The 231234-nt window shown below is 40.6% G+C and overlaps 12 protein-coding genes and 2 non-coding genes across 28 annotated transcripts; 4 read left to right on the forward strand and 10 right to left on the reverse strand.

Moving 5' to 3' along the window:
• Positions 1–17144: 17144 nt before the first annotated feature.
• On the forward strand, positions 17145–25577 carry bcl6aa (BCL6A transcription repressor a). 2 transcript variants are annotated; one of them, XM_046392362.1, is made up of 9 exons: positions 17145–17232; positions 21112–21283; positions 21384–21605; positions 21684–22649; positions 22957–23138; positions 23247–23414; positions 23501–23631; positions 23945–24082; positions 24224–25577. In XM_046392362.1, the coding sequence occupies exons 1-9, from the start codon at positions 17148–17150 to the stop codon at positions 24365–24367; spliced, it is 2208 nt and encodes a 735-aa protein (XP_046248318.1). In that variant the 5' UTR covers positions 17145–17147; the 3' UTR covers positions 24368–25577. The 2 variants fall into 2 exon arrangements, with proteins under 2 accessions (XP_046248318.1, XP_046248317.1); XM_046392361.1 differs by lacking the exon at positions 17145–17232 and adding an exon at positions 18715–18818.
• A 1520-nt stretch (positions 25578–27097) lies between these two features.
• smx5 lies at positions 27098–29343 on the reverse strand. Its single transcript, XM_046392366.1, has 5 exons — positions 29202–29343; positions 28923–28990; positions 28400–28430; positions 28221–28280; positions 27098–27656 (listed from the first exon to the last, which is right to left on the reverse strand). Exons 1-5 carry the CDS (start codon positions 29202–29204, stop codon positions 27531–27533), a joined length of 288 nt encoding a protein of 95 aa, XP_046248322.1. The 5' UTR covers positions 29205–29343; the 3' UTR covers positions 27098–27530.
• Positions 29344–33321: 3978 nt separating this feature from the next.
• On the reverse strand, positions 33322–42454 carry inpp5d (inositol polyphosphate-5-phosphatase D). Its single transcript, XM_046392360.1, has 22 exons — positions 42113–42454; positions 41529–41592; positions 39703–39838; positions 39460–39604; positions 39180–39320; positions 39002–39092; positions 38839–38916; positions 38616–38693; positions 38391–38514; positions 37829–37935; positions 37259–37361; positions 36970–37166; positions 36648–36765; positions 36465–36561; positions 35650–35788; positions 35359–35467; positions 35094–35182; positions 34595–34676; positions 34106–34195; positions 33898–34008; positions 33547–33796; positions 33322–33463 (listed from the first exon to the last, which is right to left on the reverse strand). Exons 1-21 carry the CDS (start codon positions 42250–42252, stop codon positions 33615–33617), a joined length of 2421 nt encoding a protein of 806 aa, XP_046248316.1. The 5' UTR covers positions 42253–42454; the 3' UTR covers positions 33322–33463; positions 33547–33614.
• Positions 42455–42754: 300 nt separating this feature from the next.
• gpr17 (G protein-coupled receptor 17) lies at positions 42755–48089 on the reverse strand. Of its 2 annotated transcripts, none has more exons than XM_046392364.1 (2): positions 47716–48089; positions 42755–45748 (listed from the first exon to the last, which is right to left on the reverse strand). In XM_046392364.1, the coding sequence occupies exon 2, from the start codon at positions 45738–45740 to the stop codon at positions 44721–44723; it is 1020 nt and encodes a 339-aa protein (XP_046248320.1). In that variant the 5' UTR covers positions 45741–45748; positions 47716–48089; the 3' UTR covers positions 42755–44720. The 2 variants fall into 2 exon arrangements, with proteins under 2 accessions (XP_046248320.1, XP_046248321.1); XM_046392365.1 differs by lacking the exon at positions 47716–48089 and adding an exon at positions 46535–47258.
• Positions 48090–48861: 772 nt separating this feature from the next.
• LOC124060938 (unconventional myosin-VIIa) lies at positions 48862–69702 on the reverse strand. The gene is made up of 48 exons (XM_046392355.1): positions 68535–69702; positions 68079–68127; positions 67871–67972; positions 67635–67787; positions 66898–67082; positions 66086–66207; positions 65839–65981; positions 65636–65749; positions 65403–65556; positions 65214–65290; positions 65013–65132; positions 64271–64410; positions 63937–64147; positions 63718–63853; positions 63453–63622; positions 63207–63347; positions 62957–63115; positions 62771–62863; positions 61993–62087; positions 61799–61883; positions 61495–61713; positions 60494–60703; positions 60201–60413; positions 59937–60095; positions 59133–59432; positions 58874–59034; positions 58659–58785; positions 58431–58550; positions 57721–57894; positions 57381–57608; positions 57123–57290; positions 56900–57017; positions 55883–56009; positions 55599–55765; positions 55334–55515; positions 55122–55243; positions 54872–55026; positions 54433–54586; positions 53622–53777; positions 52883–52988; positions 52679–52792; positions 52468–52555; positions 52264–52370; positions 51773–51958; positions 50864–50980; positions 50581–50664; positions 50373–50492; positions 48862–50264 (listed from the first exon to the last, which is right to left on the reverse strand). Exons 2-48 carry the CDS (start codon positions 68094–68096, stop codon positions 50169–50171), a joined length of 6696 nt encoding a protein of 2231 aa, XP_046248311.1. The 5' UTR covers positions 68097–68127; positions 68535–69702; the 3' UTR covers positions 48862–50168.
• A 138-nt stretch (positions 69703–69840) lies between these two features.
• Positions 69841–80374, reverse strand: sap130a (Sin3A-associated protein a). 4 transcript variants are annotated; one of them, XM_046392358.1, is made up of 21 exons: positions 80269–80374; positions 78826–78953; positions 78468–78727; positions 77847–78011; positions 77630–77756; positions 77387–77502; positions 77172–77296; positions 76797–76944; positions 76616–76706; positions 76387–76491; positions 76117–76258; positions 74866–74981; positions 74087–74386; positions 73815–73986; positions 73012–73110; positions 72552–72913; positions 72212–72457; positions 71996–72121; positions 71783–71886; positions 71412–71525; positions 69841–71213 (listed from the first exon to the last, which is right to left on the reverse strand). In XM_046392358.1, exons 2-21 carry the CDS (start codon positions 78935–78937, stop codon positions 71055–71057), a joined length of 3189 nt encoding a protein of 1062 aa, XP_046248314.1. In that variant the 5' UTR covers positions 78938–78953; positions 80269–80374; the 3' UTR covers positions 69841–71054. The 4 variants fall into 4 exon arrangements, with proteins under 4 accessions (XP_046248314.1, XP_046248312.1, XP_046248313.1 ...); XM_046392356.1 differs by having other exon boundaries at positions 78462–78727; XM_046392357.1 differs by lacking the exon at positions 80269–80374 and adding an exon at positions 79593–79746 and having other exon boundaries at positions 78462–78727.
• Positions 80375–84398: 4024 nt separating this feature from the next.
• Positions 84399–92904, reverse strand: amotl2a (angiomotin like 2a). Of its 2 annotated transcripts, none has more exons than XM_046391487.1 (11): positions 92656–92904; positions 91139–91919; positions 90824–90974; positions 90179–90323; positions 89996–90088; positions 88294–88589; positions 87605–87795; positions 87395–87496; positions 87146–87306; positions 86636–86821; positions 84399–86322 (listed from the first exon to the last, which is right to left on the reverse strand). In XM_046391487.1, exons 2-11 carry the CDS (start codon positions 91840–91842, stop codon positions 86237–86239), a joined length of 2115 nt encoding a protein of 704 aa, XP_046247443.1. In that variant the 5' UTR covers positions 91843–91919; positions 92656–92904; the 3' UTR covers positions 84399–86236. The 2 variants fall into 2 exon arrangements, with proteins under 2 accessions (XP_046247443.1, XP_046247441.1); XM_046391485.1 differs by having other exon boundaries at positions 90824–90977; positions 92656–92903.
• Positions 92905–94120: 1216 nt separating this feature from the next.
• On the reverse strand, positions 94121–119952 carry cep63 (centrosomal protein 63). 5 transcript variants are annotated; one of them, XM_046391492.1, is made up of 15 exons: positions 119497–119951; positions 119166–119343; positions 118824–118919; positions 117731–117850; positions 117489–117602; positions 117194–117367; positions 115837–115982; positions 115531–115674; positions 115327–115420; positions 115015–115212; positions 114148–114231; positions 113805–114007; positions 113411–113723; positions 113194–113299; positions 94121–94639 (listed from the first exon to the last, which is right to left on the reverse strand). In XM_046391492.1, the coding sequence occupies exons 1-15, from the start codon at positions 119535–119537 to the stop codon at positions 94632–94634; spliced, it is 2019 nt and encodes a 672-aa protein (XP_046247448.1). In that variant the 5' UTR covers positions 119538–119951; the 3' UTR covers positions 94121–94631. The 5 variants fall into 5 exon arrangements, with proteins under 5 accessions (XP_046247448.1, XP_046247447.1, XP_046247445.1 ...); XM_046391491.1 differs by lacking the exon at positions 94121–94639 and adding an exon at positions 111314–113007; XM_046391489.1 differs by lacking the exon at positions 94121–94639 and having other exon boundaries at positions 111314–113299; positions 119497–119537; positions 119819–119939.
• A 370-nt stretch (positions 119953–120322) lies between these two features.
• trnap-cgg lies at positions 120323–120394 on the forward strand. The gene has a single exon. It is a non-coding gene; the product is annotated as a tRNA-Pro (tRNA).
• A 393-nt stretch (positions 120395–120787) lies between these two features.
• Positions 120788–120859, forward strand: trnap-ugg. Its single transcript has one exon. It is a non-coding gene; the product is annotated as a tRNA-Pro (tRNA).
• Positions 120860–121103: 244 nt separating this feature from the next.
• im:7152348 (uncharacterized protein LOC559250 homolog) lies at positions 121104–123185 on the forward strand. Of its 2 annotated transcripts, none has more exons than XM_046391242.1 (4): positions 121104–121282; positions 121743–122110; positions 122567–122671; positions 122763–123185. In XM_046391242.1, the coding sequence occupies exons 2-4, from the start codon at positions 121755–121757 to the stop codon at positions 122806–122808; spliced, it is 507 nt and encodes a 168-aa protein (XP_046247198.1). In that variant the 5' UTR covers positions 121104–121282; positions 121743–121754; the 3' UTR covers positions 122809–123185. The 2 variants fall into 2 exon arrangements, with proteins under 2 accessions (XP_046247198.1, XP_046247197.1); XM_046391241.1 differs by having other exon boundaries at positions 121107–121289.
• Positions 123186–126958: 3773 nt separating this feature from the next.
• rab6ba (RAB6B, member RAS oncogene family a) lies at positions 126959–175971 on the reverse strand. Of its 2 annotated transcripts, none has more exons than XM_046391244.1 (8): positions 175719–175971; positions 153795–153853; positions 144468–144521; positions 143916–144042; positions 142400–142511; positions 136502–136595; positions 132912–132978; positions 126959–128294 (listed from the first exon to the last, which is right to left on the reverse strand). In XM_046391244.1, exons 1-8 carry the CDS (start codon positions 175786–175788, stop codon positions 128230–128232), a joined length of 648 nt encoding a protein of 215 aa, XP_046247200.1. In that variant the 5' UTR covers positions 175789–175971; the 3' UTR covers positions 126959–128229. The 2 variants fall into 2 exon arrangements, with proteins under 2 accessions (XP_046247200.1, XP_046247201.1); XM_046391245.1 differs by having other exon boundaries at positions 143916–144021; positions 175719–175969.
• Positions 175972–177206: 1235 nt separating this feature from the next.
• Positions 177207–192737, reverse strand: slco2a1 (solute carrier organic anion transporter family, member 2A1). Its single transcript, XM_046391243.1, has 14 exons — positions 192514–192737; positions 186763–186900; positions 185990–186152; positions 185309–185518; positions 184663–184761; positions 184432–184571; positions 182983–183055; positions 182700–182864; positions 182257–182461; positions 181381–181528; positions 179579–179742; positions 178804–178868; positions 178171–178291; positions 177207–178082 (listed from the first exon to the last, which is right to left on the reverse strand). The coding sequence occupies exons 1-14, from the start codon at positions 192571–192573 to the stop codon at positions 177962–177964; spliced, it is 1872 nt and encodes a 623-aa protein (XP_046247199.1). The 5' UTR covers positions 192574–192737; the 3' UTR covers positions 177207–177961.
• A 2950-nt stretch (positions 192738–195687) lies between these two features.
• Positions 195688–230656, reverse strand: ryk (receptor like tyrosine kinase). Of its 3 annotated transcripts, none has more exons than XM_046391669.1 (16): positions 229949–230656; positions 217442–217563; positions 217237–217336; positions 216374–216505; positions 215014–215067; positions 214231–214369; positions 213008–213108; positions 210946–211029; positions 209221–209346; positions 206892–206978; positions 205924–205993; positions 205109–205241; positions 202630–202739; positions 202334–202493; positions 198912–199048; positions 195688–196933 (listed from the first exon to the last, which is right to left on the reverse strand). In XM_046391669.1, exons 1-16 carry the CDS (start codon positions 230163–230165, stop codon positions 196822–196824), a joined length of 1884 nt encoding a protein of 627 aa, XP_046247625.1. In that variant the 5' UTR covers positions 230166–230656; the 3' UTR covers positions 195688–196821. The 3 variants fall into 3 exon arrangements, with proteins under 3 accessions (XP_046247625.1, XP_046247624.1, XP_046247626.1); XM_046391668.1 differs by having other exon boundaries at positions 214231–214372; positions 229949–230655; XM_046391670.1 differs by lacking the exon at positions 210946–211029 and having other exon boundaries at positions 214231–214372.
• Between the last annotated feature and the right edge of the window lie 578 nt (positions 230657–231234).

Raw genomic sequence — 231234 nt, forward strand, 5'->3', positions numbered from 1 at the left:
TTATAGGTGTGTCCAAGAAAAGACATAAGGAGGTACACTCTGAACTGCTAAATACTACTTAATGCAGCTTGGGACTATTAATTTCACTTATGGCAAACAACTTTTGTTGCGAATTATGCTGATATTTGTTTAACCTTAATACCACAGAGCCTTGTTTTTTAGAAAAAGAGGTTATCTGTTTTTTGAAGGCATCTTGCTGAAAACACAGTTGGGCAAAGGTATTTGAGGGCTTTTAAGGTGCTGGCTAAAAGGGAAGCAGCTCAGCATGTGTTTCAGTTCTAACATAGACCACTCATCCAGTGAAGTGTGAATTGCCATGTGCTGTAATTTGAACAGATTCTGATTCACACAGTCTGTCTTGCATGCTACAGTGCTCTCACGCACAGTAGCATGCACCGTCTATCTTCTGAAACCAAGACGAAGGGTCCAGTATAATCTAGCTACCTCTGTTTGCCGTGAATATTGGAACATTACTAGCCATACAGTCAAGTAATGGATATAATAACAGACAACAGTGAAAGTAATTCTGTCTTAAATGTATGACTCAAAAAAAAAACAAAAAAAAAACATGTACTACTGTGCCACTGGTATTGTAAATAACAGATCTCTGTTTTTTGGCTGTCCATAACATGTAGGGCCTGTGTACCTATCAAATAGCACCAGGACAAAAAGCTAAACCAGACATTTGGCTGTATATGATTCACATATCCCTTGGTTTGTGTGTTTGTCTTATTAGTTTTCAGTCATATTTTTTCCTCTAGTTACAGTATGATTAGCAAACCGCTTTGCATGCATGCACTGCAAATGCGAGCAAGGCCTCAAAGCTTGTACTGTGTCTGCCACATAGACGATTTGTTTTTCCATACTTTGTGATTTCCGCCTTAAGTGTAGAGGTAAGTGTAATGTATTTCTGTGGGTGTAAATGATATGAACTGAAAGGGCCTCCACAAGTGTTTGGACAGTGGCACCAGCGTTTTTACAGACTGATTTACATATGGATTAAGAGAGTTGCTGATGGTGGGTTTTTATTTAACAATCACAGTGATTGGACACATTCGTCATCTACAGACTGACCAGTCAATATAAGAATTTACCTGTTTCCAGAGTCTCACCAGTCTGCCACCATCACATCATAGAAACAGTATGCTATCATAATAATCACAATTAGAATTCATTTTAAAATTGAAATTGCATTCACAGTAACCAGACTTATGGCCTTGTCTTAATTTATACAGTATGAATCTGGAGACATATTGTCACACTAGGACACAGATGCTACTGATGACAGTAACAATGGCTCAGTGGAATTCACTGTTCCATTTACACCTGTGCTTTTCCTACTGTGACATGTTAAAATGCAATTTCTTACAACACTGTATACTGTTTTTTGTTTCAGTTGGTGTGCAGTAAATCAATTTTTGTGTTTTATCTTGTACCGATAGGAAATGATGCTTTATGTGTGCAACCATACCGACTTCAGTCAAACAATGACTTTAAATGTGACAAGCATTTCGAGGCAGCAGAACAAAGCAGAAACACTACACTGACATATTATCTCCCATGTTGTTATGGTGAACATGTTGGCAGTTGCTGTTTTAAAGATGGAGCAAACACAGTGCAAAATTAGCTTTTGTTTGGAGTCAGCTTTCAGGACAATCAACAAATATAAGACCAGTATTCACGTCCTTCAGCTTTTAGCTGGCTATTTACCAGTTAAGTTGTCTTCTGTGCTATTCACCGGGTAGATACTAACTTTGTCTGTCTGGTGCAGTCTCCTAGGAAGCACACCACGCTTTGAAGCTAATTTGTGATAGTAACCAAACTGTGTAATTGCAACATTATGTGTTACACAGTGTCCTTAAAATGTATTTTTTCCTTAAGCTGATATTGTGAAAGAAGCAGCTGTAAAACTGTCTGTGGTGCACATGCTGTATGGGCTCCACGGCACAAAAACTAGTTTTGTACTAATTTTATACCCAGGAAGTCGAGCATTTTTGGCTTTGTGCGCCACTGAGCAGCTTTCATACCAATGAATAAGGCCCCTGCTTCAATGAATCACAGCAGATGGGACATTTTACATACTATCAGTATACTTGGAACTTGGCTTCAGTAGTAGCCGATGGCTGCGCAGCCTGCATTGGTCAGCTTCCACCTAAATGTTTACAGTTAGCTGATCAGTTCCGGTTTTATTTATTAGTTACTGTAAGTTGGACGTTCAGATGTTGCAGATTTATTTACTTATTTGCTTAGGTATTTATTATTTGGATTTAGATGTTCAATTCAGACAAACAGTTATCCACTTTCTAAAAAAATCAAAGATTGTCCATTTCCATCAATGTCAATTGTTTTTTATTTATTTTATTTAATTTTACATATTTCCTTTTAGAACAATAGTCCACACCGACAGCAAACTAAAAAAAAAAATCATTTTGTAGTCTGCATGATGGCTATTTCATCATACATATTTTGAAACATAACATTCTCAAAACCTGCTTAAACCTCCATAGGAGTCTCTGGAATGATGATTCAGTATTAAATCTCAGAAAAAAGCACACATGTCATGTGCTACATTAACAGGGGCTCTGTATGAGTCTAATCAGTACTAATCAAAGTTACAGCGTAATTAATGTTGTTAATGCCCCCTGATCCTGTCCTGCCGTAACAAGTCAAAATTTCTGCTGTGAAAATTTTGTTACTGAAGGCATTTCACATTTTTGGTGAAATGACATCCTGATAAGTATTTGAACAATAGCAGAACGTATTCTAGTTTATAATGACTGAGCTTCTGCGTTTCACTCGTTATCCTTGGCTTCATTTGAATTTGGGGTTGTTCTGCTGCTCCTCGTTTGTCAGAGCTCAAAACACTTCTGGTGTTTGACAAACGCAAGCCACTATCAGATGTCCAACGAGGCTCACGCTTCATGTGGGCACTACCTGACCTCAGTGATCTTTGCTATGCAAAGTAGACAATTACTTTGCGTGCTTGCAATTGGATGCAAATACGATAACTGCTTTTTCACCTCTGATCCTGTCCTCATGGTTGTATCGCAGTATTGTCATTCACAATGCTGACATTGTGTGTCTCACGTATTTGCACTTGCCAACACATTCAGATATTGTTGCTTTTTATCTCATCTGAATGAAAGGATGATATAATTACTGATTAGTTTTTATGAGCTAGTTTAATCAAAATATTTACAAGAAAATGAAGATCGTTATTATTTTTAGAAGCCAAATGTAAAAAAAAAAAAAATAAAGGAATCATTCATTCTGAGCCCCATCTTTAAACTGATAATTCTTACTTTACTGCGACTGATTACATTGTGCTCCAAGCTGTGAATATACTTTTTTCACCGTGCATGAAGGAAGCATAAACAACGCTTGCAGATCGAGCACGCTGATAAAAACCAAACGATTTGAGCTATTTTAGTGTCTTACCCCTGCATCCCCTCATCTCCAAGTTCCACGGCGCACTGAAAAAGGTAATCTCATTTGTAATGTGTGACAGCTTATTTGCAAATGTGTTCACTGGCAATTTTTTAATGGGCCCGCCAGTGATTCTTCTTCCACTGATTTTCAAAAAGACACCCTGGAACAGTTTAGACGACACATGCCATCGCCTGTGAACTCAAGTTATCAATCAAGCACCAATTAACATGCTTGGTTAGAGGAAATCAAGGACTCTTTGATGTTCGGCAGTCAGGGAGTGTAGCTACACATGTCATAGATATGATGGGTCTCAATTTTATCCTCACTGTACCAAAACATTTGACAGAAATGTGCTCGCAGAGTCCACCACAATAGATAATTCACACTGGAGATAAGTTTGATTTGACTTTGTCTTGTCTAACAGTACTCATTTTAATTACAGACAGTCAATATATAGCACAGAAAAGAGAGTCTGAGAAAACAGCCCGTCTGTCATATTTTAGTCTTTCAATTGTTCCAGCATCGGATATCCTGTTTTATTTGCTGGTTGTAACACTGTCTTCTCCCCCACACCACTTCCTCTGAAGTAGGTAAACCTCAAACATTATACACAACAGCTGCATCGTTGATGTGTACTTCCTCATAAAAGTGTGAGTGAAAGCATGCGTTCTGCACCTATGTGTCGAATGAGAAAACGAGAAATCAATTGTTTTCTAAATGTCACTCAGTTAGTTTCAGAAAGGCCCAGGTTTCAGGAATAGATGACTGACGATGACAATGTTGTCATGTGAAAGCGAGACAAATGGAACTATGTTTAATTTGTAGGTAGTGTCCTTTGGTATCTCACTATGATCATTGTCACAAGGAAGGCAAGTCCAGGTGCCATGCACAAAAACAACACGGAGATCTTTGCCGAAAAACAAAAACAACAAATGTGTCTGGGAACTATGTACGCTCTGTTAATTAGAGCTGTGATAGCAGAGATTAGTCTTCAAGCACAACCATATTACAGAGAGTCATGCCAAATAAGGAAAAACAAAAGTAGGAGACAGGCAGACTCTCTACAAAAACAATGTCCCAAAGCTACTAATCAAACAACTCCCAATCTAGATGTAGACCTCAGATTACACTAATGAATTCTAATTCTTATGTTTTAGCATGTAAATATGTATTAAAATGGTAGACAGAGACAATCCCTGCCTACGGCAAAGGTTTTAGCATAAATGATTCGTACTTGCGAGCTTCATGCTGCACCTTTGAAGCGTTTTTAAAGCAGCAGGATTTTGTTGCTGTATCCTGAAATAAGTTTTTTTGGGGTTTGCCAATTTATCATGACATTTACTTTTTTCAGTGAATATGATCAACTTTCTCACCTCTGAGGAAAATGGTTTCAGCTGACTCTGTTCCTCACCAACAACTGAGTAGTTAAGCACTTTCTCTGGTTGATATTACTGACCAAAAACCTACACAGGACTTGTAGCCATCACAATGGCATGGTTTAAACAACAAATATAAAAATGAATTATGAAGTAGTTGATCTCTTGCGAACTAAAACCACTGTAAAGAAGCATGTACTGCAGGAAGCAGAGGCCTTTAGGCTGAACAGGCTGCTGGATGCAGGGGAGGTCAGTAGTGTTTCTTGAAACAAAAATCAATAACCACTGCAATGGTGTTTAATCTGTTCTAGGCATGCAGTGTGAGACCCTTTGGAGATTTAAAGTTAGCCATTTGATGTAACTTTCACTTAACAAGCTACTGCTGAACAGTGGCTGCTGCAGCCACAAAATGTATGAGTAGCACTGAGCAGTATCAAGTGAAGGCCAGTAAATTAGTCCGCAAACTGGCTCAGCGATGTCAGTTAGTCAAATCTACCTAAAGGTGATGAACGATAGCTAGCGTAAGTGATCAAGATGTGAACAAGACTGTAGGAAGAATGAGTTACTGCCACTTTACGGAGTTACTTATTTTATGCATACACCATTTTAATTTCACTGAATGAGAAACTACGTTTACATTGTGCTGGAGTTGCAGGGAGGGGCTCATACAAAGTCCAGGACTCTCACACCAGAATCCAGGGTTTGATTCCCATCTGTGGTTAGGTTTAGGCAACAAACCTCCTTTGGTTAGAAAAAGATACTTTCAGTTTGTGATACAGTCACAAAATATAACATACAGTAGGTTTCACTTTTGTTATGGTTAGAGGAAAAGATCCTGATTCCTGCTACAAGGTAATATAAAATAAATATTTGTAAAATACTGGCAACATTTAACTGTTGGGACATGACATAATAAATTACAGCATTATTTCACTGCCATGATGTGATGACATTTTACCTAATAATAATATCAATTATTGAAATCTTTCTTCTGTCCAGCAAATTAATAACTTACTTTTTTCTCAACATCTCAACATCTTTCTTCTCCAGGTGTCTGAATAAACTTTGACTGTGATTTCTGCTGTACAGGGATGCAACACTCCTGACTGATCACTAAAAAAGGTTCTGTTTTACTACAGAAATGTTTATTATATAAAAGTATGTTTTAAGCCCCAACATACTGAAATGCATACAGAAAGAAAAGGAGAGAGACAGAGACGAATTGCGCAGCCTGGATAAGTCAAACAACATGTTCTAAGCTTCGACTCCCAGTGGAATCTTCTCTAACCCGATCTAAGGCTTTCAATTCAGTTAATCAGCTCCTGAAGGTTTGTTTTCCTGCTCAGGATGCAGAGATCCTAATTGTTTTTGTGTCTGTCCCCATACGACCATACGAGGTAAAGACAACAAGTGGACCTGTATCTTAATACCATAAAGCATGCTGACATTCCTGTGCTGTGAAACTGCAAACATACAAGGGAGACATTCCTAAAAAGTGAGGTCTGTTAGACTGCACTCAACCCACAAAAACAGACCCTGCACTACAGCTTGTAACAATGAATAAAAAATAAAGTGGAAGCTTAGACTTACTAAATGATTGTTATCGCTTACCTTAAAAGGACAGTAAGGAAGTATTCTAACAGGATGCCACCATTAGTTTATCGAAAGCTTGCTAAATATGATAGTTTGCTCCAAGCAACAAACATCATTAATTATTCATGCACTGTTTGTCTACGGTCAAAGAATGGCAAAACAAATACAAAATCAAGTCATTTGCAAGTACTTGATAAGATTCAGTACATATATATATATAAGCAATACATACATCACTTTATAAACACACAAATGGGAGGCACAGTCAGGTAGTGGTTAGCGCTGTGAGGAGTTTGCATGTTCTTCAGCCTCCTCCTGCCAGAAACAAAGACATGCAGGTTAGGTTAACTGGGAACTCTGAGTTACACTGTCTCTGCATCAGTCCCGTGATTCACTGCAGTACGACCAGTTCTGTACCCCGCCTCTTACCCAATGTCAGCTGGGATCAGCTTCATTCCCCAATGACCTTCCAGAAGCATAAGTAGGTGTACCTAATGTTATGGGCATGGAATATTGTAGCTCTTACAAGGGCTGCATTACTTTTAGAACCAAAGTCAGCATTTTCAGTTTCTGTGCAAAAGGTAGCATGAGCTAAGAAAGGCAGATACAGCAGCTTGTAGGCTGTTTCTGGAAGTTTTTGCCCATCTTTAAAGGTTCTGTATAGATAGAGCATGTTTACATCCAACTCCCAGACAGATTGTTTGAAAAATATAAAGCTGGGAGTGGACACTAGGCTTGGCAACATATTGTGTGACAACACAGGGGGACAGCTACTCATTAAGACAGCAGAGATGCATTGATACATCAACCTCTTTTATCTGCAGAAGAAGGGATAGCAAGGACTTTCAGGGCAATTTCGCCACAGAATGATCATATAAAAACCTCTAGCTGAGTCCTCACCTCTTGGAGTAGACAAAACAATACAAAGCTACGGTTAGCTAGTGTTCTAATGTAGTGCTAGGTGCTACTTTGCTCAGGCAGTGATAGAGTAGTTAGTCAGTTATGAGCATTTTCAATTCAGATCATTACCAACATTTTTTGGTCTTGTAGATATCAAATTTAAATAGTATAATGACATCATGGAGAATCAGACCTGAATGCCTAAAACAAATTTTAGACCTGATAATGAAAGTCACACTTTTTGTAGCCTATACTAACAGATTTTATTGTGTGTTTACTCAAGAAATCAGAATGTCCATAGCAAAGCAAAGTCCCTTGTTATATATAGAATGCATTTCTCTTAGAGGTATATTTTCTCTTTGCTCTATAAATGCCAGCTAATGCAAAGCACGAGATTATTTACTTGCGACCTTTATTAGTGCTGATAGCAGCTGCCATGGATACCAGTGAGCTCCATGTTGGCACAACAAAGGCTAGTAGTGGAGCTGGATTACAGATCTGTGATAGCAGGTAAGTGAAAATGACAAGCAAGCATTATTCTTTACTGATGTGATAACTACCTGCAGTCTACTGCCTGAGAAAGGTTATCATACACACAGATGATCTGGAGAAGCTCCAGGAAACTGCATCAGTGCAGTATGGTAGGTGGCTTATGGGAACAGGTCTGTGAAGCAAATCCAGAAGTGTTCAGATGAATTCAAGTGATACTGACACACTTAACAGAATGATTGACTAATAGTTATAAATTCAGGCTGCATCGCTCATGTAACACCCTCCCTGAGGGCTACTCTTTAATGAACTGTTTTTCTGGAAATGAAAATAGGTGTTAAATTTTTTACAGCCCCTGCTGATGTGAATTACTTATTGCAAGGCCTGCTGTATAGATCAAGCATGCTGTGAATTGTTGACCTTATATTTCCGTGGGAAAGGCCAAGCCAGAAACATGAACGGAAATAAACACTGCGTGAAATCAAATCAAGTTTGCGTCTAGAAGGTTGCAACTAAAAAAACTGTCCCTTTTAAAGAATTTGGTTGATCCCTCTTTTGTTAATTTGATGCAGGCCGAAATTACATCAGATGACAGCATAATCCGACATCATTATCAACATCAAATTGTTTGGCCTGGGGCCGACGGCAGCGCAGCCTCTGTAACGGGATGATATGGATTACACTTTGCAAACCGACCTTGTACCCCTCTCATTTTTTATGCCTGCCAGTCAAACACAGTGATGACCGCATGCATCGCATCGATGCCGAATAAAACCCAAATATCCCTCTGATGATTAAGGTCACTCACACTGCTCTACAGAAGCCATCCTCTTATAAGCCTCACAGAATGGAACAGGGGGGTGGGGGGGTGGGGGGGTCGATGAATTGGACTCCAGTCAGTTTTGATGCATTTATTGTTATTTGTCTTCGGTGCTGCCCAGGTTCTGCATGCCTCTCTGTGGCTGCTGGTGACAGTAAGAGGACAACACAGTAATCAGAGTTTTTCCTCTCAAACAGTGTGACCTGTTGTTGGCTTTTATTTGTGTGTTGGTCCAGAGGTTTAAGCTTCTTCATGAGAAGTTTATCCCTGGATCACAGGGATCTGAGGGCTCACCGGTCATTTGCCGTCACTATCCCAAGAGCTCAGATCGTTGGGACTGCTTTATTCTGAAATATGATGGAAATGTGTTGGACTAATTTGGCTTTAGCAGGATTGGCTGAATATTAGTCCACTCATCCAATGGATTATCCCATGGCTGCAATGAACATACTGTGCAGATCTGTCAAAAACCCATATATATCTCATCTTCCTCCAGTGTTTAGTTCTTCTATAAGTGCACATTCGGATGCATTCGTCTCTTATTTTTTTGTAATGATGACAGCACTCATGAGTAACACAGTGGCTGATGCTGACACAGTAAAGCTGTGCAGCATGTAACACTGTTAATAGCAAGAGCTTTGGGAGTTCTTACCCGCTGAGGTGAGCTTATCTGCACAGACAGCATGTGTATTCATTTAATCTGAGTTCAACATCAGGTGTCAAGAGCGATTACACACTGCTATGCACTGATACTCTTACATTAATGTTATGGATTCATGAGCAAAAAAGTGCTTTGTACTTGGTCAAGTGCTTAGCTTTTGCAACCAAAAAGTAGAAATGATTATATTTTAATTACCTAAGCTCCACTCTAATTATTTCATATTGCTACAAGTCATGCAAAAAACTAATGTAAAACTGATACGAGCACTTTCCCAAATATTACTTTATTGTTTTCAGGATTTTGTTCCCTAATTTTCTTTCCAGCAGCCACATTACTGACCTTCCTATTGGCTGTGCCAGGTTGAAGTGACAGCTGGTGTGATGTAATAACACCCCCTCCACTAGACAAGTTATAAAGAGCAATATCTAGTTCCGTGGATTGAGATAAGCTTAGGTAGATTAATGCTCTAGGACACTGAAATGTTTGTTGTATAAAAGCACTGTTTATAAAACAATGTGTCATTGCCGTGTATGAAAAACTCTGATCTGGCAGATGGCCTGAGCTCCAAGAGTTCCTCCACGTTAAAGGCACTGCTGGTCTACAGTTTGTGCTCCTGAAGCTTAATGGGATTTTAGACTCTTCGTTCAAATGAATTATAGATAGAAAAACTGGGATTATTTTACAGGCTCTTTAATCTCTTCCCTTTTTTTCTGTTAAAACTGAGCCTGCCCCACAGTTTTAGCATTCGTGGAAAAAGTGGAGCGACCGCGTGCTACAATCAATGAACGCTAGAGTGCAGGCGGCCTATCAGCTCAGAGAGCCAGAGATGCCCTGTGGACCGTTTCACTAACATGAAGCGTGCTCAGTCGACTTGACTCACTTCAGCCCTGCTGCCGTGCCCGCCTTTCCAGAAGCATTCCCATCCTGCTGAACAATGACAGACACGAGGCTTCACCAGAGCTGCTCCACCACCGAGAGACACAGATTCGGTGCCCTTGTGCACTGAAGACAGCTTCATCCCTCCAGCTTTAGCTGCCACTCAGAGGGAGGCTCGGGCACCAGTCAGACTCTGCATCCTGGATCATCAAGCTACTTGCCAGAAAAATAAAACTCTGGTGAAAACAGTCAGGCGGGTTGTGTTTTGCTGTGCTCTGGATCTTACCATAGGCAGAAAAGTTGACTGATCTCAGTGACTGGCACCACTGAAAAGTCTTTTGGAGCTGCAGAAGAGGCCCCGTTGCTTCCTGAACTGGGCTCACAGCTTTGAATTCAAGGCTCAGCACTGCCTCCTGATTCCCACTACAGATCCCATCATGCCTCACTCCTTCCAGCAGAAAAAAGGTGAGACTTCTTTCTTCTGTTTCTCAACACCTGCGCCGCTGCTAAAACGTGCAATATTTCAATGCAAGAAAGATAAATGAACGTGGAATATTCCTGAAAAAGAAGAACATTCTTAGCAAACATGCCTTGAATTAAAAAAAAAAGTTTGAGCTAATATAAAAATTTCTGAAACTTGACATCGCTATAGCTGTGCTTGTCCTATATTGTCAGAAGGACACAAACCTTTGACATTAGATTAAAAAATGTGCACACGTCTTGACTGAAGCTTGATTATTTCATAGGAATGTAGAGTATATTGCTTTGTAAGAGGGGATTGGTCATGAAATTGTACATTCATTTGATTCACAAGAGCAAACAGTCTGGGAAGATGTTAATCTACATGTAATTTCACTGCTGAAATAAGACAAATGAACCTAATCAAATAAATTTCCCTATTACAATCATTCTGAGGTCAGCTAAGCACTGTGGAAACATCAGGACTACACACTTGCACAGGACAACTGACAGAAACATACAAAGGCCTTAAACAGCTTCTCACACACACTCCTGCATCAAAACAATAATAACAATCTGCATATTTCCATACTGATAATCTCAGAGATCAAATCAATATACTGCTCGATCATTTGTTCATAGTCACAATACTAACAAAAGGGAGCATGCAAAGTAACACGACGGGACATACGGTGGACACAGGTCATGATAAAACAACTGACATCTGATAAGCAAATGGGAGCACCAAATGCAATAAATAACATTCTCATAGGTTTATCTACAGCATGTAAAACAGACATTTAACTTTAAGATAGGATCTGAGAGACCTTTTTGAGTCCTGATTTTCATGTAAGTTGTTCCCTCTGAGAACCTTTTCACATCTGCGCAAAAGATTGAAAACAAAGGTTGGAGGTTTAGGTACATCTTCATCAAAAACCTTTTACGATCAAAAATCTTTTTAAAGCATAAAAAAATAAAGTTTTAAAGGCTGTGTACAAGCTCACTGACCCTGTTTTCAAAGTCTAAATTGACACTAACACATCTATACTCTGGTTAGTCAAATTTGTCTGGCTGATTTTCTGTTGAATTCACATGTGATACTATCAAGAAATCCTTGCAGTCACGTGCATGCAAAGCACAAAATATTTCAAAGAACAGCAGATATGAAGCGATAACAATCGTAAGAATGTGTCGAGCACAGGAGGTGTCACTCTGCCTTCTTGCCTCAGCACTTCCACCTGGCATTTCCTGGGCTTCAGAGATGCTTCTAATGAAAGCAGTGAGGGATACAGTAGCTGTTAACTAAGACGAGTTAACAAGAAGAAACTGTAATCAAAAATATATTTATTTCTTCATTTCAAATAAGCATAACTGCATATTAATGAGGCCCGATGGATATACGAGTTGATTTGTTTCTAGCAAACATAAAGAGTGGGAGGTTTTTCAGATTTTAGAAGAAGAAAGCACTGCCTGGTTTCATATTTAAATAAGGGTGTAGGCGCCGACAAGACAAAGTCAATTTCATCTAAAAATTCAGTCAAAAACTAAAGTAATTCAGAAATTGGTTTTAAAAAGTTTCCTCTCTAAATTAAGAATCTAAATGCTTGTGCATTTAAAGCATTAGAAATATGTTTTCCTTGATATTTCATAAAATGCTGGAATTACTGAGTCTGTGTTAGTACCCAGGGTTATTTTTTTTTTTTTTTTTTTTTGGTAGAGCAGTTGACTTCTGGGGCTTGGTAGGATTGCTTTCATCCTCGCCAATCCCATGTTTCCATGTTGGATTTAAATCCATTTACTGCTTTGGCTGGAGGAAACCAAAAAAAGCTGACATGAAAATACACCTATATACTAATGGAGGCTGTGAACGTTTGATGCAGATGGGATCTCAAATAAACTGAGGGCTAAAGCCACATTTCTCATGAAATAAAATTACGAAAGCTCATCTGGAGCTTGTTTTAGTATTTTTGAAAATAGTTTAACAATATTAAGGATGTAAGGAAATGAAGAAAATATACATGCTTAATAAGAAATTTGACAGTGCTTTAACAAGGATTACTTTCATATTTTCTGACAAAGAGACAGACAGCTGAGGTGGTGGATGTGCCAAGCGCACTGTTGCTGCTTTGTGCGTGGCTCTCGTTGATCCGTGGCCTGGAGATAGGTGTTTGCAGTTCCTGTTTAACCAGCCCTGTAGACCAGTATCAGCTAGTGGCATTAAAGGCATGCATCCTCCTTGACCTGGCAGGGGGAGCAATGCAACATAGGAGAATTTGATATTGTTGACAGCAAAACTGGGCCACAGCTTGACAGAGTGCAGGCACATGTAGAGAGCTGCGGCAGTTAACTGAGGGAATGACATGAGAACTGAGACCCCTATAACAAAACACCGGCCGTGACTGTCTGTCCACATGGAGGGGATTTTTACAAACTCTGATAATGTTGCAGCTCTTTTTTCTTTACATCTACACACACTTCAGATTTAATATGCACTGCTTGCGAACAATCGATACAATACACAACACATAAAGTGCCCAAACTGGTTTAGTGACTTCGTGTGTTGTTGATAATGGAAGATTCCTCTGGCACAGCACAGTACAAATGTTACCTCTATTGCCTAAACAAATGCAAATGGAAAAGTTGAAATTAAATCTTCACGCTTTATGTGCTCAGTTTTGCACGCAGTTCTGTTTCTGTTTGTCACTTCTTCAGCGTATCAGTGGTAATCTGATCTCCATTTCCAGAGATAACGCATTCGTGCCATTTGTCACCATAGTGCTGGACTATGGCCCAATTCTGTTCCATCAGTGTGTGAAATGTGCCAACCATCCAAGCAGGTATATTAAATGGATACAATTGTCTTTAGCTGATATACACAAACACATTGATCAGATGAACTTTAAATACCCCCTTTTGTTAAATAACTTTTAACTGTTGATGTTTAGATCAGTTTGGCCATGTTTTCATTCTTACAACCAAACATTACTTAAAATAATTATTTTGATATTTACACTGTTACTATTAAACCATTATTCAGTATTTTAGCATACTCTTTTGACTTCTCTGGTAGCTTGCTAAGTGAGTACCCTGAAGGGTATAAGTACCCTTGGTGGGGAATCACTGCCGTACAGAACGGGTACATTTGTGAGCAGGAGAATTCAGATTCTTACAGTCAAAGACAAAACAGAAAAATGTGTGATATGAGGAAGGAGCCTCACAACGTTTCCAGCACACACCCATCAAGATTCACAGCTTGATACTAACTAATAGGTAGTGTGACAGCAGCACAGGAAAGGGGGTTGATTCAAACAGATGATTCTTATTGGATCATTATTGAGGGTGGTGCAAAGAAATAAGACCCGCTTGTTTACCGTTTGAATCTCTGCGCTAACGCTCCCTATCGCTGAGAGTCGATATGTCTGTTAAAATACCAAACTGAATTCATGTAGAGACACACAGCAAGCCCTTGAAACTAATCTGTGTAGAAGTTGTCCCCAATTTAACAGCTCCTCCTCATGTGCTCTTGGAACTCCTGCATTTTGCAGTCCTGGCCATGTGAGAGAAAGAAGGATGACAGCACAGACACTCAGATTGTGAAGATTTGTATAGATGGTAGCTGTTACTTGAACGACATCCTCATGTTTAGTGGAAGTAACTGACCCATCATTGAGCAGATGGCACACTGGCTAAAGACTGTTTCTGGTATGCGTGGAAAATTCCATAGAGTTTGACTCTGCCAGCTGCATTCCTGGCTCCTCTCAGCTGGCCTTGAGAAAGTCCTGAATCTACATGCTTTGATTTGACTAAATTGGAATTCTAGCCCACTAACACGCCTCTGCTCTGACTATAACCTTAGCATGTAGCTTGCACAGGCAAGCTGCTGAACTCAAGGTTATCCACATACGCACAGTGCAGAAACTTACTCCAAAGTTGTATATATATATTTTTTTCTTTTTTGGTATGCTCGTGTGTATTTTCTTTTTGAAATAATAGATAAAGCAGAAAAAAAAACAACTGTAAACTAAGCTTCCACATGTCCACGGAGCCTCGTTATTGACTATGAGAGCTGAAACACTTGTTCTGTAGTTACTGTTTTATGATACTTTTGTATAAACTATTTAATTATTGAGGGTGAGGGAAATACTTCAAAACAATCTAAATAGAATTATATTAACGGCAGTACATACAGTCTAAGGACTCCTTTCAGATAAATGTGAATCCTTGTGAACTCCTTATCTCTATTATTCAGAAATGATGATAATCTGCCGGTGTGTTTAACCTTGTCAAGTGTGATCAAACCCAACTTTCAACCCAGAGTGTGTGAGTGCAGAGACACACATTTAACATGATTTCGTGTCAGAATAAGACTTGTCCGTTTGTTAATTGAAAAAAGCAAGTGGCAAGCTTCCAAGTAAAATGTGCTCATCATTACCTGCACAGAAAACCTTTTGAAGTGGTATCAGTGAATTCTTCACTGCATCTATTTATTACACATTGTGTTACTTAACTGAAGTTATAAATAATGCATGTCATATGTTTGCAATGATCCTCTCAAACAGACAATCAAGGAAATATATAAATACATATAACAAGACTAGAAGATCGAGTCTTTTTATAGACACACTGTGGCTGTGTCACAGTTCAGGTCTGCAGTGGGGTTTGCTGTTTGACAAAGGGTGACTTTGTTGTGGACAAAAGAAGGAAAAATGCTTCTGGGATGCATGGAGTTAAAAAAGTGAAACTTAACAATATAAAAAGAAATTCTTTTAAAGAAAGGAACTAAAAAGACCTCTGTAGCTAACAGCATTATCTGTTTGGTGTTACAGCTTGGTTGCATCATGCCTCTCAGAACAAAACTCCACACTCACATCTTTGCTGACAATGAACACTGAAGTTGGCAGAAATTTGCTGTGAAACGAGACAAAAGTGTGCAGTTTATGAAAAAAAAAGTGAGGCAACCTCCGGGCCTCAGGCTTTTGTCAGTGGGCATTTCTATTCAATGACCCATCATGCACCAAGTGTAGGCAATGGTACGGCTTCGAGATGTTTCACACTGTGTAACAAATGTACAAGACTTTTTTTTTTTTTTTTTTTTTTTTAAATGTGCAGGTGTTACTGGCCAGGCAGACTTCAATCACTGTCACAACATGCTGAGGACGTGATTGTTTCTGAATGGCGGGCCGCCTAGACAAAGAAACAAAGACCCTAACGTCATGACCTGTTGTTTAATTATACAGCCGGAATGGAGATCAAGGATTAACCGATATGCTGGTCGTAATGTGACCATGTGCCTTGCGTGTCCTTCCTATCCATTTAAATAGGGGGGGCACAGATCAGCTACCCTGCACTTTCTCTGTCCTGTGTAAGTGGGTCATTTATTTTTGCTAGGAATTGGTTGAGTAAGAGTTTGCCAAGGATTTGCAGTAATTATCTCATCCTTCTATAGCCGGGCACAGCATGGGGCCTTGGTAAATTACACATCTCCCTCCTAACTCCTGGATGGTTTATGGCCGTGCATTATGCATAAGTGTGCTGGAGCGCCTTAAACATCCCCCAAGTGGATTGAAATAAAGTTGACGCTGCTCTTTGTTTGGAGCTCAAGATAGTCTTTATTTGGCGGTGCTGAATCGGAGATTGCTGTAAAAGCGTGTGTCTTAATTATTTTGGAGACTTTTTTCCCCAATGGCTTGTGAACACCTGGAGTGTTTTTAGTGGGATGCCGGATCCAGATGGGCGGATGTGAGGCAATCCACAGGGAAAAGTCGCTTACATTACAGTGAAGTGTGTCGTCACATAAATGGTTAAACAAAGAAAAGAAAGGCGCCGCATCTGATTCCTCTGGATGCTCAGAGCATAGTCTGTTGTACACTGAATGACAAAGGTAACGGGCTGATGTCGATTATACCTCATTTAAACGTTAGCTTGTACATTATATTTTTTAAATGTACATTTTTAAATCTGTCATCTTGATTAAAGATGTTATTGATGTAATTATTTTCCATGAAAATTTTTAAAAAAATGCTTTTTACACTTCTCTGTTCATTTTCATCATCGTCAAAGCAAAGTATTAGATCATAAGAAATTTACAAGATGTTCCTCAAGGATTTCATAAAATATAGAATTATCAGTAGATGTGGAGGAGTAGGGTCTTTAAAGTCCAAATGTGAATGGTTTTCCAAATTAAAATAGAATACAGATGACAAGCCTGTGCAATCGAGCATGTAAACACGTGTGCTGCGCTGACTTTGAATTAACATTAATAACACTGACTGGAATACAGTTCACGCTTCAGTCTTTGTTTGCCCACTCATCTTTACAATGATTTGAATATCAACTTATTCTCACAATATTTAACTCATACAGTACCAGCAGAGTATTTAAATCTAACTAGAGATTCTGTGTGTTACTTAGTAATACTGAAACTACCTCAGATTTTAAAATGAGACTTAAACTGAATCGACACTTTGACTGCTGTAAAGTGAAGTCTTATATGTTGTAATTTACTGTATTTGCTTATCTTTGTCATTCATTATCAGCTCAGCAAATGCTCCTTCTGTGTCAAGGAGTGCACGGGATGAGAAAAGACGGGGAATCCGTGGTTTGGAATCACCACAGACAAACTTTCCCAGGTGAGTCACTGACAGTAAATGCTTGCCCACAACTCATGAAATTAATAGAACTTTTCAGATGTTGTCACAGACGTTCTCAAACCAGGCACCGTAAACCATCTATTAACTGATAAGAGGTATGTGAATTCACACCAGTTCTCCTCTCCATGCAGGAACTACACATTTCAACTTTTCTTCAATGCCATCGGTTTAAACAAAGGTCTAAGTGGGTTCAAACTAAAAGAACACAACACGCGTAAACTGTTAACTGAAAAAAGACTCCATTTATTCTTGCACAACTGTGACATGATGCAACAGGGAGTACACGTGCCTTAAATTAAATAGTAAGGGGGGGAAATGCAGCAAGGCATTCAATTAATTTTCCAGGAATCAAATTAGCATTGTGTTTGTTGTAAGTGCACACACAACCTGATATGGACAATTTCAATCTCAGCCAAGCAATAGTAAATGAATAATAAGTTATCCACGCCAGGTGTATAATAAGGTATATAGCACCAGATATACAGAGACCTGAGCTTGAGGTTAAATATCACAATGTGTACAATAGGTCTCACAGACATACTCCAAACATCAAACCCGTCTGCTTGAGTTTATAACCAAGATTTGATTGCATGCATGTATTCGAACTTCTGAGCTCATGTTTTTAGATTGGTGATCCGCTCGCAATCATGCAACAAGTTTTCGATGTAATCATGAAGTTCATTTACAGAAGAGCGCATCTACAGTTAACCCAAGCCTTCGACTGATCCGCTGTCTTTTGGCACATCAACGTCTATAAAGCGTATGCATTAAAGCTTACATTCGCAGAGAAGAATTAAAAAAAAAAAAAAAAAACCTTCTGCCTAACAAGCGTCATTTCGACCATGCAAACCAAACCGCTTAACAATCACATCCACATGGCACACGCTCAACTGACTTCCCACAGACTCATGAAAAATAAATGTATTAAAGCTTTCCTTTTTCAACAAACCCCCGGTGGTGATTCGCAGCGTTCTTCATCTATGAAGTCAGCATACCTGCAGGAAATCTGCCTAAAAATGAATTCTGGATAAGAAGAAAGGCGAGCCTGTCACATCGACCCGTCCGCGATGGCCTAATTAAGATGTCGGTCTGTATGCTGCACATGTAAGGTCTGTGTGTTCAATGCGACGAAAGGCAACGAAACGATACATTGCTTAAATCATAGAATATAAATTAGTTCTGAGAATTTCGGGGGCAGGGTTTAAGGAACTGGTGACGTCGCCGGCTCGACGTCCTGTGACTGTGGATTCAACCAAAAGCAGGGGGGATGACATAAGTATGAAACAATTTCCAGCATTATTTTACAAAATAATACTTCTTATTATAGTAATTTAAACAGTAGAATTATGTAGCACTTAATGTAAAAACGTCAGTGGGCAATGCGTGTTAGAATAACCGATTTGAAAGCAAGTTGTTTTCACCCCATTAGAAAAAAACGTCTCTCCCCTGCCCCGAGAAAATGGTACGGTCTCAGGCTCAAATTCCGAGAATTGAGCTCGCTTGATTCTTAGAACTGGGGTTCTTAGAAGTGGTGATGCAAGAAGTTTCTAGGAAAGCGCTACCAGGTGATTTTTTAAATTCCTTTTTTCCTCTAATTTGGCGCGAAGTTATTATGTACTGTGTATTGCTGATGTTTTAGACATAGCTATTTGTCCAACTGTATCGGTCAAGTGTTGGTGAAGCCGGGGCTGTGTGTGAGAGTGTCTGCTGGCAGTTTGAACGGTGCACAGTCGAAACTCTGAAGTGGCTCCTGCAGTGACAGGCAGCGCGCCGCTCTCTTTGACAGATCATCTGCCTCGGCGCTGCGCTGTAGCGGCTGGTCGCTTTGGACCAGTGGGACAGACAGCAGCCTGCCTCCGCTGTAGCTTCCCAGACCGCTCTGACATGTCATGTTGTAAAGCTGTAATAGCGCTCGGGTCAGCTAACTACACCGTGGAAAAATGAGGATTTTGAGCGGTGTAAAGGTTATCCAGAGTCGCGGTTGTAGTATTTCACGGGTGGAAATAGTTAGCTGTGTGAACAGTGTGAGCGCAGCCTCGGCTTTAAATGCGCTCTGATTTAATGTCATTATGTTACGTTCAAGTGTCAACACACAGTGTGGCGGCGACTCGCGCGCTGTCACAAGAACTTTGCGGGCAGCATGGCAGCTTCAGGTTCTGGATATTTTTACTCCGCGGTCGCCCCGACGGTAATTTGCTCTAATGGAGCGCAAAACGCTGCGCCGAACAAGACATTCTCTTACCGTAACATTGTAGCGGAAACATTTGTGTTGATTGGGTGTGTGTGTGTGTGTGTGCGTGTGTTTTTTTTTTTCCACGGCTACAAGACACGTCTTCGCACCAATGTGCCTCTTATGTTTCCACTGTGACACCGTGCTGCATGATAAGCTTGCCCTCAGAACTACACCAAATTGAAAGCTTGAACTGAGATGCGCACAGAGTTGGCTTCAGCTTTCCTGCAAAGTGTTGCCTCATTTCTGTCCACGGACCGAGAGTTTCGGTTAGACTGTGTTTATGCTCATTAAAATTAGACCATATTTAAGCCAATAAAAGAAAATGCAAATAAAAATCAGACATCTACTGAGGAGCAACTTTTTGTGCTGACCAAAATCTGTGTTTTAATTAGTAGCAGTGAGATAAAGTAGATCGGTGGAAGTTATGCAGCTTAAATTGCATTTTCTGAAAATTAGACTTAACTGTGTTTACCATGACTCAATGTTTGTCACCACTTTAGTGTCTGGAAGTCGATATTCACTACCTTTTGATCAGAGGACATCAGTCTACGTTCTGTCCTTATTCTATTTTCGGACGTGTCCAGTCACAGACTTCAGCCTTGACATTACGTTTAACGTGCAGACTATGAAGCCAATTCTGCCTCAAACTATTTAAATATTAGTTTTCACTCACAGGAAGTCATTGGCCTAGAAATGCACTATAAAGAAAAGAGAATGGGGCTGCTGGGCTTCACAACAACACGTTGTCACAGGATTTATTTCTTATTATTTTTTTTTTAACTTATTTATATGACAGGCACCAGGTTGATTTGAAGATTCGGTCATGGGACGTTTTGCATTCGAAATTAAAATTCAGAATGTATGTGTTATTTGTGGGACGAGAAAAAACCCTCTCGGTCGTAAGTGGGCTGCTTGCTGAAACTGTTTTCGTGTTCGATCAGCTTAGTGAAGTGCATGAAAACCCGATTCCGCCGTGCTGAAGGCAAAGACAGGCTAAACTAAGCTAAACTTTTGCCCCGTTAGATTTAATGCGGAGGGATGTTTGGACAGAGCGACAGTGTGCTCCTTTTCATAAGCCTAACTGATGAAACTGCCGATGTAAACACGTTTAATGTGTTTATTGTGGGCTAAGTTATTAAACAGTCGGTGTTCCACTGAGTCGTTATTTTTGTATTTCCGGGAGAGAGAAATTTAAAAAAAAAAAGAAAGTATAAACAAAATAAGACCGTTGTTACAGAATTCCAGCATGAATCTCTCTGTCAGTTAGAACGTGGCACAAATTTTTCTTCATCTTCATTTGTTATATTTAACTTGTCAACCAGTGGTTCAGAAAGAGAGAAAGTGAGGAGCAGAGAAATGATTCCAAAGGCAGAAATTAAAATGTCTAGACAGTGTTTACTTAATAAATGGCGCCGCCTTCTGGGGCAAGGCTGCATCTGTTTCTCTGTCCGTCACACTGATAAACACCTTAAGAGGATCATAAATAATTTCAGGCCGATCAGTTTACTTTAAGATTATCTGTACTTCAGCCTTCACAACCGGGGATGAAATGTGGCATAGCAGTGTAAGAAGCTCCCCATGACACTGTTTTTGTGAAATAACCATACTTTTCTTTCTGTTTGCAGAACTTGAGAAAATGGCTTGCGCAGCAGACAGCTGCATACAATTCACACGTCATGCAAGTGATGTCCTGCTCAACCTCAATCGGTTGCGGAGCAGAGATATTCTCACAGATGTCACTATCTTGGTTAACAGACAGCAGTTTCGTGCACACAAAACTGTTCTCATGGCTTGCAGGTGTGTGTGTTAGTTAGATGAGCCAGAGTTTCTGCTGCAGTTTGAGGCTGACTGATGGCTGATCTTTGTTTCTATTTCTTTTTCTTTTCCATGGCTGCAGTGGGCTGTTTTACACCATCTTTACTGACTCCCACAAGTGCAACCTTAATGCTATCAGTCTGGACCCAAAGGTGGACCCGGAGGGCTTTGCCATCCTGCTGGAGTTTATGTACACCTCCCGTCTCACACTAAAGGAGAGTTTGATTATGGCGATCATGAACACAGCCATCTACCTGCAGATGGACCATGTTGTCGACACCTGCCACAGATTCATCAAATCCAGGTTGGTAGAATAAGGTCTTGTCCAACGTGCCATTGTTAGCATCTGTTGCGTTGTTTCATCTTCTCATTCTTTTCATAGTGATCCGTCTGCCAAGCTGCCCAGAGATGAGTTTTTGGTCAGTCCCTTGGTTTTACCTCAGGACGTCCATGCTTACCGGACCCACGATGTTGTTGACAGTTTGCACAGCCGCGTGGGTCCATTCAGGGATGGGAGACCCTACAGCTCAAACATGTTCAACGGGGTTAGCACCCCCAGCAACTACCATCTCTATGGCCAGTTTCCCATGCCAGGTTTCCCTTTCCCTCTCTGCAAGCTGACTGATGCCAAAAACGCTTTTGCTGACCTCTCTAAGAGTGGTATCCACCACAAGCATTGTTCTCCACATGACAGTGCCAACATCATCAGGGCAGAATACACCAGGGCAGTGGGGAATAGCTCCTCCAGCATTATTCACTCCACCACCTACGCTTCCAGGGAGGTAGGAAGAGATGACGAGATGAGGAAGGAGAGCCACGAGGGGGTCAGCCAGTCTATCGCTCTCGGCGCAAGGAAACGTGTGTTCCCCGTGCTGAGCCTCGAGCACCAGAGAGACTCTGGCAAAGATCATGCTCCTCAGGCAGAGGAAGACTTGATCCATCAGCACTACCCCCTTGGAATCTCTTCCGCTGGACGCAAGAGTCTCATGAGCAGCCCACAGAGCCCCCTCAAATCAGACTGCCAGCCCAACTCACCAACAGAGTCCAGCAGTAGCAAGAACGCCAGCCTCTCCCAAGCCACCGGAGTGCAAGCCCCGCAAGGCACGCAGGACCCCAAAGCTCGCAACTGGAAGAAGTACAAGTTCATTGTGTTGAATCAGAGTGCTAAGGAAGACGAGGTGGGGCTGCAGGATCCCGGGCTTCGTTCTCCTCAGCGCCTTGGCCTGCAACCCTACCTCCACCCCAGCAACTCGGAGAACCTTGACCCACAAGCCACAAGCAAGAGCAACGATCACAGTGAGGACCTGCCTGTGCCACAGGCTAGTCGTCTCAACAACATCATTAACAGGTGAGGATTTTTAAAACATGTAGCTGCATTGTCCGTTAAAAATGATTGCTTAAGAAGAATTTGTCTTGTGAATCAATTTGTATGATGTGTTTTTTGACGTCAGATGTTCTTTTGGAGGAAGGGCAGGTAATGGAGATATCCTATGAATGGATGAATTTATGTTGAAGGCTTTTTCTGCAAATTTTATACTTTTGTCACCCCTATAATCCAGTTTCCTGTACTAGATTTTGGACATTCACCAGGATAATTTTAGGAACTTTATTTAGGAATTGCCTTTTGATTTGAAAGATTTGTGTTTCGTCTATAGCGCACTTGAGGGGTCGCTGAGGAACGGTGACAGCCACCCTCCACACTACTCGAGCCGGCTGAACTGCTCATCCTGCGGCACTCCGCCTCCACAGCGCTCAGAAGTCTGTCCCAAGACTTCCAGGTCCCGTCTCGCAGAGGACATGGCGGAGCTGCACTCAGAATACTCAGACTCCAGTTGTGGTGAGTTTATGACACATACTAAAATGTCAGCGATAAATGCAATTCAAAAATGATTAAGTATTATTTATCACTATAGGTTAACTATTTACCGTGATCTCTCCCGAACAGAAAACGGTACATTCTTCTGTAACGAATGTGACTCCAAGTTTGCCGAAGACGAAGCGCTGAAACAACACATGCTTCAAGTACACAGCGACAAGCCATACAAGTGTGACCGCTGCCAGGCTGCTTTCCGCTACAAGGGCAACCTTGCCAGCCACAAGACTGTCCACACAGGTACATCTAATAAATTCTTTTTTTCATCTGCCAAGTGTCCTTCGCTGCTGAATGCTAACAGTTTCCTTTCGATTTCCCGTTTTCAGGAGAGAAGCCGTATCGCTGTAATATCTGTGGTGCTCAGTTTAACAGACCAGCTAACCTCAAGACTCACACTCGCATCCACTCAGGAGAGAAGCCATACAAATGTGAGACGTGCGGCGCTCGTTTCGTACAGGTAATAACCACTTTACATAAAACTCTCAAATGAAATGTTTCCCTCTATATTGTGATTGGTAGAGAGTACCAATCATAATAATAACAGCACCGATACTCTGCTCAAACTGTGGGTAGCTATAGTTATTTCCAGCTGTACCAAAGTACCCATAATTATAATCAAGCACATCCTTAAGAGGTTTTGGGTTTTACACAAAGGACACCGATGTGTCAGAAAGGTTTTACCAAACTTTCAGATAATCCTTTGCTTTGGTTCAGATGTCGTTTTCATTGGTCACATTGAGTCAAGCTGATTATATTTTTTCACGTTTCAGGTTGCTCATCTCCGTGCCCATGTGCTGATCCACACGGGTGAGAAGCCATATCCGTGTGAGATCTGTGGAACACGCTTCCGTCACCTGCAAACGCTGAAGAGCCACCTGCGCATCCACACCGGAGAAAAGCCCTACCATGTAGGTCAACATTCTGCATTTTTTTTGCTTCTTTAAAAGTTACAAAACCGTACAGTAACATCATCTTCTTCACAACCAAATTGAAGCTATTGCAAGAGCAAATATGCCTTAAAAATAACGCAGTGCCGTTTTCCTTTTCAGTGTGAAAAATGCAACCTGCACTTCCGTCACAAGAGTCAGCTACGGTTGCATCTTCGACAGAAACACGGCGCCATCACTAACACGAAGATCCAGTACCGTATGTCGACAGCAGACATGCCTACTGACTTGACAAAGGCATGCTGAACTGGACGAAAGGAGAAGTTTTAAAAGAGGCAATCTTGACCTTGGCATTTAAAGACCCCAACTTGTACAATCATCCAAAATTGTAGTGCCACACTGTGTTCGTTAGACAAATAAAATTGGCTGTGTATGCCATTCTAAACGGGTTTCCACTACATGTGAACATAGAGCCACATATGGCATCTTAGTCACTTTATTGTTTCTATATAGATATAAATAATTATATATATGTATGTTGGAAGTGTTTCTAAGATTTGAAGGTGCGTATATAAAGCTTTATTTTGTTGAGAAGGATGGAATGTAAACAATCTGTTTTTTGAAAATACAGTATTTTATATCAGAGAACTTACTTTTCTGAAAGTATTGAAAATTTTGATCGACGGGTGGTACATATATTTTAAGATAACGAGATTTGCGGCTGTACAGAGTTGTCTTTACATTTTGTATGTACATGTAGATGTATGTACATGTTGCACCATGTCAAGTTGCCATACTCATCTGAAGAGGGGGAAAAAATGACATTGTAATTGGTTTTAGTGTAAAACATATCAGATGACTGCTGCTGTCTGATGAGGATATGCATGAGGTACTCTGTTGCCGTTGCCAGTTGTCAGCGCACATGAAGGGGGCAACTGCATAAATATTGTGACATATTGTGTAATTATATCTGTGGGATTGCTCTCTGCTGGCAGAGCCAATCTAATTGTTGAAATGCATTTCAAGGTACTGCTTTGTTATTACCAAGAAAATATTTTGCTTCAAATGTATTTGTATAGATGTGAATTTAGTTGTTTTGTTTCTTTTCATTTGTTTTCCTTAAGTGAAGGTTTACAGTTTTGGTCATTGTTCTAGATCCTACAGTAAAGTTGTGTAAGTGTCAAAGTTTTTGTTTGTACATACACTGTGTATTCAATGTGCCTTTCTCTATGGTGACTGAATTCTTCTCCATTCAGCCCAGCTGTATTAAGGTACAACTCAAGGACACCACTTGTCCTAAATCCCTCTGTGTGTGTGTGTGTGTGTGTTTGTGAGGGAGCGAGAGAGAGAGCATGTGAGTGTATGTATATATTTTTAAATTCTTGTCGCCAACCCTAAAACATGCAAATTCATCATTGTAAATCTTCAGGACTTGTTTTTGGGCTTTTTTAACTGCATTAAAATTATTGTACAATGTTTAGATGTATGAATGTAAAATAAATGTATTGGATTTCTATGTATTAACATCAGACTGACTTTGTCATATTAAAGTTAGAGAAGACATTGCATATACAGACACACAGTTTGACCAGAAATAATGTTAAATGGCTACAATAAAAACCAGGGGATAGATTAGATGTAACACAATACTTAACTACAATGTAACAATACAGTTACATAAGTGATAAGCCTGGTCGACCAGCAGTTACTTTCAACCTTTACAGACTGGTGGATGAGAATTCTGATGCCAAATTATCGAACTGAAAGCATCCATGTAGGCTGACTTCTTTTGATGTTGGAAGTAAAAGTGAATCCCGGGAAACAGCAGCATCCAAATCAGTCACTTCTCTCTTCAGTCTCAAGAAGGGTTGAAAATACTGCAGTAGGAGGAAGTAAAACTACACAGGTACTAGCTGCACTGAGGGAAAACATGGCTTTTGACAGTTTCTGCTCATATTCTTATGAACTCTGCTAAGAACCAACAAAACGTCCTAAAAAAGTTAGTGCTCACCAACAAACCATCGACCACACCTTCAGTACATCGTCAGGTCAAAATTAAAGCAAGTTTATGGAACTTTTGTAGATTACCAACCACTTTTCAAGTGCAATTCGGTTCATTTAAAAAGAACCTTAATAAAATACTTTCAGGAAGAGTAACCTTCAAAAGCAAAAATACATATTTTTCTCTTACCCATAGTGCCATTTATCCATCTGGGTTATTTTTCTGTGAACAGCAGTCTCTTTCCAGAAATCATGACACTCGTCACTGAAGATAATCCACAGACCTTGTTGTGAGTAGTTTCACGTAGGACCCATTTTCATATCACCACACAGAAGGAAGCATGCAGCTACTCATGGACGAGAAGCTGGCTGACGTTACAGCTCAGCTCGTCAATGTTTTTATCCTGCCTTGTTATGAACACGGACCTCTCGTCCATGGGTCGATGCACGCTTCCTTCTGCACAGTGATGTAAGTAGAAAATATGAAACTGCTCACAACAAGGTCTGTGAATTATCTTGAGTAAGGGGGGAGGTCAGGGCTTCTGAAGAGAGACACTGCTGTTGAGCTTTGCTTTTTTTTTTCTTTTGTGCTTTAAGCACCACAAGTTAAGTGCCATCTAGTTCCACTTTATTAGAAAGAAGGTCGACAACTCTACAGCCGATATCTCCAAAGCTAAATAGAAAATAGATAAATAGCATCCAAGGTAAGAGAAAAAAAAAATCTATATTTTTCATTTTGGGATGAACCGTCCTTTTAACAATTAAGACTTGTAACAAAAATGAATAAACCAGTGGCTCAGTGTCACATGTATTAAACGTATTGAGCACATCCAGAAGACAGTTAACAGAATAACTACACACTGTCATTTCTTTCTAATATTATCTTTGTTCCATGACCACCACGGCTCATGGCAGTAAATCTTGTTCCAATTCTATTAATGAGAACTAAACCATAAATAAAATCCTTAATTGTTTAAAAATCTTTAACAGAAAATCGACCAAAAAAAAAAACCCCTATGAACGACAGTAACATGATCAAAATATAAATATTTTTTATTTTGAAGTGGCATAAAAAAATCCAAATGTCATCATTTTTAAAGATAAGCAACAGTGCTTGCTTTATACAACAGAAACACTACAACAAATTTTTACCTCTACTGGGCTCTAAATTGTATTTAGTTCTATTTCTTTTAAACAAATGTCGGTATCAAATGAAGCCTACTACACAGCCTGAGAGGTGAGGACCTTTTCCAATAATTACTGCTTTGGAAATTATCGATCACCAATGTCAGGAATGCAATTACGCTCTCTGTGAAAGCACAGAAAAACGACCAGTACTGCTTAATTACATGAGCTGTAGAAACTGTAGCATCTTTAAATGAACTTAACTCAGAACTCAAACTGCTCATTATTCACCGTCACAACAACCCTCCACCCACCCAAAACGAAACCCCACCCTGCAGGCCCATCACTGCTTCTGCTGCATCGCTTCTTTTCGTGCAGCGTCTTGCAGGAGCTGAGTGTCCACTTCATCTGCAGGTAGCTGAACATACCGGACCACAGATCCACGGATGAAACAGTTTTTCACAGACAGCTGGAGCAAATTAAAACACAGCAACAATTACCATTTAATGTCTTAACAATAATGATGATGATGATTAAAATTTAAATTTTAAGATTAAGATTTGCCACAATGTAATATTCCACATTTGATGAAGGTGCAACATATGGAAATGAGAGTATAAAGTATTGAAAGGACATATTTATGTTTTGTTTGTTACACAACAAGCTATGCATACTTATTTACATATTCTAATATATTCAGATTATATGGGCAAAGGTTTTATATATTCCATACACAAAAGGTCAATGGTCTCCAAGTTTCTCACGCATCTGTGTGAAAACCCACACCCTTATGTGTGAATGAGTGTGTATGTAGACGTATTTGGTATTTCAGAAAATCCATTGTCTTTAGCCATGTTTAACAATATTCCTATATTTTGAATTAGTTATGAGGAATCAAGATGATCAAACAATTTTAGGCGTGTTTTTATTTTTTTGCCCATGATATCTCTCAATCAGAACATTAGAGTCATAACAGACATGTCCTCCAAGAAAAACTTGGCTGAAAGAGAAGGTGCTGGACAGTTAAACTTACCATGTGTGGATATTTCTCTGGATCAGTGACACTGATGTCTGTCAGCTTAATGTTCAGGTACTGAAACACACAAGCAGACAAATGTGACTTCATAATATTAGAATCGTCACTGGGAATTCAGGTATAAAAATGCTAAGGCTGCATAGCTTTGTTTCAAAACAATTACAATCAATTCTAACCTGATCCACAGAATGAAGTGTTCCACAGATGCTGGAAAGAGAGATGTTGGGATGCAATTTATTATACACATTTACTGACATATTCTTACGTCAAGAATATAAAAGACCAAATTGCCTGAAAAAGAATCACTGTTGTCAACGCACAGTTGGTGAACAAAATAACAGAAATACTTCGTTACATATTACAACAAAAAACACCAAGACTGCAATAAATTAAGTTCATAACGTCCAGTTAATAAAGTGCACAACACAGACTCTGTCATATCGGATTTTAACTGTAAGCTATACTTATTACTTTCTACTGCTGTTGCACTTAAATGACAAGAAGAAATCGTGTTTACGTTTTTATCACTTTTTTTCTTGCCTGAAATCACGTACATGCATTTTGAGCCTCAATAGCCACCATCAGTCTCGTCCCTATCCACTGCTACAGACAGCACAGTTTTGTAACTAGCATAACTGAGTAATGGAGGCTAACTCAAACAGTATGACAAATTTACCCGGCTTAGCCGGAAAAACTAACCTCAAGTCGTTTTTGAGCTCCACCACCACATCCTTCCCCACCAGCGATTTGAAAAACGAGTAGAAAAGCTGTGAAACAGAACGACGTGATTACGCTAATGTTAGCAGCATGCTAAATGCCGAGCACGATACGGGCTGCAGACAGCGAGCAAACGAAACCACATAAACGGAAGCAAAGTGAGGCAAGAGAGCTGCGGGTAATTCACCGCCTCACTGAATCTTCAGATAACACTGAAGTGAAGTCGGAAACTAAATTCATTAATTGAGACTGATCTCTTACCATTACTGCTGTTGCTTTCTTGTCGTAGAACGTCTACTGTTGATGATGTATCACACCGCGTAATATTTCTGCGACGGACCAGGTTGCAATTATGGACCATCTCCACATGGAGGAGCCAGATGTGCGCTCAGTGTTTACTACTGTGACAATACAGTGAACTTTACTACCTGAGAAAGATTTATCGCACCTTGTTAAGTGAGCCGTGTAGCTATAATGTATTATATCATCGCTGTGAGGTAAAACGGATAATATAGTGCCTCACAGAGTCACAAGAATGAATCTTTAGGTGTTTATTTCTTGGTCTTGTGTTATACACCTTGTTGTAAAGAAGCTGATCAGCAACTTTCTTGATTGATAGGCCCAATAGTACTTTGCACACTTTAGGATTTATTAGACCTAAGCTTTCTGGTTTGTGACACCTGGGCGTTGAGACATCTGGGCTACTTACATCCCACCACCTATGGTTACATAATGTTCAGGACCAAATCCAGCAAACAGTAACTGAGTAATTTTGAAAGGTCTTAGGACATAAAATTATCCAGTAATTTGCAGGAGAAACAGCAAAATTTGCAAGATGTCTGAAAGAAATGTATTTTATTTTGTGACATAAATTCAAATGTAGACAATTCTTTTGTCTTACTATCCCTGTGGAGGTTTACCTTTCAACTCCTAGGCTGGTCCTGATCCCCAGGTCAGGAATCTCTGTGCTGAGGTAACCACTTAACATGGGCATAATCTCATCAGCCCCTTAGAGGAGAATCGGTCACGACAGTTTGATTCAGTTTAAGGAAAAAAATGCATAAAATCAAGAAGTAGCATTTATTTATGTGTGTAAATTCTCTTTTAGAGGTCTGCTCACCTGGAACCATTACGCAGGGCTCCTCCATGACAGCAAAGTGTTGCTCAGGTTTGCTCACACCTGACTGTATATTTTCCCAATGTCATCAATTAGAATGTCCTCTATAATTTGTTAACTGGCATTGATCACATAATTGTCACACTACATGTAGTTCTTTTAGGCAACAGCAGATGGAAGCAAATAACTGGAGTTTTATTGACAGGTTCCCAGCAATGGCACCTCCAGGAATTTAGGGTGTCCAGATGGTGCCACTGAAAATTTTAGGGCTGCTCATCAAAACCAAAACCCATAACTGAACTTCAAGAACTGTATTATGCCATTGTAGTATATAAACAAGTTGAAAATTATGGCGATATGAGAGTTTGGAATTGCACACTGACACAATTTGGCTTCTTACTTTACAGTTAATGGAAAACACTTTTGTAACACGTAACCTGGAGGGAATCTGCTCTGCTGATCCTGGAATCAGTATATGAAGTATTGATATCTGATGTTCTTCAAAATATCTTAGACCAAAGAGTTTACAGGTCAGTTTGGTCACACATTCACTTGGTTCTCAGGCTCACTAAGTCACTGGACTTTATAAGGGGACTGATGGTAACAGACTGTATATAAGAGCAATAGGAGGTATCAAGTATTAGCTCCTGATAGTCTGTGGTTTTCCCAGTTGAACATTCCTTATTTCCTTTAAGGCTATCAGTTTTAAGTCTTGAGTTTCTTTCTTTTGAAACTTACCAGTCAACCATGGTCTTCTTTAAAATACCACTTTTTCCACATTCTACAAAAGAAAGTAAAATCTAATCCTCTTTAGTTAAGATTCCATTGATTTGGTTTCACCTGCCCTTTTAAACAGAACAACAACCAGCTGTCAGTGCACAGTCAAGATGAACACATCCACAAGCCTCAAAGACAATGGGGACAGTGGACAAAGCAGCTCCACACTGTCACCAGAGAGAGTCCTACCACCACAGTTTCACATAATCTGAATTTTCCTATTACACCATCCACAGAATGAAAACATGTCACAATAACTACATTGTCTATTTTTGTCATCTCAGTTTCAAAAGAACCTTTTACAGTTTTACAGCACATGAACATTAGTTTTAAACAGAATTCAGAAATACCTTATATGCCTGATTTACCACAGCAGTTATGCATATATAGGCAAGCATACTTCACATCACATTGCCTGGTTTTGCTTCTCTATGCTTCTCAAAGTAAAAAAAATAGGCAGTTCAACCCGCAACAAACTCTTAATGTTAACCAATGCTAACTTTGCACGACTAACTCGCCAGGATAATGCACATAGGAGTTCATCCCGATGGTAGCTTCTCTCTCAACAGCTGGAGGAAATACCGTCAGCTATATTCAGTTTCGTGTCTTGAAACTCTCAGGTTAGAAATGTGTTATTTATCTGTCTCACGCACCTGCCTGATGCACATGTTCCCCCGTGGCCGCATGTGGTAGAGGACATGATGCTTAATGGTTCAAAGCAGCCCAGAAAGAGCCCACTCACAGCTTATTCCCTATATTCATATGTACCCTTATATTCTATAATTACAATCAAGCTGATATTTGGATTTATTTGAGAATTTATTGTACATCTTAATGGCAAACATATTAATGTCTGCAAGATACAGAATAACACTGTGTAGTAAACATCCTTTAGCTAATATGTATGTATAGTGTAAAACTAAGAAAATATGAAAAGTAACGTAATTATGTCTAAACAGAGTTTAATTTCAAACCTATTTTTTTAATGCAAGCTTAGCAGAAATTATGTATGAAAATGTGTCTCTAATGTTTACATCATTTACTTGTTAAGAATTTGATGAAATACGTAGCTATAGCCAGGAAACTGTTAGCTTAGCGTAGCCGTAAGACTAAAAATGGAGAAAGCTGGTCTGGCTCTATCCAAAGGTGTTAAGTAATGAGCTTCAGAGGTGCTGGTTACAGAATTTTTGTTCTGTTTAGACAGACAGGTGAAATCCAGCAACTAAGTGAATTTAATTTAAATTCATAAAAATCTATGTTTTCAAAAAGTTGCAGGAAGCTGTACAGTCAGTGCTGACCACCATGGCAGCCTGGTCTCACTTCACAGAGCGGCCCGTCTTGGAAACATCAGGATGCACTAAAAAGAAAAGACAAATCATTTACATCTTCTAACTTGTTGGATAATGCAATTCTACTGAGAAGATACTCAGGATCTTACTATCTCTGTGAGCCTGTGTCTGTCCAGGTCTTGGTGGTGGTCTGTTTTTGATGGGAAATTCAGAGCTGTCTCTGTAGTCTCTGGGTTTGGACGGCTGGGGCTCAGGCATGCCCGGTCGAGACTTGGAGGGTAAAGGAGGCCTGTTTTGTGCTATTCCTCCTTCAGAACGTGAGGGCACCACAGGTTTTTTTTGTGCTAAGGGGTACGTGGTGATGGGGTTTGCAGGCTGAGGTTTGGTCTCAGAGCAGGTGAAAGAGCGGTTGCGTGGGGTGGGCACTGGGGGGCGATCAGGGTCTCCATCTGCTGCTTTGGAGCCTGTGAAGGTGGGATCCGGAGGTGTGAGGTGGTCCCTCTGCTGATGGTCTTGGTCCTTGCCCCGACCATGTAGTTTTCCCATTGAACCATATAACGGATTGTCAAACATCTCTGACACCTTGTCACACTCACCCCTAGGAAACAAGGCATCAGTCAGTTAAGTTTCTGTTTCACGTTTTACTGAATCATACTTGCCATCATTTTGAGTTTTAGAGAGGCTTTCTCCTGAGACGGAACACTGAGTTTCAGTGAAACACTCACATTGTACCAGAAACAGGCACTTACATAGGATTTAAAGATTTTCCTGTGGGACTACGTGTGCCCACATCATAGGGACCCTTCTTGTGATCTTTGTTCCCTTGCCCAGCAACTGAAGGATTTTTTGGTGGCATGCTGTAACTCCAACCTTTATCTACCACATTGCTCCTCTGGAATGACACTCCCATGTAATTGGGATTAGAAATATCATGCGCTTGGGTGACGGTAAACCTGTTAATCAGAAAACAAAAAAATCACACATTTAGAAGTCTTATTTGAGATATTTTGAAATAACCACATGTGAAAAAATATCTTACTTGTTTGGGTCACTGCCTTTGACTTTTGAGGTGACAGTGTCATCCCTTTCAATTTTGATGAAATCTGAAAGCAGAATAAAATAGCAATTGATGCTACAAGAGCTAAAGTAAAAAGCATTTCACACTTAAATCCTGAACTTATTTGCAGACTCACCATATAACTTCTCAGTCGTCTTGCAGTCAAAGGTGTGCAACTGGATGCCACCTGTCAATGTGCCTGTCTTCTCTCCATGGTGCGTCAGTGTGATCTGAAACTCTGTGTAGCAGAACTGGGCAGCTCGAAGCGCAACACAACCCTCTCCTTTGGGAATAAGACACCAGCAAAGTGTAAGTACTGCTCACCTCGTTGCATCTGCATTACAAATCGTGCATTGAGTTAATTACCATATGACTCGTCGCAATCTGTTGACTTCACACAGATGAGTATGTGCTGGTCTAAAAGGTACTCAGGGTCAGATATGATGGGGGTGAGCTTGAAAAGAGACAAAATATGACAAATGAGGATTGTGCGACACCATAAACCTTCCACACTGAAAGCTAATTCCAAATTTTACCACAGTCTGGTTGCCAAATCGAACTTTTATTGACCCATCTGAGTGCTCCATGTTCTCTCCCTCTGAAGTCTTGACTGTTTCTGTAGAAATTTTGAGAAATGCTTTGTTTTGATAGTCTCTGTCAGTTTTAAAGCAGATTCAAATAGAATACAATACAGTAAATCACACAAATAAAACATACTCTCCAAGCAGCTGGAATGGTATTCGATGAAGAACTTGGTCTTTGATTTTGTTAACAGTGTGGCCACACAGTTCATTATCTGTATCCCTCCTTCAGGTGCACTGTTTGGATCTGAGAAAAAAAAACAAAAAACACGTACCTTGTCAAAGTATCATTTTTGGAGCGGATAACATAATCATCTGCAGTGAACCGCAGATGGTGATCATACCTTGCTTAGAGACAAACTGTGAGGCTACTCCAACTTCAAATGACGCAAATACAGGTGAGTGGTCACTGGTCACGATGTCAGTAGTGCACCCTGCAAGTTAGAAAGTTTGGCTGAATGAGTCTGTCTCCAAAAAATGTGACTGAAGGGGCACTAGAGCAAATTTGCATTCCACTGTGATGAAGACTGGGGAATCCGGAGGGACAGATTAAACAAACAATGGTCAAAATGTACAGCAGAAGCTGAGATATCTTGCATTTTAGTCCTTGGCTTTGTTAGACAAAGGCTCTGTCCTTTCAAAGTCAACACCCCGAGCCTCCACTTTCTCTTAAAAAATCTAATACATCAGCCTGGCTGATTGTAATTTTAAAGTCTACCTCTAATTTTTGCATGCTCTGCAGGTATCCAGTAGTTGTTAAATTCATGACAGATTACATAGTTCTTCCTAGAACCCTACCCAGGAAATGCACATGTTCAAGATGAATTACTCACCATATGCATGGCAGACAACATGAACCAGAGGGTATGACTTCCGCAGGACACGATCACACCACGAGGGCAAATTGTATTTTGTCTGCAGGGTTAAATTTATTATAAATTTATAAATACTGAATATAATAGTTTTCACTAGGGCTTCATAGCACTTTAAGGATGAAAAAGAAGCTGGGATGTATCAGAATTCATGTAATTTTCGGTAGAAATAATCAAACACTCTCACTGATATGAATTAATAAAAGAGATCTAAATCCATAAGGTTCTATATGTCTAAAATTCGTTAAATTCATCATTGTGTCTGTAGAGGAGCTGTATCTTAAAGTTTACACAACATATCTTCACATGGACTTTTTGACCTAGATGCCTAAAACAAAAAACATGTTCCTTGTCAATTGAGATTTGTGTTCAATGCTGTAGTTGCTTTTAAGGGTTCCTGCACTATGGTGACTGACAGGAGCCATACTGAGAAGAGACATCTGACTAAACATAAACTCACCCCTGTGGCTTTGGCCTTTGTGTAGGCATATTTCTCACGTGTATCTCTTTCAAAGCGATATGTGGGTGCAAATGTGATTTCCTCTTCATCTGCAATCCAAATGAAGATTTTTTTTAAATTTTGATGTACACTGTGAATGCATCAGGCAATGAATAGAACTGAGCTGATATAGAAAATCACATACAGCATAAGATAAGTTACATTAAGATGCACACTTTGCTGTATGTCTGTAATGGTCAATATTTTCCATGTGCTCAAGGCTCACCAAAATGTAAGAAGATCTTTCCATCATTCCTCTCCATGTTGAGCTGGTCTTTAGCGAGGAGTTCCTGGTACTGCTGCTGTTTGATCTTTGTCACAATGTTCTCAGCTTCCTGTGAAGGGAAACAGCCCAAGTGTTTTGAGCCTCAGAGAACTCAGACGCTTGACAACCAGCATGCTCTTTCATGCACTACTCACTCAACTTCAGCTGGATGTCATTATTAGGAAGATTTATAAAAGTAGAAACTGTTTTTGTTTAATTCCTATATGGTAAACTGTATTATTTACAACGTACTGTGGAAGGGAGCTCGACACGGTAGTTCAAATCACCGAGCCAGAAGAGGTGGGTGAACCGATGTGTGATGTCAAATGGATTGAGCTTCTTATCTCCAAGGTTCAGAAATCGCAGGATGCTGACATAGTTTTGATTACGTCTGCAAATACAGCAAATATTAGTGCAAAAACATAAAAAAAAAATCTGATTTCAGTGAATGTACTTTCATATTTTAGTAATAAAAATAGAAGAAAGTGTGCAAAGACCAAAACGTTAGGAATGAAGGATCTGAAAACTGAAAAGAGTAAAATAAATTAAGGCTCAGATTATTTTGGTTTGAACCCAAACAGTTTGACAGTGCTAACCACTGAACAATTATTTATTAGTCTATGGAGTGATGTTTTTGATAACCTTTTGCTAACATTTGGTCAGTTTTCAGGTACAGCTTAGTAACTACATGGCTTCCTTCTTTTTCCAGAGTTTCCCTGGCCGTGTATGGCTCCAATGCCGTCTAGCCTATTAATCAGGAGTCCGCAAAGCACTTGCTGATGCTACTAAAGCTTTTCTGCTGTGAGTGAGAGCACACAAAAATAGGGGTTTAATTAATTTTTAACAGCTCCTGTCCTCTCTCAAAGATTTTGGCAGCTGGACATTCAGAGAATAATTTTAGGAAGATTTTAGTCACTTAATCAAGTTAAAATTGTAAAAGTGATGGTCACAAAATGTGATTTTGAGAAGTGAATCCCCAGTATAAATTACACAATTGGTTATATCCTTAGATAATATTAGTAATAAATTTAAACTTGGCTTTGTTAAAAATGTAATATGTTGCTCACCTGAGCTTCTTCTCACTTCCGGAGGTCAGGTGACTGTTGACAAAGCCAAAAGATGTACCATTGAACATGAAGGACACTCCCACTGCCCCCTTGTTTCCTATCAAACAGATATCACAACATCATTGTTCAACATATTTTTATGACGGGTCATTAAATGGCTTATGAAGGAGTGGAACTGCTTACCCAGAGTGTTGGCAATCCCTGTCTTCACACTGTCTGAAAAAATGTGGGAGATCCTGTTTTCATGCTCTGGCTTGGCCAGGACCACAATCCGAATGTTCCACAGAGTGTGGATAGCTACCTGGATGTTGGAAGATAATATAACACATTTCTGCTCTGCACCTGCATTCACTTCTACATTTCCAATGTACCTGTACTGTAATGTAGCTGTGCAAATGGCAATAAACTCTATTCTATTCTATTCTATTCTATTCTATTCTATTCTATTCTATTCTATTCTACTCTATTCTGTTCACATGACACTTACTTTCTCACAGGCACTCACTTGTTTAAAGCTGATGTTTGTGATGTTCCTCAGGGCACCTTTCACTGTGTCTGCCCACTCTTTCTCGCCCGTAGGATCCTCCTGCGTCCCAATGACATAAAAATCATGTGGGATGTGATCTGCCGTGTCGTCTCGTGTCTTCCCTTGGCCCTTACACTGAAACCAGGAGTCAATGTTGGAGGAAACCCCAGCATTTCCTGTGGTTTTTTTGGTAAATATTGTACTTTGTCATTGTTTTGCCATCATGAATTTAAATTCATTCAAACCTGTAAGAAGTTAACATTGTTACCCATGTTCCAGGTGCCAACAAACACAGTGATCATGTCTGGTTCAGGCTTTTCAGAGTGTTTGTTCTTCATTTGTTGAAGTAGTTGGCAAAACCCCTCCCTTTTCTGGTAGGACATAAAAATATTTCTGATAACAAACACATTTAAACATTGTACCTCATGAATTACAAGTGACTGAAAACTTAAAGCCTGTGTAACCATATCCTACACAAACACCGTATTTTCTGCCAGTGCTTTGGTTATTTCACTTGAAATTTCTTCATATGTTCTCAGTGGTTTTAAGGGGGAGTGGGGTAATGTGAAAAGGCAATACTCCTCCGTTAGAATTTGAATCAAAGTGTGCCGACAGTTGTGAGTTGGATGCTAATCTTGCTCATGCTAATGATTTATTCCCAATTAAAGGGATTTTATGCACACCTTTACCCCCAAAATGGCAAATGAAGCAAGTTGCGATTTGTTATGTTGGGTTATATAAATAAAATATATTGTTGACAGGCTGATCAATGACTATTTAATATTACAGATAATTATTTCATTGAAAAAGATGTCCAAAGTTGTCAGCGGTTTGTTACCTTCGTGTTATCAAACACAAACTCTTTACGCGAAATCTTCTCTTTCTCTGTCTCCATCACGATGACAAGTTTGATGTGCACTTTCTGAGATTTAACCAGCTGCAGTACTGAAAAATTAGCACAACAAATATAGCAGTGCTGATGGTTTACAGCATTTTTAAAACAAGGATTGAGGGCCATCCTACTTATTCATACTTTTGTAAGAGTCGATATGAATTTAATGGTTGGTGAAATAGAACAAAAGAAACTTCAGAGATACCCCACCAGCACCCAAAATTGTTTGGAACTATGTCTCAGGTAAAATGTTGTTTTTTAAGTGTAATTGGTATGGCCATGAACATGACAAAAGTCAGAGGATCTCTGTGGAATAGAGGAATAGGTGGAATAACACTGTGAGTCATCCTCTGAGGTCATGAATAACCATGAAGCAATATTATTTTCATATATCAATATATCAAAGTGGTGAACTGACTAACTGACAAACTAACTACCATTAGAGCCACATTGCTATTGTGGTTAAAAGTTGAAAGGAATGAACATACAGAGTCTTATGAATTCTTACTTTTGTTGTGTGCCATGTTTTTGTCGTCAGGCCCATCTTTTGACTTCTTGAAGTAGAGCTTCCCACTTTCAACATCAACTTTCAGGAACATCTTTGTGGAAATACCCAGAGATTCTTGCTTGACCTGCAAGTGAAAGAGGAAACAAATCAAGCAAACCACAAATTCCTGATAGTTTGTATCATTTATTTTGCATGCACTCCAACACAGTAACTTAGAGTAAGCACCTCAAATGTAACACACGGTATGATAGACTTCCTGTGACCACCTTCATATCCAAAAGACTCCAACATAGAACTTTTAGCCTGAAAAAAGTAATAAATAGAGGGTTGCATTTGAGAACTATGTAATCTTGTTTGTAAATTACATCACTTGTTGGTATATCAGTAAAAATGATTATTCATGATATTCACAATCAGTACAATTAACAATTAATTAATCAGTTAATACCTTATCTTCTATTGAGTAGAGCAGTTTTGTCAGCTGCTCAAGCCTAAGGGATACAGATTGACCCGGATCAGAGGATATCTGAAAATAAAGGAAATAATGCATAATGATAAGGATCTTTTTATGAGAGTTGATAACGCTGCAAAGGATCAAGAATGTCACCCACCTGCTTTGGAAACTGCCCAATCCCTGGGGACAGTTGTTGGTCCACTACTCTGTGGAAAACCTCCAGAGCTGGCAGGATGCGGGAAATTTCACTATCTCACAAATAAGGTCAGATCATGGTTAAATCAAACCTATACATTTTAGTAAATATAATGTATTCTGTTGAATGCTACCTGTACCTGTTTAGATTCTTGCAGATTGTCATTGTTAACTTCTTTAGTCCAGGGAGGTTGAGGTGACCATTCTGGACTTGTTCTGCATCCAAGCAGATTGAGGTCCTGAAATATTCTTTGATAGCCATTTCATGCTCCTCCGGTACTCTGGAATTATGTAACACAGGGGCGTGCACTAGTTAGCTACAGCCAAGCACATCGATGTGTCAAATCCCTGCTCAGAAACATTGCATGACGAAATATTTGTCAAGCTGCATCAGTGCAAATTTTGAAAATATGACCATACGTGGACAAGTCTATATGCTGAAGTCTCATCAGGCAGGTGTCCGATATAGACTTATAGGCTGGTTCAGAAGGCTTGGAGTCGCTGTCTTTCACATCGTTGATTATAATGTTCCTGGGTGGAAGCTGTGGTGGAAGATTACTGGATTCTGCAGGGGAAAGATGCATACTATGTTAAGAAATGTTTAAATCTTTGACAGGCATTTTACAAATAGTCACTGTTCAGATGTAGAAAGATTTATTTGACCTGGCTCCTCGTCTACCTCCTCCTCTCTTTGGACTGGGTACTGCAGATGTGTGACCAAACCCATGTTGGGACTGTAATATGCCTCCACCAGCTCAGGCAGCACAGAGAAGAACCTGATAGGAACTCCCTCTGATGCCTGAAGTGTAGATATACAGCAGACACATAATTCTCCTCAGACATCAGCAGAACTAACAAGTAAAGACTTTTGTTTTTCTTTTGCGACTAAATCAGATGACACAATCTTGAAGTTTTACTTCTACTTCCCATGTGACATCAGATATGTCTACTTGTGCTGTCTGTGGCTTCTTCCAGCAGACTTCAATGTATAATTTGATTTAAAAGTTGTTGCAGTTGAGTTGATGCTGATCACGAGCATAAATGTTAGCATTTTATGTTTCTGCAAATCATTAATATGTTTACATGTTTGTATCTTTCAATTTTCAGTTTCATGTAGTGGCAATACTGTGATCAAGGTTTGGTTAGGCATAGACATAAAAACACGTTTTTAGGCTTAGAAAACAATCATATTTTGGCTGAAAATGTCAAGTTTTGTTGCCACAAATACGAGGAAAATGTCCCAAAAACTGGAATGGAAAATTGTCAGAAGAAATTGTCTTGAACAATCGCTTGTTAAGCAGTGGTGCCCGTTAGGCTTCCTTCACCTCCTCCTCCTCCTCTGGATAAGAACCCAGCTCATGTTCATATTAAACTGGAGATAATACGATTTTGAGTATTATTTCTATGATATAAAAATAACTAAGCTAAGCCATATTAAGCTCTGTTGATTTTGAGGAACAGAAAGTGAGTCCATAAAACTAATTTGCCAGTGTTTTCATGTGTATAGCATGGTCAAACTCCATAGAATCAAAAATCTGATGAACATTTGCTAGTTTGGTATAACCTGTTCAGGGAACTCTGGGATTCTAAATTGTCTTTCTTTTGTAGTACCCTGTAGAATATCAGAAAAGAATATTGAAGGGTATACTATGCAGGATTTGTCACTTACTTTTTGAAAACAAACCATTATAAGCTGCAGTTGTCATGCAAACTAGAGAGACAAGTCACACTGATGGCTTTAGTAACATGATGGATTCACTTGGCATGACAAAAATCTTATTTTTACCTTTTTCGCTCTGGTTTGTTTACCACACTCTCCACGAGCTTGTACCCAAGATGCAGTGAATAATGTGAACCATACTTCCTTAATTTGTGGTCATACAATAACTTTTCTTTCTTTCTTTTTTTTTTTTTTTGATGATTATCTCGTTGGGGACAGCACGTTTTACCCCCTGGCTAATCTTATCTCATTGTCCCCAGCTACTCACAGTCTGTGGTTTGAGCTAAATGCTAATGTCAGCAGCCTAAAATCCAACAACGATGATGTTAACACGCTGGTAAAGTGTTAGCATGCTAACATTTGCTAATTAGCACTAAAGTACATCTAAAACTAATGGAAATGCCAGTAATTTTGGTCTGTCACATCCTAAGGTACTAATTTCGTGGCAATTCTCTCAGAGCTGTTTTCGTCTTGACCAGCATGTTTGACTGACTGGCTGAAAAAACGACAGGCAACCAGCTGATATTGCCATCCCTAGAGCCATGGCACTAGCCACCAAACAGTTATGACAAAATATGTTCAAATATACATGTTTTAAAATAGATGACAACTAAGCAGTTGCAGCAGTAACAGTGGCTGTGTACCAGTGGTTTCTCTATAAATTAGAAAAGTCTTTTATGTACACATGTGCTGTACTACTAACAGTTCTACAATTATAATAATTCATAGAACAAAAATAATATTAACTTGTGTCAAACTGTCAACCCACCTGCACAGACAACTTCTTATCCTCATTTGGCAGGATTCTGTATGTGTACACACAGTTCTGGTATCTGTGGTTAAAATAAATGAATGCAAATGACTGTCACAGGAATATGACATGTATGCAGGAAAATAAACAGGCTGGTTGATAGATTCAGTGTGTTCAGCAGGCACTTGGAAAAGACTGGACAGTATTTTAAATGAAGGTTGACGCATGAAAAATTATATGAGTAGCAGAGGGCAAAGGGTGTTGCTTTTTGGCAGCACGATATGCAAATAAAGGGGAACTAGCTTTGCATTGCAATGCGTATGAGCGTATGAAAAATGTGATGCGATACGTAGTTAACACAACAGGATGAATTATTTTAAATGTGCCCAAATGATGAGGTTTTTTTTTTAACTTAATGCTAAAAAGATTCAGTATAACAGCACTGTCATGTCAGTTTTTACACCTTCAGCTGAGCTCACAGTTCATTTTGCATGCCATTAAGGGTTTTTTGAGCAAGGACCAAAGGGCCATTGTCCACTTTATGAAACCACATCAAAATAAACTACAAGTGTGATAATTAGAAACAAGTAATGTCTACTTACAAAACACAGAGGGCATACGCTCCCTGTATAGACTCACTGGCCCGAATAAGGAAGCTTCCATCTCTTGCTGCTTTGGAAAGAAGATCCTCGGCTTTGGATCGAGTTATATTACCATGACACCAAGGCTGATAACTTGGCATCCTGTTTCTCACCCAAGAATCTGAGCTCAAGACTTTTGCATCTGTTCTCAAACTATATTCCAGCAAACCAAGGTAGACTCAGTTCTTTACAGCTATTTTCATCTTTTCATGTTGCGTACTTTTAAGTCCTGTTTCACTTGTTCATCCCCTGCCTCCGCAAGCTGTAAAAAGGAGGCAGCTACTACCTCTGTTCTGAACTTCCTCATTTGAGAAGTTGAAAGAGGAGGGCCCTGGTGCCTCTGCTCTGACTGTTATATGACATATCCACGTAGCTGTAAATGGAAATACAAACTTTTGCTTGCTGAGAATATATCTTTGTCACATTACTGAATGATTAACCAGAATTCTCTCTTTAGTTTCCAGAGACCTCTTTGTTGACCTCCTTGTCCATGAAAAATAAGGAAGTCATTTATAAAAAAAAAAAAACTTGAAGAAATGAAAAGAGAACCAACAAAAAAAAGAGCAAATATGATGATTCTTACTGGTTTCTCTTAAATCTAATGTGAGTTAGGAGAGCTAGGTGTTTTCTAAAACATAGTCTATACATTCAGGAAATACAGTTTTAGAAGGTTTGCCATGCTCATGTGATGGACAGGAAGTCTTGCAAAAATAAGAGGAGGAAAATAAGCTGCTCAGAAACCACAACATGGGTCACATGATGCAAAAAGAGAACTACACAGTGACAAGTCACTGCCGCCTCAGTGGTTTCTGTCCTGCACTTGAAATAGGTTTCCCACTTTCACAGAGAGCATGTCAAAGTCTCAGACATACAGTGATGATGATTTCACGTCCTCACGACCTCATGCAGAGAAGACGCGAAATCATACTTTTGCTTTCAAGTGACAACAACTGCAGTATTTAGTTACATATACTTTATATACAACCACATTTAAAAAGCAGATGTTACTGATACAAAAAAGAAATAAAGAACGACATGTGAGTCAGCTGTAAGACATAAGCAAGCTGGTGGATCATCCATAGTGTTTACAAGAGAGCTTTGTTTTTCAAACTGAACATTTCCTCTGAAGAGTGACCTTGTAACAACACTCAGAAGTGTATTATTTGCAACTTGAAGTCACAATGAACATTTATAACTCATATCTTAGTAATCAATATGAATCATTTCTGTCTCAAACATCGCTTACTTTGCAGACAGCATTTAGATGAACTGACTCACAGTAAAACAAGATTTATAGTTTGTCATGCAGAAGTGCGGTATCATAAAAATTTGGACAAACCAGTAAATGCATAGCAGAGGAGATGGATAATGATAAAGATACAGTACATATATGTACAATGTACAGTATATGCATGTACAATGAAGATTTGTCTAGCACATGCAAAATAAACATGGTACTGGTGTCTTTCAGCAATTTCAAAAAAGTCAGGGAAGATACATTTTTAAGTGCATTTAATACACATTATATTAAAAACAAATACTCATAGCAGCTCTGCAAGGCTGTACTCGGGTGTGGAGGTGCTTTGAGCTAAATGCTAACACCAGTATAATGTTTAGCAGGTAATTTACGATGTTCAAGATCTGAGACAGGGTGCTGTCATGCTAGCATTTGCTGAAGTTGATGGGAATTGCAACCAGGGCAATGCTGCAACATAGCTAAAAACCTTAGGTAACCTAAAAAAATAATATTAAACATTAACTACTGAGTATTTAACACATTTGGTATAAGATACAAATGGTAACAGTAAATATACATCAAAAGTTGACAATGTACATATTTGATTATTTGGTGTTTGACACACAAATCATTTTGCCACATGAGCATGAAGCTTGTTTAGCTCTTTAGTTCTGATATCTTTAGCACTCAAAGATGTCCAAGAGTTCTCGAGTTCTTTATGCACGCTTCCATAAGCTGTGGCCAATCAGATTTTGCTCATGCAAATAACCTTCACTGCAAGCAAAATCAATAGTGGTTCTACAGTGGAATTTTGGAAGCATGAAGATGGAAACAAACAAAACATAAAAGGAGATGCCAAGAAGGAATTGTCACTAACAGACAAAGTTTTTTGCCTTATGAGAGTATGACAATAACCAAAAAGGACCATTTTGCTTTTAAACAGCTTTTGATCAACACTCATTCCAATTCATTACATATGGAATATGTAAACCTGGATATGGAATATGGAATACCCAGAATGTCCCTGTCCAAGTAATGTGAGTTCACAAAAAAGTTCTGTCCAGATCCTCATGTGGTGTTTGGAGTCCTTACACCCTCGTGGACCTACACAGATGATGTCAGTAAAAACCTGTCAGGGTTCAGAGAATAAGGTGTAGAGTAGAAACTGTGACTGGGTCTGAAAATAAAGATAGGCAGCTACAGTTTCAACCACATTGTGGACTGAGCCTCCAGTCAGACAAAGGCAACAGTTAAATGAGAGATAATTTTTTGTGTGTAGTGAAATGCATCTATATCAAAGAGTGCTCCAGACCAAGTTCAAATATCTCTTCCTCAAAACTCAGATTTGGCACTCACAGAGCTCTCATGTGTCCCCTTTAACTCTCCACTGGTGGCTCCTGACATACTGGCCTTATCTTTGCAAAACAATTGCATTAGAGTGCTTCGGAATTTCTCTGCCCCAAACAGGTAGATCAGCGGGTCCATAGCACCGTTCAGACAGGTGAGGAAGGAAGTGAGGCGGTTGGCCAAGCTAAGGCCTCTGCGTGTCTGGCAGGAGACATCAGGATGGCTGTAGCCCAGGATGAAAGTGGCCCTGCTCACATGATAAGGCAGGAAACAGACTACATAGATAAGCATGACCAGACCGATGGTGCGCAGGGCCTTCAGCTTGAGAGCCGGCTCTAACCTGGAACCTTGATGCAGGCTGTGAATGATGAGCAGGTAACAGGACAGGGTGGTGAGGAAAGGTGGGGTGAAGGCTACAGCAAGTGAGATCAGTGCCTTGCGAGAGGCCTTCTCTCTATACAGCTGCAAACACACCGTGACACCGTCCACCTCTGCAGTTTGGTGGGTGACTAGCAGTGGTGCCATGGACACAGTAACCAGGGCCCACAGAGAGAAGCTGATGATGTGAGCATAGCGAACACGACGAACCTTGAGTGACCTCACAGCGTGAACCACAGCCAGGTAGCGATCCCCCGCCACACAGGCCAGAAAGTACAGGCTGGCATACATGTTCACATAAAACAAAAAGCCAGCCAATCTGCAAGGCACCTCGCCAAAAGGCCAGTGGCCTCCAGTGAGGTGGTAGGTGGCCCTCAGTGGGAGGATGATCACATACGACAAGTCTGCCACAGCCAGGTGAATCAAGAAGATGTTGGCTGGAGAGGAAGAGCCACGCTGGTGAGAGAAGATCCAGAGAGCCAGACTGTTACCATTCAGTGCCAGAAAGAAAACCAGGATGTAGAAGCATCCAAACAGGGTGTTCTCAACTGTTGTATCTGCCAGCCCACAGCTCTCTGATGACTGATTGGATAACAGGGAGGGCAGATCCATTGTAGCAGACTCCATTTTGGTGGCTGAGGAGACAGAGGAATGGTTAGAAATTGATACTAAAAGCAATTCTTAGGCACAAGTAGAAACATTTCTCCTCTCTGGAATGTTTTTGATCTTAGTAAGTCGTGTTTGCAGATTCAGGTTTTATCTCACTTCTTTGAATTTGACATGAATCTTCAAATAAGTGCCTTTGATTTCTAAAATAGTTCATTGTTAGTATTCAGACAGCAAACTACCTCAGTAACAGGAAAGCAGCCCAGCCCCTGGCCACACCACTCTTCACACACACACACACACACACACACACACACACAATAGGCAGGGAGAGTGTTTGTCACAGTGCCAGTTTCACAAGGTAACAATGTACATCAGTGTTCACATGCGCTCAGAGTAGACAATTACTTCACTCTGACAAATGTTAGACTTAGCCTGCAGTTAGTTTACTTAAACAGAAAACAAAAACATCTGCCTACATGTAAACTAATTAAGACAGCATTTCACATAATGTAATATAAAAATAACAAGTTTTTGTTTTAATTGCCAGTAGGTGAATTGGAACTATGCTAGCTGTCAAGCAGCCAGGTCCTGTCTTCTCATTTAACCTTGTTAGTTATTTTTTGTTTCCTAAACAGCTTCAGCTATAATTAGAACAGTAGATGTGAGAAATAAAACCGTTATTTTTACAAAAATATCTTAACCTGCAAATATCTGATCACTATACATTTGAGTACCCCCTCTTTGGTAACTTATAACATTCTTCACAGAACTGCACATTTGTTTTTAACAGTCTGAGAAATATTTAGACACACCTCAGAAATGACCACCCACTCCTCTGTCTCTCAGGCACCTCTGGTGAACCCCAGCTGTCCCCTCCCTTTATTTTGTTTCTACCTCCTCTTTTCTGCCTTAGCCTAACATCTACACAAACATCATTTGGGCGTACTTGCTGGTAATATTTCATCTCAGAAAAGACTTCTCTTGAATATCTGAAATGAAGGATCCAAGAACAACATCATAACAGGGAGGGTAGCAGGGAGGAACTTGTCATCCCACAGATGTTTCTAGCTGAAGGGAGGTTCCTAAATATACAAGGCAAATATCACCAAACAGTAAAATGTGATTAAATAATGCTGTGCCATTGCATGGCTCTCTAACAAAAAGGGAAAGAGATTCTGCCTGAATCACTAAATCAGTTTCACCGGTCTAGAATCTTGGCCCATTAGGAACCAGTCAGATGTAGCAGTGGGGCTCTTTGCAGTGTGTGTGTGTGCTGTACTCCTGCACTGACTGGAGCTGTGAGACCCACAATGAAGGCCATTTCTCAGCCAAGGCTCAGATACAGCACATTCTGAAGTCCCCCATAGAAAAGGGTTGCAGTCCAGCAGGGATAACAACCCGGGTGCAGCACAGCTCAATGGAAAAGCCTCCATAAATACGAATCCCAGAGGGATAATCCTAAAGAGAGGCAATCCTGAAATATGCCTTCAGCCTTCATCACAGTGATTTGGGTGAGCAGATCTGTGCAGGCATTCGCATGCGAACAGTGTTGGCAGAGGGGAGAAGAAACACACTGGTATCAGTCCTCTTAAGAGATTAGTCAGTCACAGTTTGTTGCAACAAATCTGTGACAGCTGTAATTTATACAGTTTGCCACTGTTAAAACTTATCACAGTAAAAAAACAAACAAACAAACAAACAAAAAAAAAACTGTGGGGATAAAGTAAATGTGAAATTTGGTTATTGGATTAAATGCAAATACACTTGATATTCATCCTTCTAATCTTAAAAGGCAGATAACAGATTGTTTGGTAGCTCTGGTATCAGGGATAAACTGTTTTAATGCAACCATTTATGCCACCTAAATACAGTGTATATACAATGAAAACAATAGAAGGATTCCCTCTTGTGCAGCCACATCTTTAAGAGACAACAGAGGTTAAATACGTCTCTATTGCTTCATCAGTATGTGATGTATAATAAAGAGACTTACCTGTGTTTTGAAGCTGTTCAGAGAGAGGGCTTCTTAAAGAAAAAGGTTGGCTGCTTCAGGAACAATTCAGTTGCTGACACAGCGTGGACGACAATCAGTCGAGAGTGAAGCAAAGAGAAGAGCAGGAGCTCGACTGCTGAGCTGTGGAAGAACTGAAGCTCTGACACAAAGAATGCTGTGCTATAACCCCCTTTCTCTCCCTCAAGATGTCCTTGGGAATGAGACTGTTGCTCTTCTTGTGTCTCAACAAATTTGATAACAGAAAGGGAGTCCCGATGGGAGCTTTTCGTTTGAACCTTGACCCCACCCTTTCATTCTCCATCCCCTTCTCCTCAGAGAGCCACTTGTGTGCTCCACAATAGCCTGAGTCAGAATAAGCAGCACATTTTAGCAGCGGGGAGAAGAATGGCATGCCTCAGTCGCAATGAGTCGTTGGGTATGACTCCATGGAAACCAGGCCTAGTGGTGCATCGAGCGGCTTTACCATGAACTCCCACCCTCCCACTGAAAGATAGAAGATGGACTGTGTTGTTAATTGAGAAGTTTATGACTGAAGTCTCTGAGATGATCTTTTGTAAATGGTCAGTTAAGTTTTACAGAGGGCCCCATTCCCTATAGGAGGGCGTGAAAAACAAAAGCGAGGAGGGGGGACACGTTTGAAGGAAACAGAGGCCCTTGTTGGTCTCTTGCCTCCTGGGGGCATCCTGAATTGGAATGCCCAAAATAATCAGTCACATAGCCATCGGACAGATGTGGAGAGAGATTCCACTGGCTGAGGGGGGGGATAATATTTCTTTCATACAAGGAAATCACAGCTGTGTGTCAGACACATCGGGCCTTTATCTCCTCTGTTCCATCGATATGCAAATGCTATTCTGTAGACTTGAATGAAGCCACTATCTGTGCAGAACTGTGGAGAGGCTTTGACATCACTACCCTGTTAATCTACTGCCAACTGCTAATTGGGACGACCCCCACTTCTGTTCAGCGTCTCAGCTCTGTATGTTGTGCGTCTCATAACCCTGAAGCGAAAACATTGTCTTGTGTAAGTGCTCACTATCATGTATCATTCTTCTTAGTGCTTTGAAGGAGCAGCTCCTGGCTGCTGAAAGAGTTTTTGATGGAGAAAAAAATATGCTCTCAACATTTTTGAACAGGCTTCCAGAATGATTTATTTGACAATTTTGGGGGGAAAAATGTATCTTTCAACAATAAATGATTTTATTGAGGATAATCATTTAAAGTACTTAAAATATTTGCTGTATATGAGTTTATTTAAATATACCCTGTGGAGTTCTTGACCATTATGAGGCAAAAGCTTAGATTTCATGGCACTGAACACTCGGCGTTACATTGCATTTGCCTTTTTTTTACAATGAGTGTGTGATACTAGAAAGAACGTCAGCAGCGTCAGCATCTAGTGTGGCTGTCAGAATGCCATCTCACCTTTTTTACACAGACATCAGTTTGCCTCTGTTACTAGCTCCACTGCCAGCTTAAAGGCAGAACAATGGTGTATATTTTATGGATAACGGTGCAACATTTCCACCTCGAACAGATAGCTGTGACTAGCGAATCTGGTTTTGTTAGTACTATTAAGGCACACAAGGACGCCAAACACATCTGTCTCCAGTTTCACCCTATTCCAGCTACAGCAACAGCTGGTGGCGATAAGGTGCAAACTAAGCCTACGAGTTGACCAGCATGCTAGCCAACATGAACGATTTTTAACTTTTTATACTCCACAGAGCGCCATTAAGGTTTTGAAGCCAAACAGATTGATAAGGAGAATAATTACCTTCAATAGTAGTGACAAATTTATGATCCAAAAATACAAATGAGGTTTACAAACGTGTGTGATGTTTGTGAATAAATTACAATATTCACAAATTAATTTTTACATATACAAACATATACCATCAAACCTTAATTTGTGCAAAAAGGTTCACCAGATGTGGATGAAATACAGAACATTTTAGAGGGAAAAAAAGCCTCCTGCTAACAGGACATTCAGACAGGAGTTTATCACCTGAACGCAACATGCATTTCTGCATCAGAGGTGTAAGATGACTGACATTTTTTCAAGCTTTGAACATCTATCTATCTAAATCTCCTTTGTGTGGATCATGAATGGTGTGTAAGACTATTTCCTCTCCATAAGTTAAGGAGAATAAAATGACGTGCAGAGTATCAGTATTATCTAGAACATGAGCTGTTCACTGAGGACTATGTTACTTGCATACATGCCAAAGAAACATCAGCTTTAAATAAAAGGTGAGAAATCTACAACTTTTTCTCGTGCAATAAATCAAGGTGTGTGTTTTTCCAAACAAAGTTGATTGCACTTCAAAAAACAGACATCTAGTCCTGCTCTGCTTCTTTCTTCTTTCAACTACATGTGGAGTGTGTTGCAGAGACAGACACCGGTTGTGTCACATTCATGCTACTGAGTCTCAAATGTTGAAGCGTGGGTTCCTGTTTTGCCCTGCCCTCCTCTCTCTGAGGTACATGTTGACATAGGAGGTTATAAGATCGTCCATCTTGTAACCCTTTATAAAAGAAGACACAGAGGTTAAAAAAAAGGAAATGAAAGGGAGAAACTTTTACAGACTGGACGTTTATCACTTACAGCTAACGTGTCTAATGATAGATCTTACCAGTGATGTTTCACACAGGAATTTGCTCCCCTTGACTAAACTGCCAATAGTCATGTGAAAGTAGGTGCTTCCACTGCACCAGTTTGCGATGCGGTTGAATGGGTGATTTGCTAACACATCCTTTGAAGAAGAAAAGAAATGTTAATGTTATAAAAAAAGAAGGAAGTTATGAAGGGACTGCTGTTAATGACGATTTTGTTCTTTTCACCTTGGTTTTAGGGTGAATGATGGTGAGGCCTTGCTTGCTGATGGCTATTCGAACAATATCTGGGAAATTTGGCTCTGACGTTTGCTGAAAAGAAAGTTATGAAGGCAAATGAGAAAACTTTTCTTCACTCTGGTCATGACTATTTGCTTTCTGCAGATGTGGTGACAGAGGGTGTGAGGTACTGAGACAGAAATCATCAGATAAACAAGCCACCCACCCAACCAAATGGACTACACAGAGCAAGATAAAACAGCTGCTGTGCTGCACTCACTGCAGCCCTTACCTTCACTTCAAAGAACGCACAGCCAAACGTCGGCCAGCGGTAAACCATCTTCAGAAAGGCCACCTTAGCTTCTTCAGCAGTCATATTAGCTTGTTTGTTATAAGAGGCAATAATACTCTGAAAGTGACAAATAGATGCATATCACAGTATCATACACACACATACATGCTTTTTAGAAATATTTGAACTGCTTTTGCTCAAGTTAATGATTTTCCAAGACCCCCACAGCCTCCAGGCAATATTCTCCAAGATTGGGCTCACAAGTATGGCATAATGGTGATATTGTTCCTAATGGCAAGAAAGCCCATGAAGTCTACAGCAAATGTTAGACTGATCTTGCTAAAAAGTGACCGTTTATCCAAAGCCTGATTCTGTTTCTCATTTCAGGACGCTTTGTAACAAAACAGAATGTGATAACTTGCTAATCCTCTTTGACATAATGAGAGTGATACAAAGACAGCGTATTTAATGTCTCAGTTTGTCGACTTCATTGATTTTTGTCAATGTACGCTTATATTCATAAATAAGCATACATTTATATTTATAATAATCTTATAAATACACGCTGCACTTATACATTTCAAACAAGTTGTGATAGAAGGAACAGAAGACCGGGAAAGTTGTGTACTGCTCAAAAAGCATCAGTTTGGAACATTCCATAGGTAATCAGGCTCATTGGTAACAGATGATCGGATCATCATTAGGCATGAAAGGGGCATCCTCGAAATGGGGTCGGAGCCTGTGTCGCAGACACAAGAAGGACACTGAAAAGCACTGATCATTGTTGGTTTTAGTCTTTTTATGTTGACCGCAGGAAAAGTGTAGTATAAGACCATCCTTATCCTTTAAGCTAAACAATAGCTAAAGGAACTCTCGATATGTAATCAGTGAAAAGAAAGTGCTTCATACCTTCTTCCACTCATTTTCAGACATGACCTTAAGTTGGTCTGTGGGCACCAGCTCTTTCAGAATCTTTGGAATCAGGGCAAGCTGGCTCTTGTCATTGCTGAACTTAATCCTGAAGAACAGAGCCGCAATGCTGACCATTTCCTCTTTGGTGCAAATATGATAACCTCTCAGGTACTTCGGTGCCTCCTAGAAGACAGAAGAGATATTTTATAAAGTTGGCTATTGCAGGAATTGAATTTGCAACAGATCTGGTCCTAGTTTGACCTTCAAACTCAGTCACTACTGACCACAGTCTTCATTATGAGACAGTGTTTTAATGTGTAACATTCCTTCCTTAGGCCTTGCAGTCTGGGATGAGGGTTGATACTGCTCATGTGTCAGTCAGGATTATTTTTAATGGAAAGTTTTGGCTTACATCGCATCATATCATATGGAAGGACTAATCAGCTTGGAGAATGTGATGGTGGCTGAGCGGCATCATTCAAATGTACCTGAGGGAAATGGAAGATAAGATCGGCCTCTGTGTCTCTGCCAGGGATCACATTGAACCACAGCTTCCTCATGAAGAACACAAGGTAGGGCATGCTGACTGGCCCACCTGCAGGTTACACACACAGACACACACAAGGTACATATAAAGAACAATCAAATGTAAGAAGGCACTATAATTAGGTAAGTTGAAGAAAGTTTTTTACCTTCTTTGATCCTGTTGGCTTTCTTGGACCAGTCAGTTATTTGTCTCAGACTATCAAAGAAGTAGTCTGTGTCGTTCAAACCGAGAACCTGAGATCACAATCACAGACTTTTTTTAACCGGTCTAGGTCTGTGATAGAGGGCTGAGAACTCATTAAGTGAAGCAAATTGTAAAATTTTAGATCACAACATAATGAGAAATCTCATATAAACCTTGTCATGTGTTTTGACAAAGATGCTGAAGCCGTCTGCAGAAGTCAGATTGAGCTTGTTGGCAATGTTCTGGATGAGATCCTTGATCCTGGTGCTTGTCGTGACCTCGAATATCTGAAGAGGGAGGAGAGATGAATCACTGCAGGAACATTTGATCTGGTTTGTTTCTCTTACTTTAAACATACAGGAGCTCTGTATTCTTACCTCATCTGTGTCATTGGGGAAGTGGATTTTGTGGAATATTTGGGTACTGTTTAGTTGGATGGCATCTACCTCAACCTGGTGTGGTGGGAGATTCCTGGGATCCATCCTGCACAAAGACAGCAAATGCTTCGTCATATGATATATATTTTTTTAACTTAATAATTGGGACACAGAGCCACAGATTCAGGGCAGATAAAGAAAAGGACAACCACTACTCCATCACTAAAACTGTAAAGCAAAATGCCATGCACCATGCACCAACTGTGCTGATCATGAAATATGTCTCTTGGCACAGTTGTCATTGTGTTAGTTATAATGAATGCAAGTCAAACGTATTTACAGAGGAGGATATGCAAATGCAGACTGTGATCAAGTCACTGTGAATCTGATGCAACACATGTTTGAAGAGTTCAGCGACAGCATAGCTGCAAGGAAGTCCTGCCTTGTAAACAGCTCAACGTGCCCTCAATAGTCCGTGTACCTCAGTTAGTAGATGCATTTTTAGACAGCCTTAACCTCATGAGAGTTTTAAAAGACACGACAGCACAGCTCGTCATTTCCTTTTCTAACTACAGTCGTGTCACATTGTATCATGGTGACCAGAGTGTTGCAACTGCCGTGTGCTATTCTACAAGCAACATTAGCTGTTCTATAAATCAACAATGTCACTGTTTGCACGCATGCCGGGAAACACTGTGGTGTGTGCCAGTAACATACAACGAGGGCACACATGGCTAACCTCAGCGAGCTCTGCAACCGCTGCAGACAGTCAGAGGCGAGGGGTTCTCTGCGGCGCGACTCCAGAAATCGCTGAGCGTGCCTCAGAAGAGCCTGGCTCGGGGGAAACAAGCCGCAGCAGAGCCACAGCAGCTGCCAGCCGTGCTCCAAGCTGATCCTAGGTGACCATGCAACAGAAAAAAATATACATATGAGACACATAAAGCATATGAGGAAAAGGAGCTTGGTTTGTATTGTTAGTCAAACTCATAACTGCACACTGAAACATGGGAGAGTATTTTCATTTCAGTTCCACTTCTGAGAAAATGTCAAATTTCTCTCTCTCTCTCTCTCTCGTTTTCTCTCTGTCTCTCTCGCTCTCTTGTTTGTACTTCCTAGTGCCTAAACAACAAATACTACTCCAGGAAATAAAAGTTCAAGTTACTTAAATTCACCAGTCAGGCTTTCATTTAGCTTAAAATCGGAGTTATATATTTGCTGCAGCTATGAATTATTTTCATTACTGATTTATTTATCAAATATTTTCCTGAATAATCAATTCATCATTTGACCTATTGAATATAATAAAGTTCTTTTTTCAGTATTTGTCTGTTCAACAGTCCAATTATATTGACTCTATGATATAAAACAAAAAAAAGCAGAAAATCTTCTTTCTGGAGAGGCTGTTACCAGAGAATATTGGCAAATTTTAAGACAAAATGCCTATAAAAGCAACAGAAACTGGCCTATAGCTTTGACAAGTGACATTTTAAACCATTCTTTTTCATGGAACAAGTCTTCTACTCTGAGATAATGAAATAAGGCAGGCATACCTGTTGTTATTGTTGGTCATCTGCTTCATGATCTGGCAATAGATCTCATCCCTGAGTGCCTCATGTTCAGTGGCGGGGCTGAAGATCTGGTTGGTGAGCTCCAGAGGACTCACCATCTGCTTGGTGGGATAATCCCCCATATATTTCAGGATCGGTGCACAACAGTCAAGGAGGAACAACGATCATGGTTTCATAAATTTGAAAAAGAAAAGCTGGTGATTCTACAGATAGAACTATGTGGTTACTGTTTGCTTAATCTCAGACAGCTTGTTTAGTTGGTTTGTTAGTTTAGCATATTAGTTAACGTAGCTTGACTTTATTAATTAATTAACTAACTAAAACTTTGAAACAGATAAATAGCTTTAGCTTTTATCGCCAAAAAGTGTAAAACACAGGAACAAATGCTGCATTTTCAGTAACTCTGGTGTATGGAGGATATCGGTGAAGGCCAGGCAGGCTTTGTGGTTGAGCTCTGAGTTGCCAACGAGTTTCTTGTGGAGGGGCTGTCTGATTGGCTCTCTGGAGCTGACCCACAGGCTCTCCGGAGCAGCATTCCTGGACATCACCTGACGGTTCACATCCTTAATGGGCTGCCTGTAGGATCAAGCAAAAAAAAAAAAAAAATTAAAAAGGGTGGGTTTTGTTGCCGTTAGTACTGGTTCGGCGTGCATTAATCCAGCTGATGATACCTGAAGTATTCCAAGGAGTATTCCTTTAGAGTGGCAGGAGCTAATCTCTGCATTGTTCCCGTTTCTTTCTGGTTTGCCTGTATGATGTTCTTCCTCTGGTTTGGAGACAAGTTGAGAAGGCTCTGAAAGAGAACATGCCATACGTTAAACCCACCACAGATCCTGGACATGATAGCTCATCTGAGAAGGATGTGTCAGCGACTTCTCCATACCATGACCTCATTGGTGGGTTTGCTGAGCGTTGGCACGATCGAGATGGCATCAGTGGGGACGGCTCCTACTTGTCTCGTGCGCTCATTTTCTCCTTTTATCCAACCACGTTCCTGGGAAAACTCATTATCTTTGATTATTATAATGAGCTCTCCTTTCTTGAAGCTGAGGAATGTGGGGTCATCTGTGGAGGGACGGCAGAGAACTCAGAGACCTAAAAGATCATTCAGCTGCGACAATATAAGAAAGAAAAGTCAGTCCTCTGACCTTGTCTGTTGGCTTCCCTCAGGGCCACAGCATACTGAGATCTCTCCGTCAGTCCACTGAGGAACATTGTTACCAGCTCTGCCATGTCCTCAGCCATGCTTCCACTCAGAGTGAAGTCTCCTTTCAGTGTCAGCAGGCTCACCACCTGGCCAGATGCTTTACCCTCCCTACACGGGCATCAAAGGATAACCATGACACACATAACACCGCGCTGTTTTAGTAGAACTGACTCTTGCTAAACTGGCTCACTACCCTGCTTCCTCCAGCTCTGATTCTGTCTCTACCTAATCGTGTTGACTCCAGTGACTTCAGGGAAGGAGAGCTCCAGCAGTCTCCTCTCTCTCTCATCCAGGAAGGTGATTCCAGTCCAGTTTATGGCCACGATGAATTTGCTCTTTGGCAGTGGAGGACCTAAAAAAATAAAGAACAATCAATTATGACTCATGGTTTAGGAATATACCCACTGTGTCAGTCAGAGCACATGCTTAGTGGAAACTGGTTCTTCCCAAGATAAACAGCAGCAAATCTGAAATCCAAGAATCCAAGAAAAAATGTCGCTCCTGGCCCACTTTTTCCACATGCTCGAGTCTTAACCCCAGTGGAATAATGAATCTATAAATAGTCTTGTATATTCCATTCTGACATAGATACAAATGCATAATTAAAAGTGTTGGTCTCTATATTCCCACAGAAAGTGTAGAAATATAAAAAAATCTCTATGGCATCCCTTCTAGCTGATCTGATTTTTGAATACTCCAGAAATATTTTGTCATCATTGGTCATCAATCACAAATAGAGAGCGTTTGCGCTGTTCTGGCAAATGTTTTATTTTCAACATTTGAGGGAGAAAAATAATTTGGATGGTCAGTCTGATCTAAATGTTGTATGTGTGTACATTTTTATGACATAGCTGCAGTATATTAGTAAATATACTCCGGATGTCATTCTGCATGACACTCAGGGCCTCTTCCATTCAGTTTGAAGTAATCAGTTCCTGTAAAGGTACAAATGCTTAGTTTGTCCATCAGTGCTGTCAGACCAAGAAACTAAAAGGTTTATTTCTAATGATAGAGTGCCTTCAGTCGTTGTATCTTTCCAAGTAATTTGTTGTTTCTAATTCTGATCTGAATAATCAGCTTACATAATCATCCACGGATGTCAAAAGCCTAATAAATAGTCATAACACTGGCATTAAGCTTGCTCAGTGCATCTAAATTAATCCAGCTATTATCATTTGTCAAACTATTAAAGATTTTGGAGACATAAAACAGGGAGGCTTGCTGTATTTTTTTGACACCGACCTGACACTTTGACAGCTTCAAAGAACCTAGAGAAGAATATTGGCCACTTCTCTCGGGTGTAGTTGACCATCTCTGCCTTCACTGAATCTTCCTTTTGCCTTGAACTCAAATATGCACCCTGGTTTAAGAAAAATAGACAGAAATATTAGAGCTACTCAAGGCCATTGGAGAACTTTGTCCAGTTCTCTTTGTGTTGCACATTCTGATGTGTGGTGTAACAAACCTGAGCATGAGCGGTACTGATCATTTGCATCCACTTGGCTTCTGACTTGGCCTCCAGCAGAGAGTTGCTGATGCAGTCCTGAACAGCTTTTTTCACATGTTCTGGACTACTGTCTGAGCCATGTTGGATGTATAAATGTTTTGCAGCAAGCTGAACAAAGTCGTCCTCCTGTCAAAGTGAAATGCAGGAAGAACGTTGTATTTATATCTGAGAATACGGCAAGAATTTTGCAAGACAGTTATCCAAATATAAGCCCACCCTTTCATACTGGTACTCTCCGAACTTCAGACCATGGATGATCTGTTTGTAGATGAGGTCTGTGCTGATGTTGTCCTCTTTGCAGTCATGCCAGGGGGTGAAGATCTCCTTGCGGAAGAAGAGACGCCAAGGAGCGTGCTGTTCCTGTCCTCCTCTCCTCTTTACTTCCTGCTCACATTGGGAAATGGCGTCCATCACATGCTCACGGCCGCTGCCCAGAGCCCACACCTAAAGGACAGATCAACACTTGAAGTTATGATATAGATATGTATCAGCATCATGTATATGTTTCCTATAAATAACATGTAATAAATATAAATGACTAAAACAGGCTGCATACCTTTTCATACAGGGCCACGTAGAGGGAAAAGCCAAAGGTGTCTTTGAGTTTGACTTTGTTAGAGATGAGAAGGCAGATCTCTTTGGAGGTAGATGCTGAGTCAACGGGCAGGTTCATAGTGCGTCCATCCATCAGCGTCACAGAGACAATCATGGGCTTTTTTGTCTTGGTTGCCTATCACAGCAGAAAAAAAGATCATGTTATTGAAGCACAAATGAGAACTAATGTGTCACAGGGTTAGATCACTAAAATCCTTCTCACTTACTACTGATGTGTTGGTATGCTGGTGGTATGAAACCTTACAGACCGCTTGGGTTTAATCTGCCTATGACTGGACTTAGTGTCTTTGAGATTTCTGCTGCACCTTCAGTACAATTAATGTCAACAAAATTTTGTTTGTGGAACTCCCAGCATAGCAAATGAAGAAAATTCAACAATTATTTCTTTTCCAAAAAATAATACTAATCTCATTGTTCACAGTTTTCAATAGAACTATTTTCTACCAAACAGGAAAACAGTATGAAAACCACTCAGAGTGTGGTCTTTGGATTACTGAGATGCTGCTGAGACTGATCTCAGAGAAAGATGTCTCAAATGTGGACAAATGAAACCAAAACAGTTTGGGAAGATACCACTAGACACCTAGTGGGTTTTTTCCATACACATGTATGAAATTCAAATATTTGCCGGTAAATTTTCAGTCTCCATACCTGCAGCTCCAACCAGGCTGGAGGCTCCCCACGCACTCCATTCATTCCTGTGCGTCGCAGTCTTTCTGCACAGTAGGAGGCATAGCCTCCTGGAGCGAAACGGATGAAACTTTGCAGGTACTGCCAAGAAAACAGATAAGAAAAACACAAACATCACAGCATGCAGCAAACTGCACACACAGCACAGCACACTGAGAACGAAGCAGCCAGTACACCTGTTTTACTTACCTTTAAAAAGTGCTCACTAGGTGGGAAAATGCCGAGACAGAGGGACAACAGGATCCAGCCGCGAAAGAAGCTGTTGCGATTGTTGTTATCCTGAAGCTGCTTGCAGATTTGACAGTAAATCTCATCCCTGGACAGGCAACAGACAAAAAAAGGTATTAGCAGAGAATAAAAAAGATACTTAGATGTGTGTGATTTATAAATCAAGCCTCGTTTACCGAAGGTCGCGTCTGACAATGGCATAACCCACAATGATGTGGAGCTTTTCAAGAGAGGTCAGTGGTCGGTCAAGAGTGGGCCCTTCTCCAATCATGACATCCCTGTCCTCCTCAACAGTCTGCAGGGTGGGAGGCTTAGACCCTTCAGTCGGATCATCTGACTGCGAGGAAAAAACACATGACATTTCCATCAATATCTCTCTCAGTAAAATGACAGAGAACTTCAGGGCAGCGCCAAGTGAAAATATTTCTACCTCACCTCCTCCATTATGATTGAGGGTTTCCTGAAGCCTGAAGTGGATTTGGGGATGCCATTTTCTTGCACAGCAGTTGTTTTTCTGTTTCTGGACAGTAGGTCAGTGAATGTGGATCCCTTCCTTGTCCGAGCACTCTCCTCTGGCACAGTGTACACCTTTGGGTTTTGAGTTGTCTCACTGGGCATAGCAGAAGCCTTCCTGTTTCTTGTCAGAAGATCTGTGAACATGGAGCTCTTTCTCTTTTGCGTTGGCTGCTCGGGTACTGTGGTAGGCTTTGTCTCTTTATTGTTCCTTAGCACCCTCTAAAACATTCAGATTAGATTTTAAAATCTATGATGAATTAGTGTCACTGTATTTTCTCAGATAGTGACTGCTTGGATATATTTCCTCATATTTTAGTATGAAGCCTACTTGTTTCCTCCATGTTTAATGTTAGGGTTATCCTTTTTTTTTTTTTTTTTTTTTACTGACACTGAATACAATTTGGCTGCAACATGAACACACATACATCTGGAGTGACTGAAATGCAATGTAAACACTTAAGTAATGTGGATCAAAGTGTTAATTTAGCATCTTTATGTTGTGGAAATTAAACATTAAAGTAACAAAAATGTACATTACGCCTACCTGGCATATACATTATAAATCAGACACCAGGACATTATCCAACAGGTCTTTATTCGTTCATGTCAACCACACACCTGGCTATTATTAGAGACCCGACTTTTATTTGAGGAAATATGGCAACCTACACAGTTAGGTCAAATTCAAAATTCCTAAACTCCTTGCTTTGTGAGGATATTTACCTGATCCAGGCCAACCATGTGGCTGAGACGTCTGTCATTTCTGGATATCAGGTCCTGTGGCAGAAGACGTTCCTGTCTCGAGGTTCCCTGGACCTGCTTCTTGGGCTCAGGGAGATCTCCCATGAACCTCAGGATGATCCACCACACTGTCAGTGAAGCCTGGTGATAACACAACAGAAACACCATGGTAAATTAACGACATAAACAAAGATATTACTCGTATTTGAACAACTGAAATGAAATAAAGTGGTTCAAGAGAAGCACCAAGACATCTCCTTCATCTTCGTGGTAAAGCAGGGGCTGTCGAAGCCTCTGGCGGATGTGCGTGGGGGTGGCTGCACCCTGGAAGTACATGGAGGCAAACTTGGAGAAGGTGTACTCATCCAGTTCATCATCATCTTCTTTGAGAAGATCTTCCTCCATGGGGAAGTCGTCAATATCTATCTCCTCGGTAATCATCCTTCTCCCCTCAAAATTCTGAAAACAAATATGCAGCGACATGTAGCAACTGACTGAAAAAGGATCACCATCTATATCAAATAGTTTGCTTGCCAAACCTCAAATCCCACAGGTGCTTGTCCCTCCTGTCCTCCAACTATAACGGGGAGGAAGTCAAAGATGCTGTCCACCATCTCCTGGTCTGTGATGGATTCAGACTTAGCTTTGTCCTCCATCTCTTTCTTCTGCTTCAGCACTTCCTCCAAGTATCTCTGTTTCTCCATAATCGCCCTCTGTTCTTCTTCTCTCTGTTTAGCAGAGAGGTACATCTAAAAGAACACAACAAAAAAAACACAAAAGAAGATTATGAAAAAGGATCATCTTGAAACGCAGCTGTTTGCTGAATATCTTTTACTACCTAACTAACCAAGCAACACAGATTTAATGACAGATTTGTCATAATACAAACGGGGCTTGGTGCAATGACAATTAAATAAATCGTAAACTTTAGAATGAGTTTTCTGCTACTGGTTACAGAGTGGTAGCATTAAAACAGGCATAAAGTCTGGCCTGTGACACACAGTTCTCTACCACTGGGATTCCTGAACAAGAGGATATGCGAAAAAATTACTAAGGGGCTTAAAAAAGTTTAAAACGTGCACATTTTGCTGAGGAGGAAAATAACCAGTACATTTATGATCACAATAACCAGTAAGCCTGCAGCTATAACAGCTAACAAAGTACATGCCTCTAACCAGTCAGTTGTAACTACACGTGTTGCCCCTGTTCGTGCCTTAAAATAAATTAGCAGACTAGCAAATGAGTCAAAAACATCTTATCTAAAAGTACAAAGCTAAAAGTATTGGACAAATGCTCGAAGTAACTGATAAATAGTTGCAATGCTAGGTACTAGTGGTACATAGGATCCCTTCTGTAACCCCTGTGCTACTTGAGCAAGTACTACTAAGTACTATTAAGTACTATTTGAGTTCATCTGATAGGGATGTGAGTGTACTTAGAGAGAAATGGTTGAGAACCATTACTGTATCAGATAAAATTAGCCTGTAGAGATTCTTTTAATTGTCACCATGGTTCTCATTATTCTTTAAGTTGAACTTACATCTCTTTTCATCTTTTCGACAGCTTTTCTTGCCAGCACACCCCTGGTCTGTGCCTGCAGGAGGATCACAGCGTTTCTCTTGCGCTTCCACTCCTTCCTGGCCAGATAACCCCTGGCTTGGGTCTGCAGCACAATGGCTGCCTCCCGCTTCTTCTTATACTGGAAGTGGAGCTGGCGAGAACGAACCTGCGCCTGCAGCCTCGCAAAACCGTGCTGGACCTGGAATTAGAACATAATTGAAGGGGTGTATTGTATGTCATGCTGGTATTTTTGGTAAAAACTGATTTATCAAAAAGGGACTCACCATTTTGTACAGCTTTCGTCCTTTGTGTCCTCTCCAGTATTTCTGAATAACAACAGCGCCTGCCTTTTTCTTCAGGAACTGTTTCCTGTGGAGGGCATAATCATACAGACATGCAGTTGCAAGTCAGTTGAACAATAGTAGTAATCATCATGATCACAATCAAAATGATGATTTTACAGCTTTCTGTTCCATACCTGTGTTTGTAGCCTCTCAGGACCTTCTGGATTATAAGTGCTTTCACATTTAGCTCCTTCATTCGCTCCACTTCAAGCGTTGTGTCATGGCAATCCTGAGAGAAAACAGCAGCAAGTTCTGTTTTGTTGATGGAAATATTCACATCTAATTGATACATTACCGAAAGCCTAATTCAGAGAATTAGCCAGTTAACCAAAGTATGCATTTTAATGTGGAATTACATGGCTACATTTAACTTCATTCAATTCAACAAGAAATTGTGGACTTTTTTTGGTAGCCTAAAGGTCAGCCTCGAGCTAAATAGTGAATAGCATCCATAAGACACTTGAACTTAATAATAATAATAATAATAATTCATTATCAGTCACATCTCGTGATGCATTAGAAAGCATTATCTGTGTTTGTGAGTGTAAACGGGAGGCACTATGAACACATTATAATACAATATGAATGTCCCCATAATGTATTAGAGATGTTGTTGTTACAGAATGTGTTACTGAATTTTCAATTTGATTTTCTGAAAACTAAAAATTAAATCTAGTTAAAATTACTATTGCAGAAAAGTTCTTTAAACCCCACAAATTCAGATAGATGATCTTCAAAATTTAATTTCAACAGTACAAATTCTGTGGTTTTAAAATTTTAAAAATTAGGCATTCATCAGTTGGTAAATTAGTTATTCAATTGCCTATAGCATTCAAATTATTTTGCCCATTGTATGGTCCCATACATAACCATCTCACTAACAACAGACTACATCAAAATGTAAGGCAGCACCTTGAGGAATATCTTTGTCTTGCCCGTCTTCCAGTCTTCCTTTTCCCCAAGCATAGTTTCACAAATGCTTTCACAGCATTTCTGTTTACTTTCCTGTCAGAGCAAAAATGATCATCATAAAAACACAGCAAAAGATGATGAGAAAAGTTGTGAGGATATCATTTACAGTGAACACCTTAAACTTACTGTTTTGGGATCGCAGAGGTAAGTTTTCAGAAGGACGCGGTAGCGACCTAGAAACTCGTCGAATGTGTAGCGCACAGGGTATCCAGCTTTCCTGATCTTGATGGTCTCCATCATACCAGAGTAACGGAGCTGACGCATGCACAGCTCTCTGTCAAACAGCTTAAACACAGAGAGGAGTGAACTCCATTTAATTTTAGTACAGATGCAAAGAAGTTCATTTAGGTCGAATGAATGCAGCCTCTTTCCTCACCATGGGCTTCTTGAAGTCATTGGGTTTAATGCAGCGTACGAAATAGGGCTGACACGCCGTCAGTGTTTTCATCAGAGAGTCCAGAGACTGACGGAACTGTCCAGTCAGAGTTGGTACACGCTTCTTGCCATCAGACGTTTGCTGTCAGGAACAAACAAATGTCACATAACGTAAGTAATTCTATAGAATAATGCTATTTTTATTTTCATGATGATGTCTGATGCCGAAGCTAAAAACTGCACTGACCCTGAGGCTGTTGTTCGCAGAGGAGATGACCATTCTGGGGTTGACGCTGTTCTTCATCGTACCGGAGGACAAGTCATTATGAAACGTCTGCTTGAGGAGTGTATTCGTGGAGGTCTCAACCAGTTGGATCAGATCTGAGCTCAGGGCGTCACGGTTTTTCTCAAGAAAACCTCAAAACCAGAGAGACACAATAATGATATCACAGAGAACTTGTACATTTTTTTTGGTTTTTTTTTGCTTTTGCTTTTAAAATCTTTAAAAGTACCTTTTGAATCATAGTGAACCACTCCAGCAAAATGTTGGATTCCAAACTGTGTCTCATAGTTGTTCTTGGGGGGAATATAGATGCCGCCTTTCCCATGCACCTGATTCATTTTTTCGAGCATGGTGGTATCTGTTCCCTGCCAATAAACAAAAGAAGAGAGTTAAAACCAGCTTTGCTTTGTCACAACAGACTTTTGTGAGGTACAAGGAGGATACAGACCTTGGGGAAGTTGCTCTCTTCATCAATTAGTGCCAGCATGTTCAGCGGTTTGATGGCCAGTACATTCAGGGTGAGCTGGTTGTCTTGGTAGTCAATGTGCTTCCAAACAATGTTTTCACGTGCATACTCCTCTTGCTCCAGCTTGAAAACATGCCTGACAAAGAACTGCTGCAACTGCTCATTGGCAAAGTTGATGCACAGCTGTTCAAAGCTGCAACAGTTCAACAAATCCCACAGCACCGGGGGAAAGACAAAATGGATTTTAGTCAAATTAACAATGTTCTTTTTGCAGCAATAAACCTCTAATGTCGTGACAGCTGCTGTGAACGCCAACCTGTTTTTCTTGAAATTCTCAAAGCCAAAGATGTCAAGCAAGCCTATCGACTGCTGGACCTCCTCTGAATCCTCAGGTTGCTTGTAAATGGCCGAGTTGATTTTGTCCACCACCCAAAGAAAAAGTCTTCCATAAATAGCCTGGAAATAATACACCAATTATACATATACATGCTAATTATTACACACTGCGTGAGCACAACAACACTGAAGATTTAACTTTTTTTTAACTTTTGACATTGGACCTCCAAGCTAGGGTAAGTGATACATTATTATGTTATGCTATGCAAGTATTATCTCTGCTCCCAGCCTATGTATAGCCATATTTTACTATTGTTATCTGTTTGGTGCTCAGAAGACAAATCCAGAAGAGATCTAAACCCTTCATTTCAATTGAAAGGTCAGCTATACCAGTAGTTTAGCACATGAACACTCCAAACAAACAAACTAAACGCAAACAAACAAACAGAGTCTCTGATGAGGACTCAGCGTGTACAGAGATATCTTGCTTTGTATATGACCATGAAGATGATGGTTCCTGGGCTTTTATACACTATATAGACAAAAGTATCAGGGTACCTCACCATTAAACCAACAGGGAGTGACACTAAATTCTAAATACATAGACATAAATATGGAGCTGGTACCCACAGGGCATGTTTAGTATATTAAAATAAGCTGAAGTTATATCCGATATAAATGTCTGTCTTTGAAAAACTCAGATTAAGTGTGACTGATGTTACCTTGACAAAGGCGTCCCTGCCGTCCACAGCCTGGGCAGACGTCAGAGCTTTGGTCACACTCTCTCTGGCTGTCATGAAGGAGCGCTGAGTCAGGCTCTTCTCCAGCTCATTGGGGGCCACCTGAAGAAATGGGACAAACACATTCAGACAAGGTCATCTCAGCTCATTTTATGTGCAGTTGAAATAAAAAATTATACATACCTCCAACAGTTGGCTGGCCATGTTGAAATGGGATGATGTGACCATCTCACAGGCCTCTAGGTTATTTACAATAGTGCCTAAAAATTATAGAAGAAAAATATGTTCAGGGACTCAAAAGGTGCAGTTATTTTGTACATCTGATAATAGCATCCACAGTACAGGCAGTCGATTGTATGATGCCGAGCTTACTCTCAAAGTTCACATTGCCCAGGTGAAGTATGGCAGCGAGCAGTTTGGAGATTTCCCAGGAGTCATTGTCTGTGAACGTGAGGATCTTCAGAGCTGAACGGAAGTGTGCGTATTCCTTAACATCATCACGTCCTTCACAGCTGGTGCAGCCACCCTGGTGACATGATCACGTGCTTTAAAACTATGCATTTTTTTCAGAAACGATTTATTCAAAGTGACAAAAATGTCAGTACCATGGTCAGATAGTTGTACTCAGCAGCGTTCCCAAGGGAGAGGATCTTTTTCTGCTCAGCCGGCATGCCCATCAGCATGTGGTAAAAGATGTGGTAGTTTCTTTCTTCGGGAGCCTGCACATCAAAGTACATGTTATTTACCGCAAGAAAATTTGACTCGTACTAACTACTCATGCAAATCATCATGCAAACAATCTTCCCACCTGACGACAAACCCGGGACTTCTCCAGCAGGTATTGCTCAATGCGGGCCCCTTCAATGGCTCCACTCTTGGTGAAGTTGATGTCAATGTATTTCCCAAAACGACTGGAGTTATCGTTTCGAACTGTTTTGGCATTGCCAAAGGCTGAGAAGAAAATATATATCTTATCAAAGCAGATCAAGTGAAGAAGGAGGTTCTGCTGGTTACAAAGACTGTCTCATATCTTCATGTTGGCGTTTTGCTCATACCCTCCAAGATGGGGTTTGCTTCAAGAATCTGCTGCTCTATCCAGGAGTGCTGGCCACTCACTGCAGCCAGGAACTGCAGCATAAGCTTGGTGTTCTCAGTTTTTCCTGCTCCTGACTCTCCACTGATGGAGAAAACCAAGAAGAAAATACACCAATTAATGTCATGTAAACATACATTTTCCACTCAATTCTTTTTTGACTGTTTCTCACCTAACCTTCTGTTTTAATCCACTGGCGCTCTGGTTTTAGATCAGGGCACAGTACCATCTCAGCTGCCTTTTTGGTAATGAGTCATATTATGACAAGATTATATAAAATTGAACAGCATGCTTTTCTTTGATATGGTAGATCTAATTTTTTTCTTCCCGTCTTTCCGCACCAATTTTGATTGCTTGCTCAGCCCAGATTAGTTTCACTTGAGCCTAGTTACCTCCTCTCTACATAATGTCACCTAGTCTTTATCTTCATTCCAGTTTGTTATGTTCCTCAGTGATACTTGTATACTTGCCTTCTTGTTTTTTTGAGTTTTGCTTGCTTTGTGCCCTTTGCTCATTACATTTGATTTGTTCGCCTGTGCTGTCTGCCAGTGTGTGTGCTGAACCCCTGCTTCTAGATTAAAGACTGTGAATTTTCCTGAAGCCTACTTTCTGAGTGGTGCCATTGGATCTTGTTTTCCGTGGTTTGCCAGTCTTAACTTCAGTGAGTTTTCCCTGGTTTTCTTCAGGGAAAGGTTTTAATCAATGAATTACATGACAGTCTGAATAACAATCTGGGATCAGCCCCAGTGTCCTGTAATTAAGAGAAAAGCGGACCTGATGACACAGCACTGGTTCTTTCGGTTGCGGCGCATGTTGAAAAAGCAGTTGTCTGCTATGGCAAAGACGTGCGGTGGCATTTCACCCAGTCGTCGGTCTGTGTACATCTGCACTTGTTCAATGGTGTAGATGGGCAGCAGCTGGTAAGGGTTGACTGCAACCAGAATGGAGCCTGTGTATGTCTTAAAACAGAGAGGGATGTTACCCATCACACAGAGGCACAACTGACAAATGTGTATGTGTATAAACAAGCTATTATAGTGAAAGCACATGTCAAGCAAGTGACCCCAAAGACCCCTGTTTGGTCACGACTGCGGTGCGTGAGATACATGTTCTGATTCACTGGATTTAAAAATTTCATGGTCATATTATAATCATGAAAAGCCTGTGTTAAGTGCTGTGGTTTATAGTGTGTATAGTACATCAAAAACAAGGGACTATTTTGCCCCCCAGCATCTAGCAGCAGTATTCATATACAACAAAATGGCCTGATTCATAATTGAACAAACACTGTTGTGCTCTGATGCCCTGACATAGAAACACTGGGATGTTCTCTTTAAACAGAGACTCATTCGTCTCTATGGAGACAAACAACACTGCGATAAACTAAGGGGCAAAGTCTGAGATAGAAAGCCATTTACACCAGGGCAAGACACAGACGAGTACCGTAAGTGTTTCCACAGCAGGTTATGGACCTCATAAAACTATTTGGTTCAGAGTGAATAGAAACCTACATAGATGACGCCTTCTTTGTGTCGCACCAGGAGGTTCCTGAGGAGCCCTGCCTCATTGAGATCACCCAGCCTTATCATGTCATCCACACCCTTCACAGAGGTGGGGTGCATGGGCCGGATGCTGCCCTCCATCTTCTTACTGATCTTGTGTTCCTGTATGCATGTTACGGAAGAGTTGACATTATACAGAAGGCTGACACACGTTTATAAAGCCGAAATCTTAGTTGAGTTTGTACCTTTCCCTCATCGTCGATCAGTTGAAGCTGTCCAGTTTTTGTCACTCTGACTTCTGCCCCAATCGGCAGCCCGCCACCAGAGTCCACCCACACGAAATCCCCCTAGACAGGCAAACTCAAACTTGTAACATACCGAAATGTCACAGCGAACAAGCCTAATAGTCTATTTGAGAAAAAACTTAGTTTGGATTACAGAAGTACCACTCACCTTACTCAAATGCAGCATTGCAGAAACATGGACCAAGTCTGTACAGAAACTAAAAAAAATATTTTATGAAAATATGCTGATAGATTCAGTTCAGTTACAGTAATACCTGCTATAAAGCAAAGGTTACTGTCAGCATGTCCTCAACTTTATAGCAACAAACTGTGCCAGCAACTGTGACAGCATAAAGCTGTCAAAAAGTAAAATATTACAGAGGCCCTTAATGCAGTACTATAATGTACAAGCTTTTAAAACAAATTGAATCAAAAACACTACAAGGCAGATTTTGTGATCATATTCTCAGCATGATCTCTGTATGACATTCTCAGAGAATTCTATTAATGATTTTGTACTGAATCTCACTATAAGATCACAATGGAGGAGACATACTGAAAAAACACTTTGGAAACAAAAAGATACCCATTGAGGTCACGGTGTGCGTATGTTCACGGCTCTTACCTGAGAACACTTGTGTCTTTGGAGGAAGGCCCTGGTGCCCCTGCTGCTGCTGCTGAGGGAACTTGCTGATTGTCCTGAAGCAGGAAGCGGGGAGTTTTCCCAGCAAACACCTCTTTATGGCCCTTTGACTTTGCTCCTGCCAAGATAGAGCCACCCAGTGTCGCCAAGAACCTGACCTGAAGGACAACACTTCATCATCACCAGAGCACAAACATCAGTTATTTGTATCAATAATGGACAGAAAACATTCAGTGTCACAGAGAGGTTGACCTTTGACTTTTTGGATATAAAATGTCACCACTTCATTTTATTCTGTTAGACGTTTGTGTGAAATTTTGTCCTCATTAGTGTATGAATTCTTGAGTTGTGGCTAAAAACATGTTCATGAGGTCACACAGACCTTTGACCACCAAAATCTAATCAGTTCATCCTCAAGTCCAAGTGTTTGGGTCAAACGTAATTGAAATCCCTCCAGGCATTCCTGAGATAAGGTGTTCATGACAGCGGGACAAACAGACGACTACTGGAAGACACAACCCCTTCAGCCTCTGAGGTCACAGCACAAAGGTGCAGAAAACATGGAAAGACATGAAAACCTTTCCTTTGCCAATTTTCTTAATGGAAATATTAAGGCATGATAAACACCAGATTAAACATTATGCTGTGGTGAAAGAATCAGTCATCTGCTGTCCGGACACATGCTGAAAGGGGAAAGTGAATCACATTTCCTGATCCATAAACACCTGCCACAGGTCAGTTACCACAAGATGTTGTACTTCAAGGTAATTATGTTGTAAACTGCAGACAGTAAAGAGAAACAACTGGGCTCACTCTGGAGATGTGACAATGTGAAAGAGTGTGTGATGTCAATAGTGGCTGCTTTGCCTGTGAAATCAGACTGAGCCACACGGACTTACAGAAGCGTAATGTTAACAAAGGCTTAAAACAGTGAAGACCGGTTTAACATACTGTCAAAACAATCGATATGTGAGGAGAAAAGTAAAATCCTCCGCTGGGATATATTGTATGTTCTTCATTTCTAATCACACTGAAATATAACTGAATGTTATGATGTGTGTGTGTGTGCAAACTCAGGAGGAGCCTTGATGATACAGTGAAGCAGTTAACCTTGCAGTCTCACTGTCCGTCCTGAGGTGTGGTCTGTTTGTCCAGTGTGCTTGGCACCAGAGTGTGGTTTTGTTTTTGAAACAACATCTGCTTTGAGATATCAGAATGACAACTTTAAGGAAAACCCAACTAATAAACATAGCATTTTACACACTTGACAGTGTAACACTTAACAGGGTATTGTTTAAGTATCTTTACTATAATTACACAGACAAAAACAATGTACAATAGCTGGATGTTTCAGGCTCACTTCATCTCATAATGTCAATGTCGTTACACTCAGCAAAATGAAGCAGCACACGTCACACAGCACAAAATGTTTCACGGTGTACAAAACTTGAAAAGAACCAAGTCAATGGAAAACAAAAATAAAATAAAAAAAAGCACATTTACAGAGATTTACATGAACTCAGTCTGCCAGAATAATCATATGAGGATACTCATACTCTGTCTTTCAAGTACTCCATTTCCTGAAACTAAATGAAAATATTGGTTTTTACCACCATGACATCCATTTACTTTGGATTAAGTAGATGATTCAGAGCTGCTCCACATAACCTTTAGGAAATTAGTGATCCTTTAAGAGCATTTTTTGTATATTAAATCAATCTGCCATATTTTGTTTGTCTTGTCTCCTAGTGTTATTTTTGTTTTAAATCTCAGACCACATAAGTATTCCAATATCTTTTAGATTACATCTACATGAGGATAATATTAGGTGACTGTTAAACCACGGCAGATGAACAAATCTGAACCGTAAAAATCCAGGTGCAGGATGTTTGGAGAAAAAAGGGGAAGCAGTGAATCTGACACTTTCACTGAATTATATTTTGAGAATATTTCGAAAGCATGTGAAACAGCACTCACATGTCCTCGTCCATCTCATGTACGGATGAAGGCACAGATTAATGAGAAGAGCACAACTGAGATTAGTTTGTATACACACAGCTCGCTAAAGGACTGCTTTTAAATGATTTAATTCAACCACTCTCAGGTGGTTGAAACACTTTTCATCATTTACATAGATTTACCGCAGCTGCATTTAGTGCCAAACATCAACGATACACAATGTGCCAGTTCCAACATTGTCTTAAAAGAAGAGGCAGAATTTAAGTTAGTAAAAATGGACTCATCATCAATGAACAAAAAGGGGGAGGGGCGCTGACAGAGCCGTTCGGGTGACCATTCTAATGCAACCTATGATGCCCCTCGCTCATAATGTGCGCTGAATGAGAACCTATTCCTGATGGGCTTTTCTGCCTCTTCAAGTCCTCCCATTACTTCTCTCTGCCTGCCCTCAGGCCGATCAGGGAGGCTGCGTGTGATTGTATGCAGGCAAATCATAGCACCAAGTTCTGAGCAGCTCCTTCGCCCCATTCAGCGAGGAGGCGCTTATGCCCGTTCTTTGCGCTTCAGTTTGGAGGACTTCTTCACGGTGCCGTTCTTGTTGAGTAGCTTCAGCACTTTGTCCTTGTGGTCGAGCACTTTCATCATGGTGTCTCTGGCCTCGGTCACCTGGTCCATTACCAGCTTACAGCGCTGCATGTTACCCTGAGGACACAAACACCTTGAAGCTATCGAAAACACACTCATTGTTAAGACAATGATAAAAGAAAGATAAAAGAACTTAAAGAATGTTTAGGATATTGGCTAACTAAACTTGCTTTTGTTTTAAATGATAAAAATTTGATAAGCAAATAACTGAGCGGAGAAATGTGAATTTTAAGGACCCTGCTGTCACAATATTACCTGTATGAGCTCGTTGATTCGGTGAAGGTCATCATCGGCTCCTGCTCTCTTCTTAGGGATCAGGCCCTCTTGGAGCGTGGAGAGGCGACTGTACACATCATGCTCCAAACTCGACTACAGATCAAGTAACAAACACAGTTCTTGGTTTTTTTGTTTGTTTGTTTTCAGTGACTATGCCTGGATAAAGCATAGTGGTTAGTCAAGAAGTTCAACATGAGTTTCTGTCCAACATGATGACAAAACAGAAATGACCGGGCTCATATGTGACTTTCTGTCCTATCAGCAACAAATAAAACTCAGCCTTTACCTTCATCACTGAAAAATGTAAGCAGACCATTAAGATAGAAAGTACTACAGAGGCTAGCACTCACCAACTGCCTCAGTTGTGCAGCACACAAGTGAATTTTCCAGCCTTGCGCTCTGCATGCCACCCCTCTTTGATTGGCCATGTCCTGTAAGGTGCCCTTCTTCTCCTCTGTGAGAAAAGCAAAGACTATTGTTAGAAGGAAGAGGCAACTGTCATTCCTTCTCATTAGCAGTATGATAATGGATTTATTTTAGCCTGTGAGTGGGGAGCTACTGACCTTTGACCCGGATGTCGCTGTACCTCTGGAAGTGGTGGTAGGCAGCTTTCCAGGGGTTCCGGTAGTGCCGCAGAAGGGTGACAGGGGGTCGAGGCCTGACTGGTACATAACGCACTCCTTCCTCATCTGAAGACAAACATGTGTTGAACGACTGACGGTCCAGGTAACACACACTAGCATTATCACTGCGACAATGGATGGCATTTTATTACATACCAACATATTCCCTTGGTGGAGACTCACGTCTCTCAGCCCTGCTGGTGATGGGCCTGCCTGGGGCCTTCTCTTCGTCTGTGCTGTTGGTCTCCACCATCTCGCTCTCCTCTGTGGAAATAACATGCTGCTGCTTGCGAGGTTTCTTCCTCGGAGAGGCCCCTGGGATCAGATCTCCTGTTGCAGGAGTGTTCAAGGTGGAAGCCTGGGTGGTGAGGGCTGGGGCTGATGACAAGTTTGTATTGGGGTCTGAGGAAAAACACACATAGTGTTTACATATGTGTTCATTTCAGTCTGATATTTTACACTGATCAGTGTCACTGATAACTGACACACTCCTCACCTGGCTGAGAGGTGTCCATGGTCTCCATCTCCTGTTTTATTTTCAAATCAGGGCAGGCGGAGCTGGCAGCACAGGCTGCAGTGCTACTGGCTGCAGGCTGAGTGGGGGAGGCCACAGCGTTGGCCATTGAAGCAGGAACAGGGGGGGTTACAGCCATCGCTGCTGGCAAGGCAGAGAGAACAGTGGAGGGTTGGGAAGGAGGTACAGGCCCCGGCGTGGCGAGCATGGTGGGGATGGCTTGGGTGAGGTGCTGGGCATTAGAGGACACAGCCTGCTGCTCTCCTCCCTGTGTGGGCAGGGCTTCAACTGTTGCCATGACGGGAGGGGCCACTGTCATGTGCACCTCAGCTTTGGGTTTCACACTGTGAGGAAATGAAAGTTTAAGGTTACAATCCACTAACTTATGGATAGGATATGAACGTGGCTGTACACAATGTAATCCATGTGACAGAGGGCCCACCCTGCAGGTCGGGGAGATCCCGCTCCTCTCACGCCACTCTCAATTCTGCCACTAGTGGCTTCACTGGGCTGGGCAGGGATCAGATTCTTACGAACACAACTGAAACACGAAGACAAGCAGGACTAGTTAGGTAAAAGGAAACGCTGAGCCACTCAATTTGAACTTCACAAGTTTCTGCCAAACTTTATTTGGAGAATCTAATCCTGAGAGTAAACCTGCTATAAAGTGATCATATGTGACCCAAACAGCCTAATTAAAAAAGCGCAATCGCAATCTAATTTAGTAAGGTCTAATTTTAGGGCTGGGCTTTGGTTTAAAAAATAGGTCATGGTTAGCGTCACCTCAGTCTGTGCCGATTCAGGAAATAAAAGATACCATAAAAATATTCTTGCATGCTTTTTACTACGCTCCATAAATTGACATCTGACCTCAAGCAAAAACTAGTCAAATAAACAGGCTAGTTCTCAGAGGGCACATACAAGTGAATTATGATCAGTACAATGAGATATACTCTGCTCTATAATACTCTCTCATCTGCCTCCATGACTGTCTCCTTGATTGCCTCTCAAATCAGCTTTGGACCATGTTGTTTCAGAGAGATCTTTTAGCATCTCACATCATGATCAAATCTCCCAAACCCACTCACTCATAAATGGCTTGTATTCAGGTGTTTGAAAGATGCTATTCAACACGTTTGTTCAGTTCAGAGAGTTTGCTAAATCCGTCCTGAGATGATAAAGAGCTTTAGGAGATGAATGTTCTTGTGTGTGGCCCAGTGTCTCATGTTCTGGTGTTACACTCACCCTTCATTAGCAGGCTTCTTGCGGAGGATGCTGGGTCTCGGTGAGGAGACCAGAGTGGGAGCTCCTCCTACTCCTCCCTGGGTGTGTGCCTGCACCATGGTAGCTACCGGCTGGGTGGTGCTGAATGTGCTGCTGATGGGGCTGGCTACGAATCCGTCAGCCAAAACAACCCCTGAATAAGAGAAAACATGCATTACAAACAGCCTACGACTTGATGAAGCACCCGTCAACACATTGTTGCGGCAGCGAGGCAACACAGATTCAGTGATTACCAGGTTTTGCTTCAGACTGTGCTTGTTGTTGCTGCTGCTGCTGCTGAGTGACAATTGGTGTCTGCTGTATTCCTTGTGTGGTGATTGGTGCAGACGTGTGCAGACCCTGCACTCCTATCGGTGTTGGCTGAATGCCCTGTGCAGCGATTGGTGCTGGCTGGATCCCTTGGGTGCTGATTTGTGCAGATGGTAGACCAATCCGATCTACTGTCATCAGCTGCATGTGGTTTAGATGGACAGTGGTTGCCACACCTACTCCAGCGGGGGTGGGCAGTGCTGAACTCGGAGCCTGAGGAGTAACTTTTTGACATTTGAGAGGGAAAATGATGTTAAAATAAGATCCTCTTTAAAATTAAGATACACATTCAACCCTCGTGTTTCACACCAGTACAAAGTTGAACATATTTTGTCATCAAGGCTCACAAGGTCAGTGACTCAAAACACACTTCATACTGGCTTTTAAGTTTTTACTGTCCCCTTTAACTTACTGGTTTTAAATTTTATTTCCTTTGTATCTATTATATATATATATTCTTTTTTTAAATTTAAATCTTAAACCTTCTTCACCATTAGTCTATTTATATTTTGTTTATTGCCTTCTATTCGGTGTACAAGTTTCACTTTGGAAACCTGGTTTTTGAAAGGTGCTATATAAATAAAGTTATTATTATTATTGTTATCATCACAACAGTTTGTCACAGTCCAAGCTTTTATGCATCAAGTCAAATTTTAAAAGCATATGTTACACTATAGACCAGTAGTGTAGTAGCAGTAGTTACCCGGATACTGGCGGATGGTCGACACAGAGCTGCTGATGGGGGTGTAGGTGTGCGGCAGGGTGTATGATGAGGAGTACGTTGGCAGGAAATACTGGAACTGCACAGGCACAGAAGGCCTTCAAAAGAAAACATGCACAACACTCATTATCGTCTGAATAAAGTATCTGTCCCACTGTGGTTCACAAATGTAACGGTTGATCACATTTTATTTTTTGTTTTGACCACCTCAGTAATGCATTTAAACAACAACACCATTTCCTAAGGATCTTGGGATAAAGACCTTATCTTATAATTATCATCTTCATTCACCAGATCTGTATATTTATACAGAAGTGATAACTACTATCAATGCCAGACTGGGGGCATTTTGGTCCAGAATGAAATAATTCAGCAACTTCTGAGTGAATTGTGGGGAAAATTTCATGTACACATTCTTGTACCCCTGATTAAGGTGGTCAAAAGTTTCAATATTTCAATACTTTTCACACTGTGTTTGAAATATAATATAATAACACAATATCATCAAGAGTACCTTAGCTGTAACAAAACAGATCTACAATCAGATTTTTAACCCGAGGCTGCCAGATACTAACATTAATACAAATGTCTTGGTATATGACCACTAACCTTTTCTGTACTGGCATTATATACCAGTTGTTGAAAAAAATCTGGTTTGTGTACCTAGGGCTTCTTCTCTTTCTGCTGTGCTGTCACGTAGGTCTCCACAAGACATTTGTTGTACAGAAGCTTAAAATTCTGTTATCATGCAAACCTCACCCCTAACATTTCAACTAGTACCATCCTCAGGTCAACATTTTAGTTTCTGAAATCGTGCTAAAACACTAAACCTCAAAATGCATGCAAGCATAGTGGGGCTCTGGGCTAATTGCTAAGTACAAACTCACATAGATGCTAGCGTGCCTGCAGACTCGTGTTTCTGGTTACTGACATATAAAACAGCTAATGACTGCACCTCCGTCACCTCGTCATTATTCTCAGGTCAATATGCGAACCTCATTTTAGATTACTACAGCTACAGGTGTTTGTGATAGGTAAAAGAAACATTGGTAGATAGCTACTATAAATATTCACAAATTCACAAAAGTGTTGTGAATGCAGATTATACTTGTATATACTTGTAACTGTTACACCAGGCACCAGATGTTATTACCCGTCCATTCACAACCAAAAACAGGTGGGGTTTTTTGCTGCTATAATCGTGTCACTGAGTTCCCATCATCATTTACTCACCTGTTGTCACTTCTTGCTTCCATGGGGTTAGGAGAAGACCGATGACTTTGGATGGGCATGAGGCTGGTTCTCTCTCCAGGGTACTCAGGCTGCACACGGGATGAAGAGTGGGCGATGGGCTGAGGCTGAGGGACCACTTTAGCTGTGAACACCGATGAATGTTTAATGATCATTTACTACAACACGACCACAACACTATTACCACTATGGTATTACCACTTCCTGCATGTGAAGAACATAACTAAGCAAAGAGCAAAATGAGCAACTTACCAACAGGGATGGTAGAGGTGGTCACTGCTGTTGCATGAGAGGAGTGGGATGCCATTGTCATGGTGACAATAGTGTTACTGGTCATCTGAGTGTGTGGCACAGTGCCTAAATATGAAGGGGATAGCATTATCAATATTCATTGAAGAATGTAGCTCTTTAATGTTTTGTTCATTTAATCAAACATTAGAAATATTCTGACTCTGGGTATTAGTATACAAAAAGTCATTACCTATTGTGGTGGTTGATGGCACAGTGTTAGTGGCAACAATTGGTGCCACAGTTGCTGCAGCTACTGGTGTCACAGGACTGAAAATCGGCTTCTGTGTGGAACAAAAAATAAGAGCAATTATATCAGTCGTTGTATAAAATAACTATTCATCATATCATTCACACCATCAAGAAGCAGTAACCTGTGTCATGGTGTGCGGAGGCTGAGGCTTTTGAGCCCCCATTGCAGGATGAGACGGCAGTGTGATTCGTGTGGCAGTGTCTCGGGATGTCTGAGGCCTCTGAATACTGACGGTGGCAGGAGGTGGGTGAATGGTCAGCGCCGGGCGCCTGAAAGAAAACACTGCTGCATCAAATCCGTTCAAGCGAGGTTGCACAATGGTCCAGAGGGAACAGATTGTGCAGAAAACATCTCAATATTACACAAAAGTAGAAGTTTTTACTTTACCTCCTTGTCATCAAATTAATTTGTGACTGATACAAAATCGTTTCTATTACTTACACATGCAGCATTTCTGCTTGGACCCTAGTAGATAAACTTAAAGACTGCGACTCACCCATGTGCCACCTCTGCAGAGTGTGTGACTGTTGGGCTAATAACTGGAGACTGAGTTCTAGTTGCCGAAATGGGAGCCACCACAGTTGGAAGCACAGCTGTAGACGTTGTTACAGCAGGGCGGGTCTGTGGACAGAGGGATAAGACACTGTTACACAGTTTCAGTTTTGCAACACAATAATCCACCTTGCTTGGGATGAAAGTACATCAGACCACCTGAATAGTCTGGTGGATGATGTGCTGCACTGTGGGCTGGCCGGGACCTGCACTTGCTCCAGTTGCTGGCCGCAGGACAGTTTTGGAACTGGACATAACCGCTGCTGCAGCAGCTCCTACAAGATGCAAAATGGACTTAGATTAAGAGAATCACTGGGGTTCAGATGAGTGGTAAATGGGCAACTGTTTCAAGGGCAAGCAAACATCATGCCTGGTATACTGTTCTTAGTACAACATACATACCTCGGGGTAAATGGGATGTGAAAGTCTGTGGAGGCACTGCAGGGGTCCCTATCTGCAGTGCAGGGGCACTGCCCCTTATTATCTGAATATTAGCTGGCATCAGGTGGTGTAAGTTGCTGGAGTGACCCTGAAACATAATGAAAGCAGCCCAGGTCTTTAGTAATCAGCAGAAAAGAGACAATACCATACAGTAACAGCCAATGTACAGTGCACTCACCTGCTGACCACTTATAGTTGCCACAGGAATAGATGGGGTTGTTGTGCTGCTCTCTATGGTGACAGTAATGTGACCAGGCACCTTTGGGGGTAAGGGGATATGAGCCTGGTTGGAAGCAGGTGCTGGGGCAATAAGACGACTTGGCATAGGTGACTTCAGGACAGCCTTAGGACAAAAATACAATTTTTTCAATTTTTATTGTTTTTTTTTTTACCCTGAACAGCCTGGACACGGCCACTATCCTAAACAGGCTGACAGAAAAAAATATTGGTGAGGCAGTTAAGCAAAATAATTCCATCAAAGCCACTTCAGCTTAAGCGCACTAAATGAATCGAGGGGGTATCCATAACACAAAAGAAGAAAAACCTATCCTGACTCAACCCAACAATTGGTCCAGCCAAGCTACAAACTTCAGAAAGGTCATCTGATATGAATCAGAAATAATTTAAAAGTTTCAGTGGACAAATCAACCTTGGTCAGAGGCAGATAATTGTTCACAAACCACAGAATGTATTATATCTTTGCCAACTATGACTAAACTGTGCTCATCTCACACTGAAAATGACCATCAATAAAAAAGCTTGTGCAAGTTATAACATTTACAGACATAATCACCTTCACCTGTCCCTCAGTGAGGACTGCAGGCTGGCCTTGTGGGAGGTGGACAGGGGGGGCAGGTACAGTCACGGGTGTGCCAGGCTGGATGGGCACGGTTTGGGGGGTACCTTGTGGCTGGCCGTGTGTCTGTACTTGTGGGTAAGGTCTGACCACCATGGTCTCCTGCTTGTCATCTCTGAACGCCAAGGTCCCCCCAGCTGCAGGAGGTGGATGATCTTGCTGGCCGTGGTCAGCATCACGACTGCTGTCTGCTTCTCCACCAGCTAAAGAAAAGTAGTTTTATGAAACATTTACTTACGGGTGTCTTTTACACTAAACGCTTAGCATTCTGTGAGTAATTTCAGTGAAAACAACAACTTACCTGGTGCATTTGACGGCTGATTGACAGACACCAGGTTTGCCACTGCAGAGATCGGAGGTGCTCCCCCGCTGGAAGCAGGCAACCCGTGTCGGGGGAATTGCTGGGAGCTCATTTCAGCTGTTTATAACCTAAAACAGGGTCAAGGTTGTACATTAATTCCAGTACCAGACACAATGAAGATTAGACATGTAACATAACAACGGTTGTAATAATGACACCATGCCAAATGAACCCTTATCAGGCGGCGCGGGGATATAAACAAGCTAATGTAGCGCTGCGGGATAAGTGGTTACCAACTGGCGAATGAGCAGGTCGACAACACTAACATTAAGCAACTGCTGTTGCTAAAAATTATTGATGTCATAAATTATTCTTGCTATGAAAATCAAAACTTCAGTAGACCTTTCATTAACGTTTACTTATATGGGCAATAACATGACAAAACTGCTCGACAACAACTGTATCTCATCCAATACCGGGCATGAGCAGGTCCAAACACGATTTATCGACTGCCTAAATCAAAACGGCTAAATGCAACATCTGCTCAATCAGATAATGGTATCTGCTTTTGAATCGGTAATCTTAAAACTAAAAAGCTACCTTGTTAGCCAGCTATCTTAGCTAACCTAGCAGCAGGCTAACGCTAGTATCGCTAACCCTGGTGTCGCCTGCTTTTATGTTAATTCTCAAACTTTCTAAAGAGTGCAACGACATAAACGTAATAAGCTAAATAAAGGAACACGTATCTACGTGTGTGCAGGAGTTACCGAATCGCGGAGTTACTAAGCAATGGTCGTTTTGTGGATTACAGTTTTTCCCATTCGTCTTTTCTTTTTTCCAACATGTAAGCCGGAAGAAAGCTCAGCGAAAAACGGAGCCCCCTGTTACATCGACCAATCAGAGAAGAGACTTTCAGATCAACGACCAATCGAAGCTCCGGAAATGTTTTGACCAAGAGCTCTGGGCCAACCTAAACCTGCAACAAGGAGGGGGGTGGATGAGGTTTCGAGGGACCCACTCTGACTGGCAATACGAAAATCATGTGGTCGACGAAGGCAGCCGAGCTAGCACTGGAGCTAATCTGCTAGCACTGTCAGCTAGTCACCACCGGCTGTGAAGACTATTGTCTTGCAATATTATACAATCGCCTTACACAAGCTATCATTGGACAGTGTTTATTTTTTAAAATGTAAACATCTATTATTTGGTCATTATTATTTAATATTTTTGGACGTACACTGCTGTAGCATGAAATATTAAAGTACCTATGCAGCATTGTTCTAAATTGGGCGATATGTTCTTAATTAAATTTAGGCCACATCGTCTTTTCCACTACTGTCGCTCGCCCTGCTTGACTGTGCTTCATTAGCAAACATCCAAAAAATAAAGAGTTTGCAGTACGTGCAACCCCAGCTAAGCGATACCAAAATAGTATGTTGATACCTTCGGCGATCTCCGTCTGTCACGTGACCATCGCTTTTGCCGGTAGTAAGCAGTCGGTGAAGAGTCTCCCGCCTTACAAACTGTACGGAGCTGGCTGATTGGCTGATGCCCGTGAACTAAAATTACACGAGTGATAGTGCAATACCTACAACGAAGCACTAGATGGCAGTAGACAATCACAGAAATGTCTTAGTACTGCACTGTAAGGCTCTATGATTTTGTTTGTTTGTGTGTGTGTGTGTGGAGGAGAGAGCTAATAAATATTTTTTTACAGAAGAGATTTTGACCCCCGGTAGAAGGAAAACACAGGTGTCAATAATCAAATTAATTAGGGATGAATTCCATTTAGTTATGTTACACATACTGGCTTACTGTCACACTAAAGGTGGACTTCACTTGAACAGAACTAAGTCATTGTTAATGTTATTAGTAACATCTGTGTTTTTCCTGCTACAACAATTCAAAACAGGGCAGCTTGCAGTTTGTTCAAACTTTGCATTACTTGTGTAAATCTAAAGGAATTGTACATGTCTCTGTTAGACAGTATAGAGAATTGTGTAGGCAGTGGTCATACAGTGTGACAGCGTGTGACTGTGTGCTTTATTAGATTGCCTGTATGGGGAATCCCTGTTTTCCTGGGTATTAGCCATAGATATGAAAATTATGCATAACTTTCAATTCTGTTGTTCAAATAACTGTATCTATGGCTATCTTGACATTTATGGGCCATAGCTATTTTGCTATGTTATATCTCTGTCACTTGCTGTCACAGAAGGACATCTGAGTGGTTCAAGAGAAATATGCTCCATGAAGCTTTTCAGAATTATTAACTGCAGGTTAAAAAGGGTAAAAGGTTAAAAGTCCCTAAGAATATGAATGAAAAAAATTAAAATGGAAAATTAACATATTGGCCATTAAAGAAAAGACATTTCATCTTTCAAGATGTTAATATCACTGACCTTTCAGTACTGAGTGAACACTATTCACTCTATCATCTGACAGTTAAGCACATCTTCATTTATATACACCTGGGCCATAAAGGCTTATATAAAACATTCCTGCATGCTGAGGCATGGCCACTAAATTCCCCAGCTGTGCTCACTCACTCATTCTCATACACCTGTTGGCATGCTGTCTTAACTCAGAGCTTGTAAAAACCTTCCTGACAAGCATTCTTTGGATATTATTGCTGACTAGTAAAGAAAATGATGTGGGTTGTTACGAAATAGGCTATTTTGAGGAATTTATCTTGTCAACAAAGAAGTAAGTAGATCAGGAAGGACAATAATTGATAATGTCAATAAGAGGTTTACAAAGGAGGGTATGAACTGCACAGAATGGGGCAGGCTGAGACTTAACAGCTGCGACATCCATTTATTAACATGGGGTCTCAGTTATTGTGTTTTTTTGTCCATCTTGTAACTCGTCTTCCTCGCCTGAATTTTTTAGCCTGTGTTGTTTTTGTATGATCTCTGCCTTTTCACGCTCTAATCCCACACTTACTCATTTGTCTACATTGTAAATTACTCATTGGCATAGCAGACTTGAAGAGACTGATTTTCACAGGTAAGTAGCCTGCACCTGGCTACAGTGTCTGAGCCGTACTGACTCAGGCGACATTGTCTTCTTTTAGCTGGGAGATTATCCTCAACAGCATATCTCTTTGCGTTGCTTCAGAAACAGAATGTTTTGACTCATGCACACAGTGAATCAGTCCTTAAAGACTGCGCAGCTCTGTTGATTCACTGGAAAGCGCTGACAGTCTGACACTGGAACTAGCCAAACAGCTATGCTGAACCTATTCCTTGTGTTTCATAAGTACACATCCAACAGGCAGAGAGCAACCCTAGCATTCAGTTGAAGTTGTGTTTCTGGCTACCTGATGGATTTATGTCTAATAATCACACTCTTTTTTTTTCCTCTGGGCCCTCTACCTCCAGAGGAAAACATCTGGCCTAGCCTAATTAGCAAGTCACTCTTTTAACACGATCCCAAAAGAAAAAGATACATTTTAATGCTATCTTTTACTTGAAACATGTACGTTGAAACGAGCAGTGTAAAGTGATGCAAAGGATGGGAGACAAGTGGTAGAGGAGGTGGAAGAACAGGTGTGGTGCTCTTGCTGCTGCTCATCCACACTCAACACCTAAAGCAAAACACCTTCATACCTTTGGCTTACCAGCTAGACAACGTTGCAATTGACATGGACCCAAAAAAAAGGCCTTCTTCTGCAAGTGGCCTGCTATCTGAGGTTTGCTTCATCCTAAAATTAGAGGACGGTGCCCTGATTTATGTGGAAAAGTTAGGGGGGTGGGGGTACATTCCATGACCGCTGTAGGCAGGAAGTTTTGGAATCTCCATGGAAATTAAGGCAAAACACAGAACCCCACAGTTATTTTTCCAAGTATTTCTCATAGACTTTTAGTGAAAAATGTGCCTCAAAAGGAGACACATCATTTCTTACCAGTTGTCCCCTCTTCTGCTGCCAGACACTTTGATTTACTCATGTTATGACACAAACAGTGCATAGCTTTTAAAGTGCAATAACACATTGTTTCTACAGTTTACTGACCATGGTAAACAGACAACTAAACTCTCCATTATCTTAAAACAATCTTACTTCACCGACATCTGTTCTTGATCCACTATGTGACTGATGCTGTGGTCAAGTGAGAACCATTCACAGTTGCTGGGAGTCAAAGTGGTGAAATCATGGTGATAAACGCACCGATCATAGTAATTTCTGCACAACTCCAGATGTGCATGGAATGCATAGACGTATGTAGGATTGATTCTTTCTTCATCTTGGCTGGATGATGACGAGTTGAGGACACTTGAGCATCCCCAGGAATGAATCCCCCCCTGTGAAGCTGTTCAAACTTGGCACGTAATCATAACCTTTCACCTACAGAAGCCCCGAACATCACTCACAGTGTGGTGAGGGCTCTTGTCTTACATGTACTGAGGCAGGATGAAATACCTGAAATGTGATCTGTCTGAGCACAAATGGGACCAAAATAATAGTAAATCACAAACTTAAAGGGGCTGCATATGCAAAGCAAAGGCAAATGGACGTTTATTATCGCAGCCTTTCTGAGCTGAGAAAAGTGGCACTCGGCTACAACAAGTAAAGGCAGCAGGAGGAAAATGTGTGGCATCTATGGAATGCCACCTCGAGCTCTCCGGGGGGAACAAGGAAGGCAGAAATGTTTACATTAAAAGTCAATGTTACAGAGGAACTTTTTCATGTAAAAGCTGAATCTACTTGTTAGAAATGTACCAAACGGATCATATGCATAGAGCATAAAGTATGAGAGCAGTACAATTAGCAAGACACGATTCAACATTCACCCTTCACTTGGAGAGATAATTCAGAGTTTACATTACAGGATGTGGGGTTTACACATCTATTTGCACTCTATTTCAACTTTGCTGCACTGGGTCACATCAGAGGCTCACATGAGAGTTGATGCCCAGTCACGGTCTGCAGAAGAGTCCCTGCTGTGAGGCTCAGCAAATTTTGCATCACGTGAAATGAGATCTACTGTTTATTATGAGACTATATGAAATTCCAAGTATTTCTCCATTTGCTTGGGATTTGATGTACAGAACTCAAAGTACAGCTTGCAGTGCAACGCGACTGACATTAGTAATGAGACAGCCATTACACAAACAATTAGACAAAGACACTGAGCTATGATGTGCGGGCACTAAATCCATCCCTCTGAAGGAAATGTTTGAATTTATAATGTTTTATGGTGTTGTCATAAATGGTGCGAAGGTTGTTGTCTCACCAATATAAAACGTTAAAGTTCTCTGCTGTCAACGGCTTTTAAGATGTAGATAAAGATAGCAGGTTCTGTGTGTGCAGCGATATGATTGTAATGTAGTAGCGTAGGTGTAGCAATCCTACATGAAGCTGCGCACAACACCCAACAGCAAGGTCTGTGGATGATCTTGACCTTATCTTGATCTCAACAAGGAAAAAGGTTGTACAGAAAGGAAATACTTACATAAAGTACAACTACTTCAAATTTGTATTGGAGCAAATGTAACGAGTTACATTTGACAAGTGGATTTTTTTGCATGTACTGCATTAAAACAATGCAACAAATCAAAACAGAAAACCCTTTATCAGACATATATTAAGAATTTTAATCTAGTGAAATGTTAAGGCATACATACAAACGTTTCCTTTACAAAAGTTCACAGCAACATCAAAATGGGTCAACCAGCTTAAGCAAGGCACCTTAACAGAACCTTTTGTATTTGACGTTGGTTATAACTTATGAGTGTTATGAGTTCATCTTTGGCACCAAAAAAACAAAACAAAGTATATAAAAGGAAAAACAAACAAACAAACTACAAAATATATTAACTTCTCTCACTTCAAACAGCCATTCATGTAAACACATTCCAAATAAAGTGAAGGGCATTAATTCAAAGTGACACACTGCATTGACCAGCAAACGCATTGTGACGGGACATATGATAAAAAGCTTGGGGAATACCAGTCTAATGTGACATTTCACAGGCTATTTGTGGCGCTTCAAACAATACTCCTGTTGAGAACGTCGCCAAGATGGAACCCGACGCATTTTGTGTCTCCCAACAAAGTAACTTCAGTACTAACAAGTCAAAACAAGAGCACGATGTAGTAGCTTTTTCACAGATACACCGATGTTGAATTTTTAACAGTATTCCCCTCTAAAGAGCAGAACAAATCTGAATTGTGGCGCATTCCAGTTAAATACAAAACAGTCTTGGAAAACAGAAGTCTACATTCAACAGTGTTCAGCGATCCTATGCTCTGCAGGGAGAAATAAATAGAAGATTACATGTTAAGGACATAGTCCACTCAGAAATGTGAGATACTTGAGCAATGGAGAAAACACGTCTGAATATAACACATTGACGGGGACAACAAATAGAGTAGCAAATGCAGGCCAATTTTAGTTGACCATTTCTATGCTCATGTTAGAACCAGCTACCATGGCACAGAAGAAATAACCAGCCCCAGAAAAGGAATCATGCGGAGAATGCCTGCCATTTTTACAAGGGCGAGGGGTCAGACTTTAGATAGCCTTTTTCTTTAACGGGAGCATTCCCTCAGCAAGGGAATGTGAGAAGATTAGCTCCAGTGTGTCAGCGGAGGGGAGCGAAATGCTGGGCAGTCGCCATGTGAGGCCCCAAACATTAACCTGGGATCTGGAAAATTAGACCCCCGTGAAACACTGTCAGTCCTCGCAGGCTTTTTTAAGAGAGAAATGAGCAGGGCATTCTGAAGGCTCTGCATTCAAAGGAAGTTTCCAAATCCTCTGCTGAGCTGTGAGCACGGCCCCGAATGTATTTTAAAGAGACGAGCAACTGCTAATTTAGGTTTGAGTGGTTCTGTTAAACAGAATAATCCTCAGACACGCCATGAAAATAGAGGATGCTTATACGGAGTCATTTCATAAATATTGGAGGATGGTAATAGACTTGCTACTGGAAATTCAAAAATAAACCAAATAGCATCCAACATGTGTTGCACACTTAATCCAGAAAAGTGAATATGTTTGAATTGTATATGTATATAATTTAAGTGATCCTTGTTCTTCTCACGTCTCAAACATAAAAGTAAGATCACAACATGAGCAGCATTTACATATATAAATACAACACATAACTAAAAAAGTAACATGCACAACACATGTATGTACACAATCAGCAGCCCAGTTCCTTTCATAATGCACAATACTGTCCAGGTACCCTGAAGACATCTGACTCATGAGGCAACTGTCAATCGTGCAGTAGAAGAAAAACCCAGCTCTCCTCTCCAGCCTGTGCCACACTGTCCACCCTGCTCGTCCATTTAAACTGACGGCAGACTTGTGGTCGGACGTCGAGGGAGGCTTTCAACACCTCAGCCAAAAGTCTCTGTCATCATTGGCTGTCTCTGTTCAGTCATATCAGCAGCAGCGAGCTCTCAAATGAGGATTTCAACCACCTCCGCGTCTGAGCTACCGATGCTCTTGAATGACTTGAGCGGTGCCTTTGGCTCTTCTGAAGTGTCTACAGTGAAGATAAAAGCGGCAGATCAGAAAAAGCGAGCACACCAGCAATGCAGACTATTTCAGATAAGATAAGATGAACTTCATTGATCCCACGGTGGGGAAATTCACTTGTCGTGGCAGCTCACAAGAACTGAACAAATAGCCTTGTTTAATTTTACCAACAAAAATTTAAGTTATCAACAGAATGTCCTTAGTCTGTCCTGATCCAGGATCTGGCTACACTTGGTCAGGAAGAATGCAGATCAAAGGACTGAGAGTAGTTTGTGTGTTGGTGAAAGGGTGTAAAATGCTTAACAAAACAATAAACCCACCAGTGGCAGCTGCTGACATTGTCTCAGATGTCTTTATCTTGCTGGTCTCCGCTGTGGGCTCAGGCTCTAGTGAAGCTGCATCACTTTGGGTGCTGCAGTCTTGGCTCGGGCCCCTGGGCACCATGAGGGGTCGGGGCTGCAGCGCAGCAGCAGCAGCACCTGTCTGGTCATCTGAGAGGCTCTTTCCTTCAAACGCAGACAAAGAGAGGAGGCTGCTTAATTACCCGCTCGCATCCACATTCACACACTCCTGAACATCTGCCCTGTGGAGTTCTTCCCGTGACTATTCTGGATCAGTCTATTCTGGAGTGAGAGATGATATGCATTCCAGTTTAAAACATGTTGTCTATTTGAGGGACACGCAAGGGTTCTCTCCTTCTGCCTGCTTTTTTTTTAGGACGTGTACATTCTGTCTGGCGACGCTGACCAGTCTGCCAGCTGTCGCTTGATAGCATGAGTCATTAAAGATTCAAAATTCATGAAGTGTGTAGGCAAAAATCTCGAACTCACCTTGACTCTTTGTGCTGCTGGACACAGTGTTGATAGAAGGGACGGATCTCGCGAGACGAAGCCCCTGTTTCTCCAGCTTGCCCTGCTCCCATCTGGAGCGCTGCTGGAGGACTTTGATCACAGCATCCTTCTCCAGGAGCTGAGCATGAAGCACACGGATCCTAAAAACACAGAATACACCATTAGATCAGAAACCCCCAAGAAGCAGGCACAAATGAGTATTTAAAGAGGATATGGAAGGATGTGTACCTGTTCTCCATCTCCTGATGTCTGTGACTCGACAGAGGCAGGTCTTCATTAAAGCTGCTGTTTGGTGAATGTCGAGGTGAATGTTTGATGATGGTTGTGTCTCTGCAAAGAAAACAGAAAACTGTGAGAACAACTTTCCTCCTTCATCTTCAACATAATTGTCATTACTGGGGTTTTTATCTTGCTATAATTCTGTATGTTTTGTCATACCTCTGTGCCGCAGCAGTGGCAGCTGCATCCATTGCAAACTGCCTCATGGTGCTCTCCTCCAGGTACTTTTGCTCCCACTTTGTGATGTCTGCCTCCAGGGCCAGAATACACTCCTCTTTCTCCCTCAACTGCTGCTGCAATGTGGAGGAGCTCAGTTCTGAAGCTGAGGGATCAGCTGCCTGGTTCTGAGACTGACATAATAGACAACACTTAACATTAAGCTTCCATGGAAATAAACACCAGTAATTTAAATTAATAGCTTGACATTTAGGGCAAGGTGTTCAGTCACTTTCTTGGAAAGAGTCCGCTGAGAAGATTAGTACCACTTCCATATCTGTATGCTAAACACTAAGGTAGGCAGCAGATGCCAATTGGCTTAGCCGAGCATAAAGACTAAAGAAAGGGGGGAAATGCTAGCTTGACTCTGCCCACAGACAAAAAAAAAATCTACAAGCACCACAAAGTGTTTCTGTATGGATTCAACAAACAAGATTTGACATGGAAATTGGTGACCTTTAGAGGTGCTGGTCAAAACAAGGCTGGTTGTCCCCCCCGTGTCCAGTCTTCAGGCTAGGCAAAGCTAAACAACACCTCTTTGGCTACATATTTAATGAACAGACCTGAAAGTGGTACCAACCTTCTCATCTAACCCTTAATAAGAAAGCAAACACATAATGACTTCTCCTCACCTGTTGGGCTCTGAGGCTTTTCAGTTCCTGTTCCAGCCGCGTGCGCAGGCGCAGCTCAAGCGTCTCCCTCTTCTCGCAGGCCGCCTGCAGCTGAGCCAGTGCGCTCTGCAGCCGCTCCACTTTCTCCACGTAGGCTCTCTTCCTCTGCAGCTCTTCCTCCTGCTGCCGGTTGCGGGCCTGCATTGAGGCCAAAGCCTGTTCAAGTAGCTCCCGTCTCCGCTGACACTCCTCCCCAGAGATGCGCAGATGCTGTATCTGCCTTTCCAGTTGTTCACGTTCCCGCTGCTGCTCCTCATCTAAGATAGATAAAGGGGAGGGGGGGCAGATGAAAAGTGGTAAGAGTCATGGTGACACAATCCTAGAAGATATGAAAGTCTTGGAGGAGGCCAGAACAATGTATTATACACTGACCATTGATAGGGTCAGTAAAACGGCTGCGTAAGCTCAGAGAGTTACATTTTGAACGGAATGTGACCCAACAAGACACATTTGCACACTGCAATCAAAGCATGTGCTCCAACATCAGACCAACTGACACCACGTGCTCTAAAATGAACGAAAGTTACAACCAGTTTTGTTGTAATCTTACAATCAACACAAAATAAATCAATTCTCGTTTATTAATTATGAGTTAGTCCATGTTTCAATGGAAACATGCAGAAAGGAAAACAAGTTTATCTGCTGTGCCACTTTAAAAAGCAGGTTGATTACACAACATGAGTGCATGCCTGAGGAGGGAATGCAGACTTCCTCTTATCCACTTACGCACACAAGCATAGCTTTGTACTGGGAAAAGCTCTGGAATGCTTCTGAGGACATGAAGTAAACAAGCAGCTCAAAATATAACTCAAGTGGTCCTTGTAAGAAAAAAAAACTCCTACACATCCCTCTATTGTAATTTAAATGTCTTTTTTTTTGCTTCTGTTGCTCCAAGATAACTGTTCACTCAGGAAACTCAGGAAAATGGACAATATTTCTGATTTTACGGCTCAAGACAATCACACGACTGTTTATAGTGAAGCTGATAACATAACTACAGCGGATTCAGAAGATTTTTGAAAACAAATCTAATCTTTACTGTCAGATATGACTGTGAAAGGTAAAAAAAAAAAAAAGTATTTGTGAGACTGAGTCTACAGCACATCCTTGTACAGAACTGAAATGGAGGAAAGAAAAATTCACAACTAGTGGTAAAGAAATGCCCAAACAAGGAGAGTGAGCTAGCCAGGGGCCATGTTGAGTTGGGCCTGTATGCCCTGGAGTCCCAGACATATTAGTTCCCCTTGAGGAGGAAGACAGCAGTGATGCAAAACTGATTGGGGTGGTGTGTGTGTGTGTGTGTGTGTGTGTGTTGGTGGGGGCATTCCTAATGCAACCTGAAATATCAAAAAAAAAAGAAGAAAAGAATCCAGGTCACATTTACTCACCGCTATGAAAAATGGGTGGTGTCTAACTAAGTGCCAAGCGTAACTTTTAACTTTAGAGATAAGCCATTTGTGTTGTGACATGCTGGGCTACAGCCTTTATAACACACCACCTCACTGAGGGAAGAAGCTAATCCCTGCTAAACTATGTCCCTCCCTGCCATTGTTAAATGCTTCATAAGACAGAGTGATTTGTCAAATCAGATGAAAAAAATAGATCCTTCTTTTCTGTCATGGACCATGCTACAAGAAGATAGTTTTTCTAATGAAAGACTTACTTTGCTCCAGCAGTTTAACAAAGACATTCTGTCTCTGGTCTGTACACTCGGCCTCCTTTGCTGCCCGTTGTTTGGTAGCCGTGTCAAGTTGTTCTGTAGAGAAAATAACAAACACAACATGACAGTCACCCATACTGGATTACATAAAAGCAGCTTTGGTCCAGCAGATGAATGGGCACACACCTCTCAGGTCTCTGTTGAAGTCGTGCATCCTCTTAATCTCAGCCTCTAGTTTGTTCCTCATTGTTTTCTCTAGAGTTTCGCGCTTGGCAGAGCCTTTCATCAGAGTCTCATAAGCTTCGGATATCCTCTGAATCTCCAACTCCAACTGGAAAGAAAATGTGAGATGATCAGTCTCTGGGATAGGTATCCCCATTCATTGTCTGGATTGTTGTTTGTGTTAATAACCTAAATCAGGCTAATTAGTCATCTCTACAAATGCTGCCCTTTCTCTTGGCAAATGCCTGTGGGCAGTGATGCCAAAGTGAGAATCCGCATTCTTGAGTGAAGAACTAGGTCCCAGGTGTCAAGGCATTTATCTCCTTTCATGGCAACATGCTAGGATATTTGAAAGACAAAGGGTGGGCGTGTTGTTGGACATTCCAGAGACTGGGATGAGGAGAAAGTTCAACATACCATGAAAACCATAAAATGATATAAACTGCTCCATAAAGTGAACCAGTCACTCGGTTCTCTTCCCTGTGCATGTTCCTTCACTGCCAGACAGTTAGTCACCCTGACATGCACTTCAGGAAACTATTGTTTTTACCACTTCCACACGCTCTATAAGGAAACAGCACCATTCATCACACCACCTTCTTCTCTCACCTTCTGCAGTCTGGCAGCCTTCGCAACGTAGACTTCCAGCTCTTTCCTTAGCCGCTCGTTCTCCCGCACCAACACGTCGGCCTGAGCTGAATTACTGCTAGAAGCTGTGGTGATGTTGTTCTGAGCCACATAGGGCTGAGGAGACACATACCTGCTGAGGGAAGACATGAGTAATTCATTACTACGCTGCTGAAAACCACAACGTCTAGGAGACAATGAATGAAATCTTTGTCTGAAAGTGTTAACTTGGCCACATTTCATCTGATACAGGAACTAAATCATTATTCCATAGTGTTCTCCACCTGTTGAGATTACCTGTGATGTTGTGAGTAGAAGGGGGGAGGAGGGTCTCTGCAGTACTGTCCGTGTTCCTGTGAGTGGCTGACCATATATCCAGGGGGTTTGGCAAAGATAGGATAGTCCGGGGGTGGCCCACGCTGGTCCACACACTGCTGGCCCTCTTGTCTGTTAGGTGCCGCAGAGTTTGTGACATTATTATTATACAGTTGTGGATAGCTGTGTGAAGAGCTCATGGCCAGGCTGTGTCTCAGTCCGTTTCTCTCCAGAGAAAGCTGCAGTAGCCTCTCGCTGAGGGAGCGAGCGTGCTCCCTCTTCAGATCCCACTGTCCCTCACTGCGACTCCCCATTATATCCATGCTGGGCCCTTTCTGCTCTGCCTGCACCTGCTGAGAGATCAGGTACTGTGAGTGGACCTTGGCTTCCTCATAAGTGGGCAGTTCCTCTTCATGGAGCTGGTACAGTTGGCACCCCTGGGTCTCAGGTTGCATGCAGTCCCCGTGGTGCTCCTGGCCTTGAGGCTCTTGCCGTTTTGACATCTGGATGTACTGGGACTCGTCCTGAGTCAGGCTCTCCAGAGAGGAACGAGGGCTGCTGCCTCCACGCAGGGCCTGCTGCTGGATGGCAAGAAGAGTGCGAGTGTCTGTCAGATTCCCGTAGCGGAGTTGCTCTTGAATGAGTCGGTGCAGGACCGTTCCAGATGAGTCTTCAGCGGTTCTCATTTCAATTAGTTGAATATTTAAAAAAAGAAACAAAGCAGCCTATAGATGGCAGTTTGGGCAGTTCACCAATCAGAAATCTGTAAGGAAAAAAATTGATCAGATTGAACATATGTGTTACAGTTAATCTGTGTGAGCCCAGTCTATTTTCAGGATTCTTGAACTCTGGCTAATACTGATAACTCTTCTCACTTCATTTACAAACTTAGAAATATTGCACAATGCCTTCTGCCCCTGAGCTGCTGCCACAGTGATGTCAGTGCAGATCCAATTTTATGACCCACACACTTGACCATAACTTTCCCAGACAGACAGACAGACAGACGTGTAATTCTCTGCAATACTGTAATAGTCTATAAACATCACAGACTTCCCACACATTCACACAGCAAATAGACCAGTGTCTACAATGATGTACAGCCCAAAATATGATCCTACAGGAAGCATGCAGAAACCCAATACGCTTAATTTAAAAACGACTTTTCTCTAAAAGCTCCCAGTGGGAAATAATGCTATAAAATGCGACAGAGCGTTGATTTAGGTTAATTTCAAATAGTGGATATATGTGAACATCGGGAAGCGGTCCGTTGATGCTCTTCATTAAATACAACACAGAAACAAACTCGTTCCATCGATACCTCAGTTCAACACCAAAACGCATGAAAAGTCCCACAGGCTGATGAAGCACACATTAACACTGCGCGGCGCGGATAATCCGTGCCAATGGGACCAATGGGAGCTATCAGGCATCCGAACGCAATCCGATAAAGAGAGAGATGAACTGGAGGAAATACAATATATAAAAAAAAAACTTACCAAATTACCGTCTCATCACACACGAAACCGTTAACGCCGGCGTAATCTCAATAGTATTCAATTCAGCACAAGTTTCTCGACTTCCTCGCCCCTGGTTTCCTCCATGAACGTGTGTGCGCGCCGACGGGTGGAAGCAGACTGAGCAGACCGAAGCTGCGAGCTTCACGAATAAATAACTGAGGGCCGATTGTTCGCTGCGGCTGGAATGACTGGAATGTAAAGGCTCCAAGTCCCCGTGGGATCAAAAGCAGAGCACGAGGGGGGGTGGGGGTGCGTGTGTGGGGGGGGTGGAGGGTGGATCCAGAGCAACAGCACCATCTCAGCTGGCCGCTTGTGTCATGTAAAAGACCTTGTTGTTGTTTTTGTTGTGTTGTTATAGTTTGAGCAATAAGAAAAGTCTCTTCTGCTCCTATAGTTTAATGACAAAAAGTGGTAAAATGATAGGGGCTGCAATAATGTTTTCATTATGCATTCATCTGTTAACTGTAAAATGTCACAAAACTGCATGTCAAATTGTCCTGAAAACCCAGGGGGATGTATTTAAACTGCTTGTTTCGTCTAACCACAGTTAAAACATCAAGTTATTTGGTAAATGTTGAAGGAACTGCAATTTCTCACTGATGAAAAGCTGAGAACAAATGGCTAAATGTCTTCAGCGAACACTTGCTTTTCAGAAATGCTGGACTTACCCAATAATCTACTGATAATCAGCCCTAAAAAAACGATGTGATATGAAACACAGTTTGTATTAATTAAGAGCTGAAATGTGTTGCATGGTGGGTTTTAGCTGGTTCACATGATATAAAACTCTTTAGTCGTGGTCAGATAAGTTATTATAACAGAGAGGCAGCACTGTCATATAATTAAGACATGGATTAATAATTATTTTCTCCAACAGTCTTTTGTTTGCATGTGCCTGGTAAATATTTAAGCTGCGGCCCGTGCCAGTTAATTGCAGAGTGTGTGTCTGTGTGTGGACACGGAGGGAAAGGGGCGGGTGCGGGGCACGCTGCCTGCCAGCTGTCCGTGGACTGAAATCCCCTTCCCCTCCTTTAATAAGAGCGCTGAGAGATGCATTGTTCTCCCCCAAAAGCAGACATGATGGGGGCAGCCCTGCCATCTGCTGTTCTCCCCTCCACCACTAGCACCATCTATACGCTTCATTCACACACACACACACACACACACACATATAGATGGAGACCCTGGGATCAGCTGGCAGTGGGGGTTGGGATGTAGTACTGGATAGCATTGTGCAGCCTTTTTTGCATGAAAAGGATCATCCCAATGTGGTGGTGTCGGCTGTGGGGTCTAAACAAGTCTCCTCTTGTTAATCAGCAGACAAACTGCAGGTTATGCCTAACACTCACAGTCAAACATCCACCTGCTGATTTGCATGGCAGTTGAGGTCCAACGGTTGCTGAAGAATGCTGATAACTTAAACAACTGATAAGAATCAGCAGGCTTTGACATTTCTGGATTCATCTCTGTCAACACAATAAGCAGTGCGTTCATAATACCTTACAATGTGTCGTTGCTCTGTACGTACCACGTTGCAAGGATTTTAATGTAGAGCAGCAGGTCGCTAAAGGATTAGTTTGGCATTTTGGAAAATAAGCTCATTTGTTTTCTTGGTGAGATTCAATGAAAACTCAATATCCTCTCATATCTGTCTGTATGGCCTAAGGTAAAAGGAGCTAAGTGTAGAAATTCTAGAACATATGTTTTTCAATAGTCACATCTTACATTCACACACTTAGTCCGGCAGTCACAAAGCATATCAGTCCCTTCTTAGTAGTAGTAGAAGTCAGATCTCGTCTAAGTGGTCCACATCAGCAATAACATCATCATCGCTGTCAAAATGGCGACCACTGAGCTCCTTCATCACGGGGATGCGGCAGCAGTCTGAGGGTGCTACCCTCCTTCACTGTTACCACCTCATGTTGTTCATTTCCTCAGACAGTGACTTGCAATTTTCAATTACCTGAATGAGAAACACCGCAAAAGTTATTAACTTCAAACTTTCTGCATAGTCATTCAAAGAGCAAGCACAAGTACAAAACGAGAGCTGTATAACTCATCTCCTTCTATGTTAGGCCACAGACTTATCAATCTGTGGCTTAAACAGGTCTGTTCAAAGGTGAAAGAAACATTTACTTATCAGGATTTCAAGCTCATCAATTACACAAAGTACCATCTTGTTTGCTTAATCTGTACTAAAACACAACTAAACCACAAATGGTGACTTTGGAGGCTATAATCTTCTTTGGCCAGGGCCACCAAGGAATAATTTAGCATATAAACTCCTGTGAAACCACACCTTAAAATTTTCACTCTTTGATTTTTTGTAAAGATTGACCAAAGGAGAAATAATGTGTTAATAACTTCAAGTTCTGGACAGAGCCAGGCTATAAGGCTATAGCTGTTTCCCTCTTGCTTCAAGTCTTTGCTAAGAGAGTCTAAATCTTTGCTTTCAGTTTATAATCTATTCTATGCTAATCAAAGCTAACCAGCTACTCCCTGTAGCTTCATATGTAGCCTGCGATTTTCACAGTGGAAAACTGTCAAAACACAGGGTCTGTCTATTGCGGTCAACATGATTTTGATTCCTTTTGATTCTTTTTGCACACAGACACCAAAGCTAACACACACGATGAGTCAGTGCTAAACATGCTGGTACATGTCACATCTGACTGACTCCTGTCAATGTCAGCCACACCAAACTTGAAGTCAAACTACGTGAACGCTTTCCCTGGAAAATTAATCCTCATCACATTTAGTGAGAACTAGCATTACTCAAGCGTATTTCACCCAAACACATTACGCAAATATTAAAATCAGTTCCTGTTGTTCTGTTAACACATCATTTCCAACCACAGGTTAATTACTGGAGAGAGTTAATCAGACCGGAGCATAACATGGCACAAAGAGAGTACCTTGTCAACTGTTTATTCGGCTAAATTACCTTTTAAAGTATGTCCAGTACCTAACAGCAGTATTTAAGCTAATCAGCTGCTTATTTTATTATATATTATATATATATTTTGCAAACATACATGAAATAGGAACGTTTTCATTTAAGTTTTAGAAAGAATGCGAATCAGCATAATTCCCAAAATTGTCAGAAATATATTCTTTGAATCACAGCAGTCCCCGATCGTAGAAGTGAGCCTCCTAATGTTGCCTGCTCCTAATTTAAAGCAGCGCAAAAAGAAAATGGTCAGCATTAGCAGCTTGTGCTTATCTCTCTGTTGAGAGTCGTTCTGCACAGGTGACAGATTCTCAGGGGAGGCAGGTATGATCAGCAGTTTGTTTCTGAACAGCTGGTTGGTAAAGTACATGCTTTCCTAAGTGAAGCAAGTCAAACACTGAACTGAAGACTCAAAACAGCACATTTTACACCATGTTTGTCACTGTGTTAGCACATATGTTAGCAACTTTCAGCTTTCTTACATCAAAGTTGGAAAGCAACAGGAGTGATATTTAGGATCAGCCATTTGAACCTGTTAATGGCGAGGTTTAGGCTGACTGGGCTAACACAATACAGACTGTGATCTGGGAGCAGCAGGCTTGTTATGTGAGGTGGGACAAGCTAGGCGCTTCAGCAGCTCCTTTTGTTTTCCTGCAAAGGAGGAAATGGCCACATTCCTCACATTACCATGTGCATGGGGTCTGACCGAGCCTCCACTCTGCTGTTTCACTGGGGACGACAGGAGGGCTTATGGTGATAAAGTGAGATAAGTATGCAGAGGAAGAACACATGTGATTTTCTTCGCCGAAGTTATTATGATTGTCAGCAGTTTTTGAAGGTCATAGAATTTCATTTGAGAAGAATTAAACATGCGAATACATCGATCAAAGTGACATCCTAATGTTGTGAAGCATTTCTATGTAGGATTAATGTCTGTTTCCTGAAAGCAGAAGACATGCCACAGACTGCAACTTGTCAGCAAACATCAGCAACCATATTTGAGCACTGTGAAACAACTGTAGGTGAACAACATTTACGCAAGTCTGACTTGTTTCAGGTCACCCCAGAAAGGGTCCTTCGCACCTGGTGACACGAGAAATTCCTCACTTAACCATAAAAGTAAACAAGTCACGATGAACCAGTGAGGAACTCTAAACAGGACTACATCTGAGGGTGATGCTGTTTACAGATAAGACAAGGACACATATTTTCTTGACTGCCCTGTGAGCTCGTGGCGTCAGTGGTTCTACTCAATTCTCAATTCCCTCAGTTCACCTAAATATAACTGGATTTGATTCACTGAAGTCAGTCGGATTTGTCACGGTACAGAACAACAACGTAGTGACAACCTGGAATTCAAGCATTGCAGTATTTTCAACAGATCTGTGAACAGATGAAAGCAAACGGCATTTAGGATGCTGGTTGACAAGAAAAAGAGTTAAAAGTGACGCCGTCTGCTTTAGATCTCTGTAAGCCTGTATTGTTCGATATGATTTGGTTTTCCAAGCTTAAAGAGGTGAATGTGAGTGCGGAGAAGACGTACAGCAACTGAGTACAGGATTCAAGCCCTGTAGTCAAGGTTTAACATTTGAATCCCCCCCATTTAGAACAGCCGGCAGTGTATAATGAATTAATGAATGTTTTATAGCACACTACAGCACATTATAAACTATGAGCAGATATAAGGATTTGTCAAGTGTTTCTTAATGGATGAATTATAGGCCTAATGCTTATGAACTGGTATCCAGGCGTGTAACTTTAAATCAGAAAAGTTTGAACACCATAATAACTAGCATTACTTGTCACTTTTGTTACTCAGCTCATGCGCGTCAGAGTCCCATAAACAACTCCAGAGCCTCCACACACAAACATCACATCTTCTCTATTCAGCGTGCCTTGAAACAGAAACAAAGACATTGTCTACACAATGTCAGCCTGCACTTAGGAGATGTTTTCTGACCACCAACAGCTAACATTAACTTATCCCAGGTTACCGACTCAGCGGAGGCTAACTGCTTTCCCACACCTGCCTCTGCACCTGTAGCACTCTGAGCGCACAGATAAGAACATCAACCCCTGGCAAACAGCTGCTACTGCCTTTAGTAGCTGGAATGTAATCACCAAATTTCAGATTTTAATCTGTCACACCATTTGTTAATGAAAAAAGTAATCACTTTTCATCATCTCATTGCTGTTCAACACTGATTATACACAGTTTTAAAAATGAGATCATCCATAATGTCACTGGGTAATAATCTGAGTCCCATGCCCTTATATTTGCTTACATTACACTGTGTCACAAAGCTTTTCTTCAGTACTCATATCCTGCTCATAACTGCAACACAGTGCATGATAAAATAAAGCGTACTGCTCTGAATAATGAGTCCAGCATTGACATGTAGGGTGTTGACCAGGAGGCGGTTGGCCGTTTGCTTTAGCCAGGGGTCAGACACTAAATGCTGAGGTGATCATCAATTCTGTAGCTACAACAACATCCTGCTCCTTCATTTGCCTAAACAGACTTGTTTTAGAATGCGCTCCTGATGGCCACACCGACAAACATGCAACCATATATCACAGGGCTCTGGATCACTTCCAGGTTATCTGTTCAAAAGACACTAAAACCAGACAATTTACGAACAAATTCAGTAAGTGACTCTAGCTTTGACGTGGCTTCATCTCACACTGACACATCTTAGTATTAAGTTGTGTATAAACAGAGCAATTTGTAAAAAATGAGTGGCAGGGCGTCTGTTGTAATCTCTTATAATTAACCATACCTGATAACAAGGTGTACAAAGACGTTTCAGGCTGCCAACTCCTTGTTTGTGTGAGTTCTTGTAAGATTTTACTGTAGTCAAAGTGTTTTGACAGCCACCTTCAAAGCAAAATGAAACACACACACACACTAAAGCTTAGGCTGGATGTGCTGTACTGATACTGTGGGATTTGAGGATATTTTTAAAGTTATAATGGAGACTGTTGTAATAATACACTACAAACCAAAACAAGATATACAGGCCTTCTAAGACCAAAAATGTTTCTGTGATAAGACCCGTTGCTGCTGTGTAAACACTTGGAATAGCTGATGCCCAAACATTCCTCTCCATCACTGTTGCAGCAAGCGCTGGAAGGTGTCAAGCTCGATATAGCTGTTTCAGGAAAACAAGCAACTTGTGTTTGGCTCACAACACTGATCTTGTGTCAATAGATAACATGAGCATTCTTTTAAAGGCTAGAGTGGTCTGTTTGAATGCTGCCTAATGTTTACAGGAAAATAACTTATCTGAAAGAGGTTTTGAGCAACGAGAAGAGGCACACACAAAGTTAAAATCGATGAGACATTTTATCAAACACATGAGGAACACAACTTTTGCTGATGAAGAATAACTTTCACAGTAAAAGCAGTGAGTACATTTGGAGAAGTTTTGATTTAATTTCTAAACCAAAAGATGGAGTTCAATGGACTATCACAGAGCCTCAGGCCAGGGGGCAGATGTTTAGTGGAAACAAAGCACAGCGCAGACTATCTCCTGCCCTCCAGCTTCGGGGCAGATGCATCTGTCAGTCCTCCACCATATGGACCTCAGTGACAAGAATGCAGTGTATGCAAAACAGAGAGCAGACCAGGCGTACAGTCAACACATCAAAAATACAAAGAGAGAAACTTCAAATATGTAGCTGCATTCTGTAGAAAATAAATCTCCCACCTGTTTTAACACACTGAGAGGACCTATTCAAGTGTAATCCTCCCCTTTCCCCTAAAGCCATTATGTTGAAAGCAGGTGGAAGAGCCATTTAACGTCACATCAGCTGCAGTTCACTTACAGCAGCGAACAAATGTTCAGACTATTTAACGGGCCAGACGCTGTTGCTCATCTCAACAACTCTCACATTTTGATCCACACCATCATTTGTGGATCCAGAATGACAGTCTCAACAAGTCTGAACAATGGACCTCAGGTTACACACACACACTTGTAAGTGCTTGCCTGCCCCCTCCCCATCCATACAGGCCTGGCGCAGTCTCAGTGGAAGCAGATGGCCGAGCAAAGCCTTCACTTCCAAGCCAGATAAAGATGTCTCCTAGGGCCATGCTGAGTGCAGAGCCCCCAGTCTGCTCATCAGCCACTGAGCGGAGATGGATGCCTCTGCTGCTTGAAGCCTAGCAGAGCAGGTGGTGGACCTCTGCTACAGAGGCTAAATATCTCTTTGACACTGGAAGGCAAGGCTAAACACTTGGAGGGGGGTGAGGTGGGTAGCAACAATAAGGACAAAGAACAACCAAAATAGAAGATGTATTCAGTTTATAAGCATAAGGTCATTCGTAAATCTGAATGTAAAATTGATATGATAACGTTTAAAGGCTCAATCAGTATTGTTTGGACAAATAAATTTACTTATACTGAATAACAGTGGTCTGTAAATTAAGCATTTTGTGTATTTCCAATCGTGAAGGAAAACAGAAGCCTCTTTTAAACTTCTGCCAGTACCAGAAAACATGAAAAACATATAATTTAGTTGTCGTGTATAGGATGATATTTGTGTCAAAACTGCGAGCAGCAAGAGGCATTAAGTCACTGTTCAATAAATGTTTTGTATGATTCTTCTTTTACACACACACACACACACAATAAAAAGTTCTCTGATGCAATTTTACAGCACAGAATAGCTTGAATTACTGTGTCACACTAGCAACAAAAAGTCTCTTCCAGGTAGACGACTGTCAGCTGATTTGCATTGCCGAGACGTGAACTGAATGAAGACGGCGCAATGCTTACTTTATGTACTGTATTGCTTTACGAGCATCTTTGATAAACCAAACCTACCCAACAGTAACATCTCACCGCCAGTCAGACGTCAGACGACATTACTACTGTTTGTTTGAGCTAAACCGAAGCGGTCACTTTCTTTACTCTGTGGTCCAACAGTCTCCAAAGTGAAAGTGTTGTTGTTACACGATAGCACCAAACATTCATTTTAGATCACTGAGATGCACTTGAAATAACATCACAAAAAAGAAAATGAAATTGTATGTAAATGCATGTTTTCAGCCCATAAGTTAGAAGAAACACTGGTCCCAAACACCTTTGTTTGATCAATATTACTTTTTTTTTTTTGCAGAATTATAAATTCTGCAAAAAATGTAATTCTCATATTTGCAAAAAATGTCTTTCTGTGCTTGAGAGACGGAAGTGATGTTCCATATGGCGTTAATCCGTGTATTAGCATACTGATCAGTTGATATTTGTACAGGGACCTGTTTGTTTGCATTTGGACAACAGATTGTCTTTAACAGTGGAGTGGACTAACACAACACTTCAACTGACAGCTTCAAAGCTGACGAGGCCATTCCAAACAGTGGTCTATCTCCAGAATATCTGACTATTTAATTTGACCTTGGACACATTTATTGCTGAATCTGAGTGTAGTAGCAGAGGCTAGTTTCTGAAAGCAGTGCCTGACACAGTTTCCTCTGTCTGCCCCCACCTCTGTCCCAAATGTCTGACTTTGTGTTTCTGGCAATTTGCTCCCATTGTGCAGCACTTCCTGATAGGAGGCACTCTGGAAGACTGGGCTCAGTCAACTGCAAAGGAATGTGACATTCCTTTCTAAAATTACGGATGTTTCTTTGGATTTCTGGAGCCGATCGCTGCCATTTTCACTGTGGTGTCTGGAGAAAGTGTTTCCGGACAGGCACGCAAGTGAACACAGAGTGTACATTCAAAACTTCATTCATGATTGACTGCAACAGAATGCTGGACACCAATAAAGTGTTTATTTTTCACTGGTAACAGAGCAGTGTGTATTGTTGTGGTTCTTTCACCCTCATTTAACAACATTAAATTATATGGGGGGAAAACTGAATAAATAAATGAATTAATACATTTTTGAAGGCCTTTAAAAAATTTAATCTGAAATAATTTGGATTTTATATTATTTACACATCTAATGCAATGTTAAGTCAGTGACCCAGGAGCAGAGTGTTGCAATCATCAGTCTTCCTAGATGACTGAAAATAAAGGTTCCCAACCATTTTGGTTTGTGACTCCTTAAAACTAAAAAACATCTACCTATGACCTAAACCTACACATGTCTTTTCCTAAAATATTACAATTAATCTGTGAAATAAAAACAACAGAACAACCAGAATTATATTCAAAATAACAAATACACATTCATATCACAACTGTATATTTAAACTGATCTACATGCCCCCGTTGATTACTTTTTCTGTCCTGTCTCGGTCACATACTGAATGGTGATATTGACCTCCCACCCCACCGGAAAAACGCCCCCCCCCCCCCCCAAGAATGCACTACATGTAACCCCTTTCACATATAAGCCTTCATGAAATTGACTTAAATAAAGCTACATCAGAGGCGGCACAATGGGGCGGTGGTTAGCACTGTCGCCTCACAGCAACAATGAATCCCAGGCTGGACCCTTCTGTGCGTCCGTGTGGGTTTTCTCCGGCTTCCTCCCACAATCCCAAAAACATGCACATTAGGTTAACTGGCTACTCTACATTGTCCCTAGGTGTGAGTGTGTGCGTGTGTGGTTGTCTGTCTTTGTGTGTCAGTCCTGCGACTGACTGGCGACCAGTCCAGGTATGTATCTCCTCGACCATTAAGATCCATGGTCAGGACTTGCTGGTTAACTCCCAGGTTTGAGACAAAGAGTGATCAGGCTTTTGCTATTAGAGCCCCCACTCTATGGAACTACCTGTCTGCTGTTCTCAGACTCACTGTATTTGTTTCTATTGTATAGCTGAATCTGCTCTTGGTCATACTTGCTATTGAAAGCATCTACATGTATATTTTGAAATAAAAAGAGAACCTGTTGACGTGTATGAAAGAACGCTCAGAAGAGAGCTTTGGTAAATACAGGTCAAAATGAACAAACAGAAAGAGGCCACAGGCTTGCTGTGATAACCTCTATTTCCAGATGGTAGAGTGGAGTTAAGGGGAAAAACGAGACAGAGGAGTGGAGGGGGTCAGATGTCAGGAATGAGGAAATCCCACCATGGCCTCAGCAGATAGAGGACAGGAAGCTAGTTACATTTGCATACAAATTCACCCTGAGTAATGCAGCATGTGAGTTGGGGTGAGTGGGATAAAAGCGTGGGAGGACACCTGCAGACCACTGATAGTACATTGTCAAGTGGACACTACATGTCTGATCTGATGACATGCACAGGCTGTGACTGTGAGGACAGAGGAGAAGAGATAAAGAGGAAACATCTATGACAAGTCCAGAAGCCCCATTGGTCAAGAGAGAACCTGAACCAGTGACCAGCTGAATGAGACATTTAGCTCACTTGTAGACAGTAAGCAACACAGGCCTGAGAGCAAAATGTATTCATCAGAAAGCTTGTATACATAAATGGATAATCCCTCAAAACCTTTTGCATATTGTGCTGACAGCAATGTACACATCCCTGTTGGATAAATCACACAGATAAATGTCTTACGGTTAAACAGTCCCAGCAGTCACACATCACAACTCAAATCCTGCTTGAGTATTGAACTGATGCCACACGTTCTTTGCCTCTCATTGCATATTTTAAAGCTTTGTCACTTCTACTAAATAAGTCAAATTCAAAGTGTCTGACGAATCAGCACTGTTGAAGCAGCCGCGAGAGCCTTCTGATTTATGACGTCTCCCTGCAGAGTGATCGCCACAGGTGACGACAAATTTCTCTGTGATCTCCAACAACACTGACAATTTTACGGCCTGTGTAATTAAAGACTTAAGCACACAGGAGCACCAAAGTTGACTCAAGCATGAAAGGAAGGGAAGCCATTAAGGGTCTATAATGTTTTAGTCTGACTGAGAAGGCATTTAAATTGGCCTTGGAAATTCCAGATAAGGCAGTGGCACTAGAAGAATGCAATTTCAAGCTGCTGCACCCTACTACAAACCGACTGCTTTGTTAGATGTCATTACATGTGAATTTCAAATGAGGAAAGGTGAAGTATGAGATGTTACGTAAGAGGATTAGTGAGTGGGACAGCCAATATAAGGTATTGAGATGATTTCACCTTTCTGGGAATGGACAGATAAAGAAAGTCATTTCTGAGTGAGAATTATCTTGATAACACTGTTGTTATCCACTCCCACCACCTTGTCAAGTGACAACAGCTGCCTGAGAGTAGCGAGGCATGAAAAGGCTTTCTCTCAAGAAACCACAGCATGCATTTTTTTACACCATCCACTATAGTATCTGATTTGTGGACACCTAGTTTACTTGATATGAAAACATATATTCTTGATGATACATGAGACAACTGCACATGATCAGATCGGTAAAGACTGAAGAATACACTTCCTGTGTGTTTTGCTGACACTCATCAGTGATTACTAGAAATGATCTAACACTTTGCTTCATCACAGTAAGATACCAGCAAAAGACATGAGGTAGACAGAGTCAAGTCATGTCAGTTTTTTTATACAGCTCAGTATAACCACTCACAAATTTGCCTCAAATTGCTTTATGATCTGTACATATTAAGTAGACTGCAGGTTTGGCCCTCTGGTGATCCCTGATCACATGTTGCATGTAAGCAGCAGTTTTCAGTTGTTTCATTTGAAACATTTTTAGAGATCCTTAGAGATGAAACTAAAGAGTGAAAGAGTAAAAGTGGATTATCATCCACTTATTCTTATGTAAACTCTCAATCTGTGACTAACACGCCTAAACACGCCTTAGTGAATAAATTGTGTTGTACGTAAAACATGAGACTTATTTGTCACTCAGGCTTCCACTTAAGCAATATTGTAAACAAACTGCTATCCGAGAAGTGGAAATATACATAATTTTTGCATTTACTGTTGCATATTTTGTGGAAATTCAAATAAAATTTGTACTATATCTGGGTGGCTTGAGTCTACAGCCATGCTAACAGCTTACACGCAGCAGTGTGGCTGCACTTAGGCACAGAAGCTCATCGAATGCTGCTGAGGGCTGTTCCAATGTCCAGGATCATTCAAATTCTCATCATCATCTTAGTTTAGCACGTTAACTTGCTAAGCAATACAGCTGAGACTAAAGGTAATGCCATTAGTTTTGATTATAGCACTAGACAACAATTTGAGAAATCATCAAAGTTATTAATTCATGATGAGGTTGGTATGGATGTCAGATTTAATGCCAAAATAGTTTAGACATTTCAATAAAAACAAAAATGCTAACCCCATGAATGCAGTACAGAATCAACCAGTTCAGCGGTATTCATCCTCTGGGTACCATGAATGTCTGTACAAAACTGTTACTGCAGTCTGGAACAAAGAGGTGAACCAGTGACATACTGAGCCAAGATGTTTGCCAAAAAGGAAAGATTTGAGTGTTAAACAAAGTATTCTGAGACCTACGTCGGGAACTACTGATCCGACAATGAAATAGACAACCAAGACCTGTGGTGTTCAGTCTCTGCAAGGCCCACATTTAAAAGAAAAGTAAAGAAAGGAGTGGAATCTAATGTATGACAAAGCATGCAAATACTTTCAGACTTTGCTGCAGATGTTTAGTCATGACATTTCTACAGTGTCATGGAAAAATTAAGGAGGTTTTAGACCTAGAAATAGGAAAGGGTGTCACTTCCTCAGCCATTTCTCTTGAAAAGACATCCAATTCAAAACATGTTCAGCTGTTTATGTCAGTACGACTAAAAGAATGTAAACTGCCTCTTCCCCTCACCAATTCATCAGCGTATCCCAGAATGCTTGAGTGGCGTAGATTATAATCAGTTGTACATTGTTTTTTTTTTTCTTTTTCGCTAGGCGTTTCTTCTTCAGGCATAGCCATATCAAGGACATCACAACTTTCTCAGACTGAATGGCACCCATTTTTTAAAAAAATCTCAAATAATCTTTACATTTGAAATGTGACATTTGTGTAAAAATGGGGCAATTCCTGATATTACTTTAGTTTATAATACTGACAAAGTTGCAACTGCAACAATATGCAAATAAAAGCTTATAGCATTGAAAATAATTTCCCACCACAGTCAAAAGTGACTGGTCCACACTGATATATTTAATATTATATCATGGCACTCAATCCAACCTGTGCATGTCATTGCATAAGACAGAGATGGAGAAAATGAGGCTTGCCTGGGATGTTTGTAGTTGTGGGGGAAATCTGAAAACTAATTACACAAGTCGTTCCAAACAGATGCCCTCATTAGCCATGAATGAACAAGGAATGTTCTAAATAGTTTTTACATAACAGAAACCAACATCAAAGTGCAGGCGCTGAAACTCCATCAGAGAAATCCTGTTCTGACTGGGTTGAATATCAACAAGTGAATGCTCCATTTTCTGAGAATTTATAGCATTTGGGTCATATTATGGCCATGTTATATGGGTTATATTACATGGAATAGGGAGGGAATTGTCACTTATTATTGTATGTAAGTCTCATTATTGTAAACAAAAGTGCTGCCTGAGCACCAAAATGAACTTATCCAGATTACAGACATTTATAAAAACAATTTAATATTGTCCTCTACATTTTGGTCTCTGTTTCTCTTGCAAAGTTAGTTGATTTTTGAAAATGTCTTCTAAGGTGCAGACTTTTCAAAACACCTGGTTTCTGTACACCTGTGTGGATGCGTACGACAGAGCAGTTGGGAAACGACGGTGCCATCACCACAGTTAGCGTAATGAGTATGCACCTGTCCTGAAACAACAATAACAATGGTGAACTAGTGGTTTCTTAGCAAGGAGTTAGCACTTACCACAAACTATTCAACATCTTAAAGTCAGTGGGGGTCCACCCTAAGAACACCCTAAAAAATCCATGGACATTGAATTTCTTACACTTGCTTTTCAAGTTCAACAGTGAACTTCACAACTTGGACCTTGTAATTTCCTTTCAGTCCACTAGATGTCCTCAGTATGTTCCTCCTTCACTTCATTCTGTAAACACATTAGCCTCACAGAATGTCATATCTGCCCTATAACATTAATTCACAGATTGTCTGTTGTCTTTAACCAAATGGGAACAAACAGTTAATGTTAATGATGAAGCTGAATTGAGTGGGGAGCACTGGGATACAGCCCACCTAAGATGCAATGACATTATAGTTAAGGACAAGCAGCTTGCCATGTTCAATTCATGCATCTACTGCATTCATGTATTCCCTCTGCACACACACCACCAAGAAAAGTCAAATTCAGAGATCTGGTTCGTCTGTGAATTACTTTCAAATGCTCTGCTTCCAATAGTTTCAAGAAAAAGCACAACAACACATTGCAATGACCATTGTCTGTGAAGGTATTATTAAAATATGCCTTATTATTTTTTATAAGAAGCCTGAATGAGAAATGAGATAGCTTAACCCTTCATCTCAAGTTATTCAGTAACTTATTTCCCTCTAAGTAAACCAAAACTTCAACAGAAACACCTACACACCTACTGTCATTTATAGTCAGCAACAGTCACACCTTCAGTGTGCAGGTTTGCCAGATGTGAACACCTGTTCCTGTCTCCATGTGCAGGTTAAAGATTCATAATGCCAGGTGCAAGACCAGTGTCTCCACACAGCTTCCAATAGGCAGCTGTAACCCCAACCTGTGAATACCTGCTTGCTTAGATTCTACAGATTTCAACATGTTTATTGAGTGCCTGACAACTGTAGATGCAGCATCTGCCAGCAACTTCTTACAGGCAGAACCCAATCCAGTCACCATCTGCAACCTCTACCAGGCAGCTGGAAATACGGCAAATACTTTCAGCTTTGCAGGCCTGCAAATCTTGTAGACATGGTTCCAGCTTCCACAGACTCCTTTAGCGAGCTGAGGTCCTACCCTCTGCCTGCACCTGCCCCTTCCACCTGCAGCTACTCTATGCATTAAAATAGAAATATTTAAAGCACAACAAAATAGTAAATGGACAACAGATACCATGAGATAACAAAATCGTAATTTTTTTTCTTAACTGACCTTGTTTAAAAACATGGTAAGATTTTCTGTGCACGACTTCACCTCTCTCAGTACCAGCCTGCCACTACATCATCAGCCTCTGCCTATGGCCTTAGTTTAAAATGTGTAAATGTATCTTAGCTGCAGCCCCACAGCATCATCCACTCATCTGTCTGCACAGCATCCTCATGCACGTTCAAACAATCAACAGTATATTACAACTTTTTTGCTCTTTCTATGTCTATGCAGCCATTATTTTCTCAGTAGCAGCACCAGCCACAGCCTTCATAGTCTCTCACATTTAACCCATCCTTAGTTGAACACACATGCAACACCTGGCAAATTACATGCAGTGAAATACACACAGGAGCAGTGGGCTGCATCAAGTGGGTGCATCAAATTGGGTGTGCTTTGCTCAAGGGCACATCAGCCAGCTAATGGAGGAGGAGCATTAATCACTCTATCACACCCACCACACCTGGGGGAATCGAACCGGTGACCCTCCGATCACAAGTCGCTTCTCCGACCTCTAGGCCACGGTTCTGATCTGCATGTGTCAGACCAACCTGAACAGTTCAGTGCAATGCAGTGCAGCTGTGCTTGGAATTTGTTCTTCACTGCTCTTCATAAAATGAAAATGCAGATGAAACCATTGCCCACTCTCTGGCTTGAGAGTCCTCAGTAGTGTATAGATGTAAAATTCACAGCAAAGCTACAGTGTGAACATACAGAATGAATGCAATAGCTTTTCTTGTTGCAAAGTATGTTAAATATATATATACTATATATATATATTACAGAACTCATTCACATATAGTGATTCTTTCATTTTCACTCTAATCATCAAACAGATTATATAGACAAAAGTACTGATGATACCACATTCTAAATACACAGACAGCTTTGCAGCTATAACAGCTTCCACTCTTCTGGGAAGGCTTTCCACAAGATTCTGTGTTTCTGTGGGAATTTTTGCTCATTCATGCAGCAGAGCAGTTGTGAGGTCAGACACTGATGTTGGACCAGAAGGTCTGGGTCACAGTCTCTGTTCCAGTTCATCCCAAAGGTGCTGGATGAGGTTGAGGTCAGGGTTCTGTGTGGGCCAGTCAAGTTCTTCCACACCAAACTCATCCAGCCATGTCTTTATGGACTTTGCTTTGTGCACTGGGACACAGTCATGCTGGAATAGAAAAGGGCCTTCACCAAACTGTTGCCACAAAGTTGGAAGCATAGCATTGTCCAACATGTCTTGGTATGCTGAAGCATTGAGATTTCCCTTCACTGGAAGGGGCTGACCCCAACCCCTGAAAACCAGCCCCATAAAGAGGGGGGAATGTGTTGGGCGAACAGGTGCAAAGATTGGATTATGAAAATCCCACAGAATCTGGAGAAAGATCATGGAAGCCATTAACATCTGGCACAAGAGTCCATCCATGAACAGAGACGGGGGTCACAGTGTGATCAGGTCAGATTTCATCAACTGCATCATCACCACGCCACCAGATTTGGCCGAAAGCGTCAATAACGGAGAATATTTTTATATCATGGTGGGTCTTTTTCTTCTTGATCTCAAAACTTCTTCCTCCACTGTAGAACACATGCTACAGTATGCGCACAGACAGACAGTGTAAGTAGGTCATCAGTGTGCGTGCACACACTCATTGTGTGTTAGAGGAATGAGTCCTTTCCTTCGGCCTCTCTGGCGCAGTTCTCTTGGCACGGAGCACCGAGTAGGCTGATAAGAAACACGCCCCGCTGTCTCTGCAGCATTCCATGTATCCTGGAGTAAACGTCCGGAGTCCCACTGCATGAGAAGAGTCCGGCCCCAACCTGCGCCCACTCCCTCAACCCCACCCTCCCCGAGCGCACTCGGACTCAAGAACAATGACATTCCCATCAAACAAGGGACATGTCTGGAGCTAGAACTGGGACGTGGACACACGCGAAGCATGACAAGCATGTTGTCTGAGGCCCTGCCATGAAATGTGCAACAAAGAATGCATGCAGGCTGCAACAATTCTGGGAAAAGTCATCTTATCGTGGAAAGGAAGTTCAGGATGTTTATCACGTCTGCCAAGTGCAACAACCTGTGAGTAGAGTAGTTCATCACCTAGGAGCAACATGAATCATATTGAAGAGACATTTCTCACTTATTGGGCAACTATGATAACATATTTTGCACACAAAAACAAACCGGGGGCCAAATATGTTAGCCACTGGTCGCTGAATGATTTTAATGAATTATCACTCAGGGAATCAGATATCCTTAACTCCCCGGGCTCATCAATCTCCTGGCAGTCCCCGTATAAGACCTCCCTGCCAACCTGCATCGCCTGTCAGCCATCCTCCAGAGATAAGTCAGGCCTCTACAAACAATTCATCTTCATTCTTTATTTTCATGACAAGTCATGATCTCACAGATAAAGGAAATTCCTCGAACAAATACCTCCCATATCTCCCTCCTTCAAGATGGGTTGATAATTTGAATTTTCCCACTGAGTATTTGCTAAGTTTGCCGAATTTACTCTCTTACTTACTCATTTGGCTTTGTGACCTCTGAGATGTCTGGTTTGTGACATTCAGTTGGACTGCAGAGGCATTTCTGTTTCATGATAGGGGCAGGCAAAATATTTTTCAAGCAGCAGATAGAAGCCCCTGAATTACTGTTTGATTCAGTATCTGACTTGGCAGATTCATTAGAGCAGCAGAGTTTAAATCGCCCCCTCTGCTGCTTGTTTGTGGTAGAGCGAGATGAAGCAATAATGTCAATGCTTGAATGAGAAGGTTAGTGGAATGGTGTTCATAGAGGACATATTTACAACATTTTTACAGGTATTTTCCCCACATTAGAATCAATGACAAACTGAAGAAAGTGTCTCTATGCTCACCTTAACTTTGAGTTTGATACATATACGTATGAGCAGGACTCCATTCATGCAACTTCCATGAGTTTGATATGGAAACTACAGCTGCAACAAGCAATTGATTAATCAGTCCATCAAAACTAAATCAGTGACCAACTGTGCTGAAAAAGGCCTAAGCATTTACGAAGCAGAGAAAATCTAATTAAAGACACTGGTAAGATGCATTGTGGGAAATGTTTGATTCCGTGTGTCGGACATTTGACAAGTACATCACACTAAAAGTCAAATATTGGTCCAGGTCCAATTTTGACCATATAGTTTTTTGAATGTTTCTTGAAAGTCACCTACAGTTCTGAAGTGTATTTCTGGAATGCACCTTTGAAAGCACAATGTAATCATTAGAGCAAAAAGTGAAGCCAAAAAGCCTCTCCATAAAAGGGTGATGAATAACCAAGAGAATCCGTTTAGAGGGAGGGTGTCCTCTTCGCACTCTTAATGGTTGTCCTAATGTGGTCAATTCAGCTCAGGAAACTAATCAATTTAGCCTTTAATTCAATCATCTTGTTGCCTCAAGCAAATGTTTGTTATGAATCATTACATATATAAGGAAGCTCAAACTCTCGCTGGACCTGAATCAGTCTCACTTGTCCTCCCTTTTTCTAGGCCCCTTCAAAGAATCTCCACATATAAAAACCTTTTCACCTCCCTCCAGAGCGAGCTGGAGGAATGTCTGCCTTGCCAAATTCCTCAGGGCTGTTTGTTGGGGCTTACAGTGCTAGTCACACAGCCTACCAAATACCGAAGTGAGAAGACACTGGACGCTGGGGACTCCTGAGCAGAACGTCTCCATTGTTGTTGCAATAGTATAATAGCAAAAATGAAAAACACAGATGTCTTGAATTTTTTCCACTTTATTTCCATTCTATCAGTGTGTCCCTCATTAGAAAAGCAGTAAAATATAACTATTCCCCTCTGGCCCTTCTGAGATCGAGTGCCCCACATGGTTGATATTAACATTCCTACAGCTTTCTAATGATGAGGACAAAGCAGGCCGCAGGGGAAGGTTCATGACAGCATTGGCATGCTGCATGCATTCCTGCACTTGACAAGCCAGAGGGCCTCTGCAGGGTGAGTAGTGGTGGTGGTGGTGGTGGGGAGCTACAGTGTAAAATGCCTTCTCACCCTCCCTACTGTCTGGGACTTCTGGACAGACATGTACATATGTGGTATTTTCCCCAGTTATGACAGACGTGCAGGGAGGACAGACACCTCTTTGGCCCACAGCAACATTCTTTTCTCTGGACGTAAATGCAAAGCTTGTGTCAATGCTGCATTCCAGACAACTTGAAGAATTGGAAGATTTAGCATCCTAGTGCAGAGCAAGTCCACTTAATGTCAGAACTCCAATGCGTAACACAGGTGGAATTCAACAACCAAGAAGTTGACAGACTGCAGGGCACAACGCACTGTGGACGGTCAGTAATTTCCTAAGGTCACTGCAGTCTGTCAAAAGGCACATTTCACTTATGGTCTGATAATAAAAAGATACACATGCAGATGCTTGCTTATAATGTTGACAGAAAGCATCTCATCAGTCATCAAATAAAGCAGAAGTCTCTGTTCTCTGTCTTTCCCAGCCAAAGAACACAGCATCAAACACCCTGGGGCGTCAAAGTATGTTTACAGTACTGTAAAAATGGTGATCACTTTCTCTTTTCTCAAACAACTGGCAAACAATCCGGATGATCTCTTTAGAGCAGTCAATACATATCAGAGCCTCTGTAACAAAGAACCAATGACCGTAGTTGAGTTCCAGCTGCTGACTGTCACAATTCACAGTTAAAGCAGTGTGTTTAGAGCTACCTGCACGTTCACCTGCTCAGCCAGCTGAGGACGTTGAATTGATCGTGAACACCGTCACTGAAACCTAATTCATGCATTTGACACAGTTCTCTCGTCATGTTGCTTCTCTATTTGTTTTTTTCTTTTTCCTCCAGCTGACTAGAGCAGCCACTAATTTGATTGCAATTAATCACGAGTTATTTTTCAAGCAAATGTTACAAACATAAAAAGGTTTGAGCTTCATGAATGCAAGGATTTGCTTCTTTCTCTTGCCAAAAGTAAGAGTGAAGTGAATGTCCTTACACTGTAGATGTCGTCTTTCTGCAATGTTTTTTGGATCACACAGATAGACCACTGAGGCTTCGTTATCTTCTGTGGATGAACAGATTGTGTACAATGTGCTTGTCAGCTGCAGTCTTCGCGGTGTGTTCAAATGCAGCTTTCAACACAAAGTATGAGCTGATGTACAATCAGTCAGCCTTTGGCAGTTTTTAAAGATTAGCTTGATCTGAAGGGAGAAAAACATATCTCCAAGAAAAGGACATTCTGCTGTTGCACAAATGAAAATAAATACGTGACAATTTGAGGTGATGTTTGACCTCAGTGTGGGGACAGAGTGGGCTTGAAAACACCTCTGTACATGCTGTGGCATGACAGCACTGTACGTGTTGAGAGCTCATGGGAATGAAATTGCTGAACTCAAAGCTCGACACTGCCGGCTCGATACTGAACCTAAATGTGCAAACTCTGTAAAAATAAGAAAAGATGGCTCTTAGGTTCAGTCAAGTCGGGCACACACACAAACTCAACACCCCGTACAAGAACGTCTTTGGCACTACTGTCCAAGGCACTATACTGAAGTCTGGGCAGATCCGGGCCCAGAGCCACTAGGCAGGTACCTGGACACTGTCTTGACATTGTTTTCTATCATACCCTGGATATGGCCGTCCAGTCTCTGGAGCAGCTCTGTGGACCGCAAGTTCTCTTCCTCCAGGAATCGTGACACCATGCGGTCTGCAGGTGACGCTGACAAGGGCTCCTGGGAGGAAAGAGGAACACACAACACTCGGATCGTTTGCTAAAAAGAGGACAGTTGAACATTATATTGACAATAACTGTGGAGATTATTTAGAGGGAAATGATTAATTACCACTGCAGAGGGAGAGGGTGAGGGTATGGTTTTGTCTCCATCTTCAGAGTTGGAGCTTTGTCCTTCAGCAGCAGATTCATTTGAATTTCGGGTTGGGACCGAGTTTCTCCTGGTGAGTTCTGTGCTGCTGGAGGTGGAGGAGGAGGAGGATGCTGATGAATGAGGCCTGCTGTCTTGGGGCTGGTTACAGGAGTGCTCTCCAGAAGAATGGGACAGGGTGTGCAGCTGCTCGAAGAGCCTCCGGATCTCCCCTTCGGAGTGAGTCGTTACCTGTACCGCCTCCCTGTGTTTGTGATGTCTGGTACCTTCACTGCTACAGATAAAACAAAAAGATGCATAAGGGTTCACTTTCTTGATCTTTTAGGCATGTGTGTCTTGTGTGTGTGCTGGGTACCCGTCCTGTGTAGGCTGTGGTTGGTCAGACATGGCGTGACTGAGCACAGCTCGCTCATATCTGTCTTGACATGTCCGGCTGGAGACTTGAAGTTGGGCCTGCACCTTAGCAAGTTCTTGTCTTAGCTGCCGATTCTCTTGTTCCAGGCTGCTCAGAGATGACACATAACTCTCCCTCAGGGATACGAGCGAGGAATCCCCCCTCTGAGCAGAACAAAGTGATTCAGGGAGATGAGTCACTTTTTGAAACGAGCGCTGAAGCCAAATTAAGAAAAGAATCCTGTCTGCTGTGGTCTGCAAAACTGTCTAATGACTACGTGACAGCTAGGTCAAAAGAGACAAACCTTAGGTGACTGAGACTCCAGCCTTTGCAGACCCTTCAGATGCTGGTTCTCAGTTTGTAGAGTCTCCAGCTGGGCCTGAGTCATCTGACAAAGTCAGAGAAGAAAATGTGATTTATTTTACTGAAGCCTCGAGCAGATGCCTGGGCCCCAGCGTGACAGGCCGGACCTTGTAACATTTCTGTAACTCCTCTAACAAAAGTCTGAATTGAATATCGACATATTGACCTAAAAGGCGGCAGCAGCAAGGTTAAATAAGAGACAGTTTAGACGCACATGTTGTTCTCCTTATTTGAGAGTGCTGTGGTAAATTATCACTTAAAGAATCCTTCCAAACACATTTTAAGATGTATATAAAATACTCTATATTCCCTACTCTCCCTAATCTTGCTGGGTGTTGCATGTGTGTGTTCAACTAAGGATGGGATAAATGCAGTAGTAAAATTCAGTATGTGTGTATGTAAAAATAAATATATATATACTGCCAATAAAAGTTGATTCTATTCTATTCTATTCTAATGATTTGCCACTGATACACTTAAAAAAAGTTAAATTATCCTGTTAAAATGACATTTATTCCTTCTCCCTCATTTAAAAAAAAAACAAACTATGAATATGTAATTATTGTTCATTTCCAAAGTTTAGCTGAAGGGCACAAGATGCCTCTTATCTAACTGAACAGTCAGTTCTCAGTGTATGTGCACAGGAGGCCTCAAGCCTCCACATCACAGTTGTGTAGTTTGAATACTGGGCCAGATGAGAGCACAATAAGAGCAGTGGAGGAGTGACTCTCATCCTGACGGCTTCCTTAATTTGGATAAACCAAAGCAAGTTTTAAAATCAGTGACGCAGTCCTGTTCATTTGCTTACTTTAAGCTCAGCAGCCTTCTGCTCTGCTCGCTCCACCTCACGGTGGAGCTGCTGCCTGATGCTGGATGAAGAGCTGTTCAGCGTGGTGATGGTGACATCGCGCTGGTGCAGCTCTGTAGTCAGCTTTGACACCTCCATCCGCATTCCCTCCACCTCACCGCTGTGAGTCTGCTTGGCCCGGTGAAGCTCCTCCCTGAGCTGAGCAAAGAACCCAGAAGTGACAGAACATGGCGATACTCTACACAAACACAGTGTGTTACATCAAAAACCCACAGCTCCCACAACATAACCAGTGAGGGAAAGTTTTCTGACCTTTTTCAGTTCAGTAATAGAGGAATCTGCTTTAATGCTCCTCAGTTCTTCTGCCTTTGATTGGTCAGCTCTCTGTCGACTCGCCCTTTCATGTCTGAGCAAATCATAAAAACATCAAAAGGGAAAGCCATCACAAATTCAAAGTGTGATGCTTTATATGTACAGACAGTCAAAATGTGGGCATACAAAGAGGTCAGTGGTCACCTGTCCTTGAGACAAGCCAGTTCAGCCTTGAGATGAACCTCACATGCTTGGGCAGAGTGAAGCTTGGCTGTGGTCTTCTCCAGGTCTTGTCTGAGGGTCTCCACACCAGCACGGCCCTGAGATGCCAGACAGTCCTCCAGAGAGCTGACAAAACAACACAGTAATGTTTTATTGTCTTCTTTGAAGCTCTTTTCACACAACACACAAGCACTGAGAAGTACAGAATGCCCTCTTGTGTGCCGTTGCTGTACTACATCACAACATGATGGCTGAAAACACATTATTTACAGGAAGAAACACACCCACCGAATGACTTGATCTTTAGCTTGTAGCACTTGCTTGAGTCTAGCAGCTTCATTGCGAAGCCACTGGCGTTCAAGACTGGCCCGTTGCACAAATGTGTCCTGGGAGTCCAGTGTGGCGTGGAGTTCCTGCCTCTCCTCTGAGAGGACCTGTGAAACAGCAGTGGACCTTCAGCTGATAAAATGATATTTTGACCTCCAGCTCTGCAGCACCAATCTACCGTTTAACATTCCCTTCATGTTTTATGAAAGTTTTATTTTTATCATATTTATTAACATCACTCTTTGCACCTGTTGCTTGCATACTGGGCCAGATTAACACACGGGCTGGCCCAGGCTGCAGTCTGGAAGGTGAGCACGTGAGTCACATGAATGGATGCAATTAAGAAGTGTCTCATATCTGATGATGCAGGCAGACCTGAACTATGGACCATAAATCTGTCTGCTCCTTCACAAATCTTCTCCATCAACAGCAGCACTCACAGGAAGCAGAACGGACTATGTCTGGAATAGTTTGGGTAATTAATTTAACTAAGGTATAATAGAGATCTTCACACTACAGCAATACAGACAAAGGATTCTTATGGTCACTGTTTTCTCCTCTCAATGAAGTAAAATCTGTTTGACAGACTTGTGAAAAGAGAACCTTTGCAACATTTTGATAGCTGTCAACAGTGTATTTTACCATCAGTCCTGTGGTTACTGCGGTTTTCAAATGGTTTCTGTTGATTTGATTTGTGCCTGACTGCCAGTGGGAGAAACTGATGGATAACATGTTACAACAAAGGGGAAAAACATCTGACGATTTCTTCATTGTGTGTTGTATTGATGTGTGAGTTTCAACGATTGACTTTGATGATCAGAGAGGCTCCTTTCAGTAATTTTAAACATTTCCATGCACACAGTAATGTCACTGCAGCAAATAACAGGGACATTTAAGCAGCCAAAGTAAAAGCTGTAATTCTAAACCTGACAGGACAGAGGAAATAAAGTTCAATTTTCATCTGAAATAATTTTTTAGACGGCCCGGGTGGAGATCAGGATTTATCAGGAGGATGGCTGTTGTACTCCTTATAGTTTCACTGTATGAACCCGGACTGATCCTGTTGGCGTGTTGAGTGATTTAAATAATTAATAAAGTAAAGCTAGTGTGCCTTGGACCGTAAGGCAGTGCCTCTCTCAACGAGGAGACCCACTTACTGTTTCTGCTGCTGAGGCAACAGTGCAGGTAATGTCATTAATACTTTCCTTTGTAGTTTTATCCACCTGCTGTAAATCAGAATGACCATTTTTATGACCTGGCCTGCTGGATCCGCAGGGATAACCTTGATATACGCATCACTAGTCCCAACCTTTCTTACCTGCTGCTCTCTCCGGTACTGTCCAAGCCACATCTCTAGGGGTCGGAGACGTTCCAGTTCAAGCTCCTGTGAGTGCAGGCTGCCCTGGGCCTTCTCCAGCTGGGTACACAGACACTGCACCTCTAAACAGCACTCCCTGTGTTCCTTCTCCTTTTTCAACCTTTCCCATTGTGCCTGGAAAACAAATGACAGAAAATACATGTGAAGATTAACCTGTCTCTGCTTTGCTTCAGCATTAAACTGCCTCATTTGACACTGCTATGCTGTCATGATAAGGTTAGTAATCTGCTTTTACTTTCATGTGTGTGAGCTCATCAGACAGGCTACTATTCTTGGTCTCCAGTGCTGTCAGCTGTTTTTGATACTGGATGCGCTGCTGCTCCCACTCAGCAGAGAGCTGTTGATATTCCTGCAGACAGACAGAGGATGATAATCCTTCACATAACCAGTAGATGGCAGGAAAGGGCAATTTGTAAGTGACTGGAAACATAATGCAGAGAAAAGGATGTAAAAGGAATTGCACTAATGTTGTTGTACCTCAATCTTTCCATTAAGTCGAGCCTCTGACAGGTCTGTCTCTTTAGTATTTGATCCTCCACTGGCCTCCCTGAGATGTTTGCGCTGAAGCTTGTGATAACTTCTCTTCAATTTATCTAACTGCAGAGAAAAGTGTTTGTGAGAAAAGATTCTCACATTCATCTTGAAAACTGTGTGAAACGATTTTACAAAGTGTTCTTGAGCCTATGCAGAAATACGCTTGATACAGTCATGCATTTCACAAAGTGGTGAACCTCACCCCATCCTTGCTTGTAAACTTTTGAGGACACTCCTATCATATCCAATCATGATACTTTGACTTGTTAACAGTGGACCTGTTTACCTGTGGGTTGTTTCAGATATGTTTTTGACCAGTAAACAGCTTTCACAGTGTTTGGTGTCCCTGTCCCAACTTGTCTGAAACAAGCTCCTGCCATCTAATTCAGAACAAGCATTTATTTAATTAAATCGTTGAAGTTGATGAGGTTAATGAGGTAATCAACGTCAAATGGAATCTAATGTTCCTTAAGCCGTGAGATTGCCACAATAACAACATTTTGAACTCTGATAATAACAGGATAAAACAGCAATACTCAATGCCTCCTTTGATTGCAGAGCAAAAAGAAAAAAATGTCCAAGGCACACAAAACAGGATTATTTTTTCCTGCACAGAGCTAAAAGTCACTAAAGACATCTGTAAGACACTTAACATCAGTGCAGGCTTGGGTTGAACATTGGATTGATCTGTTCTAACTGATGCAGCTATTTTACTGTTTTAAACTGGTGGTGAAGTGCCGATACTTTGACACTTTTGACAGCCGTATTAATTTGAGGAACATCTACAGTTGTTCAGCCTGCAAACATCTTTGCTTCACATTTTGCTAAGTTAAACTCTTTCATAAGGAGTAAAGTAAATTAAACTTTGATTGTACAAACGTGGAAACTACTAAATCATGTGAGGCACTGAAAAGATTTTTAAAACACGAAACTTAAATTTACCTACTCAATTAAACAACTTACATTTTCTTACTCAATCAAATGAAAGAGCGTTCTACCGATTCGTTTTTAACTGTGCGTGTGACTTGTGTCTCACCTCTTCTCTGACTTTTTGCAGCTGTTGCTCATACTTGGTAACTAACTCTTGTCGACCAGGCTGGACTCCTTGCAGCTGCTGGCGGAGCAATCCGATCTACAGATAAAGAAATGGTATTGTTGTATTGAGGGTAAAACATATCAACATAATAACACTTATTTAGTGACAGTTCTATGTTCCACGCGGAGAACATGTGGTCAAACTGTCATAATTGAGTTGCAAGGGTGAATGACTGCAAATGCCTCTCCATCTCTCTCTCTGGTGTTTCATACGATGCACCCTCACTCGTTTATCTGCGTTGACACGGTACCATAAAACTTTAAGAAGGATCTGCTACTTCACCTCCAGGTCCCTCTGCTCAATGAGCTTCCTGGAAGTCAACAGCTCCTCTTCCCCGCTTTTCAGCCTGAGCTCCAAGGCCTGCGTCTCAGCCTCCCACTCCGTCCTCTGATGATTGATCATAATGTCAATCTGTCTCATCAGTTCCTGGAGCTCTGGCTCACATGATGACAGGACAGAGCTGTCAGACAGAAAACAAAATGTCACAACATAACGATGTTTGCAAGAGCCGTTAAAATGCCATATGATCTAGAGGATGAAATCGCCCGTAGGCTCTTATCATCACTGGTTGTCTGCTGCTGTTGTCACTGGCTTTAGCCACAGTGTGAATTACCTTAAATCAGGATTCTGCAGAGATCCCAGAGAAGACTCCATCTGGTTGGAAGTGACAATGTCAATATTTGTCAAGTCTGGTAAATAACTTACACCGTACGAGCTCTGTGGAAGCCCTAAACTCTGAATTGAACGTCCCAAGTTAACCACCCGGTAAGCTGACGAACCTCGCAACCTCTCTGACGGCGCTTACGTTAGCAACCAGCTCACTAACCAAACAGAGCTGCAACGGCGCCAAAGGTGCTGCGTGAATTGGGATTATAGCTCCGGCTAAATGAAGTGGACAGATTATTAAAGTTTCTAACACAGTAAGCAAGACTTACTAGCTAACGTTGGCGAGTTTAGTGCGTCTAACTACTTCTGTTTACATCATTAACTGAACTTCACAGCCTGACATTCGATAACTTATTACAATAGATTTCCTGGTGTAAGGCGGTAACTCCACCTCCAACCTGTGACCTCAGCACGCTGTACGTCCACTGACCGCTGAGTTAGATGAAGCTGTACATCCAGGTATGACAACTAGTTAGTTAGTTAGTTAGTTAGATAGTCAGTTAGTTAGTTAGTACGGTAGTTAACGTCAGTTAGCGCACCTACTGTAATAAAAGCAAATGAACATCAAGCTGAGCGTGTAACGAATAAGTTGTAAGATTCTGCTTAATTTCGATTGTTTGGAACCACTTTGGCACTGGGACTCCAAGAATTAGGGAAACAATAAAGAGAACAGATGATCATTATACGGTAGAGAGCGGTATGATACTATCGCTTGTAATCGTAGTTTCAGTTGTATTCATTAAGACGTTTTGTATCGCCCTTTTTGAACACGTGGCTCGTTGGTCTAGGGGTATGATTCTCGCTTCGGGTGCGAGAGGTCCCGGGTTCAAATCCCGGACGAGCCCAATCTTTTGTTAAGTGATAACTGCTGATGTGGAGCAGCTTTTTCAGAAACGCTAGCTTTACACAAATTATACATTATAATTAGGTTAAATGGATGAGATCATATCCCCACAGCAACGCCCTGATGCAGGACCAAATCAAGAGTCTCAGTTGTGTTGTTTTGAAAGAATATAACGTAACACTAGGGGCCCTGTCTCCATGTTGGGATGAGCTAGCAGGTAGCCACAGCCCCTGAGCGGGTGTGGCACCCCAAGAACGCAAAAATCCAGTGGTTGGCAGAGTCCCACTAAAAACCCTGTCGTTGAGTCATATATCGTAAACATGAATTGCAAAAGCAAATAAAGTGCGTACTGACTGGTGTGTATTAAAGGACCAAGATGGACTCGTTTCACTGTGGCTCGTTGGTCTAGGGGTATGATTCTCGCTTTGGGTGCGAGAGGTCCCGGGTTCAAATCCCGGACGAGCCCGTTTTTCTTTTTCTGTGGCCACAGCAGAATCTGAACTTTCTTCTCCACTTTAGTTTTAACACATTTACATTTATGATTAGGTAGCTCACGTTTTGGAGGGGAACAGCTAGCTAGGTTCGTTATGACGCTTATACCTTTTATTCAACCTCCCACACCAGTGACTCCACCTGCTCTCCGTTAAACACCGAACAAAGAGCGTCTCCACCTCTCTGCTTCCCCAGCTGTTGGGCCGTGAGAATAGAAGCACGTTTCTGTCCCGCCCCCACAAATACACCAGACACTGCTAACAGGCGGCAGACGAGTTCTCCCTCTCCATTCACTGCTGTGTGTCTGTGCTGCACACTGCAAAGGGACAATATTGTCAGAGAGGTCTGAAGGAGCACTGTGTTTGTTCTGGGAATAACACTCTTACACAGGAGCCAGGTAAACTGTAAGTAGGCTTTACAGACATATTCTATCATTATTATTACAATTATTTAAAGTTGTTTTTCCCTTTAAATATACGTTTAGTAATGGATACTTGTTTTTGTTTTTCTTTATCAGCACAGTTTTGACAATATTCAAAATATACATGGGATTGTTATCCATTAGGCCAAAAGAACTATCTGAGAGATATGTGAAAATTACGATAAGCGAGAGAAGTAATGATGTTTTTCAACATTTCAAACATTACTGCTGTGTTTAGAATTGTTATCTATCAGCACATCTCACAGAAAGAGACAAGCTGGGATCTTGGGACCTGCTGCAACTAACTAAAAACTAAAAGAAATTATCAGTTGCTAAACAGTGGATTGGTTTTCATTGAGACCTACAGGATCCAGATCATCTCAAAAGACTAATTTTGATCCTTGTAGTGAACTCTTTACATTGTGTGGTCCACCAGTTCAGCTTGACCATGGTTCTGTGTGAAGACGGAGAATGCAGCGTCTGCCTCTTGCCCTACACCCGGATGGACAGGATCCCCCGGGTGCTCCACTGCAGGCACACCTTCTGCGACCCGTGTCTGGAGACTATATCGCAGGCCAGGAGTGGGCTGATCACCGTGGGCTGCCCTCTGTGTCGTCGCGTGACCTGCATAGGACGCGGCCTGAGCCTGCAGGAGGCTCTGTGGGTCAACAGCAGGCTATGGGAGCAGATACCAGAAGTGGAAGCCGAGGAGGAGGAGGAGGAGGAGGAGGAGGAGGAGGAAGAGGGTCAACTGAAACAAGAAACTGAGCAGAAGAGGATGGAGACTAAACAACAAGTAGAATGGTGAGTGTAAACACACATTTACGTGGACAATCGTAGGTTCATTTCTTTGTTGCTTTTTGACATTTTTAGGCCTTATTATTTAAACATCAAGAAATACAAATCTTGGTGACCTTTGACCTCTTCTTGTTTCCCATCATTTTTAATTTTCTTTCAAGTACCTTCACTATTGAAATGTTTACTGTATGATACTGCTGTTGTGAGGTGCTGTAAGGTTAGGTCCAAAATGTAAAATAAATAAAAAAAGAATACAAATAAAGAGCTGAAAATCTCTTTGAAATTAGAATTTGAAGAATTTGAATCTGCCTCCAAAAAATTCCAGTCATGCCTACCCCTTCACACATTGATGTTAATCAGTACGTTTGTCCACACAGCTTCTCATTAGCACCTCAGCTCTGCAGTGCCACAATTTGTTGTCAGAGTAAAATCCGGTCTAACACAGGAACTTTTACTTTCCAGTGTTTCCTCCAGGTCCGCCAGAACAAAGCTCAAACTGCCTGCGTTCCTCAGGAGGTTCAGTCTGACAAAGCAACACCAAGAGAGGATTGTAGCTGGCAGCAACGTGTAAGTTCTGACTTTGTGGTGAAATGGCTACAACAAGACGGAGAACTTTGGTGAAAGTGTGGACTAATGTGTCTTTTTCTTGTTTTTGAAGGGAAATGAAGTCCTGGCGCAGGCTTTCAGCCGAAGAGACTGTTTGAGAAGAAACGGATGAAAGACGGTGTGACAGGTCACAGCTCCTCTCAGGATTTGCGGATGGCAGACGCCGCTAGAAGACTCAAAAAGTTGAGGTTGTTGGGACCGAGAATCCATTTGTGTTCCTGTCAAGGCATTGCTTTGTCCCCAGCCAAAGGTGCCCTGTCTCCCCATTATTTATTCGAGACCTAATTCTCCCAGCTGGCGCTGTGGGATTTGGTTCAGCTGTCCCAGTGGGACTCACACCCAAAGACCCCCTCGTAACAGATGGTCTCCTGAGGACTTTTGCATATGGCCACTGCTGAACATTCAATACAATTTTTTTTTCATTATTTATGATAGCTAGTTACTGAAATATTTAATAAAACTATTTTTGGAAGAATTTTTCTGCATCTTTATTTTTACACATTAATTAACGCTGATCATACTGTGCTGTCTGTGGGAGATGACTGTCATCTAAAAGAATCATGAGCTCAAAGACAATCTTCCACTTCACTCTGTGCATCATTTATGACACATTAAGTATTCAAGTGACTGAAAATAAGTGAAACCAGTAGGAGATTTCTGAACAGCATAATGTGAATATTGCTTTTTGTGGGATCGACACGCAACAAAAACACGTCACAAAAGACTCATTCAACCATGAAAGCAGATTAGAAACTCCATTCAGTAAGCATCTGGCAAGTATTCCATGTTTGAAGATATTAGAAAACCGGATCATTATTTTATTCTTTGTGTTACCTTGTGGGCCCACATCAGTCCAAAACATACAGCACGTACCATTCTCTGACATGAAAAGAGAAATAAATCTCAGTTCCAGGTCACTCTTAACTAATTCAGTGTTTGGCGTCTCAGTAAATGAGGTCATTGTTACATGCCTGTTTGGAGACATACTGGTTGAAGCAAGAAATCCGTTAGTTGTTATGCTGGTTTGGTAGCCAGCTAGTTGTGACAGGCTGTCTCAGCTGTCTGCCTGTGAAATCCACTTGGTCATACTTTCAGTATCATGCATGTGTGCCCATGGTTAAGTGTTATTACTGACTGACTTCATCTCCTCCACGATGCCAAATGTGGAGCTGCTTCCAATTTCTAAATGAACTGGCATCGGCACTGTTGGCTGTCACAGCTGCAGTCTGGACTACAGCAGGAAGGCAGCAACCCTGCAGAGAACAAACAAACGGAACAGGATTGTGAAAATGGCAGAGTACCAGTTTCAGTTTCGCAACGTATTAACCGGCTCCCAGCGCAGTCTTGGTAGTGATGATCACTGGGATTAATGAGGAACAGAACAGGAAACAACTCGCAGCACAGTCTGGCTGTGGTGGAAGCAGTACTCAGATCATTTACTTCAGTAAAAGTAGCGGTACTACAATGTGAAAATACTCAATTACAAATAACAGCCCTCCATTCAAGGGGTTATCAAAGTAAAAGCACAAAAGCATTATCAGTACAGCTAACTCAAAATTGCACTTGAGCACTTAGTTACCTTCAGCACTGCAGGTTGATTAGTCAGAGGGACTAATGAGGCAGCTACATGACCAGATGACAACACAGAAGCAATGGGATGAATTCAAGTGGGGAGTCTGCAACAAAAACATGGCGCGAGGGAGTTTCCACATTATTGCCCATTGCACATTCCTATTAGAGTATGTGTTAGTGAGTGTGTTGAGTGCCTGGAATAAACCCAAATACCTTATGTGCTAATGTATTTTTGCAAATATAGCAGCTCAGGGAGTAAATTAGGTCAGAGAAGGACAGAATTTTAATATAATGCCATTAGCACTAAAGCTGGATCACAGACTGGATAAAGCAGACATCTGTCCAGGGGTCCTGGGAATGGGGGGCCAGGGGGCCATCAACGGGCTCAATTTGGCGCAGTTGATTTGTAGTAATTCAATCAATTGCAAATGTGTTTGATAGGATTCACCACTAACACACAATTTGTTGTTAAAAAAAAGCCTTAAAATGAGAGCAGCCATGTTTTACTGAGTGCTCACAAGTGGCAACACAGTGGACAAGAGATATAAAGTCAGCAAGCTGACTCAGTTGCTCAGTGACTCAGCAGTATCTACGCCGCGTTAGCTAGCATTAGCAAACCCAAGAATGTACTCAATAGAACGTCAAGCACCAGAAAGTTAATTGGTTAAAAGAAAATGAGCTTTTTTGATTGTTTTAGTCATTTTTCAAGATAAATGTCAAACATCTGCTGGTTCCAGCTTCCTAAATGTAAGGATTTAAGAAGCAGTAAATGAAGAGCATTTTTCACAATTTTTTGACATTTTGTGGACTAAACGATTAAGTGATTAATCATGAAAACAGCCAGCAGACTAATCAATAATGAAAATAATCATTAGCTGCAGCTCTAGTATTGAATTAAGCAACATTTTTGTTTTAATGCATAAGAATTTGACTTTTAATGTCTAAGATAAAGAATGAGGCTGTTCTTTTTTAAAGTTTCATAGCCTTCCTGATTTTTACCTGAGCTTTTTCATCCTGTAGGGTCTGCAAGCATCAAAGTCTAGTTTTACACCTTTAATATTTAAGTTGATGTTATACTTAATTGGAGCCAGTGCAGTCATCGATACAAACTGGGAATATTTGTTGTTTCAAAATAGAAACCATGCATGCCCCAACATGTACAAGCACTTAACACTGACACAATTATTGCTTCATTACTGGTGAATACACCAGCCCTTATTGTCTGATGTAGCACCACATTCCTATCAGGTGAGCATAACACCACCCGTGTTCTAAATGCATTCACTGTAATTGATTTTAAAATGGATGCTAAAAAGCAAAACAGAAAGTGTATGTAGTCTTTTCTCCAAATGAGAGAGTGAAAATCAATGTTTAGGTACATTACATTAGGGTACATTTCAACCTTTCATTACTTTAAAAAAATTATTTTAACTGTTTAACAGGTTAGCTAACTATTTAAACCATTTGACCATGACTTCAACCAACCAATTGACCCATTAATTCATTAATTTTAATTGTTTCGACTGTTATTGCCTTCTGGTGATTATTTGAGTTAACCATTTAAACCATTTATTGAGATCTGTATGCAGTGTTTTTATATATTTTTTGTACTGTCATTTTACCCTGTCTAGAACAGTACTTCCTGTGAGAGTAAAGTCAAAGGGAATGTTAGCAGACAGATACATCAGATACATACAGTGTAAGAAAGAACAGAATTCCACATGACTTTGGTAATAAGACATCTTTATTAATCATTTGGGGAGACATGCTAGATCTCTGTACAGTGTGAATGGAGAGCACTGATCAGGTCTGCTGCACAGAGCTGTGACAGAACACCCCCCCCCCCCCCCAGGAACATCCATGGCCTCCATCCTCAAATGCAGACCCCTGACATGCAAAGACATTTGTTGCATTACTTGGTCCATTTCCAGGGAATGTTAACATGGGCCTAAGAAGGGAATAAATGCAAAGGATTATCTAGAGTAACTGATTAATCAGTCCTCTTTCAAAAATAAATACCCAATGAGTCATTTCTCAAAAAGTGCTCTCGTTACAAGGCTAATGAGAGCAGTACATTCCTGTTTTGAAATAATAAATAGGCAGCAACACAGAGGGTTGGTACAGTTTTTTTTTTGTTTTTTTTTTCAGATTTTAGCTTGAATGCAACCTGTCTTTCTCTTTCCCAAACCCATAAAAAGTGTGTTCCAGACAGAATCTCCTGTGATTTTTGATCCAACTCTTGCCTCTTAGTATTATTATTATCATCATTTGGCTCGTTATGTTGGTTAGAAAGCGTCACTAGTTTTCACAAGAGTGCTCCCCTTTTTGGACATGTGTGAACAATTCATAAATGTTTGAGTCTACTCTAAGACACAGTGCTCCAAATGTTCTGGAGGTTAAGATTATTATTATTTTTTTTTTAACCATGTATCTAAGACTTACATTGTCACTCTAATTCTAAAACATGTTCTTAAAAAGTGCGGTAAGGTTTCACTTAAAGTCAAAAAGTAGTGTTCGCAACACTGGCCGACTTCACCACCAGTATGTCATGATACCCGGCTCTAAAATAAAAAACAAAACAAAAACAAAAAAAAAAAGAACAAAATGTTCGAACAGCATTGCATAATGCAAACATCAGTAGTAAGTTCAAACACAAGCAGCAAAGAAAACCTCATCTCAGCGGGGACACGTCACGTGACAGTTTTTATGACAATCATGACTGTACATTAACAATGAAGCCTATCATAACTTCATAGTAACCTGAAAGGTCTACATGTGCAAATTAGTCTTTTGTCAGCAATGAAACAATGCACTGATTTACAACGTTAAAGGTCTGTTTGATCACAGAACCTGCATGAAAGTCTACACATGACCACATGGGGAACTTTGTGTGTTTGTTCCCTCCGTGACACAAGTCAACGGCTTTGATTCTCCACTGCTCACCGACAGCATATGTGCAGGCTAGCATAATCACAACTACAAGATATCACACAGTGCAATGGGGGGGTCTATGACACACTGCAAACAAATGGTGACCTAAGTGGTGCCGTAATGTGGCGAGAATGACACGACCTGGCAGTGGCCCTCTACAGAACTGCATTCTAACGCTGCCTATACAGAAAGCACGCACTTACTTACACACACACACACACACACACACACACACAAAACAAACACATATTCTGAAGTCAAGTATACAAATCCAGTTCAACAGCTTCCAGAAACAAAGAGGCTTGGACTAGTCATTATCAGAGTGCATGGTGCAATGTTACCATTTACATATTCAAACTTGTGTACACTGGTAGACAGTACCTATGCTGAGAAAACAAAAAAAGGCATGCATTAGATACTCAAGATGTTACTGTTCAGTTGTCCTGTGACATCTAGAACGCAAAATTACAAATCCCACATTAGTTACAGGAAGGAGCACTGTAGCCTTAAGATGGATGAGTGTAAGTAACAGGTTAGGTAAGACTTCTGTGTGGTTGACACTTGGGTAACAATGTGGAGAGGAGCGCCACTGTTTTTTGTAACAAGAGTGGGATCCATAAAAATACGTCTAAATCCATCTGTTCTCATCAAGCTCTCTAATACAGAGCGTAGTTGTTTGCACCTTTCCAGAGAGATTTCCCTGAATATACAAAAATATACAAAGAAGAAACCGGGGAAACGTTCATATCTACTTAAAAAATTGTATCCACACATGAGACTCAGGGATATTTTTTCACATTTTTTTTTAAGTTGTAAGACATTTTGGCAGTTTCGTTAATAAAGTAGGCTACACTACTTTAGAACCAGATTCACATATTGCTAGTTCCAACCGATGACCAGTAGTCAGGTGAGGAGGCCAGATTCTCAACGTGCAAAGTCAGCTGCAAGTTAACCAATAGGAAGCAACATAACAAGCATGTGGTGAAAATGATGTTTCTCTAGGATGGTGCTGAGTATTAACAGGAGCAGCCGCCTTCGGTAGTCTGGGGCTCTTGCGGTTTGTCCAACTTGATGTCGATCACTGAAGAAGAACATTAAGGAAGCTTTGGAAACATGTGGTATTGATCTTATTCTGTCACATGTACCCGAATGGATCATTTAGCTGCTGTGAAAAATTTCACAGAGGAAAGGCAGGAAGGTGTGCTCAGAAGGGCAAAACTATGCAATTTTAATGGAGGACTGCAATACCACCTTAACACCACTAGGCGACGCTATTTCCCATGAATCTATTTCATTTTGGTTTAAAACATTTCCTATGTATAATCTGTCGTCATTTTATCACAGCAGTTTAAGGACGTAATGGGAATAAATATCCTAAAACTCTTCCTTTGATGAATTCAGCTCAAGAGATCCTTTTTGTTGTTAAATAATAAACTGAGAATGGATGTTGGCAAAAGTCACTGCCACTGCTGTGCTACAATTAGAGCTGATGAACAATGGTGTCAGAATGATTCTGCAGTTTTTTTCCCCTCCATTCAGATAAGGTGTTATTCCCAGTCAAGCCTCCAGAATATTTTTTCATATTTAGCAGTGAGAATGAGGGACAGACCTCCTCTATTTTAAGGAGACAAGCAGTGTAAACATGACTGAGTGCTTGTGAATGCTTCAATATGTGAATGATGGTGAATGTGGCAGCACAGCAGCACCAGGCTCTTACTTATTATTCATCTTTCTGGTGAACATTATGCATGTATAAGGAGGGAGCCTACAAAGACTGTGGCATTTGAAGGACAGTCTTTGAATGCCAACATATACTTAAAGAGGTCCCATTTGGATTGGTTCTCATCTGGGATCTGGAGGCCTTATCTCAGCAGCCAGCATTACCAAACCAAATGAGCAGCCTCACTGCTGAGCATCTTTGTCCTCTCTGATACCTGTGCGCTTGTGTAGGTACAGCGCAACAGCATCTCCCCAACTGTCAGAAATAAGTCCTGATACTGGGCTATGAGTATATATATTTTGACAACAAGAACATTTGTTTCATACTGTGGGGGTCTAACAAAGTTGTTCATCAGGTTAAGGCCTTGTAGTGGCCTTTAAACAATACATGGGTGGCTAAAAGCGGTAAGAAACATCTTCCAAACATTGTCTGATGAAAAGGCAGAGGAAAACTCAATCACCAGAAATCCTATGTTAAAACTACTGTACATTAATGGATTTTTTTGGCCACTTGGGGGCAGAGCAACATGCTGTAAACACAACTTTGACAACCTAGATATGGTGACCATGTTTGCAAACGGTCGTCTATTCACACATCCAGAAAATACACGTTTAATTTGCAGTTGTGTTTAGGGTATATCTAAGTCTAATATTGACTCTTCTTTTAACTCTGCTTTGGTGTCCTGAGGGAATTATCTGCGTGTTAAGCTGGTAAATACTCCACTATGTTTACCAGCTAGTACAGGGCAGGTGGCATAAATTGGATTTAAAAACAAAAGAAGCTGCCAGCTGTGGTTAGAAACGATGAGAGCGGTTAGCCTGAAACAAGACAGTAAAATCGAAATAAAGAGTTGAAAGATACTAATACTCTCTTCAGAGTTCATCGTTATGAGAAATCCCTTTCACTTCACACAAGGTCACTTTTATATATATATATATTATTTTAAACATTAATACAGCAGCAAACAACTATTTGCTATGTAAAGCGTTTTTATTCCAGCTTTTACTGGAACGACACATGCCTTTGTTCTGGCCTGAGATGCTGGTGCAATATGTTGCAGCAATGAACCTTAAACTTCTTGAGTTAAACTCCTCACCAGAACACAAGACAGTGACAATCACAGCTTCGATCTCACTTCAAAGATGTCTAAATCCAAAGCACAAAGCTTGACCTTGAAAGGGCTGTGAATGGAAAAAATTGGCACCTTTACTTGACTGCCTTTCTTCCTGATCAACGTGAGTCTGGTGTGATTTATTTTGCTTTTGGACTCTCTCTCATTAAGATGGATGACCCCAGCACTTCATCTGGGTCATGCAATCTCGTCACCCTCTCCCTCTCTCTGTGCACTCGTTATAATACCCAGGGACTCTGCATGAAATCAGACAGAAAGCAGAAGACTGTGCCCCATGGGTCCTGACTTTAACCATAAACCAGCATGATCTATGTGTCCCCAATTTAAAGCTGTTAATTAATTAAAGGGAAAAACTAGTCAACCATGAAAGCTGTTTAAATACCTGCTGAACTTGACAAATACATGCGGAACCACAGTAAGAAAATACATGTACAATTGTCTTGTTGTCTTGTTTCTAATCATTATGCACATTTCATTTCATATACTTTTGTTGGCTTTCTGCCTTCAAATGCCTTTTCATTACAGTCCATGAATGGTTGCTAAATATGAAGAGGAATGTTAATAACCAGTGCAACATGCATGTGCTATGAATCCTGGACCAAGCCTATTTCTGCTGTTCTCCCAGCGAAATCAATACTACTCACAATGTAATAACAACAGAGGAGCTGCTCCATTAAGCGACACTGACAGCAGATGTGCAGAGCTGCTGAGGAACTGTCATCACCTGCCATCCATCACCACACCTCCACCTCACACTGCTCACTCCCACATACATTACGACTCATTAAGATAGAGATAAAAAAACAGGAAAAGAGATAGGGGTAATTGGCTGAATGTGAGTGATGCATGACAACTGGGAAATATGGCCGACTGCAATGAAAAGCAGAGGGGTGAACTGAACAGATCAGAGAGCTGTTCAGTGGCTGAGGTGATATTACTGAGGCCGTGCATTCTGCAAAGGTTGGACGACTCACGGTAAATGATGAGTGGGTTATAATCAGAGATGCACTACCTCAAGGTCAGCATCTGATTTGTGTTCATGTTACAGCAGATATATGCCGCAGTGTTCACCTGGACACACTGAAGGAGTAATGATAGTGCTATACACACATGGTAACACCAAAGGAATTTTCATTATTCACCCAGTTACTGGAGAGATGGTAGCCGAGTCTGTGTGATGAGGAAGATATGGAAACTGGTGCAGTCAGGAGAAACAGTGACAGCATTAAATGCTCTTCATTTCCTGTGTATACATAAGAAACACGTCTACAGACAAATACCAACATAGCATTTGTGTTAGACAACAGCAAAATGATTGTACACAGATCAATGCCATGTTAGCCAAGACAGCATGATGTCTCCACAACTCTAGTGGTTCACGTGACAGATTATGTTAAATGATAATGTAGGATCATATTTTTTCATGTCAGTACCTGTATGGACTTTGACATACTCGTCTCAGATGTCCTTTGTCAATAAAGATCGACACAACACAGTGACGAGGCCTACAGTGTTGGACTTTGAACTAATGATTGCTGACTCGAACAACTGTAAAGCAGCACACCTGCCTGTCTGAACAGATTAAACCTTATACCTGACCTATGGGGGATGAGTGGAGTGGTTGAGTGCTGGGGTGGGGTGGGGGGTGTCGACTGCACTTGCGATTTAACGTGCACAAGTTCAGAAACATTGCAGCCTGTGTTACGCAGTACACTCCGGGCACCTCTTGTTGCGTGGGTGGGTTTAGCTCCAGACACACAGCTTGTAGTATGCTAGTGAATAAAGGCTTATCATTTATTTTATTTATTTATGATTATTTTCTCTATCCGTGTTATGTAATATGTAAGTGGCTTTTGTATGAGTAGGCTCTTGCAGTTATAGCTGACTCACAAATATTTTTTGGCAGATGTTTTTTTCACATTTATTTTTTGAGAGTCAGATTGACTTGGACTGGCACAGTGATAACGGATTTCAGCAGTGAATTGAATTCTGCTCTCTCTATAGAAGAATCAATATAAATTTTAAGAATACGAGGAGAATGGAGAGAACGTAAAGCTTCACAGAAGCATACTGAATCAGTTTTAAATGGCTGAAATGGCTTCTCTAAATCTGAACATGGTCTGCAGAGAAAAAAGATTTCACTGACAATCAAGGTGCAGCACAGATATATTACACATGAAATGCCTCTTTGAGTGAGGACTACAACAATGACAAGCAGGCTGCCTTATTGTTACCCATGTTGGATATATTTACAGATGTAATAGTCAGGAACCCAGAGGAACCCAGACAGACAGTTTGATGGTTCTTTTTAGTCACTCATGAAAACTGCAGCTAAAATCCTAAAGCCTCAGCTGCTCCATTTGTGTTAAAGGCTGCAGCTCCTGACGAATCCTCCACAGGTGGAGCTGTGAAACGTTCAGCTGACAGCAGCACCTACAAGGTGCCTGTTAGCAGAGTTGTGTGTGCTGAGACTCCAGTAACCGATTCAAATGAGCGAACCTTGCCTACCCACCGTAGGCAAAACCGCAGGTGCCTACTGTCTGACTGACCAGCCGCCCACTCCTGCACACCAGGTACCAGTGCTGCAACACAGCCAGTGAGAGTGTCATGCTAAAAACACATTTAATTGGACAGGTAGCTGACACCTATTGAAAACATGTGCCGGTGTTTAGAGCTCACATGTGAAACGCCTTCAATTTAAAAGCAAGCAGTGACTGATGCTATCACACTGAGATTGAAAAAGAAAACGCTTCCTCTGAGCTTAATACGCAGTTCACTTATAATTAAAACAGATCTCTCACATCACAAAAAAAAGAGATGTTCATGATAAATGGGTCAAAGGATACTCCCTTCTTTGCTTGTCTCTTGCATACTTTCCATTCCTGGAAGAGCAGCTGCCACACGCCGAAACAGCTGGAAGGAAAGAAACAGAATGAGGTCTTTTAGACTGAATCAGGCTTACACAGAATGAGCACTTACTTTGGCTTTTTGGCGCAGAGTTCATCAGTTCATTGAAAGTGAAAACAGTATACACTGATTTAATTTCATATTACTGCAAACAGTGTTTCAAAATATGTAACAATATGTTATGCCGCTTTTCCTAATTTCCATGCAGCAATTTATTACTATTCATTTTACTTGCCTAATAACAAGAATATGAAATTAGAGGCTTGATAAATTCCATCAATACTGTGTCCATTTATCTTTGTCAAAGTTAAATCATTATTATTACTATGTGCAGTTGTAAGAGAAGATTGGTTTACGAAGAAAGTCTCTGCTCCATTGCTACACTGCAATAATGTAATTTTGGCAAAAACAACAGAATGTGTTGAATATTGGGAATAAATAAAATAAATCAAGTGTCAAACCTCTAATGTGTGGGATCAACACAAACAACTGTAGCACCTGTTGCAATTGGTTGGGTACCTGACGTGGTCCAGACTCCATTCTATAATATGGGCTACTATTTCAGTTGAGTTAATAAATTTACAGCTTCATTAACAGAAGAAAAAGCAGTGTTGCACATAGGAAAGAAGTATGTCTGAGATATTTGTCAGACAACAAAAGTTACTGATTACTATATGTCCTTACTCAGCATGTGCTTATTTTGACCAAACTTTGACGTGAGCATCCGACCCTTTTTGCTTTTTGGGTGGTATTGTAAGTAGCTGCCTTTATAACAAAAAAAATTAAAAAATGTAAAAAAAAATAAAGATTACATAATAGTGAAATGAGTTAAAAAGACTTAATAACGTGTCTAAATTTGTCTTCATTTCAGCTGAACACATAACAAAAACGTCATGTATAAGTGACGCTCTGGCACATCTTTCAATATCAAAAAACTCTACACATTGCTTAATAGTTCTCATGAAAGATGGTGACGCTGATGCCTAAAAAATTAGATTTGCTGACACATCATCTGAGTGGGGAGTGATGACACAGCCAAACAGTGTGAACCCTGCAGCCTTTGGAGGCAGCACTGTGACCTTTGTTCTGCAGGTTGCACACCACAGTGCTCCATCCTGTCCACAGTCCTCTTCTCTGTGCTGTGCTGTGCTGTGCTGTGCTGTGCTGCTGTGGGCTGAGAGAGGCGTCTGCCAGCAACACCATCCACCGACAGACACAATACAGCTCGCCTTCATCTCCCTACTTATTAACTCAACAAGCAGTCGTTGTTTTCAACGACAAACATTTGTTAACCCTCAGGAGTCGACAGACGCGCCGGTGCGTCCTTATCACAAGACCACTTTAAGACCACGTAGCTGCAAGACGCAGCCTCGCTGAATCCCAGTTTTTTTTGTGTCGAAAGTGGGCACTTCAAACTATATACCAGTTTTTAAATTTTGTTAATATGTCAAGTAAAACCCGAGTTATGATAAAAAATATACGCACTGTTTTTTTCATGACCATTGCCATCACGTTTGGTGTGCGTTTGGGGCGCGCATTTTATTCAAGAAGACGCAGTAAACACCAGCGCATTGAGCGCACTTCATTCAGCGCATTTCAGCGCATTTTCCCCAGTCGGATTTTAGAGTTTTGTGTGATTTTAGGTCCAGTGTGTCAATACAGTATGTCAAAATGAAAAAAACAACAGTAAATCACACTTGTGAGGTTGTGCTGATCAAAAATGATTCAAAAATGGCAAGATAAAAAAAATTCTAAGTTGAAATATAAAATTAGAATCAAAAATAGTCAACAACTGACAATTATACATGACTTCAGAGGGTTAAGAGACAAATCGCTGTCTGTTGAGCTGTGTGGCGCTTCTCTTTGTGGCTGCAACCCATACATTTCTGCAACAGTTTAAAGTCAGGAATTAAATGTCATTAAAAGGAATGAATACATGCACTATTCAGTCTTGGTGAGATGCTGGTAGTGGCTGCATGGACTTACAGTCCAAGAAATACTGCACTCAAACCTGGTCAAAAACTCTCCTTCAGTCCCTGAGTTGTGGTGTTGAATAATGGACTGAAAAGAGGTTTTTTGAAGAATATTCTGATGTCACGATCAAGTTGATACAAAATGTCATCACTTCATCTTTTCATCCTATTAGTCATTTATGTAAAATCAGTGTATGAATTCCCAAGTTATGGCTAGTGACAATGACTTCTGATATTTGATCAACAAATTCTTATCAGTTATCATCTTTAAATCCAAATGGATATTTGTGTTAAACCTGAAGAAAGTCCCTCAAGGTGTTCCTTAGATTATGAGAACGGGACAGATGGATGTTTGGGCAGATAACCAAAAATATAATGCCTCTGGCCAAAGGTATTACCAGTGTGGAGGCATTAAAAAAAATCAGCTTTACAAATGGCTTATGAGGAAAGAAAAGAATTCAGTATGTTGCTGGACATCTAGGATACACAAAGCGCATTTTGAGAGTGAATGTAAGCATACAACATTTAAGATGAATAAATAAATCAATACAAACAAAACTCTTAAGCTGACTCATATCCTGTCTCCATAACCATGGTAAAACAAACATTACCATCTGCTAAAGTGGTCAATAATCAATCTAATATATACATTAAGTACAAGCATTCATGTTTACACACGTGTCTTTAAATCAGACAGGTTCCATTAGTATGAAATGGGTAACATAACGACAGCAGGATAATATATTAGTTTCAGGGAAATCTGTTTTCCTCATTTGACACAAAAAATTGAGCAATGAATACCAGAGTCAAACTGCACTTTATGTATTTCAGTTTAAAACAAATTTAAATATGAAGCTTCTATCATCTTGACAGTAGTTGTCTCAGACAATAATGTCCAATTTGATATTAAAATCATCATAATCTTGGCTGATGCACTATATAGACAAAAGTATTGGGGCACCTGACCATTACACCAATAGGGACTTTGATGATACCACATTCTAAATACACAGACAGCTTTGCAGCTATAACAGCTTCCACTCTTCTGGGAAGGCTTTCCACAAGATTCTGTTTTTCTGTTTGAATTTTTGCGCATTCATGCTGAAGAGCATTTGTGAAGTCAGACACTGATGTTGGACCAAAAGGCCTGGGTCACAGTCTCTGTTCCAGTTCATCCCAAAGGTGCTGGATGAGGTTGAGGTCAGGGTTCTGTGTGGGCCAGTCAAGTTCTTCCACACCAAACTCATCCAGCCATGTCTTAATGGACTTTGCTTTGTGCACTGGGACACAGTCATGCTGGAATAGAAAAGGTTCTTCACCAAACTGTTGCCACAAAGTTGGAAGCATAGCATTGTCCAACATGTCTTGGTATGCTGAAGCACTGAGATTTCCCTTCACTGGAAGTTAAGGGGCCGAACCCAACCCCTGAAAAGCAGCCCCATAAAGACGTGTGTCTGAATACTTTTGTCTACATAGTATATTTCCATCATTTCATCAGTTGAAAAACAGAATGGCATGGACTTGACTCCTCTGAGCACCAAACACACTGCACTCACCTGTTTGACATTATAACCTGTCTTGGCGCTGGTCTCTATGAACATGACGCTCAGCTCTTTGGCTCTCTGTTCACCCTCTTCAATTGTGATTTGCCTGTGAGCAGAGGGGAATTATCATGAGAACACTGCAGATTAATACATCAGGGATAATGAAGAACTGTTTATAGAGGCTGCTTTTCTCATATTAACATTCAATAAAGACAAACAGACACTACACACAGAGCCACTATTTGCAGCTAAGCTCCTGTTATTCTACCCTGGTGAGGATACACCACACTTAATTAGCTAATGACTGAGGTGGATTAATTACATTGTCCAGCAAGAAATTAATAACAGCCAATTTGCATTACATTTTAATGAATCTGGCAGTGATTGTTTGGCTCTCGCTGTGAAACGAAGACTGTGTCAGGTGTCTATTAAGCCAAACAGAGAGATCGACGCAGTCCTGCTGACTCCGCAGCCCACACAGCCAGCAGGTTCGTTAAAACGACTGGCTTCAATTGATAATGCCACTGGTCTTCTGGGAAAACCATGATTATGTTTTCTCTGTTCCTCTAAAAACATTGAGAATCACCGTTTGACTCCCAGCTAACCACTAAGCATTACATTTAACTTATCCTCCTCTCCTGTAATAACTCCTGTGTTGCATAAGAGAACACAGGAAAGAGAACTTCAGTCTTTGAGCAATAGGAAAACAAGTTTCTGCAGCAACAACAGAAAACACTGCACTGGAGATGTATTTCCATAACAACACCACCTGACTGCACCAGTGCTGCTGTGGCTATTTCTGGATGCATGCGTTTGAGTTACAACTTAAACAGCACAGAGGCGTATTCAACATTAGACAGGCAGTTGGCAAGAAAATTGCATAATTGATGTGCAATATGTGGCATCCTAACAACTTTCATGCACGCTAGTGGAGAGTTGGACTTTCAGAGTGGTTCTGTCCTGAAATAAGACATCAGCTCTTGGTTTGGGGGCGGCACCATTACTATCTGAGATCATTATGAATACAAGAATAACAAAGGTAACAGGAAGATCCATTCTATCTTTGCTTCTTTACTTTATTTGTTCTTTGATAAGTAACTGTTCTACTAGATGTATTTAAAAATCAACTTGACAAAACCAGGTCCTTGTCTTTCATTCCCTTTCTTCTTGAGAATCCTCCAAAATAAAAGAATATATATATGTGATGGTCTGTTCAATTGTTGACCTTTGTTTCTTCATTCAGATTTTTATTTCTACTTACAAGACATTTTAGCAGCCACTAACATTTTTGTATGTTAATAACAAAACAAATCACTACATGTAGTGTGAAAGGCCCATATAGTGACGAACCTATAAAGAATTATCACTCAGCTCTATGGAGATTTTTAGCATCTTTCAGCTCATTTCAGCTTCACCTCATCATCATCATCATCATCATCATCATCAGCAGCAGCAGCAGCAGGCAGCTGTTTACAGTGAAAAAGCTCTGATAAACTCACTGTACACTATCTGCTCAGCACCAAACAGCACACAGATGCAGTTAACAGCCTGCTATTGAACACAATGAAGCATTTAGCTGCAAAAAAGCCAGATGTTTCCTTCAGGGATTAGTGACGACCAAAACAAAGCTAGGAGAGGTTAGTCAGCTCCTGTGATGCTCCAGCTCACTGAGGCTGATTATATTACCTTCAAAACTGACTTGACCAAAGTACTGTGGCATCAGTGTAGCAGAAAAGAGGAGCTGAACAGGATATTCGATTTATACACTAACTTAACAAAGTCCCTGAGCTACTTCCTGGCTCCACTTGGTTGATGCTGCCTGGTGGATGATGCACACTAAATTTCTCTCATGTAGAGAGCTCCAGAGACTCAGCAGGACCTAAAGTGTGAATACTTTAACTCCCCTTAGCACTGAGCATTGTGAAAACCTCCACTACGCATGAATGCACAAACAAACCAACAAACACAGAGAGCTCACACAGGTGACATAATCAAATTTCACCATATCACAGCACAGCAGTACCCATGAATCTCTGCTTCTTCCCATGGACAGTCGAGGATGGGGATAGATCCCTCAGTGCTGGTGTAGTGGAAAACAATGTAGCTAAATTGCATTACTGGCAGCCTAGAAACAGACTTAACGCTACATCTCTGCAAGATGTAGGATGACTTTCAGCTCGTTTTTCAATGTCAGCCACATTTTTTTACAGTGCTATCACACCATGTGCCAGGTCATTTTATCAGACATTGACATAAGATGCACATGCACTAATAGTTCTTCTTCATTTGATACATATTTCTACGTGTCAGTGTGAACCCCCCCCCCCCTTTCAAATCTTCATTATCAGTTGAATATGGGGGTTAAAAGCCCCTCTTGTACAATTACTGGAGCCAGTGAAAACATGTAGTACCCATAGCGATAGCAACATTTATCATCTTAATCATCTCTTGCATGGGAAGCAGTCAATATCATTAACCTCAGTTTCCTTCGCAAGATAAAAGTTACAAATCATTTATAAGATTCTAAGGTATAAGTCAAGACAACAGAGTTGGCACACAATCCCTTTTAATTTCTCTGCGCTAATTTGGCCAAGAAAATTGGGCCTGGTTGTTAATACAGTAAACAGCCTTCACCTCTTTACCACGAACCATTTACTGGAGCTTTCATTTCCAAACCCCATTAAGACTCATCTAAATTGCAGACAAGACAAATTACCCAGAATTTAAAGGGAAAAGTTCAGTAGTTTTCTGTTTATTGTTCTTCTGAAGGCCAGTCTATATTTAAACATATCACAAAACCTGAATTTCAGGTTGCAAATCGGTTAGCTGACTACAATGGTCAGTCATAATTTGATATGATCTTAAATATTCTCCTTACTACACTACTTGTGGAACAGTTGGGACATTTTATAACTTTCCCAGTCTTACTTAAAAGTTTTTTCCTTTGGTCTCTTCTTAGAGCAGCTATTTTACTGACAAATCCAGTGAGATACGTCCTGGAAACTGCCACCAACAGCAGTTTTCCTGCTTTCCCTTCACGCAGTCACACGCTTCATCTGTGACACAAGTCCGCCCAAGGGAACTTCCCTTTGCAGCTCAAAGTATGTCCTCAACATGTCAATGCTGTGAATGTTGGAATGTTGCATGGGCAAGTAATGCTCACAAAAACAATTAACTTGGTGTATATTTATGTGCAAGGTTTAGACATGGTTCCTCACTACATGAGAAAGAAATATTGGTGAAAATACTGTCCTGAACACTTTTTCAAACTTGACATTCACTCATGGCTGCATATTTGACAAGCGGAGAAAGAATAAAGAGAACAGAGAAGTAACCACCATCGCTGACAACCATGTCGGCCCACTGTCTTCTTAAAATCACACTGAGATCAGTCAACCACACCAGAAAATAGATGGTAAGCTGTATCGGCAAAATATAGACTTGGGAAGTGTCTTCAGCAAAGAAATAGACCAGAAACCAAAACAACTGTCCAAACTTTAAAGGATGGCCCAGAGGACTGTCAAAGTAAGGAATCTCTGTCTGGCTGTATATCCTCTGAATATCTGAAGAACAGTTTGTCCAGTCTACTTCCCACTTGGCATGTGTATCTGGGCCCAACAATAAAAAGTCCGTAATTAGGTGCAATTTGAAGATGTTCAATATTAACTAAAGTTTGCAAATCAAGTAAGCAAACACTGTTCTGTGCAGCATCTGGGCGGGGCATCATGGCTCAACTCAACTCAGTAAATGAGATAGAAAAGATAAGGCACAAACAATCAGAGAAATATGTGAGTCAGAAAAGTACTTGCATGCTGTAACAACAAAGAAAAGTAGACATAGAAAACAAAGCTTACAGTAGACAGTGGTCAGTATGCCTACAATTTACTTTGGAGCAGCAGCAGGAGGACCAGTATAAGAGGCTAAGGAATAAGTGTACTGCTGAGCCTGCTGTTGTGGTAACTTAATGTTACGCAATGCAACATTGTTATTTGGCCGTTTTATATTTTCTGTTTATGTCAACAGACAATAGTGTAAGCTAACTACATAAAGCTAACTCATTTTAGATATTTTACTTGCTCCAAACATACATTTACCACTGATTAGCTTTACTGTATCACTCCAATGATGAAATAATCTCATACTGATTCTCCAGTTCAGATAAAGGTTCCCAATGCTGTACAAGGATGAAATTTATCTCTGTCACAATCATTTTCAATTTGATTTCCAGCATTTTTTGGATTAGGTATTTGACAAGTAAGGTCTATAATTATTATTATATCAATATCGTCACACAGCAGTGAGGTGGAAATTATGCTAACTCTAACCCCCCGTGGGGTAAATTAATGTTTATATTAACTGAGCAATAAAAAATAACATTTAATCAATGAATAATAATAATGGTCAATAAATTTGTTAGATAGATCAATATGTAATAATAGTTAGATTAATCAACTTATCAAAAAGCAAACATTGGATAACTACTAAAATGTAGGGCTCTCTCTTTGTTGAGGCATTTTGATAAGCCTAAACAGTTAGTGTGTAGTGGTTTGGATGACCAGAGGTCAGGAAATCGGCCTGTTCTGACCAGGCACGTTTTAATCAGGCCCTGCAGTAATTACTCAAGACGGCAGAATAGTCATAACACAAAAGCTAGAGAGATTAATGAATCCCACAAAGAGCTGCTTCATCTAACTGCCTTCTGACTGTAGCTCAGAAATATTCTAATGATGGCGACTAATGAGTACTCCTGTTGTACACTGAAAACTGCAGCATGTGTACAAAGATATGGAGCCATTTTTCTCACGTACAAAGCTCACTGCATATGTAAATGTTTTGCCTATGATAGAACAGCAATGCTAGCAGCTCTGTGAGGCTGCACGTGAGCTAAGCAGCACTTTCAGATAAATGCTAACATTGACCATGTTCGCCATCTTAGTCTAGCATGCTCATTTATGCTAATTAATGTTCTGAAGGGACAGAAACACATAATGTTTTGTTTAGTGCTTCAGCAGCCACTGAATGTTTTTGCTGTGATGTTTTCTATATCAGTGACAGATTTTATTGATTACTTTACATCTGTAATCTATCTCAAGCAAAGGTTTTGCACATACCGTCCAGGGTACACCATTAATTCATAATGCACAATGACAAAAGCCATTTTATGGTTCAATTCTCCATTTATTTTTCTCACTATTATATATTTCTGCATCATGTCATTTCATTTTTACCCTGCTTCTCCAAGCAGTCCCCTTTTCAAATCAATTCCTTTTTCCTTCTCAGCTTTATTAAACATCCTGTTTCATCAGCCTTTTTTCACCTCACTAGAGTCATATCAGTTATATACGTGCCAAATATATATTTATTTAAAAAAAGAATTTCTCTGGACTCACCAGGGGCTAAAGTACTGAATAATTTTCCCAAGCAAGCATTAATTTTCTCATTTCAGAGCAACAAGAGCAGCTGAGTGGTTTAATGTGCCACCATAATTACTATAGCAACAAAACATAACAGGTTATACTAATGAGTCTATTCACTTAGATGTATGATATATAACGCAGCAAACATTCATTTCTTAGACCTGTCTTCATATAACATTGAGGTGGTACTAATATTTGATTCACCTGATTAAATTCACGTGGTACTGAGGAGTTATGCTGGTCTCAAGATAATCAGTTCTGTCTCATTAATATACAGATTTATTCAGCAAGACGTCTAATCAAATCATCTCTGCAGGGGAGCCGGTGGAGTCGGCTTCATGTTTTGTTCTTGAGGTATTCTGCTCTGAATGTTGCTGCAGACAGGCAGGCTGACACATTGTACACCATGGTTGCCATGGCGTCAAGAAAGGAACTACTGAGTGAAAAGACAAAATGAGATAAAAATTGCCGACATCCAGCCATAACTACATACCTCTTATCTGCCAGGTCTGTTTTATTGCCGACAAGCATAATGATGACATCACTTCCCCTCTCTGTTCTCACGTCCTCGATCCATTTTGACGTCTGCTGGAATGAATTAACATCTGTTCAAAAAAAAAATAAGAAGACACAAAGCAAGTGACATTAAGTGACATTTAATACAGTGACCCACCTAGACCAGTTCAGCTGTTATCAGCTGTCTGAACAACAACATTTCAACTGGACTTTTACACAGCAACATGTCTAATGTTTTTGTAAGAGTTGGCAGGAAATAATGAGAAATCTTAAGACATAAAATGAATCAAACGTTGCGCAGTACATGGTGCAGATTGTTATTAATGCAAGAAGAAAGACACCAAAAAAAAATTCCATGTGCTAGATCATATTAAAAAGATATTAGCTGATAGATGATACTGTATGACACACAGTAAAGTAATTACATGCCCAGTTCTGTAGCATGTTTAAGTTTCTTCCCTCTGACTCTGCCACATCCACTGAGCATGCAAGCTTGCCGGCATGCAGACCGAGGGTGATGTAGGAATATAGGAAAATATGTAAATATTCATGACAACATCTACTGCAAATAAATTAGACTAGGTTTTACAGGGTTTTAGCTGTATGAGTGATTAAGGGTCAAATTCTAAATACTTCTGTTGAATAGTATGCTTCTGTGCTACTACTGCAGCAGAATACAACAGCTAGGTGATAAATCCAGGATAAACAGTTCTGTATGTATGGGCAGGGACATGTTAGGTTCCGCTTTGTTTTCCCTTAAGAGAACTACTTTCAAATACTTCTTAAAGGCATTGTTAATAGTTTTTCATTTTTCATTTTTTCATTAGAAGGAAGAGAAAATGTCTTCAGGGAGACATCAGTAAAGCTCCTGAGCTGATGAGAAAGGTGTGTCTGTGTCTGACTGACAGCAGCTCAAGGCTCACCTCCACTACTGAACAGTGCATTGGGGCCAAACAGACATTTGCTGCTACATTTACATGTTGTTTGATGTGCTGCAGTTGAGCAGCAAATTAGCTATCTGGCCTGCACACTGATATCAGCGACGTACTTTTCATAACTCAGTTTGTTTTTTTGGTCGCTTGTTCAACAAGATTCAAAACAAGATGTGTGTACATGTAAGTTAGATAAGAAGGAGACTTTAGCAGGAAAGCTAATGTGGGTTGCTGTTGCTGTCTGGCTCAGTGAGACCATCTGCTCTGCCTCTGATAGAATACTGACTACTGCTTCATGAGAGCTTTTATAAGGTCTCCATACTGAAACTATTCTGTCAAATTAATACACAGATACAAGGTACCATCAACGAACCAGGAAAACATAAAGCATTAATTTCTCCATTTCAGACTCAAACACAAATTTTTCTCCAGCAAGAACACGGAACATGGGATTTACAGAGCACATACGTGTACTGTGGCAGACAAAAAATTTATTTGCAATTAGATTTCAGTTGGACTTGAAGGTTAAGGCAAGAAACTTTATTCATGAGGGACACTGACTTGTAATGTCATAGACCACCACAGCCACAGTGGAGTCCCGTATGTAACTGGGAATGAGGCTCCTGAAGCGCTCCTGTCCTGCTGTGTCCCAGAGCTGCAACCTCACCTGGGGTTCAGAAAGAGTAAGCTGAGATTATTCAGATAGTCAGAGAGCCCGGAAACAGAAGGCTCCCTCCACACACACACAACCTAACATAACACGTATGTACACTGTCACAAACGTGTGCAATGTGAGTTTACACAGCACACGAATCACACTATCTACACAAGTGAACTCCTCATGATGAAACTTCCACAGTTGTACTGCTCTATAAAATATCCCCAAGGATAAACAGACACACAGTCAGGTTTGGAATGTATTCATCCACATGTCAAAGCCAGAAAGATGACATGCTGTTCATTAGGTAGCATCCCAGTGTAAGCATTACTGCAGTGATGAACAGTCCTACAGTATGCATTTCTCTCCCAATGGAGTTACTGCCTGCTAGCACATTACAAACATTTAACATCTTTGTCATGACATTATATACAGATGTAAGTGATGGTTCTTACCGTTCGATCTTCCAAGTACATGGTTTTCGACAGGAAGTCAATTCCAATTGTGGCCTAGGTTAGGGAAAGAAGACATCCATGTATCAAAATCACTGTAAATACCTTGAAGAGCAAAGACCTATTTACAGAACTGACTGATGCAAGTAAAGTGAAGAGGAGGGTAAGTTTCATGGTCCATTACAGTACTGATCACTTCACACCACCCCATGTAAGGGTGTCATTTCTAATTCAACCCACGGCATGAGCACTGCAAAAAAATGAAGCTTTGTGTGGCTTAAAACGTACCAATTTAGTAGACTGCTGATTCAAATCTAATTACTTTTCTATTTCTAATGCCCATTGATTTATCTTTAAAGGCTTTATTTTTCAAATTGGAGGAGGCAACAGTATGTCATCTCTTATTGTCCAAATATTCTATTTCAGTAATCATGTGTATTTTCTATAATTTTTATACTCAACTTGGCTACTTGAAATCATGGCTCTTATCATCCCCTATTTATCCATTTACAATAGCAATCTAATCATTCTCTTATTGTGCCACAGGGCAGATGGCAGTGTGCTCCCTCTTCAAAGGATGTTTACTTTCTGCAGCCAAGCCCACGGTTTTTTGCTTTGCTGCCTGCCACAATATCATCAGGTGCTCTGGCTTAAAACCTAGAAATCAATGTTAAACTGCAGATCTGGGTTTTTTACTTTTACTGATGCCAGAACCTTTTAGGCATGAGGTGGTAGACTTTCAGATCTCACAAATACAAAGATTCTTTTCAACGTAAACAGCACAGTGCCTGCAGTCATAAACCAACATTCATTGGAGTTTTAATGACAGCTGGTTAAGGCAGATGTGGACTTTGACCCTTACATGTGGTGCATCCACATGTTTGGCGTCTCAAGTGAACGCGTGGGGGGCGAGTGTGTAAAGGACAGTAGCTGGCGTAGGACTGAGCCAGGATCATGCAGTTGCAGAATTAAACTAAAGCACTGGGCAACTGAAGCACATATTGCATACAGGCTCTGTCTGCAGCACTTTCCTACTTGTATTTAACGGTCACATTTATGTGGATATATTGTAGTTCTACTTAGACACATTTTGATACAATTGTAGCCATCTGTGATTAGGCAGGTGGTTGTATCTGTTGTGTTTGTCTATGTTAGGCAGTCCAGCAGGAAGCCTTCTGCCTACTTTGACGGAACTGGGCATCAGCTGCTTGAGCATGCGCTTGTTTCCTTTGCAATGCCAGCTACCACCGTGGACTATCAGAGGCTGGCATGAAGACATCATTTATACCCTTCCTTTACACTGAGTAAGATCAAGCACTGCTGAAGATAAACTACTTCAAAGAATTTAAATGACAAAGTACTTGTTAAAAAATTATAGTGAGGGAAATAAAAATATTTTGGCTGTATCAGTAAGACAGGTGGATTATATCAACTTTCAAAACAAATCCCCCGTTTGTTCTGGCTAACACGCTTTTAAAGTATTTCACAATGTGGAATGTAGAATGTACAACAGACTGAAAAAAACCATTGTGTGATAGAGGTACTGATTTTGTTACACTGAGCCAAACCAGCCCATAAAAATAACTGGCAGTTGAGGTATACATGCGGCATTTTCAGATTTGTGACTTGACAATATACTGGAGAAAAGTCTCCACAACAAAAGGGTTGTTTCTCATCAATATAATTTCATCACAGATCACACAAAACCTCAAGATCTATTAGCAAGGCCTCAGTCTGACACTAATTTGGACTTACTTTCAGGAGGATGAGTGGGAAAAAGGTTTTGGAGAACCTCTTTCATTGAAAATATTGGACCAAGTTGAGGTTGTCTAAAATTAAACCTGACAACAAGCCCTTAAGCAATAAATACGAGCAAGATCCATCTACCTTGATATACAATTTTTCACTCTAAATCATTTAAAACTTTCATTGAAAAATATTTCTCTCTAACTCCCTGCTCTTTTCCATTCTTGATTTCCTTGGTCTGGAAGTCCAAAACATTCTCATACACTATATAGAATATATATATATATATATATATATATATACACACTATACAAAAGTATCCAGACACATAGCTTTATGGGGATACTTTTCAGGGGTTGGGTTAGGCCCCATATTTCCAGTGAAGGGACATCTTAACTCTTTAAAGGGCACTCATTGAAATACTTGTAAATTCAAAATTTCAACCCCCGTGCAAATAACATGATCATTTTACTTTTGTAATATTTTGAAAAAAATATTGCTTTCAACTTTGTGACACAATTTCATGGAAAGCTTTCCAAGAAGAGTGGAAGCTGTTATAGCTGCCAAGCAGTCTATGTATTTAGTATACGATACCATTAAAATCTCAGTTAGTGTAATGGTCAAGTGGCCCAATACTTTTGTCTATATAGAGTATATCTTAAAAAGATCAGATATACAAATCAAAGCAAGGCAGAGAAATTTCTTTTTATATTGGACCATTCTATTTGTTCTCCTCGCCTGGCACAGCTGAGCTCACTCACTTTCAAACACCTTCATGAACCTAAACCAACCCTCTACCAACCTGCTGAGATATGTCTCTCCTCCATTTCTTTTGTCTGTTGGTGTTTTGTTTTGCTTTAGGTGGGCGTATTTTTCCTGTTGTGATAATGTCTAGTTTTGTTGTTGTTGTCAGGGAAGTCGGAGGGACGAGGGAATTGTTGTACATCAAATCTTTGTCATCTTTTGTTCTTGCCCTTTCTTTCCTATGAAAATAATGAAAATTTAAAGAATTTAAATTAAAGAACACTGTGAACATTTAGATCACCTGGGACAATGATAATTGCCACTCCAGAGTGATATGACAAACACAACAGTTTGAATGCATTTAAAAGCATGAAGGAGTTTTTCTTGTGGGATGGCAGTCCTGCTGTGGGCTCTTTCTGCCTGGCTCTAGTTTTAAATATAGAATCCCACACAGACAGCAATACATGAACAGATTAGATCACCAGTAATAATTAATATTCCTTTTAAATTTTTAACTAGCACACATTGCTAGAGGACAGAGTCTCGCAGTTCTCTGGCACATTCTGCCAGAGACTAGGGCAAAAAAAACCCAGACCTGACAGATTTCACTCACATTAGATGTTAAATGAATTTTATGCTTAATATGGCCAAGAGATACTGGTCTTAAGATATTCTTCACATGCGAAATGATCATGAAATGAGCTGGTTTTGACGTTACATTTCTGATGGGCCGAAAACTCCAAAAACAGACCACAGAGTACAACCCACACCGAAGGTAATGAGAAAAGGTGTAGAATTCAAATAATGGCATGATTGAGTCAGGTTGAATGAAAAAGATGTAAAGATTCTTTACCTTCGTGGATTTTGCTTGTGAATGTATGAAATTCCTGCAGTTATCACATAAGCGTATAAATACAAATAGGAGTTAAGCCTAGAAATGTTGGATTTTTTGGACAAAAAATTAATCTGCAACTGGTCTGATGATCAATTATTTCTTTCAGACATTTTATCAAGCAAAAGTACACAAATTTCTCTGGTGCCAGTCTTCCACTAGTTTCACATTTTGATATTTTAGATTAATTGACGGATGTATCACTAATGTTACTGGTTGGAATACTCAAAAACTACGTGATGATTCCAAAAATCTCTCAATCAAGCAGGACTGTCGAACAATCAGGCTCTGAGACAACTCACAGACAACAGTGAGCATCGTCTACCAGCCCAAGTCTTTTTATTGAGCACAGTATAAATACTGAACTTAAATCACATTCAGGGTGTTTGCACAGCCGAGATGTTGGATTTACGGCAGAAACAGAACAGAGCAAAAATGTGGCTTTAATCACTGCAGGCAACTTAATTAGCAAATGGATTTTGAACTTAGTTTTTTTCGATTATGGCATTTCTTATGTAAGTAGAGAATCTGATCGCCTCTTTCACCACTGCTTCTCTCACCAGGACTTTCAAGGTCCTCCATCTGGCAGGGATGGTGCTAAACCAACAGACCTTGAGTCACAGTAAGCATTTACTCACAGTGCTGTTTTTGCTGTATTTGAAAGCAGTTTGCAAACACACAAAATCTGATTAATGTGAAGTTGCTACATTAAGAGGAAATTGGTCAGTCTGTGATAATGCCTTCTTTGTCAGACAGGCCCTGGTTCTAGTATATATATATAGAACATAACGATTACAGAAGGCTACATTTGTATTCACAGTAATGAGTGGTGCCCGCACAGATTCATAATTATTCTATTTAACTAATTTGACTTGTGTCACAAGGCATTATGGGCAGATTTGGACCCCAGTATGACATTAATTTAATATGAATACAATCTTCCCACCCTGACAGGAGATTGAGTCGTTGCAGCAGCGCAGAGCGAAATGTGTCACTCTGAATGGCTGAAACACAGCTAGAAGAGATAATAGAGGGTCAGGGCTGCAGCTAAGAAACGTTTTCATATTTTCATAATTGATTATATATTGACTGTTTTTTTTAATTCAACCTTAAGTTTTAAAAAGTGACAGCAGCTGACTAAATGATTTATCAATTATCAGAACTGGTAACTGTGTTAATTGTCTGTTTCTTATGATGTCAGAAATAAGAGACATTTTCTAAAGGTGATGTCTTCAAAGAACCCAAACATATTCAGTGTCCTATCACATAAGACAAAGGAGCACATCCTCACAATTGAGAAGCTGAAAGCAGTGTTTGGGATTTTAGAATGAATGACATAAACATTCACGGGTTAATCAACTTTTCAACTATTTCATTAAGTGTTTCAGTTCTATACTCTTTACTGCAATAGAGCAATACATATTATGTGGAAAACTGTTTTCAAACTAAACCATTTCCAAAATTGTATTGAACAATTCAGCTGAACTCACAAAAAAAAAAAAAAACAGATAATGGTAACAAGTCCAATTTTCATTGTCCAACTTTCATTGTCTTTCACTTTCATTGTTTCATAATGTTCTTCAAATTGTTGTGTGAAAGTGTGATATTTTTATATATTTTTGAGACATCCATTAAATCAGATTCAGCAGTTGTTACACTGAACAGCTAAGCATGTGGGCAGAGCAGGCAGATGCAGTCACAGCCTGGTGGCCAGGCCTGACTGACAGCTCCACCACAGCTGACAAAAGCACTCTGCCTCTGGAGGGCTCTGAGCCCTTTAGCATGTGTTGCGAGGCAGTGAGGACGCCTGCCTCTGTCTCTTTCGGCTGGGTGGCTGCTTGATGGGAGTCTCCTGCTTTAGAGGAGCAAATCTGGCCTTAGTCATCCTCCTGCTGACTAAAGCAACTACCACGCTCGGTTTCATCTTTTTCTGATGGCCCTCGGTCTCTAAATATACTGCTGCTCTTTCTTCAAAGGACTGGATCTGCTCAAATGTAAAAACTTGATGTACACGAAAACAAAAACATGCAGGGATTCAGTGTGTAGGCTTGGAAATGGTGACTTCCTAAATCTGCTCATCAGGACCGATGTCTCGGGCAGGCGTTTGTAGCATCTTCCCACCCTCACTGGGCAAAGCTTAGCTTCCCTCTGAGCAATAGCATAAACACTCAAACTGAGGTAATGCATGCAGCATTTTAATTAATACTCAAAGGTCTCAGGAGATGAACTAGGAGAAAAAACCTGCAAAATCATTTATAGCCCTATCCGTCACTGAGCCAGGGAGGAAGGAGAAAAAGAATTAAAACAGGAGGGGGTGGGCAGAATCCAAACACACACACAGAAGAGAACACACACACACATATTTTGGAAAGACTGAGCTCTGGCTGTGATCTATGGCCACAAAGCAGAGGTCATGGCACCCATAACAAAGCCATTAATGCACTGAAAAACATAACAAAACAAAACAAAAAAAGAAACAACAGGGTGACTATAAAGGGATAGTTCTGTGGATGAAGGGTTAAGTGGTGAACTGAAATGGCAACCGACTGATTTTCATATTCTTCCCAGGCTGCTGTTACCATTTGCTGCACAGGCCATTACAATAGCGTTGGGGCAGAGGCTGACATTAAACAGCATATGGACATATTATTAAATAAGCAGATGTTATCTGCCTGACTAGCACGCTGCCTGCCCACTTAAAATGGGCCTGTTTATGAAGATATTAATCTCACTGCTACTGTGACTGTAATTTTGGGGACGTTTCCTTTGATCATGAAGAAAACTTAAAAATGTGATTGGTCCTCAGGCAAGTTCTGGACCTGCCAGGATTTACTGACATTTGACTGTGACTGACATAATGGTATGGTCACCGTCTCTGTGTTTTGATTTAAACCTATGCATTTTTCTATGCAAACTGCAGCAATCAAGCACTGACAGGACCTTAATTGTCTCCATGAACTGTGTGTCACAGCCACTGCTATGATCGCTATTCGCGTTGATAAAAATCAGCGGGGCAAACTAACTTCCTCTTGTTTTTAGAACACCAGCATGCAACGACGGTCCCTTTCACCTCACGCAGTATCTAAGCCTCATGTCTCTGCTTCTGCACTCACAGCTCACAGCCTGAACAAGGGACAAGCAAAAACTCTCCCCTTACAACCAGGAATCAATGAACAGATTCATTCCTTTTCTCACCGTTGAGACGCTGATAAGATAAGATGTTGTGTTAGCAGCTGTCCACAGCCAATCCCCAAATATTGCACAAATATTAGACTGCTCCACAGCAATTTGTGACAAAGGAGTGTTTAAACAAATATCCATGCCTCATGAAGATTCAGCAGCTTCTCAACACAAAGACATGAGCTCTAACAGTCAGTGGGAAATGCGTGGCTCTCTAGTCTTTCATGACTTATGAATGTAGAAATGTAAGAGGATACAGCAGCAACTATAAAAGCGCAACATCACAGAACTAACACAGACAATTTAATCCACACACAATGAACCATCCAAATCTCATTACAGCACAGCACAGCACAGTACTTGTGCAAGCCTTGAAAAATAGAGACATAGGACTTTTTTTTTCCTTTGCTGCAGGGTTAGCAGCAGGATACACTGAGGCCCATGAGGACAGGTCTTTGTAGCAGCACTGAAAATACAATAAAACTTGTGTAGAATATGTACAATATTTTTGACCATGTTCATTGTGAACTTGTGCTCTCCGTGCTGTGCAGTTCTTGAAAGTGAGAGTTTGACAGCAGCTCATTAGCTTAGAAAAACACAAAGACTAACAGCCAGCCTGGTTCTGGCAAATATTAACAAAATCCCCCTAATTAAAACACCATATCTTCCTTATATAATCTGTTCAAAAACCAAAGCCAGACTCAGGTTAGCTGTTTCTCCCTCTTTCCAGGCTTTGTGATAAGCTAAGCTAACCAGCTGCTGGTGGGAGACAAACGGATACTTCCCAAAATGTTGACCGGTTCCTTTAATAAACCTCTATTCCTGGTGATAGAGAGCCAGTTTTAATTATAGATAATTGTATTGAGGATAACAAGAAACTCAAGTTAGATGGAAGAGGTGAGGAAAAGGGAAGCAGCCTTAGATCAAGAACTGAGGCAACCTGCTGCAGATGATTTAAAAGCAGTGCCAGATTAACATTTGGACTTGTGGGACCGAAGCTGCATGTCTGAAGCTCTAGGTAGACCAAGAGGCTACAGAACATCATTAACTCTTCTGGCCTGATTACAAGCCTGCTGCCCAATTTTATACCTGATGGAAATGTCTTTTCATACTCACAGATGTTTTTAACTGAGAGCAACAACTCTTCAAATTAATTGATGAAACATTAAAAAAACAGTGAAAAAAGTTTTCAGAGGCCACAGTCAAATCACATGATTTGTCAGACTAACAGTCTAAAACCTTAAGATATTCTGTTTATGAGAAAGACAAACAATAAATCATTACATTTAAGAAGCTGGAACTACTTGTGATTTTTGTTTTGTTAGAAAAACTATAACCAAAAACCAATTCGTTGCAGCTTTACATCCATCCATCTGCTGCGTGGTGAAGAAGTATATTTTGCACATAATGCATGAACAGTCCTCAACAATATGCAAAACTTAAAACACATGTACCTCATCCCTATCAGTTAAATACAAATTAATGTTCTATTATCAAGTAAACTACTACTGATTTTTTTTCTTAAACGCAATTAAAAAATAAATATGAGGCCATGAGATCAGTAAATCAAATAAATTGGATGAATAAAGTGTTACACATGGTACATTTGACAATTAGCAAAGAATCCGTCTCACTGGCTAAACACACAATTAGTTTTGGAGTCGCATGGAGCAGGTCATCTGATAAAGCAGCTGTAGGTGTGGAACAGTACTGACAAAGAGGCCAGCAGTGGTAAGCATTTTCTGGAGACAGTATGTTATTAAAGGCCTTTTTACTTGCAACACCCAATATCTTTTGGGAGTAAAGATCATTTTTACCTAACCTGTCAGGGATATAAGCTACTTCTGAAATTTAAACTGCAGAACAATCTTAAAAATTGTCCACTGCAATTAAAGTTTGAAAAGCTGACAGCTGGAGCCGACAGTTTGTTTCCATGGCAGGGGTTGTACCTTCTAGCTAGCAAAATAACACATAATGTCGGTGCATTGAGTGGCATACTGGTAATATTATCAGTTGATGATAAATAATAATCAGTGACAAGTTGTTTTCTAACTTTAAGTTTAGTCAAAGTTACCTCTTCAGTTTTCTTCATGTTCACTGTTTTCATATACTGATGCTATTTCAGTAAAGCTAATCTGCTTATGCTTTTTTCACACATTGCACAGGCTCATAATACTGTAATTCCCTCAATAAACAGTCTCACTGAGCTAAAGAGATACACACACACACACACACACACACACACACACACACACACACACACACACTAAACTATATGAGGAGGAGGGCAAAATAGCTTTGTGAAATTTATTTTTAATTCCTCTTTTATTACTATATAAGTAGATACTTTTTTCTTATAAAGCAATAATGCTGCAGGATTTATTTAAAGGTCCTTTGCGTGTCTGCAGAAGCTTGCAGAGACTTCTGTAAGGGCTGCAGCTGCGTAAGCAATATTCTGTTTTGAGGAAAACGAGTAAGATTAGACTGCGTTGGGGAACACAGTTAGAAATAGTGATTGCCTGATGGCCCCCGGTGCTCTTGAGGTTGTTCAGTTCAACGGTGTGTGTTTTAACATCCAAGTTGGCTACAACTTCCTTGTTTTACACATAAGAAAAAAATCATTATTTCTGGTGAACTAATTTGGCTGATAATTACTTCTTTGTTTTATGTGAAGCTGTGCATTTCGCTGCCGAAGGAAAACCACACAGCAAATGTAACTCATCAACAGACACAAAACATCCACCCTCAGTGGCTGCCAGAGCACCTACCTGATATGTGTTGTCAAAGCTGTCATACATGAATCGTGTGATCAGAGACGTCTTTCCAACTGCAAGAGAAGACAAAAACAGGATGTGTTAAATGAGAAACCGAGAGGCTTTGTCTTCCCCTGTTCAGCCACTCACTAAATGGAACAGCAATACTGGAGGTTATGGTTTCTGCAAAGGCTGTCATTGCTGCCCAGGGAGCTCATTACTGAGTGTGGGGGTGACCAGGAGGTCAGCAGTGGCATCAGGTCCAGATGTAATTAAAGTGCTGCTGCCACTCCTGGCATTGTGTGTTCCCAAAACACATGAATTTCCCATGTTACATATTTAATGGGGAAACAGGGTGATGAGATGCAAAGAGGCAACAAAATTTTACAGAACGATTGAAAACCTGAGGAAAAAGACAGTTATCTGAGAGCTGATAGTCATTTATCCTCTACCTATCATCCAAACTGAATGCCAAACCAACACACTAATTAAATGAGTTTAAGAAAACGACAGCTGGATGGCTTTTAAGAGCCTGAAATCCCATTTTCTCAATCATCTTTATCATCATTTTAACAAAACTGTGTTCATGTTAGGAGGCCACTGTCAATCAAATCTGATCAAACCACACTAACACAGTCCAGGTGAGTCAGATGAGTTTTTGTGTGTTACAAAAGTAATACCTCAGAGCTACAGTGTACCTTGAAGCAAATAATAACTTGATCATATCATTTTTCATTTTTGTACTGCTGGAGAACAGTCAAACTAATGACTGGTATCGACATTCTGCAGCAAACTGTACAGTTTTTGAGCCGTCTTCAGTTCCAAAACTACTGATTCCTCTGGTCAATGTCTAATAACTTACAATAATCCTGGACTGCACACTCCACTTTATCTCCATGGGATTCACGTGATCACACATAGGATAATATATTCTAACATATATTTCAAGAAACATTAATAATACCATCAATATAAAGGTGGAACTACAGGGACAACTGATTCATCATGCTTTTTAAAAGGAGGGATATCAATTTTAGACATGCTGCTGTTATAATAATAAGAAGACAACAAGTATTCTTACTGTGTACATGAATACGCCCAGTTATTAGATCTGGTGCTTTGCTCTGCAAAAACAATACTTAAGTGAACTGCCAAGGATCATTATGGATGTGTGTTATACTATGTAACTGATAAATGAAAGGAGAACAGCCGACTAATTTCATATGAATTCAATAATGAATTTATAATTTTGGGAGCATAAGTTATGATATTCCAGAATTAATCACTTACAGAATAGAAGGAGACATGATGGACTCACTGATGGATGGCGTTTTTGGGTTTTCTGATTTATTTATTTTTTTCTTTTTCATCCTCAGTGGTTTTACTAATGAGAGGCACTGGAGCAGAGCAAATGGGGAAGCCAGCAGAAATCAATCCCATCCTCCTCATATATCCACTTAACAGCAGTGTAGAAGCTTGGCTAGGAGCTGGTATCTTATATCCTCCAACTCCAGTGGAACAGATCCAAAGTGCTACGGTTACATGTTATCTGCCAGTAAACACTGACCCACCTCTGGATGAGGCAGACTGCCATATGGTTTCCTGACATTTCATTTGATTGACCAGTAGACTTAAATCATCATCATCCACACATACCTCTGTGCAGCATACAGTATCCATTTGTGTAGCTGTATTGATTTGTTGATTTGTTGTTTTTAAATATTTGAAAAATTTCACTTTATTTTTCATGTGAGAGAAATGTACTGTTATCGGATCCTCAAAATTGGCAAGCACAGCCTCACTAAGTAAACATAATCTGTCTTTAATTCACAGTTCATCAGATGGGCACCCAGTTCCAATTGTTTACAGAAAGAGTGTGAATTAGGCAGACTAACTGCACGTGTCTGTGCCCTCACTTGGCTTCCATATTTGCAGGATCTGATGCACAGCCACTAATTATGCTAATGATCTCATGTTAATTTATCAACACATCATCCAGCTTACTTAGCTCCAGAGCTGTGCTATAGATGGATAACAGCTAATTTAACACATACTACTGCTAACTCAGTCATGATCTATCTGGAATTAAAATGCCATCATGACTCATCTAGTAAGGTCTAAGGTCTACGTGTACGGAGCTGCATGTGTAAGCAGGATAATGGATAATCCTAAACATAAAGAATGAATTTCATCTGTGTTGTTTGTCTAAACATCTCGTCTTGTACATCTATAGTGTAAGCCTGGCATCACCAAATGATCTGCATAGCCATTTTTCATGTTATCACAATGTATTTTTTGACCTTCGGATGTCATGCCATTTAGTCTCTACTGACTTAACATTGTAAAGGGATGATTTGTTGCAAATGAAGACACTGACATTTTGCCTAGAATATATCAGCTTTAGCTTTAATCCTTGTTGTGCTATTACACAGCATTAAATTATCATGGCATAATGTATACGGGCACTGAATGCATATTTAAGGAGCATTTTCAGGATTATCACTTTTATACAAGTCCGTCGGAAACATTAAAAAGGGAACTTTAGACAGAATTTGCAACCAACTTGCAATTAAAGTTAGTTAGCTACCTAGCTACATGTCACAAAATCTGCAACAGTAAGTTTTCGGCAGCTTTTACGGCCTTTAGATGATAGTCCATCCATCCATTTTCTATACCGCTTATCCGTCAGGGTCGCGGGGGAGCCGGAGCCTATCCCAGCTGACTACGGGCGAGAGGCGGGGTACACCCTGGACTGGTCGCCAGTCAATCGCAGGGCCAACACACAAAGACAAACAACCACTCACACTCACACGCAGGGGCAATTCAGAGTAGCCAATTAACCTAATGTGCATGTTTTTGGTATTGTGGGAGGAAGCTGGAGTACCCGGAGAAAACCCACGCAGGCACAGGGAGAACATGCAAACTCCACATAGAAGGGAAGACCAGGATTCGAACCTGGAACCCTCTTGCTATGAGGCAACAGTGCTGACCACTGCACCACTGTGCCACTTTAGATGATAGTACAATCAGCAATTGCCAACTAAAAATGAGAAGGTCGTTTTTGTCTACCTCTAAACTCGAGGACCCATTTTTATAGAAATTACCACAAATTCTGAGAATGAAATATGAAACAAGACTACATCTACACCCAAATTACAATAATGATTATTGTCAGCATTAGCATTTCCAGGTTGTTTTGCAGAGAAAATGCAGTGAAAGACCTGAACAGTATTAAAAACTGTTGGCAAAAAATTAAACTGTGCATCATAGTCAACATCTGTCAAGTGGGACCGACAGCTCAGCTGACCAAAACATTATATCATGGTCTGGAGGTCACAAAATCAACATTAAGACAGGTTATGGCAACAGTTGTGCCATGCGGTGGGCTACATTGATTTTCAAAATGTGTGACTATTTTTGAAGGTGCAAACCCCTAAAGGTATTTTTATTACTTTTTGACATTGATTAGAAATGAAAATCATCAATAGCCACCATGATTATCTGTTCACACGGCATTCACATTTGTGGTCATGACCGAGAACAGCATTAGGATGGAGAATGTGATGCATCGTCCTACTGCTGACTCATCCTGCTTGACCACTAAGCAACATGAGACAGCACTGCCTGTGCCTCTCAGTCACTGCTGAAAGCTCCAAACCTCAGGGACAGACAGCACGTCCTTATTTCCCCCTCTCACTCAAGTAGTGTCTGGTGCAGAGTGCAGTACGAACAAAATCTGAAGAGACACACTGATTTTGCTTGGATGTATATAAATCAACATAATGATGCACATCAACTTATATTATTGGAATGTCACACCAAAGCATTACAAGAAACATTTACATGTCCTTGAATCAACCATTGCCACCTAGACTGGTCTCATAATCCTACATGGCTGAACTGAGTTTGATATTCAGATACAACTCGAGGTCTGTTTGTGTGAATTTAATTACTGGGGTGGAAGCAGGAAGCTCAGTTACGCTCATGGGTGCAAGAATTCAGCAAATCTTCTGTTAGGCTAAAAAGAAATAAATAATAAGGCAGATTTTTGATTACATTTTAGAATTAACTCTGCATTTCTGAACATTTCCCCCTCGTAAGCTTTTCATCCTCTTTACCATTAATGCTGAACACTAATTTAGAGATCATGATGTGATTGAAATGATTAGTAGCTTCAGTCGCCATGCAAGTAAAATCCAAAGCAAAGGCAGAGCTGACATAGCAAGAATCTCCTGTAATAGAGGTGTGTTCTCGCAGGGCAGCGGGTTTACAGAAATGGTGGCTTATTAAATTTAAAAAGAAAGAACAACATTGAACACAAGAAATCAAGTGGCAATTTAAACTGTCTGGCAACAGGCCAGTAACTAACTTGAAGCAAAATTAATCAACTAATGTAATCTTGTTGTTTGTACACAAAATTGTGTCCTACAATCCACATGAGGAGGTTCAGTGAGTACAAATATGATAAAGGTAGGCGGGAGAGGTCGACTGGTTTGGTATTAAATTACATAACACACAGGATGGTACATATTCGCTTCAGGGGTATGCATGATGCAACAGTTTTGTGTTTGATGAATTCTCTCACAGATTCCAGGCTGTCTGTGCAAATATCTCAGGTTCACATTTAGGCCATTTAGTGTAGCTTTTTCTTCAGTATGTGGCACCCACTGATAATCGACACACTCTAATTGAAGTGGATTACAGGTGCAAGCTCCTCCAGTGCAAATGCTCACATTGAGACAACAGGAGAAAACTGTCCAGCATTCACATCTTCTCAGTGGGCTTGTTTCAGGAACAGCTCATTCAAGTCCTGATCTGCTACTGGACTCAAAAGGGGACTTCAAAATGAACATGTGAACATGATTCTTTTGTTTTACCTTAAGTAGACACGGTTCTGTGGAGGGACGGGATTTTCGTTGCCGTGTGATAATGTCCAGATTAAGAGCCCTGCCGTTAACAACATGACTGATTTTTGATTTGACTTATTTTTTCTGCAAGCGTAGATGAAAAAAAAACAAAACATGTCACTTTTTGTTGTAACATTTAGTTGCCGTGGTTACATACAATATAGGCTTACTCAAATGGTAATTTCAGTTGAGTTGTTCTTCTCTATTGTGTAGCTGCAGTCGGGGTTAGAGAGGACGAATTCATTAGGTTACATAAGGCATTTAAATCTTTAACATCCGAGTACAGCACCGTATGTGAACTTGATGACATCATCTTCCTTTTAGACCTGCAGTTAAACAAAGTCCAAGTGAATAGACATTACCATCTGATGGGGGATTTAATGTCACTTTGGAATAACAAGGTGCTATCTAACATTTTTGTCAAAACTGAGTGATTCCCATATTCTTAATATGTATGTGCTGTAGTGCTGGGGCAGCTCATCTACATAATCAACGTCATTGACTAAAGAAATAAGCCATTTTGCCACACGCCGTAATGCTGATGTGCCAGTCACAGAACAGATTACACCAGAGAGAACGCAGAAGGCAAACTCTTGATTGTCTAAAGTGTTGCGTTATTTTAGATAGAGACCCAACAATGCGGTGCTCCATAAGCTCTGCAATTTGGAAATGGCTTATCACAGCAGACCAACTGCTATGCACAAACACTTGCAGCCAGATCCCTGAGCATGACTGCAACACCAAGAGCACCTTCTGTCCTGTTTCGTTTTTGTCCCGACCCAACCACGATATTTGAGGATTATCAACACGCTGAACATGTTAGTAGTAGTCGTCACTTAATTGATTTTCTAAATGTTTCTTCATCATCCCCTTCTTAAAAGTAATTTCTGCACCACTGCTGTTATGGTAATATAACATTTTACCTTGAGTCATGTAAAGTTGTTATTTGCTCTGCTTTAGATTTTCTTTTTACTTTTAAGAGCATGTATGGAAGTTTTCGACTGCAAAACATATATTTTCCTTCCCCACATGGACGCAAAAATACATTTACTCATGATTATCTATGACTGCATATTCCTCCAGTGTTGTAAGCTATCAATTATGTAGTTACATTGCAGACAGCTTAATAAATAGTAACACAGATAGGGGATTCCTGCGTGGTGGATTTCCAATTATAGCCTTGGTTTTAATGAAGTCTCTACTTGGTGTGCAGCTTCAAAGTTTTTGTGGAGTGTGTTAGCAACATGAGGGCCAATTAACAGAGAGAAGTGAGCACCTGCTGCTGCACAACCTGCACTTTCACCACCAGGACCCTGCTGAGCACAGTCAGCAGACACCTCATCAAGGCATCTCTTAAGAGCTCAAAATGCAATTTAACGGCATATTAAAGGCCCAACACAGTTGGGCTCACGTTAAGCTTTGCCTCCCTCCTGCCATTTGTGAACTATGCATCCATAAAATGAGTTAGTTAAGGATTCTCTCAAATCTACACTCAAACAAACAGAGACTAAAATAACAAATGCGTAACAAATACACTTGAATGAACCTGATAAATCCATACGAGATTTTGCAAACCTGTAGGTAATTGTATTGAATGGGTGTGACTGAAATGAATGTTCTTCCAAATAGAAAATCTCACAGACTTTTAAAGACCTTCAGCATTATCAGAACATTACAAAAAAAATAAATAAAAAAAAAAATAAAGCTGCTTCTGTAAATGGAAAAGTCATGGTATTCACTATTAATCTATGGACAGTGCACACACACACATACAACACACATGCACCCAAACACACACACAGAGTATCATAAGCTACAACTTCTCACTGAGCTCTATAACACTGAATAATAAACCAAGATGTCCATCCTGCCCTGAAGCTGTGTGCCGAGCAGCCAGGTAAATCCACTGCTGGTCACTTGGCAGCAGGCATTATGGGATACCCCTGAGGACTTGGCAGCCAATCAGTGCACGGCTGTGCTTTCTACATGTGCCCAGTTCCCTCTCACAAGGAGGGGGATAAAAATAAAGCGGTGCGCGTCATGCCTTCCTTCGCACGACACCAACGAGCGAAAGAGCTCAGCCCACTGGAGAGAGACACATATCTAATATTTAGCAATGTATGACTGAAAAAGAGAAGAATAAGTGGATATTTATGACTGTCCTTGCTGAGGAAGGAGATCTGGAGAAGATACAGAACAGTGGGAGAGATATGGACCCTTGCATCTGTGTACTTGTTTATTCATAGTCACAGCAGCTGGCACACAGAACCCGACAGGAGAAAGCAAAACAGCAGATGGCCTCCAAATGAATTTCCATCAGTCTAAGTTAACAAATTACACACACATTACCAAATAAAAATTAACTGCTGCCCTCAGAGCAGCAAAAAAACTTTCTGTGATGAAACTTTCTAGTTTCAATTCTACTTAAGATAACTGACAACCATGACCACACATGGATGCATCTGAGGCCAGTTATTTGACAAAACAATTTTGGTTGACATACAGTATAATCAAGGGTCAGGTGTCTGGCTCATGGTTACTTTACAGACAGAATCAGTGTCCTAGCTCACTTCATTCAAAGCCATGCCCCTCATTGTTTATAGCAGTGGAAAAGATTTAAAAATTGTTGTGTCTCAGGATGTACCTCCAGTGAGAGGAAAATCAAGATCTTTTTCATAATGGCTGAATTATGTGTAACACAAACACATCACTGGTTGGAATAACTTGTAACCACGTGCTTTGCTATTATGCATTTTTGTGAATAGAAAGTATAACTATCCAGCTTTGCCCACATGTGTCGTCTAACTGGAAGTAAACTATGGCCTCCTGCCTCTCAGCTTGTAATCTCTATGTTTCATGACATTGTAAGCAGAATAAGGTTGGCCAGGTTTTGTTAAGTGCTAGTGTTCTCCTGCATGGTTATAATTTAGTGGATCTGTTTTTACCTGCCTGCCATGATGGTTTAAATCACTTAAAACAGTTTTCATGATAAAAAAGAAAAAGCTTAATTTTTTTTGAGTGTGCTATTCATGCACACTGCTGCTTAACCCATATACATGCCCCAACACATTTTGAATACTGGATTTATATTTTATATTTCATTTCATTCCTATCATTTTGGGTGGCACGGTGGTGCAGTGGTTAGCACTGTTGCCTCTTAGCAAGAGGGTACCAGGTTCGAATCCCGGTCTGGGCCCTTCTATGTGGAGTTTGCATGTTCTCCCTGTGCCTGTGTGGGTTTTCTTCCTCCCAAAATCATGCACATTAGATTAACTGGCTGCTCTACATTGCCTCTAGGTGTGAGTGTGAGAGTGTGTGGTTTTCTGTCTTTTGTGTCTGCCCTGCGATTGACTGGCGACCAGTCCAGGGTGTACCCCGCCTCTCGCCCGTAGTCAGCTGGGATGGGCTCCAGCTCCCCACGACCCTGACGGATAAGCGGTATAGAAAATGGAAGGATGAATGGATGCTATCATTTTTTTTATTATATGTAGTTAAGATCACTTTATATTACAAGTCAAACATATTCTTCTAATAATAGATCATCCCACAAATAGCTGCACACACACTTGCTCTGTTGTACTCTGCAGGATGAAAGGCAATTAGTTATACACACTTAGCTGCACTTGGGAAGTACAGGCATAGCTTGGTGCTAGGCTAGTACCAACTAAACATGCAACAATTAGTCAATTAATCAATTAGTCAAGAAATTGAGTTGTCAACTATTTTGATTAAAGAAAATACCTGAAATTCTGAATTAAGTAAAAATGCCAAATTTTGGCAGGTTTCATATTCTTAAATGTCATAATGTGCTGCTTTTCTTTGTCATTTGTGATCGGAAATAAAGAGCCTTTGGGTTTTGAACAGTTGATTGGAAACACTGATAAGTACTCTTTGAGAATATACAGAAATTATAGAATAAATTATCAAATAAATTACTGATTAAGTTTGATATATTACTTATTACTGCTCAGTCTGAACTTTTATTGGCAGAGCAGACACTGTTATGTGATGTCAGCACAGTCTCCTCCAAACTCATGATGCTTAGTTAGTTAGCAGTTATTACTGTGTTGGCAGGTTCCTGTCATCCGTGGCTTAATTATCCATCTTGGCTAAATGAATTTGTACTGTGCATATAATCTTTTTTTTTTCTTAGAGAATTCATGCCCCTTAAAATTTTGGGAAGACAAGATTTAGTTTATTTTTTCTTCAAGAAAAAGTGGCAGCAGTGAAGAAGTGAGTTAATAAATGAGCGTCAGTTGCATTTTTACCTGGAAATCTCTGAATAAATAGTATTTCCCTTAATATAAAGTTGGAGATTATTGAGCTTTAAAAAACGCTTTAATGGAGTTTCAAAATAATCCCCTCAAAGTATTTGAATATTTATGTCAAATTGTCAAAACCTGCCCCCCACCCTAATTGCTTTGCAAAGTTTTTTTTTTAGCTATCTTTAACAACATTACAACGCAGACAGTATAACCATCATTTCAAATGCCTTTCAGCATATTTCCATGTGACATGTTTAATAAAGAAGGTTATAACTCATTTACATAAGAAAGCCTGGTCTGTCCACACAGGTGTTTCCACTTAATTACCGGTAGTCTGATTAGGCCTCTCCTTGGGACTGTGTGAGTGCATACAGACTGGACATAACTGACATTACCCTGCACCTGTCAGGGCAGGATGAATTACTAACTTTTCCTCTACTGCCATTGTAAGAGTTGTGACCGTGAAATTTGTTAGAAGTATTCAATCCTCCAGAGAATGAAACTTAAGGTTTAACTTTTCATCTGGCAGCAGCATCCAGACAACACTATTATTTGTCCAGTACTTAAGTGATAAAATGCTTGGAAAACTAATGACATTCGCATCGGAATTAGCTGTGTTTGGGAAACTGCTGCAAACGTTGGCATTTAGCTCAAAGCACTACTATGTCAAAGTACCTGTACAGCATTGCAGAGCTGCTAGCATGGCTGAAGAAGTCAATCTACTGACAATCAATGAATAAACCAAGAAAGTCATGTATTTCAAAGGATCAATCTATTTATTTCTGAAAAATAAATATATATTACAGATTATAAGTCATTTTAGAGTCATGTCTGTTGACATAACAGAACCTGTGCAGCATTAATTGGCTTGTGTCACATAGACTGCACAAAAATTGCAATATGAACCCTTCCCAGGACACGTCCATTTACCAATACCTCTGAATAATGGATGAACATGCTTTCAAACTCAACAAAGGCAGAGTCTCCCGTGCACACATAAAGCACTCAGGAAGCCATTTTAGCTCTTATGTAGTCTAATGAGGCATTTGACGTTACTAAAAGCAATAGCAACAACACACACACGTATACACAGACATACACGTTAAGCACACAATGACATAACCACCAAGGTGTGACACCGGTTGAAATATGTGACTCTTGTGGTGTTTGTGACTGCCCTGGGAAAGGAGACAGAAGTCATATGTCTACTGTGTGAGGCCAGAGGGCTTGAGACAGACCGACCTGACATTTTAATGTTTAAAATCTCAGAAGGTAGAGAGGAGCTGGAGGCTGGAGAAATGAAAACAGCACCTGCCTTGGTTTCCAGTCCACACATACAGGATGTTGTATATTAATATATTTTTAATACTAAATACAATATTATCAGATATACTCGTGTTTTTAGTGTTTAATACATCGGATAAAAATCCTAACAACATTATTAGACTTGAATTAACAGTAGTGAGGTTAACACTAGGAGTAAATCTCATCACAGAATTTGTAAACAGGTGCTGACAAAGTGTTCACTACACTGTTGAATATGCTGCACCAAACTCATTATCTTTCAGGGCAAACGAGCACAAGCACTAAGTCCCAAAGCAATTGCAAAATACATAATATGTGTGATTATTTGCTTAGACTACTCTCTGGCAATTTAATTGATCAGGGGAGGGTTCAGGTCACAATCTGGCTTATCTACTTATCTACTAATAGTTTTGCTGTGGTCAGCACTTCCAATGTTATTTTCCCTAACCCCAGACCAACAGTTTATAAATTATCTGAAATAATAATACAGTTTCTACTTGATATCCCAGACTGTCCAAGTGGCAGAGACTTTAGAGTCCCACAATACTTTTCACACATACGGCTGGGCTGGGAGCCAGCACAATGCTACTGGAGATTTCTGCTGTGAAGAAATATCCAAAAATAACAATTAACAGGTGAAGTATATTATTATTAATTATAAAACCAAGATAAGTATAAAGCCATTTAAACCTTGAGCAAATCTTAACCTCTGTTCCCCTTTTTCAGCATACTTTCAAAGTATCCACATTCTGTAAGGAGGAACCTAATCTGCATTGGACTTTTCTACATGTCTACCTACTCAGGCATTTTCATTGGTTTTTAATTCTCATTTAGATTATTGTATGTGTTAAGTTGCTACTTCTATATCACCAGAGACCAATACCTCCTAATTAAACATTGATACAATAAATGCATCTAATTAGGTTACCTTCATTAATTTTAATTAAAGCCTGTACAATTCTTCATGGATCACCCATCATATTTCCAGCTCAGACTCAGGAGTGACAAGAGTGCCAAGGAACTAGATAATGCATACAATACAATACATTTTTTTGGCGCATACAATCATTAAGTTCATTCTGCTAATAAATTCAGATGAATTAAGTCTGTGTAATAAATTAAGTGGCAACAACATACTCGACAAGAGTGTATAAAAAGACTTACATGAATTTTTTGCTTGTATGGAACATTAATTAAATGTGTGTCAATAGTGCAGGCTGCAACAGTATGGAGAGCTGCTTGTAATGTCCAGTGGCCCAATATACAACAAGACAGTGAGATTAATAACATGTAATTTTTCATGAAAGAAACACAAGCCTCACAGCAAGAGGGTTCTGGGTTCAACTCCGGGTCTAGGGTTTGTATGTTCTCCCTGTACCTGTGTGGGGTTTTTCTCCGGGTTCTCTGGCTTCCTCCCACAATCCCAAAAAGATGCACGGTAGGTTAGCTGGCTACTCTACATTACCTCTAGGTGTGTGTGGGTGTCTGTCTTTGTGTGTGAGCCCTGTGATTGACTGGCAATCAGTCCAGCGTGTACCCCGCCTCTCGTCCAAAGTCAGCTGGGATAGGCTCCAGCCCCCCACGCAAGCCTGATGGTTATGTGCTATAGAAAATGGATGGATGAACAATTGTCTGGGAGTAAATTGTCTACAGACCTGACTACTGAATGCTCTGGCAAATTTGTGTAGTTTGCCTGGGTTTCAGCTCACATAAGCGGAAAATGACTGAGAGTTCGGATTTTATCACAAAAGTTGCTGGTATTTTGTTTAGGCCGCGCTGTGAGAAATGGAATCTACTGTGATCATTTACACCCATTTGTCTACTGTCAGTTAACTGAAATTTCATCACCTTGGTGTCCCTAAGGAGCAGTTCCCTTTGCTGTTAAAGAAATAATGCAGCTACACAGGAATATATTAGGCTAATGTCACCATTACATATATAACCAAAGTTTAGTGGTAACAATGAGGTGGGATTTAGGGCTGTCCTGGACAGAGATGTGTGCAATTAGGTGACTAGTTGTCACTTAAATGTGGCTACTCTCTAGTCAACACCAGAGATACTAACCAGTTATTAAACTAGTTATTATTAGTCTATTAATGTACACGCAGGAGACATTTCTAGGGCTAAATTCTGAACCACTTTGATCCAGTCACCTTCATCCTTTGGATCACTTAGGTAGGAACTGTGACTCAGCTGACAGGTGTTGCTAGATGGAGGAGCACAAATAGATTTCTGGGAGCTTTGCTAGGTGAACACTGCGTTGTTTAATTAGTGAGATGTTTGTCTATGTGGATATTTATGGAGACTGGTTATGGATTCTTTCATGTAACACGTTCAAGAACACTAACGGTGAGCAGCAAATATTCCACCAAAAACAAGAAGCAGAAGTCGGACTGTTTCACTGCTATTAGTCTGATTATTTCACTGTGGCTGTTAAGCGGCGCTACAGCGAACGCATCAGTTATCAGCCTGTCTGTGCAGCCCCTCGGTGGCTTTAAGTTAGCTGCTACAGTTTACATTTGAATCACATGTTGACATTTCAGATGAAATGTCATGTCTTCACATTTAAATGTTGCTTTATAAAAAACAAGCATCCATTACTAATATTGGCAACACCAGTTATCTGTTGCATCTAAGATATTATTAAAGAATATGAAACTGTTTCAAACGGCTCTGATAATGTACATAGTATTTTTTTGGACAATGTTTAGACTAGATGATGAGAATAAGTTTAAACTTCTCACTTAAATGTCAGGAAAAATAGACGTTTGGAATATCCCCTAGTCCTGAATATCACTTTTGGGCTTTAAAGGTTCACAATTACCCACCAATATTAGCACATTTTGGAGTGCCAGTTTTGAGACTACTTAAACGCTGCACTGCCCTCAATTTCTCACAACGTCTGGTTCCTTCAAATACTGGTTAGGAGGTCACTTGCCATGGCAACGGCAGAACCCAACGAGTGGCTGAAACAGCATGAAGCCATTTCTTTAACACGAGGATGCTGAACGATTTGAAATAAACCCAACAACAGAACCTTTAGGCCCTCAAACACTCATGTCTTATAGAAATACACCAACATGGGCATCACATCTTCAAGCCTGGCTGGTACACATTAGTACAAAGTAGGTTTGACATAGCCAGACAAAATCTAAAACTCCTTTGAAAGATAATGAGCATCACAATGGTGATTTTCTTATATCAGGCTCTGCTCCCGTAAAAAAAGGCATTTGGTACTTTTTAGTGTTGTTTATATGAACATAACATTCTCCAGACTGTGTTAAGTGTGCATCAGAAGTTACCATGGTGATCTTGTCGACTTGAAAGAGAGCCGCCTACCAACTGGCTATAAGCTCAGTCCATCCCTCTGTTCTCAGCCAGAGCCAGTAAATATTTTACTTCCGAGTACATTGTGAAACCTGTGGATCAGACTGACTCACACACCAAATAGGCAAGAAGACTTACTTTCAGTCTATTCTAATTCAAAAAACAACTTCATCAAATATCCTTAATCAAATAGTATCTGGCTTCTTGAGAAATACACAAACTGTCAGTTTTTCACTTTAAAGTCAAACAATTCAGTTACATATGCAAATATACCTTTAACTTATTGGTCAAAATGACAGATTGAGACTAAAAATTAAGAAGCATAGTCTAATGTCATTTTGCACAAAAGCTCAGCTGGATAGTTAGCTTTTATATTTCGATTGAACAGTCATGAAAGAAATGCTAACTCAAGGCTGATCTCACAGTAGGAAATTCTAGCTTGTTTACCTTCAGATCTTTGTTCTACAGCAGAAACAAAACAAGCATTGTAACCACTGTACTTGTAATCAAGGCTTGCCTTGCTCCAAGGCTGAACTATTTGGCAGCTCCAGGGGTGTGTGTGGGATAAAGTGCTCATCTACACAGACATCAGTTTCTAAAGAAATGTTCATGTTCCAGGAAGAACAACGGACAAAAAGATTCAAAGGCCTTGGAGATGCCTTCGTGTTCATCAAAGGATGCTGAAAGGATAAGCACTATAAAGGGCTGTGGAAAGACAGAAATACTCAGCATCTGATTAAAAAGAAAAAAACAACAACAACAATGTAACACTTTTAAAAATAGTCATCTCTGAATACACTGACATCATGAGTGGGCCTAGACTGTTGCACCCTCGCAGCATCTCTGCCACCTGCTTCTCTGCTAGTCGTGTGGTAGTGATTCATTTCTTTGTCCAGCGAGTAAGATAAAACATTCCCTACTATGTTAAACTGGAGTGATAAATGTTCAGCTTGCTTCCACCTCATAAATTCCTGCAGGACTTGCCGCATGCTGCTCGCAGAGGAATCTCAATGAGATAATATATAACACTGATGTCTACTGTATTGAACAGTGCTGATTGAAAACATAAACTGACATAATTTTCAGTGATAAATAAATAAAAGCCCACTGAACATTGCATTAATGTATGATGGGACTGCACTCAGGCTAAGGCAGCACCATGATGAGGGCTCATCTGGGGAGCTGGAGAAAGGGTAAACACTGATGGAGACCTGCTGAACTCAGTGAAGTGTCACATCCCATGCTGGGTAAATGACAGCACTCCTCCACAGCGGGGATTTTATTCACAGAGCCGTTCTGTTTGAGCAACTGGGATTATGTTTAAATGGTACTTTGTGTCTCTGTCCCTGAAAAGAACTCACATTAAGCAAGAGCCCAATCTATTTTTATTTAAGAAAATGATTTGCAAATACTCTCTCCAACTGACTGATGGGAGATACTTTAAAAGATCCTGGATGTATTCTTCAACATTTATTCATACAAAGCAGAGTAAGAAGTGGCATTTATTATAAGACCAACAGCCACTCCCTATTATATTCTTGCTTTTTCTAAAACTGTGTCGTCAGATATTGCTTCCAAAATCTTTTCAGTGGCACACAAGCGAGTGGAACTGAATCAGACAGTTTTTCTACATCACTGCATGGGCAGCAGACAGATTTCCTGTTTTATTCTGGGCAGAGCGTAGAAGTGATGCTGTGCCTTCCCATGGGCCTTTGGGAACACGCTCACTCATAGGTGCAGCATATGTATAGAGCTAGTGTCACTCTGCTTGGTATTCCTTGGCTGCAGACCAGCTCCAACAGGACTGAGAGCATTTCTTAATGACTCAGAAAATGTTTCAGTTTTTTAGGCTCCTCAGTTTTTCAAAGCATCTTCAGGGCTGTGCAGTATATAACTATGAAAAGTGTTGCAACAAAGACATGAACCTTAGCAAATGCAGGTTAAAGTTCTGTTCTCTCACCCAAGTTAAGTGCTACAGACAGAGTATATGAGAGCATTTTCTGTGTAAGAATCCTGTGTGGTATTACAGAGACTAGTATTGCTTTCTAATATGGGCTCCAGACAATGAGTTGCCCTTTCACACATGAAGCACACAACAGGAGGGTGTCCATGTCAGACGATTTCTCGCCTCCTGGTTCTACTCTGTTTGGTTAAAGCACAAAGGAGGCAGAACATGATACAAAAAGGTACGCAGAGGAAATTACTGCATATGTTTGTATTCTACCAGTTTAGCGCCAAAAACATCATCAACTCACTCGCTGTGAATTCTTCAGACAATGACTTGCTCTATTCATACATAGGCTCGATCAGACATCACATAGACTTCGTACAGATGACAGGGCTAAATCTGTTTAGCGTCTGGGTGGAATGATTAAGACATTTGCATTTTTACATACAGCTCATCTGGGCAATGTCTAGTCAAGTTCATGGTGCATGTGTGAAAGGATCTTAAAAGTCTGCAGGCATGCAGCATGGTGCGATGCTGCTAGCAATGCTTCAAGCTAAATGATAACAGCAGCATGCCAACATGCTCACAATGACAACATTAACATGCTGATGATAAACAGGCATAAAGCTTGCCATGTTTGATATCATAGTTTAGCATGTTAACTTATACTTAACAACAAACACAAAGTACAGCTTAGGTTGATGGAAATGTGATTAGTAGCACTGTACTGGACACATTATGATCATAAAATTATGCCTCTGGCATGGTTAAAAACAAGTAAAGTGGCTCTACTGTTTAGTATATAAAAATGCCCAGTGTGCCAGGCTAACACACTTGCTGCAATGAGTAATGCATTTTCATCAATTACACCCATTAATGGGCAACTGAACCAATCAATAGCAGATCAAAGCTATCAGGGAGCCGTTTCCCTGAATTCATCAGAGGAGACAAACACTTCGCGGGAAGATGCGATGGGTTTTGAAATAAAAGAGGTGACCAGTTATCTTTAGACTCGGATAGATTATCAGTTGAGCTGCCGCTCAGGGAACGTGAGCTGGACTCCCAGAGGCTTCAATCTTCTCCAAGTCAATATTGACAGCCCGTCTTCAATCCCTAATTCAAGAAAAATCCTACAAGCTGAAGGTGTGGTAACTCTATTTACTCCACAGAACCATACTATAGGATTCATCCTGAGAGAAATATGAGGATGCTGGGACAGCCACACTGCTCCGAAGAGCTGAGGAAGACTGGCAGCAGAGAGAGCTCAACAGAGCCAGTAAGCTCACACATCAGTCCTGTGACCTGCCCCACGCTGCTCTAACACGCCGAGTTCACCTGCTCCACCCACACCTGAGGCTCTATGAACAGCATTACATGCTCTTACACAAGGTTTTGTTTGAACTCATTTTCAGAATATTGTGGTTTTGGTGTTTGGTAGAATTTCTAGACATCTGGCAATTCAGTTGAAATGTGTGTGTGGCATCGTATTATCCTGGTCCATGTACCACACAGCACCAAAACAAACACATGTGGATCATTTGCTGATCATTTCCTAAACCTACTGTGCTACTGAAGCAGTTAAAACATGGATTTGCTCCATTGGTCTTTATTTCAACCTTCAAATTGTCACACAAACATCATACTTTGTTCTGTGTCTGTATGAGAACTATTGCTTAGATGACTACTGACTCTGTGTTACCATAAATCCTTTGTCATTTCCCTAAGATGCTGCATAGAGCTAGAACAGAAATGTTATAACAAAGACAAGTAAAGTAACCTAGATGATAAAGCACAGCAGTGTTCTCAACATGTTTCACCTGCAACTCATCACTTTGTTTTGGTTACTGTGAGGTAGTGAGTGCAGGCTGGGTGTTATCTACACATCACAACCCAGAAGCAGCTTTCAGACATCACTTTCAACTCAAACTTGCTTATGCTCGGCCACAGCTTCACATATTGCCAAATGCACATACATCCAATATAAACTGAAAGTTGATTTGCTGCACTACCTGGTGTACTAAGTACAAAAAGACTGGAAAATTCCAGTCCTTATACAATTTCTGTATAAATAGCTGAATCATATTTATGACTGCATATGTGAGCAAATATGTATCTATATCTGCAATCTGAGGTTTCACAGCCACAGTGAGGAAATGTGTCAGCTGTTCCCTGCCTGGGCAAGCCAAAACTCAGGGTTTTGTTTGCCCCAAAAGCTGCACCCTGGAGACACAGTGACTGATGCATTAGAAAACCAACTAAACCCTACTTTGAGGCATGCCGGTCCAGTGATTCAGCAGTATTTTGAAGCCAGCTCTCATTTGTGTGCGATGGTAATCTCTGTGCAGTGAAAGATGGCATTTTGATTCAGCGAGCAAAATCTCATGGCAGCCATGCGGATGCACCTACCAAATGTATTCCCATCTGTTTGTCTGATGTGAAATGAAGCATGCAGCAGGGGATTACCTCCAAACAATTAGCTTTTACAAAGTGCCGTGCAGAGTTGCTCCTTTGAAAATGTGCGTATGGCAAAAGAGCTACGACCCAATGAATGCAGAGCGATCATCTGAGGTGTTCTAACAATGACCTGGTAAATTGCTCTGAGGCTGGTACTTGCAAAAGGCCATTTCTGTCAGCAGCGTGGGCACACAGACTTGGAAACAGCTGATTGGTCTACTCAAAGCCTTCAGCTTTGTCAAGAAAATCTTTAGCCAGTCTCCTTTGTACAGTGAGTGTAGAAACCACCCAAAGAAGTATGCAGGAGGAGAGACTTCCTGACAGCTCATTTAACATACTGGCTGCTTCCACCCACTTAATCTGGAGCTCCCACCTCTCTGACGTTAGCTGATTCTTTTATGAAAAACAGAACATCATGCCATATTTCCCTTTATAGACACATTTTTCAGACACTTCCACCATTACGAGCCTCTACTGTACACAGGAATCATCAACCTAGAAAGAACAAATGGTCCTTTCACTGCAGCCTCCATAGTCATGCCCCGGTTCCTGACATACTTGAGTCAAGTCGTGTACATTAATAAATGATAGTGGCAGAGCTGACAGGAATCACGCCCGCCTGGGCACCAGCTGCAATTATAGCAGACATGTCAAAGAGACACAGCTCCACCGGAGACGACCCAATCAAACAAGAGGATGGTGCTGCTGCTGCTGTCTGGATGAGCACTGGTTGACAAATAAAGTCCCTTTGCAATGATAACAGGCACAGACTTCACTCCTTCAGACTGGCTGGGATGCTGGATTACAGACCTATGGGGTCTTCAGTTCACCAAGCTCAATCCATTTTACCACATAAGATACAAAACAAGGCCAGCCCAGCACGATACCTTCTAAAATGCTACAAACCTCAAGATTTGGCCAAAAACATTAGATTATCCTGCTGATAAAACTTTACAGCAGTTACTGTAATTACCATGCAGTGATGATATCAGCACTTAATTAGGGGAAATGCTGATTCTGTGATCCTGTGATACATATCATTAGAACAAAGCATAAAGGCACTCTATAACCTGTGTGGCATAGAACAGATCTGAACAGGACAAACAGAAAGAGCTTAACAGATGTCCTTCTCAGGTTTTTGCCAAGAGAAAAATATATATATATCCCACAAAATATATATTTTTTTCCCCTCTACTTATCTATCAAGATTATTTTGGTGTGAGTTGCTGAAGTTTGGATATATCAGCTATAGATGTCAGCCTAGGAACTATTTACTTTCTACCATATTACAGTGCAGAGGGAGGCGTTTTTTTTTGTTTGTTTGTTTTTCTATGTTTTGAGTACTGTAAGTCAAGTATCATCTAGTTCCATTCAATTCAAGAGAAGGTGAACATGTCTCCAAGCAGATATTGCCTAAACTCTGCAACTCACATCAAAACAATCAAGATGGACGGAAAAATATGTATTTTTGATTTTGGGGTAAACTGTCCCTTTAAGACCAGATTTAAATAAGCAATGAGTGAAAGCAAAAATAACACAAGTTGTACCTTTATGGAATTTAATTACTAAGTGGGTTTCGTTGCTTATAATGAGAAATGATTCACTGATGAGAAATGTTCCTCATTCATAGTTCAGGCCTACTGTCAGATACAACCAACTTATGTTCATATCACACACGTTTGAAATTATTCAAAATATTACAAAGAGAGTCATGTGGCCAACCTAAAAGGAACCATACATCTTTACAAACTCTGCTTGTCTAAATGATAATAAAAAAAGATGACTATTCGTATTTGAAGTATCAATCAATAGGGCTTTCAAGAGCCTGAAGTGAATATATACATCAAACATAAGTGCTCAAAAGTAGTAAGACAATCAGATCAGAATTTATTCTTCTCTGCAGGATGTATAAATCCTTTAAAATACTTTCACTGAATAAGAAATTATTCATAATGTCAAACCATTAGGTCAGGTTCGTTAGTGAGTACAGGTCACTCCCTGATTTTATGTTTGTGCTGCCAAATCCCATTTGACTTGTAGCTTAGCATTTAATATCATAAAACTGCCCAAGAGTAAAGCCAACCAACAGGCTTATGTTTGTATATGATTATTTATATATATACTGTAGCTAATTTACTTTAATTTAGAGATACAAACACTGCGAACAGATAGGCAGAGATTGTCAGGTTTTATAGATTACAAAGAGTAATCTGAAGCATCATATCTAACCTTTTAATGCCAAACAAACCCGTCAGTGCATTGAAATCCATCTTATGATGATTACATTCCTCAAAGATTACTAATTGATTGTTTTTTTATTAACTGACTCTTGTCACATCTGTTAAACTGTTAAAAGCAACGTCTTCAGATGTCTTGTTTTGTGTAACGGACAGTAGAAATCCAATGATATTCAACTTGCAATGATATGAAATCAAAAAAGGAACAATCCTCTAAGTAGAGAAGCTGAAACACGATGATTTTTTGACCAAGTTATGATTAATCAGTTATGGAAGTGGTGGTGATTTCTCGTTGAAGTAATCAGCTCACTGACTTGTTTCAGCTCTGGTCTTTTCCATGAGCACTGCAGGGCATCAGCAGTTCTCAGCATGCACTTTTACAACCCCTATAAGTTCATTAAATGCATCTCAGCGTTTAGTGATAATCCCTCATTGGCCGTAGAACCAATGCTTGGTTGCAGATATATCAGACAATATACTGTACATCCACCATTAGTTAGATAATAAGTATTCCACACTATTGTAAATGGAACAATATACTATGTATTTTAAAGTGGTTCATCGGGATGCTCAAGACCTCTGAACTAGACCATAAACAGACCTGCCCTGTTCACAAGACAAAGGAAACCTAAAAATGCGAATCATGTCTCAGCCAGCTCAGTGTAATCTTGTGGAAAACAATTTTGTTGCCACACTGAAGCAGATAGAAGAGGAGAAGCTTTTGAATGTCTGAGGCTGTGGGCGGGTAAAGCTCGAGAAGGAGGCACAGATAAAAACAGATAAATCAAAGCTGAGTCTCCACAGAAAACAATAATTAATAGAACAAGTCATCATGCAAAAATTAGAAACTTGGTTAGCCTCGGCAGGCAGACTGGAACAACTCCAGGGCAGAGACTGCAGCGACACAAGTTAATCTCATCGCTGCTGACAACCTGGGTGTGTCTCAACACACAGGAATATTTACCAACTTGGATCATCCACAGCATCAGACCCGAGGCTGCACCCAGTCTCCCTATATGCAGATAGTCACTCTCATTTACTGAGCAGTACTCGTTTGCAGCTGAATCTGTATAGATCCTAATAGCTGGTCCGAGATGTTTTAAACTAATATCCAGCTTAAACGCTTTACAGGGCGGGCATTAATACATTACTGGAGCCTGTGTAATTGTACTGCCAAACTTAAAGACCGCAAGCTACAATTCACACACTACAGTCCATTGTGTGAAGCCTTACAGGCTGGTAATTTGGTTTAGAAAAAAAAAAACCTCCTTCCCTCCCTTCACTCTCACAAAGCAAACATTTCGCAGTTCAAGATATGTTTTCTCCTTTGGTTAAAAACCCTTACAACTAAAAAGAGACGCATAACAGCCAGCCAAGCTAGCTAAATGTCCGTCACTTCAAGAAGACCAACTTGCTGACTGGCCAGCAGGTGCAACGGGTTCACTTGACACACGACCAAAAACGAACTTCTCGAGAGAATTAACAGCATGTCTTACCACTTTGCTCTCCCAGAAAGACGAGTTTGAATTTTCTTAAAGGGTTCCCAAAGTCACTGCCCACGGACATTTTGAAGCAGAGGAGGGGGAACTCTGGACACGGGAGGACAGTCTGAGTGTACTTGTGTGTTCCCACTCGAGTTCGGTGTTGGTTGGTGAAGATGCTGGATGTTAAAGGCGGTGATGTTGCTTTCCGCTCAGCCCCGCTCTCTCTCTCTCTCTCTCTCTCTCTCTCTCTCTCTTCGTGAAGGGAACACACTGCTGCTGCACCGGTCCCTGACGCTTGGGATGTTTTTTTTTTTCTTTTTTTCACCGAGTGGTTCTGCGCACGCGCGGCCTCTCCTCGTTCTCAGTTCCTCGTGAACTGAGAGCAGTGATATAAAATGACGTCATGCTAGTCGGAGGAGACAGGGAGGGAAAGGCAGACATGCAAAATGTGCTACTGGGCCCCGGTTGGAAGAACTTTTTATCTTTTTCATTAAGACATTGGCCTTTATTTGCGTACCTACAATACATACTTTCTGAAAAAAATAGAGTGAATATGTAATTAAAGGGACAGTTCACACTATGAAAAAAATCCATATTTTTTCTCTTACTTGTCATGCTATTTGTCTAGATAAATTGTTTTAGTGTGAGTCTTAGAGTTATTGGCTGTAGATGTTTTCTTTCTCTTGATTATAATGGAACTAGATATAATTTTGCTTGTGATGCTCAAAGCGCCCCAAAAATGCACACTGAAAGAGAAACTGCTTATAACAAGTTCTCTGGATCATCTCAGGTACAAGCAAAGTGATTATATTCTGGAGAAGGCACACAACTCTACATCTGATATCTCTAAAACTCTGCACCTCACACCAACTCATATATAGAATAAGTAAATAAGTAGTACCACATGTAAGAGGGAAAATATGTATTTTCGATTTTAGGGTGAACAGTCCCTTTAATGAGATGTTTTGTATTGCACACCCATAAAGGTAGTGAACTTAGAGACAGATTTTTAAAAGAAAGGTAAAAATTAATGCAGGCAGTCTTGAGTTTCCTTCATGAAGGACCCTCATTAAACACTGAATTCTAAAGTTCCCATAAAGCAACTTGATAGCATCTTTCAATTACCCTGCTTGCCTCATAAATGTACCTCTGTTAAACTCCAGTTTGTAACACAGTCTTCCTATTAAAGATTTGTAGTTTCCAAGCCCAGTGTGTGATAACCCTGATGACATGAACTGACATCATTAGGGTTATTTCTTCTCAGAATTTGGAAAGCTCCTTTAAAGCCACAGAATAATTATTTCTAAACTGTTTTCACAGGCTGAGTAGTAAAGATGCCAAATATATATATATATATATGTATATATATATATATATATATGTATATATATCTATATGAACCCTGTGCTGTGTGCTATGTAAACCTGGGGCATTTGGATTTGGTCACATTGCTGGGTGGCTTTTCCAGTCTTCAAGACACACACAGACAGACTTCGCACTGACTTGATTAATTGTACTGTATATTTTTTTATTAGCTATTAATGCTTACATATTTATGCACTCCACTGTAATAAAAATCACATAACCCCACCAGTAGACAGCATAACATGCGAGGTTAATTGAATTTGTAAATGAAACGACTCTTTTAAAAAATGTAATTGATATCTAGAAATTCATTAGCATTGCAATAATAACAAGTGTTATACGTGATCAGATAAGAATTGAGTATTGCAGTTATCACAGATGTCTCTGTGTATGAGACAAACACCTATTAAAAATAAACTTAAATATTAAGCTAATACAGTTAACTAGTTACAGAATATGTTCCCATCGGAAATAGAAACCTAAACAGATTCCTATCTTATCGGAACAAGTAATAGAAAAGGTATTAAAATGTTGTTTGAACTCTTGTCACTGTCTCAGATGCATGGAGGATGTTGTGAGGTCGCACACTAGAGGTGTTTGAGCTGTAGCCGCTTAACACACAATGAGCAGGTCATATTATCAGAGTTATTCCAAACAGAAGCTTTGAAACATTGAAAAACATCTCAAAGTTTTCCTGTTGGAAAATGTATATCTTCACTCAGTGAAGCACCTGTTAGGGAGATGGGCTTACAGTAACTGAGGTCAATGCAGGCCTGTCTTGGCTGTGGATTTCTCCCACTGACACAGCTTTGCTCAGCACACTGTTCCTAAAAAGGCTGAACATCACAGTAATGCAGAAAAGCTTGGATCACCAGGGACTCTCAGCAGGGTCACAGCAGTCCTTCAGGTCTCTTCTCCAGACTGTACTCCTGGGTCCGCTTTACCTTCCACCCCAGCATCAGCAGTAGGATGATGCCCATGACCTTATAGCCCACCTGTAAGCCCAAGTACCTGCAGTGCCAGACAAATGAAGATAAAAGATTGTCAGCAGTGATGCGGATGTACTACGTACTAAGTGTTCTGGGTGCTATTTTTTAACCTGTTCCTCAAGATGTTGTTGTCATAGTAACCACAGCTAAACTTCTTTCCGCACACGCGTTTCCACCAGATACATGACGCATCGATGGCCATCCCAAAGAGGGCAGGGGCAGGTAACCAGGCTGAGAGGGAGACAGAAAGAGAGTGTGTTTGTGGTCAACACATTTCTATAATCAGTGGTTGGACTAGAACCACTAGAGGGCAATCCAACTTTTGCTTCATAGAAATCTATGATAAAATACCCTCTAATTCAAACTCTGTAATTCCACTAGCTGCTCTGCTTGTCTTTCACCATTTCATTTCATAATGACAGAGTTTTATTGGACTTCAGTTTTATTTCATTGTGGACAATGATTTCAAGTCTGCTTTTCATAATTCATTCATAATATATATGTTTTACCTAATTAATTCACAGAATTATTCATTTCAGATATTTGTTCAATACAGAAGCCTTTGGAGACCCTTACAACTGTGAACTTTGTTGAGTTTCAAAATAATAACAGTGAGCTAGGAGGATATTTTGACATTTTGGGGCTCCTCGACAAAAGGAAGTTTGTTGTTAATATAATAATTACATGCAGTCATTCATATGAGTACAGCACAAGATGTAAACAGTGTTTGTGTGTTTACTTACCTAATAGTCTCATGAGTAAAAACTGAATTCCAATAGCAAATGACTTCTCTTCAGAGGGAACAGATCTGGGAAAAAAGTTAGGTCAGCACCTGCGTTATTGGTGTACTTTGTTGATCTTAAAAACAAAACAATTCTGGACAACAGCGGCAGTCATAGATTAGTTTTTTATCCCCAAAAAAAACACATAACTATTAGTAATGGTATATCTTTAAATTGAATAAATCTATATTTTAGATGGGAGTCCATTTTTCTTTCCTTTCACGCTTGGCTCGCCTACATTAGGAGCCAAGTGCACTCATTTATTAAACTCTTGTGTTTTTGACTCTTTATGGACTTGCCGGAAGCTGTTAAAAACAACTGCAGCTCAGCGTTTGACCGCAGGAGTTCCTGGGAGGGAAATTACTTCATTAAATTTAAATGTCACTAAAACATAAAAGACTCCTAAAACAGTCCTTGACAAAGGGCTTCAAGTTGGCTTTTTTTCCCTTTTCAAGATACATCATCTTTCTAGAAATCATTAGAAGAATGTGTGGTGTCTATTTGGCCGTTACATTTGGGAACGAATCTCCAAGTAAAAGCAACACAGGATCTGGAAACTAAGATGGATACTTGTAATCAACTAGATTAAAATATATTAAAATATATATATCATTAAATTAGAAGTAGTTGTTTGAAATGGAGGACAAGCAGATTATGTCATACATTGGAGCAACGTTTATCATTTTGAACATATCATATAAATAACACATGAATTTGATGAATGTGTTGTCCTTACCTGAGCACCATCATGTACATGGGGTTATGAGTGAGGCAGGCGATCAGTGATGCCAGAGAGATGACAAGCATGACAGGGAGAAGAAAATGTGGGCAGCTGTTTGGACAGGGAGCTGGTTGAGCATGACTCTGGCTGCCAGATATACATCTGCAGTTGGTATACAGCTGTGTGCAGAAAGAGGGTGATGAAAATGTTAATGCTGCTATCTGTACAGAGAAATTTAAAAACATCTTTTTTTTTATTTTTGTTATGTTATATACTATATATGCTGCTTATTTTCCCCACTGGTGACTGCAGCTAGACATGTTGGGCAATAAACGTATTCACCTTTTGTGTTAGAAGCGTAGATTTAAATTTAGGCTAAATTTAAAGCTGCGCTCGGCAGCCAGTTAGTTTAGCTTAGCACGAAGACTGGACACGGGAGGCTCGAGAAACAGTAACAGACTAAGTTTTTTGGACAAAGCCAGGTCAACTGTTTGCTCCTGCTTGCATCCGTTATGCTAAGCTAAGCTAGCTGTCTCCTGGCTCTACCTTCATATTCTGCAAACAGACATTTTAGAGTTTAGACTTGACAGAGATAATTTCCCTTTCAAAATTTCTGCTGATTTAGTGAAACACAGAATTAACTATGGAATCTATCCAGATCTTTGTTTAACACCTGATTTGATTCCACTTTCAGCTGCACACTGGTGGAATAAGTCCACAAAAAGATAAAATAATGATTGTGTTATTTCTTGGGATTAATCCACTGAGCTAATTGTGGCCATTGCTGTCTGTGTATGTGCTTCAGTATTACACAGTGGGCTTACATGCTGAGTCAAACTGACTAATACTCTATTAGCAGTCACACAGTACACCCACTCAAAGATTATTCACAAGCTGTGACGTTTAAATACTGACGCTTTTTCCCTCTTGAAACACGACAGATATGCTCTGTGAGTAATAAGCATTGATCAGACATTGACAACGAGCCACTCGTGTCCTGTTAGCAGCCGAACAGTCTCTCTGTATGCTTGTAGGTCTGGGACTTCACTGCTGACATGAAACATGTGATCATTTAAATGACCATATGTCAGATATGTCATAGTCTAAATGCTGGGACAGAGAACCAAGATGCTGCCATTCAATTTGTGCCTCAAATCCAGGAGGGATCTAAGACCTAAGTCACTTCCTGTTCCAAGTATCTACTTACCAGAGGAAAAAAATGTTTAAAGATCAAGTCTACCCCCTGAAGAGCACATTTAAAAACACTCTCAATGCATCTTAATGACATTTTATTTGCCATATGCATTCCCTGCAATACTCTGCCCTTCAGAGCACAGCTAAAGGTTAATTACGGGCTAAATTACAGATCCTGTGCTGGGACAAGAACCAAAGGCTTATTCCTCCATCGCACACTAAGAAAATTATACAAGATTATGGAAGAAAATTATACTGTTAATTACTGTTATTGTAAGTTGTAAAACACTTTCTATCCTCTAAAAACAAATTCATTCATCTTTTATGTTTATATATTTCTTTTTCTTTTTTTCAATAAATGCAGCTAGAATTCCTATCTTATGTGATTACTTTCCATCAGGTAATTTCACTGATTACAGCTGATGATTTACTGTGCAGTACTGTTCTAGTGTTGCACAAATATGCCCCAGATTAAAAAAAAAATGTGGCTAAATGTCAGGTTTTATTTATACGTCTCCCTATCACAAATATGTCTTAATGACTTATCATATCATTGTAACCTGCGGGCGTTTATACTGTAAGAAGACATGCATGATGAACAGGTCGTTAGAGGACACACTGACCTGAACCCTGTGGGTGCTGTTGGGTTCTTTGGTGAAGTTGGTGCAGCCAGCATGACAAGGAGAAATATACTCGATACCATCAGAACCGCACACTGGGTTGAAGGCACTGGCAGGACAGGAGCAGTTAGAGTAGCACAAGGATAGAGACCTGTGGGAGAGGCAAAGTGTCAAACAAAAACAAGTTCAGGGGTCACAGACACTCTATCTCTGAAATGTTCAAGAACGTTTCCTGCAGGGGTCCTGTATGAATGAAGGCAGAGACTGCTGTTATTAATGTTGCATTAAAGGTACCTGTGCAGTTTTTGAATGGTGCCAGTAATACAGAATAATGTTGTTAAGGGCAGGGTCCTGATCTGTTTGCATACACTAGACAAACAAATCCGACAGTACACTTTCCTGCCACAAGTTTCAGGTTATTCCACAGATCGCCAGTCAGTGGCAGTGATGTGCCAAGAACTTGAAAAAAATACTAAAATACTGACACAAACATGGACGTCTTCTCATGGTTGGGCTTGGAGTTGGACGTTATATTGAAAGATGAGATTGGCCCTATTCTGCTCAGTTCTTAGCCAATTTAACCTATAATTTACATATTTGTTAAGGCAATTGCTAACAATACAATGGGATTTTAGCATAACAAATGTAATTACTTAGCTGGTAGGAAATTTTGGGACTTGAGGGATATGATGTGTTTTAACAGGTACTTTGTTGATTAAATTGTAATATGTGAAAAAAGTGCTTCACAACAGCTAGGCTGGATGTGTGAAACCGCATAGATGGGAAACAAATAAAAGTCCTAAAAAGCAATTTGCCCCTTTGAAAAGCAAATGCTGTTCACATGAAATCATCGAGGCAGACCCAACTCTTGTCACTCACCCATACTGTCCAACGTGGTAATGATTGACCTCGGAGACCTTCTGCGTGGGACAGCCCATGAAGAAGAGAGGGATACAGAGGAGGGTGGAGGTGGTCAGCATAACCACAGAGAAGCGTGGGATGGTCTTCAGAGAGAGGCCCGCCCTCTTCATGATGACTCCGCCTATCAGCATCCCCACTGCTACCGCTGGCAGATTCACAGCACCTGGCAACCACAAACAACTCCTGATTATTCTTGATTTAACTTGTTTCCTACACATGATGTGCCATTGTATTTGTTTACTCTAATGGTGTAGACCAGTGTAGATAAATCCAATGTTGAAAAGGGGCAAACATAAAGACCACAAAAGCCCCAGTAACATATTTGTCTCCACAACAGTAAACCACAACAGCTTCTTCTCCCGAAGCCCCATCTTTAATATGTGCACTCTTGCAGTACCTACCTACTAGCAGGCTGCTGTAGGCAGCTGAAGCGTTGTACTGTCGCTCCAGAAACTTGTTCAGGAACGTAGACAGTCCTGCAATCACTGAGGAGAAGCAGCACTGGGCCAGGACCAGCATCAGGAAGAGAGGGCTCAGCAGGAGGTGGACAAACATTCTGGGAAACACTGATCAGACACACTGACTATTAGACTGGACACTGGAAATGACTTGCCTCTCTGTTACAGAACGAGATAAAACTCTCGGGCAGGTGGGATCGTTGCGGGCTGAATATAATTAACTTACTTTTCAGGAAATCAAGTAAAGAGATATCTGGCTTCTTGAAGTCATCACTTATGTCAGTTTCACTTCCAATTACCTGGAAAAAAACATGCAGGATAAACTGTTAGTAATAGCAGTATGTGTAATAAGTACAGGGTGTTTATGTGATACAGCTGTTCAGAATTAAAACATACAGATCTTGTGGTCACATCACATCAGGATCTAACCAGCCCTGCTCTTACCAAAAAGAATTGACTCTTTTGTGAAAACTTAAAACTTTTTTTTTTCTCCCACCACGCCACAGTCTCCCACAACAAGCCCCTGTCTCTTTATGCTGCTTTCATGTGACGTGGGAACATTAGACTGAAATGACAGCTCGCTGCAATAGCTCCACAGTGTTCTTGCATTCAAAGTCGTTCGCAGCTGTCAAACGTCATAATGGAAGATTTCTGTAGAGTTTTTGTCTTTTGTGGCCTTTTCACAATGAAATACGTGTTCTTAGTTTGAATGTTTAGTTTTCAATTTCTCAAAAACTGGACTGTGTATAACAGTAGTTTCTAAACCGTTTATGTCGGATGTACATCCACATTGTAATCAGACGTAGCCTAACCCTCCACCAGCACCACCCATCATGTTCCAAATGTATTCATTTTAACTGACTTTAAAGGTAGATGTAAAATAACACAGAAAGTTTTAGGTTCTAATCACTGATCATCAATTGAAATGTCAGTGTTTAAGTCAATTTGTTCAAGTCAAGGTATTCCTACTACTACTACTACTACTACCTACTGCAATGGCAGAAGGTGACTCAACCATTTATCTATTACTTTTAGTTAAATATTTCTTAATTATTTTTTTTAGCATGCAGTTGTTAATTGTAAATTTCGTCGTCATCATGCACTCTCAAGAAAAACAAACTCTAACCACATGTAGCCCTGGTTGGGAATCACTGATGCAAATCAGGTGTCAAAATGATCTAAAACAAAAATAAAACCTTAAATTAGTTCTTGCTTTCTGCCCCTGCAGTTGATTGATGTAATCTGTGAAAATCTGTCGCACATGTTATTTTTGCTTCCCTTTCATAATGTTTCTGTGAAGATTTGAATTTGACCCTTTGTTTAGTTTCAGATATGTCCTGGAAGATGTTCAAACCCTCGGATTACGGATTACAATTTTCCAGGAAATAAAATGGAAAACAAAACATCTAGGTTTTATCTAGAAAATGCCTGGAATCAGTCCCAAAAAGGTTTTCACTGATGAGGTATTTCATATAATGTAGGTGCTCTCATGCTTATGAACTCATACAAAGGCAACAATGTGAAAATCTTCATAAAATGTAATACTAACATAAAACCAGTAGGTGTCAGTAAAACATTAGAAACGCATTGTAGTTTTAAATAATCCACAAAATACATTCAGTGAAAGTTTGGACATAAGACAGGATCGATCTGTGTGAGTGAGAGTCTGACTCACGTTGTCTTCTGTATGCATTCTGCGAGGGAAAAAGAAGTAGGGGATGGAGGTGAGGACCAGGCAGCCGGTGGTGATGAGCAGGCCCATCCACCAGGCCCCGACCCAGCGGGGATCTCCGAGTCTCAGCTCTTGTTCGGCTCCTGCAAGAAACAGCACACACAAAACACAACTGTGAGACACATTTCCTGCTTTAATCTGCCTATAAAATAACTTATCTAAACTCATCATTACCTAAACCAGTCCTGTCCACGTCCACGTAGATCCGCAGCACGACTGAGCCCAGCAGGTATCCAATGGCAGGCCCGAATACAGACACCGCGAAAAGGATGGCTGTAAATGATAAAACGGGCAGAGTTATTATACTGTATGTATATAATCTGTTCCTTAGCAGCTGATGTGTTCACAATACAGCATTTCACAAATACAAGTGCTCCTTTTTGATGAGTTTTTGTTTGACAAATTACTATCATTGTCAAGTTTATTTAGTCTTTTATGGATTAATGAGATTCGAACTGCAAACACTGCAACTGTATTCACTGTAGGACCAATCCTGAAGAATGTGTAGACAACAAAATCATTGCCTGTTCCACCTCAGGACATGCAGAATTAAATGAAATGCACCAGATCTAAACCCCATTTAAAAAATTTGATAGGATTTTAGCATTATGAATAATATAAGGTATGAACTTTATCAGTTTTGCTATCTGGGACGTGAAAGTCTTAAACGCCAATATCTGAAAACAGGACCTTTTAATTCCAAAATCACAAAATACTGATGTCAAAAATCTTCATACTTTTATATTAAAAAACTTCACCATAAACATTAGCTCTCTTTATCTGAACAAATCTATCTGCCTCTGAACGAAAGGCCATTCACCTATGTAAAGAGGGGAGTTGCCAGGTCCAGCAAAATCATCTATGTAGGAAATCCCAAAAGGCTGGATGGGCACCGAACCCACACCGAAAAGCAGCTGAGCGCTGGCCATGAACAGCCACAGGTTGTTAGTGTCAGACAGGAGGCTGGTGCCGTCTCCACCGCAACCCGGGTCACTCGTGTTCCCCTGCAGGTTGCAAATGTCATGGCGATCTGGATGACAGCAGGTGGTGACACACAGAGCGGAGGAGACAGTGGTGAAAAACAATGAAAAGTGATGACAAGCCAATGTTTGCAGATGTCTAACTACTTTAATTTCCTGAAGGTTATCTGGCTTTTCACTGACACTCTGTTCAGTGCCAAAATACTTTGACTGGGGGCAACATGACAGAAGGAAGAGGGAGACTGTTATTGCAAATTAAACACCCTAGAGGTATCTCTAATCTCCTTAGCTTTCAGCGAGTGCATAGAGATTATGAATTTCCTTCAAAAAAAGACACTATTCAGTGCAGAAAGTACAGAAGGCCAAACGTCAGAAGTCTGTACTGAGAAGATGCTGCAGCGCTCTTAACGAAACCTTAAGTAAAGTCTCATAAATTGCATTGACATATTTGGACATTCGTGAGTCTGGACTCGATCACATTAGTTGTCAATGTGCAGCCGGCGGAGACAGAGGGGTCTTACTGTGTAAAACGGAGTTGTATTCGTAGGGCTGGGATAAGAAGTGAGGTAAGGTCAGCATCGTGGCACTGACAGCCATCAGCAGTCCTCCGATTCCAATGATGCGAGGACGGTGAACCCGATTTCCAAAGTAGCTCACGAACACTATCAGCACACTGTTACTGACCTGAGAGACAGACAAAGACACGTCTCAAACAGGATCGGGAGGGAGCTTTTTCACACTCAAATCAGTCCATTGATACACACAGTGCATTACGTAGAAGGTCTTACAGTTTGCCAACATAACTAATGGCCTCTCAACAGCAAATATGGAGGTGGACAGGGTTGCCAGAATGTGAAACTGAACTTTTCTCAGGCTTTGTTTGGTCAGTGTTTTCATAAAGCATCATATAATCAAATTAAATTTTGTGAATCACACCGTGACTCAGGCAAAAGCCTAAAGGGATCAAATGTCACTGTAAAACACACTGCTCTAAGTAATATTCAGTGACCCAAAACAACTGGAAAATATTTAGCTATGTGGGCCATTCAAATCCCACTTGAGCACTTGAGAGTAAAAAAATCCAGCACCCTCCACGACGTGTACGTGCAGTACTTTCTTTTTATTCTTATCTGCAATGAAACCATTCCAGAATACTTTATTCTGACTTGAATTGTCAGGAAGTGTGATTTTGATGTGTTGCTTGTTCTCCAGTTCCCCCTTTGTCATCGCCAGCCTTGAAATAAAACTATCATGATCTGCGACTGTGAGAGGATATGTTATTGTTGGCTCCTACCTCGTGGAGAGAGGAAATGGTTCCCGAAGAGTAGCTGCTGAGGCCATAGCGTCTCTCGATTGTGGTGATGATACTCTTGAAGTAAGCGCTGTACAGCAGCTGAGAGAACTGCAGGAGGCCGTGGCACAGGACAAACAGCTGCGACAGACAGACAGACAGACAGACAGACAGGTACAGGGGCCTTGAGTCTATGCATTATGTTGTCAAAAAACAGAAATACTGGACAGGCAGGAAGAGAGAATTATTGGAAATGAATTGCCAGGTGTTCTGCTTCAAAGGCTTGTGATGTGATGTGATGGATCCAGAGCTAAAATAGCTTATAGTCACAAAAGTCTCTTGGTGTCAGTTTCAGCTGCAGGAACACTTGGCTGGACTCACAAAATGGCAGAACAGACTCCACTGGAGCAACCACATTGTCATTACACGTGATGTGTTGGAAAAGCAAAAGAGGATTTGTGTTAAACAACATGGTGAGGCGAGGATATGCTTACTGAAAGGACGGCCCATTTAAACATCAGAGAAGCAATGTTATCTGTGCAGTGAAATGCAGCGAAGGAAGTAGGAAAAAAACCCCAAACAGCTCTTTCACAAGCACATGACCCAGCTTACTAGTACCAACACACATCGGGCCTGGACTCTGCTGCACTCACCCATTACAAAGACATGAAACAACATTTTAAGGGCAAAAACAAAAAAACAACAACTGATGGGCTGAAGAAGGTGTCAAATGATGCAATGTGGAATAGCAATAATAAATAAAGTATAATAAACAACGTGCCAAAGTGTGCAAGGTACTCATTATGCAGAAAAGGTCCTTTCAAATTGTCAGTTATGATATACATATTACATTACTGATTTCTTAACTCATAAGATGCATTTCAGTGTAGATGATTATTGGAGGTGATTTTACCTACTTTAAGGTTAGCTCTGAAAATGCATCATAACTATAATTATAATCTCATCATATATTTTATATGTATACTCTTCAATGACTACTACTGTGAAATAGGTGTAGTTGAGTACATGAAAGCCTGATGGGGCAGAGTTTTTGTTTTGTAAGCCATGAGTAAAGCCGTGGCTGTGCAGAGTCAAAGTCAGATCCCAAGTCAGGTCCTCAAGTCCTAGTTTGGGTTTTGACACCTAAACGAGACACAGTCAGTATAGTAACTTCAGCAACTGAACTTACTATTTTCAAACAGACTTCATAACATTCAAAGGAATGCTTCGACATTCAAAAATACATTTATTGGCTTTCCTGCAAAGTGTGAGATGAGATCACTCTCATGTGTGCACTACAGTGTCGGCTGCCAGGAGACGGTTAGCACAGAGTGGAAACAGGGCCAAACAGCAAGGCTGACTCTGGCCAAAGGTAGCACAAATCTCTACAGCTCACTAATCAGCAAGTCTCTTTGTTCAATCCGTGAAAAAGTAAACACTAAAGCGTGAAAACAAAGGATATGTCCCACACTTTTGTGAGTCTGTAATGTCAAACTGTCATTCTTACACTTTAGTTTTTGTATGGATTAAACAAATGAGATACGTGAATTTCCCCATTGTGGGACAATAAAGGAAATCTTATCTTATCTTATCTTACGCTAAACAGCATTTACACGTCCAGCAGACACAAATTTCTGCATTAATTTGGATGTGGAATTCAGGCAACCTGGCCAATGCAAGTCTTTTGCTTTAGCTCTGTTTTGGTCTCCAACTTCTGAGGTGCTGCTGCACGGCACTGATCGCTCTGTGGAGCTGAAGGGAACTGCAGAGTTGCCACACACGTCATTTGATCTTGGGTTTGATATAAAAATAATGATTATAGTCACTCTAAGTAAGGTACCAGCTACTACTTAAATCAAATACTGGATTAAATGTACTTAGTCGCTTTTCATATCATGTTCAGAAGCTGGTTTGGTAAAAGTTCTGCCAATAAGAAAAACAGTCGTGTCTCACTGATAAGCACTAGTTTTGGAATTACGGTCTGCCAGGTACTGGACGTGCTCCCAGTGATCTTGTTGGGAGGTTTTCTCAGACATTCGTGACTTTCTGTACCTGAATTTTATTCACTCGAGGCCATGACTGGAAGAATGAAGTTGAAGATACATGTTGAGATTAGGAGTGAATTTCCAATAAAAACAGTAATAAATCCAGTCTTTCAGCTTGTTTACAGGCTGTCAGACCAGCTGAGGGAGAACAAACTATGAGCATGACTCTGTGTAGTCAATGCTCCTATTAAATCTTGGCTTAATGCTTTGTGGCTTAATGGTTTGTAGCACACACACAATGGTTACTTTTATACCGTCATCCTCATTCATCCTCATTTTGTATTGAATGGGCTTCACTTAAGAGATTCTTTTGTTTGCGATTTAGGTTCAAATAAAAAGTTTCTTCAGGCCAACTTAAAATCCACTTCAACCTTTCACAAAGTCAGATTTATATTTTCATCGTAGCTACCTGATACAAACATCATCTTTCTGACAAGAGGCCTTTGACAATGGAAATACATGTTAGTACTGATAACACAGTCCATTAAAGTGCAAGAAGGCCTAACAAATGACGATGACAGCGTTTGCCTGTACCAAATCAACAGTGATAATAAAACACAGAAAGTCAGTTTTCTGTGATGAAGGAGTGTTGCACAATATTGAAGCTTGGGTAAGATAATCATTGAGTATTGTTGAGTGTGGGGAAAAGAGGCAGCAGCTATACAAATAGTGCCGCAGTATGTCAACACTACGTCACTCGGTAAAGACGGACGATTTATAATTTATCCAGAATGTGCGTGCGTGTGATTTATTTGACGTCCTTGAGCAGAAAAGCAGTTGCTCAGAGTTGGATTCTCCACAGATTATCGACATCTTTATGCTTTTTTTCAGCACTCTCAGCTCTGTCGGAATCCACATTATTGTCCCAGCCTTCAACCCTGCTGCGAGGGGAAGAATTGAGGGAAGTTCACACTTGAATTTCAAAATGCTTTTATTTCAGGGACACGTGTTGTAACTAAGATGCTGGATAGCCATAGATTTCCATGTGGAAATGTTTTGTTACAACAAAAAAAATTCCTGACCTACAATAAAATAAAGGAAAAGCTACGTGTATGAAGTCTCCCAGGATACTTGAAAGAAAGCCACCTCCCTTCATTGTGAAACAAACCCTAAAAAAAAATGCTGCACAATAGCATCAAAGGAGCAATTTCTGTTTTAAAGCAAAAGTGAAATATTGTGTGGAAATATATTTATTCATTTTATTGCAGACAATAAGATTGAAATCACCTTCATGTTCGTCCACTAAATATAAAGCGGTTAGCTTAGCCTAAAGGGAGGAGGAAAGCAGCTAGCTTAGTTCTGTCTGAATGTATGAAATGCAGGTGACAAGCACCTCTAAAGCTTTCTAATTAACATTTTATACATAGTCTGTTTAATGGGTGCAAAAACCTTAAGTGTAAAAATGACAGGTCATGGTTTAACAGGGGGTTTAAGTGCCAGACCGGTTTTTGGCTGGAAGCAGTGCCTTCCTGGAGTCTTCTTGTCTGACAGATAACCCCCCATAAAACCACAACCTGTTGTTTTTACATTTCTTTTTTTTTTTTTTTTGGTACAGATTGAACAAACAAGATATATCATGTCAGCTATGACCTTCTGAGGTGGTGACAGATGGATTTTGTTACATTTAGACAGAGGTAGGCTAGCTGTTTTCCCTTGTTGAAAGTCTTTGTGCTAAGCTAACGGGCTGCTGGCAGTAGTCTTGTACTGAACCGACAGTCAACAGAGCAGTGTGAGTCTTCCTGTGTAACTCTTGGCAAAAGAAGAAAGTCCCAAAATGTTGAACTATTGCTTTAAATGTGGGATTCATCCACAGACGTGATGCACGTCCTCAGGTGCACTGAAGTGTGGAGTGAAGGGAAAATGAGCCGAGCGCTTGTTCTGACACCGTTCAGGATGTAAATATCCCGCGCTCCCGAGCAGAAACTTGGCTCGGACATTGGCAGAGATCTCCTTAAAGAGAATTTGATGGTGTAACCTGGGAGCAAAGTAGGTGCAGCCTGCAGTAGATAAGCTCAAAGTTGTGGAAAAAAAAAACAAAACAAAACAAAAAGAAAAAAAACACGATGTCCTGATGAAAGTGAGCAAATAAAGAACAAAGCATTGTACAGCATGTACTGGTGTGACGAAAAGACGGGTGGACGTGAGTGCACCCTGTGAAACCACTGTTGAACAGCTGGCTCTGCTAAGCGCAAAGTGATTTGGTTTCGTGTGAGAAACACCGAGACAACCTAGACAACAGGCCAAAAAGCAATCAAGAGTTTCGCCAGTACGCTTTGACGCAGCACAGTTTAAGAAACAGCCCTCTGTAGGAATGACTTATGGCTTATGACACATCACCTGCTGCTTAGTCTGCTTTCATTCCGAACTACTCCCATTATCTAAATATACCAGTACACAGCTTCAGAACTTCAGGTACACTCACACTGCGCAGGACGACCGGATGTTCACGGCTGAGCTCTCAAAGTGAATGATGTGATGATGTCTTGTGTTAGGCAACAAAGTGAAGCGTTTTCAAACAAACACCATCAACACCTTCTGGAAATTTTAGCAGTTGCCTAAGTTATTACCTCTGCCACTGTCTATAGATGTATTAGTCACACTTGGGTCACCCAGTACAATATTAAGACGTGTCATTTCGTGCTGAATTTTGCCGCAAGCTGCACGGTGTTATGCATCATTATTACTCACAGCCATGGAGCAAACTGTTTGCCTTCAATTAACGCCATACGGTGAAGTACAAGTGCTGCTTCATGTTCAGTGAGACTTAAAACACTGGAGCCAAACATGTGGAAAACATACCAAGCTTTGAACTGGACACAGATGTCAAACATAAAAACTTAAGTCAGACTGACTCATTGATGTATTTAATGACAGAAAAATAAAACTGTCAACATTTTCTTATATTAAAGTCCATAAATCCAGGAAGCAGGACCGAATTCCTCCAGCCAGAGTGATTAGTTCAATAATCAATGTGATTAACAGTGAATTTAAAAGCAATTTTTATTTTGACAACTGATTAGGTCACCTGTCTGGTGAAAAATCTCTGGCTCAAGGCAACATGCTGCTTTTCTTGGCTCGATCATTTCATACTGAGCTCCAAGATATACGGCATTCTTCAACAATTTCTCAAAGCATCAAAAATAATCAGGAGGTTATAATGAACATAATAAACATAAACGTTAGTCGCACATTAATTTTCATAAATCTACTCTTCAGTTTGACACCGAGATTAGTCCGTGGACTACTTCAGAGGACCGAGCAGTAACGGAGCGGAACAGCTGCATTGTTTTGCACAGGCCTACATGCTTCAGATTAAACATCAGACTTTGTTCTTCGTCACTTACATGGCGATCATAAAAGGACAGCAATCATTCAAAAACACTTTGCTTTTCCAGCCCATGCAGCTGTTCTGACAACTAAAATGTGCAGTAAATCTCGCTGAATTCTTCCAGAGACGTGAGGAACACTTGGACATTATGACTGAGAACTTGTTTAACTAAGGCGAGGATCTGTTAAGACTACACAGGAAGCGATGGGCTCAGTTTTTCCTGAAAATAAAAGACTGTGAAATCACAGTATCATTTATGTGAGTAACGTTTTAAAAACATGTTTGAAAATGGAGCTCAGAACCTTACAGGAGCAATGATGGAACAAGTGCTGCGGGTGAAAAGAAGACATCACAGTGAAGCCCACTCTGCACTGTGCCTACCTTTATGCTGAAGCGCAGTGTCCGGGCTTTCTTCATGCCTTTGGACGAGTGTATGTCCATTAGTTCAGCTCGTGTCTCCTCGCGCTGCCTCACGGGGTTTGTGTCAGAGGTTGTCTGTCTTTTCCGCCCGGTAAGCTGCAGTGCTGTTTTATGAGCATCAGTGATGTAATTGGACTCAGCCCACAACTGCACGCGTAAATGTTTTGAAAGTTGTGAATTAAGAACAGACCGTCCCGCGCTGATAGGCTGAGTCACGCGCGAGCGTGCGCGCGCCACGTTCACCTGTGGGAGCGTGGTGGACTTGTTGATCATAATACAAGCAGCTAAGCCGTATGACTGACATTTCGATTCTTTTTTTTTTCTTTTTAATCGTTTGCTGTGATCTTCCTCTGAGTGAAGCCCTGCTTTGTTCCCCAGCAGCTCAGCTCAGGCTTAATGCTTCATTAATTACGGTATGCGGCATTCGGAGCTGCTTCTGCCTGAAGCTAATGAGGAGTGGGCCAACTGTGACACACACTGCTGCTAATGAATGAGCTCCTTCTCACTGAGAGCTAGCTATTGAAGCTTTTAACATATTTCACATACTTTAAACTGTTTAACTTTTAACATGTTTCTTTTTTTTTGACTTATTTTGAAGGCAAATTAGCTAAAAGACAACCAGCACTTGTAGAAGTTTGCCAAAGGGCAAACCTGGGCTCAGTTTGAAATGCATATCACTACAACAGCAGCTGTGTTTGACAAGCCACCGCAGTGTGACAGTGAGCCAGCATGTACAAGACCAGGGCCCTGAAACTGACCAGCTCAATGGAATTAAGCAATCCTTCATTTTATTATCTATTTATGAGCCTTTTCTACAGTGACATGTTATAAAGTCTTTTGTGGAAAAAGTCCTATTAAATACCCACCTTGAAGACTTTACACTGTAGAAGTGTGCACAGGCCAAACTTCCATCCTGGTTGCTATATAAAAAAAAAAAACAGATTACAGATTAACACATTAGACATGCACATTAACATCATAACTGCCACAGATGTGAAGGCAGAGGTATTCAGGAAGCAGTTAAAAGGCTCATGCTTCTTACATGTTTTGATGTTATTGTTTGTTGTAGTTTGGAGTTCCTCTCGTTTCTTCCTTAAGACTCCACTGTGAATATTTTGTCACTGATTTGTTTGTATATTGACACTGAACTGACATGAAGGTATTGTAAGACAGTCAGACATCACTTTGATGTCTGTGGAGATTCTCAGTCATCCAGGTCATATTCACTCAAAGAGTTAAAGCAAGGTGTCTGGACTTGTGAACATTGACTTGACCGGTTAACGACCTAGCCCATAGGTCCACAGGTTGTTAACCGCTCATACCCGAACTCATCAGTCATTAGACACAGAGGGCCATCGCTGGCAGTCAGACTACATAGGCAAATTCTAGGCAGATCCTTTGTTTTGTTTAGTTTCATTTAGTCACACCCACCGAGGTATATATGTTTGTTCCACACCAAATAGTTTTTTCAGAACTGATGAAGCTGCTTGGGTTAGCAGTGAAATGTCTTCAAGTCAATCTTCACAAGTCCAGACGCCTTGCTTTCTTGCTTTAACTCTTTGAGAGACATCACTTTCACGTACTGAAAACTTTCAGGCAAAATGAATTACTTGATTGACTGATACTTAAGCTTGTTAACTGTTATGATGATACTTGAAATACATTATGGCTGCTTTTATGAGACTTCTGAATGCATTATGAAGGACTGTAAGAAGTCTCATAATGCAATGTGAATTTGTCATGCTTGCAATTTCAACACAATGTTGGTATGGACTTCACAAACATGAATTACTCCCCAGTATAACTCATGACCAAGTCAACAGGCATGAGAGTTGATCTTTGGTAGGACAATAACTGGATTCAAGTAGAGTACAATGACATTATGATTCAACCAATGAAAGGTCAGAACAAAAAGTGTAACATGCATATGCAGAAGAGAAACACAAAAATGTGCCTACTCTTTGAGAAAAATGAATGACAATAAGAAAAGCAGATCTGAAGTTGAGGCATATTAATCTGAATCTGGGCTGGAAGCCATCTTGTTATACAAGCAGGAGCAGTGGCCTGTTTGATGAAGTAGGGTTATCTGGATAAGTTTGTTCAATAAAAGAAACCCCCCACAAGAAACCCCTTCAAATCTGGTCAAGTTTGGGGTTTTGCTTTGGAAACTTGACTGTGACAGAACAGTCTGGTTATGAAAACGTCCACTTACTCAACACGTCGGTTTGCGGCTGCATTGCATTATGGTCTATTAGCATGGCGTTGGTGAAGAAACTGTAGAACAGCTGTGCAGTAATGACACAGCTACTTTGACAGTGACTAATATTTTGAAAGGATGTCATTCAAAGCCTGTTGTAGCTGTGTGGAAATACCTCAGCGTAACTTCACATCACTGACGTTCAGGTGGTTATTGGAGGAAATCAGAAGACTGAACAAGAAACAGCAAGAACATAAAGCTGAAGCATGAAAAGGTTAGTATAATATTCATGGATCATGGACATTTATTCCCACACAAAATTAAAAATAATAATAATAATAATAATATATTGCTCATGAACATTTCTGGTGTTAATTTAAAACAGTGTAGACTGGCTGCAAATTCAGTGCCAGCCATGTACGAATGAGGACCTGTAATACAAGGGATTTAAGGATTCTGCACAATTAGATTTTACATAACTTTCCATTACAACATCATGAAGAAGTGCAGCGCTCATGCGACATCAAGCTCAGCCTAAAGCGAAAGAGGCAAAACAAAAGAAACTTGAAGAGAAACAAGGAAGTTGAGAAAACGAAGAACCCATAACAGTGTACTCATATTACGTACACAAAGGACGCAGATCTGGTCATACTGATGCTTGTATATTAACAGTTGAAGGTTTTCTCAATTGCCCTTTTTTTTCCTCCTTCCAGTAAACGAGAGGACATTTGGCATGGTTCAACAGAAAGGACATCACTGTGGTCTGAGGATTTGCAGGCTGAAAACATTCTTGTACCAAAGCACTTTGCTTCAAAACTGGATTTTGTAGTAAAAAATTAGGAATAATGAGAAAAGCGGCTGCTTTAAGTGCACAGCAAGTTAGCGATACTGATATGCCGTATGCTTTTGATGGGGAAAAATAAATAAGGTAGACATTCTATATTGAAAAAAATCCCATTTAATTTGTAGATATGAATTTGGGAGGGAGTTTACAACCTTAGTTTGACATGCAGTGACCATAAAGACACATGACAAAGATGTTAAAGGTGTGAGAGTACGATTAGACCGAGCTGATAGGCAGTCTTCTGTGTTCACAGTCATTATTAGTGTTCTAGTTACTCACAAAAAAATCTGTCCAAACAAATCCTGTGGATGGCTGTGTTCTGACACAGAACAATCAAGCTTATAAAATAGAAACATAATGATAATTCTGTTTGGAGGTTGTGAATATAAAATGTACAAAAGAAGAAGAAGAAGGTGGAGGCATTCACATAATAATAGTGTCCAAAACTCACTCCAGAAGTTATTATAAAGTTCATATGTGTAGCTTTGCGGTGCTGATCTTGTACGAGCTGTGGCGTCCATACGTCTGATCCATGAAGCAAAGAAAACTCATCTGTGGCACAGTGTTTTAGTGTCACCCGAAGTAAACAGTGTGTACCATTTGTAACGGTCTCAGAAATCATCTGAACCAACACAAATCAGGTTTCCAAGAGGCCTCTCGTACCAAGCTGGAGCTGACCATAGCAGAGTGAAGCAGCCTGCTGGAGAGCAGTTACATATGCAAAAGAAGCCCTTAAGTCTACTTTGGTACCTAAATCATTCTACTGTACAGTTACTCTCATCCATAACACATCTACAACTTACACTGCTTCACTAAGACACAATACTGTAGAAAGAACTGTTGAAAAAAAAAAAACAGGGCTGCCAGCGGCTTAAAATTCATCCTTAAAAAAATTTCTCCAATGGCACGTAAATGTTGACGTGCTGTACAGATGACGACATTGTTCCATCGTTTCTGTCCTCATGGCACAGGAGGAGGACTGTAGCTGCCACTGCCAGACGCTTTCAAAGCATACCAAACAATATTCAACAAAGAATCCTTTTATGTTGCTATGCTGTAAAAAGGTAAGTCAACTATATAAAAACTCCAAAAGAGCTGTACAAAATAAAATCATCAGGCTTAAGCCTGCTCTTTCATCTGATAAGGCACATTTCATACATGTATTCCTTATGAAAAATGTCCACCAATGCTGGTTTTTTATTTTTTGGAGGAGGGGCCCCAAAGAGCTTCACACGTAAGCGCCCAACGCTGCGTGGAACTCTGTGAGACACTGCACGAGCTGCTGAAACTTGGGTCTCTCCTCTGGGTCCAGGGCCCAGCAACAAGCCATCACTGCAAACCTGCAACACACACACAGACACACACACACACACAGAAGAAGTTAAACGAGCAGCTTCAGGATAACATTGCATTTGCTCTGTGTCAGACAGGATGCAGAGGGAGAGGAGGAAGGCGACCAAAAATCCAGAGCTGGCGTCAAACTTGGGGCATTGTAACGATGTGGTGCACGCTTTCACTGTTGTTCTCCTACAGGAGCTGCCTGTGCAGCACTGATACATATTGTGAGATACAATCATTTCCTAATCAATGCATGTGCCCAAACGTTTTCTGTTTCAACCCCCTAATATTTTTGGGAAAGGAAGCCATCACCTCCTCAGCACCTATTGTATTTAGAAGGAAGCCATGTTAAGTTATTTAACAGATTCCAGATCATTATTCCCTTATCTTTGTGGATCTTTAACACGGCTCGGGGGATTTTCCTGCACAGGGGTTTTAGTGGATGCAAAAGAGAACATTATTGAGCAAACAAAACACAAAAGTGAGAACCAAACATATTTTATTTAAGAGATTTGTGATGATGATGATACGCCCAAATTATTTTATATTTTATTGCTATTAGACAGCTGGTTGCTAGTAGTTGTGTGATAAAATACTAGCCGATGTGAAAACATGAAGAGGAGAATATTAAGAGTCTGTATGGTGTTTGCTTCCGGTTCATGCACGTTAAGAGGTTATTGCAGTAATCTAAATGTGAGGAAATTCAAACGATGAATTTGGTATCTCTGAAGCTCAGAGTTCCAGCAATATTCACGTAGCAATAAACACAAAATTCAGGTTGGAATAAATAAAAACACATCTAGTTATGTGACAGAAAGTTAGTTGGAAAAGGAGGTGAACACTGCAACTGTGTATGCAAATTGTCCTGGCAGATGGTAAAATATTGAAAATGATGGAAGTTTAATCAGAATTTGTTTGAAAAGAGCCGGCAGACTTCCAGACAGTGTTTTGTAGTGGACAAACGTTTATTTTAACCAAATGTTTCAGAGCTCTGTTTCAATTTGTGAATAAATACTGATAAAAAAAATGTCAAAATCACTGACAATTAATCCAAAGAATTGATTCTTTCGTAATGAAATCCACCCGGGAGGCCCAAGGCTGCAGCCTTGCTTTGAGCCAGGAAAAGCCTGTGATTAGTGAAAAGGTGACAGCAGCCTCACTGCAGACGTGATATTGAGGAAATAGCCTCTAACACCGTGATGGGAAAACGACTGCTCCTTCTCACTTGCAGGATGTTGATAAGCTTCACATCGACCAACACTGGAAGCTTAACTTTTCAGTTTGATGTCACTCAGTGAAAGTCTGCAGTAACAAGGCCTAACTACTGCTGCACACTTACATTGTGTGTTTGGAGTGATAAACAGGAGTATTAACACGTCCTGAGAGTTAATTTAACTGTCACGCACAAGAACATACCAGGCTGCAGCGTGAAGCATTAACTATTTATTAGTACACTGAATAAGTTACAGAAACAACTACATGGTTTGGAGTCAGGTCCATCTGTCTGAGGTTTCAAACTGTTAAAACTTTAGAAGAAATTTTTGATTTTTGTTTTTTAATCCTTAAGAATTTTAATGGATTAATTGTGTATTTGTTTTAATATTCCCAGTAATGATAGATTGACTGCTGTGTCAGGGTTAAACAAACATTCTGATCAAATCCACTATGATTACTTTATTTACTCTGTTGCTTCATTTTTATTTAATATTTTACTTCTTATTGTTTTACAGTTTAGTGTCTGTGTTTGATAGTTTGTCGAGTGGTGAGAAGAAGAGATTTGTATGATCTCAGTAAGTCACGTATGACTGCAAGTAATGATTACATTCACTATTGATTAATATGCTTGTCTGAATTTCTCAAAGAACAGGCTGATGTCTTCAAATAATCACAAGTTGTTTTCTTATCAGTCAAGTGATCAGAATCAGAAAATGTAGTGGTTCTGTGTGTGTGTGTGTGTGTGTGCTCTGTAAATCCACGTACAGCTCATCTGGACAGTTGATTGGTTGTGCTATTCTGTAGCCGTCCTTCAGGTAGGCCGACATCTCAAAGGGGTCAATGTCGACGTAGGGGGTCTGACCCAGAGTCATCAGTTCCCACAACGTCACTCCGAAGGCCCACTGTGGAAACACGACACGTGACTAACACCGAGCCCAGTCCCGAGCATTCATTTACAACATTTTCTAAACACAATCAACACAAGCTAAATATGTTATAATCAAAGCTCAAAACATATCCAGAGTGCGGAAAGACTGTGGTGAGCAGTTGCATTCAGATACAAAATGTTCCACAGAAACAATTCAAGGAAATGATGCTGATACATTTATTTGGAATATACATCACTGCTGCAGGTTTCTGTTGAGAGGCTGAGAGTAAACAGTAGGGTGGCTGTTGCGTTCAGGGAGCCTGGGGGTTCCAGCTGGGCCCACCCTGCATGTGTGGTTGTACTGACCCTTCACTCTCACCTCCCGAGGGGGAGTTTGGGGGAGTTGTTATTGACTCACGTCTAAGGTCACCGTAAAAAGCCGAAGTGTAGGTGCTGACCCTGCGTTTGTTATTTGGAATTTTAGGAGTCATGCTGATCCTTATCAAAATAAAGTTGGCAGTTGTTACTAATCGACAGTGATTTATGAAGAGGGTGCGACACATGAAACCATTATCACACTAGACTCCTCCAGTGAGCAGTTCTCTACCCTGTTGCATGAAAACACAGGGCAGGAATCTGGGTGTTATCTTTTGGAATAAACTTCACTTTGTCCAACAGGTGAAGTCCATCGTTGAACTGTGCTTTCTGCAGCTTCAGATGGAAAAGTCCACTTCATATCTCTCACTCTGGCTGGTTTGTTCCAGGTTATCTCTATCTCAATTAAACAAGCTGCTCAGAACTCAACTGGAATCTTATACTTACTAATACTTCAACAATTTGGAAAGAGTTTAGAAGACAGTTTGGCTTATACCCGTCGTCAGGTCCAGCTCCAGTGCTTGGCAACGCCCAATAATAAACATGCTGCTCAGATTTTCCGAGAATATCTAGCTGCAGCCAGAATACCAACATGAAGGAAGTTGATAAATATGTGTAGTAGCACAGTATATACTGTATGTTTAGCAGTTACGTTAACACAGTTGGCTAACTTAACTGTTTATTTTTTCAGATTATTTTGTTTTACATAGCCACCTTTTGTTTGCATTAATCTATTATTTGCCATTCCTCGGGATCAATAAAGTATCTATCTATCTATCTATCATATATTGCTTTGACTCAGACTACACTTGTCCACCATCATTTGTTTGAGTCATAGTTGCTTGGACTGCTACCTTTATCTTTATCTGTTGTGTTCAGCTGTCTTCTTCAGCCCCCATAGCGCTGAATAAAGGTGGGTGTGTTTTGGACGCTAGAGCTGCTTTACATTCAATGCTAACAAATTATGATAGCGGGTGTGGTTTGTAGGGTCTGCATGCCTGCAGATGGTCCCTTCTCAGTTTTCCAGACAAGGTCAAACAAAGGTCTGCTGACTATTAATTACTTCTGTGTTAAAGGTGTTTCTCCAGTGTTTTAAGATCAGCAAAATTTAATCTTGCCAATACTAACAAGTTCTGCTTTTCTCAGATTTGGCACTTGGTGCAAAGCCATTTCCTCAGTTTACTCACTGTCCTCCAAATTTTATGACTGACTCTTTTCTATCACTTAATGCTAGGCTGAAGGGGCATATTTACAAGGTAAACCTAATTTGTTTATATTTCCAGGGACCAGGTCCTGGAGCACACTACTATATGTGCAAAAAAGCACAGACTGATTTTACACATTTTCACAATGTAAGAATATAACCTGACAAAAAAGACTCATGCAACAGGTGTGGCCACAGTTATCAGAACTTTGCTCTGCATTACTGATGCACTTAGCATGGTCCTGGGTAAGGGAGCCCGACCCCCTCACTGCCGCTTTCAGAAGTCCTTCAATGCTCAACACACCCACACGTCAACATATAGCATTCACCACTCTGCTCGTTAGGAGGCTTATTCTCCTTAAATGGACACATGCCTGCCAACTCAATCCTAACAGATGGAATCATGAGATACTGCAGTGCATTAGGTTTGAGAGGTTTAAGATCCCCCTGAGAGGTTCCCCAAAGACCTTCCACAAAGCCTCATGATCCTTTTTAGAATATGCGTCATGAATGGGACTGAGGTGATCGAGGTAGGTAAGTGGGCGAGTAAGACCGACCTCTGACAAAGGAAGGGGCCGAGTACAGTAATTGTGTTGGCAAGGTTTCCGAGAATGGGTGAGAGTGGGCTGAAGTGGAGGTTTCCTGTAATTAACCACAGAAACTGTTATCAGTTGTAAGGGTCCTTCCAAAATGCCTGTTTTAGTATCTCTACACTGGGCAGTTTTAGAACTGGTTTTGAAATTTTCATGATAACCTTTAAAGCATGTTGGGGGTTGACCCCTGGTTATATCACAAATTTATTAAGCCCTCTATCAGCTCGAATGCAGCCTGAGATCCTCCTGCAGAGCTTTGTTGGCAATTTCTAAGTCGAGGCTCCAGCTCAAGGTCTGCTTTCAAGTCTGTCTTAAAAGAGAACTTTTTCAGAACTGCTTTCTCTTGAATCAGTTACTTCTCTGTTTTTACTTCATACCTTGCTTGTCATTATTACTGCATCAACTATTTATCAGGTGGTATTCCTTCTGTTTTTATTTCTTTGTCATGCACTTTGTAACTTGTTTTTAAAAGTGCTATAAATAAAGTTATCCTGATTAATGGGTTGACACCAGACCTTTAAAGGATGTAAAGGGAGTGACTGGGGACACAGGGCACGGTAATGGGAAGGGGTGATGTACATTAATCCACCCTGTTCCTGTATCAGTACCCGCGCTCTGCCAACATTCCCCACTAAGCTTAATAATCATTTATTCATCCTGTCCAGCTTGGTATCCAACATGCATAACCACTGACATGAGGCTATGATGTATTTATGTGCATAATAATGGCATGTATGATGATGCTGCACAGCTCCAGCTACTTGTCTGGACTTCCCATAAACCTTAGTTGGATGGCAAAGCCAGACCTCCGTTAACTGTAAATGTTGGGGAGGAGGTTAATTGTCATCAAGCAGTGTGACCATAAGAGGAATGCGGAGGGGGTGGGGGTATGTCTGACTGGTGTCTCTAAGGATCTGTTGAGCTTCCTGACTGTCTCCGACACGCCTGCTCTGCTACCCTGAGACAGGAAAGAGGGAAGAGCCCGAGATACACACCGCTCCTCCCTTCCCTCTGACACCTTGACCAAGCCTCTGAGAATGACTCTGTATCGTGTTCCCTGATGTTCCTCTTGGGAGACAGGAAAGTTTAATTATAGGGTTGCTTGCAGGAGCTGCAAGAAGTAAACTGTATGTGCGGTGCTGCTTACCACATCACTTGCACTAGAAAAGTCGTTGTTGAGCAAGCTCTCCAGGGCCATCCAGCGGACGGGCCTGTTCTCATTATCCCCCAGACAGTGGTAATCCATGGGAAATAAGTCTCGGGCAAGGGCGTTGTCTGTGATCTTCACTTGCATGTTGTCGTCAATGCTGTTGGGAGGGTGGGGGGTGGGGGGGCAGAGTCTTTATTTTCTAGTGATTAAATTCCAAAGCAAATCACCTGAAAGCTACAGGAAAGAATTGAAGACAAATGACAACAACTTGGAGCCGGGTCAGGGACACTTACACACAGTTCCTGGCAGCGAGGTCTTTGTGTATGACCTCCCTGCGAGACAGGTAGCTCATTCCACATGCAATCTGGATCGCCATGTAAACCAAGTCTTGTTGAGAGATTGCCTGAAAGGAAATGAGAAAGAGAGACAATGTGCAACTGAGAAGGAGAGAGAGGAAAAACCCAAAAAGGGAGTGAGTGGGGACAGGAGACCACAGCTGACGTGACTCTGTTGAAACTGGTCTTCTGTGTCAAATTGTTCTTATTTCCTTTGAATATACCACGGGTCAAAAACAGGAGTTGCATACACAAAGACTATTTCAGTCTTTAAATGCAATCTACTGAAAAACAATACTTGCTTCAAGAAATACTGTTGCTTTGGAAAAGGCTTAGCTCAAACAGTGGTTGGTTACATAATTATCCCAATGCTAACAGTGCTGGAAAGCAGTCCTACTCTCTAGTAAATACAACTACAAAGCATGTCATCCTAGCAGTAAGACTCTAGGCATGGAGATTGGTCTGTCAGTCCTCTAGCTGGTTTACGTTTGCTTTTAGTGAAATCACTACCTGATGCTGACTCCGGTACAAATATCCATTGTGCCAAGAAGATGAATCCTACATAGTGGTGATGACCTAACCTTTCCTTTAGGGTCACTACAGGGCTTGGCCAATTCTATTTTTTAGTGAAATGTCTCAACGGTTGTTTGATGGCTCGCCATAGTGTGGGTTTGTTCCTTTAGAATGAACTGTAATAACTGTGGCGATGCCTGAAAAACAACCTGAAACACAAGAAACTCTAACTCAAAGGTTTGAGCCAGAGCCTGAAACTGAAGAAAGCTGTTTGTTCTGTGCTTGGAGCTCCTGAAGGGCTTGTAGACAATGGCTCAGGCAGCAGGTGTGTCTGAGGGAAGCCTTATACTGTCGAGAGAAAAGACCCCGACTGGCAACAAAGTGAGGCAGCTCCTGTAATGTACATAAACATCCTGTATAGCTTACAAGACAACTCTGCAGACCCATATACATATACAAGTGTCTGTATTCATATGTTCTTGTATCCAGTCAGCTGCACAGTACCTGGCTCTGACACACGCCGGAAATGTTTGGGCTGTTTAATCTTATCTCACAGTGTGATATAACCTTAATTAATTAATCCCACAAAACAGGAAAACAAAGTTTTGGCAACCAGCGAGCAGAGATAAGAGCACTTTAGGACTTGACCACACAAATACAGATCGTTTTATAAATGGATATTAATTTCCTTTGATTAAAAAAAATTCTCTCCACACAAAATATTCTCTCTACAAAATATCTCTGTAAACACAAGAACGATTTCACATGCTTAAACAAGCATTCAGGGCCAGCGAGTGCCAACAGAGTCCACGTCAATGGTACGTCAAATGTCAGTGCAAACGTATTGAGCTTATTCTGTTTGAATAAATTCATCCAAAACCCATAGAAAAGTGCAAAACTAACTTGTGATGAAGCTTGCAAACAAATATAAACAAGCCAGTCTACACTCACAAAAAGATGAACTTCAGAATATGCTAAAAAAAAAAAAAATCTGCCAATGTGAACAAGAGGCCAAAGCGGGGAGGAAAATGTTCATTCTACAAAGTATTCACATACGTGTGAAGAAGGCTAAAGTCAACAACTCATGTAAATCTGACAGGTGTGTATCTGGAACCAGGCAGCTCAGTCGGGCTCTCGGTCTTGTACAGTGTAGCGTTAACAGTTGCTTGACAGTGAAAAAATGACAACTGTGGCAAAGGTCAACACTCAACAGTCCCCCCCCACCACCACTGTTCTACCTTCCAAACCAGATGTTCACTTTCAGAATGAATGCCACACTGCAGCATTGTGCTCCCTCAGTGCTTTCCCCAGAGATTTATCTCCCCAGTACTGAAACATTTCTGATTTATAGCTCAATGTTTATTGCAACAGCCTAACTTAATGACTGTGTCTTTGTCTCCTAAAAACGCCAAAACTACATAATGAGATTACTGAGAACGAAGGTGCAGATGTGTTACCTGAACCTTTACAAAGAGGTTTTGATTAATGCAGCAGGATGGCAAGCTTCATCTTGTGACTGCACAATGTTTGCTACATCTTGTATTTTGGAGATGATTGATTGGTTGGATCTGTGCTGTGGCTTTGCCAAGCGCATCAAAGACTTCAGGGGGTTAATCTGTACAAAAGCCTGATTGTTTTACATTGCGCATAATAATCTGTGCCCTGAGCACCGGCTTCATGACTGTATCAACAGTCATTCTATGAACAGTGTAAACAGTAGTTACTGGAAGGTGTTGATTTCTGCAAACACACAAAACCTTGTTTCAGGCCCGACTCTTGGGATAAAATAAAAGACTTTTCTTCCAATTTGGGGGATTCATTTTAATAGTTTAATAAATGCCTCAATCCAGTTGCCCTGAGACATCTTAACGGTCATGATTTTGTTTTTTACCTCAGCTAAACATATGCAGAGTCGAAGGCTTACCTGTGGGTTGTTAGCCTCAGCCAACTTGCACTGCCGCAGGAATAGCTTGAGATTCCCCCAAGCCATGAAAGGCAACAGCACCATGGGTTTCTCTCCATCTTCTGTGCACACATGACTTATGGGCAACAGATTTCTGGAAGGTAGAGAGAAACAGTGTCAGCAATTCTTTGTAGCTTACTGACCTCAAAAAGAAGGAAGGAGTCTTTCTGAGAAAGAGTCTTTCCACATAAAGACAGTACAGATAAAGTCTAAACACCCTCAGAAATTTGAAGCAAAATGTGTTAAAATAATGCTATCGTTACTGCAAAATAATTCACAGACTGTGGCCCACTCTATCAAAACTGCAGCTGTTTGCAAAAGAAATGACTGCTATAAAATCCACAATAGAACACGCTCAACTGAGTGTTATATTTCTATCCCTTCACAGTCCAGTACGTCAGTGTGTTCTCTGTATGTACGTGTGTGGTGTTCTTTTGTCAAACCAAGATGACTACAGGACCTATTCTGATCGAATAAGGGCCAGAATATTTACTGCTACATTAAGAACTGAAACTGTTGAAAAAGTGTACAACAGTAACAATAAAGAAACCAACAAGTGTCTATAACCACAGTACAGGTTAACAATGAGTTCAGTATCTGGCAATGTGACGATGACTGAGTGCTCTGAGATGCACACAGTATTGGGGCTACATGATAGTATTCTTCTCTTTAAATATTTTTCTATTCTTACGTTTGATGCTTTAAAAAGGATTAAAAGGAAAATGCCACAAAAAATCTATTTAAAGAAACTGTGTTTTGTATTTGCTTGTACTTACCTATGATGAAGTCCACGAAGCTTGCAACTTTCAGTCAACATCATGGTCACCTGAACCTCAGACGCATGATCTGAACAATTAAATCAGACACAAAATATCATCAAAAATTACACAGAGAAATGTGGCACGACTTGTGTAGTAAACAAGTTAAAAAGCTAAGGATGTAATTTCTGCACTCTCAGGCCCCATGTCGTATTTGATTTGTATTGGTTTCCTGGCACGAATTTCTCTGCTAACAGTCATGTTGTAGTGGGAAACTTCAGAGAAAAACTGACTTGTGCCAAGCTAACTGAGGTCCGGTTTTTAATCCGTGTGAGCAGCTTTGCCATCGTCTGGTGCTTATGGAAAGCAGTATTGTTCCCTTCCCAAAGGCGCATGAGGAGGAAGTAAAGATTTAAACAACCCCAGGACTGGCATGAGGATATTGTTCACTGAGTGGTATCCACCCCTCCCTGAGTAAACATGGGAGAATGGAGAGGTCAGAAGGCAACTGGCAGAGAAAGCTGACGCATGCTGCTAACAAAGAACCTGACAGTCCAGCATTAAGGACTTTTTTCACTGGCATGCAAACCCTGCAAGATGACTAAGCTATATAATTCATTAACTGTCAAATGTGTGTGCCTGTTTACCGGTTAGAAACCAAGTAAGGCCATCTGCTGAAGCCATTAAAAAACACCTACTATTTCTGATGGACGGTGTTTGCTCAACAACCTATGGGGCACACTGCAGAAAAATAATTAAATCTAAAGGTGTACACCGTCAACTGTTCAGCTGTGTTTCAGCTGAACGACCATCTGATGTTGTTCACTGGTGTTCACTGAGCGCTGCACAGCTTGCTTTCCAAACAAACCCACAGTCAGTTGCATTAATATAAGAAATTGGGAAACTTACAACACACTTGACTTGACAATATTTTAATTTCTTTGACACGTGCCTTCAACTGTGATAAGCCACGATGGAGTGCATACCTTTCACTGTCTTCACAAAGACCTGCTTTTCCTTGCTGGGGTCCTTTTCATCCACCAGCACCCCGTGGAAGATGCGGCCAAACGTGCCTGTCAAAGACAAACCAGAGGGTTTTATTTGAGGAAAAGGGCAGGAGAGACTCAGCCAGAGGCATCACATGCAAACATCCAAATGTCACCTCACTCACAGGCCGTCATGCCTGACTGATCTGCGAACAGAGATGGACAGGCTTCTGCTTAAAATGCTGTGTCTCCTAATGAGATTAGGCAGCTTTGGCTGCTCTCTCAGTGGCAAGAGCCAAAACAAAAGATTCACTGGAGCTCAGGGGATCTTTCATCGCCGAGAGTGATTCAGAAATACATACACAATGAGAATAAGTGAAATGTGTTCATCTTCTCCTTTGTATAAACTGTCACCTCTTTGCTTCAGGACTTTTCTGAGGTAAAATGTCATTTATGAAGATAAACCATGAACATAAGATGAGAAAAAAAAATCTGAGCCCTAAGGATAACTGTGTCTTGGTGTTTCAACAGGAGAGGAGATGAAGCGTAACAACAGGGTTAGTGTGTAACTCCTACCCTTCCACCCCTATCTTCTCCTTGAAGCCTGTCTGGACATGCTGACTCCCAAAAACAAAACTCCACTTGGAGTTGAACTGTCTCTGAGACATGACCTTGTATGTCCTGTATTTGTTTTGCATTTGCTGTCATTTTGATAATATAGTTAAGACACACTGAACCTTCTACCTACTTTGCATTACCTGGTATCAATATTTATATCAAGACAGCACATTTTATTAAAACAACAACAACAAAACAAACAAAGAAAAAAAACCCTCACATTGCGCAAGGCAATGTGACACCTCTTCAGAGTTTGGCCAAGATATCATAAAGGCTAAACAAGTCTTCACTTAAAGATACCACACCCTTACAAAGTACAATCTGTCACACTCACTAAAAGACTGCTATATTCAGAGCAGGTAAGGTAACAGACGGACACAAACAGCAAAATAAATTATCTTCAACATCTTCGGAAGCTATAAAGGTGTTGAGACAGGGAAATGAAAGATATTATAATCCACCCTGATGGAAGAATGGTTGTCTGTAGAAAATCCCAGGACTATCCAGCCAGCAGTTATTAAGATATTTCAGTCGGGATCAAAAAACACTGCCATCTCTTGGGCCATGTCACCTTGAGATTGAGAGGTTCAGGTACACCCTTTGTACTGTAAACACCAACACGTTAAAGTCAGCTAAAAATAATTAGAATGCACAATTAGTACAATAAACATAAACCAACAGAGGGCCTTTTAAGTGGCATTAAGAAACAGAACACCCACATGCTTCTCTTCCATTGTGTTGCAGACACCCTTGGGGAGCGATTACATCATCCACACAGCCACACTAAACCCCAGTATGGGCAAACCTCCAGAAAGTGAAGTACAGTCTTGTTCAGTTCCATCATGCTATGATGATGCTGAATCCTGATGGAGCCAAACTGAAGCCCAGATAGTTGTGTTTATCTCTGATATAAAGCCAAAGAAAGATTTAGGCCTTCTGCCTTGTTGTATTTGTACTACCTCAGCCAAAACAAACTTTTGCTATTTTAGGTTCATGGCAAGTTTTTACCAACACTGATCTGAGCACGCACGCTCATACATTGCAGGGAAAAAGCATCATAATATTCATAAGTCAGTGTCTCCTTTTTGTATCACAAATACATGAAGGATAATCCAGACGTGTATCAGTGAAAACACATCCATTAAACTACTCAAAATAAATACAAATCAAGTGTCCGTGCAGGAGTCCACACAAGAGATGTTCAACTGATCATGCAACAACTTTTGAATTTCTCTTGCACTTGTTTCTCAAGTGGCAAACTTGATAGTTACTGTACTGTTTTGTACTGTGAAAGAGAACAGAGAAGAAAGATTCTGAGTGACACTGTGATACATAGTGAGTTGGCCATAAAACCTCATCTGAAGAATATCCAAACTTCACAATCGTGTGGTTTTATATTTTATATATACAGCAGCTGCACTTTTTAATCTGCTTAAGTGAGGGTTGGCACCGGTGTAGAGCATGCAGGAGGAGGGCTCTTGCTCAAATGTTTTGCTTTGTTTTTTTCTTGCTTTGTTCCATTTGTATGGATCTCTTATTTGTTGGCATTTTGAAGACTTCTTTCTCGCTGATTTATGTCTTTTGTATGGGGTGCACACCAAAATACATACCTACATGGTGGTTACAATTACAGCCACTCCATCAAAAATCCCTCCACCAACCTGCCACTCAAATCTCACATATGCAATAAAATTGCAGAGGTGAGTAGTACCTTCATGCAAGACGTCTCGCAGTGTGACTCTTTCCCTTGAAATGGCAATGTCTTTCACTTTTGCTTTGGCCTCCATTAGAGTAACACTCCTCAGGTCATTCTTCTCAATGCGGAGAGATGGGTAACCTGTGAGGATAGAAAAACACAGACTTACATTAAAGGCACACATGATCTGAATGTAAACAGAAGACTTTCAAAGAGAATGACAAGTCATTTAACTGGTTAACAACAGAAAACCACCTGTGGGAACTTCTGCTTTGCATCATTTTTGACAGAGCCACTTTTCTCATATGAATTCAAAGAATTCCAGCAATTACAAGAAATATGGTCAGCAAGACACATACAGCAGTACCCTGCACAGGTTACTTTAAAGTGGCTTCATGCAAAGTCCTGTATTACAGCACTCCCATTACATAACCTGCCTATGTACTCACTGTCATCTGCTGCTGGCTTACTGAGGGGGGTGAGTGAATTTTGATAGAAAATTCCTCACAGAGTCTTCACAAAGATGAGCAAACAGTACAAATTCGACCCTTTTACATCAACACACTCCATGTGTACACAACATGTCAGCGTTGAGAGATAACACATTCTAACCTCCTGTCCCTGCAGCTCACTGCTACTCTGGTCCAAGTGCCACACTCAACTGTGTACACTGGCTGAGACAGACTTTAGATAAACCAGTGGATGAATGGAGACGATGGAAAAGTCACAGACAAACAACCTCCAGATAAAGTTGGAAACAGTGACAGTGAATCTGCCTCCAGCAGACGACAGCCTTTTCTTGTTATTGTGAGCCACATATGATAGTTTGTTGTGGGAATGAAGCAGAAGGGGTCAAGCTAAGGTTTTAAACCAAAAGACAAGCCAAGAAACATTTATCTGGGTTCAGAGATGCAGACAATGTAACAAATGGCACCTAAATTGAAGGTTTAATTCTCGGCTGTATCGTGTAAACTGTATAGTAGGTACTAATCAGTAAAGGTCAATGCTGCCCCCTACAGTTCAAACAAAGAGCATCAATTATTTTTATGTGCATGAGAGTAAATACAATAAATTAAAAAACTGTGATAGAACAGAGGACAAAATTAAGGCTCTTTGTACTATTATATAAATATATAATACTAAATTTATATATAATATTCTTTTTCTGCAGCTGGTAAACAAGAAGTTATATTTCACACACAATACTTGCAACATCAGAAATCACTCATACTCTAACTCTGGAATGCCACCAATTATGACATAAAACACTTTAGAATAAATGATGTGATCAGAAAAGCTGAGTTTTCTAACAATATGAATTATTTGCATGGGTTATTGAAATTTTTCTGCAGATCAATTAATAAAATACTGTTTGAGTACTAATAGGTGGAGCCTTTCTGTGAATATTCTGTTTTTATTCCAAATGCCTGAACAAAATGCAAAGCTGCCAGACAAAGGTGACAGTAAATGTTAGTATAAAGCAAGTGAGATGCTGTAGTCAGGGTTTTGAGGCTTGGAAAAGCCACCAAGACCTCCAAAGGACTGACCTTCTATAATTATGAACTTGCTGCTCAGAAGCAGTAGATGAAGGCGGAGAAATGAAGCAGTAAACAGTATTTATTCACACAGCGTAAAGTTCAGTAAAACTATGGACAAAACACGGTTAAAGTGTTAATATTCACATGACGACAAAACAGTATTACAGTTCTGAGTCGTCTCTGGTGTTTTACTGGAACTTACTTTTGGTTTCATGGGGGGGAGCACCAGGGTTTTGGAAGGAGGAGGCAGCAAGCTGGAGTATGGGTGCAGAACCAGGGTGATTGTCTGATGACAAGAGGACAGGGAGGGAGTGGAGGGTGGGAGACAGTGAGAAAGAAGTGATTTAAGGGATAGCCCACTCAAATTACAACATGACGTGAATGAATGAATGGATGGATGGATCGATACCATAATTGCAAGTTGGGTAAATAATCACATTCAGCAAAGCAAAAGACATAAGGGAAAGGCAGGAGAGTCAAACAAATGCACAGGAGGTGAAATGTGATTGGTAACCACAAGAGGGCAATAAAGGATCATACACTGACAATAAGACACAAACACATCCTCTCCACTGGTTTCCAAAATAAACAACAGATAAAAACATTTCAGTGAGATTGAGATTGATGTCATTATTTGAGGAAGTGGTTACAGTCAAAGGTTTGATTCTCTCCACACATATAATCATCCGGTATGTAGTCTGAGCGGCTGCATGTATGTGGAGAAAAATAACCCGTAAACGACTATCTTTGTAAGGCTTGTGGATTACTTCATTCTGACATTTTAAAACAAACATTTCACTTCACATATCTTCACACACAATCACAGGAAGACGGAGCTCTTGTGAAAATGTTTCCTGTTTTTAAGTTGCTGGACACTTCACGTGAATTCTGAATTCTTCGACCGGGGAAGTGCCTTATGTAACCATTATTTACATTCGCATTTGATTATTCTTTCTGTTTGTAAAGACATTTTGATAGTGCTGGTGTGCGAGGCAGTCTATGGAGACTCCAGGAAGTTACTGCCCCTCACCAAGAAATAGTTACCATGGTATTAAAAAATGAAATATTCATATTATAATACACATATGATAAATAATGCAGTGCAGATGCTAGATATTGCAGATCTTTTGTTCATCTGGCTTTTCACTAGACATTAAATGTAATTGGTCTTTTTATACAGTTATGGTTATAGATTCTCTCCCTCTCTCTACATTTGTTTTGTGTGTAATTCATTTGGCAAAAAAGTGACTAAACACAGAATAAACAAACGCTCTGACACTTTGGCTTTGTGTGTGACTTAAACACATGAGATAAAACTGGTTAATGAGTGAACTTCAGAGGTGCTGGTCAGCACACTGTGTTCCCAATGGACATAGCAGGACAGTTGTGTTTTGAGTCTTTATGCTAAGCTAAGCTAAGCTAAGCAGCTGCTGGTTGGATTTAAAAGTGGTATTGATCTTCTCTTCTTTACATATGAAGCCAGACACGGTAGAGGATCAGCTTGAGTATATATACTTGAGAGAGAAGCGAAAAAACATTCTGACTATTTAAGAAATATTTGACAAAACATCATAACTCAGAAGAAATCAAGTTCTGTCATAGTAACCACCGTGTGCTTTTATTGTGGAAAGCCTAAATCTCATTCCGTGGCCCTTTTACTTACACTTCTAATTAAAGGACAACACCACATCATAAACATAAATTTCTCAATGCAATGTGCGCATATATATATATATATATATATATATATATATATATGGCTTAGCCTTAGCACCACAACTTGGTTACTGCGCGTGTGTTTCCCACTATGTTATTTACATCAACTCAGAGCAGCTCACTTTCTGCCAGGGCTAACATAAAAGACTGCTTGTGCTTGTCTAAATGCTGAGCAGTTGGCCTGATGCAAAGCACACGGTGAGCACATTTACACATTGCTCAGACAGTAATAGGTCACAAGGGACATAAAGAAAGGGAACATCGCTGCAGGAACTCTCTTCTTCATGACAATCTTATGATACCAGTTAAGTTAATTAGGCCATTCACAGCTGATTATTGCATTTGGAAAAGCACGCACATTTGCGGATGCCAGTGTGAGAATAGAGGAAAAAAAATCTGAGATGGCAGACTGAATCAGACTGAATATAATCAAGCATTTCTAGGGGCCATCTTGTAAGTGCAAAAATGTTTCAGATCTTTTTAAAATAGAACATCAGCTGTGGTTGCATCTCGGTACTGATTGCCTTTGGCTAAGTAAAATCTCTTACTGGTCACAGGGGCTGCGTTGTTTGGAGTGTCAGCCCTCAGGTACTGTGTGGTCTGGGTGGATGGCTGCGACAGGCCCTGAGAGCTTCCACTGTCACTCACACTGAAAGACACAGAGAGGAGAAACACGTGGGGGTCATCCATGGGTAGCAACTGGTAAATCCATTACTAAATTTGTGTGGAAAGTCCTTTATAACTTCCAAGAAACAAGCTACTTTCAAACTAATAAAATTCTGCATTAGGCTATTTTGAAAGTCAGACAGAACAAACAATATTCACTGTATCCAGCATGTTTTTTTATCCCTACAGGCAACAATGAAATATTAGCATCCCAAACTACATAGCGTTACTGCTATTCTGAGAGTTCTGAGAGTCTCCTCTTCATTTTTATTTCTCTCACATAACTTAATAAATGTTTTTGAAACAGCCTGCTCCACTTACAAAGTCATGACTGATGTCTCTGTAGTTAAAAACAAACTAATTATTATTTATTTCATTCTAGCTAATTTAATCAAGTTACTGCAGCAACAGGTGACATGCAGCACATGATGCAATTCACCCCACTGACAAAAAACAAACAACAATACAAAAACTATCAAAGATTTACCTCTGAGAAGCTGAAACCAGTGAATTATTTAAGCTCCTATTTTTTTTAAATCAATCATATAATCGATTAGTTGTCTGATCAGTTCAGCTCTGTAAAAAAGTTAGCTAATATTCATGCTAATCAGAGGCTCATCAGAAATCAGAAAAAGGATCTTGACATACATACAAAATATTTTTGTCTAATACAAGAAATCCATCACACACCACGATTAAATCAAACCACTTTGGCAAAACAACATTACAGCAACTCTCTGTACAGTTCAAAGTGATCACTGTCCTGATACCCATAGCAAGTGGCTCATCTCATTTCACATCGATATCTGATAACCTGCGTAGCTGCCTGCAGCCATCTGGAGTACAGATTACAAATGAAAAACAGGAAAGCTAAAGTGCAGGTTTCAACTTGATATAATCCTCTCAGCGGAGATGATCTGTTTTTGTTGGTCATTGAACAGAAGCATTCTGCAAAAAATATAACTTTCACAGGTGATAGACACAAGGCAACCTGCTGCGCTGGGTTTTATTAGCTTAAATGTAACAAGTGCACTTGGCTTAGCTGATACATGACAGTGACACTGGTCTGCCTGAAACCAGGACATACTTCAAAAAACAAACAAACCTGTCCTCCATCTCCACTCTCTTCATGCTGTGCAGGTGTAGAATGGCCAGGATGATGGCCACGAGGAAGATGACAATGCAGCACACGCTCACACTTATATAAAACACCTGAGTGGAGGTGGTGGGGGTGGTCACACCATCTACTGATGAAAACAAGCCACACATTAACAATCACAACAAAGCAAAGGAGCAACTCGAGAAAACTCAAGAAACCTGCACATAAAATGCCATTCTTATTGCAGAAAGCTTCAACAGCATTAGCTTTTATGAAAGAACAAAAATATGAGGCAAGGCAATGGCATAAAGAAACGAGTGAAAGAGGGAGAAACACTAAGTGCACCAGGGACTCCACTTTGGGTTAATGGAGGTCTGAATAGCAGAGGCTGTGCACAGGATCCAGTGTCTGAGAGCTTTTCTCATCACCTCTGTAAAAGCCTCTGAGGGCCCCAGGATCCTCTGGCCTACCCAAGCAGAAGAGAGACAACCCACTAATGGTACTTTGTTACTGGGGCTGTGGGCTCACAAAGAGTCTGAATAAATACCTCTGTAAGAGGAAAACCACTACAAGGGGTGGGGGGTTCACTTCAGTAGAAGAAGAGTCATCAGGATCTGAAATCATCTCCCTCTTCTATGGTAAATTTGACTGGTGTACAGTGCTGTACAGAGGGATTTCTCAATACTAATCCAGCATAGGTCTGATCAGATTAATGCCATCTATGACAAACAATATGTGGAGTGCCTCAAAAGAAATAAGTAGGGCAGGATGTGGAGCAAGATTACTTACAATCAGGTCGTGGAAGACTGTTATTGTTGAGGGGAATGGGAATCTTTGAAGAATCTAAGAGGGAAAGAAAATCTCATCAACTCCAGTGTCGGCTGAATAGCAGACTTCACACAGCTGAAAGTTTCAATATGGTATGTTAAGAAAAAAAACAGTTCATGTATTTAATGAAGGTTAACTTTTCATGGTCAGTAATTTCTGATCCCACGGACTTAGGAAACATAGAGCCAAGTATTCATGAAGTAAATCAGATGGACGCCACATTACAAAGCAACAACGTGACGACAACACTGTGAATGTGGTTACAGGAAGATGTCAAAATGTTTGTCATTTTCAGTGATTATTTACCCAACTTGCAAGTAATTTAAAGATGCATGTCTGTGATGTTTTCATCAAAAACCAAGTAGTGACAAGAACTGATTTTGCTTCTTTAGTTAATAAAAGCAAAAAATTTAGTTTCAGATTCCTCTCCTTCTCATTAGAGGAGAATCAACATATAACACAAAAGACGAATGATCAATATGTAATATAACTGTTGTTTAAATGTCGTTCAACAGATTTCCTATACAGAATTAAATTAGACCTTAGTCCTCTTATGGACAAGTGGTACAAACAAATAAAGATATCGAAAGACAAAAAGCAAAAGTGAGGCTTGTGTTTTGTTACAACTTCCAGAATTCTTTACTGATAATCAAGTCAGTGAGCTCAGGGTGCCCAGACACAACATTACAGGCATGACCCCAAAAAAGTTGACAGGTAGATTACTCAGTGCACATTTTGAGCACCACTCAGGCATACAAAGAACCTCTGTGTATGTTGAATGGCTGCTAATTTGACTTGTGCTCAAAATAAGATGGGAATAAAGTTGTTTCCATGGGGCGTATGGCATGAAGCTTCTTGGCCACATGTAATTATCTTCAGGCAGTTTGAAAATAGCACAGAACCGAATACAGAATGTGAAAACCTGTACATCTCCCACTGTAACTCTCCACTCTGAACTCTGACAAAACAGAGCATATGCCCCCAAGCACTGCATGTTTTGTGCTGAATATATTTTAGAAAAACGTCTTTTTTCCAAGTATCACAACAGTACGTGCCAAACAGTTTCTAACTTGTCGCAGCAGGAAAAGCACAGGTGTTACCAATAACATTACGATGGCTCTGTTCCAATGAAATGTCTCAGTGTGCCAGCAATCATTAGTGTTATTAATTACACCTGTGCTTCCCCTGCTATGACACGTAATGATGTCTGCTATAAAAAGCACTACAGGTGGAGAAATAATGATACTGTCTGAAATGAAAAAAAATGTTTCTGGATGCTTACTTGTAACCGTACACTTGTTTAGATTATTAAGAGTCTTACCATGAGGGCACATTTTCCTCCTCTTGAAGTTGAGCACTGTGTAGTTGTTGGCATGGATGGTCAGATTGAGCTGCATTGTGAGAACAGTCTCTCCATTTACCTTGCCGGAACAGAAGAGGTCCACTCTAAAGACTGCAGACACACACAGACACATGCACATGATAAGAGAAACTTGGTGTTCTGCAATGCATGATATCTGGTTTTAAATCTCTGCCCGCAATCACATGTTGCTACGCGATGTTACATTCTCTACCTAGGATGGTGAAGTCAACAAACGTTCATTCAGTCAAAGTGAACCAATGTTCTTGACGTCAAACGCAAAAAAATATTGACATCGGTGAATATTCGCTTCCTCATTTCCATTCTATGTGGGCAAGAAGTTCAACTTTGGTAAACTTTGGCAGGGGAAATAGCAGTCTCAACAAACAGCAACAAAGTGTGTGTGTGTGATTGTTGTTACTGTGTCTCACCAGTGCCTAACTGAGTCTTTACTCTATTTCCACTCTTTCTGCTGCTGGCCCTGGCTTTGTATTTATTGGCAGATGTGAGATTTAATTTTCTCATCTAACTCTCAGCCAGAAAACGAACAAGCCTTTCTCCCAAAATGTCAAACTACTCCTGTAAAACACTGCTAATAGTTAACATGATACGGTAGCGAGAATGTTTCAATACATACATTGCATTACTGAACTGCAACTAAAACTACTCAGTATTGTTTTTTCAAATTCAAATGATTCTATCTGGTTGACACAGAACAATTCGTACGGGTTTACTGACACCTTTTTTCAAATTCTACAAACTAGAAGCACACGAGTCCTTTGAGTGAATGACAAAAATGACATCTATTTAAATATTTGACAAACCAGAGGGAACCAGGGGCACCTCCCCCTGACTGGAGATGTTGCTCCGTGGTTGGTTCATGGCAAGAGGGTTCTCCATGTGGAAACCAAGCCGGTAGTCAACCTATAAACAAAAGAATGATGAACAAAAGTTTCCTTCACATAAATGGCCTTGCAAGTAAATCAATACTGAAACGATCAACTGATAATTCCCACTGCTGAGACTTACCTTTGTCTTGGAATGCCAAGTGAAGTGAAGGCTGTTGGTCTCATTGGGTACAGGCATGGTGAAGGAGAGGGCATAATGATTCACCACATTGTCTCGCACATAGTAAAGTTCTGCATCTAGGCCTGTGTGAGCACATAAAACAGGATCTAATGAGAAAACGTGGAGCTCCACTTACTGAATAATTTGGAAATCAAGAAGAAGAAAAAAACCCCAGACATTTTCAAGGTAGATATAGACACAGACACAGAGAGCAAGCCTCAGGAAAATAATAAAATATCCACTCAAACTGCCAGCTTGGATTAGGAGGGTTTTCTCCCTAGTAAGAGAGATGGACTAACCACATCTGTTAGTACTTGAGACCTCTTAGTGCCCAAGTGAAAAACTTTAAAACGTTCAAGTGAGACAACATCCAAAATATGACCGCAATTTTCTATCCAGGAAACAGAACTGGGCAGGGATCGGGCTAAGAGGAAGGGCTCGGAATGCCTTTGAAAAATGTGTACATGTATACAACATTAAGTCTGTTCGACCACTCAGTCTTTAGTGAACGCATAGCTCAGGAAATGCCCTAGTACATGAACATCGGAGAGCTAGATGGCTTGGCTGGTACTGCTTTTCTTCGCGGGGATTCTGCTGCATCAAAAAGTTACGCAAGTCTGCTGGTGAAATCCTCAACCCTGGCCTGGGGCAGTGCTATCAGTTCTTGAAAATGTCTGTCTGGCAGACTGGGGTCTGTCCATCACTTTCTGAGTATCTAGTTTAAAGGGAGGGGAAGAATGTGCCCAGGCTCCCCCCAGTACCCTCAGGCTGTCTCAGAGCTCTGACTCTTTCTCACATCGGCTCAATTAAAAACATTCTCAGAGAGGGGACGGGTGTTGCATAAACTAGTTTCTAAACAACATGAAAGAGTCTCACTTCTGGCTTTTCTCTCCTTTAATTAGGAAACTGATGCTTCCACATCTTTCTACATTAACATTAAATTTAGGTCCTATACACTGAACATCAAATGTATAGTTAAACAATTACTATGACTGACTATCTAAATAACACAGATTTGAGCATTTAAGTTCACTCAGTTAAGGGAGTTTCATATTCAACTCTCAAAGACTACTGAGAAAACTCCGTCATAGGTGTGTATTAAAGTGGAGGTGACATGGGTGCACAAGTCTTTGTGGCTACAGTACTGTATAATAAGCATTGTATTACTACATCTATTTTCTATTTTCTCTAATTGTTTCTTTTTGGCATTATATAGTTAGGCTATATTTGCTTTGCTAGTTGTACTTAAATGTACATGAATTGATTTTTTTGGCTACCTTACATCATCAGACACTGAGTCACCTTAGCATTCATTTGGAGTTGTGTTTCTGGCCACTGGGCAAATGTAGAGTGATGTAATCACTCTCTTATTTCAGCCTCCACCAACTCCTAAGGCAAATATTAGGGCTAATTAGCTGCTATATCTTACACTGTTTACTACTAATTAATACCTACCAAGTAGGTTGATTCTTTAGAACTTTTCATCTGAAAACTGCTGCCTTCAGCAAACACAAATGATGCTGATAAGTGCCTGAGTCCACCTAATTCTCAGCTAATCTCAAAATGGGCAAAGAGGAGGGGCTGAGATGGACTGAATGAAGCCTGGTTGCTGTCAACTAGATGTTACAATTATACATGACTTTAAGCTTCAATACAATTTAAGTTATATATATAAAAAAAATCACCCTCCTTCAGTTGTCATAAACAGAGTAAATTAGCTATAGAGGCAAAGAAAACTGTTTGAACCAGACTGCAAACATGCTAATTTCTTCTGTAAAGTTGGGCACTGTTAATATGGTGGTTGCTGCCACAGGTTGCTGCTTCCACAAGTGATTACAACATCTTTAACCTTTGGCCTAGAACAACTAGAATAGGAAAACGCTGCGATATAAATCTGAAAATCTAATATTTTACTGCTCAACTCTTCTAATGCATTTCCATGTGTGCATATGTAGACAGTTAACATATGTGCACACGGTCACACAGTTTAGCCCCTTTTTATTCTCAGATCTGTGTACCTCCCACATCTCAACATGTGGCCACACTGCTTTAATACCAAGTAAACTATGTAACCAGGCATAAAGGCCCAAAGAGCACCAGTGTAAGTTCGAGTTTGTCCCTCACACAGCACGGTAGAAATCCACCCTAGCTTCAACAACTGCAAAAGAGGAATGTGAATGAATAGCAACAGGAGCCTGTCAGTGTACACAGAAAGAGGAATAAGTGGTTCCTGAGGTTATGGAAGGTGAACCACTCAGTACACTTTCATCACTCACACACACTCGGCTCATTGGAATGAGAAAACAGTGTTACTAAAAAGGTGTGCTTGTAAACAAGATTCTTGTTAGTGTTTGGTCACAGCATATAAAGTGCCTCACCACATTACCATGCTGTTTGCCACTACAGATGCCAAGGCCTTTCAATGTTTCAGTCTTCTTAACCACTAATGGAAAATAACATCATTTTGAATTCCGGTGCAATAACTTTGCACCACTGAGGGATTATTTCCTGCTGGACATTTCCATTTCTTTCTTGTGGTGTTAAGTGATTAACAATAGAAGGGCAGAACACACTGTCACCTGCAGTGATCTGAAAATACTCAACTCTATCACAACTGAGCACAATGAAATAACAGAGAAAACGAAAATTTTAGTCAGTCCTCTATTTTCACATTCAGAAAGCTGTTTGTCATACTGTATGAAACAAATGATAGCAAATTCTGGTCAAATAAACCTAAAAATAAATCTTTTATGGGACCTTTTCAAAGAACTGACATACGGCATACATGCAACACTGATCATTTTCAGCTCATTGATAACTCAAGCAAATTCCTTTTTCAGTAAATGTATTCTAATGTAAATATGACAGTTTATATTATCCTAATCAGAAGAGGAATGATAACACAGACCAGTCACTCTTTCCATGTACTGGACATACAGCATTAATGGTGTATTAAATCTAAGGCAACAAAGTCACACGATTCTTAGTTTCAGGTGATTATACACTAATGAAAACATCATGACGACTATCATATTCCATTCCTGCTCATGAACCCTGCACACTGACTGTACCTTTAATTTTCGTTAATCAAAAAACAGTTTGTTTATTAGTAGTTGCCATCCTCATAGGAAAAGCCAGTAATACTGTAACTATGCATCTACGCAACACATGGAGCCATGAACTGTTGTTTAACATTGTTAAATGTATTGTGAAAATTGAGATATAACCTATTATTTGTTTTTTCTGTGTAGTTTATTTGATTGACAATTGTAGTCCAGTCATTCCTTTGTTGGAGTATCTGGCCGCAGCCATGGCAATGGATTGGCTTTCTCCAGGAGTATTGTAAAGAGATATTCAACCTGAGCCATGAATTTGGAAATGATTTTGGTAAGGCATAATGTGATCAAAGAGCAATCAATTTTATTCCAAAAAAAAAGAGTATTATTTCATTAGCATCTTTTGCCGATATGAATAAATGAACATTGTATGCAGCAGTCATCCTGTCCCTGATGAGGCCTGTGAATAGATTTCAGTTTTCAGTCACCAAATGTCATATTATGTTCTTCCAACAGAACTCTCTCCAGGACCTTCAGTTTGTAGCCTCAGTCTGGCTTAGCCCATATATCATTACAATCATCTTCAGATTTCAGGGTTCAGTGTGGCTGGGGTTTTGTTTTTTGTTTTCATTTGAGCCCTGCATTTCTCTTTGACATAGACGCAAGTATAGTTTTTGAATGTTTGTATTTTATTGTATATTCAGGTTACATGGTTGTTTACTTTAAGTGGAGTGTTTTACCCTACTCAGAGCATACTCTACTTATACAACAAGCTGCTCCGCTTTGTCTCTGCATGTATACTCGCCAGTAAGCTAGCTTCAAACTGTTGTCCATGACTAAGCGGGTTAGCAACCTCGTCGTACTGCATGGCTCTTCATTTTTTTTCTGATCTTGTGGTCACTTTGCCTTTAGCCTATCCCTTTTCATATTCTTGATAGCAATCCTATCGAGTTAAAGCAGCTCAATCTGCAAATTAATCCAGACCAGCGAGAGAGGCTTCTGTTCCTTAGAATGTGCCAACCAGAAGTCAGCCATTGCCTTATAAAAGGTTATTTGACAGGCTGCACAGGATGCCATGAGAGTCGGAAAACAGAAAAATTTGAAATGGGTTTGACTGGGATTAACCCACTGTTGGCATTCCTAGAATGTCAACACAGTATACTTCTGATGGCAGTATAGCGTTATTGATGATAACTGATGTGGTGTCAGTAATACACATATGATAATTTCATGTAAAAAAAAAAATCATAGTCAGGCCTTGTGGATGTTTCAGTTCATACGGTTCCTTTTTCACTATTCAATCTCTTGTCTCTCTTCACCTCTCAAAAACTCAAAAATTTCTTTGAACAGCACGCTAAAATTAATTTGTTTTAGCAATAATAATTGTGGAGTTAAAAATCTACCCTAACCTAACCTCAGACTTTCCCTGTTCAGTCAGTCCTCTGCTGTGTCCACTGAGCAGCTCCACCGGAGTAGAATTTAAGCATCTTACTAAAGGGTACATTGACATTTCTTTCAGCTTTGGAAGGATTATTCATCCACTCCCCCCCTTCCACATTTTGTTTTACTGGTTGAGATATCAGTTACATGTATATTTGAAGATAGCATCACATATAAAATGTCATAAACATGGTCATTCTTTCCATATAACGATGTCTACACAAAACTAAAAACTGCAGCAACAAATCAGGACTAATAAATGAAAGTTTGTCTTAACATTTCGAGCTCTACAAAGCTTTAGGTCAACTTGCAGTGTTGTCTCACAAGCTGTGGATCACGTTGCAGACTTTGAAAGAGGAGAACAAGAGGTGGCAGTGGCCAGGTGGCAAGGTCCAGGACAGATACAACAAAGACCCTCTTGTGCTCACAGTCGACACTATACCTCCCAAAGCCTTCATCCCTGAGTGCTCAGGAGATAAACACTCCCTCCAATCTCTCACTGAGAAGATACTGGCCACATTAACCAAGGAAGGAGAAAATGAGGGCCTGCGTGAAACCCTATCAACTGGAAACTGCAAACAAATCCACAGGCATGAATGAGGCTGGACAGGAGGATAATGTACAAAAGATCTCAAGATCTAAGATACCGGACACAGAAGAAAAGCCATAAAAACTGAGGAGGCCGGGGACTGGTTTGAGACTGAAAAGGAAGAAGCCTAATGCAAAAATCTTAAAATATCTCCAAATATGGATTTGATGAGCAGGTTAGTCTGTCTACTGGCAGTAAAAAAATAATAAGAACATGTAAGAATACAGAGTCAGCCAAAATAATGCATACACACATCAGGAAAAGAAAAACATGCATAAATATTTAATTTGTATAAGTACTTCTAGATACCTCTTTCGAAGTTTGATCAAATTACAATAACACTGTGTACTGTTGTACAATGTTTTCCCAACAGATGGCATTACCCTTTTTTCCAGATGTGTGTATACATTGTTTTGGCCGACTCTGTACTATTACAGAGTTTTAGCATGAAGAAGAGTAAGCTACCAATTGAAAATGATAGAAAACAGGCCAAAACGTCTTTTCTCACGTTAAAGAAGATTCACCATGTAAAAATGTAAAGCAGCTGCCTCTCCATAAACAGTGACAGTTTCAATACAAACAGATCAGTGACTAAACAAACACTTCACCCCACTACTTTGATGTGAAAATTGTAGCATGTTTCAAGACACATTTAAACCAAATTCAGAACAGGCGGTGCTTTAAGTGTTGATTTAATCGACAGCAAGCCAGTAAAGACAACCCACTTTGACAGTACACAAGATTTAGTTCAACTGCAACATGTTTAAAAGTTCAAAAAACTTTTGAAACCTTGAAAATGAAAACAAGGTGTAACAGACAGAAGAAAAAGTGAACAATGGCTTTTTCAAGACAACTTCATATTGGCTTGGAATCCTCAAATAGCCAGCCTTTGATTTAATAACACCCACACTAACACAAGGCACTGGGTAAACAATTTCAGCAGGAAATCACCTGACAAGCCATCCCATCTCATAGTTCACTCTCAGAGATGTGGGGAGACTGAGTGTTGTTTTGCTTTGTCCTACAGTTTTAACCTTCAGACAACTTTGAGGTGTGGTAAGCATTTGGATCTTACGGAAAAACATGAGAAACAACTGCACATAAAACTTGAATATCTCGAACTTTGGTGGCCAAATAACTGAAACCTCACTGGTTTGACTCTTGCCAGCAACCTTTGTAGCATGTCAGGCTCGGTCTCCCCACTTAATTAGTCTCTACCTCTTCACCTCACTTTGCCCAATAAAAGGGTGTAAAATAACCCAACAACAACTTCTATCATCACTGGACCGCTATAGTGATTTTTAGCAGCTGCTGCCTTTCAGTCATTCAGTAATAGTGTAACACCACCACAATCCATAAACACAACTGTGAACATGGCATTTATATTTCTTATAACAACCATAGAACTTAACTTTTCTTCTTCTAAAGTTTAACATCAAAATAACAAATAAAATAAGACTTCTTTTCAAGATTAATAAGACTACTTTTCAAGTGCGTATGGGAATTTTGCACGTCCATGGGTTTTCCACAACATGTTCCTGCAAATGTTGCATAATAAAAGCGCAGGAAGAAATAAATGGTATCTCTGTACTGAAACACTTGAGGGCTTTTAAAATGAAACAAATACAGGAAGTGTTGATTTGTATTAACAGTATAACGCATTATTTTAGAATTAGTATTACAGCAGCACTGTGCGCACTACTTTCAACTCCAGTAGTCTACATCACAACAAGCGAGGAAAAGTAGCACCCTGTGAGCTAAGTTATCATGAAGCTAGTGCTAACTAGCTGCATGCTCTTGACTCTCTCCACGTACGCCTGAAAATGCTGCTTAAGATTAAACCGGTTGAAGCCCTTACACTGATACGGACCGGCCAAACAGGATATCTACCCAACCCTACCCTGAACATCTGAGGCGTTTAAGTGCAATGGAAACAGACGCTTCAGAGATAAACAATGGCAGTAGGCCAAAATGTCTGCGTGGAGCAATGAAAAGACTACAATCTATGAATGCCATATTTCAATTGTGTTTTCCATTTCACAGTTTTCCATTTTGACTGGCACACAGCTGTAGAGGACAGAAACATGCATCAATTTTCATTTGCTTTTGCAGATTTTTCAGGAAATTCAGTTAAATTATGTGCTACGTTTGGATGGAAACTTGACTTGAAGTGAGGTCTTTTCACTGGCAGCCACACACCTTTCTTGCCAAAGGAAAGATTAGGCATAGCCAAGCTTTAGTGCATGTCCCAACAGTAACCAAAAGAAGGCTCTTCTCTTCCAGCCACTGAAGACAAGCATCAAAGTGTTTAAATGAAAAGGCAAGAGCAATAATAATGTAGAATAAAGGTATCATGATAGTAGTAGGTTGTCTGAAAAACACAACCAAACATCATAAGCAAAGACACCAACTAAGCTCTAACAGTTGGTTGCAAAACTAGTCACTTTGAAAGTATCTTACAGCTAGAAGAAAAACAAACATTAAGTCACCATCTCTGTGGTTTTCTTTGACTCACTTCAAAAAGACCATACATTCTCTCTTTTATTCTTTGACGTGCCCCAAAGGCAGACAATGACAAAGGCAGGGTAAAAAAAAAAGAAGAGCAAGACTGTCTGCTGCTGTCATCCTTTTTGGGCACCTCATTGTTTTCTCAACAAATATCAAATGGTTTACTGAAAAATGATTAGCTGTTTGACACAGAATTACTTGATCTAGAAGGCCGATTAACAGAACCACCTTATTCATCTATTTTTGGATGTTGTTTTACATGGGCAGCTTTGTGAGTGCAGCAGCAGCAGTTTGGAAGCTTGGGCTGTGTGAGAAAGGTCAAATATCTTTGCATTTTATTTTAGTTTTAAAGGGTGTGATTCTTCACAAAACGATATGCTCTTAGAAATGCCACAGAAACTAGAAGTAAATGTCTGATTTCAGCATCCACTGCTCCTATTATTTCACAACATAACAGTAAAAATAAGCGTAACTCGCACATGGCAGTAGCCTCAATTTGCTCTCATGCAGACATACAAGCAGGGAGGGAAAAAAAAAGTACATTTCTAATACTAATATTCTGATTTTAACACAAGGGCAGCAATTTATAAAGCGGAAATCTTCTGTAAAGCAAAGACCCATCTTTTGTCCAAGAGCAGCAGCGCTTCAACAAAAGATGTGAAAGCAGGGGCTTCCCTATTCAACCACAGGATCCTTGGAGAGTGGCATGAAGGAAATGAATGCTACTGCCAATCATTCCTCACTGTTCACAGACTCTTTTTCAAAGACCTTGCTTGCCTTTCAGCTCTTTGGAGAGGGGTGGGAGGCGGCTGGTCAGCCAGCACGCACTTGGCTCAATAGAATACAACTTTACACATTCGCTAGCATTTTTTTTTTTTTAATAAGATGTGGATATTTCCATTTCTACACAATCATCCAGAGGCTATTAAGCCAAATTCTGACCCGCTCACCTGATTAGATGGGTGGATAAAATAACCACATTGCTAGAATTTTCTGCTGAAAGATTACCCGATCTGAGGTAGTTGTGAAACCAGGTGGAGTTTGTCTGATTATAACTGTAGCTACATAAACATGTTTCCCCTTCCTGTGAGCAAAGTATCACAAATAACCATTTTAATAGGAAATTGTTCATTTTGTCTCACCCAGTACTAATTTTGGTTGGGGAGTGGGGAACTTTGTTCGACTGAAAAAGCCCAGCACTACAATAATGAGCAGCAAGACCAGTGAGACAGTCGGTATGCCACGCAAGAACTAGAAAACAGACTCTCTTAGTGCTTACTTTCCACCAAGAAGATTCCTCGGAGTAATGTGTCAGGGATCAAGTCAACTGGTGATTCTACCATGGAAAACTGGGCTCAAAAAGGTCATTATTATAGGAGACAGCAAATAGATGTACAGGAAACCTATTTTTACTTCATCCCTCATCTTCTAAATTATCACATCCAGTCAGCATGCCAGGAAACAGGGAGAGAAAGAAAGCTATTGAAGCCTGTAAAACCAGTAGGTCGTGGGCCTTATGAATACAGTCTCTAAGAGTCGAGAGAGACTCTGATGCGCCGTCTTTCTCGCAGCTAACTCAATAATACATTTCTAAACAACATCTGCAATAAAAGTCCGGAGCTGTGAATCCTTTGCAGCAAACACTGACATATGGTACCTGCTAGTGCACTAGGTGACAGAAAATTATCAAAACATTTCCCATTCAAATATATATGGTATTTTTTAAGCCAAAATGCCAAAAGGTCCATAGCTCCAGCTTTTCCAATGTGACAATTTGCCATTTTTCCATTTTTCCATTTTACATCACTGTAAACTGAATATCTTTGAGTTTAAAAAAAAATAAATAAATAACACCCTACATAAAAGTGTGATGGACATTTTTCTGAAGACTAATTGATTAATCAATTATCCTCTCCCATGGCAGTGACTTATACCTGTTGTTTCCTGTACAGGAATGTACTCCAGGAATGCTGAACTTTGTATCAACCGGGTGGCATCACCTCTCTATATATATATATATATATATATATATATATATAAAAAAGGGGGGGCGAGTGTGATTTGGCCAGCTTTGGACCCACACCTGGAACTTGCCATGTTTTGGTACACAATTCAAACCCAGGATGTGGGTCTTGAGACACAGCCCATAGGGGAGCTGAGGATGCACGTGTGCAGTAAGATTGTTGAGAAGATCCATTAGTCATATGCTAAAAGAATCAGGGATGCTGCGTGCAGTTCATCCACAGAAAAACACACTGCATATGCAAACCCCCTGTTCCTATTCAGGCATGACGTTTTCCTGTTCCTCACCAACCCCTGGAGAGTCTGGTTTTTTGTTAAAGTTATCAAAATGAAATCCTGAATGGACAGTCCATCTGTTTAAGAAGCAAAGAGACAAGAGCAAGTCTACATTACTTGGTGATGTCACTTTTCCCCTCCCAAAATAATGTTTGTATGCTACACAAACACATTTTTATCACTTCACTGTGAATGTATGAATAGAAATCATATGGAGCCAATGAATTTCAAGAAACTTCTAAACGGCTAAAACATGGTCAGGGAACGCTCATGGGACTTTTGACAGATCAGGCTTTGGCACTACTGACCTGTGACCACTTTCAGATAATTATCTGAAAGCGATTTTTCTCACTGACATGTTGACTTCTCTTATTGCCTATAAATTACATTCTTGCCCTGACTTTACTGTCTGCAAAACTTTATACAACTTTCTATACTATAGTAGTATGCATATTGTATTAGTGGTAAACTTGATGATGGTAATAGAATCATTAGAGTTAATGTTAACAAACACTATTGTCTGTTAAAGGGAATAAAGACAAACTTGTAGTTAGTCACACCTGAAAATGTAACTAAAGGTTTTATGTGACAAATGCAATTGATCACCTGCAGAGGAGCTGCTTAAAATAATGTCACTAATGGGACAAACTGCTTCACAGATCAAATCCTGATGGTCACTATGCAGAGCTTTCCAGATGATCAGCTCAAAGCAATTAAGTCTAACTGGGAGATTTTAGTTACACCAGATGACACATATCTACACTTAGGAGGTAGTCATAAGTAGTGCAGAGTGACTGAGCTGAGGAGCTACATCATTTATGCATTTTAACAAACAGCCCACATTATCTTTCCAACAGCATTGTGATATGTAGTAGCAGCTCTGTCTCAGTAAGCCATGACAGCGTGACAGCAAGCCAGCAAACACAAGACCAGGACCCTGAAACTAAAGCAGCTAAAGCCATTTTCATTCATTTTATTATTAACAACTGCGTAAAACTGATTATCTTTATTAAGTTAACAGGTGGGCCAGAGCTTTTAGAACTATTATTACAAGATATGTACAAGCTGGTTAAACACAAGCGACCTTTGGATCTCTACATGAATGTGCAGAAAGACTCCCCAGCAGCCTATGGCCAATGTGATTCCACTTTCACCTCCCTCCAACATGTTTTTTCCTACAGTTGCCGCTGCATCATGGAAGTTTCTGTCCACACATAGTTGTCAAACATTAAGAGATTTCTCCATACCACCAGACAAGGTTTCAAGCAAACCACATGAGAGGCCCTCATCTGGGAACAGGAGATTAAGTATAGCCTGATGGAGAACAAGAGGAACCAAAAGGGACAGAGCCAGCCTATGGTCTAACACCAGTCAGATTACAGAGGCGAGGAAAGGATCTGAAGTGTTTTTTAAACAGCACAATGAGGGATACCTAATACTCTTGTCAAAAAGCCACAAAACAAATTCAGCTAGTTTTAAGGCATCACAAGGTCCAGTCAGTCGGCCATGTATTTGCGTCAATGAGATGCTCATGACTGAGTTAAAACATCAAACAGTCCAAACACAGTAATGTGCATTTTTGTGTGATGGCAGCACTGAAGAACTCTGCGTATGCTGCATGACAATGTTCGCCAACAACTTCCTGTTCAAAACCCAGGCACACTTGATGCTTTCTGCTGGATGAATGGACAACAGGACTATCAACTCCCTGATGGGGCCAAAACCTCCTTGCAGCTCACTTTATACAACCTAACACTGTGAACTCAACCACAAATATCCCTGTCTGGTTGTTGTCTCTAAATGTATGGTTTAGTCACTTCCTTCTCTCCACTTCTCCTGGTGACAGATCAGTATAACTTTCTTGATGCATCCTGAAGTGGAAACACACCACAGCTGCAAAACTGCAAGATTGTACATCACATTAGACTGACTTACATTAAAGATCCACATATGATATGTTCAGGGTTTGTCAAGCATGACGTCCAGTGTGGCTTCTACAGGCACATGAAAATCTACAGCACAGGTCATAAATTGTTGACAAGCTTTCTGCTATTTTTGTGATGACACATGGGTACATTTAAGGCAAACGACTTCTTCTTACAAAGACGTACAGCATAGGGATTTTTAACTGTTGAGTCGTGGTATTTCCATCTATTATCATTGTCATTTAACATTTCAAGAGTCATACATAGACATGATCGTGTGTTTTTGTTTTAATCTCCAGGGCCATTCTTTTATTTCGACTCAGTTACCATAGGTTCGCCACACAATTAGCACATCAAGTGATCAAAGTAATAATGTGTGCAGCAGATGTGGTCCATTTTGAATAATACAGTTAACTTTTTTCAGACTGGTGGCTTACAGACGTAGCAGTGAACGCATCTTCTTTGGCTCAAAGTTAAAGCATTTACACCCACACTGTATGTATTACTATAGCTGCTCTTTGCACTCAGTGAGTTGTAAGGCTTCACAGAAGTTCAGCGCAGTTTTAGAGAGAAAGATGTGGGGGCTCACTGGCACAAACGCAACACAACACACAGGTTTAAGTTTGAAGACTTTATGTGTGGGCCTTCTTACCCAAAAGCTTCTTCACCTCCTCCACACTCATGTATATGTTGACACTAGGGTGGTTGTTGTTGTTGTTGTTGACGCCTGAGGGGCTGCTCGGGTTGGAGAGGCAGCCGGCCCCTTCCAGCAGCAGGAGGAAGAAGAAGCCCCCAAGCCTCCACAGCACCGAGTGTGGCCAACCTCGGGACTCAGGCGGGCTGCCAGAGCCGAGAATCAACCCCAACATAGCAGTGGTCGTCTGGCTCGCAGTTGTTCTCGGTGTTCCCCAGTCGCCAATTTCTTTCTCATCCGTATGTGAAGTTAATCCCGAGAGGCAACATTACTAGTTACTCTACGCCGCAGCGCCAAGTTTAATATTAACCAGGTTTCCACTAGCCCGTTTTTTGTCCTTTCTCGCTAGCTGAGACAGGCTAAGTTAGCCGGAGCCAGCTAACTTTCGTCGGGTTGCGCTAACCGTCCGCGGTCAGACTGTCGGTGAATGTTTGAATGCTCCGGATATTTACGACGTTTTCCCAGCACATAAAATACACACCGGATATCGCCACATTGAGACAACTTAAATTTACGCAGGTAAAGGCGACAGCAGGAAAAAGTTCCCTCAAGCAACTAGCTAATACATCCAGCTTCCTCCCTCCATGGTCTTTCCTCCCGTTGCTTTTTCCTCACTATCTCAGTTTTCACTCCGAGCGGGGAGGGGGGCAGCGGGGACACTCACTGCTCTGACTACAGAAGTGGAATGCTGCCTTCAGGTGCTGTGGGAAATATTTTAACAAACTGTGTGCAGGCTAAATGAACTGGCCAAAAAGGCTATATACAATATGATTGTATCACATCCAGGAAGCACCGGAGCCAAATAAAATGTGAGATCTATATCTGTAATTTTGTCACTGTGTAATTACGTTAGCATTTGTTCTTATCCTGGCGTACTTACCAACTCAATAACGTATGTACATCAACGCGCCATATCATATTTAATAACATAACAACTATAAATGAAGTCTACGAATTTAATACAATGAATGTGATTCCAGTGATATTACCGTAATATTTCCAACACACTTGCGGCCATAAGCACTCCAATAGCCAAGAGGAAAGGTACGCATGCTATGATAATCCGAGGTTCAGGAAGGCAGCACAAGAACCGCAAATGTGGAGAACAAGTGGGATGATTATCCCAAACATGCTAAACTGCAAATACTGCTAAATAATGAGGAGCCCGCTTTTTAGAGGCGGTGGAGGTGGGGTGTATTTTTCACGGAGACCACCAATACTAATATTAAGGCATCAGTTTTAAA

Source organism: Scatophagus argus, chromosome 6, assembly GCF_020382885.2.
Source record: "Scatophagus argus isolate fScaArg1 chromosome 6, fScaArg1.pri, whole genome shotgun sequence".
In the NCBI taxonomy this organism is placed as follows: Eukaryota; Metazoa; Chordata; class Actinopteri; family Scatophagidae; genus Scatophagus; species Scatophagus argus.

Bases quoted from the DNA above. Each gene is read 5' to 3' on its own strand.
- bcl6aa (XM_046392362.1), top strand. From the start codon at position 17,148: ATGCTCCTTCTGTGTCAAGGAGTGCACGGGATGAGAAAAGACGGGGAA. The intron at 21,284-21,383 runs GTGTGTGTGTTA...CCATGGCTGCAG, and splicing joins ACTGTTCTCATGGCTTGCAG to TGGGCTGTTTTACACCATCT. The intron at 21,606-21,683 runs GTTGGTAGAATA...TTCTTTTCATAG, and splicing joins CACAGATTCATCAAATCCAG to TGATCCGTCTGCCAAGCTGC.
- smx5 (XM_046392366.1), bottom strand. The intron at 28,431-28,922 runs GTTAGTTTTTCC...CTCTCTTTCCAG, and splicing joins GAGCTCAAAAACGACTTGAG to CATCTGTGGAACACTTCATT. The intron at 27,657-28,220 runs GTAAGTTTAACT...AATTTGCTCCAG, and splicing joins CAGAGAAATATCCACACATG to CTGTCTGTGAAAAACTGTTT.
- inpp5d (XM_046392360.1), bottom strand. From the start codon at position 42,252: ATGCCAAGTTATCAGCCTTGGTGTCATGGTAATATAACTCGATCCAAA. The intron at 37,936-38,390 runs GTAAGAATTCAT...CTAATTTTTCAG, and splicing joins AAACATGGCACACAACAAAA to TACTGCAGCTGGTTAAATCT. The intron at 37,167-37,258 runs GTAACAATGTTA...AAAAAACCACAG, and splicing joins TGTTGGCACCTGGAACATGG to GAAATGCTGGGGTTTCCTCC.
- gpr17 (XM_046392364.1), bottom strand. From the start codon at position 45,740: ATGGAGTCTGCTACAATGGATCTGCCCTCCCTGTTATCCAATCAGTCA.
- LOC124060938 (XM_046392355.1), bottom strand. The intron at 65,133-65,213 runs GTATGTATAATT...CCATTTCTTCAG, and splicing joins TGGCCAGCCAACTGTTGGAG to GTGGCCCCCAATGAGCTGGA. The intron at 64,411-65,012 runs GTAACATCAGTC...TATTATTTCCAG, and splicing joins GCAGGGACGCCTTTGTCAAG to GCTATTTATGGAAGACTTTT.
- sap130a (XM_046392356.1), bottom strand. From the start codon at position 78,937: ATGAGCTCCCAGCAATTCCCCCGACACGGGTTGCCTGCTTCCAGCGGG. The intron at 77,757-77,846 runs GTGAGTGCACTG...ATTATGTTTCAG, and splicing joins CAACTATAAGTGGTCAGCAG to GGTCACTCCAGCAACTTACA. The intron at 73,987-74,086 runs GTAATCACTGAA...TCTCTTATTCAG, and splicing joins ACAGTCTGAAGCAAAACCTG to GGGTTGTTTTGGCTGACGGA.
- amotl2a (XM_046391485.1), bottom strand. From the start codon at position 91,842: ATGAGAACCGCTGAAGACTCATCTGGAACGGTCCTGCACCGACTCATT. The intron at 87,497-87,604 runs GTATGACAAAAC...TTTTCTTTGCAG, and splicing joins GCCACTGCTGCGGCACAGAG to AGACACAACCATCATCAAAC. The intron at 87,307-87,394 runs GTACACATCCTT...CTGTGTTTTTAG, and splicing joins CATCAGGAGATGGAGAACAG to GATCCGTGTGCTTCATGCTC.
- cep63 (XM_046391488.1), bottom strand. From the start codon at position 119,537: ATGGAGTCTTCTCTGGGATCTCTGCAGAATCCTGATTTAAG. The intron at 115,983-117,193 runs GTAAGAAAGGTT...GCTGTTTCACAG, and splicing joins AGTACCGGAGAGAGCAGCAG to GTCCTCTCAGAGGAGAGGCA. The intron at 115,421-115,530 runs GTGACCACTGAC...TGATTTGCTCAG, and splicing joins CTGGCTTGTCTCAAGGACAG to ACATGAAAGGGCGAGTCGAC.
- im:7152348 (XM_046391242.1), top strand. From the start codon at position 121,755: ATGGTTCTGTGTGAAGACGGAGAATGCAGCGTCTGCCTCTTGCCCTAC. The intron at 122,111-122,566 runs GTGAGTGTAAAC...TTTACTTTCCAG, and splicing joins ACTAAACAACAAGTAGAATG to TGTTTCCTCCAGGTCCGCCA. The intron at 122,672-122,762 runs GTAAGTTCTGAC...TTGTTTTTGAAG, and splicing joins ATTGTAGCTGGCAGCAACGT to GGAAATGAAGTCCTGGCGCA.
- rab6ba (XM_046391244.1), bottom strand. From the start codon at position 175,788: ATGTCCGTGGGCAGTGACTTTGGGAACCCTTTAAGAAAATTCAAACTC. The intron at 153,854-175,718 runs GTAAGACATGCT...CTTCTCTTGCAG, and splicing joins CTTTCTGGGAGAGCAAAGTG to TTGGAAAGACGTCTCTGATC. The intron at 144,043-144,467 runs GTAAGAACCATC...GAATAATCTCAG, and splicing joins TGTACTTGGAAGATCGAACG to CTTACTCTTTCTGAACCCCA.
- slco2a1 (XM_046391243.1), bottom strand. From the start codon at position 192,573: ATGGACATACACTCGTCCAAAGGCATGAAGAAAGCCCGGACACTGCGC. The intron at 186,153-186,762 runs GTAGGAGCCAAC...TCTGTCTCTCAG, and splicing joins CCATTTCCTCTCTCCACGAG to GTCAGTAACAGTGTGCTGAT. The intron at 184,762-185,308 runs GTGAATGGCCTT...TATCATTTACAG, and splicing joins CAACTCCCCTCTTTACATAG to CCATCCTTTTCGCGGTGTCT.
- ryk (XM_046391668.1), bottom strand. From the start codon at position 230,165: ATGTTGGGGTTGATTCTCGGCTCTGGCAGCCCGCCTGAGTCCCGAGGT. The intron at 214,373-215,013 runs GTAAGTAATCTT...TGTTTTCATCAG, and splicing joins CAGTCTTCCACGACCTGATT to TAGATGGTGTGACCACCCCC. The intron at 209,347-210,945 runs GTAAGTTCCAGT...CTATCCTCACAG, and splicing joins TCCCCCCCATGAAACCAAAA to GTTACCCATCTCTCCGCATT.